Here is a 243,793-nt window from a genome sequence, read left to right on the forward strand (position 1 = left end):
TGCCTAATATAAAATTATTTGGATGGGAATAGTATATGGCATGTCACGACCTTATATATATCAGAAAAATGGGTTATATCGTCTGGTTTTTAGTCCATTTTTGTGATGTTCTCAGGTTTGCCTGACAAATGCTACTTATGCTTCACAAAATGCAAATTTTCCTCAGAATATGGCTGGTGTCCGATCATTTCTTTTCCCAATTCTAACTTTGCATATGTGAATGTATTGCTTTCCATCCCTATATTTGAAAATGAAATGAAATCTTTGAGTTTTACGTCCCACGATTATGCCGGTTAGGCTAAAGGAGACGGTGATTATGAGAAATGAATGAAAATGGTGGGAGGAAAGAAAGTGGGAGGAAACGGAAGAACCCCCGAGAAAACCCACGAGCACAGTGTTTGTGCATCACAAAGTCCACACGGCGCGATCTAGGATCGAACCAGGGACCCTAAACACCGGAGGTGAACGCTCTGCCACTGAGCCATTGTGCCCTCTTCATCCCTATATTTGAATATCTCTCTTTCACTATGTCGTTCGTCACGAACTCACATGACTTGGGATTAAAACTCCGACTCTTGAATACAGATGTAAGTAAGGATGCGCACGAGACCAGTCGAGACAGGATTTTCCTGAGACAAAATTCGAGTCGAGACACGGCTCTTCCAATAGAAAAATATATATTTTTCGAGTCGAGCGAGACATCACTTTTACAACACATTTTCGAATCGAGACAGCCATAAATCTTGTCTCGTGCGCATCCCTAGATGTAAGCGCTCTTCTAATAGGCCAATAAGACTCACTATAGGTTCGTTGTTAGTAGGCTGTTGATATTTAGGCACTTCAAACGGCAAACATGGGCACAAAAATCAGTTGTTTTCGTTGTGGAAATTTCGATGTCTAAGATACTCTTCCCTTTGGGGCGAACAATTGAGAAAAAGTGGACGATATTCTGGCAAGAGTTGAACAAGACCGCCACGTAAACAATCATCACATCGCAAATGACTAACATTCATCACCAGTGTTAAATCATTCGAGATGAGTTGATTTCGAGTTTAACATCCCTTTCAGTAATAAGGCTACACGAGACGGAACTTACTGATTAACGTGGAATCCAAACATGAACTTCCGCCAGAAATCGAACCCAGGTCTCCCATGCCAATGGCGCGTAAGCTAACCGCTTAGCCACGGACGAGCTCTAAATCATTCCAACAAAGGGGGCAAAAAATATTACCCCTAGGTTGTCAGCAACCGGCCTTACTAGGTTGAATTTCTGGTTGCAGCATGTTTTAGGGATTTTTTCATATCGCATTACACGAATTACACACCTTCCTTAGGAATTGCTTATTCAATTAATGAAAACCACATCGAAATATGAGCAACGGCTCTCAAGGTAATTGCGAACATCCTTACATACATACATACAGGTCAAACTGACAAACAACGGACATGAACCTCTCATCCAGACATCCGAATCCAACCTAGTCCATTCGATAAACGTAACAAAGATGCACAAAAAATTAGGTGCCATGGACAAATTGATGGGAGGGATTTCTGGAGGGAATTTTCCCGATATTTTCCCAATGGTCTCTCTTCAAGTACGTTATGGGCCCCTATACACAGCACCTCTGGAAAGCTTGTTTCATACTGAAAAGAATGAACTTTAAACCATGACTTTCCAATGAACAGTGTTGATGCAATAGCTACTTCACCGCGAGTCTACGATTTTCTTTATACTAGTAGAGTTAATGAACCCCAGCGACTTACTCCGATGTCCAAGGCACCTAATATTTTGTGCATGAACATATCTTTTTATGTTTACCGAAGGGACTAGGTTTGATTCGGATGTCCGGATGGCAGGTTCATGTTTGTTGCTTGTGAGAATCTCCTTTTTATGAAGTCGGTTAAAATATAGCCCAAAATTATGATTAATTATTAGTATATATTACTAGCAGAATACCCGTTCTTTGCACGGGAGAATACATTTCATTTTGGACATAAAGGAGTGAATTTCGATTTAAACGGCATCGGAAATATCACTGTTCATCTCAACGACCCGAAAACTATGGATTCGGCACTAATGTCCGTCATTTTCGATCATGTATAAATACAGGGTGTTTCAAAACAACACCAACAACGTTTAATAGGTGATTCCTGACATCAAGATAAGACGAAAAGTATAGATCAACCTGGGTGCACAAATGCTTCCTTATGGAGTTTTAGGCTGCCGACAACATGAATAAATGAACTTTAAAGGTCCATAGCTCTAGAACTATGGGACCTACCGTAGTCGGGTCAAGACTTCACTTAGGAAATAATATGTGCACTATCCAAAAATCCATGTTTCAGAATCCTAAGGTACTCACGCAACAATTTTTATAGAGAGAGTTTGGCTACAGGCATATAATTTGAAGTTCTCACCAACTACCTGTATAAAAATTGTTGCGGAAGTACCGCAGGATTCTGAAACTTGGATATTTGGATAGAGCACATACTAGTTCCTAAGTGAAGTCTTAATCCGACTACGATAGGTCCCATAGTTTTAGAGCAGTGGAACTTTAAAATTCATTTTTTCATGTTTTCGGCAGCTTCTAACTCCGAAAGAAAGCGTTTGTGCACCCAGGATGGTTTATACTTTCCGTCTTATCTTGATGTCAGGAATCACCTCCCAAATGTTGTCGGCGTTGTTTCGAAATACCCTATATATATAGGGCTGGATTTAGATTGGTGCTTCGGAGTACGTGCAGCCCCCCTTTCGTTCTGCTGTATCTAAAGTGAGAAACTGCCACTGGAAATAGCAATACTTTCCTAAAATTTCATGTCATGTTTCCGTTTCAGGTTTAAAAGAAAGCGGTTTTGCTAAACACAATAGTTTAAGTCAGTTCTTCATACACATCACAGATGCCTAAAGGTATTTTTAAAAATTTAAATATGATTCAAATGTACTGATAGTTATTGGTGCACCCCCCTCAGAAAATCCTGGATCCGGTCCTGTATATATATACTGTATATCCCTTCCCCGCTGCAGACTGTGGAGTTGAATTTCGATTTAAACGGCATCGGAAGTGTCACTGTTCATCTCAGCCATCCCGAAAATTATGGATTCGACACTAATGTAGGTCATTTTTATACATTTCCCCCCTCCTTCTCCTAAGTTGCAGTGTCAAAGTGAAATGATAAAAACAATTCCAGGCCGGAACATCATCTATGTTGAAAATTTGATTGAGATTGGTTCAAAAGTTGTCACAAACATAAGTCTCTTTCATTTATATATATTCTAACTTTTTTTTTTAACCATAATTCTGTCAAAAGATGAAGCATAACAATCAATAGATCGTATGGAGCTAAACCAGAAGAGATGCTTCGAGGATAAATTCTGATGCGTCAGTTTCAAGAAAACAGAAAAATGAATGGTTATGGCGCTAAGAAGTATACCTCTTTCATTACCAATAATAATTTATAGTTTTTATTCTCCTGGAATAGATTGTTAATTTATTTATTTAGGTGCTTTATAAATATTTAGATACTTTCGGCCATACATAGGCCGAAGCAGATGTTGCATTATTAGACCAATGTTAATTTAAATACCGTGTTGATAATAGTAAACAATAAGATATTTTTGTAAAATTACAATAAATCTCTGGCAAATTTTCTGTCACCCTTAAATGACACTGACACATGCGGAATTGGTTAATATTAAAACGAGCGATGCAGGTTTATATGCAGAAAAGAAAAAAAAATCACATTGTTTACTCAAAGATTGTACATATTCTACCAGTGACGCAAACACTACATGTAAAATTCTAGATTCGCTGCCGTCCTGTCTCCACTGACAACTTTCTTAAACAGCAAACATTGTTTTCTTTTCCTTAAAATAAGAAGAAAAAAATGAGAATTACTTTAAACTGTCCACCCACTTGAAAAATCCTGCTTCTTTTCGCGTTTTAAAATACATATATTCCAGTCTTTTTCATTTGTTACAAAATACACGAAGAATTGTACGACAAAGGAGAAGTAAAAGCGGAAAATATATTTCGCACGTGTCGCAAGGTTTTGTACCACGAATGAAGAAAAATATACGTCTGTTATAAAATGGAGTAACAAGGGGAGCAAATAAACCATCCCAGAAAAGGGGGGAGAAAGAATGAAAGAGAAGCTAGGAGGACAAGAATAGGCGTAAAAGAAGTAGAAAAAGAAGAACAACTAAAGGCCTACACATTCGTTCCACCACCTAAGCTGCAAATTTCATTCTTTCTTTTGAATTATTAAGAATACGAGAGGTTTGTCGCCATGTGGAAGTTGTGTTCTGCAGCAGCGACCTCTCTTAACGGGAGAAAATGTGGCAAGCACCGCGAGAGAACACTTTATAGCTTCTTTTTCTGCCTTTACCTTCTGAATCATGAATTAAAGTACCACCCATTGCTCTGACGTAAGGTGATTCTATCAACCTTGCCTTTCCTTCTCGGATTAAAAGTACAATTCTGCTTTTTTATATATATGATATATCTAGTATTATCCCTTGTAATTAAGTATTTAAAAAATAGATAACGCTTGATACAAAATATTAAAAAAAATATATTATTCATAGACGGAAACAGGTTGTTCCCAGTTGAAAAAAATCCTCATATGTACTTGAAGCGTTTGGAAAAAGTACATTCAGATAAACCAAAGCTGATGTATTATTAGGCCAATATCAATGTAAATATTAACAATACTAAGCTGCAAGATATTTTAGTAAACTTTACAATAAATCCCTGACAAATTTACTGTCACCGTTAAATTACAGTGACACATAAGACAGAATAAGGTTAAAATTACAGCAAGTGATGGATAAAGTTAATGCTAGTACAAACTGTGTTCAAAAAGTATCGAACCTTCGGTTGGCAAAAAAAGCATTTATTGATTTGGAAATCCGATACACTAATTTCCTTCAAAGTAGTCTCTTTAGTAATGCACACATTTCTCCCAGCGCTCCCGGCAATGTTGGAAAAACTTCTGGAACGCAGTTTTTGGACTGGTGAAGCACCCGTGCTGTCCCATTCCGTATATTGTCTTCTGTTGACCCAAATTTGGTTCCTTTTAGTGACATTTTTAGCTTGAGAAATAAGCAAAAGTCACACGGAGCTATGTCAGGTGAGTAGGGAGCCTGAAGACACACAGAAATGATAGATATATTTGGCGATGAAAGCCTGACTCAAATTTCGCTGGACATTCTTCTCATACACAAGCAGATCCGATTGAATAGGTTCCCCTTGTATATTGCCAAACTTTTGGCAAAATTTTAATGCAATATCGCTGCCCTTTTTGAGGGGGGGGGGTCATTTTCCAAAAAACTGAAATCCGACGACCGTTCACTACACGTTTTCATTCGGCCGAGTGAAAAGATTGACGCATTCTGCGGGCGAGAAAAAAAATTCACGACTGCGCGCATGAGTGTTCCCTCTACATCTACACAGAAAAGTCTCCCGCGCTTCATTGGTTTACGCGAGAAAAATAAGGTTCGATTACCATACTTTTTTGAACACACGTCGTAATTTGTGTGTTACTGTAAGAAGTTTGTATATCACTGTCAGGAGGCTGGGAATCACTGTTTACCAGAAATAATATAGAACTCAATCATCGCTTTATGGTAAGCGTAGAACCGGGTTCGGTTGCCGGTGGGAGCTCGTGTGGTACGGATTACACGATAAAAACTGTAGGTCCACATCTTATATAGCCTACGTGCTGAACGCGACGCTGAACTTCAAACTAACCAACCGAAATCAAGCAACAATAGACACAATGCACTCATTGATAATATATATTTTTCATGTAAAGTGCATTAAAAAAAAGAAATAATCTATTCGAATAGAATAAAAATTATCAACAGTATAATATTAGCAACAAATGACAAACTTGTTAACGAAATAAAAATTAATCTTTCTACCTTTTCGGAAAACTAAACATAAGAATTGACCCTCAAGTATCTGATTTTGTTTAGCTCGATGTCATCTATTGAGTGACATACGAGGAAGGATCGGAAACTAAAGTTACAAGATCGATATTTCTGGAGTTTTATCTGTTATAGACAAATGAGGAGTGTATGGTAATTGTAATACATGGAGTTGGCAACTTTGCAGAGTTTCAGCCATCCACCACCTACAGAGTTGGTTGTAGGTAAACACAAATGGCAACTCGATTGGAAAACTGGTTTCGCGAAGAAATCTGCTCAGTTATTCGATTTCTCTGGGCGAAGCATGTAGTCGCAGCTGAAATTCACCAGCGGCTTGTAGAGATTTAGAGAGAAAAGGGCCAGAACATCTCACCGAGGGCGTCATCTTCCTTCACGACAACGCGCTTCCGCATACAGACCAGAAGACCATCATGCTGTTGAAGCAGTTTCGCTGGGACATCGATAATCCTCCTTACAACCGGATCTCGCTCCAAGCGACCTTACTTGTTCCCGCACTTGAAGAAGCACCTTAGTGACCGTCGCTTCGCTTCAGACGAGGAGGTGAAACACTTCGTGACAATATGGCTGAACACACAAGAACAGAATTTTTATCAGGAAAAAATCTTCAAACTCATCCCACAATGCGTCAAGTGCCTAAACCGGTAAGGAGACCATGTCGAAAAATAACCTAATATATGTAGTACCTATTGGCTGTATTGGTTGTATGAAGTAATATATTCATGTTTCACTGCAGGCTCTATAACCTTACTTTCCGATCGCCCCTCATATGTCTTATTGTTGGAAATTATTAAACCTAGGTAGCCCTAGTTAAAACAAAAGTTAAAATTTAAAAGTAATACGAAATTTGGACTGCATCTCTTCAACCATACTCTGTAGTGCCATCTTGCTTCCATCATAATTTAAAGTTTGAATAAGGTATACTTCAATGTCAGTTCCATTTTAATAGGTGGGCTCCCTCGTGCCTAAGAGGTTAGGGTACGGCATCTTTGGCGTGGGAGACCCGGGTATGATTCCGGCAGGAGCTTATGTGCTTCGGATTCCACGCTAGGTTATAGGTCCATGCCTCACATAGCCTCCCTACGCTGAAGGGACGCTAAACTCGAAATAAAATCGAAATAATTTTAATAGGTAGTGTGGTAATCGCACACAATCAAATTTTAGGTTTATAAACCAAAAAAGTATTTTCTCGAAAACTACGCATGATGATTTCCACTCAACAATATATTTTGTTCGGTTCAATTTAGTCGTCTATATCAGTGCTATTCAACCTTTTTTTCTCGCGTACCCCCTAGACAGTTCGCCATCCAGTTGTGTACCCCTGAAGCTGTTTCAAAAAAATTAAATCGAAATGAACTTATTAAACTTAATACACATATTCTGTTGATTAAAAAAAGGGGGACAAATATAGATCCAATAATAGGAAAATCAGTGTGCCAATCAGAAGACTGTTTACAGGGGGGATAAACTGCACATTCGAAAAAAAATAACATGGGAAATTTCAAAACATATGGGACACATCCAGTTCTACAGGGAGGGATTTTCCCGTAATCCTCCCTGATAATTCGTACACTGAGGATAATGTTAAAAATTCAAAAACTAAAAGTAACTTTATAACTAACTTGTTTGAGATGACTGAACTTGTTTCCGGGATGCCAACTCCTGAATTCTTCGTTGAATCTTCGAGCGTGCGAGAATCAGAGCTGATTCTGGATTCGAAAAATTTCGGTGCTTCACTTTTATTGATGTTAATGCAGAGAATCCCTGTTCACACAGATATGTTCATGAAAATGGAAGAAGTTGTGAAATAGCACTGTCACTAATTTCATTGTATTCTTTTCGAGGGTAAGTAGGCTACAAAAGTCACAAATTGACAAGTTACCGAATTTCATTTGCAGTGAACTGATAACAGACGTTTCTAGCAGAACCCCCAGAAGTAGCATTACGTACTCCAGAAATATCTTCGCGTATCCTCAGGGGTACGCGTATCCACGGTTGAATAGCATGGATCTATATCGTAACGTTCATAATTGGCCATGCTGTTGACATCCCCTACCTTAATCAATCAATTTTCCAGCTCCGTGAGATCTATTGATTGGTATGCAGTGGTGTATTTAAGGGGTGGTCTTCCGGGCTTAAGCCCCGAAATTTTATTTACTATTTTAAAGTAAATGAAATATCTTGCAGAATTTTCACATTTCCAGGAATAAAGTTAGCAAAGCTCCTCCAAAACTAAATCGTAAATACGACACTGTTGGTATGTATTTCATCTTTTGGAGCTATTTTCACACTAATGACACTTAAACACTAATGATATTATATAACCGTTTTCCACCGTTATTTTAACCCTCGCACTACCTAGGTTTTTTTTTTTTTTTTTTTTTTTTGTAATGCGGACTACCATGGAGGGTCATTTTATTAAGATTAGACGTATCTCACAAAAGAAACACATTAGAAACTCTTAAAGTCTACAGTACACGGAATAAGACTAACAGCTATTTCTTTATTATACTACCATCTAGGAATAACACTTCTAAATATCAGTTGTATCTCCTACCAACCGGCGAGGGGTACTTTGTGCCTACCAACATAAACTAGCAACTTTATGAGACACACCACTACGTTCCATTTGCACCACTGCACCGTAGTTAAACATGTTGAACAATAACATACTTTTTTTTTTTTTTTTACAATTTTAAAGAAACGATTAGACGAGTAATTGCAAAAAAAAAACCAGTGTGGTGGGCACAAAGTACCCCCTCCCTGTTAGTAATGCGAGGGTTAACAATCGGTTGATATTATTTAAATAACTACTCATATCTTGCGTTTATTCTTCGTTCTTATTTGACAATAATAGTTTTGCCAGTAATTTGTTATAGGGGAGACGAAAGGTAAGTGAAAGTGAGCAATAACGGAAGAGGTCATGAATTTTAACAAGTAACAGTGTTACGTGTACACCATGTGAAGTTTGGTTTGAATTTCATAACATTTCTAAGTTGATATTGCAACCCCATATCTAGATTTCTACCAGTTTGATTTTAGCAAAGAGATTCGAGTCGAGATTAAATATATATTGCAGAAAACACCTTCTCGCTAACTATTACCATTTTTACTTTAGAGCGATTAACGTTAAAACCGGAAGTGATTAGTAATCTTTGTCACTTCCGATTGATTTGATTTTTAGTCTAGCGTCCCATTCAGCAGCGAGGCTATATGAAGCGTGAGCAGTGCCGTATTTACGATTTTGTTTCAAGGGGACTTTGCTAACTTTCGGGGGTCTTTGCCTGAAAATGTGAAAATTCTGCAAGATATTTCATATACTTTACTATAGTAAGTAAGATTTCGGAGGGCTTAAGCCCGGAAATTCCCCCTAAATACGCCACTGAGCGTGGGACTATAGCTTCAGATGGGTTCCGAATAGTGATGTGAGGCGGAAAATTTTCCGCTATATTTTTCCGGAAAATTTTCCGTTCTGAAAAATATCAGTAATCAAGTAACAATTCCTCAGCAATCATGAAATTGATTGAATTCATGTATAGAAATGTTAAAAACTGAAAGATCGTTTAAAGAATCTGAAAATTTTCATGGCTCAGACAATTTTCAGTACTATGTAGGAACAAGTTAAACAATTGTTCATGAATCGAAATATTTCCTGCCTTATATGGAAAAATTGAAGAATTTTTTATGAGTCGGAAAGTTTTCATCATTTCGAAGCAAGAAGTAAAACAACTGTTTTCTGAATCGGAAAGTTTTATTGCTCTGTAGAAACAAGTGAGAGGAATTTTCATAGATCGGAAAATTTTCATCACGATGTAGAAACAAGTGGAAAACACTTTTCATAGGCCTGACAAATTTGGATATTATGTATAGTGATGTTAGGTGGAAAATTTTCCACTATATTTAACTGCACATAGAGCTACAAAATTGAATTTCAGTAGAGGAAAGTTAGTCAGCAACAAATTATAATTTTCCAATTAGCTTTCGGGAACCGGAAAATTTTGTATTTCAAGTTGGGAAATAAACTTTTACCACAGTTTTTCTCTCTCTCTCTATAGAAGAAATTTTTCACCTCACATCAACGATGTAGGAATAAGTGGACTATTCTTTTACGAATCGGAAAATTTTCCGTTTCAAAATTTTCCGGAAAATTTTAATCACTGTACAGGACAGACAATTTTTCGATTCATGGAAAATTGTTCCACTTGTTCCTACATAGTACTGAAAATTATCTAAACCATGAAAATTTTCAGATTCTTTAAACGATCTTTCACTTTCTAACATTTCTATATATGAATTCAATCAATTTTATGAATACTGACAAATTGTTACTTGATCATTGATATTTGTTAAAAACGGAAAAATTTCCGGAAAAATATAGAAGAAAATTCTCCACCTCACATCACGGCTAAACAACGATGTAGGAATAAGTGGAGTATGTTTTTATGAATCGAAAAATTTTCCGGAAAATTTTCATCACTGTACAGGACAGACAACTTTTCGATTAATGAAAAATTGTTCCACTAGTTCCTACATCGTACTGAAAATTGTCTAAGCCATGAAAATTTTCAGATTCTTTCAACGATCTTTCACTTTTTAACATTTCTATATATGAATTCAATCAATTTTATGAATACTGACGAATTGTTACTTAATCACTGATATTTGTTAAGAACGGAAAATTTTCCGGAAAAACATAGAAGAAAATTTTCCACCTCACATCTCAACTAGGAATAAGTGGAGTATGTTTTTATGAATCGGAAAATTTTCCGGAAAATTTTCATTGTACAAGACAGACAATTTTTCTATTCATGAAAAATTGTTCCACTAGTTCCTACATCGTACTGAAAATTGTCTGAGCCATGAAAATTTTCAGATCCTTTAAACGATCTTTCACTCTTTAACGTTTCTATATATGAATTCAATCAATTTTACGAATACTGACGAATTGTTACTTGATCACTGATATTTGTTAAGAACGGAAAATTTTCCGGAAAAATATAGAAGAAAAATTTCCACCTCACATCTTAACTAGACAACGATGTAGGAATAAGTGGAGTATGTTTTTCTGTATCGGAAAATTTTCCGGAAAATTTTCATTGTACAGGACAGACAATTTTTCGATTCATGGAAAATTGTTCCACTAATTCCTACATCGTACTGAAAATTGCCTGAGCCATGGAAATTTTCAGATTCTTTAAACGATCTTTCACTTTTTAACGTTTCTATATATGAATTCAATCAATTTTATGAATACTGACGAATTGTTACTTGATCACTGATATTTGTTAAGAACGGAAAATTTTCCGGAAAAATATGGAAGAAAATTTTCCACCTCACATCTCGACTAAACAACGATGTAGGAATAAGTGGAGTATGTTTTTATGAATCGGAAAATTTTCCGGGAAAATTTTCCAGAAAATTTTCCGGAAAATTTTCATCACTGGTTCCGAACCACATGAGCTCTCGCCGGAAATCGATTTCGGGTCTCCCATGCCAAAGTCGATAAGGGGCTCTCTCTGTCACGATTTGAATAGAGGATTAATAGACAAGATAGTACAAGAGATGACGTGGATCACTGAACATTTGACCCATCACCCACTGACCCATCACCCACCGTGATCCCTCTGAACCACCACCCACCAAAACACATCGTCATCAACTCTGATCCATGATCCGCGTCCTCCTCTCAGCTGAATAAAAGCTTACACTTGTAATAAATCAAAGGCTGTGAAATTATCAGTAGTCGAAGTTTGAATTTCTACGGTCAATCAATCAAGCACCACTTTCTTATAACGCCGGTGAATCTGACCTTTACGATAAAAAATTTAAAAACGTATTTGTCATGGGACATATTACGATGAATTTTAATTTAATTATTATATATAATTACTGTATTTCCTTGTTGAATTAGAGATGCTTTTCAGTGGAAAATAGGATGAGATTTAAAAGTTTCCGATCAACGTAAAGTAGGCGAACGTAAAGGGAAAAATGCAAAATTCGACTGTGTCTCGAAAGCCTATTGCAATTGTTATAATTACAAGTATCAATATTCAAAAGCGCCTGAATTTCTCCAGTATTTAATAGGAACAAATGCAAAAGAAGACAAATGGAGGCCTTGAAAGTAAAACGTAGACAAATTCACAAGTGTTCAAAAGATGCTGTTCACAACGCATTGTGCAGCGGGTCGATGGATCAGACTGGATCGTGGTGGGTCAGAATAGGTCACGGTGGGTCGCAGTGGGTCACGTCCTACTGATTCACGAGCCACAAATCTTGATTCATCTTACCCACTGACGCACTCCATCTTTGGATAGTACAGTAGAGCGTCGATTATCCGAACGTCGGTCAACCGAACGACCGCTTAACCGAACTGTGTACTCGCTCGCACCTGTTACTCTCCCACCCTACCGTCCATCATCCCCCTCACTCCCAAACAAAGTTTCCCACAGTAGTCGCCGCACTGAGCCACCGCTGGCGGAACATTGCTGCTAATGGGGCCTTCATAAGACGTTGCTGACCGGCCAAGCCGCCAATCGATGTGTTTCAACAATCAGCACACTTCTGTCGGTTTGGCACTGGCTGTAGAAGTAGCGGCAGTATCAAAGCTGTTCACAGCAACAGCTGCGCCAGCTTAGAGTTGAGGCGTGCCGCTCCGCGCATGGCAAATAAACATGTACAGTTCGATTATCCGAACAAACCAGTTTTCCGAACACCCATGTCCCCCAATTACTTCGGATAATCGACGCTCTACTGTACCTACTCTTAGGGTGCTAAATTGATTTTACAAGATGCCTTTCGCTATTTCTCATCATTTTTGTTCTATGTAGATCAATATTGAACCGTAAGTTGTAGTTAATCACCATCACTTGTGGTTTCAGTAGAGTGTTAAGGATGGGAACGAAATGTATTCTAAGATGCTTAATCGATCACAAAAAACGGACTTTCGTTATCTGATACTGTTTTTTGCTCTACAGAAATCAATGTTAAAACCGGAAATAGTTTATTTCTACCACTTCCGGTTTGGATTTCACCTGCATCAATGAATTCCACTTCTAGCTTTTGACCCTCTGTATCAGTGATCGTCAAACCGTCGATCGCGAGTTCCTAATAGTTCGTAGGGACGTTTTCGGTAGTTCACGTTAACGCTCCGATTGATTAACTTTAATCAGTGTTGCCAATTTGGGGTAAAAGTCACTAAAACTAGGCAATTTGACTTCCAGAATAGAGACAAAATATAATATTTCCTATTATCAACTTTTTTAGTAAATTTTAAATGACAAGTTGGCATATTATTAACAAATCTAGCGACTTTTGTATTGTGAACAAATCAAGTACTACTAGGTGGAAGCACTTTTTAGTTCTTGACTTCTATCCTTGTCATTAAAGTAAATAAGTCTGATAAAAAAAAAAATCTGTTATTACATTTGTTATTTATTATTAACAACACTTCAATTTCTTTATGTACGAGGGCGCGGTGCCTTAGTGGTACAGCGTTCACCTCCGGTACTTGGGGTCCTTGGTTCGATCCCAGCTCGCGCCGTGTGGACTTTGTGGTGGACAAACACCGTGCTCGTGGGTTTTCTCGGAGTTCTCCCGTTTCCTCCCACTTTCTTCATTCCACCATTTCACTCATCATCACCGTCTCCTTTAGGCTAACCGGCATAACCGTGGGGCGTAAAACTTAACGATTTTATTTTTTCTTTCTTATGTACAATTCAATTTCAGTTTCTTTTTGTTACATACAGTTTAATTAGAATTGATTTCATTTTTATTAGAAATGTAAGTTTATAGTCAATAAACAAATGTAAGATGTTTATTTAGACCAAAAGATCCAATACATTTCAAACAAAAAATTTTCTTGTGCGCCTTATATCTGGAGAACTACATATAGTGTAGCCAAATTCAAATTATCACTTAACTCAGTATGATGTGCTTATTCCGCAGAAAATACGAAATCTTGTTTTAGAGGCCCTTCAAATTTTTGTGGCTCCTGACTCAAAAACTAATTTTAAACCAATACCGCTATCTTTTGATACATTTTTTTTTATCATTTCTAAAATTCTTGGCCAAAATTGCAATCCTTTGATCCATTTTTTTGATCATTCCTTAAATTCTTGTTAAAAAAAAAGTTGATAATTCTTTTGGTTGATAGTTCACAGTAGTATTTTGAAATGGTATTATAGCTCAGAAGCTTCGTATGTTTGGCGACCACTGCTCTATATCCTGCTATAAATTGACGGTGATCCATCAAGCAATTCTTGAAAGGTTGTGTCTCCCGGAAGGATGGACCGACACACACTCACAAACACACACACCAATGGACTGGGTAACTGCTTTATAGTAAACTAAACTCCTTTAGACAGGGAGAAAGCAGGGAATGCCGTTACCCCACTCCAAAAGTTATCTATGGCGTTCTCCTAACTTCCTAAAAGAATTATAATCCGTCCTCCTACCTTTTCAGGTCCACTTTTACCCCTGCCTTTACAAAATGAAGAAAACCGGAGTTCCCTGAAGAAATCCACAACTCAGTTTTCTTGAAGAAAATATTAATTTGTCTCAACGAAATATGACACATTTTCAATTTTAAGTTTCTTAAAGCAAATTCTATTTTTACAGTAAGCATTCGTTAATTTATTATTTTGTGTCCCACAAATCACAACCAAGTGTCAATGAATCATGTGAAACTTCGTAAACAATTCATTATTATAATATCTATATAGTAGGCATTTCTTCATATTTGAAATGTCGTTTGTTTCTAGCAAACGAGAAATAGATGGCAGCACTGTTCTTTTTTCTTTTCTTTTTTTTCAAAAAAAAAAAAAAGGAGAAACTACAGAAAATGTAGTGTTCCTTAGGGGCTTACTCAACCCATGACAGTTAAGCCGTTTCATTCGTAACACCGAATAAATTTGTTAGATATGGCAAAAGAGAAAAAATGTGGGAAGAGAAGAGGAAAAAAATTCGCAGATGGTTTCACAGGGACTCAACTACAATCAGCTGAACGGAAAAAATAATAAAATAGAGCGAAACAAAAAAAAAAAAAAAAAAAAAGGATGGAGTGGGGACAGGGAATTGAGATGTTGAATACATACTCCACACGTTATACGCAGTTATGCCTGCTCCATGTTTGATATTCTGCTAACACTGCTATTTTTCCTCCAATAAATTAGATTTCTACGCAAACTCTGTTGGAAACAGAAAAAACAAAAAGAAATATACAGGGTGAACCTGAAAGATGTGCAGGAACTCCGGGAGGTGATTCGTGACATCAAAAAAAGTCAAAAAGTCCTCTTGCATGTCGTCAAATTCCGCGTCGTGTGCCAGTGACAGTGATGCCAACTTGGAAACGGCAATCAAATCTTGACAATTGGAACGGAACAGAAAGATGTGCACAAACTCTCACTGTGCAATTGCCTAATGTTCCATTTTGCTGATGTTCATAGTCACTTTTAACTAGTTTTGATGTCACGAATCACTTCCCGCTGTTTGTGCATATCTTTCTGTTCCGTTCCAACTGTCAAAATTCGATTGTCGATTGCAAGTTGGCACCTCTCTCACTCGTACACGACGCGACGCGGTATACGACAACATACAAGAGGACTTTTGTCTTCCTTTGATGTCACGAATCACCTTTCAGAGTTGTGCACATCTTTCAGATTCACCCTGTATAGTGACGTCATGTAAATAACGTTTCTTTTCCGTAATGTCTATTTGTTCGGGACACACAAAAATCTCATGAGCTATTGGATAGATGACCATCAATTTTGACCAGGAAGTGCAGAATCGAAAGTTAAAAATCAAGTACGGCAATGCGCATGATTTATCAATTGATATCGGTCTTCTTCTGTCTCTCCTCAACAATAGGTTGGTGGGCAATATGGAAATTTTAAAACTTTCCTCTCCCTTGGGAGAGCTGTTTTATACTTTGATAGGGTCTCTTCTTCGTATAACTGCATCTAGATATTCTATCCTTGGTCTTCCTCTTCCTGGTTCTGCTTCTATCTTTCCCTCTATCAGCACGGCGATCCAATCGGAGTGCCGAATAAGATGACCAAGCATGCTGTTTCTTCTTTTCCCTATATTATCTTTATGATCTATCGTCCTTCATTGGCTTGCTTTAGCACCCCTTCATTCCTTTTTCTTTCCGTCCACGATATGCGCAACATTATGCGTCAACAGCACATTTCAAATACTTCCAGTTTGGATATTTCAGTTTTTCTCAACGTTCACGTCTCCGCACTGTAAAGCGCGACGCCCCACACCAGAGTCTTAATAAATCGTTTTCGAACGTCCAACGACACATTTCATGATGTTAGCAGTCTTATTTTCCTATTGAATACTTGTTTGAATCCATATTGGTAGAAATCAGCAAATTCCGGATTTAACGTTGATCACTATAGAGTAAAAACGGTAATCCATAACGACGAATTGTTTCCTACAATCGACTTCATCTCCGACTCTCTACTAAAACCGGAAGTGTTAGAAATCCAATACGACTTCCGGGTTCAATATTGATCTACATAGAGCAAAATCGATAAGAGATGGCGAGAAGGAAACTTTTTGTAATTGAATTGGCGTTCTAAGAATAGGTATCAACTTCTGTTTTAAGGTTGGTTTAAAGGGATAAGTTTTGCCGATAGATGTCACTACAATCTTCGTCTCTCTCTCATGTATTTTTTTACTTTTCACGAAAATTCAAGATTTCTCTTACAAATTTCAAACTACAGACTTCAAACTTTTAGGGAAGGAACTTCATAACCTATCAAAGGCAACAATTCGTGCCGATTTTTTTATTTATAATTTTCTTCATTGTTGAAACAGTATATTGTTAAAGATTTGGATATCCAATTTCAACAATTAAGCCATTTCAACAATGAAGAAGATTCTAAATAAAAAAAAAATCGGCACAGATTGTTGCCTTCGATAGGTTATGAACTCTAAAAATTTGAAGTCTGTAGTTTGAAATTTGTAAGAGAAATCGTGAATTTTCATGAAAGGTAAAAAAATAGATGAGAGAGATACGAGCACTGTAGTGACATCTATCGGCAAAACTTGTTCCTTTAAACCAACCTTAAACCCTGTATTCAAGTCGCAACGGTAATGAGAAGCGGTTTTCTGCAATCAATTGTCAATCAATCAATCAATTAAAAATATATTCCTTCTCCACTTTAATCTCTCTACCACTCTCGGTTTCAATATTAATTGAGAAAAAATATCACGCCATACAAAGTCAACTTCGATCAGCAACTTGTTCTCTCGATACGTTTCCCATTGTCTGAGAAAGTATATTTACACAAGTAATGATGATGTAGACTTACATGAACGAAGCAAGAATGAAGACTATTTCGAGTATATTGACCAGTTTTCTTAGAATTATTATGTGCCTACTAGAATTTACTCAGAGACGGTGGCGGCGGGCGAGGAATGTCACATTGATGAAAATTAAAATTTTATTGCTAAAAGCTAAAGGAAGAAAATCTGGCTAAAATTTGTACTATATAGAAGAATTAGTACGTTAGGTAAGTGTAATTCCCTTCGCTGTAACAATAAAGTTGTAATTTTTACCGATGTGGCTTCCCGCAGGAGCCGCCACTGCCAATGATGAATTTTTAATATTATTCATTGATTTCTTCAATATTTTGTAAAAATGAAGTGAGAAAAGGGGATAAGGGACTGATGAGCGATGAACGGTGTAGCCGACTGGTTAATGCTATCCTCCTCGATATCAGGAGGTCTCTGAATTGAATCCGAACTGAACATTTTTCTGAAGATTTTATCTCAGTCCCAACCAGCAACGGAATGCTGAAATCATATTTTTAACACATGGACCTTGTCCGACATCATTATAAATTACTTTATTTTTATTTTTTGTAATTAATTGCTTCCAGGATAGTAAAATAACTTCACAGCTATGTCTGAAATAAAGAGCTTTTTATGTTTTGCTTCCTTAATACCGAAATTATGAAGGACGAAACCTCCTATTAACGTGGGATCCGAACTACAAATGGGACTTGAGTCTGACCACCATGCAAGATTAACCGTAAGAGTATGGGCTGTTTCTCCTCCCCTCCCCACTGTTTCGCCTTCCAGGCAGGTGGATCTTTGAAAGAAAGGATGGCTGGCTGCTTTGGAGTTTAGAGGCCATTCAACACCGAGGCTATATGAGAACTGGACCTACAGCCTAACGTCGGATCCGAATAACATGAGAATCGAACTCAGGTCTCTCACGCCAAAGGCACGTACACTAACCACATAGTGACAAAGGAGTTCAATGAATACTCCGTCCCATTTCCGTGAGTAAGTAGACTCCCTCGGATGTACATGTCAGCACTATCTTTTCAGTTATCTTTGATTGAATGATTTGTATTTCTGTTCTTTGTCAACAGGAAATCTATAGACGAAAGCATGGGTGTTTGTATATGGAGACAAGAGAGTGCAATTGCCCCCATTCCTTCCTCATTAGCAGAAAATAAATAAAAGAGAAACAGCTAAGAATTTACTCCTATCTCTAAACCTATCCAGTGCTAACGTCTGGTTGAAACAGCAGGCTGTCATTGAATTTCTAACTGCGGAAGGTTGTGCGCCTTTAGGAACATTTACCGCGGCGACGAGTCGTGGATATACCATTGACCCGGAAACGAAGCGTCAATCGATGGAGAACTGCCAAACGTCCTCTCCTCCACCAAAAATTAAAAGTTGTTTCATCTGCTGGCAAAGTGTTGTAGACATTTTGCCTCATCCTGCATATAGTCCAGATCTTGTGCCCTGCGACTTTTGGCTCTTCCCCAAACTTAAGGACCACCTTAAAGGCCAACGCTACAGTTGTAACACGGAGATGGAAGCAGCAGTTCGGCAATGGTGTCGCCAGCAACCACCACAATTCTTCGCCGACGGCATGAAAAACCTTGTTTCGTGTTGGCTCAAGTGTGTTATTCGTAATGGGGACTATGTTGGAAAAATTATGTCACCATTTGTGGCTGACATTGCAAGCTTTCCACTGATACCTCTATCGGCGCTATCTGTCAAAACACAAATAAAGGTATCATCTTGGAGGCATTACTTTCTGAATCACCCTCGTATTTGGATAATATTTTACTTAAACAGAAATTAAAATGTAAGAGTTAATATGATAATTTTAGGGTAATTATATCTCATTACTCACATTATGTTTTGTTGTTTTGCTAGGGTCATAGTAAAGAGCTTAATGAGAGTATATTTCAGGATCAGTTTCACCTTAATTAAGTGGCACGGTTCTCGTACAACATTAAGGTTGGTTTAAAGGGACAAGTTTTGCCAATAGATGGCTCTGCAGTCTTCGTATCTCTTCCATGTATTTTTTTATCTTTCACGTAAATTCACGATTTCTCTTACAAATTTCAACTTACAGACTTCAAATTTTTAGAGAAGAAACTTCATAATCTATCGAAGGCAATAATCCGTGCCGATTTTTTATTTAGAATTTTCCTCATTGTTGAAATGGCTTGATTGTTCAAATGGATATCCAAATCTTTAACAATGAAACTCTTTCAACAATGAAGAAAATTCTAAATAAAAAATCAGCACGGATTCCCTTTAATAGGTTATGAAGTTCCTTCTCTAAAAATTTGAAGTCTCAAGGTTGAAATTTATAATAAAAATTGTAAATTTTCGTGAAAGGTAAAAAAATACATGGGAGAGATAGAAAGACTGTAGTGACATCTATCGGCAAAACTTGTCCCTTTACATTAACCGTAATTTTTAGGTCTTTTCTCGGTTTTCTTTAAAAGTATGTATGAGCACAAATCGTTTTGTTCAGCTCAGTCTTTTTTCGTTAAACACTAATAATAATGTTTTTTTAATGTGTATTTCAATGGTTATTCTATGGTAGTGTTGCCCGAAAGAAGAGACGACACGAGACAGAGCTTTTCCAATAGAAACAGATATAGTATGTGTTTCGAGATCTTCTCAGTAACTTTTAGAGATGAGACAGTACCATTGGCGCAAATCCCGGGGGATGAGGGGGACATGTCCCCTCCAATCTTGGAACTGGGGGGACTGTTCCCCCCAATAATCCGATGTGAAATTGTGCTTTTTGGAGAGAAATGTGATGATTTGTTTACGATTGCCACAAAGGAAAGTGAGATGAAATTGATATATCCCAGAATAAGCCTCAAATGTGTCGGCCTCCCAATGTTGAAGATAACTCTGCTCCCTTGATCCTCCACATCATTCTTTTTCAACTTCATAAATAATTTGAACATCGCTACAAAAAAGAAAAATTAAAATTAAAAAAAGATGAGAACGGTCTTACCCCCCCCCCCCCCTCCAATGTTGATGACAGATTTGCGTCGCTGGACAGTACCGCACATAATTTCCACACCTTTTCGAGACAAGACAGTCCAAAAAATAGTTCGGTAACTTTTCGAGATGAGCCAGTCCGAAACCTAATTTTGATACCCTTTCAAGACGATACAATCCAAAGGAAGACAGAGTTTTATTGTACTTATTCCATGTAGACAGTTATTGTTTGTGATGTGATAATTTCATATTCAAGTATTTATGTATTAAGTTAAAAAGACTGTAAAATAGCTAATTTTTCTGTGCCGCCTTGTAGTGGACCTATTGTTATGCAGTCGTATTATTTAAATAATTTAACTAGGAATGGGCACGAGCCGAGCTAAAACTAGACTCGACTCGAGTTTCGAGTCGAGTCAAAGGTAATTGTCTCAAGTCGAGTTACGAGCCGAGTCACTGTTTTGAGGTCGAGTTTCGAGTCGACCCGAGTTTGATAAATGGTTCGCTTGTTTAACTCGTTTTGAAATCATACCCTGATTAGACTGGAAAGCGAAAGCCGTGAGAAATGTAAGCAATAGTGTGGAATAATTTTAGTGTTGCTCACGACAGGGGTGCATCTCGTCTCGTAATGTTAGTACATCTTGTGAGGTACTTTTAGTGTGTCTCGTCTTCATAACAAGACGACAATAGATTTTTACAATGAGACAGCCTCAAATGCCGTGAGCACCAATGCAAGTATATACCGTAGTTCTTACCATCAAGGCTGAAGCCTGCACGGTCGAATATTTGAGCCCAAGAAGAAGCCCAACCTGGGTAGTAATGTCAACCGGCTCGACTCGGTTCAACTGAGCGAAGAGCTCGAGCCGGCTCGGTTGGGATGAGCCACTGGCTCGACTCATGTGAGCCAGCTAAGTTGAAACGAGTCCATCAGCTCGGTTCGACTCAGCTCAACTGAGCTGATGGCTCGAACTAGCTCGTTTAGGGTGAGCAATCAGCTCGGTTTGGTTCGCCTCGGGTGAACCATTGGTTCGAGCCAGCTTGGTTGGGTGAGCTGTTGGTTCGGCTCGATAATGAAGGACTTGTGAGCCGAGCCGCTTGAGCCATTGACAACCCTAAACCCGGGCGGAGCAGTTTTGAACATGTTTGGCCGGCGCCCTATAACTTTTAACAATTTTTGGCTCAAGCCCGAATACTTGCGTCTCCGGAACTCAAACCCAGAACCTCGTGACCCATGTCTTTGCCCTCTGAAGACTTCCCTATAACCAAGGTCGACAGTTAACTAGTTTCTAATATTCAGATACAAACCGCCTATCTTTCATGGTTATACACGGTGTTACAATAATAATAATAATAATAATAATAATAATAATAATAATAATAATAATAATAATAATAATAATAATAATAATAATAATAATAATAATAATATAGTATCATTGATAATTACATTGACTATGTAGGATACTTGAAGAGAGTACTTGGAACCACACGCACGGTAGAGGTCTGCACAGGCCGGAATTTTTAGCCCGAGTCCGGCCCGGCCCGGCCCGTAAATTTACAATGTAAGGCCCGACCTGAGTCCGAAATATGTTTTAGCATTTAGGCACGAGCCCGGCCCGAGCTCGTGTGATAGTCAAATGAGCCCGGGAACAGCCTGAATGACACCACTGATTGTATGTATTTGATTCGAAGTGAGGGCGATTATAGTGGTACCCTACTTCATAACGTGATCTTTTCTCGTACTTTATATACAAAAGTAACAGAAGAATTGCCGCTCCTACTTGGAATCAATCATATGGATGAATGTATATGAACGAGATCCAGGCACGTGGCCAAGGGGGAGGTCTGGGGTGTCCGGACCTCCCCCCCCCCCTTCGAGTCTAGAAATAAAAAAAAATATGGAAGGATGAAACAAAATGAAATGAGAAGAAGGATCAGCGTTAAAAATAAAAAGCTAAAGCAAGCTTTTGGTTACTCTTTCTTTTGAGGAGATTTGTATTACTTGCAAATACATGGTGGCGAGGTGAGGGAGATAACCTGGAAGAGTCAGGGAATTTGAAATTTCTAGAAAAGTTACGGAATTCTCAGAATATCTGCTACTAGTCAGGGAGATTTCAAGCTCCGAAAGCATAGTGCAAGCGTGGACATTTTTTTATTATAATTTTTCGTCATCTCATTCTTGCAGTATCAAACATGTTATTTCAAAAACAATTTTCTACTGCTCCTTTAACCTGTCATTTGGAACAAACAATAGTTGACGTAATAAAAACAAAAATTTATGAGGAAAAAATATGTTAACAGTTGATTCAACAGAGAGAGGAACGCAGATATTGTAAAATATTTTACAAGACATTATTGAGTATGTACTTATTATTATAGTTGAGGTCATAATGAAAGGAAAATTGTTATATTTGAATAGAGGAAGGATATAAATATTGTAAAATCTTTTTCAATACTCTTTTTTTACTCGAGATTTCTTCATATTTTGTTATTAAAATAATTACCAACATATCCTCATTTTATTGTCCTAACTAACCAATATTTGTTAATAGTAAAGTAGTTTAGATTGATCGAGCTTTTGGGCCTTCAGAATTTCATCCCACCCCCCACCCCCATTACGTAATCCTGGCTAAACGAACCAATACATGTTACAGTAAAATATGATCTGGCCCCTGGTGTGATGACCATAGTATTTCATATCACGGACCCCCCCCCCTTCAATAAATCCTGGCTACATGCCTGCGAGACCCCACTATATTACATTAGATGCCCTCTAATCGGAAATTGAACCCAAGTTCTCGATCACCAACAACTTTAACAGTAAGGAAAGATATTCAGTTACCGTACTGCTAAATCTGCAAATTTGTAAAGAATGTATGAAGGGAAGAAATGCTGTAAAACACAAGAATAGGTTGGACACATGTAGCATTAGTTATTGGTAACGGTGTGATTTATAGCTTAGGAAGGGAAAACCCCATTATAACCTTGTACTGTGTGGTTACATTACTTGCATTACTTACCTTGAAATCTGAAGTACGTTCTACCTTGAAGAATTCTTTGAACTTCTCCCGCTTCACTGCCCGACTCCGATTCTTCAACGGACTGTGCATCTGATCGAACCTGCCACCTAGCGGGGAAACAAAATACTGTTTCCTCAAGAGAAGAATTCGCGGAAGAAGACGAGGCATGCGTTTTGCTACTATTGTTGTTGTGTTTACCTGTGTATCGGCGATCCGGAGGCAGACGATCAGCATCCTTGGACATTTCAATAGGCTCAGGAGGTAGTGGGCGATCCGGGGGCAACTGCCCCTCTCCATTCGACACTCGTCTCCACGCTGAGCCTGGATGATGTTGTAGTGGCGTGTTTAGAGGAGACATTGGTCCATCGGAGAACACCGAATCGGAACTTTCCAGGCGACGTACTTGTTGATGGTAACGTCGATTTGATGCTGTTGGATCTGGTCCATTTCTTGCTGTAGATGGCGACGCAGACTGTATGACATTAGCGCCGTTTGGATATTGTTTTGTTGGCAAGGAACTGGAAAAACTCACTTTCTTAGGAGCGGGTGGAACAGCGTATATCGAATCAACAGATGACGCAACCGAACTAAGACTTCCGCGTTTGAATATTGGGGCATAAGGAGGGTCCTGCGGCACCGGTGAACTAGTAGCAATTGCCTGCCCTTGAATTGCAGCCATATTCTGTTTTCTATTATTGTATTCTTTGATTTTGTGTGGACTCATACTTGCTGATCGTCGGAATCTTTGTTTTTCTTCCACTGGTGGTTTGTTATTACCACGATCGGTTTCTTCATATATTGTTGGCGGTGAACGCACAGAGCCTATGGTGGACCTTAAAGGTGAACCTCTTACGAAACTCATGTTTGGCGAAATCGGTTGGGGTCTCACAACTGTCTCACTCCGTACTGGTGAAAGGCTTCTTGGTCTCTGATTGGATGAAACCAATGAAGAAGAAACCCCGTGAGGGTGTCCTGAATGAATATAAGGACTTCCTCCGACAGATGAAGAAGAAAGTGGTTTGTTTTGGATTAATATATTACCTTGTGGGGATACTGGTAAACTTCTTGGTCTTTGAGCTGCCGTCAAAGGAACCAGAAGATTGTTGCCCCTGTTAGATGGTAAGTATTCACCACCTGGAGGATACTCTGAAACGTAGTTCCGTCTTTCTGGCTGTCTTGATTGTTGGTGCACTCGTAATTCGACGTCGCTATCAATATCACTTTCTCTGGTGCCGTAAATAGGTTGTCTATTATAGGAAGCCGGCAAAGTACTCACGCGGGTATACCCAGCTCCTCTGTCAGCTGAATGTGAACGTGTGTGCCGTGATCCGTCAGGGCTGGAATACAGCCTACTATTTGCAGTTTGCCTGTCAAGGCTTCCCCCTCTTTGCGGATACACACGATAGCCTCTAGGGAGGGGACTGGACACTCCTCTTGGAGACGTTAAAGGAGTAGACGATGCAGAGCTTACCAAACTACTGCCAGGTGTTCTATAATGTCCTGAATCTGATTCGCTAAGTCTGTCCTTTCTCAATTGGCTCAATCGCTCTTCTAACACCAACGAAGTATCTGGTATCGTCGTCTTCCACTGTTTCACAGGAGGACTTGAAATGGGACGAGGTGTCGCTGGCGGCTTTGATTTCAAAACAGATTTCAGTTCTGTTGACTGTTGAATTGGGGAGCTTGGTGGAGGAGAAGATAGCCTTTCCAACGTCTTAGAAACGTATGATGTCTTCTTCTTAGGAACAGGGGGTGGTACTTCTTTTAAATATTCCTGACGATTCCCAACAAATGAAGTTGTAATCGAAGTATTAACTGAACTTCTCACTGGAGAGCTTACCACGGGAGATGATCGCAAGTCAACTATTTGAGGATTTCTGACAGAATAATTTCGCGTATTTTTTTCTGAATTTACGCGCTCTGGAACTTTATATTTGTCACCAATTCTTGAATCTTCTTGCTTAGTAAGCTCTTGAATTAATTTAGCATAGCCATCTTCCTTTGATTTATGGGATTCCAATGGTAAATTCCTTTGGCTATTGGTTGAAGTAGCTTCAATTCTGTTATTTGTTGGCACTTGTTTCACTGGATTCTGATTATCTTTCCATCTAGGATAATTGGATTCAGAATTAGTGTACAAATGTGTCGGTAACGACGAACGTTCTAACTTTTGTTGTTCTAGTGGTTTATCCCTGTCTTTCCTTTTAGAATCAAATCCCTCAGGAGGGTTAGAGAAAGAATTAGTTGCTGGTGATCGTTCTAACTTTGGTTCTGCAAACGGTTTCTGGTTGTCCCGTTTTTTCGAATAAAGTTCTTCCAAGTTAGCATACAAAGGTGTCGCTGACGTACGTTCTAACTTTTGCTGTCTAACTGGTTTCTGATTATTTCTTTCTCTGGAATAGTTGCTTGTCGTCAACTTAACGCTGCTGTTATCATTGTTCCGGTTGATACTGGAATCTCCGCGTCTGATTCGTTCCTTAGACAGAACTGGGGAAGCGCTTCTTGTTCGGTGGGGTGATTTTCTTTCTTTTTGTTCTTCAGTACTTGCTATTGGAGTAACACTAACGGTACTGCTGGTATAAACTTCTAACGACGGTTTTGAACTTGAAGTTGATGTATCTTTGGGAGTTTTGTCAACGCCTTGTTTCTTGCTTTTTGACTTCTGTGATTCTTTTTGTTGATCAAAAGATGAAGTAATAGTAACTGTGTCTGTTGTTATTACTTCAAAAGTCGAGGAATTTGGAATCGAATCCGAAGCATTTGAAGTAGAATTCTCAGGTATGAATACTTTCTCAGGCGTACTAAGCTTTTCCGTGCTGTTACAGGTAACAGTGCTACGTATAACTACACGATTAGGCACTTCTCTTATTTGAGATGCTGTTGGTGGTAAATTGGTACCAGCACCTTTCTTAGCTTCTTCTTGTTTAATTGACTGTGTCAAATTGAAAGGACGATTTTCGGTTATATATGCCTTTGGCTGAGTAGTCTCTTTCTTAGGTGGTTCGTTTTGCGTTAGACTTGTAAACGGTTTACTGACTCGGTCCTTCTCCTCAGTCTGTAAAGACAAAGGTAATGAAGAGAAGGCAGGTATTTCTAGTGAGCGTCTTCTATAATCTTCCAATGGTTTCGGTTTCGGTAATGGTTGTAGTCTGGCCAAATCTTCAGACTTTCTGTGATCAAACTTTCCTAAAAGCGATGGTGAAGTTGCAGCAATGTACTTAGTCTTAAACGATTCAACAGTGGCACTACTAAGTTTAGTGGACAGATTACTCTGAAGTTTCTCGATTAAACTTTGGCTTTTTGCAAGAGATTTAGAGGCTTCAGAAACACTCAGAGTGCCATCCGATGGCCTCTGGTCAGTGTTTGGTTTCGTTACGTCTTCTTGGTTAGTCCTTGTAGTTGATTTTTCAGTTTCTGAAGTTTGGCGTTTACTTTCAGCAACTCCTTCTTTCTTCTCGGTGTTATTGTTGATGCAACCTTCTAAATCGGATTTCTTTACGGCGCTTGAATTTTGCAAAGAAAGTTCTTTAGAATCTTCTTGAACTCCTTGTTCCAAAGACTCGTCCTGACTCAATCTTCTATGAATAGCTTTTACTAACGGAGGACTTTGCAAAGGGTTTTTAGGATCTCTATACACCCGAGGTGCACGCTGGATATTCTGAATGTCGTTGGTTTCCGGTGTTATCTCTGGTTTCTTTTCATCAAGAACATGGGTTGTGTCCTGATTTTCGGTAGCTTCTACGCAACTATTGGAAACTGGATCGCTTGTCTTTGATATTATTTCTACTGTAATTACGTCTTGCTGTTTGTCTTTCTTAGTAGCGGCAGTATTGCGGGGAGGAATTTTTGGTCTTCCAGCTACTTCGGGCAAAGACCGATTTTCATCGACACCACTTTTACTTTCTTGTTTGGACGATAACACTATCTTAACGGATTCTCTGTGAGTGATTTGCTCTTCGGAGTCCGCGGGAAGACTTGTACAGTTTTCGTTGTCTCGATGTACGCGATGATTAACACTAATCTGTGACTGTTGCGAGGGGATGGGAACATCAGAGGCTAAACTATGTCTTCTTGGATCAGGCACTGGTGGCGGCGATTTTTGACTACGCTCCTCGAAAGTGAGTTTAATATCCCTCACAGAATGTCTGCGAGTGACTGCCAAGTCTCTGTCACAGTCACTACTGGACTGTTGCCGAGGGACCTTCTTCATGAGGATTCCAACAGTTTTCTGGTCCAGCCTGAAATGACACAAAACGACAAATAGGAATTAATCATTGCATTTTCTACACCAAATGAAACAAGTATTACACAAAAATTTCACACTTCCATAAGTTTAAATGCTATTTGACATTCATGAAAGTCCGTATTTCATGCTTCAATATACATATATAAACAAGGCACATTTTTAAATACTGTTCGGTTAATTTTGTCACAATCAACTCAAACTGAATGTTCTCTGACGTCACATTTTGCTGCTCCTGTTTTAGTATATCATACGAAAAGGAGAAGGATCAGGTACGAAGCCTGGCCTTGAGAAAGGACAGTGGTGGCAGAGAAATAAGAACATTAATAGCATTGTCGACTATTTTACAAGTATACTACATGTGGATCCATGATTACACATACTGCCAACACTTTATTTAGTCCATTTTCCTTCTTGATATCTCTTCCCTTCTGTACTCTAGTGTTTCTCTCTGCCATTTCTCTGCTCGTAAAAACATGATCCTACGTCAAACAACAATCAGTAGAATATGACTAGTATAACAAGTTACTTTATCGCTTGTAAAAATACAACACGATAAGTAAATAAATAAATGTATGATACAACACTGTTACTGATATTCCAGGTCAATGCGCGACATTTTCTCAAAGAACAGAAGATGTGGTAAAAAAAAAATCACAAGTAAAATTGAGAGAGTGCGCATAATAAAGAAATTATCAATTTGCAACATTCCTCAAGCTGTTACTAGTTTCATGGACAACTCCACCTCGTGACTGACACTGTCAATGGCCCGTGTTTTCATTAATTCTGTTTTTCTCACCGACATCAAACTATTCCATCTTCGATATAACAAAACACAGACTACTGACCATGTCTGTCACAAGGTACCTTTTATGATTATTGGGAACAGCTTAGGTATAATGCTTCAAATTAATAATGTATTAATATTTCCCTCAGTTATTAACGTAATTATGAGTTCTCTTGTAATTTTAACTGTGTCTATAGATTTTCTGTTTATTGACACACCTTCTGTCCTTTGCGAAACTGAAGCGAAAACATCTGAAATATCATAAATAATTTTGTACATACACAAACGATGGAGAAGATAAGTACATACCGTTTATATTCTCATATATTTCATAACCTGAAAATAATGAACAGAAAAGAAACTCTTATCGATCGATTTCATGGTATTTCATATGCTGTAAAATCCTTGTTGTCTTTTTTATTATTATTATTTATGTTTTTTGAACAAAGCTAAAATGGCAAGAATTTTTACTTACACGTAAGGTTTCCCAGGTGATACACGCCGATTTTAATCAAACTTCAGAGATTTGTAGAACAGCAAAAAATAAGCGACACGTATTTTTTTATAGCGGCCCATATGCATATTTAGGCGGTATAATAGGGCTGTCAAATTGAAACAACAAAGCATACTTTAGGTAATAGCACGAAAACAAGAAGAGATAGCCAAACATTGTAAAGGAGCAAGTTGTCATGACACGATAAGCATTTCAATAACACATAGCGCTTCCACGGGGATAACACACAACATCCGCAAATGGACCAATCAGGGATGAAAAGCAATCACAGAGCTTTACCTATTACGCGGAATCCAAATAACGTAGGTAAGAATAAAGAATGATAAAAAATAAGTGATACGGGTTTTTTCGTTTTTGCAAGATGAGACAAATAACGTAAATAGATGCATCGTTATCTCAATGTCGAAAGATTGGAGAACTGTGAATATGAAGATGTGAACGCCTGTATGAGAGGCAACCCGTCAATCAGTGTTGTAGAACTGATTGCAGGTGACAGGTAGAATCCTGCTCGAGAGATAAATACCAAACATGGTCTTGTTGTTCAATGGTTTATATGTTATATCTATTAGTAGTTAGTGATTGCAAACAGTTCAATGCTCATGATCAGTAATTTAAAAGCCAGTCAGCAGTAAACGAAATCACGCCCTCCCTGTAAGAATCGGCCGTATAGGATAGTAATACAAACATTGATATTGTTTTGCAACAAGCCCCGTTGTAGGGATAAATTGGCCCTTTGTGGGATACTAAACAACATGTTGAACACAATTGAACAGGTTGACAAAAATAGACAATTCATAGTCACATGCATATGAGCATGCATTTAAACCAGAACACATGAATATGTTACACAAGCACTATTTTCGGTAATATGCTGTATGTTGAACCATAGCCGGCTGCTATTTAACAGAATGTAGCGTAATGTCGAATATTGTATGGAACGAATATAAGCAATTGTAGTAAATATTCGTCATACAAATGATTCTTATTGAAATCGGACATGAGCCTAATATAACTTTCTTGACATAAGCAGTATTAAAACGATATTAAATGATTCGGGGCTACATGTATTTGTTTCGAAATATACAAATATAAATATTATAAAGTATGGCACGTCAAATGAAAATGAAAAGTCCTACAACTAACTAAGAAAACAGTTCGATATACATTTACGAAAACAGTACATAAATACCGTTCTTGGCCATTCAAATGCGTTTGAAGTTGCCACATGTCAATATTGGAAACCATTCCTCTGTTGTATTAATAGATAGAACTAAACGTAGCATTCCGAACACAAACATCTAGAAAACAGGTCTAGTGTCATTGACAAAGAACTGGGCATAACTAAAACCGAAGAACATAACCAGTGATGCAATTCATGTTGTTTAGTATCCCGCAAAGGGCCAATTTATCCCTACAATGGGGCTTGTTGCAAAACAATATCAATGTTTGTATTACTATCCTATACGGCCGATTCTTACAGGAAGGGCGTGATTTCGTTTACTGCTGGCTGGCTTTTAAATTACTGATCATGAGCATTGAACAACAAGACCAGGTTTGGTATTTATCTTTCGAGCAGGATTCTACCTGTCACCTGCAACCAGTTCTACAACACTGATTGACGGGTTGCCTCTCATACAGGCGTTCACATCTTCATATTCACAGTTCTCCAATCTTTCGACATTGAGATAACGATGCATCTATTTACGTTATTTGTCTCATCTTGCAAAAACGAAAAAACCCGTATCACTTATTTTTTATCATTCTTTATTCTTACCTACGTTATTTGGATTCCGCGTAATAGGTAAAGCTCTGTGATTGCTTTTCATCCCTGATTGGTCCATTTGCGGATGTTGTGTGTTATCCCCGTGAAAGCGCTATGTGTTATTGAAATGCTTATCGTGTCATGACAACTTGCTCCTTTACAATGTTTGGCTATCTCTTCTTGTTTTCGTGCTATTACCTAAAGTATGCTTTGTTGTTTCAATTTGACAGCCCTATTATACCGCCTAAATATGCATATGGGCCGCTATAAAAAAATACGTGTCGCTTATTTTTTGCTGTTCTACAAATCTGTGAAGTTTGATTAAAATCGGCGTGTATCACCTGGGAAACCTTACTTGTTAGAAAGACTCAGGAAGTAAATTTCAGAAAGAAGTTGGATGGCTATGTACCAACCCATCTTTCATATAGTCGACCTGAGAGAAAACCATAGAAAAAGTCTCAATTATAGACCAACGTAATCCATCAACGAAACAAGAAACATACTTTCCACCTATGATCATTCGGTTAACGGTACTTAAAACAAAATATAGAGTAGAGTATAGCAGAGTTGAGTAGAGATGAGTTTAACGTCCCGTTCAGCAGCAAAGTTATATGAGACGTGGACCTACTGATTAACGTTGAATCCGAAGCACAGAAGCTCTGACCGAGAATCGAACCCGAGTCTCCCACGCCAAAAGGTGCGTACGCTAACCGCTTAGCCCCAAAGGAACTCAACAAAATAAATAAGTTAAAAGCAGAAAGAAGAAAACAAAGGAAGAGCACAAGAAAAACAAATGGAATTGGTCATCTCCACTCATCTGTAGGCATCCACAATGAGCGGGGAAATGTGGTGAAGTTCCCATCTAAAGCCGCACGTTTTAAAGATATAATAATAATAAAAAAATAATAAATAGCGGTGTCACGTGTATACCTCGTGGAGAAGTCTGTTTTGTTCAATATTGAAACCGGAAGAAGTAGTAGTAGATTTCTACCACTTCCGGTTTCAGTAAAGATATCAAATGAAATGAAATCTTTCAGTTTAATTTCACACGATTATACCATTAAGCTATGGAAAACGGATGATTAAAGCAAGTGAATGATGATGGAAGAATCGATGCAATGAGACTCCAGAAAACCCATGTACACGATATTAAGTTTTACGTCCCACCGCTATGTCGGCTAAGATAAAGGAGTGGTGATGATGAGAAATGAATGAAATGATGGAATGATGAAACTGGTTTGAAACGGGAGAACTCCGAGAAAACTCACGCAAACAGTGTTTGTCTACCACAAAGCTCATTTGACGCGCACTGGGATCGAAGCAAGGACCCCATGCACCAGAGGTGAACGCTCTACCACTAAGCCACCGCGGCCCCACGGACACGATATTATCCACCACACTTACTTGGCCGGGAATCGAACCAGCAATCCCACACACCAGACATAAGCGCTCTACCACTGAGCCACCATGCCCTTCTTGCAGATGACAGTTTCCCGCTATGTATTACTGTAGAACAGCATTTCCCAACCTTTTTTCAACTTGCGACACACTACGGGTGTAACTTGAATTCTCGCGGCACACGCATAGATGATATTATTATTATTATTATTATTATTATTATTATTATTATTATTATTATTATTATTATTTGCAAATATAAAATACCATGGTAATTGTTTTCTGCGATTACTGATCTCCCTTTCGCAGAGATGAAAGCTCGATCACTGGTTTTCCCCTATGCTAATTCATTATCCTTATTTTTTTATTCTAATTTAAAAATAGAAAACAATTTACAATGAAATATAGTACTCAGATTTTAAAAAATACGCTTTCATTTTCGAAAACTGTATTCAACCTTTCACTAAGAACGAAGATCACTAAATAACGAACGAACAAACAAATGTCTTGTACTTTTAACTTTGCTGTTTTAACCAAAACGGCGCATATTATTGCAATCACACAACTTGCGATGCGTCGAAGTCAAAACATACCTATTGAACAAAGTGTTGTTCTGTCATTCACGTGCGAATGAGTGTTCTACGAACGTTCACTTGACGCGTACCGTACAAATGCTTCCATTTCTCAGTGTTAGTATCACTCTCAATTGAAGCGTAACATAGCAGCTAACCGTGGAAATGTGTACGAGCCGAAATACTGTCTCCTACACAGTAATAGATGTAGAATAATATATTACAATTACAGTAATTTTTTCAATGGTAGAAATTCATAGTAATGTGAAATACAAAAAAAAAAAAAAAAAAAAAAATGCAGTGAAATACAAAAATATACATTTTTTCACGTCCATTTAGACAGCCCCCCCACCTTGTCAAAATTAGACGAAAATGGTGTCAATCGTTTCTGCATCGTTTGTGCAGAAATGTGCAACACAAATTTTCGTTTGTGCAACAATGAACAATGAGCTAGACCGAAAACAAAGTGGGGGGGCTGTCTAAACGGTAGCCCCCCCACCTTGTCAAAATTGGTCGAAAATGGTGTCAATCGTTTGTGCATCGTTTGTGCAGAAATGTGCAACACAAATTTTCGTTTGTGCAACAATGAACAATGAGCTAGAGCGAAAACAAAGTGGGGGGGCTGTCTAAATGGTAGCCCCCCACCTTGTCAGAATAAGTCGAAAATGGTGTCAATCGTTTGTGCATCGTTTGTGCAGAAATGTGCAACACAAATTTTCGTTTGTGCAACAATGAACAATGAGCTAGAGCGAAAACAAAGTGGCGCCTGTCTAAACAGTAGCCCCCCCACCTTGTCAAAATTGGTCGAAAATGGTGTCACACGTTTGTGCATCGTTTGTGCAGAAATGTGCAACACAAATTTTCGTTTGTGCAACAATGAACAATAAGCTAGAGCGAAAAACAAGCGAGGGCCTCTCTAAACGGTAGCCCCCACCCCTTGTCAAAATTAGTCGAAAATGGTATCAATCGTTTGTGCATCGTTTGTGCAGAAATGTGCAACAAAAAATTTCATTTGTGCCTAAACGGTAGCCCCCCACCTTGTCAAAATTGGTCGAAAATGGTGTCACACGTTTGTGCATCGTTTGTGCAGAAATGTGCAACACAAATTTTCGTTTGTGCAACAACGAACAATGAGCTAGAGCGAAAACAAAGAGGGGGCTGTCTAAACGGTAGCCCCCCCACCTTGTCAGAATTAGTCGAAAATGGTGTCAATCCTTTGTGCAGAAATGTGCAACACAAATTTTCGTTTGTGCAACAATGAACAATGAGCTAAAGCGAAAACAAAGTGGGGGGGCTGTCAAAACGGTAGCCCCCCCACCTTGTCAAAATTGGTCGAAAATGGTGTCAATCGTTTGTGCATCGTTTGTGCAGAAATGTGCAACAAAAGTTTCGTTTGTGCAACAATGAACAATGGGCTAGAGCGAAAACAAAATGGGGGCTATCTAAACGGCAGCTCCTCCACATTCTCAAAATTGGTCGAAAATTGTGTCAATCGTTTGTGAAGAAATGTGCAACACAAATTTTCCTTTGTGCAACAATGAACAATGAGCTAGAGCGAAAACAAAGTGGGGGTCTGTCTAAACGGTAGCCCCCCACCTTATCAAAATATGTCGAAAATGGTGTCAATCGTTTGTGCATCGTTTGTGCAGAAATGTGCAACACAAATTTTCGTTTGTGCAACAATGAACAATGAGCTAGAGGAAAAACAAAGTGGGGCTGTCTAAACTGTAGCCCCCCCACCTTGTCAGAATTAGTCGAAAATGGTGTCAATCGTTTGTGCATCGTTTGTGCAAAAATGTGGAACACAAATTTTCGTTTGGCAACAATGAACAATGAGCTAGAGCGAAAAAAAAGTGGGGCTGTCTAAACGGTAGCCCCCCCAACCTTGCCAAAATTGGTCGAAAATGGTGTCACACGTTTGTGCATCGTTTGTGCAGAAATATGCAACACAAATTTTCGTTTGTGCAACAATGAAAAATGAGCTAGAGCGAAAACAAAGTGGGGCTGTCTAAACGGTAGCCCCCCCATCTTGTCAGAATTAGTCGAAAATGGTGTCAATCCTTTTTGCAGAAATGTACAACACAAATTTTCGTTTGTGCAACAATGAACAATGAGCTAGAGCGAAAAACAAGTGAGGGGCTCTCTAAACGGTAGCCCCCCCAACCTTGCCAAAATTGGTCGAAAATGGTGTCACACGTTTTTGCATCGTTTGTGCAGAAATCTGCAACACAAATTTTCGTTTGTGCAACAACGAACAATGAGCTAGAGCGAAAACAAAGTGGGGTGCTGTCTAAACGGTAGCCCCACCACCTTGTCAAAATTTGTCGAAAATGGTGTCAATCGTTTGTGCATCGTTTGTGCAGAAATGTGCAACACAAATTTCGTTTGTGCAACAATGAACAATGAGCTAGAGCGAAAACAAAGTGGGGTGCTGTCTAAACGGTAGCCCCCCACCTTCTCAAAATTGGTCGAAAATGGTGTCAATCGTTTGTGCATCGTTTGTGCAGAAATGTGCAACACAAATTTCGTTTGTGCAACAATGAACAATGAGCTAGAGCGAAAACAAAGTGGGGGGCTGTCTAAACGGTAGCCCCCCCAACCTTGCCAAAATTGGTCGAAAATGGTGTCACACGTTTGTGCATCGTTTGTGCAGAAATATGCAACACAAATTTTCGTTTGTGCAACAATGAACAATGAGCTAGAGCGAAAACAAAGTGGGGCTGTCTAAACGGTAGCCCCCCACCTTGTCAGAATTAGTCGAAAATGGTGTCTATCCTTTGTGCAGAAATGTACAACACAAATTTTCGTTTGTGCAACAATGAACAATGAGCTAGAGCGAAAAACAAGTGAGGGGCTCTCTAAACGGTAGCCCCCCAACCTTGCCAAAATTGGTCGAAAATAGTGTCACACGTTTTTGCATCGTTTGTGCAGAAATGTGCAACACAAATTTTCGTTTGTGCAACAACGAACAATAAGCTAGAGCGAAAACAAAGTGGGGGCTAACTAAACGGTAGCCCCCCACCTTGTCAGAATTAGTCGAAAATGGTGTCAATCCTTGGTGCAGAAATGTGCAACACAAATTTTCGTTTGTGCAACAATGAACAATGAGCTAAAGCGAAAACAAAGTGGGGGCTGTCAAAACGGTAGCCCCCCACCTTGTCAAAATTGTTCGCAAATGGTGTCAATCGTTTTCTGCATCGTTTGTGCAGAAATGTGCAACAAAGGTTCGTTTGTGCAACAATGAACAATGGACTAGAGCGAAAACAAAAGGGGGGGCTGTCTAAACGGTAGCTCCTCCACATTCTCAAAATTGGTCGAAAATGGTGTCAATCCTTTGTGAAGAAATGTGCAACACAAACTTTCGTTGTGCAACAATGAGCAATGAGCTAGAGCGAAAACAAAGTGGGGTGCTGTCTAAACGGTAGCCCCCCCACCTTGTCAAAATTTGTCGAAAATGGTGTCAATCGTTTGTGCATCGTTTGTGCAGAAATGTGCAATACAAATTTCGTTTGTGCAACAATGAACAATGAACTAGAGCGAAAACAAAGTGGGGGGCTGTCTAAACGGTAGCCCCCCACCTTGTCAGAATAAGTCGAAAATGGTGTCAATCGTTTGTGCATCGTTTGTGCAGAAATTTGCAACACAAATTTTCGTTTGTGCAACAATGAACAATGAGCTACAGCGAAAACAAAGTGGCGCCTGTCTAAACAGTAGCCCCCCACCTTGTCAAAATTGGTCGAAAATGGTGTCAAACGTTTGTGCATCGTTTGTGCAGAAATGTGCAACACAAATTTTCGTTTGTGCAACAATGAACAATGAGCTAGAGCGAAAAACAAGTGAAAGGCTCTCTAAACGGTAGTCCCCACCCCTTGTCAAAATTAGTCGAAAATGGTGTCAATCGTTTGTGCATCATTTGTGCAGAAATGAGCAACAAAAATTTTCGTTTGTGCAACAATGAACAATGAGCTAGAGCGAAAACAAAGTGGGGGCTGTCTAAACAGTAGCCCCCCACCTTCTCAAAATTGGTCGAAAATGGTGTCACACGTTTGTGCATCGTTTGTGCAGAAATGTGCAACACAAATTTTCGTTTGTGCAACAATGAAGAATGAGCTAGAGCGAAAACAAAGTGGGGGCTGTCTAAACGGTAGCCCCCCACCTTGTCAAAATTGGTCGAAAATGGTGTCACACGTTTGTGCAGAAATGTGCAACACAAATTTTTGTTTGTGCAACAATAAACAATGAGCTAGAGCGAAAACAAAGTGGCGGCTGTCTAAACAGTAGCCCCCACACCTTGTCAAAATTGGTCGAAAATGGTGTCAATCGTTTGTGCATCGTTTGTGCAGAAATGTGCAACACAAATTTTCTTTTGTGCAACAATGAACAATGAGCTAGAGGGAAAACAAAGTGCGGCTGTCTAAACGGTAGCCCCCACCTTGTCAGAATTAGTCGAAAATGGTGTCAATCCTTTGTGCAGAAATGTGAAACACAAATTTTCGTTTGTGCAACAATGAACAATGAGCTAGAGCGAAAACAAAGTGGGGGGTCTGTCTAAACGGTAGCCCCCACCTTGTCAGAATAAGTCGAAAATGGTGTCAATCGTTTGTGCATCGTTTGTGCAGAAATGTGCAACACAAATTCTCGTTTGTGCAACAATGAACAATGAGCTAGAGCGAAAAACAAGTGAGGGGCTCTCTAAACGGTAGCCCCCACCCACTGTCAAAATTAGTCGAAAATGGTGTCAATCGTTTGTGCATTGTTTGTGCAGAAATGTGCAACACAAATTCTCGTTTGTGCAACAATGAACAACGAGCTAGAGCGAAAACAAAGTGGGGGGCTGTCTAAACGGTAGCCCTCCACCTTGTCAGAATTAGTCGAAAATGGTGTCAATGCTTTGTGCAGAAATGTGCAACACAAATTTTCGTTTGTGCAACAATGAACAACGAGCTAGAGCGAAAACAAAGTGGAGGCTGTCTAAACGGTAGCCCCCCACCTTGTCAAAATTGGTCGAAAATGGTGTCAATCGTTTGTGCATCGTTTGTGCAGAAATGTGCAACACAAATTTTCGTTTGTGCAACAATGAACAATGAGCTAGAGCGAAAACAAAGTGGGGGGGCTGTCTAAATCGGTCGAAAATTGTGTCTATCGTTTGTGCATCGTTTGTGCAGAAATGTGCAACACAAATTTTCGTTTGTGCAACAATGAACAATGAGCTAGAGCGAAAACAAAGTGGGGGGCTGTCTAAATGGTAGCCCCTCCACCTTGTCAGAATAAGTCGAAAATGGTGTCAATCGTTTGTGCATCGTTTGTGCAGAAATGTGCAACACAAATTTTCGTTTGTGCAACAATGAACAATGAGCTAGAGCGAAAACAAAGTGGCGCCTGTCTAAACAGTAGCCCCCCCCCCACCTTGTCAAAATTGGTCGAAAATGGTGTCAATCGTTTGTGAAGAAATCTGCAACACAAATTTTCGTTTGTACAACACTAAACAATGAGCTAGAGCGAAAAATATGTGGGGGCGGTCTAAACAGTAGCCCCCCACCTTGTCAAAATATGTCGAAAATGGTGTCAAACGTTTGTGCATCGTTTGTGCAGAAATGTGCAACACAAATTTTCGTTTACTCAACAATGAACATTGATCTACAGCGAAAATAAAGCGGGGGATGTCTAAACGGTAGGTCAACACCTTGGAAAATTGGTCGAAAATGGTGTCAAACGTTTGTGCATAGTTTGCCGAAATATGTACAGCACAAATTTTCGTTTGTGCAAGAAAGGAACCGTGAGCTAAAACCAAAACAAAGTGGATAGCAATCTAAATGTTAGCGTCCCCACTTTCACTACATTGGTCGAAAATGTTATCAAAAGTTTGTGCATCGTTTGTGCAGAAATGTGCAATACAAATTTTCGTTTGTTCAACAATGAACAAATAGCTAGGGCGATAACAAAGTGATGCCTATCTAAACCGTAGCCCCACCTTGTGAAAATTGGTCGAAAATGGTGCCAGTCGCTTGTGCATCGTTTGTGCAGAAAGGTGTAACACAAATGTTCATTTCTGCAACAATGAACACTCAGCTATAGCAAAAACCCAGTGAGGGGCCTGTCTAAACGGTAGACCCCCACCTTCTCAAGATTCGTCGAAAATCCTGTCAATCGTTTGTAAAGAAGATATTACGATAGTGTAAAGAGAGAATTTCCTCTGTGCAAATAATTTTCTTTGAATATATTAACTTTCTTGGAACATTTTTTTAGATTACTAAAACACTTTCTGATACGATAACATATTCTTGATAGTTGACGAACGACAGGGTTAGATTTTAACCCACAATCACACACTACGATAAATATTATTTATTCTTAATTCTAATTTCTATGTTTACTAAGTTCAATTCTAGACTTCAGTTGTATCACATTTTACCAATGTTGATGGGAAGTCAAGAAATAATTTCAGAATATTAGAACATCGTAAAATAAAATTAATTTCCAAACAAAGCTCAATTAAAATAAATAATTAACTAAACAATGAAACAAAAAATTATAATCAAGAATTATTCTTATTATTGTACAATTTAACAATAATTATTAACGCAACAATGCTCAAATAACTGAAATCATCGTAACTGGTTAGGGCAAATTGGAAAGCCAGATAACACAGCAACAAGTTTATTTTTGTAATCGTTCAATGTTGCAAAAAAATTGTGTTGCAAATTTTTGCATAAACGATGAACAAACGATTAAAATAATTTCCGAAAAATTTTGAAAAGGCGCAACCTACCGTTTAGACAGTCCCATTTTCTCTTTGTTCATTCTTGCACAAACGAAAATTTCTAATGTATATTGCTGCACAAACGATCGACATCATTTTGGATTGATTTTGACAAGGTGGGGGGAACCGCATAGACAGCTCCCACTTTATTTTTCCGCAAGCTCATTATACATAGTCGCAAAAACGAAAATTTGTCTTCCACATTTAGGAACAGAAAATTCACAAACAATTCAAACGATTTTCGACCAATTTTGACAAGGTGGAATCTAACATTTAGACAGCTCCCCACTTTATTTTGGTTCTAGCTCATTGTTCATTGTTGCACAAACGAAAATTTGTGTTGCACATTTCTGCACAAACGATGCACAAACAATTGACACCATTTTCGACCATTTTTGACAAGGTGGGTGGGTTACCGTTTAGACAGCCCCTTACTTTGTTTTCACTCTAGCTCATTGTTCATTGTTGCACAAACGAAAATTTGTGTTGCACATTTCTGCAGAAACGATGCACAAACGTTTGACACCATTTTCGACATATTTTGACAAGGTGGGGGGACTACCGTTTAGACCGCCCCCAATTATTTTTCGCTCTAGATCTTTGTTTAGTGTTGTACAAACGAAGATTTGTGTTGCACATTTCTGCACAAACGATAGACACCATTTTCGACGAATTTTGAGAAGGTGGAGGAGCTACCGTTTAGACTGCCCCGCATTTTGTTTTCGTCTAGCTCATTATTCACTGTTGCACAAACGAAACTTTTGTTGCACATTTCTGCACAAACGATGCACAAACGATTGACACCATTTTCAACTTATTCTGACAAGGGAGGTCTACCGTTTAGACATCCCCTCATTGTTTTCGCTCTAGCTCATTGTTCATTGTTGCACAAACAAAAATTTGTGTTGCACATTTCTGCACAAACGATGCACAAACGTTTGACACCATTTTCGACCAATTTTGACAAGGTGGGGGATACCGTTTAGACAGCCCCCACTTTGTTTTCGTTCTACCTCATTGTTCATTGTTGCACAAATGAAAATTTGTGTTGCACATTTCTGCACAAACCATTGACACCATTTTCGACTAATTCTGACAAGGTGGGGAGCTACCGTTTAGACATACCCCACTTTGTTTTCGCTCTAGCTCATTGTTCATTGTTGCACAAACGAAAATTTGTGTTGCACATTTCTGCACAAACGATGCACAATCGATTGACATCATTTTCGACCATTTTTGACAAGGTGGGGGGGTTTACCGTTTAGACAGCTAGTTACTTTGTTTTCACTCAGCTCTACCTCATTGTTCATTGTTAGACAAACGAAAATTTGTGTTGCACATTTCTGCACAAACGATTGACACCACTTTCGACATACTTTGACAAGATGGGGGGACTACCGTTTAGACCGCCACCAATTATTTTTCGGTCTAGATCTTTGTTTAGTGTTGTACAAACGAAAATTTGTGTTGCACATTTCTTCACAAACGATTGACACCATTTTCGACCAATTTTGAGAATGTGGAGGAGCTACCGTTTAGACAGCCCCCCATTTCGTTTTCGCTCTAGCCCATTGTTCATTGTTGCACAAACGAAACTTTTGTTGCACATTTCTGCACAAACGATGCACAAACGATTGGCACCATTTTCGACCAATTTTGACAAGGTGGGGGCTACCGTTTTGACAGCCCCCCACTTTGTTTTCTCTTTAGCTCATTGTTCATTGTTGCACAAACGAAAATTTGTGTTGCACATTTCTGCACCAAGGATTGACACCACTTTCGACATATTTTGACAAGGTGGGGGGACTACCGTTTAGACCGCCCCCAATTATTTTTCGCTCTAGATCTTTGTTTAGTGTTGTACAAACGAAAATTTGTGTTGCACATTTCTTCACAAACGATAGACACCATTTTCGACGAATTTTGAGAAGGTGGAGGAGCTACCGTTTAGACAGCCCCGCATTTTGTTTTCGCTCTAGCACATTGTTCATTGTTGCACAAACGAAACTTTTGTTGCACATTTCTGCACAAACGATGCACAAACGATTGACACCATTTTCTACGATTGACACCACTTTCTACGATTGTCACAAACGATTGACACCACTTTCGACATATTTTGACAAGGTGGGGGGACTACCGTTTAGACCGCCCCCAATTATTTTTCGCTCTAGATCTTTGTTTAGTGTTGTACAAACGAAAATTTGTGTTGCACATTTCTTCACAAACGATAGACACCATTTTCGACGAATTTTGAGAAGGTGGAGGAGCTACCGTTTAGACAGCCCCGCATTTTGTTTTCGCTCTAGCTCATTATTCATTGTTGCACAAACGAAACTTTTGTTGCACATTTCTGCACAAACGATGCACAAACGATTGACACCATTTTCGACCAATTTTGACAAGGTGGGGGGCTACCGTTTATACAGGCCCCCCACTTTGTTTTCGCTCTAGCTCATTGTTCATGGTTGCACAAATGAAAATTTGTGTTCCACATGTCTGCACAAATGATGCACAAACAATTGATACCTTTTTGACCAATTTTGACAAGGTAGGGGGCTACCGTTTAGACAGCCCCCACTTTGTTTTCTCTCTAGCTGATTGTTCATTGTTGCACAAACGTAAATTTGTGTTCCACATTTCTGCACAAAAGATGCACAAACATTTGACACCATTTTCGATCAATTTTTAAAAGGTTGGGGGCTACCTATTAGAAAGCCCTCATTTTGTTTTCGCGCTAGCTCATTGTTCATTGTTGCACAAACGAAAATTTGTGTTGCACATTTCTGCACAAAGGATAGACACCACTTTCGACATATTTTGACAAGGTGGGGGGACTCCCGTTAGTCCGCCCCCACTTATTTTTCGCTCTAGCTCGTTGTTTAGTGTTGTACAAACGAAAATTTGTGTTGCACATTTCTTCACAAACGATTGACACCATTTTCGACCAATTTTGAGAAGGTGGAGGAGCTACCGTTTAGACAGCCCCCATTTTGTTTTCGCTCTAGCTCATTGTTCATTGTTGCACAAACGAAAATTTGTGTTGCACATTTCTGCACAAACAATTGACACCATTTTCGACCAACTTTTAGAAGGTTGGGGCTACAGTTTTGACAGCCCCACTTTGTTTTCGCTCTAGCTCATTGTTTATTGTTGCACAAACGAAAATTTGTGTTGCACATTTCTGCACGAACGTGTGACACCATTTCCGACCAATTTTGAGAAGGTGGGGGGCTACTGTTTAGACAGCCCCCACTTTGTTTTCGCTCTAGCTCATTGTTCATTGTTGCACAAACGAAAATTTTTGTTGCTCATTTCTGCACAAATGATGCACAAACGATTGACACCATTTTCGACTAATTTTGACAAGGGGTGGGGGCTACCGTTTAGAGAGCCTTTCACTTGTTTTTCGCTCTAGCTCATTGTTCATTGTTGCACAAACGAAAATTTGTGTTGCACATTTCTGCATAAACGATGCACAAACGTTTGACACCATTTTCGACCAATTTTGACAAAGTGCGGGGGCTACTGTTTAGACAGGCGCTACTTTATTTTCGCTCTAGCTCATTGTTCATTGTTGCACAAACGAAAATTTGTGTTGCCCATTTCTGCACAAACGATGCACAAACGATTGACACCATTTTCGACTTATTCTGACAAGGTGGGGGCTACCGTTTAGACAGCCCCCCACTTGTTTTTCGCTCTAGCTCATTGTTCATTGTTGCACAAACGAAATTTGTGTTGCACATTTCTGCACAAACGATGCACAAACGATTGACACTATTTTCGACAAATTTTGACAAGGTGGGGGGGCTACCGTTTAGACAGCACCCCACTTTGTTTTCGCTCTAGCTCATTGTTCATTGTTGCACAAACGAAAATTTGTGTTGCACATTTCTTCACAAACGATTGACACCATTTTCGACCAATTTTGAGAATGTGGAGGAGCTACCGTTTAGACAGCTTCCCCTTTTGTTTTCTATATTGCCCATTGTTCATTGTTGCACAAACGAACCTTTGTTGCACTTTCTGCACAAACGATGCAGAAAACGATTGACACCATTTTCGAACAATTTTGACAAGGTGGGGGCTACCGTTTTGACAGCCAACACTTTGTTTTCGCTTTAGCTCATTGTTCATTGTTGCACAAACGAAAATTTGTGTTGCACATTTCTGCACCAAGATTTGACACCATTTTCGACTAATTCTGACAAGGTGGGGGGCTACCGTTTAGACAGCCCCCACTTTGTTTTCGCTCTAGCTCATTATTCATTGTTGCACAAACGAAATTTTGTTGCACATTTCTGCACAAACGATGCACAAACGATTGACACCATTTTCGACCAATTTTGACAAGGTGGGTGGGTTACCGTTTAGACAGCCCCTTACTTTGTTTTCACTCTAGCTCATTGTTCATTGTTGCACAAACGAAAATTTGTGTTGCACATTTCTGCAGAAACGATGCACAAACGTTTGACACCATTTTCGACATATTTTGACAAGGTGGGGGGACTACCGTTTAGACCGCCCCCAATTATTTTTCGCTCTAGATCTTTGTTTAGTGTTGTACAAACGAAGATTTGTGTTGCACATTTCTGCACAAACGATAGACACCATTTTCGACGAATTTTGAGAAGGTGGAGGAGCTACCGTTTAGACTGCCCCGCATTTTGTTTTCGTCTAGCTCATTATTCACTGTTGCACAAACGAAACTTTTGTTGCACATTTCTGCACAAACGATGCACAAACGATTGACACCATTTTCGACTTATTCTGACAAGGGAGGTCTACCGTTTAGACATCCCCTCATTGTTTTCGCTCTAGCTCATTGTTCATTGTTGCACAAACAAAAATTTGTGTTGCACATTTCTGCACAAACGATGCACAAACGTTTGACACCATTTTCGACCAATTTTGACAAGGTGGGGGATACCGTTTAGACAGCCCCCACTTTGTTTTCGTTCTACCTCATTGTTCATTGTTGCACAAATGAAAATTTGTGTTGCACATTTCTGCACAAACCATTGACACCATTTTCGACTAATTCTGACAAGGTGGGGAGCTACCGTTTAGACATACCCCACTTTGTTTTCGCTCTAGCTCATTGTTCATTGTTGCACAAACGAAAATTTGTGTTGCACATTTCTGCACAAACGATGCACAATCGATTGACATCATTTTCGACCATTTTTGACAAGGTGGGGGGGTTTACCGTTTAGACAGCTAGTTACTTTGTTTTCACTCAGCTCTACCTCATTGTTCATTGTTAGACAAACGAAAATTTGTGTTGCACATTTCTGCACAAACGATTGACACCACTTTCGACATACTTTGACAAGATGGGGGGACTACCGTTTAGACCGCCACCAATTATTTTTCGGTCTAGATCTTTGTTTAGTGTTGTACAAACGAAAATTTGTGTTGCACATTTCTTCACAAACGATTGACACCATTTTCGACCAATTTTGAGAATGTGGAGGAGCTACCGTTTAGACAGCCCCCCATTTCGTTTTCGCTCTAGCCCATTGTTCATTGTTGCACAAACGAAACTTTTGTTGCACATTTCTGCACAAACGATGCACAAACGATTGGCACCATTTTCGACCAATTTTGACAAGGTGGGGGCTACCGTTTTGACAGCCCCCCACTTTGTTTTCTCTTTAGCTCATTGTTCATTGTTGCACAAACGAAAATTTGTGTTGCACATTTCTGCACCAAGGATTGACACCACTTTCGACATATTTTGACAAGGTGGGGGGACTACCGTTTAGACCGCCCCCAATTATTTTTCGCTCTAGATCTTTGTTTAGTGTTGTACAAACGAAAATTTGTGTTGCACATTTCTTCACAAACGATAGACACCATTTTCGACGAATTTTGAGAAGGTGGAGGAGCTACCGTTTAGACAGCCCCGCATTTTGTTTTCGCTCTAGCACATTGTTCATTGTTGCACAAACGAAACTTTTGTTGCACATTTCTGCACAAACGATGCACAAACGATTGACACCATTTTCTACGATTGACACCACTTTCTACGATTGTCACAAACGATTGACACCACTTTCGACATATTTTGACAAGGTGGGGGGACTACCGTTTAGACCGCCCCCAATTATTTTTCGCTCTAGATCTTTGTTTAGTGTTGTACAAACGAAAATTTGTGTTGCACATTTCTTCACAAACGATAGACACCATTTTCGACGAATTTTGAGAAGGTGGAGGAGCTACCGTTTAGACAGCCCCGCATTTTGTTTTCGCTCTAGCTCATTATTCATTGTTGCACAAACGAAACTTTTGTTGCACATTTCTGCACAAACGATGCACAAACGATTGACACCATTTTCGACCAATTTTGACAAGGTGGGGGGCTACCGTTTATACAGGCCCCCCACTTTGTTTTCGCTCTAGCTCATTGTTCATGGTTGCACAAATGAAAATTTGTGTTCCACATGTCTGCACAAATGATGCACAAACAATTGATACCTTTTTGACCAATTTTGACAAGGTAGGGGGCTACCGTTTAGACAGCCCCCACTTTGTTTTCTCTCTAGCTGATTGTTCATTGTTGCACAAACGTAAATTTGTGTTCCACATTTCTGCACAAAAGATGCACAAACATTTGACACCATTTTCGATCAATTTTTAAAAGGTTGGGGGCTACCTATTAGAAAGCCCTCACTTTGTTTTCGCGCTAGCTCATTGTTCATTGTTGCACAAACGAAAATTTGTGTTGCACATTTCTGCACAAAGGATAGACACCACTTTCGACATATTTTGACAAGGTGGGGGGACTCCCGTTAGTCCGCCCCCACTTATTTTTCGCTCTAGCTCGTTGTTTAGTGTTGTACAAACGAAAATTTGTGTTGCACATTTCTTCACAAACGATTGACACCATTTTCGACCAATTTTGAGAAGGTGGAGGAGCTACCGTTTAGACAGCCCCCATTTTGTTTTCGCTCTAGCTCATTGTTCATTGTTGCACAAACGAAAATTTGTGTTGCACATTTCTGCACAAACAATTGACACCATTTTCGACCAACTTTTAGAAGGTTGGGGCTACAGTTTTGACAGCCCCACTTTGTTTTCGCTCTAGCTCATTGTTTATTGTTGCACAAACGAAAATTTGTGTTGCACATTTCTGCACGAACGTGTGACACCATTTCCGACCAATTTTGAGAAGGTGGGGGGCTACTGTTTAGACAGCCCCCACTTTGTTTTCGCTCTAGCTCATTGTTCATTGTTGCACAAACGAAAATTTTTGTTGCTCATTTCTGCACAAATGATGCACAAACGATTGACACCATTTTCGACTAATTTTGACAAGGGGTGGGGGCTACCGTTTAGAGAGCCTTTCACTTGTTTTTCGCTCTAGCTCATTGTTCATTGTTGCACAAACGAAAATTTGTGTTGCACATTTCTGCATAAACGATGCACAAACGTTTGACACCATTTTCGACCAATTTTGACAAAGTGCGGGGGCTACTGTTTAGACAGGCGCTACTTTATTTTCGCTCTAGCTCATTGTTCATTGTTGCACAAACGAAAATTTGTGTTGCCCATTTCTGCACAAACGATGCACAAACGATTGACACCATTTTCGACTTATTCTGACAAGGTGGGGGCTACCGTTTAGACAGCCCCCCACTTGTTTTTCGCTCTAGCTCATTGTTCATTGTTGCACAAACGAAATTTGTGTTGCACATTTCTGCACAAACGATGCACAAACGATTGACACTATTTTCGACAAATTTTGACAAGGTGGGGGGGCTACCGTTTAGACAGCACCCCACTTTGTTTTCGCTCTAGCTCATTGTTCATTGTTGCACAAACGAAAATTTGTGTTGCACATTTCTTCACAAACGATTGACACCATTTTCGACCAATTTTGAGAATGTGGAGGAGCTACCGTTTAGACAGCTTCCCCTTTTGTTTTCTATATTGCCCATTGTTCATTGTTGCACAAACGAACCTTTGTTGCACTTTCTGCACAAACGATGCAGAAAACGATTGACACCATTTTCGAACAATTTTGACAAGGTGGGGGCTACCGTTTTGACAGCCAACACTTTGTTTTCGCTTTAGCTCATTGTTCATTGTTGCACAAACGAAAATTTGTGTTGCACATTTCTGCACCAAGATTTGACACCATTTTCGACTAATTCTGACAAGGTGGGGGGCTACCGTTTAGACAGCCCCCACTTTGTTTTCGCTCTAGCTCATTATTCATTGTTGCACAAACGAAATTTTGTTGCACATTTCTGCACAAACGATGCACAAACGATTGACACCATTTTCGACCAATTTTGACAAGGTGGGGGGCTACCGTTTATACAGGCCCCCCACTTTGTTTTCGCTCTAGCTCATTGTTCATGGTTGCACAAATGAAAATTTGTGTTCCACATGTCTGCACAAACGATGCACAAACAATTGATACCTTTTTGACCAATTTTGACAAGGTAGGGGGCTACCGTTTAGACAGCCCCCACTTTGTTTTCTCTCTAGCTCATTGTTCATTGTTGCACAAACGAAAATTTGTGTTGCACATTTCTGCACAAAGGATAGACACCACTTTCGACATATTTTGACAAGGTGGGGGGACTCCCGTTAGTCCGCCCCCACTTATTTTTCGCTCTAGCTCGTTGTTTAGTGTTGTACAAACGAAAATTTGTGTTGCACATTTCTTCACAAACGATTGACACCATTTTCGACCAATTTTGAGAAGGTGGAGGAGCTACCGTTTAGACAGCCCCCATTTTGTTTTCGCTCTAGCTCATTGTTCATTGTTGCACAAACGAAAATTTGTGTTGCACATTTCTGCACAAACAATTGACACCATTTTCGACCAACTTTTAGAAGGTTGGGGCTACAGTTTTGACTGCCCCCACTTTGTTTTCGCTCTAGCTCATTGTTTATTGTTGCACAAACGAAAATTTGTGTAGCACATTTCTGCATAAACGATGCACAAACGTTTGACACCATTTTCGACCAATTTTGACAAGGTGCGGGGGCTACTGTTTAGACAGGCGCTACTTTGTTTTCGCTCTAGCTCATTGTTCATTGTTGCACAAACGAAAATTTGTGTTGCCCATTTCTGCACAAACGATGCACAAACGATTGACACCATTTTCGACTTATTCTGACAAGGTGGGGGCTACCGTTTAGACAGCCCCCCACTTGTTTTTCGCTCTAGCTCATTGTTCATTGTTGCACAAACGAAATTTGTGTTGCACATTTCTGCACAAACGATGCACAAACGATTGACACTATTTTCGACAAATTTTGACAAGGTGGGGGGGCTACTGTTTAGACAGGCGCTACTTTGTTTTCGCTCTAGCTCATTGTTCATTGTTGCACAAACGAAAATTTGTGTTGCCCATTTCTGCACAAACGATGCACAAACGATTGACACCATTTTCGACTTATTCTGACAAGGTGGGGGCTACCGTTTAGACAGCCCCCCACTTGTTTTTCGCTCTAGCTCATTGTTCATTGTTGCACAAACGAAATTTGTGTTGCACATTTCTGCACAAACGATGCACAAACGATTGACACTATTTTCGACAAATTTTGACAAGGTGGGGGGGCTACCGTTTAGACAGCACCCCACTTTGTTTTCGCTCTAGCTCATTGTTCATTGTTGCACAAACGAAAATTTGTGTTGCACATTTCTTCACAAACGATTGACACCATTTTCGACCAATTTTGAGAATGTGGAGGAGCTACCGTTTAGACAGCTTCCCCTTTTGTTTTCTATATTGCCCATTGTTCATTGTTGCACAAACGAACCTTTGTTGCACATTTCTGCACAAACGATGCAGAAAACGATTGACGCCATTTTCGAACAATTTTGACAAGGTGGGGGGGGCTACCGTTTAGAGAGCCCCTCACTTGTTTTTCGCTCTAGCTCATTGTTCATTGTTGCACAAACGAAAATTTGTGTTGTACATTTCTGCACAAAGGATTGACACCATTTTCAACTAATTCTGACAAGGTGGGGGCTACCGTTTAGACAGCCCCACTTTGTTTTCGCTCTAGCTCATTGTTCATAGTTGCACAAACGAAAATTTGTGTTGCACATTTCTGCACAAACGATGCACAAACGTGTGACACCATTTTCGACCAATTTTGGCAAGGTTGGGGGGGCTACCGTTTAGACAGCCCCACTTTGTTTTCGCTCTAGCTCATTGTTCATTCTTGCCAAACGAAAATTTGTGTTCCACATTTTTGCACAAACGATGCACAAACGATTGACACCATTTTCGACTAATTCTGACAAGGTGGGGGCTACCGTTTAGACAGCCCCCACTTTGTTTTCGCTCTAGCCCATTGTTCATTGTTGCACAAACGAAAATTTGTGTTGCACATTTCTGCACAAACGATGCACAAACGATTGACACCATTTTCGACATATTTTGACAAGGTGGGGGGCTACCGTTTAGACAGACCCCCACTTTGTTTTCGCTCTAGCTCATTGTTCATTGTTGCACAAAGGAAAATTTGTGTTGCACATTTCTTCACAAACGATTGACACCATTTTCGACCAATTTTGAGAATGTGGAGGAGCTGCCGTTTAGATAGCCCCCCATTTTGTTTTCGCTCTAGCCCATTGTTCATTGTTGCACAAACGAAACTTTTGTTGCACATTTCTGCACAAACGATGCACAAACGATTGACACCATTTTCGACCAATTTTGACAAGGTGGGGGGCTACCGTTTTGACAGCCCCCCACTTTGTTTTCGCTTTAGCTCATTGTTCATTGTTGCACAAACGAAAATTTGTGTTGCACATTTCTGCACAAAGGATTGACACCATTTTCGACTAATTCTGACAAGGTGGGGGGCTACCGTTTAGACAGCCCCACTTTGTTTTCGCTCTAGCTCATTGTTCGTTGTTGCACAAACGAAAATTTGTGTTGCACATTTCTGCACAAACGATGCACAAACGTGTGACACCATTTTCGACCAATTTTGACAAGGTGGGGGGCTACCGTTTAGACAGCTCCCACTTTGTTTTCGCTCTAGCTCATTGTTCATTGTTGCACAAATGAAAATTTTTGTTGCACATTTCTGCACAAACGATGCACAAACGATTGACACCATTTTCGACTAATTTTGACAAGGGGTGGGGGCTACCGTTTTGACAGCCCCCCACTTTGTTTTCGCTCTAGCTTATTGTTCATTGTTGCGCAAACGAAAATTTGTGTTGGAAATTTCTGCACAAACGATGCACAAACGATGCACAAACGTGTGACACCATTTTCGACCAATTTTGACAAGGTGGGGGGGCTACCGTTTAGACAGCCCCCCCACTTTGTTTTCGCTCTAGCTCATTGTTTATTGTTGCACAAACGAAAATTTGTGTTGCACATTTCTGCACAAACGATGCACAAACGATTGACACCATTTTCGTCTAATTTTGACAAGGTGGGGGGGCTATCTAAATGGACGTCATTTTTTCCTATGTCTTGCAACTTGGTTGCTATAAAATTAATAACTTTGTTTCGATTTCCTTGCGGCACACCAGCAGTCCATTCACGGCACACCGGTTGGGGAACGCTGCTGTAGAAGATGGTAACTATTCTTAAAACTGTAAGCCGATTCAAAAGCAATCTCTTCGCGCTCTTTCTTACCGTTTTGGCTCTATGTAGATCAATACTGAAACAAGAAGTTGAAGTATATTTCTAGCATTTCCGATTTTAGAACAGAGTTAGGGCGAAGATGACATTTATTTTGGGATTGCTCAATCGATAGCAAGAAACAGCTTCTCGCTATCTATTACCGTTTTTGCTTTATAGTTGATCAACGTTAAAACCGGAAATGGTTGATTTGTACCACTCTGGTTTGAAAATCACTTCCATAAGCGAACGCGAATAGTAATTTTTGATTCCCTACATTCTGGTCAAAATTGATTATGATCCATCAAGTAGTTTTGGATATTATTTTGTGTCCCGGACGGACAGACAGGCTAAATATATAAAGGAGTTTTGGTAAACCAAAGGGACAGATAGGGTAATATATAAAGGAGTTTTGGTAAATCAAACGGCCCGACATGGTAAATGTATAAAGGAGTTTCGGTAAACCAAACGGACAGACAGACTAAATATATAAAGGAGTTCTGGTAAACCAAGCGGACAGACAGGGTAAATATATAAAGGAGTTCTAGTAAACCAAACGGACAGACAGGGTAAATATATAAAGGAGTTCTGGTAAACCAAACGGACAGACAGGGTAAATATATAAAGGAGTTCTGGTAAACCAAACGGACAGACAGGGTAAATATATAAAGGAGTTTTGGCAAACTCAACGAACAGACATTGTAAATATATAAAGGAATTTTGGTAAACCAAACGGACAGACAGAGTAAATATATTAAGAAGTTTTGGTAAACCGAACTGTTTAAAAAATTAAGAGTGCGGGTTAAACACACGAATGATAAGAAATACTTCCATCTTGAAACATAGCAAACACTTACTGATTTACGTGTACTTGAAGCATGAGTCATCAGTGTTGTTAGGTTACTGTGTTGCCTTTCAGTTACGTGGAAAAAGTTAGAACAGTTGTTGGTCCTTTTAAGCAAAACCTGTTTGTACTGTACTTAAAAAAAAAAATGTGTTCTATGTGTTGAAGTAATGTTTTTATTTACAATTGTCTTCATGCATAAATTAGGGTAGTTGCGGGTTATACATTGGACAATATTGAAATAAAAATTAAATGAAATATTTCAGTTTAACGTCCCATAATTATTCTCTTTAGGCTAAGGAAGAGGGATGATTAAGGCAACTGAATGATAGTGGAACAATTGGTGGAATGAGAATGTAGGAGGAAACGGGAATATCCCGAGAAAAACCGGCGGACTTGATGTTGTCCACCCAAACTTAGTTAACGGGAAATCGAACGAGGGACCCTAGGCATCAGAGGTAAGGTCTCTACCATTGAGCTACCATGCCTTCCTTGGGACAATATTGTATATTTAAGAGTCTTCATCCCGGCGAAATTAAAATACCGCTAATTTTACAGTAATTATTTGATATCTTCAAATAGATAAAATCTAATTGAAATGTGGAACAAGAGCGCCCTAGACAATATTATTTTGCGTGAGGCACCGTTATCACAAGTCACCTAGTGGCTTTATGTTTTCAGCTCTTTAGAAACGCGAAAATAAATGCCGATTTTCAAAATGGCTCGAAATCGAAAGCAGATAAGTGAGTCGTGATAACTGTTTCTTATGTAAAATAATATTGTCTAGGGCGCTCTTGTTCCACATTTCGATTATCTTTTATCTATTTGAAGATATCTCATAATTACTGTAAAATTGGCGGTATTTTAATTTCGCCGGGATGAAGACTCTTAAGATAGTCTGGAAGAAAAAAATTGTTAATATTATAATCATTTATCCTCTTCTTAAACTTTCTCCGTCCTATTATTTTTGTAAATGGCACTAATTGCCCTCTGAGGCACCAGCTTCAGAAATATACATTTACCTAATTAATTTAATCATTGGAAAGATTGTTCATAAAAAATGAAGAACCAAAATAATAAGCCATCTCCATCACCTGTTTAATAATGGGTCATCCACGAGAAAATGGATATTACCGTATTTTGATCTCAAGGTTAGCTGGCTGGATATAGCTGGCAGTGGAAAAGCAAAGGAAGATTCGTGCTGACCTCTCTAGTGTTACGTAAGCTAAGAGGATTTGGTTTGGGAATTATTTAGCTGTTCTACTGGGAATGCAACTCGCCTGGCTTTAGCGAACAGAACGGATGTGTGCGTCGCTCCATTACACTCGTGTCAGTGGCTGGGAAATAATTAACAAAGGAATGTTAATGCAAAAGAACTGATAATATTATAATGCATCTTAGCAAGGTGATAATACAGTAGCATGGTTTCCACGGTTGTTTTAGAGCAAATATCTAATAATAGGATCAGAGGCGCACTCACGGAGGGTCCTTCAAAAAAATCCCTCAACATACATTTGTACACTTTCCCAATAAACCTATACTTGTTTAAGAGTCTTCATCCCGACGAAATTAAAATACCGCTAATTTTACAGTAATTATGTGATATCTTCAAATAGATAAAAGATAATTAAAATATGGAACAAGAGCTAACTAACTAACTCTATGGCCTATGGAACCCGGAGGTTCAGTGCCGCATTCACAAAAGCTCTCCACTGACTTCTATCCTTAGCTAATTGGATCCAGCTTCTACTTTGTATTCCTATCTCTGCGAGATCCATCTTAATATTATCCTCCCATCTGCGCCTAGGTCTTCCTAATGGTCGTTTTCCTATGGGTCTACCAGTCAAGACTTTGACAGCGTTTCTACTTTCTTCCATTCTAGCTACATGACCTGCCCACCTAAGCCTCCTAGACTTGACGACCCTAACAATGTTGGGTAAACCGTATAAACTATGTAGTTCCTCGTTATGAAGCTTCCGCCATTCCCCATTCCGCCGTTCCTCTTGGGTCCGAATATTCTTCTCAGGATCTTGTTCTCAAATACTTTCAGTCTATGTTCTTCCCTCAGAGTAAGCGACCATGTTTCGCAACCATACAGAACAACAGGCATGATTATCGTTTTATATATTTTAAGCTTCAAATTCCTCGACAGAATTCGCGACAACAAGAGATTTTGAACCGAATAGTAACACGAATTCCCTGCTTTTAGTCGACATTTAATTTCTTCGTGAATATAATTTTCGTCTGTTAATATTGATCCTAAATATTTGAAATTATCCACTTTATCAAAAGTATTATTTAATATTTTAACGCCTCCACAATTTGCCGTATTACGGTCCCGACGCACTTCCATGTATTTAGTTTTCTCTGCATTTACTTCTAAACCCATGTCCCTGCAAGCGTTTAATAATATCTCTGCATTTATTTCTACTGTTCTCCTATCATCCCCTATTAAATTTACATCATCAGCATATGCCATAACCTGGTGAATGCCGTTCAACTCTAGGCCCTGGTTGCTATCTTTGATTTTCCTTATGGCGTATTCCAGCACAAAGTTAAATAATAATGGCGACAACGCATCTCCTTGTTTCAGGCCATTTTCGACGTGGAAGCTCGTGGACAAAAATTTTCCTACCCGGACTTTACTTTGGGATTCACTTAAACATATCTTAATTAATCTAATTAGCTTTCTCGGTATTCCAAGCTCTGTAAGAACGTTGTATAATGTTTCTCTCCTAACCGAGTCGTAAGCCTTTCTAAAATCAATAAATAGTTGATGTACCGGGGTATTGTATTCCCACTTCTTTTCGAGTATTTGGCGAATGGTAAATATTTGGTCGATAGTTGATCGATTTCGTCTAAATCCGCACTGATAATCTCCAATAATTTAATCTGCGTATGGGGTCAATCTTGCTAACAGAATATTTGAAAGGATTTTATACGATGTTGACAGAAGAGAAATGCCTCGATAATTATTACAGTCAGTTTTGTCGCCTTTCTTGTGAATTGGAACAATGATTGACTCTTTCCACTCTTGTGGCAATTCTTCCTTGTTCCAGATAAGGAGAATGAGTTTGTGTATCTTGTTCCACAATTTTTCGCCTCCAGCTAAAATTAACTCAGCCGGAATTTCATCTACAACCGGAGATTTGTGTTTCTTTAATTTCTTTATAGCGGCTTCCACTTCTATTCGATTGGGTTCTGGAATATACGTTTCTGCGGTGTGTATCTCCTTTTCTCCACGCACATTAGTTTTTGGCTGCGTGTTCAGCAAATCGTCAAAGAAATCTTTCCATCTATTTAAGAGGCTATCCGTATGTATCAGTGAGAACTGTTCCGTCAGATTTCTTTAATATATAAGCACGAGGTTGATAGCCTTTCTTAAATTCGCTGATCCCCTTATACATGTCCCGAATATTTTTATTTTTACTATTATCTTCAAGTTCCTTAATTTTAGCTTTCAAAAAATCCCGTTTCTTTGTTCTAAAAGTTTTGGAACTTTCCCGCCTGATATCTGCGAAATTTTGTGTAGTTATTTCATTCGGATTTTGTAGCCACCGTAATTTTGCCTGTTTTCTCTTCTCTACTAGTTTAATGCATTCTTGGTCGTACCATGGTTTGTTCCTACGTATTTCCGCGTGTCCCAATTTTTCTACTGCTGAACTTTTAATGCTATCTCTAATTTCAATCCAAGTATCCTCAACACTAGTGCACTCCGAGTCTTCTAAAACCGAGAATCTATTCGAAACTTCAATCTGGTATTCCTCTCTTACCTGGCTCTCTTCTAATTTCTTTAAATTAAATCTCTCCGTTTTCGGACCTTGAGTGTTACCTTTATTCAACAAGAGCGCCCTAGACAATATTATTTTGCGTAAGGTACCGTTATCACAAGTCACCTAGTGGCTTTCCGTTTTCAGCTGTTTAGAAACGCGAAAATAAATGCCGATTTTCAAAATGGCTCGAAATCGAAAGCAGATAAGCGAGTCGTGATAACGGTATCTCATATAAAATAATATTGTCTAGGGCGCTCTTGTTCCACATTTCGATATTCTTTTATCTATTTCAAGATATCACATAATTACTGTAAAATTAGCGATATTTTAATTTTGCCAGGATCAAGACTCTTAACAGGAAAATGATTGATGTAGGATTTAGATTTCTCGGATTTTCGGCATCTATGGCCATCACGTCACGTTTGAGGGATGACGTCCCTCGGCGAGCACATTATCCGAAGAAAGGAAAGGACGAAGGGATTTGAAAAGGGAGGAAGCGGTCTGAAACCTATATGTTAGGTACCACTCCGGCATTTGCCTGGTATCAATGAGGCAAATCTCATTCAGGATGGCTGGCCTGAAAAAGCTTTTTACACTTTTTCGGTCGAGTGTCCCTACCTGAAATCGAACCCGGGGCCACTATGAATGTAGCATGAACATTGGATATTACACATCGTCTGTGCTATTTCGCTTATAAAAACAATTTAGTTGTATCGTTTTTTTTTAGACGTATTTTACAATTATTTATCGTCTCTTTGGGTGCAGAATAATACCCATTCCATACTACATAGACGTAGTGACTTGTAGTCAGTGTTGTCAGATTCAGAATTACAGACTTCACGCCCAAAGCCCTGAAATTTCCCGATCGCTTGCAAAATTTCCCGCCAAGAAAGAATATCAATCATTAATTAAATAACTAATCAATTAATCATTATATTAATGATATCAAATTAAAATCAAATAACTATGAACAATCAATCAGAAGTACATCTTTTTCTGCGGGAGGAGAACTCTATTATAGGGCTATCCTTCAATTTTCTATCTGTAGTTTATTTGGTATAGAGAGAAATATACATTGTGTGTGTGTGTGTGTGTGTGTGTGTGTGTGTGTGTGTGTGTGTGTGTGTGTGTGTGTGTGTGTGTGTGTGTGTGCTATCTCCAAACATTATATCTTTCCCTCCTTCCCCTCTCTTCGTCCTAACATTCTGTGAATGATTGCCCGTAACAAATATAGTGAGTAAAGAGCCATAAACCCTTCTTCCCTTCTTTCTTCTCGCAGAAAATGGATTTTGGCCCGATTAACAATCAATTTCATTTGGTTCGGTTTATTCCTCTCTTGCTGTTTTCTAACCTTCAAAGACGGTTCTAATCTATGTATTATTCCGTGTACTCCAGAGATAACGACAAGAAGTGAGAAAGAGAAGACATGAACAGGAAGATGATTTGACAGAATTTCCCATTTTCAACCAGAATTTTCGGCATTCCAATGCTAAGAATTTCCCGTTTTACGGGAAATTTCCCGCCATCTGACAACACTGCGGTAGTATTGGATCTTCCCCAAAGTTTGAACCTCTCCCAACAAAAATATTTGAGTGCGCGCCTGACAAGGACAGTCATACTTTAGGAATATCCTTAAAGTATCAAATGGGGGGGGGGGTCTTAAAAACGTAAGATACCAATACGTACTATTTATTTCTAATTACGACACGTTCTCTTTTACCCGGACAATCCTCTTTTTCGGGTTCTAGAATATTCAGGACTGGTTTTCAGGGAAATAGGAAAATGTCCTTTGTTGGAAGAAACAGTCAGCAACAACATCTTCAAGATTCGTTACAGGCCACGGTGGCTCTGCAGCAGACCGCTCATCTCTCCTGTGAGAGGTCCCAGGTTTTATCGCAGGTCTTTAAAGTTTGTAGTGGATAGCATCATGTCCGTGGGTTATCTCGAGGTTCTTTCGTTTTCGCTCTACGTATAGAATTGCAAACTAACCGACATTTTTGCCAGATTCACTATATATATGTGTTTTGTGGATTACGAGCGGGTGCTGGTAAATTTATTTTTCAGAGTTGGCAACTCTACGCGCGTACTAATATTACAATCTTCTAAGGACCACTAGTGAGATCCTAGTAAGAAAGACACTGGAGCAGAGTTGATTTTGAGTTTAGTGTCCCTTTCAGCAGCGAAGCTATATGAGACGGGACCTACTGATTAGCGTGGAATCCAAATCCCATGAGCTCCCGCCGGGAATCGAACCCAGGTCTCCCATGCCAAAGGCGCATAAGCTAATTGCTTAGCCACAAAGGAGCTCAGAAAGACAAACTACTGAAACGTACAATATTTTTAATTGTAAAGTTATTATAGCGTTGAGATAGTTCGACACCATTTCGAAGCATTGAGTTGTTTTCAACAAAGAACACAAACAAAATATTGGAATTCCACTCAGTCCATTACTGAGGATAGTACCACAAAGTTTCTTCGGCTGCATCATTTGAAATAAATTTTTAGGCTTATTTAGAAGTTGGAACAAGCTCGGTTTTTTATCATTTTATTTCTAGTCAAATCAGCATCCTAATGAGGGAAGAGTTCACTTATACCTTTCAGCAACTTCCCATAAACACATTCCTCCCGTGCGAAGAAGAGGCATTTCAGATAGTTTAATGCACTACAAAATTTAGCTGCTTTCTGATTGAAAACAAACGTGTTATAATTGAATATTTCATAAACATTAGTTGCCTGCACCAATCGTAGGAATATGGGAAGTTAACGTAGAAACGTAGTCCGGGTTCGATTCCCAATGGGGAAGCATTGAACGCTTTATGGGGTACAGGTTCCACTCTGAACTGTAGGCCCATGTCTCATATGGCCTCGAGGCTGAAAAAGCAGGCTAAATTTCAATAAATAAATAAATAAAACATTTTCGAGATTCTTCTTAGGCGGTATTGATTTCTTTAATTTTTTAAGATGTTATTGACTGTTTTTACGTAATAACGTTAGTGGAGGTGGGGCCATCTATTGAGCTAAAGGCAAACTATTTGAAGGTTCAAAACTACCTTAAAGATATTCTTACGTTTTTATATCATGATTTGAACTAAGAAAATGTCTGAATGATTAAATGAAGACAATATATACCAAAGGACGTTTCACATTAATCAAGTGATAAATATAAATGTTGTAACTTATTCGTATTAACTGTTTCAAAACACTTGCATACTAGTGTAATTCAAAAGATGTCAATAAATCGGTTCATAACGTACACATTCGAAAGTTCCGCCCTTAATCTATTGCCGATAAATTCTCGTGATAGCTATATGTTAAATCTAATGAAAATTAACGCTTATATGATGCTCAATGAGAAGGTTAAAAAATAATAGGAAAAAAAATATAATATTTATTTATCTGTGGTCGCAAAATCCATTTAAATGGTATTTTGTCTGTCCAAACAGATGCTGGTAATCTATTGGATTTTCCGACAACGCATCAGTGAGGGAAGGATGCATCATTGTGCTTCGCTGTCATTCGATAAATATAGCTGATCGTCTATCAAAAGACATAAATTCTCTGCGTGTAGCATTGTAACACTACAATTAGGTTAATTTGGAAGGCATTAGTTTTTTATACGTGACAGGATAGAAGGACCAAAAAAAAAAAAAAAGTATAACATTATATCACAGTTTTCTCTATATACTTCCTTTGTACGTTTTCTTTTGTTCTTTTCATCCCATTTATTATATATGCTCTTCATCAGTGATCATTTGTCAACGTCAACTTCATGCGTTAGTTACGTCCTCCGTAATTGTAGTTTTGTTTGGTTTCGTAACATGTCATACGGTGTTCAGTACGGTATGGTGGCTCAATTCTTGTTTTAAATACCGTCAAAGCAAAGGTACTATGTACACAGAGCGCCATCTGAGGATAGCAGGGAGGGAACTGCCTCTCTGAAAAATGAAATGAAATCAGATCTTTTAAGTTTTATGTCCCACGATTATTCCGGCTAGGCTAAAGAAGATCTTGATGATAAGTAATGAAGGAAATGGTGGAATGAAGAAAATGGGAACCCCTGACAAAAAAAAAAAAAAAAAATGCACAAGGTGTTTGTCCACCACAAAGCTCACTTGGCGAGAGCTGAAATGGAACCAAGAACCCCATGCACCAGAGATGAATGCTTTACGACAAGTGAGCCAACGTGACCCCAATTCCCCTTTGAGTTTGAGAAACACATAATTTTTAATACATTGTGTACTAACAAAAAAAACAAACAAACAAACAAACAAACGAGGAACTTATATTTCGGTGGACAATCTTACCCCTCCTCCAGCAGTAAAATCTGAAATGACACTACTGTAACGTGTGTCACAACTATAGAAGTCTGTGTTACTGTTATGAGAATCAGACAGATGAGCGCAAGAATCTTTGTCTTGCAGTTTGTGCAAGAGTTGCAAGCAAGACCAAGACCAGGAATCTCAATGCAACACCCCAAGGGGTGCAAGACCAAGAGTCTTGCACAAGTACGTGTGCTATTTGACTTAATTTTATAGAATGTAAAAAGGAAGGGGAAAAATCATTATATCTTTCACTTGAATTTCTTGGCTTCAGTAAAAATGCCGCTGGAGTGAATGTGTTCCCGGTAGTTATGCAATCCGTGTGAGTCGATCTACTCCTGTAGCACATAGCTAGCTACAGTATGTAGTTTTCTGAATCGGTTCGCGTTTTCTGTAGTTATTGCTCGTTTTCAAGCCACACATGTGTCATCTTGCGCTATGTGAGCTTTCTTGGTGGACAAACACTGTGTGTGTGGGTTATCTCTGGGTGTTCCATCTTATTTTCTTCATTCCACCATTTCATTCATTTCTCATCATCACCGTTTCCCTTAGCCACGGTGCATAACCTTGGGACGTTAAACTAGATATTTCATTTCATTTCAAAACATATTAGTGGTATTCTTCTTCCAAAACTAAAGAGACATGTAGTATTGAACATCGGTAATTCCATACACTATATATATAGCAAGTATTAGTATGACCTTGGTTCCGAGACTCAAGCGTCCGTTGGAAATTTTTAATGTGTGCTCATAAAATTAATATCTAAATAACATTTTCATGACATTAACAAAAACTTAATGCATGTGACTACAAGTTTGATTCCACGGATAGTTGCTTATACGTTGAATAATTGCTTATAAATGTAACTTCTAGCTTTCTTCAGTATACGGCACATCGAGGATTGAACGATATAACATTATACAACAAGAAATAATCCATATTAACAAATGAGAGTGATTTTGTATAGTTATTTCAAATAACTAGGAGTTTGATGCCGTTATTTTGTATTTCTAATATAGGTCAAAAATATTTATATAAATTGGGTTTACACAAAAGACATAGACAGCTGAGTTATTTTCAGTTTTCACTCAAATTATTCTAAAATACTAAAACTTTTGTTTATAATCATTATTATTTTATTTTTTTTTTGTCCTTTTTTTTACCAATATTGCTACACATATCATCTTCATCACCATAGCTATTCTGCCATTATTGGCAGGTCACTTGCTGCAAATGAGAAGCTTCGATATATGGGGATCCTCAGCTAATCTCTTCATTTTGACGTAGCAATTTTGTTTTAATACTTTCCTTCAAATAAGTCTCCTTGGCCCCCTCTCTCTTTCCTTCTACAATACCCTCTAGCACTCCTCTCATAATACAGTTTCTCCTCACTCCTCTCATAATACAGTTCCTCCTCAGCCAATGTCCCAACCAGTTCCTCTTCCTCCTCTTATTTACATATAAAATTATTCTTTTCTTCCCTACTGCTACTATTTCTAACATTTTCTCAATCGTTTTCCGTTCAACCTAGCTAATTCTCTCCCCCCTCCTTTTTTTTCATGCCTACGTTTCATAAGCCTCCAATATTTTCGTTTTTGTGTAATGTCCATGTTTCTGCCCTATAGAGTACATATTGGAATCAGTAAAACAAAATCTGAATATTTAATTGCAAGTTTGTTCAACACAAAGATTAGCTAGTCGTGGTTGAAAAGAAAAAAAAATCATGCCTTTAGAGTGTAAAAATAATTTTGCAATTCGTGGTATTTCAGTAACCTGTGCCATCTTCATTTTCTTTCATGCGTGGTAGGTTTCCCAGTTTGGGAACCAGTGGAGTATTGGATCTGTTAAAAAAAAAAAAAAAAAGATTGTGAAACGTTGTGATTTATCTTATAAGTAGTGAAGTGTGGGCACCTATTAAAAAAATAAAAGTCATCCTATGTTGTACCCTATCATCATACTTACACGAAAGTAAAGTTATTACATTTAGAAACACATTGTATTTCCGTTACTACTACCGGTGTAGAATTTATTATCCCTTATATCCAGAGTAAAATTTGCCTATGAAAAGCATAAGATTTCTTAAAAGCAAGACTTGCAAGACTCTTGCAAGCAAGAGTCAAGACCAAGACTGGGTGTGCAAGACCAAGACAAAGACAACCCTGGTTAAAAACCTTATGTTACGAAGAGAAGAAAGCAGGATTCTCCCGTTACCCATTCAAAACGGAGTTTTTCCTAACCATCCTCTGCACGACACTCGTTTTTATACTGCACTGTCATACATTTGAGTCTCATTTATTATGATTACGTATTATCTTTCATAATCGGAACAACAGAACAGGCACGTGATTTTATTTATTTTCACTTTAAATTATTTTATTTCGGAATTCGATATAAATTAACAATTTTTATTGAAAAAAATCAAATGATTTAAATCTTAAATCAGATTGATTTAAATCAATCCACCCTGGGTGTAAGCGCAGGGGTAGGGACATTTTGAGGGGCTGCTTATCTTTATATACCGAAAATGATGATTTTATATTACTTCAGCTAGAGTATATCAGGGGTAAAAGTGCGGGGGAACGCGGGGAGACACCGTCCCCCTACCTCCAAAAAATGTACGGCGTCCCCCCAGTTCCTGAAAAAATATAATGGGCAAAGATAGGCGGGGGGACGGCGTGCTGTCATGCCGCTACCTACCGTCCTCCTACCTTTTCAGACCCACTTTTACCCCAGATTATAATACAAAATATTTAGGGAGCAGTCCGGGGCGAGTGCTGTCCCTTGCCCCCCTTCTAGGGACGTCAATGGGAACGACATACATTTGAACGACAGAAAAAATTCATTTTCCTCGACTGTCTAAAAAAAGTATGCAATTGAGGAATTATTCAGCTGGATGCAATTTATCGATCCATATACCTACGTCATTTCCGCCCACAATATTATAATTAAACAAAAAATAAAACTAAGAAGTTAATGATAACTTCGGGCTATCTCATTAATAGACTGTATAAGGTAATTTTGCTAATGTAATCATGAAAAGTTCAGTACCTGTTACATTTTAATAGTTTGCGTAGTTAACATACAGAGCATCAATTTTAAGGCTTACAGGAAGAGCAAAATATTTTCTCACAACAAAACTAATCAGAGGCATGGTGGGTCAGTGGTAGAGCTCTTACCTCTGGTGTATGGGGACCCTGGTTCGATCCCCGGCCAAGGAAATTTATGGTTGACAACATCGGTGTTCTCTTGGTACTCCCGTTTCCTCCCACTTTCTCATTCTGCTATTTTTTCTATTATCATTCACGTGCCTTAATCATCCATCTCCCTTAGCCTAAAGGGAATAATAGTGGGACGTTGAACTAAAAGATTTAGTTTCATTTTCAAATAATTGACGCTATTACCGCCAGCGCTGCGTTATACAGCAGAATCTCATGTGCCAGTGATCCACTTTAGGGCAGGGGGCTGTTTTTGGTAAAGTTCCTCTATTCTAAAAAAAAAATAAATAAATAAACTTTCAGTTTTACGTCCCATGATTATGCCGTGAAGGCTAAAGAGGCACGGTGCTTATGAGAAATGAATGACATGGTTGAATGAAGAAAGTGGGATGAAACGGAAGCAATTCGAGAAAACTCACGCACACGGTGTTTCTCTGGCACAAAATCCACTTGGCGCGAGCTGGGATCGAATCAGGAACCCCACGCACCAGATGTGAACGCTCTGCTACTGAGCCACCGCGGCCCTTCCTCTATTCTAGAATTAACAAGCGCACTATTCTATATTCTATTCTGTACCCAAAGATAGCACATTAGTTCAAGAGATATCAGTCAAGAGTTACTTACTAGGGATGGCCACAAAGTCGGAGATCCGGTTTTCAGAACCGGTTCTGGAACCGGTTCCGGACCTGGATCCGAAAACCCGGTTCCAGAACCGGATCTTAGGAACCGGTTCCAGACCTGGATCCGAAAACCCGGTTCCAGAACCGGATCTTAGGAACCGGTTCCAGACCTGGATCCGAAAACCCGGTTCCAGAACCGGATCTTAAGAACCGGTTCCAGATCTGGATTTGAAAACCCGGTTCCAGAACCGGATCTTATGTTAGGAACCGGTTCCAGATCTGGATCTGAAAAGCCGGTTCCAGAACCGGATCTTAGGAACTGGTTCCAGACCTGGATCCAAAAGCCCCCAAAGACCCGTAAAGGAGGCAGAAAGTTCACCTTCAAAAATAATGCAAAGAGGACCATGCGCTTGTGCCTTCCCCGCCCAAACCCGCTTGTGCCCCCAGAAAAAAATTTTGGTCCACCCGTGGGTGTTTAGCCAAATGAGTTGGCCAGTTTGCCTGTTTAACCAAAGAGTTTGCCAGTTACCCAGTTTATTTAGCCAAATGAGACAAGCTGCCGCCGCCTGGGCACCTGCCTGTCGCTTCCACCATTTCATCTAGCATACTGTTCACAGCTTGCCAGCAGCTCGCGTTTAGCGTAGGGATGGTAACAAAGTTTCAGTTCCAGCGGTACCGGTTCCGCGAGGAACCGGTTCTGTTTTCAGAACCGGTTCCAGACCTGGATCCGAAGAACCGGTTCCAGACCTGGATCCGAAGAACCGGTTCTAGACTCTAGACCTGGATCCGAAGAACCGGTTCCAGACCTGGATCCGAAAAACCGGTTCCGGAACCGGATCTTCTAGAACCGGATCCGTTCAGTCCCGAAAACCGGTTCCACCAGGAACCGGTTCTGGCCATCCCTATTACTTACACTAGCATCAGAGAAAATATATTTGCTTTTATGGTTCGATATTTAACAAAGTTTTAATAATCTCTTTCTTTTTTTCTATCAATTCACAATATAAAGTATTTAGTTTTTGTTCTTTTGTCTTTAACATTTGAAAATTATTAGATTTCCAAAATGAAAGTATACTCGCGTTCTTATTCCTACAAATGTAATTTCCTCTATTGCAGATAACTCTTTATTCTGGTGCTTTCCAAAAAGCTTGCTTTATTCTGATGATTGTATCTTCATGATTCTTTTTAGATAGCCAGCTGAGGTTTTGATCAGAGTGGAAGCTCCTGTCCACATGGAGGCCCGGGGCTATAGCCCCCCCCCAAAGACCCCCCTTAATCCGGCCCTGCATAACTCACAAACCAAATAAGCCTACATGCCATATTTTTCACACGTTTACAAAGTATGTCACGGTGTATCAACACGTGAAGTTTGATCCAAATCGTATGAATTACGGTTGAAAGTGAACGTTGAAACACTAAATTTGATGAATCATAATTTGGAAATCAAAGTTTGATCACGATAGAATGAGTTTCATCGAGTTGCGTAGAAAACTTGCTTTTGGGGGGGGGGTCACTTTAGTTCAAGTCTGGTTTGTATGGCGTAATATTTTCTAAATTAAAATTCAAACCGGAAGTAGAAGTAGATTTGTACCACTTCCGGTCTCACTAGAAGATTAAGTTAAATTCATTTTACGTCCCATGATTATGCCCTTTAGACTAAGGCAGACAGACCATTAAGGCAAGTGACTGATGATGGAAAAATCGGCGGAATGAGAGTGTATGAGGAAACAGGACAACTTAGGCTACATGGCCCGGGGAGCGAACCAGAAACCAAACACACCAAATGTAAGCGCTCTATCACTGAGCCACCGTGACCCCTAATACTCATGTAAATCAAATTTAGATAGATAGATAGATAGATAGATAGATAGATAGATAGATAGATAGATAGATAGATAGATAGATAGATAGATAGATAGATAGATAGATAGATATAGATATAGATATAGATATATAGATATATATATAACAGTGTTCCCCATTATTTTCTTTTTCGTCATGCATAAATATTTTTTAAACTAATTTTCTTGAAAACATTTCTTTATTATATAGTGCGATTTGTCTTACACATTTTGTTTGTTAATTTTTTAAAAAGAAAGCATTTTTTAAAATTATTTTTAGATATGAATTTAGCATCCGAAGAATATGTCCAATCTCAGCCCTTTTCCCGCTATTGAAACCGGAAATGGTTGAAATCTATATTTTCCGGTTTCAAGGATTTAGGATTTTAGTTTTCTGGGCTTTCGGCATTTATGGCCATTTATCCCGTCACGTTTGAGAGATGACTTCTTTCGATGAGCACACTATCCGAGGAAAGGGAAGGAAGGAAGCGGTCTGGGACCTACAAGTTAGGTACCACACCGGTATTTGCCTGGTGTGAATGCTTTATTAAGGGTGGCTGGCCTGAAAAAGCGTTTTACACTTTTTCGACCGAGTGCCCCCACCGGGAATCGAACACGGGACAGCTCGCTCCGAAGATTTCTGGTTTCAATATTGAATCATCATAGCTACTTTGGTAATCTACCATAGTTTTGTGGGTAGTGCTCGGTCACGAGACGAGACGAAGCACAAATTTAATAGTCAGATACGATACGAGACAAGACCTTTTCCAATATAAAAAAAATATATATAATTTTCGAGATGAGATAGCCCAAATCTAGTCTCGTTGGCAACATTATGTGTAGCTTCTTCTAATATTACGCCGATACCTCAGTCAGTGTCAGCATTAACTTGAGAGTAATATTTAACCCCTTTTTAAGCGCTCGTAGCTAACGTCAAAAATGGTGTAACGCTACCACACACACACTCTTTTAGTACAGTGTACGGGAAATCCATTGAAATAGTTCTTGTTGACTTGAGTCGACAGTTTGAGTAATTCCACTGCCGAAAACGCGACAGAAAACATGTTGTCTTTAAAGAATACTAATTATGTTGAAGACAACACAACAGCGCCAACAAAACGAATTCCAAAGCTCCTTTCTCGTTGGTTACCTTTCTCTCTTCTACCAAAGAAGATTGAAACAAGTCCTTTTTCAGCAGGAACGAGAGGATACAAATAGCTTCATTTATTAACAAGAGCAAGCAAGGAAAGACGCCGCATATGTTCTTATTAGATATAGTCTGTTAATTATGATCTTTAATTATGATTTGCTCTTACAGACAGACCGTGGTTATTTATTTAGCTGGAAGAAAGAAAACGTGGAAATATGTCAAGGTGTGTAGGGCAATGGATGGGTCAAGCATTACGAACTTTTAGCCTAATTCACTTCCGGTGAGTTCCAAAGAAATACTATATAAATTTATTCCGTATTAGTTTATGCTTTCATGCCTAAATTCAGTGTTAAAAAAAAAACAAAAAAAAAACAGATGATGTCAGTAATAAGTACCTAATCTCTCTAGAGGAGTTCCATAATCCATACCATTACGTAATGTTGTTTGGGTCATTAAGTTAGGAGAGACAGGTTGGCAGGTCATGTAGCAATGAAAGGAAGTAATCTTTTTTTTAAGTTTAACTGTAAATCTAATTGGAAAACGACCAACAGGAAGACCTAGGCGCAGATGGGAATAAAGTATTAAGAAAGATCTCGCAGAAATAGGAATAGAAAGCATAAATTGAATATCAAGTTGGCTAAGAACGGGAGTCAACGGAGAGGTTTTGTGAATGTGGCATTGGTCTTTCGGTTTCCGTAGGCCATAAGGCAGCGTTTCCCAACCGATGTGCCGTAAATGGGCCGCTGGTGTGCCGCGGGGAAATCGAAACAAAATTATTAATTCTATAGCAATCAAATTGCAAGACATAAGGGAAAATGTATATTTGTATTTCACATTACTATGAATCTACAATTTTAAGTTTCATACCGTGTTACTCTTGTGTACAATTTTAATCTTGAAAAAAGTATTTGTTATCATTATTATGACCATTGTTGTTCCTTTATTGTTGCAGACTATTTCGTAACCTGAAATTTTAAAATATCATTCAATCCCTTCGACAAAGCAAACATGAATAATGTTTTAAAAGTAAAAGAAATTTGTTTGTCCGTTCGTTATTTAGTGGTCTATCTGTCTCAGTGAAAGATTGGATACAGTTTTCGAAAAAGAAAGCGTAGTTTTGCAAACCTGACTCCAATATTTCATTGAATTGTTTTCTATTTTTACATTAGAATGAAAAGTAAGCATAATGATTAACCACGGGAGAAAACCAGTGATCAAGCTTTCTTCTCTGTGAGAAAGATCATTAATCACAGAAAAAAAAATACCACGGTATTTTATATTTATAAATAATAATATCTATGAGTGTGCCGCGAGAATTCAAGTTACATCCGTAGTGTACCGCAAGTTGAAAAAGGTTGGGAAACGCTGCCATAAAGAATTAGTTAAGAACATAATGAAGAGTATTTATCAACATTTGAAGATTATGCAAGTCATTACACAATATACTTCAACAATAAATATGGTTTAAATGTTATTACATCACTTCCTTTGTGAATCTCTCATGGCACGAAAGTATTCTGATAACTTCTGTATGAAATGAAAAAGTAAATCGCGGCACAGATTTTGTACATAAATTTACAAAAACGAGGCGAGAAAATCTTTCCGAGAACCGAGACGAAAAAATTAAAATCTTATTTCTCGGTTCGACTTGTCTCGTCCCGTGGGCAACTAAAAACGAGAATGCTAATATTTTAAGAACAAGATCAAATTTGGAAAACTGTTGTCCAAACTGGAATGAAATTAAGTCTTGCTAACTCTACAGAAAGTTGAGAAGTGCAAGCGTTAGATATCGTTACGCCTTCCCATAGATCACAATATTATGCACCATTTTCTCTCTCTCTCTCTCTCTTTCTACAATCCCCTTACGATTGCAGATTTATCATAGACTCTTCCGCCCTTCATTATCACAGTAGCAGGATCAGAGAAAGAGTTAAAATTTCAGCCATTGCTTTTGGACCAATATAACAACGAGACAGTACTGACTTGCCTGCTTCATCACCACTATATGTAAGCACGCCACTATGCAACAATAAACTAAAAAACTATCAGATTGTATATTTTAGTAAGTTCTTTGACATTTAAGAAACAAATATGCCACATTTATTTAATTTATTATGCAGAGTGTCTGAACTAAAACGATCAAATTTCAAATGTTCACAATAAACATAAACAAGCAATAACAGTTTGTTAGGTGGTAGCTTAGCTCTGAAAATTTTAAATAGGTAATGAATAGTAAGGATTCGTTTATTTATTTATTTATTTATTTATTATCGTTCCAGATGACGAAAAGTCAAAATGACGACAAAATGCTGAAAAAGTCTAAAAAAACGTAGAGAGGAATTGAGCATCTCTTAGACATCCTCCGTACCACCCATGGAACAGACACGTAGAAATTACTGATTATACAGTTAAAACTTCATATCTATCTGCTGCATTCATTGTATTCTTTTTAACGTATTAATTAAGTGCGATATCATGGTCAGTTAAAATTGGTGTGTTGAGGCACCTGGTTTAAGTTTGTTACCTTTTCTTTTCGTCAGACGGTCATGTCGTCTTCCAAGGAGTGATTCTCTTACTTCAGATATTTTTGAGTTGAATTTTATGAGAAATTAACATAGACAAGAAACAGGCAATTTATAATATTCCCATCTTATGCTGGAGTGATTCTCTTAAGAAAGTTTTGAGTTGAATTTAATGATAAATTAACATTAATAGACAAGAAATAAGGAATTGTTATATTCCCAACTTACGCAAAGAATGTTTTTTAGAAAATATTTGCATTTCTAAACGATATGTTCATACAAGTACATATACTCGTTGGAAATATTATACATCATTAATATTAATAATACAATGAAGAATAATTTGTTAAAGGAAAGATAAACATTTACTACAACAAATTCATTTCTCAGCTAAAGTCAAGCATTATTTCATTAATTCTTGTAGAATTAATCTGACAACATGTCTTACTGCCATCTATTTTCCTAATCGTGGGAAAGTCTTGCCCCCACAGTGGAATGACAAGTATACCTAAATCAAGAAGAAAAAAAATTGTTAGAAATCCATATTGCCATTATTTTGTCAGAGAATATGATGTATTTGTTCCCACTGCTATACGAGCTTGGTTTATGGAAGCAAGGAGGAAGAAAGAAAAATTAAAAAAAAAAAAACCTCTCCAATAAACATAACAATCCAAGTATCATTGTCAAGTGCAACCAGGGCCGGAGCTAGGCAATTTGCCGCCCTGTGCAATGGTATTATTTTCCGCCCCTCTTTTTCCAGAAAGAACAAATCTTAAAAGCGATGATTTTAAGAGTCCCTATCACTGCGAAATTAAAATACCGCTAATTTTACAGTAATTATGTGATATCTTCAAATAGATAAAAGATAATCGAAAAGTGGATCAAGACCTCCCTAGATGATGTTATTTTGCATGAGGTACCGTTATCACGAGTCACCTAGTAGCTTTCCGTTTGCAGTTATTTAGAAACGCGAAAATAAATGCCGATTTTCTAAATGTCTGGAAATCGAAAGCAGATAAATGAGTCATGATAACTGTATCTCACGCAGAATAATATTGTCTAGGGAGGTCTTGTATGCTATCCCATCATGAGCAACGGAGGGGAGGGAAAAAGGCACTCGCATTCAGAAAGGTCTAAACGCTACAAATATAATCTCGTTGTGTCTGTCTTTCCTTTAAATAATAATCTATTATGTAAGTGAAAGATAAAGCAAACACACCTGGAGAGGAAAAAGGGTAATCCTTTTTATAAAATTCTATATCGAACCTCAATCTCAATATGTCAGTTTGCAATTCCACTGCAACTATATCTTTTATCTTTATTTCTTGATTTTCGTTCTACATCTGTTAAAAAATTAAAAACAAAAACTTGTTTCCACCGTCAATGATAAGAAACTTGTTTGTGATAAAGATCAGACTAGTTTTCATACCAAAAGTACGATAACCAACAAAATGGAACAGGTGTTCACTACTGTTCGAGAATTGAATTCTTGAACTTGACAACAATCAAGCAATTCATGCTAGGATTTATTTGACCATTTGCTTTAGCACTATCAATGTGACCTTAAACTAATGTGACCTAAACATGCTTTATGAATATAGTGTTCAAATAGAAGGTATGAATATAGTGTTCAAATAGAAGGTATGAATATAGTGTTCCAATAGAAGGTATGAATATAATGTTCAAATAGAAGGTATGAATATAGTGTTCCAATAGAAGGTATGAATATAGTATATAGTGTTCAAATAGAAGGTATGAATATAGTGTTCAAATAGAAGGCGTGAATATAGTGTTCCAATAGAAGGTATGAATATAGTGTTCAAATAGAAGGTATGAATATAGTGTTCAAATAGAAGGTATGAATATAGTGTTCCAATAGAAGGTATGAATATAGTGTTCAAATAGAAGGTATGAATATAGTGTTCAAATAGAAGGTATGAATATAGTGTTCAAATAGAAGGTCATCTTAGTAAATTTAACTACCATCACCATGAAGTTTGTTTCCAACAAGATTTTAAGTAATACTGTATATTTATGATAGATTTTGCTGCCCGGTGCAAATGCACATGTTGTACATATGGTAGGGCCGGCCCTGAGTACAACAAATTATCAATTTTGTTTTTGGTTTTCAAATAAAGTGTGAGAATAAGTTTCGAGTATTTTACAATGGTCATTCAGGAAGTTTTATGTCTCGTAATATGGCGCGTTGTGAGATATCTCCAGTTTAAAAGATGAGCACTTGAAAATTTTGCCTTACTATTCTCGTTCTCTGCGGGGAGAGGAGGTTTGATCGCTCACCTCTGGCGCAAGGAGTTCTAGGTTCGATCTCATAACGTATGGGTTGAAGTAAACGTCATCATATGCGTGAGTTTTCTTAGGAATCTTGTTTCCTTTCACATTCTCATTCCACCAATTCTTCCATAATCATTAACAGGGTTGGCTGGTTTAAACCAAGGTGGTTTAAACCATGGTTTAAACCAAGGTTTAAACCAGCTGGTTTTTTCAAAAAAACCAACTGGTTTAAACCAAAAAACAAAAAATGTTCGTAAAAGTGTAAGTGTTTGTAAAATCTTGATGAACACACATTTGTGGGTTATCACGTTTCACTCCCGTATATTATTCGTATTATATTCAGAACTAAATTCCCCATTCATTACTCAAAAAGATTATACTATAAAAGCAACTTTTTTTTACAAGTTTATAAATGTTTATTTTGTGATTTTTTTTGTAGTTGTTATTATTGTTATGTAATTGCAATCGAAGAAAAATTCTAAATATTGTTTCGTTTCAATGTTTACTATTGATAAAATACATCGAAAATGCCGTACTTTTTGTGTGTGGGGGGGTTATACAGACCCCACGAGAGGCATTTAGTGAAATAAGTATCTGTGGTATCTATTTATGTATAAATGAGTCTGAGCCAAAGTGGGCCCAAATAATTCGTATCTTTATTCCCTTTTCTTATTGATATGCAGATTAAGTCGGTGTATTTCTTTAATTTGGACCAATAAAAGTCGTTGTTAACTAACTTGAACTAGATTAGTTCTTCTGTACTCCGTCGTACTTTGAAATTGTTCATATGTAATTAATTCTGTGTAATGGTTTCACTTGTGCAACTGTTTATCTTTTTGTCCTTCTGAAATGACTCTTGACAGTTATATTAAGAAGCATGTAAAGATCAGTACAACGTATTTTTTTTTATCAGGATTCCTTCGTGAGTGAGTCGGCAGACGTATCGCATTTGTGGCCAATTAGTCCTGGTTCCGAGTTCAAATGGAGGACAATTTCTCTCGGATGTAACTCGAGAAGCGGTTTTTATTCCGCTTTACGCTTATGTGACCCCTTCCAGCATAACCCGGTTGTTGCATAATAACATCAAGGCGAAACAAACTTATTTCTGTCCATATATGATATGAATATATAGAGCAAATCATTTAAACCATAAAAACCTGGTTTAAACCAAAAAAACCTGGTTTAAACCAAAAAAACCGGTTTTTTTGGTTTTTTTAATAAAAACCATGGTTTTTGCCAACCCTGATCATTAATCATTCGCCTGCTCCAGTCTACAAGTCATAAACTAGAAATTTCGCTGCGGGCAGCCACACCCACAAGTTATTGACTCATTGTGCGAGATTGTGATTGTGTAGTGTCAAATAATGAAGAAATAATAACAAAATTGAGACGAGAGAAACAAACAGAATTGCCAAATAAAAATAGTCAAAATATGAGACAGGTTGACAAGTTTCAATAAATATTACGGGAAGGATTTTGATAAACATGATTTAATGGTAAAAAATATGAGCCGGCATCGAATAAAAAGAGTTATCATTTTAGACAGAAAGAAATACAAAAGAATGAACTAATACAACGAGTTATTATTAGAAAAATTAGATAAATCTTACTTTTAAAACATAGGATTTAAGTTACTTCCCCATTCTTAGGGTCATCAAATCTAGGAGAATCAGTTAGGCAGGTCATGTAGCCAGGATGGAACAAAGTAGGAACGCTTTCAAAGTCTTAACGACCACTAGGAAGATCGAGGTGCAGATGGGACAATATTAAGATGGATTTCGCAGAAATAGGAATCTGAGTCCAGTTGGCTAAGGACAGAAGTCAATGGAGAGCTTTTATGAACTTGGTATTGAACCTCCCGGTTCCATAGGCCATAGAGTTATTTATTTATTAGTTAGTTAGTTAGTTTGGATTTAGGTTTTTAAAGTCTCATAAAAAAAATCGTACTTCACGGCTGACTTAACTATACTTATAATCTTTTCCAAGTTTGGATTTTTCTTTAGACTATCGAAGAAACTCGTTGTGGGACAAAATCATAAAATAAAGGACTGTCCCTTAAAATCCTTAAGCCTTAAGGGACATTTGGGAATCCTGGAAACAAATAGTGGGGATAGTTGGAAAGACGTAAAGAAAATGCTTAGGGTATTCTTTGAAAAGAAACTGTATTCTAAAGAACGAAGTAGCTGTGGTGGAAGAAAAAAGAGGGAAAGGGAGAATATAGTTCAAAACCCTTCGATTCTTGAGGAAAGACACAACGATAAATATTTAAATGTTATCTGTACAAGCTAAGGGAAGAAATTTTATCTAATATACTGATTCCTGTAAATAGTTTTCTAGAGCTGAATGAAGCTTTCCTCCTTTAGCTTGTATGCTAAGGGACAGCGTTTATGAGGTTAGAGGACCGCGATGTTGCCACGTCTTGCCTCAACCTATCTGGTTAAAACAGAGAAAGAGATGCATCTGTCACCTACTTGCGTCTGCTTATCACACTCCTTTACCATATACAACGTCGAGTCAAAACATTCGTTTCATTCGCTTAGCCCAGACATCATTCGTTGTGTCTCACATTTTACCGATAAAATTTTGCCATGTTTACCGATGTGACTCCCTTCACGAGACGCCACTAGTTAAAACGAAGAGTTTAGAGGAAAACTATATGGAATATAAGCTTTTAATTTTATGGGAAATGACATGACGTATTACGTACGATAACAATGGACCTTCCTACCTTCAGAATAAATTGAGATTCCATTGTTGGAGCACTTCAAGTCACACTGCATTGTAGTTTTAAATAAAATTTAATAGACGTGACTAGGTGGTTCGTCAAAACACACAGTAAAAGCAGAAGTCCTTAATATCCTTGTTGCATAGAGACACTTTGTAGCACAAAAAAACTTCGGACACACGGAAGAAGCAAGGAAAAAAGAGCACTTCCTGTTTCTCACAAACAACTGTTATACTACATACACACAGCAGTAGTAGTAGTTTCTTCACTTCAGCTGATCTCTCAAGTGGTTTCCAACCAAATACACAGCCCTATAGGCCTACTGTGCATTTACACATCTGCGTTTCCATCCCAGCCGTGTCGTTAAAAAGATGTACCAGGGTGAAGTAGGGTGTGCGCGGAGAGGGGAAAGGGTGAAAATCCTGACGAGTTTAGTCTTCAAGTCAAATCTCTTTTCTCTTCGTTTCCTAATCACCCCCATCCTCCTCTTCCTCCCTCCCCCTCGAAGAAACATGGGAGTTTGTACGCGTGTGTTAAAAAAAAAAAAAGATCAGGAACTTGAAAGAAGGCGAGCTGTTAAGGCTTAACTGCTCATTCGAAGAATGCATTTAACTTCAACCCTTTTGCTTCTTAGATTGACCTTTGGTGATGTCCGTGCCAGAACAGAGTTTGAGTGTATGAACAGTTAAACCAACATATTTTTCACTGTCACAACTTAAGATCTTTTTTTTCATTTTCTTTCATTAAGACAACTTCTGAAACAAATTAAAACTAGCAGAGCGCCATCAAAAATTAAATTAACTCCATGTTTTTTAACTATCGAACCTTATTTTTATTTTATTTATTTTTAAATTTATGCTCCTGGAGAACGATGGTTCAACGTTATGGGGCGCTCATATATGGATTGTGGGATTTTATTTTATTTTATTTTTTTCAAGATAAATTTAGTTATAAAGTAAGCTCTGATCAATCATTGGAAATTCAATCTAAAAATTCAGTAATAAGTGACAAGTAAGTGTTTGCGGGTTTGAGGCTAGCCAAGTACAGCAGAAAACAATGCCGGGCAACAGTTAGACAATCAGCAATAGTCAGTTGCATTTTTTTGCTAGATTCTGATTCAGCTGTGTCCGAAGATGAAGGTGAAATTGAGACCAACCAAATTTCATGTTTTTGGCTACTTAATTGCCCCTTTTCCAGTAACCACCCGAAAATTTAATTCCGCACCGAAACTGTTAAAAGTTTTACCGAAACATATGACATGTGTGTCTTAATTTATTTACATACATTTGGCAAAAAAAAAAAAAGTAAATGATATCGAGAAGCAGTTTCTTTTTCTTTTTTCTTTTCTTTTCCTTTTCAATCGATTCAGCGTGCTAAACAAGATTCCATCTTCTCCGTTAATCTTCTATTCAAGCCGGAAGTGGTTCAAATTTCCCATTTCCGATTTCAACGCTTATCCCTATAGAAAGAAACTGGTAACAGCGAGTTTTTTTTACAAACTATTCAGCGTCTCAAGAGTAGATATCATTTTCCCTCTTAATCCTCTATTCAAACCAGAAGTGGTTCAAATTAACGATTCCCAGGTAACATTAAGGGATAACGAGTAGGCATATTCGCTTTTTTGATATGGATTGAACGTCCGAGGAACAGGTTCTATATTTAATCTTATCATTTTTTTGCAGCAGTAGGTTATACAAACGTACTACTTCAACTTTGAGTATTGAATTCGCATAGTTTGAAAGTCTACTGCAGTTTCATATTGTGAAACGAAACTTACTTGTCTTTTTGTACTTAGTATACGTTAAGCCAGGGCGCAAAATTTCAAAGTTAGGCGAACTCGCCAATCCAAAAATGATGGTCGCTAGTATCTTTCACGTACAAATCATAAGAGGTTCCCCCCTTCCCCCCCCACACACACAGCCTTCCGTTTAACAAAGAAAGAGATTACATCAGGGCATAAAATTTCAAAATTAGACAACTGGATTCAGGATAATCAATTTTGAATTGGGCAATTCATATACATGATAAAAAATTTCTTACTTTAAGACTTCACGTTTGTGTATCGCTCTCTCTATGTACTGAAGTACCAGTTGTCGATTGCAGTTTTCGGATCAAAGTCGGGTAGCAAATCATCCAGTGTGTTAGTCTTCAGTGAATTCCTGTAGGCAGTCAGAACTCTGTTGCGACTGCTGAAGCCTCTCTCACATGAAGCAGTACTCATAGGTAAAACTGCACATGTGACAATTGGAACCAAATCTGAAAATCTCGTAATCAAGTTTCACTGTAAATCTTCTCAGGGACTGACCCAACATCAATGAGGGTGAGAAAGGACGGGCGAATTACAACGTTGTGAAGACGCCGAAAAAGTTGAATCATAGGAGTCGAGTATTATTTTGAAATAATTTTATGTGTTAAAAGTTTGATCAAAGGAGTGGAGTATTATTTTGAAATAAGTTTATGTGTTAATAATACTATCATACTCTGTCGAATATTTTATTTAAAAAAAGGAAACATTTGCTATAAATATAATAAATTTGTTAGTAATCAAATTGCATCAATATTTCATTTGTATCATTAAAAAAATTAATGTGATGCATTATTGCCATCTATTTTCTTAAATGTGAGATACCATTGGCTCATAGAAGGATCAAATTACTTCACAGAGAAAACGAAGAACTTAATTTGTACATATACAAGTGAAATAGCTAATTAAGATACATATAGCTGATACTTCGTCACGGAATATGTATGATGCACTTGTTTCCACTGCTGTGTGTCTCGTTTCAGGGGTAAAGAAAGGGAAAAAATATACCTATTAAACCAGCATAACGCATGAAATTTTATACACCGTTGTGCAAATGCAGAACGTAAGAAACTCAAAGAAAGCGAGGGTTTACGTTTATAGTGCTGTATTAGCGCTACTATTACGTCCACTTACAGAGCATATGGCAGGGAGCTTGTATTTCTTAACATGAAAAACACATTCATACATGTTTCGCACCTGTCTTATTGTATTGACAAGTGTTGCAGTCACATGACAACCGCTATCTACTTCTATACTCAGTGGCGTATTTAGGATTTTGTTTCGGGGAGGCTATGCACAACACGTGAATAAGCACACATTTTTTAAAATTATTATTTTGGGTGCCGACAAATTTTAATGAAGTTCCGCAAATAACAAATTTATTTCGAGGGGGGAGCTAGAGCCCGATAGCCACTCCTAAATACGACACTGTCTATACTAATAAGTACATCAGCATTTGACTCAGTACCGTACTGTGGGGGGGAGCAGGGCGACAGCCCCGGGCGCCGAAGTAAGGGGGCGCAAAATTCGGGAGAAAAAGGACACAGAGAGGAAAAATTACTTGGAGTATATGCATGGGGCGTCGTCGTATACTCTCGCCTCGGGCGCGGATTTTCCGCGACACGACACTGATTTGACAACTTCCTTGTCTTCCCTTCTGTACAAGTGACGGAGAAGAAAGAGGAGAATGAATAGCCTAGCTAACAAAAAAAAAAAAAAAAAAAACTTCACAGAAACAAACATGAACAAGATAATAGTGTATACCAGCGTTTCCCAACCGGTGTGCCGCGAATGGACCGCTGGTGTGCTGCGAGGAAATCGAAACAAAATTATTAATTCTATAGCAGCCAAATTGCAAGATATAGGAAAAAAATGTATATTTTTGTATTTCACATTACTATGAACTTCTACCATTGAAAAAATTACTGTAATTGTAATATATTATTCTACATCTATTACTGTATAGCAGACAGTATTTCGGCTCGTACACATTTCCACGGTTAGCTGCTATGTTACGCTTTAATTGAGAGTCATACTAACACCGAGAAATGGAAGCACTTGTACGGTACGCGCCAAGTGAACGTTCGTAGAACATTCATTCGTAGGGATGCGCACGAGACAAGATTTGTGACTGTCTCGTCTCGAAAATGTGCTGTAAAAGTGATGTCTCGACTCGAAAAATGTATATTTTTCTATTGAAAGAGCCGTGTCTCGACTCGAATTTTGTCAGGAAAATCCTGTCTCGGCTCGTCTCGTGCGCATCCCTATTCATTCGCACGTGAATGACAGAACAACACTTTGTTCAACATGTGTGTTTTGACTTCGACGCATCGCAAGCTGTGATTGCAATAATATCACCGGTTTTGGTTAAAACAGCAAAGTTAAAAGTACAAGACATTTGTTCTTGCGTTCGTTATTGTGATCTTCGTTCTTAGTGAAAGGTTGGATACAGTTTTCGAAAAAGAAAGCGAATTTTTGAAAATCTGAGTCCTATATTTCATTGCAATTGTTTTCTATTTTAAAATTAGAATAAAAAATAAGCATAATGATTTAGCATATGGGAAAACCAGTGGTCGAGCTTTCATCTCTAGAGATCAGTAATCACAGAAAAAAAATACCATGGTATTTTATATTTGCACATAATAATAATAATATCTATGAGTGTGCCGCGAGAATTCAAGTTACACCCGTAGTGTGCCGCAAGTTGAAAAAGGTTGGGAAACGCTGGTCTATACTAATGTTGTTAAACATTCTAAAAATGCATTATTTGAATTATGGATTTATCGTATATTCATTATTCGAACAATTAATAATTATTCACATAACTATTACTCATATAACAAATAATAATTCGAGCAATTGATCGAATATAGAAATCGAATGTTCGGATATTCGAATAACAACAAAAATTATTCGCTCTGGGGCTCGTTTCCCATTCAGTTCTATAGCATCCACCCCGTGAGCTATACACTCCAAAGGTCTTCCTTTTACATCCGTAAACTATCTCCGTCTACTTTCTTGAAGTTTTTCTACTACTGGCCTCACTTATACTGTTCTCCGGATCATTTATTATTAATTTTGTACTTCCACGTCACTCAACACATCCATAGCAGCATCTTTATCTTTGCAACACGCAATTTCTGTTCCTCTCTCTTCTTTGTTGTCCAATATTCCGTTCCGTATAATACATGGCAGCTCTCGCTACCGTTTTGTAAACTTTTTCGTTTAAGGCGTATTCGCACCCTACGGTCACAGATTTCAATATGCATAGCCGCAGCGATGGGGACCGGACAAATTTCATTAACTTCATAACAACCCACACTACTGGGGTTATTGTTGATCTTCCACAAGCTACACGCCCAATCTCAAACACTAAGCCTGACATAGTCATTGTCTCCACAAATCTTATCTCACATTGCACTGTAGAAATCCTTGATCTTCTTGGTAGTGATCATGCACCAATCAAGCTTGTTTACAAACCATACTCAGCTACAACCCATTCCTCTTTACCAGTACGAGTGAGCTTGCGTTACGATAAAGCTAAATGGGATCAATATCGTTCACATATTTCAGACCTCACCAGTGATATCACAGAACCGACCACATGTGACGATTTATACCAGACTGTAGATCGCATTACATCCGCAATCCAGGAAGCCAGCAACTTGTATATTCCAACAACGAAATCTGTTCCATATCAGCCTAAACTTCCGCCACACTATCTCTCCATGATCAAACGTTCACGTCAGCTCTATCGAGAATATCTCCACACTCGCAACCCAGAAGCACTCCGACATCACAAACAACTTCAGCGTACAGTGCACAATTACATCAAAGCATATAAACTCCGGTGCTGGGTAAAGACATGCAACACCCTGTCTGAAACATCGCATCCTACTAAATACTGGTCCCGCTTCAATGCGCTTTGTGGTAAATTCTCTAATACACCCTACCCCATTTTATTGGGTGATACACCTGTTAGTACCGATAGCGATAAAGCAAATGCCTTTGCAGATCACCTACAAGTTATCTTCACACCGCCATTTGAGAAAACACCTCACCCTGCAGACAGACTCAATACTTCATCACCAGAACTACAACACAATCCTACTCATGTTTTACCTCCTAATACTGCTGTTTCCGCCCCAATCACCACTCATGAAATCTCTCAAGTTCTCAATAATAAACGAAATACTGCACCTGGCTTAGATAACGTGACGTATCGCCATATCAAGGAATGCCCTATTTCACTATTACTACTTCTTGCGAATATCTATACATTCATATTGCGAACTGGCTTCTTTCCTTTAGCTTGGAAAACATCTAAGACGCTAATGTTTCCCAAACCAAATAAACCTCCTCAGGATGTTGCATCTTATAGGCCTATACAACTTACATCCACCTTCAGTAAGATCTTGGAACGTATCCTAGTTAAACGATTACATATTTTCATCTCAGATCACGGCCTACTTCCAGTCACACAAGCAGGTTTTCGTCCAGCTTTCTCTATAAATGATCAACTACTTCGACTCACAACACTCATTACTCAACACTATAATTCAGCTAATCCTTCCTGTTTAGTTTTATTTGACTTGGAGAAAGCATTCGATAAAGTCTGGCACCATGGGCTCATATACAAACTTCTGCAATTTCAGCTCCCTATCTCCTACATTCGCCTCATTTACCATTTCATTACAAATCGTATCACCTATATCTCAGTACGAGGCAGTTTGTCACATCCGATCTTTCTGTTCTCTGGAGTACCACAAGGGTCAGCCTTGTCTCCTTTACTATACCTTCTGTATGTAGCAGATATGCCCCGCCTGCCAGATCAGGTCCATCTCTTCCAATATGCGGATGACACGGCCCTTCTCGCACTTGGAGCAACTATCCAGCAGCTCAACATTAAGTTACAGACTGCTATTAATCGCTTTCACACTTGGTGCACTCTTTGGCGGCTTACTATCAACGCAGCTAAAACCCAAGCCATCATATTCCTACCACCCAGAAGAACTTCCAAAGTCCGCAGAAATCCACGCAATCTCTCTCTGTACGTTGATGGGGTGCCAATTCAAATCAGTAATACTGTCACATATCTGGGAATTACCTATGATCACCACCTTACTTGGTCTCAACACCTGAAAGTCATTACTACCAAAGCCTATAATCGACTCAATCTATTGAAACGATTGACTGGTACCACTTGGGGCCTTAAAGCACACACCATCCTAAATACCTACAAGGTATTCTTACGACCTGTCCTTACTTATGGATTTACTGCTTGGATAGCTGCACCCACCAAGTTCTACAGTAAACTTTTAATTCTAGAACGCCATGCTTTCCGTACAGCGTTCCGCATTAAGTTGCCTAGTCCTACACAGGATCTATACCGCCAAATCACTTTTCCGACTTTACAATATTACCTAGAAAAGCTGCGGCTAACATTTATCACCAAACGCTTCGAAACACGACATCCTTTATTACATGACACAATGCGTTATTTAGCACTTCACCCAACACCTCACCGTTATTATCATCCTCCACTTTCGCTCCTCTTCACATTATATCATTATACTCTACCACCGTTAGACCCTGCTTCACTTATAATCACAGATTACGTCATTCATGAACATCTTCCTCTCATTCACCCATCATTTCCAGCACAGTGATTACCATTATTTACTAACAAGGGCCTCATTCGTCTTCATCATTGCCTAGAGTAGCCCCTAGGCTGAAGATAACCTCATCTGTCTAATTAACATCATCCACGTGTTGTCCTGTGTATGCACCTCACCACATCTTTCACTCCCATTGCTATACTTGTACATCATTCTCTTTTGTTATCGTTTATTTGTTTAAAATATACTGTATGTTTATTTTCCTTGTGTATATACCTGCACCAAATGTTAAGGATTAATGTTCCTTAAGTCTCCACGTCCGAAATTAGTTACTTATGTAAATGTTGTTGCTAATAAAGTATAAAATCACTTAGCCCATCTAACATACTCATTCCGTAGTTAACCATCATGTCTCGTTCCTAAAAGAGGGCGTAACCCTCTGAAAGGCAGCTAGCCCGTCAGGCTAGCCTGTAAAAAAAAAATAAAAAAATAAAAAAAAAAATAATACGGTCACACAATACTCCTGCCGCTTCTCTTCATTTTGTCCAATCACTGTTAATTCTGCTGTTTACATCTTCTAATCCGTATTTTCCTGCGATATTAAGTAGGGATGGCCACAAAGTTCCGGTTCCGGTGGAACCGGTTCTCGGAGATCCGGTTTTCAGAACCGGTTCCGGACCTGGATCCGAAAACCCGGTTCCAGAACCGGAGCTTAGAAACCAGTTCCACACCTGGATCCGAAAACTCGGTTCCAGAACCGAATCTTAGGAACCGGTTCCAGACCTGGATCCAAAAGCCCCCAAAGACCCGTAAAGGAGGCAACAAAGTTCACCTTCAAAACACTGCAAAGAGGACATGCGCTTGTGCCCTCCTCGCCCAGACCTGCTTGTGCCCCCAGAAAAAAAATGGTCCAGCAGTAGGTGTTTAGCCAAATAAGTTGGTCAGTTTGTTTGTTTAGCCAGTGAGTTTGCCAGTTACCCAGTTTATTTAGCCAAATGAGACAAGCGGCCGCCACCTGGGCGCCTGCCTGTCGCTTCCACCATTTCATCTAGTACTCTGTTCACAGCCTGCCAGCAGCTTGGGTTTAGCGTAGGGATGGTCACAAAGTTTCGGTTCCAGCGGAACCGGTTCTTCGCGATCTGGTTTTCAGAACCGGTTCCGGAACCAGTTCCAGACCTGGATCCGAAAACCCGGTTCCAGAACCGGATCTTGGGAACCGGTTCCAGACCTGGATCCGAAAAAAACGGTTCCGGAACCGAATCCGTTCAGACCCGAAAACCGGTTCCACCAAGAACTGATTCTGGTCATCCCTAATATTAAGTACTTTAACTTCCTCGTCATTACCACCTTTTCTTCGTCCAGTCGTATATTTGTATTGTCGATTACATTTTTTTCTGAGAGGACAATGTAAATATTCTGTCCTAGTTTTACTAATTTTAAGCCCTTTGTTCTCCAATTCTCCTCTCGAGGTATCTAATTTATCTTGCAGTGCTGCCTTGGTCTCAGTCACCAGCACGAGTCATCCTAAATAGCATATTCCAAGGTGCTAACTCTTAGATATTCTTTGTAAGTTCGTCCGTCACAATTACAAAAAGGTATGGATTAAGACTAGGTCACTGATGAAGTCTCACTTTAACTGTGAGTTATTCTGTTATTCCGCACGCACTCTTCACTTCTGCCCCACCTCCGCTCCATTATACATATCTTGAATTAGACAGATGTACGTGTTCAGAAGACACTTCTTTAGTGCCCACCAAATAAGATCATATGCTTTCTCTAGGTCGATGAAAACCATATTAGAAATGTGTGAGAATATGACGATTACAGAGAAATACCGTAAAACTTATGACCTATGAGCCATGCAAAGAAGTTCTGGGAGAGAGTGATAGAAGTAAGATTGGGGGGAAAGACCGAAATAACAGAGAACCAATTTGGTTCCATGTCAGGACGATCGACAGAGGATGCAAATCTTGACACTGAGGATGCTAATGGTAAAGTACAAAGAATACCAAAAGGACCTTCTGCTACTGATACCGGTAGATATGTTTATATGTCACGCCCGTCACTAAAAGGGTATAGGCCATGGCCTGCTACTGATAAGTATGTTTCCCAGCTCGCGCCAAATGGACTTTATGGTGGACAAACGTCGTGTGCGTGGGTTTTCTCGGTTTACTCCCACTTTATTCACTCCACCATTACATTCATTTCTTATCATCACCGTCTCCTATATGTAACCGTCAGAACTATGGGACGTAAAAGTATAAAAAATTTCATTTATGATAGGTATGTTTGTATGTCACACCCGTCTCTAAAGGGATATAGGCCATGCCCCGTTGCTGATAGGTATGTTTATATGTCACGTTCGTCTCTAAAGAGGTGTAGGCCATGGCCCGCTACTGATAAATATGTTTATATGTCCCACCCGTCTCTAAAGGAGTATAGGCCATGATCGGCTACTGATAGCTGCATGCTTCAATAACTTTGTGGACAACTTAAAAGAATATTTACCCTGGCTATTTAGGAAGTTTTCCACATTACAATAAATGTTTGCAAGATAAAAGCTTGGCGAAAAAGAAACTTTCGCCAAGCTAATCATGAAGTTAGCTAATATTTGCCAAGCTAATCACGAAAAGCGTTTGCCAAATGAACTTGATCGAAGTCATTCATTATTTAGGTCTTATCAAAATAGAAACTTAATTTACCTACTTCCTAACACTTAAATGTAGTAGATTCCTCCCATTTCATAAAATCGTTATTAACTAAATGAGTCTTCACGAAGTTTTAGCGAATACAACAATAAATCAAGCTCATTTTCTCAACTTACACATAGGAAGTTTTGCATCCTTATCTAATGTTTCGTTTCGTGGAATGTATACATGTGCTGTTGCCCATATAAATGAGACTTTCTTTTTCTTTATTGAAGTCTGTACTATATGTATACGTATGTCTAATGTGTTTTTAAGAAACAGCGGGACAAGAATATATTTGTAACAGTTCATCTACCGAATTTACAGATCCGGGAAGAGTATGTGCCATCCAAGATTTTGAACAACAATTTGGTTATAAATACGAACGTGACTGAGCTGACAAATGGGAAGAATATACTGATGTAGTACGTGAGCAGCACAGGCGAGACATAGGAAGTTTGTGTAGGCTTCTTCCCCACCTTTTTTTTTTTCTTTTTTTTTTTTAAAAAAAAGGAATAATTAATTTAAACAGCTTTCATGTATTATTAAGAAAATTTATTAATTGTAAGTATTCTCGTCTACCGCCAGGTACGAGCCCATTATAATGATTCTTTTAACATACCATACTCTTAATTTTATTCCACCTCTTGTGTTCCTACTCCATATTTTGTATGTATATATATATATATATATATATATATATATATATATATATATATATATATAGAGAGAGAGAGAGAGAGAGAGAGAGAGAGAGAGAGAGAGAGAGAGAGAATATCTCACCGTGGCACATGGATAGAAAACAATTGGGATACACTCACTGAACTCATGTTAACCGAAAAAGGGGGAGGGGTAATTATCTCCGAAGGAAATCGCACAAGTTAATGACACGCACCGAAGCAAGCACAATATTAAACAGTTATGAAGAGCAAGCGGAAGTGCACAAACTCGCTCACACATCTATTTACTACACATCACATACAGTGTTTTTTTCTTCTTTTAAGGGGGAGAAAATAATGTTAATTGAGCATAGTTGCCAACCTAGTAATTTATTACTTTAGATCCCACAAAACATAATTCAATAACTTCTTTCCAAATAGATATATAAAATATGAATAAAAAATGAAATCTTTAAGTTTAACGTCCCACGGTTATGCCGGTTAGGCTAAAGGAGACGGTGATGATGAGAGAGATGAGTGAAATGGTGGAATGAAGAAAGTGGGAGGAAACGGGAGAACCTCGAAAAAACCCACGAGCACGATGTTTGTCCACCACCACAAAGTCCACACGGCGCGAGCTGGGATCGAACCAGGGACCCCAAGCACCGGAGGTGAACGCTCTACCACTGAGCCACCGCGCCCCCCACTAATTAATTTAATTTCAATCAAAGAAAGTACGTCATCCATAAGTTCATGGTTTAAGGTTTAGTTCAACATTGTATACACGACTTAAATAATCGCTATATAGACTTACATTTTGCTGGAAACTAGTCTTAATATCTTCTTCACAAAACATGAAAGTAATTATAAGTCTGTTCTGTGTATGGGAAATACGTATATTCGTATGACATATTCACATACACATAGCACTCAATAATAACAGGAAACTTCCAATGTTCCTGCACTTTTATAACATGTCTAATAATAAGAGGAAATGTATATTAGTTTTTGCAACCTATAGAACAAGCTTTATGGAGAAATATCTCCCTTAAACATCCAATATAATTATGTTTTCTCAGCGTAGCTGGCGTAACTAGAATATTTTGTTAGAGGGACGGGACACTGCCTCTTACTTCTGAGAATTGAAATAACTTTTCAACGGCCACACGGTATTCCAGAGTGCCACCAGTGTCCTAAGGGGATACGGTCCCGAGCTCGGAACCAGTTACAATTTCAACATCCACATTCCCAAACACGGTGTCAAGCTTACGTGCCCCGACTAACATTTTCACACCATTAATGTGACCCTGGCCCAATCACATTGATTATAATTGTTTCACTCCAAAGTTAACAGATTTGTTAATTTACGTCGTTCAAGTTAACTCCTTCATTCCTGCCGTCATCTATAGTATATCTCACAAGTACGTGATTGCATTGCTGCAGATTGATATGCAGCGACGGCTTCAGCTTTACTTTTCGGGGTAGCAAGCGGAGGAACAGAGGTATTTCTATCGGGGACAGCTCTGGTGGGCTCTTGTCCCCTTTGCCCCCTACTGGCGTCCTCACTGCTGGTATAGCTGAATTTGATGCCACACTCAATCGATTTAGATCAGTGATTTTTAAACTGTGGTCTACGAGCCTTTGGCGGTCTTGAGCCAAGCTCCAAGTCAAAACAATTTTAGTGGGCGCGGTGGCTCAGTGGTAGAGCGTTCATCTCTGGTGCATGTGATCCCTGTTTCGAACCCAGTTCGCGCCAAGTGAACTTTGTGGTGCACAAACACCGCGTGCGTGGGTTTCCTCGGTATCCTCCCGTTTCCTCCCACTTTCTACATTCCACTATTTCATTCATTTCTCATCATCACCGTCTCCTTTAGCCTAGCCGGTATAACCGTTGGACATAAAACTCAAAGATTTTATTTAATTTTTCAAAACTAAATTTTAATTAATTTCATTATTAAAAGTACGTGTATAATAATCATGTTGTGGAATATAATTATGTTATAGCTTTTTCTTGCCATTCATTAACCTCGTTTTGGCAATGTAAGCACTAAACTTGAGATTGTATCCATTTGTATAGTGAAAACTAAATAGATATGTGTAAAAATAGTTTCTTACGTTCTATTAAAGAAATGGTTAACTTAAAAGTCAGCAAAACGCACATCATATCAAAGGAGTGCTCGAAATCATGGAGATGAAAAACCGTGGATCAGATCATTCAGACCCTTTATGAACTATAGGGCGGATTTTCATTCAAGGTCCGGTGCGCTCGTTCCTTGTGATTTCTATGTGTAGCCAACAGAAAGTCGTGTAACACGCAGAACCGTACTTAAATAATTTTCTATTCAGTCACATCGCAAGCAAAGAACGCAACAGACGATTGCATGAAAATCCACCTAAGTTATCTCTTGGCCATAGAAGCAGTTGGCAACAATGAAATGTTAAAGTAAAATATGTACAAGACAAAATTAAAAATACAAGATACCACAAGATTCGGTTACGTACAAATTGTTCTGCATAACTTAAAAAAAAAAATCATCCTCTAATTAAATTATTAATCTTTCCGAAATACCTTGCATTTTTTTTTCTGTTCGTATGAGTTAGTAACTCTGACAAGGACATAGAGATTAAAAATCTAAGGACGGCATCTAACACAATAGTAGCTACCTGGTATCATTGTTTCTTTTTAAGTCAAGGAGGGGGAAAAAAACTGAATGTGACAGTTTCTGTAACACTTTTATCCCACGCCTATTAGCCTTGCAGAAGATTTTCGTCACAGATGACGGATGCTAACTGCGATGCAAACGTTAATATCAAATTACAGATACAGAAAAAGAATAACGGTAGATAAGATTTATATTGTTGTCTAACAGTGATTCGTATCAGGGACATATTTGCAAAACTCTGTTATTTTCATTTGGCACACAATACATTCTAATGGTGGGAAACGAAAGAATTCCGGGACAGTGACTGATGTTCTAGAATCGTGAACTCAGTTGTAACAATATTTAATTCTTTGGTCGAAACTATAAGTCCGCCAGAAAAATGTATACACTGTTTAAGAAAAAAAAAAGAAACTATATATCACATTTCTTAATTACATTTAATTATTGTTCAAACATGTGTTACAAACTTTCAAGTCTAAAATGTTGGCCATTGGCGGCCAAGCACCTAACACAGCGTTTCCCAACCGCTGTGCCGCGGCACACTGGTGTGCCGCGAATGGGCCGCTGGTGTGCCGCGAGGAAATCGAAACAAATTATTAATTCTATAGGAACCAAATTCCAAGGTATATGAGAAATGTATTTTTGTATTTCACTTTACTATGAACCTCTACTCTACTATAAATCTACAATTTTAAGTTTCATACTGTGTTACTTTTCTGTACATTTGTAATGTTGAAAAACGTATTTATCATTGTCATGACCATTATTGCTTCTTTATTGTTGCAGACTATTTCGTAACTTGAAATTTTAACATATAATTCAATAAATTCAACAAAGCAAACATGCATACCAATTACCCACATTTGTGTTTTATTAAAAGTATAGAAGATTTGTTTATTTGTTCGTTATTTACTGATCTTCTTTTTTTGTGAAAGGTTAGATACAGTTTTCGAAAGATAAAGTGGATTTTTAAAAACCCGAGTCCTATATTTCATTGCAATTGTTTTCTATTTTAAAATTAGAATGAAAAATAAGCATAATGATTTACCACGGGGCAAAATCAGTGATCGAGCTCTTTTTCTCTGTAAGAAGGAGATCAGTAATCACATAAAAATACCACGGTATTTTATATTTACAAATAATAATAGTAATAAGTATATATATATATATATATATATATATATATATATATATATATATATATATATATATATATGGGTGTGCCGCGAGAATTCAAGTTACACCTGTAGTGTGCCGCAACTTGAAAAAGGTTGGGAAACGCTGACCTAACAGAACGACAAGTAGTCGGTGCAGCTACAGCGGTCAATGTGTCAATGGAGACCAATGCACATGCCTCTGTAATCTTCTGGCGAAGGTTCTCAAGGCTGCGTGGCTTCGATACACTTCATCTTTCTCAGTTCCCCACAAGAAAAGTCCATGGGGGGAACTGACGAACGGGGAGGGAACTCAGGGCCCTCTCCGTCCAATTCAATGTCCCTGCAGATTGTCATCCAGGAAAGCTTGCATTTCTAGCTGGCAGTGGGGTAGTGCTCCGTCCTGTTGGTAGACCTCATCGTCTCCATAAACCGCAAGTATATACACCTGGCAGAACTAATATACGTAACATTTGCAGGTACGCTTCTCCAGTGACAGTACCATACTACAACATACTTAAATTTCAGAACAATTACCAATGATATAGGATGACAAAGAGTATATACATTTTTTTCTGGCGGACTCTGTAGTATACCTAGGTATGTCTGTTTATATAGAAAATCGCTTTCATACATGTGCACCTTTATGACACTGACAATGTACTTCACAAATCTCTATTGTTGGTTAGTAGTATTATAGCGTTGTGCATGGCAGATCGCAGTGGAGGATAGAAGGGCAGTTGCCAGGCCCGTATCCTGGGGGGCCGTCCCCCCCCCCTAAATTTTTGCTGGCCCCCTCTAAAAATTTTACGATAGGCTTGCAAATGAACTATAATATGGTGATGAACTATAATATTGTTGGATCAGCCCCCCCCCCTAAATTTTTGGGCTGGCTACCGGCCTGGCAGGTGCCTCCACTGGATTTTCGAAGGGTGTTCAGTTCCTGGAAATACACATCAAAACGTACTAATTTGCTTTCACGTACTATAATACTTAATACTACTTAATACTATAGATAGTGTAGTATTTGCTGGAATTAATAAGAATATGTGGCGATATAATTATTTTACATAAAATATTATGTAAATGCGCGCATCAAAGTGTGTATGTGTGTGTTCACGGCTATGTTTGTGTGTCGGTCTTTTGTTCTTTCTGGAATCGATCTTTACCCCCTTGCAAGAAACCTGCAGGCGTTCCTGCCAACAGGTACTTTTAGCATATACTTAAATAACGCTCAAAATCTGGCTAAAAATGGCAAACCTCTTCTAAAATTATAGCTAGCAAATTTAACATCAAATCAAGCAAGCTATTTCAGTTTTACTGTACACCAAAACGTAGTGTGACATTTTTACTGTTATTTTCATTCAATCTTTACAGTATGCTCTGAGTGCTACACACCCCTTGAATTGGCCTCTTTGCCCCAATCCTTGCGGATATGCAAAGAGTTGAGTGCTGGAGTTCCCTAAGCATCAAAACGAGACATTTCTCAGGTCCACGAGCCGCAATCCCATTCTTTACCCAAGGAAACATTAACCTGTCAGGAGGCAATGCTCATTTAGTGCAGAGAGGGAGGTGATTTCTTGTTAAATTGTTAAGCCGGACTTCAGGTCCAATTTTCTCGAAAGTATGAACGTGGAACACTGGCTACTCTGGCTCTTAAGTCTTCAAACATCAGTGTCACTATTGATCTAGCATAAATGTTAAAGATATAGGGGAGACCGGGGCTGGTTGACGAACTGCATAAAACTCCTTCATTAATTAACATAATGAGCTGTTGCTGTTGTCATAAAAGAACGACCTATGGATGCAGCTGCCACCTTTATATGGAATTTGTAACTTGCGGATTATGGCGTCTATTAGATAAAGAGTGTTTTTGCCAGTCTGAAATATTTTTTTCAAAGTGCGTCAATTAACCCGGTGTGTAATTTTATTTCATTTTACTTTTATTGTTACATTGTTTGTTTTATTGTTATGTTGTTTACAGTTCTACCAATCTTTTACTTCAATGTTATAGAATAGCATGCACGTATGTCAAAATTTAGAAATCGAGATAAGACTGTATGCCGGACTCTGAATTTTCTGAATAGGCCTACTTCTCAGGATCAAGAATATTTTGTATGTGTTCTTTTGTTACAAAAATAGAGGCCTAGCTATTGCTTTTTCTTTCTTTGTGGAAAGTAGGAAATAAACTGCATTTCTCGATAATTCAGCTAAAACATATCTTAGTTTCTCTTAGCTACTTTGTGAACAGCGGGAAATAAACTACGTTTCTTGATAGTTCAGTTATTTTAATTACATTTTGAAATAATATGAAGAATTAACCTACACCAAATCATATTAAAACTGATGTGGTTTGATAATCTTGTAGCTTTCAATGTCATGAAAACCAAGCTAGAATGAAAGAAAGAAGTTTTCATATTTCATAATGTTGATTCTTTTAAATGTTGTAAATAAAAGTCATTTCAAACTTCAAATAGTCTACTTCAATTTCTAATAAATCCAATTTTTGTTTGTGTTTTGTTATATTTACAAAGTATGCCAACTAGCCCTACAATATCAGCCAACCAACCCCTTACTAGGGGTCGGTTGGCATACTCTGTTTTAAAAGAAAGAAAAATTTATTTCTCGAAAACTGTAAGCAAAAAAAAAAAAAAAAAAAAACGATTGAATTTATTAGAGAAAACATTGGTCAGTCCGTACACATCCATTACATTGCAATATAGTGCAGCATATGCTCATAAAATAATAATAATAATAATAATAATAATAAAGAATGAAAAGTTCGCCAACCAGCCCCGGTCTCCCCTACCTCTCTACCTGCCAGTAACTAGTAAAATGTTATATACTTATTCTAGAACAGTTGAGAGTAGGAAGATAGTTCGTAGAACATTCTGACTAATAAAATAGTAATCTGCACTTAATGTTTTTTCCTTTCTTTCTTTCTTTCTTTTCTTATGCAAAATATTATTTAGCCTGAGCCGACTGAAAATCCTCTCTTGGAAATTAATTATGCGTTGATATTAGCTATGGGAAGGTAGAGTTTCTCGTATGTGAGACCGTATCAGTAAGCAAGAATGATAAAATACGTACGTAAGATAGATTGTGGTATGTTAATGGAAATGCTATTACGAACAGAAGGTTTGGCAAACCAGTATAGAATACTATTGTAGAGATATTGGATTTCCCTCATATTATTAATACTAACAAGTAAACCTTACGTTTGGGTGAATCGAGTTGCTGACTGAGACACACATGAAAAAGTAGTACTAAATGTGATTAGTATTTCAGTGAAGTTTTAGGTGCGAAGCTCCAGGGGTTTAGGAGATACAGCTACCAGAACATCACATGGAAGTACAGAATAGTCTTCATACAGTTGGAGGTAAAAGCTCTGTAAGACCTCTTGTAACGACAAAAGGTGCATAACAAATATATGGGTACATATTAGGACTAGGGAGAAGTCATATAGTAAGAGTATATCTGACGGCGGCCATCTTGAAATCCGCCATTTTGAATTAAGGTTAAGTTTTTAAAATAGGAATAGGGTCATGTGATACATGATTTAAGACTCAAATTTAATCAGAAGAACAATGGTGACGTTAATTTTGATTTACGTGCAATTGGTAAAAAGTTACAGGGAAATTAAATATTGTTGCAGCATATGTATTAGTTCTTTACCCCACCTTGTAAATTTTGTTTAAATGATAATAATTAAATAAAAAGCAGATGGATAAATATTAGGTCTATGGTAAGAGTGCCTTGATGGCGGCCATGTTCAAATCCGCCATTTTGAATCAGACAAAAGTTTTAAGCAAAACGCATAACAGTGAGACCTTATTAATAGCAAATTTTACCATAACCATTTTTAACAATTTTTGCTTTATCATTAACCAGCACAAAGTTAAATGGATCGCTTCTCACGACTACTGCTTTGACGGAATTGTTAACGACAAATGTGTCAAGTGTAACTCAATTGCCTGTGTCAGGTGTGCTCACTGTGAGCAGAGCATTTGTGCAAGTCGTGCACTCTTTTCTGAACTACAAATTGATTGTACTAATTGAGGACTTTTCTGGAAAACACCAAAGACCCAAGTTCAATTATGACTCAGTTCCACTTTGGTCATTTTTATTTAAATTAGCAACTTGTTTATGCTATAACAAATGCTGGTTAATGATAAAGCAAAAATGGTTATACCGTTGGATTTATGGTAAAATTTGCTATTAATAAGGTGTCACTGTTATGCGTTTTGTTTAAAACTTTTGTCTGATTCAAAATGGCGGATTTGAACATGGCCGCCATCAAGGCACTCTTACCATAGACCTAATATTTATCCATCTGCTTTTTATTTAATTATTATCATTAAAACAAAATTTACAAGGTGGGGTAAAGGACTAATACATATGCAGCAACAATATTTAATTTCCCTGTAACTTTTTACCAATTGCGCGTAAATCAAAATTAACGTCACCATTGTTCTTCTGATTAAATTTGAGTCTTAAATCATGTATCACATGACCCTGTTCCTATTTTAAAAACTTAACCTTAATTCAAAATGGCGGATTCCAAGATGGCCGCCGTCAGATATACCCTTTCTATATGACTTCCCCCTAGTCCTAATATGTACCCATATATTTGTTATTTATCTTTTGTCGTTACAAGAGGTCTTACAGAGCTTTTACCTCCAACTGTATGAAGACTATTCTGTACTTCCATGTGATGTTCTGGTAGCTGTATCTCCCAAACCCCTGGAGCTTCGCACCTAAAACTTCACTGAAATACTGACCACATTTAGTACTACTTTCTCATATGTGTCTCAGTCAGCAACTCGATTCACCCAAACGTAAGGTTTACTTGTAAGTATATAAACAAATCAAGATTTAAAAACGATTCTGTTTTTATTCATAATTTTACACAAGTTTTGACTGGAAAATGTACTAAACTACCGCTAATCATAAATGGATAGAAACTGAAAGCTCTGAATGCAGAATTGACCAAAATTATTAATTACATTTTTACTAACCAAACACCGCATGAAAATGGCTAAATTTAGCTATAAAATGACTAAATTGCCCAAATTGTGTGATACAAACACAACTTACTGACATATAGTTAAGATTATTTGCTTCTAACACCATTTGTTTTTCCATTTTCAGGGTTTTTGCTTCCTTCTTATCGGAACTGTTTATCTTGTAAGTAAGGATGTTGAGCACTCGATCATCTCCACTATTTTTGCTTTTTAGCTCATTGATTTATACGAAGAATTATTATTCTCTTTTCTTTGAAACGAAATGGATTAAACGGTTTGATTTTACTGATTCCGTCTTATATGTACTATTTTTTCTAGGTACCCAGTGTGTGAAGGGAGGTGTCAGTGGCAATGATTGCTATTAGATACTCCAAGATGTCTACTGGCCAGTCCATGTGCCACTGACGCACGTGGTCCTGGGTTCAATTCCTGGTGGAAGAGCGCAAAATGAATATTTCACAATCATTCACTTTCATTAATCATTCGTCCCCTTTAACCTAAAGGACATAAACATGGAACGTTAAACAAAAAAAGAAAGAAAGAAAAGAAAAGAAAAGAAAAATTCTAACGAAATTAAGAAATACTTACTTTCTTGCTTGAATTTCAAATAATTTTCTGTTTACATATTTGTATGGTTGTATATTACATTTCCCACTACTTTTGCTATATTTTCTAAAATCAACCTACTTTTAATGCACAAAACTGAAAATTTACGACCAGGCCGAGAATTAAACCCAGGATTACATGCCAAAGGCACCTGAAGATTCATTCAAAACTGAAATGTTCATCTATTTAATTGAATTTTGACATCCGTTTTTAGCAGTGAAGAAACTATCTAAATCACAAGCAATGTTGCTTTCAGAAAAAAAATGTTATGGGCGTTACACAACTACGGTACTATTCTACTCACACGTATTATTTTGATCTCCTCCGGCGGGACACACTAAAATCTATAAGGGGGTAATGCTTCCCCCCCCCCCCAAAAAAAACATGTCTAGAAGAAACACTGATCACAAGTATCCCAACCAGCCCGGGCATCCGGTTACAGTTGACATTGAATCTACATTATTATTGAATCTAGTGCATCTCTATAATGATGAGGGTAAGAAAGTTTTGGCCTATCCGCGTTACTTAAGCATACTATAGTTGAGTCGTCCAGTTCCAAAACGGCTCTTGTCCATTTTAAGGATTGCCGGAACCGGTTCCTGGTGGAACCGGTTTTCGGGTCTGAAGGGACCCGGTTCTAGAAGATCCGGTTCCGGAACCGGTTTTCGGATCCAGGTCTGGAACCGGTTCTTCGGATCCAGGTCTGGAACCGGTTCTTCGGATCCAGGTCTGGAACCGGTTCTTCGGATCCAGGTCTGGAACCGAAACTTTCTGACCATCCCTAGGCTAAACCCGAGCTGCTGGCAGGTTGTGAACAGTGTGCTAGATGAATTGGTGAAAGCGACAGGCAGGCGCCCAGGCGGCGGCCGCTTGTCTCATCTGGCTAAATAAACTGGGTAACTGGTAAACTCATTGGCTAAACAGGCAAACTGGCCAACTCATTTGGTTAAACACCCACTGGTGGACCAATTTTTTTTCTGGGGGACACAAGCGGGTCTGGGTGGGGAGGGCACAAGCACGTGGTCCTTTTTGCAGTGTTTTGAAGGTGAACTTTGTGCCTCCTTTACGAGTCTTTGGGGGCTTTCAAATCCAGGTATGGAACCTGTTCCTAAGATCCGCTTCTGGAACCGGGTTTTCAGATCCAGATCTGGAACCGGTTCCTAAGATCCGGTTCTGGAACCGGGTTTTCGGATCCAGGTCCGGAACCGGTTCTGAAAACCGGATCTCCGAGAACCAGTTCCTCGTGGAACCGGAACTTTGTGGCCATCCCTAGTCCATTTATATCAAATCCCAGAAAACTTAGAAAAAATGTAGGATCGATGAGTTTTGTAGAACTGGAAATATTTGAGAATGTTCAAGTTTTTCACATCAGTACACTGAAATATTATCAGTTCTACAAAATATACAGAACCTACATTGTTTCTATGCTTTCTGGGATTTGCCGTAAATGGACAAGAGCCGTTCTGAAAATGGACGACTCAGTTTGGAAGTATAAAAGCGAATTGACGGCTAACATACTTAGGAATATGATGTATACAGGAACTCAGTAATTATGGCTTAATTACGCAGATATTCTTGAGTACATGAGTTAATATTCTTCAGATATAAAAGTACGCTGATTTATGATATCAAAAAGATCCTTGACGAAGGAAGATATCTAGGTAATCCAGCTTGTTATAATAATTTATCAAAATATATCATAGTAATTCTTCCTTTGTTGGTGTTTGATATGAGAGTACAATAGGTCTCAACAGACAAACATCCGCAAGAGCAAATCAATCATATACCTCCTTCTTCTCACTAAAGACATAAAACTCGTCAAAGGAGACCTCATGAAAGAACGTAATTGTTCTGCCGGAAGAATGACGCATATCTTTTTGTACAAAGCCATTATGTTTATCAAACACAACCTAGTGAAACGGAAACTCATTTCTCCATTCATTAGCTGTTTTTTTTTTTTTTTTTTTTTTTTTTTTTTTTTTTTTTTTTTTGTTACAAAAGGGTGTCCTACATCTATAACCACTTTCCCCTTCACTAATTACTTGGCTTTTCAATTACCAGAAGAAGAAGATAAAACTGAAATAGCCTTTGGTATGACTTTCTCACCATTTATAGTCAGTAATTCGATTACAATGTTGCTTGCTTGGACACTCTCGTATATCTTCTCGAAGAAGAGTTGCTGGAAGCGTCTTCATTCCTTTATATAGACAGAATAGAGAGAGGGTCTTTAAATATCTCATGATTGCGACTTCTTTTATAACTCTTATAAACTTGACGTGTTCTAACGGTTTTCTGATATCTGGAGATCTCTTTTCGGCTTTTCCTATGCCTTCTTTCGTTGGGGCAATGACTTTAACAGACAATTGATGGTGAACCTGATGTGAGAGTATACCCAATACTAGCTCAGTTTGTTTTGCTTTGTTGAAGTTTAGCGTCAGTTTTCAGCAGCGGGGCTATATGAAACGTGGCCTATAAAATCAAATGTTTCTTTTTTTTTTTTTTTTAGTTTAACGTTCCATGATTATGGCCTTCACACTAAGCGATTCGATGTAAAGTGAGGGGGGAGTTAATGATGATGGAAACTGGATAGGAATTTCCAATGCTGTATAGTGTCTATATTATCTCTCGAAATTCGTCTGTGGGCTGCGGTAGCTCAGTGGTAGAGCGTTCACCTCTGGTGCATGGGGTCCATTGGTGCGATCCCAACTCGCGCCAAGTGAGCTTTGTGGCGGACAAACACCAATCTCTTCGGCGTTTTCCCGTTTCCTCCCACTTTCTTCATTCCCCCATTTCATTCTTTTCTCATCATCACCGTCTCCTTTAGCCCACCCGGCAAAAACGTGGGACGTATAACTGAAAGATATCATTTCAAATTCGCTGTAGTGTTGATAGTTTTATTTTGTACAATTGAAAAACACTATTGTTGAACAACAGATTAATATAGTTAGTTACCACCACTGGAAAGTTCCGGATTCTTCTCTACAGCCTTGAAATTTGGAGCCACAGTTTATGATCTCGCAACACTCAAGTACAGCATGAAAAGTCATAAAAACAGCAATTAGTTAATATTGATGACTTTACATAAAACCTCATGTAGCTGGATAGTAATATATATATATATATATATGTATATATATATATATATATATATATATATATATATATATATATATATATATATATATATATATATATATATATATAGAGAGAGAGAGAGAGAGAGAGAGAGAGAGAAATAGGAATGGCGAAAGAAGAAACTATTAGGAGGAAGGAAATAGTATTATGTGGGATCTTCAATAAAGAGTTGAGAAAAAGACTCATAAAATGCTTCGTGTTGGGTAATGTGATGTGTGGGTCAGAAACGTGGACATTACGCAATAATTATGAAAAACGACAGGAAGATTTCGAAATGTGGGTTTTGAGAAGAATGAAGAAAATAGCTGGGTCAAGCGGAAAATGAATGAGAGATTGTTAGATAGAGATTGTTAGGGGGAGAAAAGAACAATTTTAGATATTATTAAGAAGAGGAAGAGAAACTGGTTGGGACACATTGACTAAGAAGGAACTGTGTCATGAGGGACGTTTTAGAAGGTATGGTAGCAGGAAAGAGAGGGAGGAGGCAAAGGAGACTACAATTAATGAACGATATCAAAACAGAGAAATCGTACGTGAGGACGAAGAGGTTAGCAGAAGACCGTGGAGCATGGAAGCTTCTCAGTTGCAGCAAGGGACCTGATAACAATGACAGAATACTTATGATGATGATGATGATGATGATGATATATAGACCAACTAAAAGATAGCCTTTCGGAGGGACGGTTGCCCTCTCTGCCTTCCACGTGGATTCGCCAGTGTATGTGGAATCGGGTCCCAGTTACGCACAAAATTTTCGGTGTCTGGCCAACGACACCGATTTCTCCATTGCCCGTTCAGGTGTTGTATGTTTTGTTGCTACATATCCCAAGCAAATGTGCAAGTAAAGATATCCAGATCCTAGGGGCCAAGGCAAACTTTGGGCGGAGGCCTCGGACCTCAGAATCGACACCTTTGTGCCTGGCATAGCATCATATAGCAACTGAAAGAAAGAACAGAGGACTCCGATGAGGAAAGACACGAAATTATGACAGCGTGACCCAATATGCTGATCATATACTAGATATAAGGCCATTTTGCTCAATTGAAATATATTTCGCCACCCATTACCCCTCATTCACTGGAACACCAGGGAGTGAGTAAGTTTTAACAGTAAAAAATGAAATGAAATTAAATATTTCAGTTTATCGTCCCACGATTACGTCCTTTAGGCTAAGGGAGACGATGATTAAGGCAAGTGAATGATAATGGAAGAATTGGTGGAATAGAAATGCGGAAGGAAACGGGAGTACCCCGAGAAAACCCAAGGCACAATGTTGCCCACCACAAACTTACTTGGTCGAAGATCGAAACAGGAACCCCACAAACTAGAGATAAGTGCTCTACAACTGAGCCACCGTGCTCACTGTGTCCCCCGATTTTAATATTAGTTTAAAAGATTAATATAGCCTTACTTACCAAAATATTTTCTTTGATATTTAGATATTTAAAAAAAAAGAACCAAAAAAAAAGAGCGCTAGAAACTTAAAAATGAAAATGAAATACTTCAGTTTAACGTCCTACGATTATATGGTTTAGGCTAAGAGAGACAGATGATTAATGCAAGTGAACAGTGATAGAGGAATTAGTGGAATAAGAATGTGAGAGAAAACAGAAGTACCATGAGAAAACTCAGGGGCATCATGTTGTCCACCTCGTACTTAGGCGGGGATCGAACCAGGGACCCCACGCACCAGAGGTGAACGCTCTACCACTGAGCTGCCGCGGCCCCAGGGAAGTTGCTGTATCCACTATATACAAGAAATGGATTCTACTATTACAGAAATAGATGGATATCGTGAGATCTCCGGAATAGGTATATTAAAAATCCCACACAAGCTTATTACAAACCATAAATTATCGTCGCTTATATGGCATAGGGATGTAAGTCCCAAATTTTTTTAAAAATAAGATGTTTCAACTGGGGACTCTTCAAAGCTTACTCTATGATATGACGATCTGAGGAAGTGGCGTAATTCTCTCTCTTACACATTTTTTTCCAATAAGAAATGTTCAAACTGGCGTAAACGACATTCCTGTATTGTTTGATATTTATTTAAATGTCTGTCCTGCAAAATTACACTTTTGTCGCTTACGTCTGTACGTCATGTAAAAAGAGACCTTATAAGGGGGTCGCAGGCACAAGGATGTGATAAAATTATGTTTGGAACCACTGACTTACGACATCTACACGACATTCTATAAAATGGTTTGAAGCGTGTAGCTCGCTGTCCAAACACCTATTCCTCTGAACCAGTAGCGTAGCCAGGATGTGTGTTTGGAAGGGGGGGGGGGGGCAAGTGCTGTTATAGGTACATATAGAAAAATTACAAACAAAAAAATATATAAACATAAAAATATATAAAAAATTACAAACATCAAAGTACCAAAGTATATTGTCGGACTTCTTTGGGGGGGGGCGGCCCTTCCGGACCCTCCCTTCGCTACGCCACTGCTCTGAACTATTTACACTTGCATTCATATTTGGAAATGTTTACAGTAACTGAAATGGTAAGAAAGTTGTCGACTTTCCTTTAATAATAATAATAAACTAGTAACTCACAGAAGTAAAAATTCAAGCCACATTTACTAACTCAGCGTATCTTCTTTGTCCTCGAAATCTTGCTGTAACGTAAGTACTGTCAGCAATAAAAAGATATAAGAAACAAGAAAAGAAAGGGAAAAATGTATTAAAAGTAATGGCAAGTAGCAATAAAAAGGCGAGAAACATGGAAGGCGCGTCAATTCATTACAACATACACATGATAGGTGACAACTGATAACATGGAGGTAGAGTTGCAAAAAATTGAAAAATGCTTAGGGCAGAAGAGGTTGTGACGTAATCTTACAAGGTCAGTACTGAAAAAAAAAATGGAACACCATGGAAGTATTATATAAAAAAAAAAAAAAAAAAAAAGCTGTGTAATCGTTAATTGACTTCAAGAACATTGGAACTGGATACAATTAATTCTATATTATCTACGGTATTTGATCTGCAAAACACATTTCAAAACACTTGTTTCCAGATATACGTACCTACTTCCTAACACTAGTCTGAAGGTTATGTAGATCTACTTGAATTTTTCATATTGCCTTACGAGACTTCTCAATATTGATTTTGCTGACAAATCCCATAAAATTAATTTGGTATATGTTATCTCAAAATCAAAATTGATTACTGAACAAACATATCTCTCAACTTTAATCTGGCAACACATTTTCTCAAAACTTGATTTGAAAACAAAAGTGGTATAAATGTGTATCTTTGTGGCCGACTGAGTGCTACAAAGTCACGTCCACGTAGTCGTGAGTTTGACTACCGATTAGGAGAGGGTCCTTGCCTCGGATTTAGAAAAAAAAAAAAAAGAGTAGTAGTTGGAGTCCCATACTTAAAAACAGGTCATGCTTCATGTAGTTTTAGTGGTGAACAAGGAACGTGAAACCCCAATTCGTTCTCGTGTATAGCCCTATATAGTGAATCAAAAGTAGGTGAACAGTAAATTAAAACATTTATTTTGAGATTATATGGGTACTATGAACTATCTTTTAAAAAAAAAGGGGGGGAGACCAAATTTATATGAATATAGTTGTAACATTTAATATAACCCAACCAGGGCCGGATTTAGGGGGATGGACTCCCACCCCTCCGTTCTGAATATACACTATCTAAAGTGAGAAACTGGCAGTGAAAATAGCAATACTTTCCTAAAATTTAATGTCATGTTTCCGTTTCGGGCTTAAGAGAAAGCGGTTTTGCTAAACACAATAGTTTAAGTCAGTTCCTCATACACATCACATATGCCCGAAGGCATTTAAAAAAAATTAAATTTGATGCAGATGTACTGATAGTTATTGGTGCACACCCCCTCAGAAAATCCTGGATCCGGTCCTGAACACAAGATCATTGTTATAGCGCAACCCTAACACAAAACCTGACACTTACTTTTGGTTCACCCAGTCGACATTATGCAAACATAGTAACACGTATTTTACATATTGCGTATCATGAACTGAAATGAAACCTAACGTCTCAAACTTTCCAGTAAGCCAAAGAAGACGAATGATTGCTGAAACTGAATGATTATTACGGATAGAACGTGGGAGGAAAACGCGAGAACTCCGAAAAAGTCCAACGACAGGAATCGTCTACCTACATGGCATGGAATCGAATCACGGACTCCCTCGTACCAGAGACTAACACTACTTTACCATGCTCTCTGTTACAATATTTATTTGTGTAGGGGGGCGCGGTGGCTCAGTGGTAGAGCGTTCACCTCTGGTGCTTGGGGTCCCGGGTTCGATCCCAGCCCCCGCCAAGTGAACTTTGTGGTGGACAAACACCGTGCTCGTGGGTTTTCTCGGGGTACTCCCGTTTCCTCCCACTTTCTTCATTCCACCATTTCACTCATCTCTCATTATCACCGTCTCCTTTAGCCTAACCGGCATAACCGTGGGACGTAAAACTTACAGATTTCATTTCATTTATTTGTGTACTTATTTTGCAACAACTTTGAACTGCAGACTAACTTCTTAAAACTTATTTTCAGACATAAGTATTATCTGTAACAATATTTAAAAAAAAAGCATATTTTCCACGGGATAGTATCTTTCGCCCTGGTAGCAATGAACGATAAGTGAAAAAATCAGTTCACTCAATTATTTAATTGATCTTATTAAAATTTCTAAAACTGCGAATCTTGATAGAAATAAATTATAGAAGTATTTAACTAGTAGTGTAATTAAAAAAAAAACGCCGTTTGGTTGTCAATGTCATATACTCGCAGATACCGAACTTTTATTACACACATTAGAAAAGTACAACATTACAATACTTTTCATCATATTCCATTCGAATTGAAGCACTTGTCATAATGTTTTACAAGGTTTCAAATTCCTTCTGAAAAAAAAAATCTCCCGCCTGGGAATGAAGCCACCTGTTGACAGCATCGTGAAGCGCATTGTCATTATCGAAGCGGTGTGACTTAAGTCACTGTTTCAAGTGCTTGTAGAGGTGGCAGTTACTCGGAGCAAATCTGGGCTATAGGGAGGATGATCAAAAAAACGCAGAGGAACTGCTTTTTGAGTTCATCTTTAAACATGCGACACCATTCACGTACGACACCTTCGCCCACTATGTTTGGTCTGTAAACATCACAGTTCGAGATGAATTGCAGCTGCTAAATGTTTTTTCGCACTCAGAAATCGTATTACCGCACGCATTTCGCATTTGGCAGGTTTTTCTATTGGAAAGTCATTTTCAATTGTTATGTTATAGCGGACGAGTGAACTGCAACACAAGATTCTCTTTCCACTGCTCACTGTCTACTGAACTGAGCTACTGCGCACAGCCCCACAGGACTAACGTAGATCTTCCCGGCCATATATCGCACATACGCAAACGATTTTTTTTTTAATTGCTCGTGACTCTATGGTGTATGGAACTCGGGGATTCAATCCCACGTTCATAAAACCTCTTTATTGATTTCTGTTCTTAGCCAGCTGGATCCAATTTCTATTCTATATGCCTATTTCTGCGAGATCCATCTTAATATTGTTCCCCATCAGCATCTAGGTCTTTCTATGATAATAGTCATTTTCCGATTGGATTTCCAATTAGATCTTTGAAAGTATTCCTACTTTCTTTCATTCTGGTTAAATAACCTGAGCATCTGAGCCACCGGGACTTGATGTCTCTACCAATGTTCGGTAAACGCTATAAATTATGCAGTTCCTCGGTAAGAACTTTTCGCCATTCCCCATTCCTGCTCCCTTTGTGTCCGCATATTCGCCTCAAGACATTATTCTTAAATACTTTCTGTCTGCCTTCTTCCCTCAGAATAAGCGACCACGTTTAGCAACCATACAGCACAACAGATATGATTATCGTTTTATATATTTTAAGCTTCAAACTCCCCGACAGACTTCGCGACAACAAAAGATTTTGAACTGAATAATAACATAAATTCCCTCCTTTCAGTCGACATTTAATATCTTCGTGAATATGGTTTTGACCTGTTGGTCTGCTAACATTCACCATAGATCAGGGGCGGATCCAGGGGGGATTGAGGCGATCGCCCCCCCTCCCGCCAGAAGAGGAAACTTTCTTATTTTACATATAAATAAAACCTATCCCAGAGTTTAGAGCTCTTAAAAGTAGCTCTAAGTATCAGTATTACAACCTTCCCCCCAGAAGTCCGTCCTGGATCCGCTTCTGCCATAGATATTTGAATGTATCTACTTTGTCGATGATGTACAAGAATGTAGTAGCTACAGCGGTATAAAACTTGTGAGCCATACAATGAAGCTCTGGGAGAGAGCGATATAAGCAAGATTGAGACGAGACCGAAATAACAGATAACTAATTTGGTTTCATGTCAGGGCGATCGACAACGGATGCAATATTTGCACTTAGGACGCTAATGGAAAAAGTACAGAGAATACCAGAAGAACATTCATATGGTTTTCATCGACCTAGAGAAAGCGTATAATGTTATTTGGTGGACAACGAAGAAGAAGAAAGTTCCGAACACTTACAACTATATAATTTAAGATAAGTATAATGGGTTTAGGAAGGAGTGAAGAGCGCGTGCGTAATAACAGAAGAGTTACATCGTGCTGGTGAGTGAGACCAATTCAGCACTGCAAGAGAAATTAGATGCCTGTAGAGCATAGATGTTCATTTTACTTCGACCTCACTCACCCTCGCCCTCGCAGTAGCAGTTGGCCCTCGCCCTCGCAGTAGCAGTTGGCCCTCGCCCTCGTTCACCCTCGTCCTCGCCGTCGAAGCTTGTCCTCGCCCTCGCGGTCAATACTTGTCCTCGCCCTCGCGCACCCTCACCCTCGCCATCGAAGCTTGTCCTCGTCCTCGCGTACCCTCGCCCTCGCTGCCGAAACTTGTCCTCGCCCTCGCGCACCCTCGCCCTCGCCGTCGAAGCTTTTCCTCGCCCTCTCGCACCCTCACCCTCGCCATCGAAGCTTGTCCTCGCCCTCGCGCACCCTCATCCTCGCTGTCGAAGCTTCTCCTCGCCCTCGCACACCCTCGCCCTTTTCGTCGAAGCTTTTCCTCGCCCTCGCGCACCCTCACCCTCGCCATTGAAGCTTGTCCTCACCCTCGCCCCCGCGATAGGTGTTGTCCATTATCCTCGCTCGCCCTCGCCTTCGTGCTCAAAATTTTTCCTCGCCCTCGCGCACCCTAGCCCTCATATCATTGAGGGTGAGGGTAATTGAGGGTGAGAAGGCCTCGAGAGGGCCTCCTTCGTGAGGATCAGAGCATCAATTATTCAACCTATTTGTTGAATTATTTCCTTATCGTCAGTGGCAGATACAGGGGGGCGATCGGGGCGATCGCTCCCCCCCCAGAAGAGGAAACTTCTTTATTTTATATATAAAAATAAAACACATCCCAGAGTTTGGAGCTCTTAAAAGTAGCTCTAAGTAGCAGTATTACAACCCACCACCCCCACCAGAAGTCCGTCCTGGATCCGCCCTTGCTTAACATACGTCCTAAAGAAAGGAAACTAAACATATCATCGTATAACTTACTGTGGAATACCTAAAATGGAACAACTGTTACAATGGAGATCTCGGTCGATAGTGACGTTTACATCATTTATCAACAGTCTGAAGAGTTTTTCTTCCAGACATGTTTTTTTTGGGGGGTACTGCCCCCCGAATCTCTGAGAGCCTCCCCCGAAGGAGACCAAAATAATACGTCTATAATATAATAATGAATAGAATAGTACCTGCAGTGCCGCCCCGGGATACTAAGTGTGCCCCCCCCCCAGAACATTGTTTCTGAAAGAAACACTGCTTATGAAGGACTTCTTTTTCTGCGAAATCTTATCTCAATTAGTTCCAAAGCGGCTGACTAACATATCCAGCCCTTGTAAGAAGAAATGAATATGAAAGTACACTCGGATAGGTTAATTTTTGAGCCATTTTTCGTGGCAATTAAAACGCAACTCCTGTAGCTTTCTTAACTGCACGGGAAGACAACTAATACGTACTCAGGGAACGGCAAATATTTTATGGCACCATTTTCATTCTATGAACCTTAATACATACAAAAACTTTATGTTTCCAAATGAAACTATATAGCGACATTAATGGGTCATTTCAAACGAGTGGGGGGTTAACTGTCTCCCTTTGCCCCCCTAATCGCCGCCCATGCTATGATGTGTGTCACATTTGTGCGAAATTAATAATAATATGATTAAACTGTTTACCCACAACAAAATCCTGCTCGTTTTGCTGAAGTGGCTTTTCCTAAGTTTTATATGTTTCATATATCCTACAGTTTTTTTCAGGCCTTTTTTTTAATTTGTCCAAATTTATATTTCTCCTTTTACCACATAATCGTTCAATACTTGCACTATAATATTTACAATCAGTATATCATCCTGTAACGTATTTTATTCCTAATAAAAATCATTGAACAACACAATATACAAACCCTATCTCACTCGCTTGCACGCGAACCTTTGGTGCATGGGGTCCTGGGGACAATTCCAAGTGAGAGAACATTGAACGACAGTGGATCGAATTCCGCGTTAAACCTATAGGTCCACTTCTCATAGCCTCGCCGACGAAAGAGGACGCTAAACGGCAATCAGTCAACAGTTGCAAATTTCGGCTGCATAATCAACTTATGTCTTGTGGAACTTATTAAATTTATTTTGTTAAAGCAGCTCTTTTAACAAAATTTCAGTATTAACGTGTCAGATATTTCCATTTAAGGACAAGAAAAAACATATTATTTATTTTGTAACTAAATGATAGCTCTACCCACGTAGATTATAAAAGCAGAAACAATGAAAATCGATACAATAGTGACTGACATTATTTTAACAAATATCGATTCAGATAATAGTTTGGGCTGTCACAAAACTATGAAAAGTTAAAAATTCCAATTAATTGTAACAACTTCATCAGTGGTGGACATTGGTGGAGGATGTATGCTATTAATTAGTCCATTTCATGGGCATCCAAACTCACGAGCTCAACGCTCGCTAGTTCGGCATTCGCGCTCGACCGTTCTCGGGTTCGATAATTAAGCGCTACCCCGAGCGCCAATGAAATAAGTCAGTGCGAGTCCAACTGAGGGAAGTGAGCCCAAGCACGATTCCCAAAGGAATAAATGAGCGAGAGCCCAGTTGAAAAAAATGAGCCCGAGTCCGAGAGAGTCCAGAGCAAAATGGCCATCTATGAACCAAAGTCATTCCATCAAGTCATTTTTCCATCTGATCTACTGCATTCTGATGGTTCTCTCATTGATTGTGTTTGTTCAGATATCAGCGCTCTTGTCATTTACTGCTGAATGACGTGAGTGACTGTCTGTCTGTCTACCAACACTCTTTAAACATGACAGTGTAGTAGACACTTCTTATCTAAAACGTCTCCAGCACAGGGAGGGCAACAATGAGGCACACTTACTTCTTAAGGTAGCGCTATTTCTACCCGGAAACTTTCATGGGAAAAATCAAATATTATTCTTATTTGCATTATTATTTTTAATAATTATGTACGTACACACGAGAAATTGTCTACTGCAATTAATTGAAAGGAAAAATACGATTAATGTATAACCTTGCTATGACACTAACTTTTCATCTAGGGGACATGGCAGATGATATTTTTAATTTTGCCTCTCTCCAAAAGAGGTCAAACATTTAACTCCAAAACAGTTGCTTTTAAGGAAGCTTATCCTCCTCAATCGCATGCCCTCGTTCTCCTGAAGGAAGTTGTCTCTAGCCATCGTGCACCCTTGCTCTCGCAGTAACACTTGGCCCTCACCCTCGTTCACCCGCGCCCTCTTCGTCGAAGCTTTTCCTCGCCCTCGCGCACCCTCACCCTCGCCATCGAAGCTTGTCCTCGCCCTCGCGCACCATCGCCCTCGCTGCCGAAACTTGTCCTCGCCCTCGCGCACCCTCGCCCTCTTCGTCGAAGCTTTTCCTCGCCCTCGCGCACCCTCACCCTCGCCATCGAAGCTTGTCCTCGCCCTCGCTGCCGAAACTTGTCCTCGCCCTCGCGCACCCTCACCCTCTTCGTCGAAGCTTGTCCTCGCCCTCGCGCACCCTCGCCCTCGCGCACCCTCGCCCTCGCGGCCAAAACTTGTCCTCGCCCTCGCGTCACTGTGGGCGAGGGAACTTGAGGGTGAGGATGCCCTCGAGAGGGCCACCCTCGCGAGGGTGAACATCTCTGCTGTAGAGGAGCATTGGCCAGCAAAGGGCTTAGAATTAGTAAAATTAAGATAGCGTATTTACATTGTCCTCTCAGGAAAATGTAATCAAGTACACAGGAATGCGACTGGACGAGGTGGTAATGACGAGGAAATTCAAGTACTCGGGATCAATACTGCAAGAAAATGCAGGAATAGAAGATGGAAACAGGAGAATTATCAGCGGTTGATCAAAATGGAGAGAAGTAGCAGGAGTATTATGGGACCGTAGGGTACCAATACGCTTTAAAGGAAAAGTTTACAAAACATTAGTGAGACCTGCTATTTTATACGGAGCAGAATGTTGGACAACGAAGAAGAGAGAGGGAAAAAGTTGGACGTTGCGGAGATGAAGATGCTGTGACGGATGTGTGGAGTAACGCGGAAGGACAAAATTAAGAATGAAGTGATCCGGGGAACAGTAAAGGTGAGACCAGTAGAAGAAAAACTCCAAGAAAGTAGACTGAGATGGTTTAGTCATGTAAGAAGAAGTCAACGAGTGGATGCTATAGAAGTGAATGAGAGACGAATCCGAGGCCGGCGAAAGAAGAAGTGGGGAGATTATATTAGGACCGATATGGTGCAGTGTGGTGTCACAGTGGATATGACACAAGAAACAGGTGGAGGACAGCGATCCGAGAAGTAGACCCAGCTAACTGTTAAAAAAAAAAAAAAAAAAAAAAAAAAAAAATAGAAAAGTTTGAGTCTCAAGTCAAAAGTCTCAAGAAAAGAAGAGAAAAGTGCTTACTGTTGCATTACTGTATATGGTACTAGCAAAGCACTGAAGGCAACTTAGAAAATGTAAGGAAATTGTTGCCCAACAGATTGGGGATGTTGTTTTCACCACTAGCTTTTATGAAAAGCTGGAAATATGAATAATAAATTTTATATTTTTTTTAATGAAAATGCAAGAATATTAAATTTGGGATGTAACTTTAATAGAGCTAATATTGTAATTATAAATTAAATACATAAAATACATATTTTAAAAGATGCAACAGAATTTTGGGTAGGTAAACTAGAATTTTAGGTTTGTAAAATGTAATGGTTTGTAATGTAGTTTTTTTTTTTTTTTTTTTTTTTTTTAAATATGTTAGCTGATTACAACACCTTTAAGTATTGAAGTAGCTCCATGACCTGTTGTTTAACGATGTTTTTTGTTAAAATTTTACTTATATTTTTCGACAAACTTGGTGTTTGTGGTTTTATTTAAAAGTTGGTTTTACAAAACCCAACCCCCCTTTTTTATTATTATTTATAAAAGGTAACAAACTTTAAATGTTAGGGAACGCTCATAATTACGTTGTTTTATCGTAAATTGAAAGTTTTAGAAGGTATAGGACATACATTTTTAATGATTAATATTACAAGCGTTACCCTTAATTCACCTCACGGGAGGTGATATTGTTTAACGTGAATTTATCAATTACATTTCAAAGAGTGTCAAAACCAGCTTCATTAAATATAAAACCGAAAGCTATAATATAAATATTGGATAACGTGATTATTTTACGTGTTTTCGTGATGAAGTTAACTAAAATTTAGTTTTACTTGCGAATCCGACTAGACACTCATAGACCCCCACAGGAAACAGTCTCGCAGACTACAGTTTAAGAATTGCTAAGGTAGGTCCTTACTCTCATGAGGTAGTGTTTCTCTCATCTTTCGTTACGAGACGAGAGTTAGTTACCTGCTCTTGAAGAGGCGTCGTGGAAGTGATGACTCGTCTTTTGAACAGTTCTAATTATGGCTAACCATACTGTATATATATTACATATATTTTTAAGAGATTTTTTGTGTAGCTTTTTGAAGCTTCACTGGATGTTTAAGCTGGAAGTATGAATCACAAAATATAAACAAAGGAAAATATTGCCAATTTCAACAGAGAATAATATTTAATAACTATAATAGTAATAATAATTTTCTTTTACAATTACGAAACTGTTTAACTTACACAGGCAGAAGGAAATAAAAATTCGTCCTTAATTATAGTACTATCCTAAGTCTCACGTAATATCCGAGTTCTGACGCAAGACCATCTTGAAATAGACCTTATACTTCCAGAAGAGCCAAGGCTTAATAAGAGAGAGCAATTTTCATAATAATTGAAGAACATTGTATAATCTTTAATTGCTAAAGAAGATGGACGCAATTGAATCCATTCTTACTATCTCATATCTTTATGTTCTATAAGGATACATATTAAGACCGAAACTGGTAAATTTCTTCAACTTTAGGTTTCTAGACAGAAGAAAGAGATAAGGGACCTTTCTCTTGGAATCTATTCCTTGAGCATTCAGTTCATATTTAAAAAAAAAGAAAAGAAAAACTTTCTACCTCTTCTCGTTTATGTTCTGATATCTGTCGCCATCCAGGAGGACGGACGATTGGTTGTCTTGGAGTTTACTACCTTTTTCCAGCACTGAGGCTATATAATTAGTGATGGGCACAAAAACAGGTTTTTTGGTTTCCGGTTTTAGGAAAACCGAAACCAGTTTTTGAATTTAAAAACGTTTTTTCGCCGAAACCGGTTATCGGTTTTCTCCAAAACTGGCTCGGTTTTTCACCGAATCCGGTTTCAATTTTCTTCAGAAACCGGTTCCGGCGTTCTCGTACAAAAACCGGTTCGGTATTTTACCGAGTACGGTCTCGGTTTTCTTCAGTTTTTCCAAAACTTTTTCTATGTCTGATCAGAATAGTGTTCCGTTGTTCACTTATTACTCAACTATAACGGAGAAATCCGAAATTAGTTTCGGTGAAAACTAAAACCGGTTTCATTTTTTTGCAGAAAACCGAAATTTCAGTTGCGGGATTTCGGTTTTTCTAGAAGCCGGTTTTGCCCATCCCTAAAAAGAACGGGAGCTTAACGTGGAATCTAAACAACATGAGCACTCACTGGGAATCAAATCCAGATCTCCAGCGCCGAACGACTACATATTTAACATACAACAACGAGAGAAATCGAACGGACGGAAGGACAGATAAGACTTGCTACTCTTACCTACGGACGCATACTAAGTTTTGAAAAAATGAAATGAAATATTTGTTTTACGACCGACTGTTATGCCGGCTACGCTAAAGGAGATGGTGATGATGAAAAATGAATGAAATGGTGGAATGAAGAAAGTGGGAGGAAACGCGAGAACCCCGAGAAAATCCACGCACGTGGTGCTTGTCCACCACAAAGTTCACTTGGCACGATCTGAGATCGAACCAAATACACCATGCGCCAGAGGTAAACGCTCTACCACTGAGCCACCGCGGCCCTCACACGAAGCTTTGAAAGTTGAAGATAGTGGCGACTTTTGAGGGAATTCACATCAAGTTAAGAGAAGATGTTTTGGCTACAAGCTAAGAGAAGATTCTTTAGCTAAAGTGGGCCTAGTAACTCTTGTATAAAGCCTTCTGAAGATGTATAAGGACTTCTTCTTTTAGCCTGTAGCGATAAAATTTGGATTATTACCGAATGTGAGTTCCCTCAAGAGCCGCCACTGTTTCAAACAGAACACGAATTTTCCTCTTTATTGGTTCAATTTACCTTTTGACAAAGTTTCAATAACCAGATCTTGAGTTGAAATAAATTACTGCGAATATCATTGCTTCATTAAAAAAAAAAAAAAAATGAAGAAATAGGAAGTACGTGCTGGCATCTATTGTAAATTATTGCATCGTTATAAACTTTCGGAGGCTGGAAACACGTTCACCAGTATGAAAATTATAACTGCTTAAATTCTAGGGAATTAATTGAGACATCCGTTTATTACACATGTGCAGGTACGAGTAAGTTAATCATACCAGCACACAAACAATGCTAGCGTTGGTTTGTTCCACACGTCCTGACCATGAACAGGGAGAAGTAGAGAACACAGATTATCGAAAATTCGATGAACTAGGGATTCTCATTAAAATGAAGCAAATCACTAAGTGTGAACACACTAATTTTCTTTGTAATTTCCGGATCGGCGAGCTACCCGGAGTTGGAGGCTATTCAAAAGTAGGTGTGACTCATTCAGTGTAACAAACTAAGGCTCCACGAAAAATAACTCTAAAATGTCGATTATTTAAAAGTTTTCATTTTATTTAACATCAAATTTACTAGGATATAAAAAAAGCTTAAAATCAGTACTAGACGAGTGCATATAAGATAGTTGTGCAGTGGTGAATCTTGAGGGCAATCACGTTGGTAAAATATTCAATTATAACGCGCTATAAGCTACGGGAAGAAGGCTTAATACAGCTTCAGAAACCCATATACAAGAATTAGTACGGTAGGTAAGCTTTCTTCCTTTGGAGCGTTAAAAATTAAATGTTTAACGATAAGACTTCCTTCAAAAGCCGCCACTGTAATGATAAGTCGTTAAGCAAAGTGCGTCGCAGAAATTTTAAGGGAATCGAATTATTTTAAACACGTTAGGATCTTGGAATTTATATAAATTAATATACAAGAAAGACACGTTTTAATCGAAAGCTACAAGGATAAGGGAGATATTGGCAGCGGGGGTAAAAGTGTGAGGGAACGGGGAGGACGTCGTCCCCCAGTTCCATAAAATATCGATAGCGTTACCCCACTTCTTAAAAAAATTACAATGGGCTAAGATAGGCAAGGGGGACGGTGTGACGTCATGCGTCCCCCTACCTTTTCAGATTCACTTTTACCCCTGATTGGCAGTCAATCTTTAAGTAAGTTTAGAAGTGATACTTTGCGTGGTGGTGATGAGGAGATGCCCATAGAATAGTTTAGAGGAATATGTCATAGACTCTTCCTGTATTCTGCGGAGGGGGGGAGTTCTGTATTCTAGGCCTTTACTAGAAAATAAGAGTGTTGTGTGGTTAGCGTAGTCGCCTTTGGCGCGGGAGACCCGGGTTCGATTCTCGGTGAGAACCCATGTGCTTTCAGACCCCACGTTAAGCTGTAGATTCACGTTTCATATACTGCAGTCTCGGTACTAAACAGGATGCTAAACTCCAAATCTACCACTATCACCAGGAGTAAAAGTGAGGAGAAAGAAGGGTGATGCCGTTCCACAACTTCCAATAAATACCTATGGCGTCCTTCCACTTCCTAACAAATTACAATAGGCAAAGATAGGCACGGGGGATGACATAACCTCATGCATCTCCCTACTTCCTCAGATACACTTTAACCCGGACTCTAATACCTACCTCTGTATTGAATTAAAGGCCTGTTCCACGATAAATAAAAATTATGTATCCTCATTGCACATGCGCATATATAGTAAATTCTATGTAAATGGTACAGCGTCTTAAAAAAAAAAAAAAAAAAAAAAAAAGTCCCCCAAATGCCTGCCACAGATAACGGCCTGCCGACACCAGGAAACGTTGGGACAGCCTTATCCTCAAAGAAATAGCATTTCTTCTGGGCATACTGTCTGGGGTGCTTCGCCTCCTCCCGAATTGAGTTCCCTTCCTCGTCATCCAAGCCAAGATAAATTAAACTGCGACTATCGGTAAAAAAAAAAAAAAAAAAAAGTGTCCTAGCGTAGCCCCTTACATTTTGATTTCTCTCAACGGGAAACATTCTGGAAGAAAACCTGGAAGCAACCACGAAATTTAGACATGAATTCAAAATTTTAGATATAAAGTAAAGTAAATAAATAAGGAGGACATATTAATATTTCTTAAATGCAGATGACATGTATTGTCAAGTAGATACTTTACGACCAAATTTCTTCCAGACATGTTTTTGGGATCCACTGCCCCCCCCCCCCCCCCGTTGGAACTCTGAGAGTGCCCTCCCGGAGGAGAACAAAATAATACGTCTATAATAAATATAATATTACTGAGTGAAAATATCTGACCTCCCGGAACGTTTTTTTTTTCTGAAAGAAACATTGCATTACGAAATTCTTCAACAAACTAGAAATAGGAGGGGAAAAAGCAATTTTAACTCACCTCAGTATTATCTGATGAGACATTAGTTGACGTTTTGTTCAACGAAAGGAAGATAATCTTCAAAGCATTTTTCTCAACAAAACACCGACAAATAGCTAATCCACTTATTTCTTTCTTTCACTTCTAATTTATGTTAGAGAGCACCACTAACATGACACTACGAAAAACTATTAACATTCCACACACAACATGTATATACACACACACACACATAAAAAAAAGTATTGAAACTCATATAAACACATCCGAAACACAATGACTTTCGTTAACTGTACGATCCATGATAAACACTGTTTTAGAAGATGATCACACTAAATAGCGAACACTGCAAATGAACGATGCACGAAAGCAACATGCCAAGATAAGAATAAAATGCATTCGTAACATAAACAAGAATTGTTATGTACACACAGGCACAAAAAAGAAAAAAAAACATAAAAACGAAAATAATGCAAGTTCAAGCGCACTTTCACTATCATCAAGTCTTTTTTCCTTCCTGCATACTGGATGAATCATAAAACAAACTCACGCACACTATATTGAATGTATACTGTGTAACAGCTAACGAAAAGAATTTACATAGTAAGCAGCGAGAAGCATTTGCAAATGCAAGGAAAACCCCGGTGTTTTTTGTATTGAAGCGTGTAGTGTGATGTGTTTCACGCACATGAGTTTTTAATCTAATCCATCCAGTCAGCGAAAATGCAATGCGAAAAGATATGTATTCCTCTCCTCTTCCCCTCCCTCTCCTTTTCTTTTCTTCTGTCTTATTTTTCATGAACGGGATTATGGGAACCGAAACATGAGCACTCGATTTTCATTTGTGCTCTGTGGCTCTTGAGACTCCGAGAAGTAAGAAGAAAACACTTCTCCTCCTCCAATAGTGAACGTGACTTCGGCTGTCGGCAAACTAACTAACGAACGAATGACGGAACGAAATAAAAAAACGAACAGTGTATGTGTGTGTGTATGTAAAAATCCACAGTGGTATATAAAACTTTCCCCTCCATGTTTCGTTACGTCACGCTTTGTGTATGTCTGTGTTCTATACAGACACAGAGAGGAAAGAATACCTCCGTGTGTCCTTGTTCAATTGTACACATTATGGAGAATGACTCGTCGCGGTCTCAATCACGTAACAGGTTGGTCAGATTGTTCGTTTAGGTTCAACTTTGACGTAGTTACCATTGTGGGCGGAGGCAAAATAGATGGCTCTTGTGTTTCTTTCAATAATTGTTTTCATGTGTTCGTGAAAAGCTCTTCCAAGATGAACTAGGGAAGGTTTTTATTACTACCACACTGTTTACAATATCACCTGTAGGCTATTCGTGCAGCGATAGTGTGCGCCTGATTAAAGTTGACGGCCTGATTAAAGTTGTAAAATTCTGTTACAATATTTTCATTAAAATTTTGATGTATCACGAATGCATACGGTACAATGTCAGAAAATTGTGTTCGAAAAGGTGAAATCAAATTTAAGGGGCCTCAACCGGGACACTATTTCCTAAAAGACGCGTCCTAGACAAAAGTGAAGTGTAATCATAATTTAATCTATCATAGGTCCGGGGGGAGCGCCCAGCATACTCCGAAGAGAAGAAACATTTATGTCAAGCTTATACCCTGTGAAAATTTTAGGACTACTTTGCTGGTCATAATGTTTCCCCCTGCTCCAACATTGATGCTATTTGACTTCAGATCCAAGGCATATGCGGTTTGTAAAATATACAGCCCCGTCCAGACTTTGTCACAACGTCGAAACAATTCGCTTGATACTAATTCTATTTCCACAACATACACAATCGATTCGGAATAACGATTAACGAAATACTTAATCAGAGTTTAACATCCATTTTCATCATTTAGATTACACGAGGCGAGAACTCTGAACAAAACCATAACTCTTTCTGTCCTCAACTATATATATATATATATATATATATATATATATATATATATATATATATATATATATATATATATATATATATATATACTGTATGTAATTAGACTACTTGAGGTCCTCAGAGTAAAGATATCCGTCAAATTAACCGATATACATATCGTAGGGACATAGGGATAGAGTCACCAGATTTGACCAAGACTTGGAAAGTATAGTTAGGTTGTAAACCGGAAGTAGAAAATGGAATCAATTAATCTCTTCCGTTATGTCTAGAAGATTAAAGTAATGGGGTTGCCAATTGACCGATGTTTTGCCGGCAGCGCACGAAACAATATAGAGATTCTGTATGAAGCTGATGCGGGCTCCTTATTGACCACATATGCGACCGATATTTTTATTGTTTTATTTACTAGCAAAATAATAATAACACGAATAAAATACTGATAGTCAGCCATCCAAGGGAAATTATCGTAATAACTTTCATTCCTTGGTCAATCCGGTCAATCCAAAGCTAACAATATATATATATATATATATATATATATATATATATATATATATATATATGTGTGTGTGTGTGTGTGTGTGTGTCGCCGCACACACCATACTTGCACATTTGAAGAAAATGGTGCACTGCTAACACTGTCCCTTCTACCAATCCAAAGCTAACAAAATTCTAGAATTTTTACGTAGTGTGTATACTATACTGCAGCGTTTCCCAACCTTTTTCAAATTGCGGCACACTATGGGTGTAACTTGAATTCTCACGGCACACTCATAGATTTTATTATATTTAAATATAAAGTACCATGGTATCTTTTTCTCTGATTACTGATCTCCTCACAGAGAAGAAAGCTCGATCACTGGTTTTCCACCATGGTAAATCATTATGCTTATTTTTCATTCTAATTTTAGAAAACAATTGCAATGAAATATTGGACTTAGCTTTTTAAAAATACGCTTTCTTTTTCGAAAACTGCATCCAAAGTTTCAGTAAGAAGGAAGATCACTAAATAACGAACGAACAAACAAATCTTTTTTATTTTTATTTTTAAAACACAAATGTAGGTAACTCGTATGCATGTTTGTTTTGTCGAACGGATTGAATATTTTAAAATTTGAAGTTACGAAATAGTCTGCAACAAAGAAGCAATAATGTTCATAACGTCATAACAATGATAACAAATACCTTTTTCAATATTAAAAATGTACAGAAAAGTAACGCGGGATGAAACTTAAAATTGTAGATTCATATTAAAGGTTCATAGTAATGTGAAATACAAATATACATTTTTCCTTGTCCTGCAATTTAATTGCTATAAAATTAATAACTTTGTATCGATTTATTCGCGGCACACCAGCTGCCCATTCACGGCACACCTGTGTGCCGCGGCACACCGGTTGGGAAACGCTGCTATACTGCATCTTTGGGGAAAAAATGGTCCAATAAAATTGATGCCACTCTTCGTCTACTGAAATGAAGGGCTTCTGTAATAATGTTTAAGAACAACAGAACAAGAGGAAGGGAATTATTTGCTTGTACTTCACTAATAGAAGTTATTTTGCGAAAAGAGCAGCAGTAGACCGGAAGCGTTGAATATATGCTTAAAAAATAATTATTTCTTCATAGCAGCCATTCAGTATCATATTCTGCTTTATTATAATATATAGGAAATCTATTATTTTCAATATTACTGCTATTTCTGCAAACAAAGGTTGAAAGCAATCTCAAACATTAAGACCTAGTGGCAACATAATGACAGTACAAGAACATTATTTTATTATGGTTTTAGACAATTTGTTGAAATATCTCTTGTGACGTCAGCTCGCACGTAGCTCAATGCAAAGAGAAGGAAGCAACATATATTGCTGTACCAAATTATCTTATCTAGAATGTAACGTATTAAATTATATGGTCTAGAACAGTGTTGCTCAAACTTTCCAAGTCACGGACCCACCTCGAATGTTATGAAACCTCAGGAACTCAAAAAAAAGAAGAAGAAGAAGAAGAAGAAGAAAATTGGCATGTTGCCACTGAAACTACAAATTCAAATATTTTTATGGTACGGAAATCAAAGTAAATGCTAAACTTTTCTGTTGGTTTCTTTCTGGAAGCTTCAAAGTTTATATTTCATTGCGATCAACTGATATCATAATTCTGAAAGTGCATCAAGATAGTCTTTGCTTGGATTACAGTTTAGTATCTCTTTCTCTAGCATCGAGGCTATATAACACGTGGACTGAACCACATGAGCTCCTATTGGGAATAGAACCCGTGTCTCCTGCGCCACAGACCCATACACTAACCATATAGCATATGAGGGAGCTCAAGCCACTTCAATACTTGGCTTTCCTTTGTAACCAGAAATACCACCTATTTCATATTTTTTTTTGTAGCAAAGATTGGCATGTGCTCTTTAATACTCATCCGATATTTCAGAATATTCATTTCTTACTTACACCCATAAAAACTGTTAAACTATTGTAACAGTTTAATATGATCCATGAATTTCGCCACCCAATCAACAACACCTTACGATGCGCCAATGGGTGCGATACATAGGTAGAGAACCACTGGTCAAGAATGTATTGCTGTATCAAATTATCCTATATACTACAATATATTGTTGTTCTAAATTATTTACAAGAATGTATGGCTGTACCAAATTATCTTATATAGAATGTATTTCAGTCCCAATTATCCTATCTACTAGCAGAGGCGTACGAAAGAGGGGTTTCATGTTTTAAACACTTAAGCAAGAAATATGGGAATTACACATAACTGGATATGGAATTGAGTCCTTTAAGAGGCTCATCACGGCGAAATTAAAATACCGCTAATTTTATAGTAATAATGTGATATCTTCAAATAGATAAAAGAAAATCGAAAAATGGAACAAGAGCTCGCTAGACAATATTATTTTACATTGAGATACCGTTATCACGACTCACTTATCTACTTTCTATTTCCGGCCATTTAGAAAATCGGCATTTATTTTTGCGTTTCTAAATGACTACAAACGGAAAGCTACTAGGTGGCTCGTGATAACGGCACCTCATGCAAAATAATATTATCTAGGGCGCTCCTGTTCCACATTTCCATTATATTTTATCTATTTGAAGATATCACATAATTACTGTAAAATTAGCGATATTTTAACTTCGCAGTGATTAGACCTCTTAACTAGTGACGGATCAAGAAGGTAAAAACTGGGAGGCCAGACAGAACCCAGCCCAGCCTTTTGGTAGTGGTGTGAGAGAAGGCTCACATGTTTTGGAATTTCCTATATATCATGAGTTTACTATAAACTTTCAAAAATATATAAATAATACTCGTAGCTTAAATTATTTTTGTCACTCAAAAAACTGGGGCTTAGACCCCAGAGACGTACACAGGGGGTGGGTCCTTGGGGTCGGACCCCCTGAAATTTCGACTTTTGTGTATATTTAGACTAATTTTAGGGGCAATTTTAGGAATTTTAATATAAAAATTACCCTCATATTGAGTTTGAACCCCCTCCGAAAGAAATTCCTGCGTAAGCTACTGCTAGGCCCCACGGCCCTGGCCTAGATCCGCTACTGCTCTTAATCTCTCATACCTCGATTAACTTTTGAGTACGCGACAGTATTTAGTAAATAATCGTTGTTGCACCAAATTATATTTTTATCTAGAATGTATTGCTGTATCATGCATTTATGTAGTCTCGCAGTTTCACTTTAATAGAAATAGAAATGAAAAAGAAATAAAATTTTTGAGTTTTACGTCCCACGATTATGCCGGCTAGGCTAAAGGAGACGGTGAAGATGAGAAATGAATGAAATGGTGGCATGAAGAAAATGGGAGGAAACGGGATGTTAGGAGATCTGGTGTGAAAAGAGAAAACAATAATAAAACAATGTAGTAGTCAGAACGGCAAGAATTCTTCGGTGAATCGCTGTAACAGAAACTGACAAATAAACAGAAAAACAAAATGTCTACAAATTACTTTAATTATCATAGCTCCTAGTAGTTAAATAGTGTCTTGTTTAAGTAATTTGCATGTGTTATAGGCTTATATTTCTTGCAACTGAAATGCTTCTCCTTTCCTTGCGATGTTCTTTTAAACAACTTCTAAATAGTGTTTAATAATACATGTGAAAAAAAAAAAGAGAGAGAGAGATGCTGTTCTGTCGGAAACGCCAATAATATGCTAACGCAAAGCAATTATACTGGACAAGCAAACATCTCCAGTAACTGACGGTTCTTTCCAAAGCTTTCTCTTTTAAAAGACAGAACGAGAGAAGAAAGGGAGGCAAAACTGTTTGTAGGACCCTTGTTCTCTTTTAACCAGTAGAGTTTTGTTTTCAAAAAGAAAAAAAAAAAAAATCTCAAGGCTAGAAAATGTAGCAAAATGTTTCTCCAAATCATTTCTTTTTTAATTGCACGAAACAGCACAAATTAAGCATTTGTTTTATTTTACAGTCACTTGCGAAGTTAAAAATAAAACAACTCTATGCCATGTTAAGGTAAGGACGCCAATTGCCAATAGATAGTAGCACCTTTCCCTTATCTTTCTCATTGTTGCTAACTCTTTCTCACTTTTGCATATTTATAATAACGCAAATTCTTACCAGAAAAAAATCGAAAAAACTTGGCCCACAGACACAAAAAGAATTAAATCAATAACCAATGGAATATCTCCACGTTTTCATGCACGTTGCTGTGGTGTAAAATACATTATGTATCCAGCAATAAATAAAAATAGATTATTTTTTTTCCGCCCGCTGATTCGAGCATACCCTTTCCTGCTGCTGGTGTACGAGAAATTGCTGTATAGTACACGGGTCTTACTTATTTAAGACGTGTTCAAAGCTTGTTTTTCCTAATCATGGCTGGAGTTACTTGCAGCACATATCCGAACGGAGTGCTCTCTACCTACATACATAACCTCATCCTGAGGCTATCGTGCATTCACTGCACTGATCCCTTTGGATTGGATGATGCATCGTTTGCCGAGGATAGGGTTAATTAAAGCTCCAATCAGCACCCCCCCCCCCCCTTCGGAAGATACAAGGGCAGATACTCATTGTAACTGGCACAGTCGACCTTTGTCTGAAAACAATGCTGAATCCGTAGACAAAACCCTCGGGTTCCCGTTCACCTGGCTACATTCAGAAACTGCTTGAACGGATGGAACTAATGTAATGCACCACCGATCCGCCGGAACCTATACCATCTACTTCTGGATCGATTTATATCGCAGCACCGACCCGGCCAAAGATATATTCCTTTCTACTAACTAATTATGACTCAAATACAGAAATAGCCATTACATTTTTTAAATCAGATCATGAAATATCTTCCGCGGGCTAGTATCAAGCAAATTGTGTTCACCAAGAATGGCATTATCAAGTCAGACGATGTGAACTTCAGCATATCACTCCGTAACAAAGCTAGCTAGAGCTTCGCTCACGAATCTCTGCCGCGATTCTAATTCTTCGTTGGCGTCAATCGCGGCAGAGATTCGTGATCTAAGCTTTATTACCAAGAAGAACTTAAAGCCGAAGGTATGGACGTTGTGAAATGTCTTCGAATAAAAAATAACAATGGCGCAACGTTTTAACCATGTCTCAAATATCTATCGATACATCGTTGCAAGACAGTGTTTACATCTTTAAAAAGTGACATCGTGTTGAACTCTCTCGTACTAGTTCACCTCTGGCCTCTCCCACTTAGATGTGAAAAATGTCACATGCTTCTTCCAATTGTGAAAATGTTTCCAAATGTGGGTACTGTGCAGGACAACACGAAACTATGGATTGCCCAAATGCACAGAAGCCACCACATTGTTCTACAAGTTACATGAACCCTACTTAAAGTTACAAATGTAAATCTAAGCCAGCAGGGGATCTGCATCACTCAGAAAAGACAGTTCCGCTCCATACGACTGACGCTTCAATCCGCTTTTCCCAATCTTTGCTTCTTCTGTTACCGTTGAAAATTTCCTACGATGTATCACATTTATCTTACAAAATATATTTTCATTTCAATGACAACTGATTCTTCATCATGTTATTGCCGTGGCTTCAGTTATATTTCAAGTTAATTTATGCGCTACTGTTCTGGTCCGTATGTTCATTTTCATATTGCACCGTGTGACTGCTCAGTATTGGTCATACCATTCTTTTTATGAATATTCGATCGTTATCTCAACACCGAATATTATTTGAGCAGTGACTCTTAGAAGAGCATATCAATATACTCACATTGAACGAGAACGCTTAAGAGTCTTCATCCCGGCGAAATTAAAATACCGCTAATTTTACAGTAATTATGTGATATCTTCAAACAGATAAAAGATAATCGAAATGTGGAACAAGAGCGCCCTAGACAATATTATTTTACATGAGAAACCGTTATCCCGACTCACTTATCTGCTTTCGATTTCGAGCCATTTTGAAAATCGGTATTTATTTTCGCGTTTCTAAACAGCTGAAAACGGAAAGCCGCTAGGTGACTTGTGATAACGGTACCTCACGCAAAATAATATTGTCTAGGGCGCTCTTGTTCCATATTTCAATTGTCTTTTATCTATTTGAAGATGTCACATAATTACTGTAAAATTAGCGGTATTTTAATTTCGCCGGGATGAAGACTCTTAAACCTACAACTTCTATACGCTTTCCCACGTATTAGTTTCTACGGCATGATTAAACAGACACAACGCTCGAGCACAAGGTGATGCTGCAAATGGAGTCACCATAAACTAACTTTGAAATCTCATTCTGTTTAACCACCTGTTCCACTGCCTGAACATTTAGTGACAACAGAATACTTACCAAAGATTGCTGTAACTGTGGCTACAATCTATATCCGTCCAGGGAATAAAATTTCGCTAGAGTTCTTTCAATACTTGCTTTCTCAGTACACCACTTATTAATACTGACGATTTTTTTGGAAATCTTATTTTAAAAATTATTTTAAAGCTCCTATAGGCTTCGTTATTGTGGGAGAGCCTCATAGAAAGTTGGTCTGGGGGCCCAGGAAATCAATGGTCAGACATAGTGAAAAGTTTGTTACTCTTGGTAGGCAGACGCCCTCTTGTTCTGTAACCGATTATTTTGTTACTTTTTTTTTATCATCACATTCTACCGTAAAAATATTTGTTTTATCAGCGGTTTCCCTATATACTTACCGCACTCCATATGTAATGGGCGTGATATTACAAGTATTTTTAGCTTTTAGTAAAGGCATAAAAATCAGTGTGTGGTGCTCAAACGATGGATGTAAAAGACCATTTCATAGCTTTCGCAGATATGTTTCTCTCTCTCTGTTCTTGAAGAAAACCAAAAGGAAGCAAAAAAGGAAAAGAAACAATAGTGTTATCTTGAGGGTAGGAAAGTCTGGAACCAATATTAGCACACAGAAATGTCATCGTAAATCATAAAGAGTTTCAGAAGACCACAAAACGATTTCCAAGGCTGGTCATCGAAATATTACAACCTATATCTTAAGGTTTTGTCGTAAAATTATATTATACGCCGCTGTACGATGGAGAATATTTTAACGACTTTCTCACAACACTACGTCCAAGAAGAGGACGGTATACTAAACTTGTCAAAACAAAATGTATTGTATTTCTCGACTTTTTTTCTTTCTTGAAAGAATACGCATTGTTACCAGGTTCTTTCCTTCGTATAATCGATATTCGAATTATTCTTCAATGGCATTGAGAAGAAGATCAAAGAATTCACATAAGTAAGTTTCTTTGGTTGGATGGGTTGAAATTTAGCGCCCCTTTCAGCAACGAGGCTACGTGAGACGCACTTATAGTTTAAAGCGTAATCCAAACTACCTTAATGTATTCAAATTTCAAGGTTCTCCCATTTGGAATCAAATCCGAGACCATATGCATCAAAGATGCGCGCGCTGGTTACTACACCAGTAGGGAGGCAATAACTGAGGTCTCATTTTACACTGTGGAAACATAGTCGATTTTTCATTCCCCCATTTGATAGTCTGGTCCTTTTGGGTCCGAATATTCGTCTTAGAATCTTGTTCTCAAATACTTTTTAGCCTGGGTTCTTACCTCAGAGTGAGCGAACGTGTTTTGCAACCATTTAACACAACAGGCATGATCAGTGGCGTAGGGAAGGAGGGGCCCGGAGGGGTCAGCTGCCCCCAAAGAGGCTCGACAATGTACTTTGGTACTTTGATGTTTGTAACTTTTTATATATTTTTATGTTTATATATTTTTTTGTTTGTAATTTTTCTATATGTACCTATAACAGCACTTGCCCCCCCCTCCAAACACACATCCTGGCTACGCTACTGGGCATGATTATCGTTTTATATATTTTAGCTTCAAATTTCTTGACAGAATTCGTGACGACAAAAGATTTCGAACTGAATATACGAATTCACTGCTTGTAGTCGACATTTAATTTCTTCGTGAATATGGTTTTGGTCTGTTAATATTGATCCTAGATATTTGAAAGTATCAACTTTATTGAGAGTAATATCACTGCATCTGTAATTTGCAGTATTACGATCCCGACGAACTTCCATGTACTTAATTTTCTATAGATTAACATCTAAACCTATGTCCTTGCAAGCATTTAATCTGTATTTCTTTCTATTCTTCTCCTATCATCCCCTATTAAACTTACATCATCAGCATACGTCATAATCTGGTGAATACTATTCAGCTCGAGGCCCTGGTTGCTGCTATGATTTCCCTTATAGTGTACTGAGACCAAAGTTGAATAATAATAGCGACAACGCATTTCCTTGTTTCAGGCTATTTTCGACGTGAAAGCACGTGGACAAGAAATTTTCTTCTCGGACTTTACTTTGAAAGTCATTAAACATATCTTAATTAATCTAACTAACTTTTATTCGGTATTCCAAATTGTGTAAGACTTTACATTTTACATATGACTTCCTGTCTATAAGTATGATCCAAATTAAGAGGGTAAAAAAAAAAAAAAAAAAAAAAAAAGCTATTATAAGTATATTTCGGCTAGCGGATGTTTTCTAACACAGCACAAACTGCTTGACAAAGTGACTATTATTTTCCGGTCAATGATATTCTTGTCCACTGAACCACGTATCCTATTCATATAATGTATGCAGAAAGACTTCATTGATATGCTTACAACATAGCCTGCAAGGTAGGTTTTCTTCATCTTGTTCATTCATTGAGATACATAAAAGAATTTTTACAAAGTCTAATATGAATGTTGTACCCATTGCTCTTGTGAATCTGTATTATATTCTGCGCTTGTACACGTAGTTCAAGGTTCGACTCCCAATGCGGGCATAGCATTTGAAATAAATAATATTGAGTGACAGATGAAAAAGTGCCATCTGACAATATGAGAACTACTTTCATTAAAATGTGTTCCCTACTGCTCTTAAAATTAATCAAATAAATTCCTCTCTCCCGCTTTATTATTTGAACAGTGAGGCTATTTAGTCCGATTACACCAAGGATCTTATAAAATAGAGGATCTGCCCCATATATATCTTCATCCTATTAAATAATGAAGCCAAAAAACAACCGAGTATCGGCACGTCTGATTGGCTACTCTCGTTTCCGACATCGTCTGATTCGTTACATTCGTTTCCGCCATGTTTGTTGGCTCAAAATATTGCGATCCTATTGGACGAAGTGGGCAGAGTAGGGGTGGCGAAACTGTGACGTATGGCTTTAAGATTTTATTGTAAGGGCAGATCCTCTATTTATAAGATAATTGGATTACACAGTTTCCCCTTCCACCTTTCCGAACTTCACCAAATAGTCTCTAACGTTTATGCATCGTTTGTGCACGCAGAAATAGTTTCTGCACAAAGCACTTTTAGGATATTCCAGAACTGATTTGAGGGAGGCTGTCCAAACGGTAGCCTCACCGCCCCCGTCGATTGTCGCCAAAACGGTCTCAATCGTTACTTCATCGATTATTTGTGTATTCACACTCTTCGTTTATGGAGAAACGGAAGTATTATATATAGGAGCATCTAGGTAAGGTATCAGTATCCCCTCCGCCACAGGTTGGCGCCATTATGGTATGAATCATTTAGTGCATGTTTGTGTACACAAAATTCTCATTTGTGTATAAAAGGAAGTGTAAGATTTTGGCGTATCTCTTTTGGGCGCCACTCCCCCAAATCCACTGATTAACGCCAAAATGGTTTCTAGTACGTTTCAGCTCTGGGGTCTAGCCTAGAAGGACTGGGACGACTGATACCAAACTTGTAGAGCTCTGCGCCCTACAATTAAAAACCAAAAAATAAAATGAACAAGTGTTGCCAGTGTACAATTGATCATGGATCCACAAGTAGAGTATCTGTAAATGTTCCTTCGATGATTTTGTTTTCCTGTCACCACTGATATTTTATACGCCAAGTTTCCTGTGCACTCCTTGTTCTCTCCATGTAGTTTATTGAGAATGTGAGATAAAAGGTGACGTCACAGAACATCCAGTTGGAGATTACTACTATATATAATCTCCTAAGAGACCATTTTCAGCACCGAGGCTATATGAGACGTGAACGTGAACTGAACCATCTGAGCCAACATTTTTTCCAATTTAAGCGTACTGCCTCAGATTAGGAGTCAATTCTTGTCTATACCAGCGTTTCTCAACCGCTGCGTCGCGACACGTGGTTGTGTCGAGAGATTTTTAATATCTTCTAAGATCTTCCGGAAACAAATTTTAGAAGAAAATAATATCGCCAATCGATTTGATTTCGCACTTGTTTTTCACATTTTATATCTCATAATCGTTCCATATTTTAAAAAAAATGTATCGTATGTGTTTTTATTGTTTGCTTTTTTGCACCTATGAAAAACAAATCACATGCAGGGTTGTCGCGAAAGTTTAAAACGTACTTTGGTGTGCCCCAAAGGAAAAAAAAAAGATTGTGAAGCGATGGTCTATACACAAGTCCAAGTATTATTAGATCACGTGGAGACAGGCTTTTAATACCCTACATTTTTCTCCATAAATGAATTAGCCCGAACTCTACCACGTTTCTTCGATTAAAAGACATGTAAGTATTAAGATACACAATAGAATTTCGCTCTATGTAAGTATTAACTCTACAGCAGACGGGTTGTACCTGACAAGCACACAACAAGAGAAATTAATTCAATCTTCGCGTTTTTTTTTTTTTGTTTGTTTTTTTTTTTTTTCAATGGGTGTCAGACAAAAACAACTGTGTCACTCAGTGTACGTTTCATTGCGATCCCCAGGAATTGTATAGTTTTTGATTTTTGTATTTGTTTTTTGTCAGGCATAACCCGTCTGCTCATGTTGTATTTAAAGTTCTAGATGAAAATTGCGTTGAAACATTCGTTCAGGGGCGGATCCAGGAATTCTTTTGGGTAGGGGTTCAATACTACGAGCCACTACGTCTATGTAGTATTGAACGGGTATTATTCTGCACCCGAAAAGACAATAATTGTAAAATAACTCTCCCTATATTTTCAGGAAAAAAAATAAAGAACTAGATTGCTTTTATAAGAGAAAGAGTACAAATGAAATGTAAAATCAAATTTTCATGCTACATCAATTATTTCCCTGTTAAACAAAGATAGTATTATTGAGAAAGTTTACAAATGTATGTTGAATTTGGAAGTTTTTGAGAGATCCGGACCCGGTTGCCCTTGCTATGTTTAATTGGATTTTTGTATAAAATGGCATGAAAATTGACTCTCGAGGAGGCGAGAAATATGAAGGAAGACAACGATCTGTCGAAATTGGATTTTTTTTAGACGATGCTTAGCAGCTTAGGGTGCTGATTCCACTTTTCAAGTTATTAATTCTCAAATAGTGTGAAACGATGTTGCATCGTTTGGCCTAATCCTCGTTTCGCCTAACCAATTATCTGACACTTTTATGACAGATAAAAGATAAGATTTATGTCCGCCATTTTAGGCGAAATAAGGATACTCGTATGGCCTAATCCTCGTTTTGCCTAAAATGGCGTACTATAAAAAATTGTAGAGATAAAAGTGGAGGGAAATTTTTTGAAAAATATATATATATATATATATTCCCTACTATGTGAAGAACTGAGAAATACAAATACAATATACACTTATTGTAGAAGGGTTGGAGCACGCATTTACAAATTCGTTCCAATATATTTTGCAAATGAAACTACGTAATAACTCATTTTTCTTAGGTGATCGCCATTGCCCAGCTCTTCCCTACTGTACAAGGAATACTTTAAGAATAATAGACTTGGGTGAAAATGGCACGTTTCTCACTGTTTCCAAGTAATACATATAATCAGTGACGATTACTTTTTTTTTTTTTAGAGAGAGAGAGAGGAAGAGAGCGCGCAGAGGGGCAGAGACTTTTTTTTGGAAGCAGTTATTTTTCGTACACCGTTATATTACTTGACCTACATAACAACACAACATGTCTCGGGGATGCCGCCCTATTGGTCCCTCTGGCGTCGTCATTGCACATAACACACCTCAGTACTATAAGTTTTTCTTCTTTCTTTTTACGTAAATCTACATTAAAATGACCAGACACTAACGAATCTAGCCCGGGGCCGGGAGGGCCTAGGCTCCCAGTTTTTTGAGTCTGGGTTCTAGTTGTTCTCCCCCCTCCCCCAAGTTTTACCTTCTAGATCTGCCTCTGTGACCAGACCTAGATTTAAAAAAGAAGAAAACGGAATATTTGGCAAACTGACGCCATTTGATGATCCCCCTCCCCCAGTTTTTACCTTCTAGATCTGCCTCTGTGACCAGACCTAGATTTTAAAAAAAAGAAAACGGAATACTTGGCAAACTGACGCCATTTGATGATCCCCCTCCCCAGTTTTTACCTTCTAGATCTGCCTTTGTGACCAGACCTAGATTTAAAAAAAGAAAACGGAATACTTCGTAAACTGACGCCATTTGATGATCCCCCTCCCCCAGTTTTTACCTTCTAGATCTGCCTCTGTGACCAGACCTAGATTAAAAAAAAAAAAAGAAAACGGAATACTTGGCAAACTGACGCCATTTGATGATCCCCCTCCCCCAGTTTTTACCTTCTAAATCTGCCTCTGTGACCAGACCTAGATTTTTAAAAAAAGAAAACGGAATACTTGGCAAACTGACGCCATTTGATGATCCCCCTCCCCCAGTTTTTACCTTCTAGATCTGCCTCTGTGACCAGACCTAGATTTAAAAAAAAAAGAAAACGGAATACTTGGCAAACTGACGCCATTTGATGATCCCCTCCCCCAGTTTTTACCTTCTAAATCTGCCTCTGTGACCAGACCTAGATTTAAAAAAAAAAAAAAAACGGAATACTTGGCAAACTGACGCCATTTGATGATCCATTTATCTATACTTACTATTATGTTGATATTCTTTGCAATGAGGAAGATGTCTGTAGCTTTTCAAAATAATACAATACCAGGGGCGGACTGGCCCACCCTGCTACGCTGCAAATGCAGGGTGGGCCCCCTCCACCAATTTTAAAAAGATGTGCTCAATTAAACCTGCCAGCATCAAAAATATGCCAGGGTAACTCCCGCAAACTTGTGTTTTGCATAAAAAAAGACGTAAAGTTAAACTTTCATGAACAGACCTTATTCTTCTTCACGTTTATCGACTTGAAAAGTTTCCGTCTATGAGACAATCAGGCCCTAAAACATTGCGGGGTTTGCGATACAGCAGCTGTTAAAAACGAGCACGTTAACTACTATTTTTTTTTTTTAATATAAGAAACACAGTAGATTTCAGGCTGTTATTGAATTAGGATACCATTGCCTTCTCTGGTCCTTTTACAAGCCGGCGAGTGGCGATGTTTTAAAGAAACAATAGTTTTTCAGTACGGTAAAGCGAAAAGAAATTAATCGCCACTATCAACGATTGTTTTATACAAACCTCAAACAATTACTATGAAGTTGCTGCCCTCGGCTCGTGTTTTATTTGTATATTACATCGAAGAGCAAATCCGATAGCAGCAATTCAATTATTGGAACACCAGTTACGTGTCGTTTGTCGTGGAAGACAGATGTGGTTGTATCAGAATGAATGACAGGAGTGATTGTAAGATTACTGTAAAGAAAAAATATAAAAGTGGTGCTAAAAAGCGAGAACACAAACGAAGATGTGATTTACAAAAAGCTGCATCTGACCCAAAACAACGTAGGCTATTTGAATCTGTGAAGCCCCAAGAAACAAATGAACGTGATGTGACTCATTCGAGTACTGCAGGACAGTTGCCAGGTATTTTTTTTTTTTTTTTGCTTTTTTTTCTGTCTAAGGTGTTTATAAATTATAATTTATATACCACGTCTTTGGATGATTTCAGTCAATTGTAGCTTATCTTTTATGGCTATTTTTACTTGCAATTGCTCAACTTTAACAGGCGAACTGAATTGTTTGCTGCCGCGCAGTGCTTTCAAACGGATCAGATCAGGCTTTCATGGGTCAGGGGTCGAGTCAAGCCTGTTTGAGACACGGGTCGGCTCGGGTCACCTACGCTAGGGTCAGGGCTGCTCTAGCCACGGGTCGGCTCGGGTCAACTTTCTTATGCGCCGTTTCGGTTAAATCCTTCTCGGGTCGAGAGGGTCGGGTCGAGTTGAACGTCGACCCGACCCGACTCATGACCCAAATAATGACTCGGGTCAGGTTTTCTAAAACATGACACTCATTTGTTTAAATAAATGGTTTAAATTCATTACGTAAAAAAACAATAGCACTATATAAATAACTGAAAGCACCAATTCCGGTATTGTGTGTTTACAATAAAAAATGATAATGCCAATTACATACTGTATGAGTTACTATTAAAATGTTCCTACTTCAGATTTTTTGTAATTAATGTTTTGCTTTTGTATGAATATATGGGATACTATTTATGGGTTGGAAGATAGACTTTTATATGTAATACATATGAAGAATGCCAAGTACATTTTTTTTACATTTTTATACAGTGGGCCCTCATTTCAGTTTAGCAGGGTGGGCCCTATGGTTGCCAGTCCGCCCCTGTACAATACAATATCGAATAATATAATACAATATCGAAACATAAAATTTAGTACGGAGCCATCTGTCCAAAATAAAAAAAAAAACTAAACTATTTTACAAAATATCGAAATCTTTCCAAACAAAAACTGGGCTATGGGGGTTTACGAACATATATTGGGTCATATAAAAAGTTTCCGCGGTTTTTTGGTACAAAGTTGAACCAAAAAAAAAAAATATTTATTGAAGATTATTTTTAATCAAGTACACTCATGTCCAAAATTATTGTCGCAAGTCTATAAATATGTTGTTATAGGAATATAATTTGATAACGAATTCGCCTGGTATTTCTTATAAAGTTAGTATGTGTATAATCGGCAAAGGCGTGTATGTGGCAAATTTCTTGTTAAAAGAGATGTATGGGCAACCAGGGCAAGAGTGAACACTTTTTGTAAATCAAGGAATTGCGATGCAATGGCGACAGCGAAAAACGCAATATGTCTTTGATGTGAAAGCCTGTTATCTCTAATAACATATACAGTTTAATTGCGACAAAGCAAGCAGAGGATACAGAGGAATACCATAGTTTTGACGAAGGAAAAATTTTCTACTCTTGCCCCATGTGATGGGATAAAAGTATACAACGGTTGGAGTAATATTTTCTAGTGTACAGTCGAATGAAAACATAGATGCCTAGACATAAACACCAAGAAACACGTTGAATCATAGATGTGTACTGTTTATAAGGATCTAAAGGAAGTTATAAAATACCAAACAGTTTGGTATCAAATAGAACTGCCAACAAAAGTTACAGTACTGTATCACACATGTTATAATTACAAAATAAATACGAAAATGGGAGTAATCAGTTCGCCAACCGTAACGAAGCACAAAAATGTTACTTGCGGTGCTACACACGTACTCAGACTTCCTTTGTTTAAAATTGGAACATCGTTCGTGAGGCCACTCGTTGCATATGATACAGGAAATCTACATTTCACCGTTTGGGGTATCTGAAAAACAATTCCCCACAGAATTGGCAGGGCGTATCCATGTCGTCCGGTACAGGTATATTCGACTGATGAGTGATGCTTTGTGGTTGGGTGGTTGACTTAGATGCGAATTGCTTATTTGTTGTTCTTACCTTCTTTTGTGTTCCCGTGCAACATTGCCTGTCGACATTCCCGTGCGACATGGAATATGCTCAATAACTCAGCCTGTGAAATTTTAAACAATAATGGAAACATTTTGTTAGTAGTCTATGACCGCCAACTTCTCTCTTACCTCTGCAAATGTCCTTTACTGAATATTAAATGTTGAGGGCGCGGTGGCTCAGTGGTAGAGCGTTCACCTCCAGTGTTTGGGGTCCCTGGTTCGATCCCAGCTCGCGCCGTGTGGACCTTGTGGTGGACAACACCGTGTTCGTGGGTTTTCTCGGGGTTCTCCCGTTTCCTGCCACTTTCTTCATTCCACCATTTCACTCATCTCTCATCATCACCGTCTCCTTTAGTCTAACCGGTATAACCGTAGGACGTAAAATTTAAAGATTTAATTTCATTTTTTTCATTTTCAATGTTACATGTTGGCTCCTATATTTTCTTTACCCAACTATACCACAAGTGACAAGAGTTGCCCCGCCTCACGCATCTTCCAATCATTGCCCGCCACAGGCCCGTAGCCAGCCCAAAAATGTAGGGGGCCCCGGCTGAAGTTCGGGGGGGCCCGATCCAATTATATGATAGGTCATCACCATATTATAGTTCTTTTGCAAGCCTACTGTAAAACTTTTAGGGGACAGCAAAAATTTAGGGGGGGCCGCCCCCCCCCTAGACTCCCCCTGGATACGGGCCTGGCCCACCATCTCCCATCTAAGCAATTTTTTCTTGCGTACTACGTACTGATAAGAAATACAAACCGATACAGCTTTTCCACAAAACATTTCCAGTCCTTCACCTTCAACTGAAACTACATTACAGACTGTGACACGTACCTACGAATCTTTTACTTCTTTCCTTCTACAACAAACTTTCTCTCTGCTGCTCTTCACACTGTACGCACACGGCTCCCCTCCTTTTCCGTTCTGACATGTGTCATGCGGAACTAGTTTTCAACATTTCTTATTTACCGACGTTGCCACTTCGTAAATAGTGTTTTCTCCCTTGCCCCGGCGTTCACTCTTGCCCTGGTTACCCATAAATAAGAACAATAAAACGAAAATAAAACTTTCTTGTCCATTTAGCAACATTTTGTTTTACTCATTCTAATTTTCGTATTTATAATTCTTTTCCTATGAAATTTATCACAAATATACATTTCTCGATTATATACATAGTATCAGTATTAAAAGTACCCTGCAAAATCATTATCAAATTATTCTTACAAGAAGACGGTTATAGATATGCGACAATCATTTTGGACATGAGTGTACGCATTGACCATTATTATCTCTGACCTTTTGTCATTTTGTGGGTAGCTTCTTAATTCCATTGCTGTAGAACTTCTGTCGTTTATCGTCGAAAAATTTCACCAAGTGATTTTCAGTGGCGCTTCGGTCGGCCAATATTTTTACCATCAAAAGAGTTTTGCAGAGACGGAAACAAATGGTTGACGGTACATTATTTATTCTATCCGAAGCAACTCATTACAGGCAACGAAAAATAGATGCAATGCGAGATTTTGTAAATCCTTCTTTGATAATCACTCTTTAAGATTTTGTAAAAACAAGATTTTACAAAATCCTTCTTTGCAATTTACAGCATTATTGCACTACATTAAGTAGTTCCTTTGTGTTTCCTAATTTTATTACGTTTGCGGCTTTCATCAACTGGTGGTCATATATGAACACATCACTACTAATGTTTTCGTCCAGTATATAATAGAGAATCCACCACGTAAACGCGTCCAGCATGTCGAGTGCCATCTGTTGTGGTTTATGTGTTGTCATTTTTAACTGTCTTCATATACTCACATTTACTAATACGGCTTCTACGTGTTATTGTGTAACATGATGTGACATATGTTCATTATCTAGTTAATGGTTTACTTAAATACGACTCTATTGAGTCTAGTCATGTAGAATTAAAATATACGATTACAATCTAGTTCGTGTGGTAGTTTCTTAGGATTTCCTGCTCATTTTATTAGTCACACATGTTTCACTTGTTTAAAGCGTAAACAAAATTATGGTTGTAGCTACAACAGAGTACCCTCTTTGTAGCCCTCTTTTTAATGTTTAGTATGACATGGTAGACGTCAAGCTGTACATTAGAACGATAAAATAAAACATTTCATCAGCAAATTTTTATGAACAATTTTAAATCACCCTTCACTTTACAACAAATGGATAAATTTTGAAATGTATTATTATTATTATTATTATTATTATTATTATTATTATTATTATTATTATTATTATTATTATTATTATTATTATTATTATATGAACCCCATACTCGATTATTATCGGTAATCTAACCTGAGTCTACCGTGCTTAATTCAATAACGTGCTAACCATACAGTTTACAAGGAAGCTTAAAATATACTTGAGAATATACGTTAAAATATATATATCCTTTCTTTACGATGCTTTTACTGGCTTACTTTTCTATTCGTTTGTTTGTTTGTTCGTCAGAATTTAAACTTCACGTACATCCAATACTAGAGGCCCTGAAATGTTGAACAGATACATAATCCTGATGATAAATGATAATACAACATTTTCATAATATTTTTGCACTAGTGTATTGTGTTACAGTAAGATTAATTACATTATTATATATTTGGATACCGCATATCCGTAGACAACGTCAGTTAATTAAGCGCTACTTCAATAAATGGCAGACTGGCCCATATGAGTGCTTATTCAAAAGTTTTATGTGGCGTCTGTAACTAAAAATTTAGGATGCCTTACATATGTGTTCTTTTACTCATTCGAGCTCAATTTTCGGTGTGTATTACGGCCGGATAATTTGCAGGATATTGAATAAAGGCTAAAAAGTAAATAATAGCCGTAGAAAAAAAAACTTTTAAAACGATGTTTCTCTTTTTAAAAAAGCTCTAAAAAGGAGATTTTGTTGTTGTTGTTGTCGTTGTTGGGCTAACGCTTTTCTTAAGGTTCCTTAGCAACCCTTTTAGGATTTCCACTTTTTGAGGTAAATTTTATACTTTCACTCAAACAGCTACGGCTTCCTTACTATTTATCGTAGGATCATGGTTCATACCCCGTTTTTTTCACGATAGAGCATACTTCCCAACGGTACCACTCGATTGACGCTATTACACACCAGAAACGGGAAAATCGGGAAAAACTAGTCGCTGCCTTAACTTAGATTTTGGAGGAAATGTTAATTCTGGTAATACTGTACTTTCTATGGATGACAACACTGGAAATCTTCAGGTACATATTTTCTATTGTAGACAGCGGCGCAAATATGTCTTCAATATTGGGAGGGGGGGTAGGACCGTCTCTCTCTCTCTCTCTCTCTCTCTCTCTCTCTCTCTCTCTATATATATATATATATATATATATATATATATATATATATATATATATATATATATATATATATATATTTACACTATTTATAAAGGTGAAAAACAATGTTATGAAAGATCAAGGGAGCAGAGTTGTCTTGGGAGGCGGGCAGATTTGATGCTTATTCTGGGGGACATCAATTTCATCTACTTTCGTTTGTGCCAATCGGACACAAATCGTCGCATTTCTCCCCAAAAAACTCATTTCAAATCGGATTATTGGGAAGGGACAGTTCCAAGATTTGAGGGGACATGTCCCCCTCATCCAAGGGCGCCGTTCTGGGGGGCCGCGCCCCCCAAAGCTCATGTGGCCCCCTTATTGTATTTATGAATATACAATATTTGGCATAATTTGAGTGCAATTTGTCTTAAAATCCTCATATATATATATCTTCTGCATCTGAATGCCCCCCCCCAAATTTACAGAGAAATCGGCACCCTTGCCCTCATCCCCCCGGAATTTGCACCAGTGGTTGTAGAATAACATAATCTATGATTGTGGTAAGTTGCATTTCATTATCTCCTTTCACTTATGAGAAACAAGCAAAGGAAAATGGTAAATTAGTATGTCAGGCTCTTAACGCGTTGCTTAACGCGATGTTCTTACCATATGACCGCAAATAGAGAGAACTACGGTAATCAGTAATTGAAACGTCATTTAAATATGAAGTTTTCGGTCGTAATTCCAGTGACGACGCCAGAGGGGGCAGTCAAGGGCCGAGCGTCCTCCTGGTGGCTACGTCTGACTCTGTCTATTCCTCCTAGACATTTGTATTGTAATGTGATCAAGTAATGCAAAACTTTTCTGTATACAAGAAAAAGATGCCCTCCTCAAGTTTTCTATTCTGTTCCGTTTGCTACCCCCAAGAAATTAAAGCTGGTGTCGTCACTGCTTAGTTCTGCTTCTTTATTTTACTCCACTTCAAATTTAAAAAAAAAAAAAATCTAAAGTTAATGCAATTCATAAAAGCAAAGCATTGTATTTGAAACTTATTGAGCTGCGTTGATTTAGAGTTTAACGTCCCTTTCAGAAGCGAGGATATATGAGACAGGACCTACTGATTAACGTGCAATTCGAACCACATGAGCTTTCGCCGGGAATCGAACCAGAGTCTCTGACGCCAAAGGCGTGTACGCTAACCGCTTAGCCATAAAGGAGGAGCTCCTTGAAACTTATTATCAGGCCTATTATTATTATTATTATTATTATTATTATTATTATTATTATTATTATTATTATTATTATTATTATTATTATTATTATTATTATTATTATTATTTTACGGTTATTCCTGACGAACTTCTTCACATCATCTATACAAGTACGTACGGAATATCTTACATTCTAGGGTAATTTTCCTACTCTTTGCCCTTCTGCAGTTTTATTGCCAAAACCAGTTTTTCACGTTGCATGCAAGAGTTTCTCTATTTAAAACAGATTGACATAAACGAAAAAAAGAAATAATAAAATAAATAAATAAAAAAAAAAAAGAAATACTTCTATTTGCTCAATTCAAGACCGAAAAATGTTTGAGTAAACTTTTCTGTTTCTTGGCTTGGTTGGTATGTGTACATAATTACTTAAGAGCAATTCATTCCAAGTGCACTGTGAATTTCTCTTTTTTAGCATCAAGTGCACTTCTAGCAAAGAGACCTTCGTTGGAAGAGTTTGGTGAGGGGAGACACAGAATGTTCACTTCATGTCGTATTGTGCAGGCAACGTTACGAAAGTAGCTTTTCGCCATAATCACCGAAGCGTCATTTATTTTGGAGACCGTATATACGTATAAAATATATCGTATGCAATGCTTACGTAACTGTATTTCTGATCAGATAATATAATATCTGATAATGTTCTCAAAGCAACAATGCGTGGCGAGGTTTTTTTTTTTTTTTTTTTTCGCCGGTGACAGATGCTCTGGAGGCCATGTTTGGAAGGGAGGGACGGAAAAGACTTGTAGAAACAACATTTCTAAAACAGACAGAAAGGGGGGCGGGTGTTTTCAGAAAAAGGGGGGAAATAGAAAGTTTAAAGCTTATGACCATGATCAATGAACAATAAACTTTTTATTGTGTGTACTTCGTGTGAATAAATCAAATCGCAATAATAATAATAAAAATAATAAAAAGATGTCTTATCACGTGCAAATGTCGATAACTGCCCTTCCATTCACCAACACTCTCACGTATAAGTACTCATTTTTCTGTATTGTTTACCGTTAACGGGCAGTGCCGTGCCGTGGGGTGGGGCGACGAGCGGGGCGACAAACCCGGTTGCAGAAGCAAGGGGGCGCGTGGCATAATTAGGGGGGGGGGCTTCCGGGCTTAAGCCTCCCCGAAATCTTACTATGGTAAAGTATATGAAATATCTTGCAGAATTTTCACATTTTCAGGCAAAGCCCCCCCCCTGCCGAAAGTTAGCAAAGCCCCTCCCGAAACAAAATCGTAAATACGCCACTGGGCGCAACATTCGGGAAGAAAAAGAGAGAGGAAAAATTACTTGGAATATTTTAGATCAACAACAGTATATTTCAATCTAATATTTAATTTGACCAGGGTCAGATTTTTATATTAGAAAAATGAATGTGCATATATATAAAATGGAAGGAAAAAGTAATAACAAGAATTTTAGGAATGATCCAAAAAATAGATCAAAAGATTGCGATCTTGCCCAAGAATTTTAGGAATATAAAAAAAAAATGTATCAGAAGATTGCGGTCTTGGCCAATAATTAGTTTTTGAATCAGGGGCAACAAAATTTTTGAACGACCCCTAATCGAGTTTTCGTATTTTCTATAGAAAAAACATCATACTGTGTTAAGTGATAGTTTGGGTTTGACTACACTATATGTAGTTCTCCAGATATAAGGCTTACAAGAAAATTTTTCCCTGAAATATATTTGAATCTTTTGATCCAGGGGCGCGGTGGCTCAGTGGTAGAGCGTTCACCTCCGGTGTTTGGGGTCCCTCGTTCGATCCCAGCTCGCGTCATATGGACTTTGTGGTGGACAAACACCGTGCTCGTGGGTTTTCTCGGGGTTCTTCCGTTTCCTCCCACATTCTTCATTCCACCATTTAACTCATTTCTCATCCAGGGCCGACCTTAGGTGGTGCGGGGCCCGATATATATCGCTCTCTAGTGATGGGTAAATTCCCGGGAACATATTTTTTGGGAATGTTCCCGGGAAGATTCCCAAAAATGGGAATTTTCCGGGAATTTATGTACAATTACAAAGAAAATTGCATTTTGTTACTATATTATGATTTCAAAGTTAAATTCGTTCTTATATCACAGTATATAATTACTATTGTTCCCAGAGGAGTCTTAAAAATGTATATTCTGATCTGAACGGTATTATGTTATTTTATTAATATTTATTATATTTAGAGAGTACGCATAAAAGTATATCTATTTACAATATGTTCTATGTAAGTAAATATGTGTGAAAAAATAGTATAGTAAGTTCATATACTTTTAAACCGAAGAGGATTATCTAAAGTTGACACTACTACTGATATTAAAAACATATTAAATTTTCAAATGTTATAAACAAATTAGGTTGGGTAACTGCCAGAAGACACATGTCCCACGATTTTATCAACATTTGCGCATAAATATTTATGTTCACAATATTTACAAGATACTGACTTATCTTTATAATTTTGTAAGTAACATTGCCACACAGGACCTTTCTTCCTACCTATTTCTCGAAATGTTATGCTTTAATTCACATATAAGAGAAATCCGAGTACCTCTTCAGAAATTCGAGTTAGAGAGAGGAAATAGACCGACGTGTGTTACTAACGGTGGTTTGGGGTTTATTAATACTCGTAGTACTTCATCTCCATTTCTACATAATTTCTACATTACTTTACAAAATGGTTCCTTTTGATCATTTGTAAATTAGTACTTTGCTACTTTTTAGTGCAAATGGAAATGGAACTCAAAAAATCATAGGGTCTATTATTAGTTATATACAGTATCGTCAACGAATATTATTTTTTTAAAACTTCCAAATTATTTAAAACCAACAAATAAATCATAACCAATAAAAATAAAGTAATTAGTCGTACAGTTCTTATAATTTGGAAGATAAAGCAAAGAAATGGAAATAAATTCCTCCCCATGAATTTGTATGCCAGGGAAAAACCCCGGGAATATTCCCACTGCCCATCACTATCGCTCTCCCTGCTGGTCTTGTGGTTAGCGCGTGCACGTGTAGTGAGCATATGTCATAATTATAAATACCATAGTTTCTTTGTGAACTTGGCATTGCACGAAAACGAAAATGCAGTCATTTTTTCCGTATCAATCTTTGATTTTCTGCTACGATAATGGTGATGATCAACTGCTGACAGCAGTAATTCGATATATATATATATATATATAAAGTGTTTATAAACATAAATTCTAAGTTTTAATGAAAGAAATACATGTATGTGATACTGAACATTGCAAACACATCATTTACAAATTTATGTGTAGGGATGCGCACGAGACGAGTCGAGACAGGATTTTCCTGACAAAATTCAAGTCGAGACACGGCTCTTCCAATAGAGCAATATACAGTTTTCGAGTCGAGACATCTCTTTTACAGCACATTTTCGAGACGAGACAGCCACAAATCTTGTTTCGTGCGCATCCCTATTTATGTATATATCGTTATTACGTATATATACACAGGGTGTAACTGGAAAAGCCAACAAACTTTGCATGTGTGTTCAGGACCTCAATGGAAGAAAAAAATCTGCAACTGCAACTTTGATTGAAAACACTTAATTACGGAGATAGGGATAATAAAAGGGTAATAGGAATGACCAATTCCAGTAATTACTTTTAATTTGGTCTCTCCCCGTAATTAAGCGTTTCCGACCAAAGTCACAAAAACATTTTTCTTGTATTGAGATCCTAAATACGTATGATAAGTTTGTCAGTTTACCTCCGGAATATCTTGTATGTTTACTTATAAGCTTGATTTTAAAAAAATATATATATATATATATATATATATTAACGGCAAGACAGTTTTGAAACATTTTCCCGTTTCTATGTTGTGGAGTCCTCTTTCAGAAGGAACTAACAGTAATCTCTCATCATGGACGGGTATCAATTCCTTTTATAACGTTTTTCCATCTACAACATGTTCTGGTGAAACCGCTCTCCCTACTTATTGCTTATAGTAGCTAATTTTTCAGAGAAATAATTCAAATGGAAATGAAGACAGTGAATGAATTTTAAAATACATATTCCCCCTTATGCCTCGCAATTTTTCAAAAAGGTTCTGCATCAGTATTTCATAGTTTTCTTCTCTTACAAGAAAATCTACCGATGTCGAAATCCAGTTTCTTGACCAAACTTGGCAGAGAAGTGTGGAATATCAAGAAACGAAGGTAAGCAAACTTTAAAGTGCTTCCGTCCATAAAGACGGCAACAGTGGTCAAAAACCTGATTGATCAGAATAAGCCATTACAATGTGTTTCAAATTCGAAAAATGCATTTTATTTGTAAAACAGGTAAAGGGATGAAAAACACAAACATATTAACCGACATCGGGGGAGGGAGGGAGTAGACATCTATTTGAGGGAATGTTTATCATGGCCACCATCTTGAAATCGGCCATCTTGTATCTCGCTCAACTTTTTGTTTAAAAAAATAGGAAGGAGTCATGTAACATATCAAATTGAGCTAGAATTTTATGAGAAATACAACGGTCAAGTCTATGTTTCCATAAGTTTATATTTGTAAGACATAATGAAATGCACATTGATATGAATTCGTTGGTTCAAAGATTTCTTAACAGCTGTATCCTTTTTAAAAGAATTCAAGAAAGGAAAACCTAATGTACGCTAGTGAGAACATCGTAGGTAGCTACTTATGAAAGGTATAATCATCTTGAAATCGTTATCGACTACAGACAAAATGAAGTGGTGGTAATACGACTACAAACCTTAAGGAATTGATGGAAGATGGATGACATATTTTCCATTGGATTATTCGAGTTAGAAGACATACCTTGATAAACAGCCACCTATTCAGTACCTACTAGTATACATTCACTTTCCCTGACTTGATTAAAAAAAAAAAAAATCCACAGGATTTTTCGCAGGAGAGGGAAAAGTTTGTCCTCTGGTTTTATATTTTTAATGTAGCTATCTGAAGAGAAACGTTATGCAAAGAAGTCTCACCGAAGCTGATTTATTCTATACCATCTCCCTATTCACGGTAGTATCACACGATGTAATCAGTAAGAACGCCATGAACTTTTGCTTAGTGGGGTGTTCAAAATAAAAGAGGGTGTGCACCCAGAATAGTGATATAGATTTTTACACAAGCTCAAAGAAAATAAAAATTTTTATGCCCAGGGATGTGCGTAAGGAAATTTAAGAAAGTGTTACGGTTTTGGGGTGGGACATAATATATATTTTTACAGCAGAAGTTGTAATTATAAAAAAATAATAAATAAAGGAAATGCTGCAGCAGATGTGATAAATGTTTACAAACAACTAAAACATTAACTGCTTCTGTACAGTTCTCATGGTTCCTAATCATCATCTTTCAACCTTTTATTATATTTATTGTTGCACTGTCTACCACCAGTGTATTTTGTGCATGAAACTTTGGCTTTTGAACTAGAGCATCACGCAACACATCCGGAGCAACCACATTTAACGAATTCTATACAGACCAATGTCCACTCTCCATCAACAATGGTTCATCCCCATCCTTCTGGGTTTGAAACATTGTTCTTGCCTGAGCATGCACAACCCCACACTTCACCTGCCTGGTATGCTGAACGAAGGCAATATTGCCTTACTGCCTCTTTTGTTGGGAGAAGACTTTGTAGACTGCGACATTTTAGAGTAAAAAGAAACTTTCTAAGATGATTGACTGAGAAATCTGCGTCTTTGTAGTAGAGTAAAACAGTGAACCCCTCCAAAATTTGAAAAGTTTCGTCAGAAATAGACTACCGTTGTAAAGGGATTGCTTGGAAGGCTGGTTCTCACACTTTCCAGGCAGTCTGTTTCCCTTTCACAGCAAACGAAAACGTTATATCTGTTCCAGTAAATACATGAAAGCGTCTCAATGCAAGAGCTTAATATTCACCCATACTTTCAAAGATACCAGTAATGCACATGAATCTCTGACATTTGCGAAAGCCAAAGAGAATCCACATGTTCTGAAGTCCAGCAGTTCTACGAATGTGAAGAAAAGATATCGCCAAAACAATCAATATCTACTGTGCAAATCATAACTTTTGGCTCCATGCTCAACCTGTCTTTAGAGTGGAGGAGAATCCTTCCGTCAGTTTCCTACTGTTGGCTGCATTGTACTCCAGCAAATGAAGTTTCATCCAGCAGAGATGAAAAAATAAAGTCAACAATCTCAGTATTGATATGAACCCAATGAACATTTTAAAATCCACGTTTTCCAAGTAACTTGAAGAGCTCTGTCTTATTCTAATCACAGCGGAGGAAATCATTCCAAGTTCTTGGTAGCATATTTCCTTCTGCTACTTGGTGACGAAAACCAATGCCTCTCTTATCTCTCACACGTTTCTTCAGGTAAGTTTTTGAGTATGTGACCCACGAAATGTGTATTCTGTTTGACGGGATCTCTGAGAACCATTAAAAATTCTATCTTCGAATTCTGTATCACAGTATTCTTCAAATGTTCGTGATGTTTTTGGTGAAAGAGCATGTACCAGTGCTGCCCGATCGTAAATGAGTATATCGCAGAATCCTTCGAATCGTGGTAGATCAACAGCTTCTTCCAAGATTTTAAGTAGCTGAGATTTCTGACATGATCGCAGAACACCATTTGATGAAAGTGAAGAAAAGGTCTACATCATCTACTTCAAAAAGTTGCAGTCTACAAGGTCCTCCCCTAACAAAAGAAGCACTAAGGCAACATTACCTTCGTTCAGCATACCAGGCAGGTGAAGTTTGGGGTCATGCATGCTCAGGGAAGAACAATATTCCAAACCCAGAAGGTTAAGGATGGACCACTGTTGATGGGGAGTAAACATAGAATTCGTTAAATGTGGTTGCTCCGGATGTGTTGCACGGTGCTCTAGTTTAAAAGCCAAAGTTTCATGACGCTGCTTTGCACAAAATACACTGGTGGTAGACAGTGCAACAATAAATACAATAAAAAGTTGAAAGAAGATGATCAGGAACCATGAGAATTATACATATATAATTTAAATGTTTTAAGTAACTATTGCATTGATAGTATAAATTGACATTTAGAGAAAATTACATAATGATGTTTCTACTTATTCATTACTCGCAAATTTTATCATATAAACAGTCAACAGGAGAGCCGTAAGAAAACTTTTCCACATGATATTTATTCAGACAGAATTGAACCTACGATTCTTTACATCGCGCACTAAATATTAGTTCGTTTTCGCTGACGTACTAGAACATTCGAAAAAAAGATAAATTATTTCGCTAATTAGAACTTTTCAAGACTTGAAATCTAACGCCTGCAAGAAACCTGTTTACTTTAATATATATATATATATATATATATATATATATATATATATATATATATATGTTTCAATACTAAAATGTTCACACCGTGTTCCAGATGTTAAAATCAATATTATTAGACATGTTTACGTTCTCAGACAGAGAAAATAAGGAAATGAAATATAAGTAATGTAATACTTCGGGTGTGGCCCAACACAAGACAACATATTGGTTATTGGTATTACTAATCATATCAATTTCTTTTTACTTTTTCTTTTAAACCAGTGTGGGATTTGTAATCTACTTCTCCATCAAAAATTTTACATTAAGTTTCCTTCTCCGACTGAAAGTATTTACTTAAAAAGAGTTAATTGAAATTTAAACACACATTTTACAGGTTCAGCAAGGAACTAACATTTTATTTTATTTTATTTTTAAGTATTTATTTATTTGCGTAACAATTTAGATGTTACGTGTAGCATTTTCTGCAGCTTTAAAAGTAGTTAAAAGTAGTATTCAGAGGCGAACTTAGCCCGGGGCCGGAGGGACGTAGGCCCCCGGGTTTTTGAGTAACAAAAATAATTTAAGGTATTATTTATATATTTTTCAAAATTTGTAGTAAATTCATGATATACCTATCATAGTCTGAGATCTGGTTGCTCCCCGTTTTTTTTTTCTTCTAGATCCGCCCCTGGTAGTATGTAGGTAACTGGTAGAAATATCCGTGTCATTGTTATGGGAACTTATCCACTCTAAGGTGATAGAAAATTCTAGATCCTTTCTTTTTCTCGTACACAGTGATTACTAAAGGAATGACATGCAAGGTTGCTATTAATATAAAATGTATCACATGCGAACAGTAAGAGAAGTATTTAAAAACTGGAACATGTTTGCACTGCCATTGGGAAATCGGAATTTTCTAGCGCTGCTACCTGTTGCTCAGTAGATTACTCTCAAAAATAAGAAGGAATAATTCTAGTATTTCTTATCCCCATTGAAAGCTGAACTTGAACTGAAATTGCACTGGAACTGTCACCTATCATCTCATGGACTCTAAAAACTATGAATTCGACACTAATATCGGTCGTTTTCGGTCATTTTATATGTTTTCTCCCCCTTCCAACCCCCTTACATGTGACAGGGGGTCTTACCCCAAGAGCACTGTTTTCCAGATTGTAAATACTATGTGTAAGTAATAAGTTTGGTTAAGATTGCTCCATGTATTTCACACATACACATGCGTATAGGGTGCCACACGTATGCGCAGGGGCGGATCCAGGACCGACTTCTGCGGGGGCGGTGGAATGTCATACTGCTACTTTTAAGGGCTCCAATCTTTAGGATGAGTTTTATTTATACATATAAAATAAGAAAGTTTCCTCTTCTGGGGGGGGGGGCGATTGCCCCGAACGCCCCCTCTGGATCCGCCCCTGCGTATGCGTAGCCGTAACTTTTGATATGTGTACGGACAAAGATATGAGTTAAAGCTTACCTAACCTCTCACGTGTTCATTTTATTGGGTTTTAAGAGCATTAAAAAATAAGATAAGATGTTTCAATGAACTGGAAAATTACAGATAACAATTTTAGAATGCATGATAATTGAAGAAAAAACAAAATCAAACCATTTTATTAGGGCCTAAATAAGCACACCTCACAGCCTACGCCTATGATAGGCTGTATTATACTATTTTTAAATGTAGTTGCCATATTTGTTCAGGCACTTATCTAAGCGCACATAGAAAGTTTCCATACAATTTCGAACTTTGTATCCGGCACCACTCACGCACTGTGAATTGTTCGTCGGCCACTCCGAAGATTTCCCTTAAATATAGGAACACAGTTACTGCAATCTAATTAACCTATAATAATAATAATAATAATAATAATAATAATAATAATAATAATAATAATAATAATAATAATAATAATAATAATAATAATAATAATAATAATAATAAATAGGGAATATTAATTCTGACTCCACCTCGTATATTGGTGTCTGTTGTAACCAAAAACATACTTAGATGTTCGCTAGAGACGTTCAGTACATCATATGACATGAAACAGTGAATCCTTGTTTGGTGTATGTATTCCATTGTATGACTGTTATACTGTATATGACGCCTTCTTACACAGTTATTCTTAGAACTGATAAGGTGTAATCTATTTTTTCTTTCAGAAAAGAAGAAAAGTGTTACACCCAATATTATTCCTGTCAATAAGTTCCTATCTGTAATCTTTGGTGCGTGACTGATAATATAGAAGCTTTTCCGCTTTCCTCGTTTCATTCTTCACAGATGAAATAAATTAAACTCTTGCTTCACTTCGTTACATACTGAACATATACAATGTTATTAATTATGTTTATAAATGTAAACATAATTACCATCATTATCATTATCATCATAGGTATTGTAACAAAGTAGGCAGAACACTAGCTGGAAATAGTGTATGTAGTTTCCACGCTAACTTCGTTTTGATCTGGGAAAGGAATCTCATAATTTACAAGTACTATCTATACAGGGTGTTCAGAACAAACACCAAAAAATCTTTGGGAAATGACGAAAAAACAAAATAATAATAATCTAAATATACGAAGAAACATGGGTACATTAATTCGTCATTTTGGAGCTATATAGTCCATTGAAAAGTGGACGGAACGACAAAATTATGGGTCATAGCTTATGAACGAAATATTCGATCACGATCGAATAATAATAATAATAATAATAATAATAATAATAATAATAATAATAATAATAATAATAATAATAATAATAATAATAATAATAAAAAGAACAAACTATTTATTTCCAGCCTGGATTCCATTAATGTACCACTGGATATGGAGTAGGGGCGACGAAAGAGTTAAACTTGTACATCCCTACTACCTTCCTTCTTACCTTTCCAGTAGTCGACAACTGTTCTCGCTGTTCATTGCATTTGCGCATTACTTTGATGTTATCTGGTACCGAGGGCGCCGATTTCTCAGTAAATTGGAGAGGGGGAGGCATTCAGATGCAGAAAGCATATATGAGGATTTTAAAACAAATAGCATTCAAATTATGCCAAATATTGTAAATTTACAAATACAGTAAGGGGGCCCATGATGGAAGAAAAAACATTTTATTCATAGTAATAGTAACATTTTATTCATAGTCATTTAAGAAACATTCATGGAATTTATCATTTCTTAAAAAGAGTCCTTTAGATGCAGTCCTCCTGATCCTCTTAAGATTCGGTAACGTTCTCTGGCCACCTAGATCGCCAGATTTCTCCGTTTGTGATTTTTGTGACTTTTTCCGTGTATACTTTACTCTTGAGATAGCCCCACAATAAAAATCACAAACGAATAAATCTGGCGATCTAGGGAGCCAGGGAACGTTACCGAATCTTAAAAGGATCAGGAGAACGGCATCTAAAGGACGTTATTTTTAAGAAATAATAAATTCCATGCATGTTTCTTAAATTTCAAATTTTAAGGTTTCTATTACTATGAATAAAATGGTTCTCTTCCATCACTCTCGGTTTCATTGGATTGTTAAAAAAATACCCGTTTTTTTGTATCACCCTGTACATTCCCAGAATCCACAATCTTACTGCCATCTACTGTTGTCAAAAATAAAGTTGCATATAGGCTACTAAACGGGAAGAAGCTATTTCGTAAATTCAAAATAACTTAGAATACCTTTAAAAGATGTAAAATTAAGGCCTGTCAAAGTAGGCGCTTTTAATCATCAAGTAAAAGAAAGCATCAACCTCTTTTAGGATTTTTTTTGTTGAAAGCAATCTAAACATGACGTGCTCTTAGACTGCACCAAATTAGTCAGTAATGAAGACCTGTCAGACTCGTTGAAAGTTACATCAATCTCAACACATGGGGAAACGAGTTCAATCTTTCTTTAAAAGAAAAGTAAAGTCTGCTATGTAGTGATTCAGTTTCTAGAATTTACACATTGAATTAAAGTGTTTCGAACCTCATTCCGGAGAGAATAACAAGAATTTTTTGGACTTCCATGTCTAATTGTGTGTCGCCTATTAGTGGAGACAAAACAAGGTCTTTACACTGTTTCCGTCCATCCTGGAGACAAAACCATATTCGTCACTATGTTCGTCCATCCGTGAGACTAAACCATGTCTATCAGTGTATCCATCCATTCTGGAGACTAACCCATGTCTTTCAGTGTTCCCCCATACTGGAGACAAAAACATGTCTGTCAGTGTGTACGTTATCCTAAAGATAAAACCATGTCCGTCAGTATGCCCGTCCACTCTGGAGATAAAAACATGTCTGTTAGTGTGTCCGTCCATCCTGGAGACAAAACCAGGTCTGTCAGTCTGTCCTTCCATCCTGGGGACAAAAACCATGTCTGCCAGTGTGTCTGTGCATCTGGCGACAAAATCATTTCTGTCAGTGTGTCCGTCCATCCCAGTGGCGGATCCAGGGGGCGATCGCCCCCCTTCCCCTAGAAGAGGAAACTTTCCTATTTTAGTATACATAAATAAAACCCATCCCAGAGTTTGGAGATCTTAAAAGTAGCTATAAGTAGCAGTATTACAACCCACCGCCCCCCCAGAAGTCCGTCCTGGATCCGCCCCTGGTCTATCGTGAAGACAAAACCATGCCCGTAAGTGTGTCAGTCCATCCTAGAGATAAAACCATGTCTGTCAGTGTGTCCGTTCATCCTCGAGACAAATCCATGTCTCTCAGTGTGTCTGCCCATCCAGAAGAGAAAAGAATCTCAAGAACTACTTTATGTGTCACTATCAACTTTTACCAGGGTGTAGACCAGCGTTTCCCAATCTTTTTTCAACTTGCGGCACACTACAGGTATAACTTGAATTCTTGCAGCACACTCAAATAGATATTATTATTATTATTATTATTATTATTATTATTACTTGTAAATATAAAATACAGTGGTATTTTTTCTCTGTGATTACTGATCTCACAGAGAAGAAAGCTCGATCATTGGTTTTCCCCCGTGATAAATCATAATGCATATTTTCCATTCTAATTTAAAACTTGACAACAATTGCAATGAAATATTGGACTCAGGTTTCTAAAAATACAATTCCTTTCTCAAAAACTGTGTCCAACCTTTCTCAAAGAAGTAAGATCACTAAATATGAACGAACAAACAAATCTCTTACTTTTAAAACACAAATGTAGGTAATTTGTATGCATGTTTGCTTTGTCGAAAGGATTGAATGATATTTTAAAATTTCAAGTTACGAAATTGTTTGCAACAATAATGAAGCAATAATGGTCATAACAACGATAAATACTTTTTTCAACGTTAAAAATTACAGAAAAGTAAGTCAGTATGAAACTTAAAATTGTAGATTCATAGTAGAGGTTCATAGTAATGTGAAATACAAATGTACATTTTTCCCTATGTCTTGCAATTTGATTGCTATAGAATTAATAATTTTGTTTCAATTTCCTCGCGGCACACCAACAGTCCACTCACGGCACACCGGTTGGGAAACGCTGGTGTAGACGGTCAAAAATTAGGAATTGAGTTTGTTGATGTCATTCAGCTGATCTTGATCCCAAGACATAGGTCTATATATATATTTCCGTATACAGTTATTACAGATTCACTACTCCTTGATAGTACGCAACCGAACTGAACTATATCAAGTTGCTTGAATACCATTCAGTTACTTTCAATATATCATAACGAAACTTCTTCAGATGGTGTACGCATGACACTGCTACTTTTTTCATTTAGAATATAAACAGAGATTTTTGTGGAACAAGACAGTGAGGTACGTTGTGAAAGTCACAGCTGTCCCTTAATAAGTGGATACCTGGAAAGCCTACATTAAATTTGACAAAACCAGTGATACACAAAGAACCCACAGAAGCTGCTTGTGAAAGAGTCGTGATTTTTCTCTTCACTACCGGATAAGATCGCTTTTATGACAACCGTTCTAAAAGCAAAGTCGTCGGCTTAAATCCATCTTAATTTTAATTTTATTTCTTCTTTTCAATGGCTGCGTTCAAACATGTCTATAAAGAAAGAATCAAAATGATTCTTTACTTGTACGAGGCACCTATATGTATCTATCTATCTAATTATGTTGATATTATATATCAACGCCCAGGCCAAATCTCTTAAGGTAGAAACTTGTAATTTGGATAATGCATAGAATTTGTGACGTGATGTACCTACGGAAGATTTCTGAAAATGCGACGTGGAAGGGGTGAAACAGCAGTGGCAATTCTTATAGTAAAATATCCATATCTCCGAATCTCTGAAGGACAGATATGAAATTTGGTATATAAACTTCTAATTTAAAATAGACACCTATTTCGCTGTTTCTCTCTCTCTCTCTCTCTCTCTCTCTCTCTCTATATATATATATATATATATATATATATATATATATATATATATATATATGTGTGTGTGTGTGTGTGTGTGTTTCAGAGCTCATTCGTGGCTGAGCGGTTGGCGCCTTTGGCGTTGAGGACCCGGTTTCGATTCCCGGCGAGAGCTCATATAGTTCGAATTCCACGTTAATCAGTAGGCCCCGTCTCACATAGCCTCGCACACTGCAAAAAAAGAAGAAAAAAACTATTTTTAAACACAGTAGGACACTGAACATATTACCGACACTCTTTGCTTTGAACACCTTCAGATGACACATATTCACCCCTTGTAGATACTGTGTTGTCCAAGTATGTCCCAGATATATGTACAAAATGTGCAAAATATACGTCATCACTTTGTTTTGGAACTGTTTGTCGAGAATGTCATACTAGATACTAGAATGAACACTTTTGGACACGCAAAACACACTTTATAAACACGCACTTTATAGATTTCCTCCACAACATCTGTACTAAAGTGTTTAAATTCTGTTTTACAGTGAGGTCCAGTGTAAAAATAAACCACCGTTTATACACTTTTAGTACAGATGAAGAGAAAATTCATAAAATAGTGTTTATAAAGTGTACTTCACGTATTCGAAAGCGTTAATTCTCGAAAAACAGTATCTAGTATAACATATTTAAAACACTTCTTCTCGGCAAACAGTTCGAAAACAAAGTGATAACAAACACATTTTTCAAATACATCTGGGACATACTTGGACAACACTGCATCTATTAATACAAGGATCTTGAAGTGTTCAAAGAGTGTCAGTAATGTGTAAAGTGACTTAATGCATCTAAAAGCAGTTTCTCCATTTTCTGCAGTGTGGCTCCTAAGATGCTTATATTTTTACCAACTTTGGACATACCCCTTTGGACCTTTATGTATTAGAAACATGAAATTTGGTATTTAGATTTTTCATTTAAAATAATTAAAGATGTGTTTCAGAGTTTTTAGATGTTTTCCTAAAAGCGAGAACGTATGCAAGAGATCGGTCCTGGGGGTCTGGATCCCCCCGAAACCCTGACTTTTCTGTAAATTTAACCTAATATTTTAGGTGATTTTTTGCAAATTTTAACATACTTACCCCTCATATTGAATTTGTACCCTTTGAAATAAATTTCTGCGTACGTTCCTGTCTACAAGGGACGAAAAAATCACCGTCCAGTAAGAGATCGAGGAACAGTTTCCTTATATGGATTCAGCGTCCGAAGATTGGTGTCTATTTTTGTCCTTGTCCCTCCATTCCAACCGGAAGTGGTTCCAATCTATTATTTATGGCTTCAATGTTGATCACCACAGAGGAAAAATAGTTAAGGAAGACAAGAAACAAGCTCAACGTTAAAAATGGTTAAGGAAGACAAAAAACGAGTTCAACTTTAAAAATGGTTAAGGAAAACAAAAAACGAGTTCAACGTTAAAAATGGTTAAGGAAGACAAAACTAGTTCAACGTCAAAAATGGTTAAGAAAGACAAAAAACTAGTTCAACGTTAAAAATGGTTAAGGGAGACAAGAAACGAGTCTGACGTTATCTCCATAGAACAAAAACTATACTAGGTAGACAGCGAGAAACAAGACGAGACATCACTTTCACATTTCTTCGAGACGAGACAGCCTCTAATTTTTCTTATCTCGTACCAACCGTACATACAGCAATGCCGAATCAAACTTTTTGACCAAGAAACTTTTCGAAATACTTACGTACGTTGTCAACCCTGGTCAGTAAAGAAGACAGAAGGTGGGGACAGCACCAAATAGAAGGCACGATGACTTAGTGGTAAACCGTTCAACTCTAGTGTGTGGCGTTGATGGTTCGATCCCAGCTCGCGCCAAGTTGGTTTGGTGGTGGACAAACACTGTGTTTGTGGGGTTTATCCGAATTCTCCCACTTTATTCATTCTACCATTGTATTCATTTCTCATCATCACCGCCTCCTTTAGCCTAGCCGGCATAATCGCGGAACGTAAAACTGAATCATTTCATTTCATTTCCTAGGACCGAACTGGAACCATTCAAACGGTAAATGAGCACTCCATTACAGATCCATCGTAGCTTCCCTTTGCTAATACTATTAAATAATTTCTATCATAATGTCGAACGAATCAGATGAGTAAATAACCTATATAAAATGTTATGCTTTATTTAAACAGTTCCTCTCCCAACATTTAACATCAAAAGCTATGATATATATTAATGAGTTAATATTTAATTTCTGAGTACATATAGTAGTTTCAATACTCAATTCATTATTATTATCGTTAAAACTATATGTACCGTTAATATATTGACGTTATATATATGTATATACGTGTGTGTGTGTGTGTGTGCTTACATACGAAATTACAATAAATATCCCTCTTTTCTGATAGCCAATAGTGTTCCTTAATATGGTAAATATAAAATAAAATGTTCATTTATTACTGAAAATTCACAATATCAATGAATTAATAATGTTTGATAATTTTGTTTACAGCGAAACTAGCTTTAAGCTCTGAGCTTTCCAACGTAACACACACACATTACACAATACACATACATTGTATATATGCGTGTGTATTTAAATATTTATTACAGACAGATAAAATCGTTTAGCAAAACATTTACAGTTTCACTTTTAGGCGTCACCTAACCTAAAATGTTAATAAAACTAAAAACGACCGTGAATCCAAATAAATCATATCTTTCAACAAAAATACGATGAATTATTGATAATTTGGCCATAATTTCACTGTGAAATTACAATCAATGTACAACTGTAAATAATAACGATTGGTATCAAAATATAAACGATTAGAAAGCATTACCCGTTTAATAATAATAATAATAATAATAATAATAATAATAATAATAATAATAATAATAATAATAATAATAATAATAATAATAATAATAATAATAAGTATGAAGAATTATCAGTAGAATACTACAACAGTTCATATTAATACCAACCGTACTCCCTTGTTACGTTTATGTGTAATATAAGAATGATATAATAACAGCAAGTTCATCAATGATTTGTTGCAATTTCACGGAAAAGCTGAGAATGCATATGAGATTGAAACCTACATAAGGGTGCCTAAAGGTGCGCCCATTATCTGAGGAACATAATTTTTCATTTAGAATGGCATCAAACTGGAAAATTATAAATTTAGGGTCAGAATACCAAATTTGAAGGGAGAATGGAAATTTTTGGGGTAGGAAATGCTAAATTTGGGGGAATAATAGTTAATTTTGGGGGTTTTCCTCCACGCCCTTGGATGGATGGATGAGCACATATATATATGGTGTCTCAAAAGTGCCCTGACATAGGGTAACTCTGTTATTATCAGAGTTATAACAAAATGTAAGAGGGAAAACTATCTCCAAATATTATGATTTGAATCCAAAGTGAAGGATTTTTTTAAATCGGACGAGCCGTTTGGGCTGTACGCTCCTTATGTGCCCATTGTTAATTGAAGATGCAACGTTGCCATTTACGTGGACCCACAACATTAAGTGAATGGGGGCGTGATTGAAATGAGGGCTGGCAATCGACACGTTAGTGTAAAAGATAGTAACTTCATTCACTTATGTTGTAGCTCCAGGTAAACGGCAACGTTGCATTTTCAGTTAACATTGGGCGCGTAAAGAGTGTACAGCCCAAACGGCTCGTCAGACTTAAAAAATTAATTCACTTTAGATTGAAAACATAATATTTGGAGACGGTTTCTCCTCTTACATTTTGTTGTAACTTGTAACTCGGATAATAACAGAGTTACCCTATGTCAGGGGACATTTGAGACACCCTATCTTAATAAGCATTTTATCCATATCGAAATCATTCGAACACCTTTACGGAAGTTCCGTATACATCATGCGATTGGAAGGGGAATTCGCACCACAGAATTATACAGTATGCCTATAGAACAGCGTTTCCCAACCGGTGTGCCGCGGCACACTGGTGTGCCACGAACAGGCCGCTGGTGTGCCGCAAGGAAATCGAAACAAAATTGTTAATTCTATAGGAATCAAATTGCAAGACATAGGGGAAAATGTATATTTGTATTTCACATTACTATGAACCTATACTATGAATCTACAAAACTTTCATACTGTGTTACTTTTCTGTACATTTTTAATGTTGAGAAAAGTATTTGTTATCATTGTCATGACCATTATTGTTTCATTGTTGTTGCAGTTTATTTCGTAACTTGAAATTTTAAAATATCATTCAATCCTTTTGACAAAGCAAACATGCGTAAAAATTACCTACATTTGTGTTTTAAAAGTACAAGAGATTTGTTTATTCGTTTGTTATTTAGTAATCTTCCTTTTTAGTGAAAGGTTGGATACAGCTTTCGAAAGAGAAAGTGGACTTTTAAAAAACCCGAGTCCTATATTTCACTGCATTTGTTTACTATTTTGAAATTAGAATGAACAATAAGCATAATGATTTACCACAAAGGAAAACCAGTCATCGAGCTTTCTTCTCTGTGAAAAGACAAGTAGGCCTAATCAAGAAAAAAATATCACGGAATTTCATATATACAAATAATAATAATAATAATAATAATAATAATAATAATAATAATAATAATATCTATATATATTAATGTGCCGCGAGAATTCAAGTTACACCTGTAGTGTGCCGCAAGTTGAAAAAGGTTGGGAAACGCTGCTATAGAACCTGTCATCACAGTGTTAGTGGTTGGAACGCTAGTAGTTTGATAACACACGAATGTATTTGTGGGTGGATCACAGTCTCTCTGTAATGCCAAAACGACCCTAACTAACATCTATTAAGAAATTTCATAATAGCTATTACAGTATATACTACAGTAGAGCCCGATTATTCGGGGTGTGAGCGGGGAGGAAAGAAAACAATGCGGCGGTGTTATATAACTAGGTGAAGGAACGAAGGAACGCGAAAATAAGAACACCGCCAAAGTGATTTTTCTTTATATACCATGTGTTACACCCCAGCTAGCATGGTAAATGCAGGCCAGTGAAATTAATCATTGTACTATTCAGCTACGAAACCTTTTATTGGCTAAGAACAATTACTCGGGAAAGCTTTAACGGTCGCCTCAGGATCCTGTGTATCAAGTATAAACACATCTACTGTAATTTTAGGCGCTTTTGTCCGTCGTCCCGTTTAAAGGGTTGTACCCTTTCTTTGGGTAAATGCCGTAATTTTGATTGATTGAGTGTTAGAGATGTAAGTAGTCTAAGAGGTTTCCATATTTATTATATTATTATTAATTGAAATGATTACAGAAAAAAATCACAATCAGTAATATGTTAATTGCTTGAAAATCTTACCACCATAGGAATACATTTAAGCACATCTATTGCCTCTCAAGGATATCATAACATAAGTATCTACGTAACTGACATTGGGATTTGTATTTGTTTTTATTCTTTGATACGAACAAAGCTTTACGAAGTACATTTGATATTTGTATGAAATAACGAATAATTTATTATATTGACTGTAATCTTTCAAGAAAATATATAGTTTTTTAAGCGTATGAATCTTCTGACATTTATATGAGTAGAGGATCTGCCATCTGTTATTCTTATGTTCCTGTTTGTCGTCTACTATATTTCGTTCCTCGTAATCATTTATAAGTAATTTATACCGCACACTTTTTTATCACTCATGAGTCATGTCTGTTTAATAAGAAAGAACATACTTTGTAAAAAAAAAAAAAAAAAAGTTCATGAATATACAAGACACATGTCAAAGAGCAAAGAACCAATAATGTTCAGTATACGCAGAAGAACGGTCTACTATCCTGTACTTGCAACAAAGATAGAATCGTCCTAGTAGAGTTGCGTACATTCCAGTAGCAGTAAAGTGAAATGGCGGACGTAATACAAAATCCCGCCAAAATCCCCGCGAGATTTGTCATATGATTTCTGAACGCCAAAGGACGGAATTCAGTTGACATTAATCGAGAATTGTGTGCCATTTACAAATCGACAGTAATAAGTGAAGGGAATGTCAGGCATTGGTGTAGAGAGTTTCAGGAAAGGCGTTCAAATGTTCATGACGATGAGTGTAGTGTTTTGGGATAGGCACGAGTCAAGTTACAACTGGATTCGAATTCGATTCATGTTTCGAATCGAGTCAAAGGTAATTTTCTCGAGTCGAGTTCCAAGACAAGTCACTGGTCTAGAGGTCGAGTTTCGAATCAAGTCGACTCGTTCGTTCAGCTCGTTTTAACTAGTTTTGAAATCATGACTGGAAAATTCTCATGCCTAAATAGACTGGAAAGCGAAAGCCATGAGAAATGTAAGCTATGTAAGAGTAAAGCTATGTAAGCTATGCAGAGCATATCGTCTCGTCCCGATAACGAGACGACAATAGACTTTTATAACGAGACAGCCTCAAATATCGTGGACACCAAAATAAGTATATATTGCAATTCTCACCATCAAGGCTGAGACTGCATGGTCGAATTTTTTGGAAAGACCAACCCAAGCAGAAGCCCAATCCAGGTAGTGACGCCAATCGGCTCAGATCGGTTCAACTGAGCGAACAGCTTGAGGCGGTTCCGTTGGGACGAGTCATCGATCCGGTTCCATTGAGCCGATGGCTGGAGCCACCTCGGTTGAGATGAGCCACCGACTCGGCTCAGGTAAGCCATCGGGTCGTGTCGGCTCAGGTGAGCTATCGGCTCGAGCCGCTCGGTTGGGTGACCTGTTGGCTCGGCTCACTTCTTGGTTCCGTGCTCGAGTCGTTCACAACCCTAAACCCGCAGTTTTGAACATGTTTGTCCGGCGCCCTATAACTTTTAACAATTTGTAGCTCGAGCCCGAGTACTTGCTCCTCCGCAACTCAAACCCAGCACCTCATGAACGTTGTCCTTGGTTCCTGAAGACTTCACGACGACTGAGATCGGCAAACTAGTTTTTAGTATTCAGAAACAAACCACCTATCTTTCATGGTTATACACGGTGTTGTTATAATAATAATAATAATACTAATAATAATAATAATAATAATAATAATAATAATAATAATAATAATAATAATAATAATAATAATAATAATAATATATAGTAGTAGTCATTGATAATTCTATTGTATATGTAGGATACTTGAGAGTACTTGAAACTACACACAGGATTTAGCTCGATTTTGCTCGTTTTGGCTCGACTCGACCCGAATTCGAGCCGAGTTGGAGGAAACTTTTCAAGCCGAGTTCCCGAGTCGAGCTAAAAAATGTTTATTTCGAGTTGAGTCGAGTTTCAAAGAAAACACGCTCAAACTTGCTCGTGCTCATCCCTAGCAGTGTTCGGGCGGACGATCTGGTGGAACGCGTTAACGAGAAAGTGCGATCCAACCGCTGGTTTACAATGACTGAATTTCCCAGAGTTTCCAGAAGTGCCTGCAAAAATAGTGCATCGAATTGTGACTGATAAGCTGGACTATCACAAACTGTGTACGAGGCAGGTGCCAAAAATGCTGACAGATGCTCACAAAGAGCAAAGAATTATAGCTGCACGTGATTTTTGGTTCGTTGGGGAGAGGATGGGGATGACCTCTTTTCTCACACAATGAAAGGGTGATGAAACCTGGATATCGTAACGTCACTTGGGAGTCAAAGCAGGAGTCAATGCAATGGCGACACTCTGGTTCTCCTAAAACGAAGAAATTCAAACAAATCACAATATTGCCATCAGTTCACAAAATCATGGCAAGCGTTTTTGGATCTAAAAGGATGTGATTCTTGGAACCAGGGCGAACAATATTGCCAAATACTGAATAATCTGCGACGTGCCATCCAAAATCGACGGAGAGGAATGCTATGCTCTGGGATTTTCTTTCCGATCCCGCCCATTGACAGCTACTTGCACTGCTAAGACAGTTGAAAGATATCGATGGAAACTATTCAGTCATCCCCTTTACAGCTCTGACCTTGCCCCTAGTGATTCCTTTCTTTTTTTTCACCTGAAAAAGTGGTGTGGATGGAAGCGTTTCAACGACAGTGAAGTTCTCAAAACATCAATTCTGAACTGGTTGCACTCTCAGGCGGTAGAGTTTTTATACAGAGGGTATAGGGAAGTAGGGATGCGCACGAGACGAGTCGAGACGGAATTTTACTGACGAAATTCGAGTCGAGACACAGCTCTTCCAATAGAGAAATATACATTTTTCGAGTCGAGACATCGCTTGTACAGCACATTTTCGAGACGAGACAGTCTCAAGTCTTGTCTCGTGTGCATCCCTATAAGGAAGCACATACCATGCTGTGAGAAATGTCTGCAAATTCATGGTGACTACGTATAAAATAGTCAAGGTATGTACTTGTATATCAATCACAATAAATTTCTTTTCGTTATCATTTTCTTGTTTTTTCTTTTAATATAGGCTTTTCTGTTGTTGTTAATATGCGCCTTGTAAAACAACACCAATTGTATGTTACTAAAATGCCAGTATTTGGTAAATCCAGTACCACACAGCCAGTGTATTGATTTTTTGTTTACTGCATACCAGTGTATACTTTTGGAAAGTGAAATGAAACCTAGTATATATATATATATATATATATATATATATATATATATATATATATATATATATATTGAATCCTATAACGCGAACTTAAGGTAGCATCGTCCGATAACAATTCCTAGGTACAAATTCTAATCCTATCTTATTTAAATAAACTTAAGTTGATGTTGCATAGTCATAAATCATCTCAAGAAACAGAGAATATCACTTGATGGAAAGGTGCAATGTAGACAAAATCGAATTTTATCAAGCCTTAAGTAAACTTTACATGTTCACAAGTTTATCTTATCAAACAAGCGTCGTTTTTTACTTGAGATAGATCTTCTTTCGACAAACAGAAAAACAAGCTTGTAATACCATAATTTTTAACTATTTTGTATAGAACTTAACAATTGTTGATACTATTCCCTTAACTTTCCCAGGGGTGCCCACAAGGGGGGCTATGACGCAAACTGCGTCATTGAAATATTTGGGGTGTTAAAAATCTATATTAATATGTTTGAGGGGGTGTAAAAATTAATCGAAAAGTTTTTTTTTTCATGGAAGAACACCTACGGATAGACAGTTGAGGGGGGTGCGTCATGGACATGAGGGGGGGTGGGCACCACTGACTTTCCTACTGTACTTTTACAGAAATGTGTTAAGTGAAGTCAGCAAGGGCCACATGATTTTTTTTCTAGCCCCGGGCATCCAACTGGGATAATACAGCCCTGCTGAGCAGGTATCTTCCGCCCAGTGTTCGTAGGTTTCTTTAAGAAAATTTCCCTCGACTGACACAATTTTTTCCCTTTTCTTATCAAATTTTCCCTAGTTTGTGGAGTGTCCAGTTCCTATGGCAGAAGTTGTGTGGTAAGATTAATGTAGTTATATTAAAGAAAGTGTCAACCATATTTGTTTTATTCATTTGTTTCATGCTTCTATTTTTTACTTATTTCTTTAATTTTTTAACAAACAATACACAAAAATATACGTAACAAACAACGTGTGTAAATTATGCTACTTTGAACAAACACACACACACACAAACTATTGCTATTATATTGATTCATTTCTAAAGAACAAAGAAAATTTTAAGCCTCTATGTTGGTCAATAAGTCAGCGCGAGAATTTCCCTTGGATTTTCACGTTATGGCAAAAACTCTCGTTTTCACTTTTGGCTAAATTTACCTACGTAATTTCCCTAGACTAGGGAAATTTCCCTCAAATTACGAACACTGCTTGTGCCTCAATCCTTCCACTTGCTAGCATTCACGACCTATATTATTCCATTCCATGTCGCATCAGAGCTCTTCTGAGGGCGAAACGTAGTTTAATGTCATATTAATCTGGTTGCATTTTTTCACATTTTCCCACTAAATTGATACGTACCTGTATATCCATTATTCTTCTTTTAAATTTTACGTGCCCCCTAAGAAGTAATCGAGTATCCTGGATGTACCCCAAATGAAATAAGTTGCAGCAAACGATGGAACTTCAACCCATAAGACACTGTGGGTAACATCAGTAATTTCAATTACGCTCCTGAGCCAATACATTAGTACATTATTTAGAAGGATTGACTATGTTTATATACTACATACTGCAGTTCGACTTTATGAGCATCGTAAAGAAGGACTGATTTAGAAACAGTTTTGTGACAGATAGCGTTGTTAAATCTTTTCAGATAAAGGATGGTTGGTGTAATTATGCGAAAAACAGCCACCAACTGTGCTAGGTGGTTACTACAGGGTGGTCCGGAAGTGGGCGTACCTCCCTTTAGCTTCAACAATAAAGTATTAGTTATAGTAGAACGTCTTTATACAGTTACCTTGAAGTCTTTAAGAGTCATAAACATCGGTATGATCACAATCCATGTCGTAACACAGCTGAATTCTGCGCCAAGTTCTCGCAGATGTTTTGCGGAGATACTTCGGAATCACGAGGGTGAAGGCGTGTTCCATAGCTGCTCGTGATTTCTGCGTTGTGTGATATCGAGTGTTTCTTCCTTGTTGCTTTATGAAATCCCAGAGAGAATTGTCCGGTGTCGTCAGATCGGGACTTCTTGGAGGCCACGCAAAGGGAGCTGATGAAGATGCACACCTCTTCCAATCCAGTGGCCAGGAAACGTCTGCACGAAACTTCACTGCAAATAACTGTTACCCAGCAGAAAACAGCAAAAAACAAATGAACATGGATAGCAATGTTGCCAGACAATGCCAAACAATGCGCACGAGACAAGATTTGCGACTGTCTCGTCTCGAAAATGTGCTGTAGAAGTGATGTCTCGACTCGAAAAATGTATATTTTTCTATTGAAAGAGCCGTGCCTCGACTCAAATTTTGTCAGGAAAATCCTGTCTGAACTCGACTGGTGCGCATCCCTACTAAACAAATGTGGGTAAAACCTAAAACAGTCAGAAAACATCAATTACGGTTACGCCCACTTCCGGACCACCGTGTACAGGCGTGCACACAAAAATTTTTGCTGAGTAGGGTCCAAGCTTTGGTAAAAGACGTTCCAATACTACAAGCCACTACGTATATGTAGTATTCAACGGGTATTATACTATTCTGCACCCGAGCTATTGTAAAATACTTATACCTATATTTTCAGGGGGAAAAAAATGATAGAACTAGATTGTTTTTATAAGAGAAAGATAAAGATAAAGTGTAAGATCAAATTTTCATGTTACATCAGATATTTTTCCTGTTAAACAAAGATAGTTTTATTGAGAAAGTACTATACATGCTGAGTTTGGAAATTTTGGGGGGACGGTCCGAAACCGGTGGGCCCTTTTTCCGTGAGTAAGCCCCTGGGTAACTACAAACTAGTATTGGGCCTAATCCATATTAAGGCAGGATGACTAACAACAACTTGCGCGGGAGAGAGTCCATAGGGAGTAGGGTTCCCAACTGTAACAGTTTGGGCGGGATTAATCAGAAATGTCCCTGGATTTTATGCCTTCTCCCTGGATATATATATATATATATATATATATATATATATAGATAGATAGATAGATAGATAGATAGATAGATAGATAGATAGATAGATAGATAGATAGATAGATAGATAGATATTTGTTTACCAGTACGTTAAAATTCGGAATTCAATTTTCTCTATATTGAATAATGAGAATACGGTTTAATACTATTCCAATCGCAAGTCTCAGAGAAAATATCGATTAAAAAATTCAACTGAAGTGACGATGATTGATCTTACCAGGAGCAGTGGTTGTAAGAAAAACAATTAGTGCTCCTTAGAGGTCTGCGCGGATATAAAATATCGCATCCGAATTCGCAGATGAGATAAATACATAAACTTTGTTTTCCTATGACTATTACAATTTCAAAAATATCAATTCCTACTGTAATCATTCTAAATATCTCCTTTATAGTTTCGTGAATGCTATGGTATCAATGAAATTCAAAGTAAATATTAAATACTATCTTTCTCTTCCTATTCTAAGTCAATTACGCCAATTAAAATTCATGCAAACAGAAATACGAAATTAATGGAAAATATATCTATTTATTTCAGATTACCTCAAATAGCCTACAGATTTCTATCAAGAAAATTGTCAAACTGTACAACGATATATTCTTCTTATTATAATGGTATTGTCAATCTGTACCTATTTTTGTCAATACATGATCAGAGGCGCAATAATCAAACATATATATATATATATAGTTAAAAGAGAAAAAAATATTATTGACATGTTGTCATGGTAAATATTATTATCGACAGGATACACGAAATGGATACCTGTTGATCTATAATGTATGTATAAATGGAAGAATAAATCGATATTAGTTGGTACGTATAATGTTATAACTTATTGAGATAGATTTGGTATATCTGCGAATTAGGGCTAGAACGAAAACAAAGTTAAATTAAGTATTTTTCGTTTTAACTGATAACGCCATATCTGTCAATTAGTTTTAGAGCAAATCTTTTTCTTTTTTTTTTTTTCTCCTAACTCATGTTATAATACATAAGTGTCTTTACTCAGAACGCAAATGCAAAATGGAGATAAAAACACTCCAGAAGGGAGACAATAAGCCACGTATGACAAACTAATATAATAGGTATATCGTGCGTTTACAATTTTTCATAGGTTCCTGCAGAAGTTTCTAACTTAACTCTCTCCCGATAGATATTAAGGCTAGGTTGGACGCTGACATTGTGGACCTCAACTATTGTTTTACACATAACATAACAGAGAAACTGCAACTGAAATATATCTAATGTTGCAAAAATTTTCCAATAAAGAATAAAAGGCTACGCTTACTATAGACTTTTCAAAAATATATAATTAACAGATTCAATTATTTTTGTCGCTCAAAAATCTGGAGGGTCTTGGTCCCCACCCGCCCCGCACTAGATCCACTACTAACGAGGAAGGTCCATAAACCGTGAGAGTTGAATTTTGATGAAAATTTGTGACAAGATTCAGTTCGAGTTAGTAAGTAACGTAGTAATAGTCACTCGATGCGCAAATGCTTCGTTGAGCTGCTACACCGACGCCATCTTGAAATCCTGTAGGCAATGTCCAAAAATACCCTTTTAGCGAAAAAATGAAAAAAGCTTTTGATATATCTGACTTCAGTATTGTAAACCAAGGTAAATCATCTATATGTGAGAGTACTTCCAGTGCATGACCGCCATCTTGAAAGGCGCCATATTGAATCATCGTCAAATATGATAAATGTCAAGGGGATCATGTGGGGTATCAAATAGAACTGGAATTTATTCCTGAATTCATTTCCGTAACCAAAGTTTAGATATCTGTTTTCACTTCAGAGTTAAGAGCCCTCTTACCCACAGGAAAATATAGAAACTGTGCTAGTTAGACTTGTGTCATGAAACATGGTCGTGCGAGCACTTGCATGATTTTAACTAATGCAGTACAATAGCAACTATACCCATCAGATCTTGAGACTAGTAAGAGAAATCGTTAATTAAATTGAAATTTCTGTGCGAAGTGAAAAATGGAATATCAACATGCTACAAGTTATACCTATTTCAAAGTGCGATGGAATAGACTGTTGGTCGATGAAACACATGCCTAATAGTACTGACAAGCAGAGAATACCAAAGGGATTGTTCGGATATATATTAGAAAAATTATATAAACTGGTACATAGTTGAACGACCAAAATGGTTCGGACTCCACTATAATCAGTAGTTCCTTGTTTCCTTTAGCGTAGCAGGCGTGTGGGACGTTGAATTGTATCAAACCAAAAATCTCTTTTAGGCAATTTTACGTGGTCCATTATAGTGTGTTAAGTTTTATTCTCCAATCTAGAAACCTTACGCAAAGACCATCATTGTTGCAGAATATTGCGTTCCTTTCCAATACTCATATTTGACGACCTATAATTTACCGTGCATATTACGAAGTTAAAATACTTTAATGTATTTATTGCCAGTTTGTCTAAATACAATCAATTTATTGCTGCCACATTGAACAATGAAGGAGATTTAAATTATCAGTTCACAGCCAATTCTTAGAAGATACACCTGGAAACTTTGAATTCACTTTTCTTCTGTCTGTTCTGCTATTAGTGATAAGAGAATGCATGCACAACTGCTAAGAATATGTGGCATTAAAGATTATTACAAGATTCAATTCCAAGTTGCAATCCATAAAACAAGCCTCTTTCTTCTTTTTCCCTTCAATATAAAATAATTAAATATCTGCATCTTTCCACCTTTAACGATAAAACACGCTTATAATAAGGGCAAGACTAGTTTTCATATCAAAACTGTGATAAATAATTGATTGTAGCAGGTGTTCGCTTGTTCGGTGTATAAGTTATCTGACAGAATGTTCATAAAGAAAATGCATTGTGTTGTGTATCATCAATTTTGTGCGCCAGTCCTGAAGGACATGCTTGTATACGCATGGCAGAAATGTGGGTACGTAACAGGAGCAATAGTTGGTTCATTTACAAATGTTCTGAAGACTAGTAGAAAATAGTGTCTGTGGTCATGAAGATTGTGACAAAAGTACATTTGTTAAGTGTTTGCACTGATCCATGATGCTGTGTGCTAATCACTACGTTTCGGATCTCCATCACAATTGAAGAGCAAAAGGTAAGTAGGTTAATATTTGCTTATGTGCAATAGTTTATATTATTTTTCTAATATTTTTTCTATTAATTTTCTAATAACTTCAAGACAGATTCTTTAAAACCATATGTGCCGTTCCACCTAACTTATATTACAGCATTTAAATGCTATGCATAATCGCAACACACACAGACTCATATATATAGCGATTTTGAAATAGGTATAATTTGTTACAGTGCTGCTATTCCATTTTTCACTACAGGCATTTCAATTTAATTAACGATATCTCTCACTAGTCTTAAGATCTGATTCGTATAGTGGCTATTGTAGATCAAATAACTACTATTTCATTAGTTAAAATCATGCAAGTGTTTGCACGACCGCAAATCACAAATTTTACTTGCTCAGTTTTTGTATGTTGCTGTGAGTGAGAGAGCTCTTAACTCTGAAGTAAAAACAGATATCTAAACTTTGGTTACGGAAATGAATTCAGGAATAAATTCCAGTTCTATTTGATACCCCACATGATCCCCTTGACATTTATCATATTTGACGACGATTCAATATGGCGCCTTTCAAGATGGCGGTCATGCACTGGAAGTACTCTCACATATAGATGATTTACCTTGGTTTACAATACTGAAGTCAGATATATCAAAAGCTTTTTTCATTTTTTCGCTAAAAGGGTATTTTTGGACATTGTCTACAGGATTTCAAGATGGCGTCGGTGTAGCAGCTCAACGAAGCATTTGCGCATCGAGTGACTATTACTACGTTATTTAGCAACTCGAACTGAATCTTGTCACTAAGTTTCATCAAAATTCAACTCTCACGGTTTATGGACCTTCCTCGTAAGAGTAACCACGCTTAATCATAAGATGTAAATAAATAAATAAATAAATAAATAAATAAAAAGTGTAGAAGAACGTCCACTAAAATTCTTCTTTATTATGAATATCCGCGCTTTAGTCCGTTAACCGCACAGGAACTAAAATTATATCCGCAAAAAAAAAAAAAAGCTATAACGATACGGATATCCGCATTCCCGCAATTCTCTAGTATCCTTATCTTTTCCGTGTATGTTCTTGGAGTTTCTTTTCTACTTTGTACTGAAAATCCTTTTAAAATAAGACATTTATAAAAAAAAATCGCCTTATGAAGCTAGTTAGCTTCAAAATTTTGTTAGCTTTTTTTTTAATCTTAGTTTTAAAAGTATGACCCTGAACACTTTTTTTTTCTTTCTTTCTCGAATGGAAAATGCCATTGTATATGTGTGTATATGATAGTGATATTTTTGTGAAATTTAATTTTTCATAAAAGTAGGCCTGTATGTCTCATGCAGTTATGCGATAGAAATGGAAATCACAACCTTGAAATTACAAAAAATATTAATAAGGAAAGAAACTGATTATGTAATGTTTAGCAATCTAGCTTCATAATTTTAAGTTGTAATGTAAAGTTTGTTTTGTTTTTAGTTTTTTTTTATCTTCCTATTAACCAGAGGCGGATCCAGAAGATAAAAACTGGGGGCAGCCAGAACCAAGACTATAACAGGTATATCATGAGTTTACTACAAACTTCAAAAGTAAATAAATAATAGCTTAAATTATTATTATTAGAAAACTGTGAGGCCTAGATCCCCACCCCCGGTTGCGGGCTAGATCCGTCACTGCTATTAATAGGTGTGTTCCTAGTGGTGGGTAAATTCCCGGGAAGATATTTTTCAGGAATATTCCCTGGGAAGATTCCCGGGAAGATTCCCAAAATGGGAATTTATGTACAATCAGAAAGAAAATTGCATTCTATTACTATATTATGATTTCAAAGTTGAATTAATTTTTATATCACAGCATATTATTACTGTTCTCCATAGAGGATTCTTTAAAATGTATATTCTGAACGGTACTATGTTACTTTATTAACACTTTATTATATTTATGTACACTGAGAAAAAAAATTGTAGGTGGCGTACTTAAAAAGATAGGTTGCATGCGTAATTCCTGTAGTTTTTGGACTTAACGTACAGCAGACGTATAACTGAAAACGCATGTTTTACAATACTTTCTGTATAAGTGTTCCATCTATACGCACTTTACGTATGAAACAATGTAGGCGGTCAGGATCTCACATACAAATGGACGTATATAACATATAGCCGACCAAGGTAACATAAGTATATGTAAGTGATATACGGAAAACTGTTAGATGTTAGACATCCTGCAAGGACATGATGTAACATCTAAGGGCAGTGCCTATGTAGCATACGGATAACGTATGCTCCGTACTGGTTTCTAGAGTAAGCAAGAGGATACCGTATATTTGAAGAATATACCGCTGTCCGGGAAACGGATTTTTCTCAGTGTACGCATAAATGTATATTTATTTACAATATGTTCTATCAATTAAATATGTGTGAAAAAATTATATAGTAAGACCTAACACTTTTAAACCACTAAACAGTTTAAATTTATATGTAAGTGGATTTGCTCAACTTGACTCTATTACTGATATTATAAACACATTAAATTTATAAATGTTATAAACCAATTAGATTGGGTAAATGCTAGAAGATACATGCACCAATTTATCAACATTTGCGCATACAGATTTATGTTCACAAAATTTGCAAGATACTTACTTATCTTTATATTTTAGCACGTAACATTGCCATACACGACCTTTTATTCTACCTATTTCTCAAAATTCCATACGTTAATTCACATGTAAAAGAAGTCCGAGAACCTCTTCAGAAATTCGAGTTAGATAGAGGAGACAGACCGACGTCTATTACTAAAGGTGGTTCAGGGTTTATTAATAGTACTTCATCTCTATTTCTACATAATTCTAAATTACTTTACAAAATGGTTCCTTTTTATCATTTGTAAATTAGTACTTTGCTAATTCTGGCTGTTCTTTAGCATTGGTGGCCAGCTTTTGCACCTACTTTTTTGCGATATTTTATTCCGATATTTTATTTTTGCGGTTGTTTTATCGTTTCATACGTTAAATTACGTTACCAACATTAAATTCAGACAGCATTGCACAGCGAGCGTTTGCGAATGAAGGCGGGTTAGAGCCCCGCAGGTTTTCTATCACGTTGTTTTCTCTCTTCGTTACCAAAAAATCACTTTCTTTTCTCACATAAATCACTTCCACTTACCTTTCCGTTTTGTATAAATTCCCTACTGCCCTTAAAAAAAAAATAAAAAAATGTGTTCGATACTTTCTTGACTGCTTGAACATCACTATCAACTCATTTCTTCCGTAAATCATCCTACTTTTTGCTAGTTTTGGCCCCCAATACTAAACAATTACCTTACTTTTTAGTGCAAATGGCAATGGAACTTAAAAACTCATATTATTAGTTATATAAAGCACCGTCAAATAATTTTAAATTTTTTAACCTCCAAATTCTTTAGAACCTAGAAGTAAATCATAATATATTAAAATAAAGTTATTAGTCATATGGTTCTTATAATTTGGAAGATAAAGTAGAGAAATGGAAATAAATTCCTTCCTGGGAATTTATAGGCCAGGGAAAAACCCGGGAATATTCCCATTTTTAAATTCCTTCCCACCGGGAATGTTCCCACTGCCCATCACTATGTGTTCCTCACTTGTTAAATCACCCCCAGATAAATTGGTATCCACTGGCCTATCATCAAGTATTTGTCCCGGAATGGGTCAACTCATAGTTGAGAACCATAGTAGGAAGCAGGCATGTTAGCGAAGGTGGGTATACGCATAAAGAAACATTTCTTTATTTAAACGTTTGCTAATAGAACTATTTGTTCTGATGGTTGAAAAGTAGTACTATTGTTTCTGTCTACGTACGGATACCAACTGGAACGGACAATGAATAGTTGAATCATTTAAAACTGTAAAATGTTGTCATCTATCTTTTTTTTTAAAAAAAAAATATTTAATCAGGTTTTCATGTTTTGTACTTAAGTTTTTCAGAAAGTCATGGTCCATGGCAAAAAGCTCTGAGCGCCATCTCTGACGCGCAGGTCATGCGTTGAGGACTACTGCCATATATTATCTAAAAGCATAATAAAATACAGAATATCAACACACTAATGCCGTCAGTGGAAAACACACTGTAAAAAATAAAACACCTTTCAAACACTTTTAGTACAGATGTTGAGGGGAAAATTCATGAAATAGTGTTTATAAAATGTGCTTCGCGTGTCCAAAAAGCGGTTATTCTATTTATTTATTTATTTATTTATTTAAAAAAAAAAAGACATACACTTGAAACACTTCCTGGCAAACAGTTCGAAAACAAAGTGATGACACATTTTGCACAAACAACTGGGACATACTTGGACAACACAGTGTCTAAAAGAGGTGAATATATGCAATATGGAGTGTTCAAAGAATGTCGGTAATGTGTAAAGTGTCCGAACTGTCTAAAAGTAGTTTCTTTATTTTTTTGCAATGCAAGGAAGGAAGGAGCATATAGGCTAAACTGGATTTCGAAGCTGGTTTGGCGGACCAAACATTACTTGAAAATTTCTGATACCTATACAAGGATAGTTAAAGAAAAGGCGCACTCAACTAGGCTTTCTTGCAGCAAATTTTGTCCAGGGAGGCAAAATTAAAATATGAGGGAGTATTAGGATACAATTTACTAAAGGACATGTGCTACACAAGTGTGATATATAATCGTCATTTAATTTATCTTGGCTCCGGGCTGGGGGGCGGGAAGTCACCTGAAGTACGCCAGGACCTAACACTGGGCGTAGCAATGTTACCCTTTTACTTTTGGGCGGGAATGAAATATTGTTTCATGCAACAAGTATTGTTAAAAGATAGCAAATCAATTCTGCATAACCATTTCATGTTTACATTCATTTACAAAAGGAAATGGGGAAAAAATGTTCTCAAATACTTACTCAATAATCCTTATGAGAAAATAAAATTAACAGGACGCGGAAAACAGAAGAAAATGAAATGGTAATCCTTTGCTTGTTTTCACAAATCGTCACTAGGTGACTCTTGAGTGGTCACGCAAAACACCGGTGCCGCAGCAGAGTTTGCACGCGATTTGTAGCGACTTGACAACAAATTAAAATAACACTGTAAACAAACACTCGTATACGAACACACACACACAAAATTAATAATGAAATGTAATACACAACACTTGAGGTTGCACTTCAAAACTACCCGTCAAACACGCGAGAGGAAGTCGTAGTTACTGCATGTTGTAGTAATGATGGACAGAAGGTTATAACAGCATGTCTGTAACGATGCACTCTAATATCAGAACTGAATGCACGAGGCTTTTCCTTGCCGTAGTGTGTTGATGGGTTGTCTATGCACAATATCTATCATGTGTTATCTGTGTTTTTTTCTTTTTCTTTTTTTTTTATTTCTTGATGGCGTAATCGTTAAATCTGTTCGTTACCTAGAGACCGCACGAAATGAAGTTGACAGTGCTTCTCTCCCCCTCCCCCTTTAATACAAGTCACTTGTCTTATCTGCATTAAAGGAGAAAAAGACATAACACACTAAACATTCAACACATCAGCTTGGCTTGCTTACTCGCAGTGTATATATGCAAGCTCTTTTCTTTCCAGAGATAGAAAAACAAGCGTTCGCACAGTCACACAGAATGAGTCTTGTAGTGTATGTGACTTTGTTGTGTGTGACTTCTGCTTTCTTCGCACTTCCTTAACATTGACAAAGATCCTTCCAGACGTTGAGTTTATCTTTTATCTTCTTGCAGTTTACGAATAAAGGCGTGTTAACAAGAAAAATGGCGCGACTTCTAGTTGAGAAAATGTTGACGAAAGTTGTAGCTAGAAATCTAAGTTTCTCACTGGGATATTTCTTCTTGCCGGATAGTTTCTTTTTTTTCATCTCCTAAAGAATTTCCTCTCTCCTGGGTACACTTTCTTATTACTACAAAAATAGCATATCGAAGCAGACAGAAGAAGAAATGGCCAGTATTTTTTTTTTTTTTTTAAGTCGACTGTTCAAGTACATCATCTCTTTCAATTCCTCTTCGCAACGAACGGGAATTCCTGAGATACCTATAGATATGTCTTGCTTTCTTCCCGACTGACACATTCTCAACTTGATCATCTGTTTTTGGGAAGCCGTCTGGATCTCTTCTACCCTACCTACTCTTGGAAATATATTACCTACGTCTGCTTTTTTTTTTTTTTTTTTTTTAATGTTTCCTTTTCATTTTAGTTTCACACTGATATCATGTTTCTTTACCACACGTCGTACATGTCTACGCTTCTCGCTCACTACTTTGTCAAAGTATAATGGAGTGCATGAGAGTACGTATACTAGTATTGATAGTGGTGTATTTACGATTTTGTTTCGGGGGGCTTTGCTAACTTTCGGGGGGGGCTTTGCCTGAAAATGTGGAAATTCTACAAGATATTTCATATACTTTACTATAGTAAGTAAGATTTCGGGGGACTTAAGCCCAGAAGCTCCCCCCTAAATACGCCACTGAGTATTGACCAAAAAATAGTTATAATCTGTAATCCTTTCTATGAAATATCTCGCTTTTGCCACTAAATGTGACTAGGTATCTTACAACGGTACATTAATTCAAGTAATATTCACGTGGTGTAGGTTCCTCTATGGGGCATGAGTTTGGGGCTATCTAGTCTCAAATAGGTGCTGTGAAATTGACGTCTCGTCTCGGAAAGTGTGTTTCTATTGGAAGAGCTCTATCTCGTCTTGTATCTTGTGATTAGGGTTGTCTACGAGAGAATCGAGCCTCTTTCGTCTCAGAAAGGTATTGTGAAAGTGATATCTCGTCTCGGAAAGTAGGCTATGTTTCTATTGGAAGAGCTCTGTCTCGTCTTGTATCTTGACACGAAAATTCTGTCTCGTTGGCAAAGTGTTTACTCGCAGCCAGATTCTAAGCCACTTACTTTAACGTAGCTAAATGGAGCTACTAAACCAGATCAGGGATAGAATGGTCAAGAGAGCGAGAGACTAAACCTCCTGCCTAGACAATATGGAGCAGTGAAAAGCAATTAACGTTTTTTTTTTTTTTTAACACGATTAAACAGATTTGATCGGATTCTACTCGCTTTGATCAAACTATAAAACTGACCGATTTGAAGAACAGATTGATCTCCCTCGTGGCTAAACAGCATACGCGCCTTTGGTATGGAAGACCCGGTTCCGATACCCGGCGGGAGCTCATGTGGTTCGGATTCCACGTCAAGCTGCACGTCCCTGTCTCATATAGCCTTGCTGTTGAAAGGGATGCTAAACTTAAAATGAAACGAAATGAAAATGGACAAGATTAAATCGACACGTCTATATTTGAAATTAATAATAACCAGCAAAATGTTATTTGTACACATTATGAATTACCTATCCGAGCGGAGGGGCAGCATTTTTTTTTTTTTTTTTTTTTTAGTGTACCGAAAATAATAGTTCTATATTACTCAGCCTATGCTATAACATGTCTGAGGGTCAATAAGGGTGGAGGCGGTGCCACTAGGGGGCGCCCGCTTTCCTTCTAATTCCCTCTAGCGTCGTCACTGTTGCCTACAAATGGATTCTTTTGTATGGTTTCAATTTATATATATATATATATATATATATATATATATATATATATATATATATATATATATATATATAATACATAAGCTAAGGCCTTGATTATCTTATCAACTGCAAATATTATGGGAATTAGTCACTTCATAAGATAACAAGAGCACCAAGTTAATATAGATAAACTCAAAAAGCGTACTTATACATGTATTGCAATCAAGAATGCGGCGTCTAACAATAATTCTTCAATCTTGTCAGCCCAGCCAATGTTTTATTCTGTGTCTGTAAGGCAGAGAGAGAGAGACGGCGGAGCAACGAAGTGTTGTACACTGTTTGCTAGGCACTAAGTGCTATAAATTACTTAGTATCACGTACTACTTGAACTATCATATTCAGATAGTTTGATGGAAAGGTGGAGAGTTGATAATGGTTCGTTTGCTTTGTATGTTTGTTAGTTTATTGAGAGTTAGAGTTCCATTCGTATATACGAGATACGAACCAAACGTTTTTAAGATGGTCCACATCTGATCCACTGTAATGTTCAAATTTTAATGTTCTCCTATCGGGGAAACGAATAAGGGACTACGTGCACTTAAAGCGCGTGCGATGTTCGCTTGCATCCAAACAGTAGACACCCAATCAATTTTGCATTTGTCAAAAGACCTCAACCATGGGTGTTCGAAGGGGAGCAGGATGGGGCTCGGAGCCCCCGTGGCTCACGAAAATGTATACGTAATATATCAAACCATATACATTAACTCAGAAATACCAGACCTAATCTAGCAACCATGGAGGAAGCCACCACTAGAAAATTTTCTTCAGGGGCCACTGACTTATTAAAAACATATACAGACTTAAAATATATGCAGTTTCGCTACCTCTTACCGCTTAAAATACATGGCTCCACTGAAAACCTGAAAATTTATTAACCGTTAATAAAAAAAAAAATTAAAAAAACGAATGTAAACAACACCGAATCTAACCCTGCTCATCTGTGAGATCACCATATCAGGTTCACGATATAATAGAGGTCTGCACGGGCTCAGGCCAAGCCCGCAGGCTTAAACCCGACTCGGCACGCGGGGCGGACTCGGGCCTACAAAGCATATGTCATTTCGGCAGTTGGTCTGGCTTGGGTCGTAAATTTTTAAACATAAAATAATATTTCTCGGGCCATTTCAGGCCTAACTTTGTAAATATACTGTAAAACGATATTTATTGGACCGTTCTTTCTGGATAATTTTTAAAGCGCAACTGCATAATTAAACTTCTAATTGCTGTAAATAAAAATACAATTTTTAGTTAATTATTAAGTTTCTGTAATTCGGGCTCATTTGATTATTACACGAACTCGGGTCGAGCTCGGGCCTAAATTCAAAAACATATTTCGGACTCGGGTGGGGGCTCATATTATAAATTTGCGGCCCGGGCTCGGGCTAAAATTTCGGCCCGTGAAGGCCTCCTCGATATAAACCCAAAATTTACGATGTTTCGGAAGGTGGTACATTGCTTCAACTTCAAAACGCAATGTTCATTTTGATAACAAAGTTATAACATAGAAAGCTTACGAAGAGAAAGGTAATAAGTAAGTCTCACCAAATATAAGCATAATCTAATTTGGCCAGAATAACTATGGAAACTTCAAAGAGAAAACAAAACAAAGCAAAATTACTAATGTCATATCGTCAGATGAATGGAGAAAGATAATGGCGGGCAAGATCTTGGAACACGAGAAACCAAATAAAGCAAAATATAAACGGAAAGAAGAAAGAGCAAAGAAGAAAATGATGCTTACTGCACATTCGATTCCATCCGGAAGATCACAAAATGAAAGTTTGTCACGATTCCAATCATTCTGTAAAAGAATGCTACGTTGCGTACGAGGAAGATCCTTTTTAGTGACACAGATGAAAAAGAAAGCAAGAATTTGGGTGCAATGCATGTCCAAGGTGGTTTCATTTCAAATGTTCTTCACTTCATAGCATTTCTAACGACAAGACAACCAAATAGAACTTTTTAGTGAGAAATAAATTATTTTTGTTCACGTTTTCTAACTTAACAAGAGTGCTGAAATAATGATGAGAAACTGATCGTGACATCTGGCTATGATATACGTTCATTACAGTTCTATTTTATATATTCTTAACTTCATGGAATGTTTATAAAAAGACATTCAATACTTTTTTTAGCGAAAAATAATATAATATTTGTTAAAGAACTGTCATTTAATCTGTTATCTTCGTAATGGCATGTAGGTAAATTACCAAATCTACGTGATCTTGTTCTTATTATGTATAATTTTAGATTTTGATGACTGACTTGAGGCTCGTAAATGTCTGGGTTTTAGCATGTGGCTGCATAGAGGATTTTTAATTATTTTTTTTTTTTAATTTTAGCAGATTTGGAAGATTTATAAATATTGTAAAATCCTAAAAAAAAAATAATATTTGAAAAACATTCCTTTCATTGTAAACTAGATTAAAAAATGTATACAAATCTTATTTTAAAAAATAGTCTTATTCTGTTCAAAATTAAAATTCAAATTCACTTAAAATTTAAAATTTGAGTAAGGAGGCTGAATACCAACACATTCATCCTTTGAGGTACAGATAGGAGTGCACAAATTCGTCATTTGGATGCTGCAGCACATCGAAAAGCGGCCGGAACTGCAAAATCAATGGTAATTCAGCGGATATGCTTATTTTGATCACAGAGGATGATGAACAGAGACGGTAACAGGGATAGCTTCGAAGCACAGAGATTCCCAGTGGGAATACTCGGTCGAAAAAGTATAAAAGTTATTTCAGACAAGCTATCCTGAGTGAGATTTCTCTCACTCACAACAGGCAAATGACGAGATGGTACCTTATATAATCGTCTCAGACCGCTTCCTTCCCCACTTCTTTGTCCCTCACTAATTCCTCAAGCAGTATCATCGCCGAGGGACTTCATCCGTCATATATGACGGGTCAACATGCCCATAGATGCCAAAAGCCCAGAAATCTAAACTAATCCAGATTTCTAAAACTAATCCTAATCGAACTATAGAGAGACTTGAGGTCTTGTGAAAACTAAAACCGATTGGAACTGAAAACTGACACATAGTTCCTATACATTGGTACATTAATGCAATCTAGGATCGAAATAATTAATAGAGGTTTTATGCCCGACCTTGATCTCAGTCGGGGGGCCGCGGTGACTTAATGGTAGAGCGTTCACCTCTGGCAGATGGGGTCCTTGGTTCTATTCCAGCTCGCACCAAGTGAACTTTGTAGTGGACAAACACCGTGTGCGTAAGTTTCTTCGTGGCTCTTCCCTTTCCTCCCACTTTCTTCATTCCACCCTTTCATTCACCTCTCATCATCACCGTCTTCTTTACCCTACCCGGCATAACCATGGAACGTAAAACTTAATGATTTCATTTCATTTCATTTTGATCTCAGTGGCACAAATCTTTGGGAGGAAAGACGCATTTAGGTTTGTGTTTCGTTGTCAGATTTCATTTATTAGAAAATCAATAAGATTTTTCATACAAATAGAGTCCAAGCAAACTTTGGTGGATCCGGTCCAATTTGCTCCCTCCCCCATCCCCCGAAACGGCGTTTAAGCTTGATCCTATGTTTCGTTGTCGAGTTACGATTGGGGATGAAACACTGGTCTTGATAGAAAGCCGAACCTGTTTTAAAATCGAAACTGGTTTTTGATTTTCAAAAACCGAAATCGTTTTTGATAGAAAATCGAAATCGACTTTGATAGAAATGAACCGATTTTCAATAAACCGGTTTTTTGAAAGTTCTCAAACACAAGTTTTGGTTATTCTCTAAAAAACGAAAAACCTGTTTTTTGTGCCCACCACTAGTTATGGTCCAATTTGTCATTCCGACCAATTTTCAGCATGCGCTGATATATATATATATATATATATATATATATATATATATATATATATATATATATATATATATATATATATATATATATATAGGGTATCTCAAAAGTCTCCTGACAGGCTAAGTCTGTTATTATCACAGTTACAATAAAATATAACAGGGAACACCTTCTCAAAATAGGATATTTTCAATCTAAAGTGAAGGATTTTTTTTTTTTTAATCGGACGAGCCGTTTGGGCTGGCTGTACACTCTTTATGCGGACAATGTAAAATAAAAAGGCAACGTTGCCATTTACCTAGATCCATAACATAAGTGAATGAAGTTACTGTTTGAAATGGGGGCTGGCGATAGACGTTAGCGTAAAAAAACAGTAATTTTATTTACTTATGTTGTGGGTTCAAGTAAATGGCAACGTTGCATTTTCATTTAACATTGGCAGCATAAAGAGTGTACAGCCCGAACGGCTTGTTCGATTTAAAAACTTCTTTCACTTTAAGTTGAAAATATCATATTTGGAGATGTTTTTTCCTCTTACAGTTTTTGTAGTTATTAACAGTTTGTAACTCATATATATATATATATATATATATATATATATATATATATATATATATATATATATATATATATATATAATGTGTATGTGTGTGTGTGTGTTTCGTGTAAGAATTCATTTCCCGATGTTTTTATTTTGTTGTTTATGAACACCCTGTATATACGGGTATAACTTCCAATTCTTGGATTGAGTTTTAGTTTAACGCTCTTTTCAGCAGCGAGGCCATATGAGACGTGGATTTACATAGCTTAACAAGGAATCCGAACTAAATGAACTCCCGCCGGGAATCGAACCCTGTCTCAAATGCCAAAGGCGCGTACGCTATTCATATAGCCACAAAGGAACTCAACTTCCAATTCTATTTCTTGCTGTATCATATCAGATTACCATAAAAAAGGAAGGAAAACGTAATATGTATAATATTGTTTACGAAGCTAAGATGAAAGCGTGGTTTCACCTACAATATAGGATAGCAGAACAACACAAATCACTTCCTGGAACTGTCTTGTCACGTTTTAAATTTAAACTTTTATGACTGGCAGAATCTTTTACTTTTCTTTTCCCTTATGAGCCATAAAATTGAATATGAGCATTTGAATATAAATAAAAATTATAAACAAATGCTTTATAACACATCTTTTCTTTAACTGTTTTCTATTTTAGCCTTATGTGTCCTTGACACGCTTTTTATGTTTTTTTCGACGCCCTGCACAAAATGTATACATACATATATAATAACAATAATTTTCTCCTTGGAATAGCAGATATAGTACATTTCGGATTGTCATCTTCACTAATAATTTTGGTGTCCTTCAGGAGAAAATGTGTTTGTGTTACGCATAACACGCACAGCCAACTTTAGCAACAATTCGTGATTTAAATTTCCTTATTTTTAAAAAAGAAAATATGTCGAAAGAAACGAAGAATATAATAAACACGTTGATTGGGTCAGTAGTGTATGAATAGCCAGAAAATTTTAGATCCGGGTTAACGGGTTCCAAAATACCGGGCCCGGTGAGATTCGAGTACCCGGTTTTAGATCCACCTGATCCAGCACTGAGAATCAAGCACCCAGTAACAGATCCGAGAATCAAATATCCGGTATCAGAATAAAGAATCGAGTATCCAGTTCCAGAACCGAAAAACGGGCACCCAATTATGGTTACTATTAGTAGGCTATGTTAGTTCACCAATTTTGACTAAAATCACCCGAAATCTGAAAAAGAATATTACCGCCACTGCTTCTATGTACAGTCACGAACATTAATAAATGGAGGTTGGAGCCATAAGAAATAATGGCTTCATCCTTCATTTATTAATGTTCGTGACTGTACCAGAGGGCCGCAGTGGCTGTGGTAAGCGCTCATCTCTGGCGCGTGGGGTTCCTAGTTTGGCCCCATCTCCCACCAAGTAAACTTTGTGGTGGACAAAAACCGTGTGCGTGGGTTTCCTCGGGATTCTCCCCTTTCCTCCTACTTTTACTCCACTATTATCATCCATCTCATTATCATCGCCTCCCTTAGCCCCGGTGCACAATTGAGAAATGTTAACCTTTGAAAGAAAAAAAATACATACCAGGAGCGTACCAGCTGTAGAAGCACCAGTTCTCTTCATCAATTTATTAATTTATTTATACACATTCTTAGGCATTACCGTCATCTACAGCCTAAGCCCTTCATGTATAAGGGATGACAATCCTCGGCGAGCACGCTATCCAGGAAAGGGGGAGGGAAAAGAACTGAAAGGGGAAAGAATCTCCTTGGGACCTGTATATTAGGTATAGTTCGTTTCTTCAATCGAAGTGCAGTACGTGAATAAAGAATGCCGCTTACTACATGTGGTGGCTCGTGCCATAAATAAGTCATCGTCTGACGGATGTTGCGGAAAACACCCCCGATAACAAAATCACCAACCAGAATCGTCATTTCAAACAAATGATAGTCGTTTATCAACTTCACGTGGAGTCTTAGTTGCCACAGTTCCAAATGCAACTCTTTAAGTTAGTGTTCGATTCCCTGTTTCCACGACCAGCTTGCTTGTTCTTACATTGTATGACATCTGTTTCATATTAGCCATAATATTGGGAAGAAAGAACGGACACAGAGTGTTAAGACGTTGTAACCCCGCAAATGTAGTCAAAGAAGGATGGAGGGAGGAAGAGATGCTGTTGTAAAAATCAGCATGGGAAACTTGAAAGGAATTTGCCGAACGCCTATACCATCCCAGCATTTGTCTTGTGTGAATGAGGAAAACCTAAGAAAAACTCAAGATGGCCTAAAAAGCTCTTACCCCTTTTTCTATCAAATGTCCCCACCGGGAATCGAACCCGAGATCGCTTACACGAAAGATTTAGTTTAGCGACTACACTACGTGGGGCCATTTCGTTTCATCAAATAATTCAATGATCAATTCATTTTAATGGCCCCACGTAGCGAAATCGCTAACGATGTCGCCTTCAGTAGAGCGGTCCCGGCTTCGATTCCCGATGGAAACACTCGGTCGAAAAAGTGTAAAAACACTTTTTTAGGCCAGCCATCCTCAATGAGGTTTTCCTCATTCACACCAGGCAAATGCCGGGGTGGTACCTAACTTATAGGTCCCAGGCTGCTTCCTTCCTTCCCTTTCTCCAGATAGTGTACTCACCGAGAGACGTCATCCCTCATACGTGACGGGCTAAATGGCCATAGATGCCGAAAGCTTAGAAAATCTAAATCCTAATTCATTTTTAAGAGTCTTCATCCCGGCGAAATTAAAATACCGCTAATTTTACAGTAATTATGTGATATCTTCAAATAAATAAAAGATAATTGAAATATGGAACAAGAGCGCCCTAGACAATATTATTTTGCGTGAGGTACCGTTATCACAAGTCAACTAGCGGCTTTCCGTTTTCAGCTGTTTAGAAACGCGAAAATAAATGCCGGTTTTCAAAATGGCTGGAAATCGAAAGCAGATAAATGAGTCGTGATAACGGTTTCTCATGTAAAATAATATTGTCTAGGGCGCTCTTGTTCCACATTTCGATTATCTTTTATCTATTTGAAGATATCACATAATTACTGTAAAATTAGCGGTATTTTAATTTCGCCGGGATGAAGACTCTTAACAACTTTCACTAAACAGAAACCATGCTACGCCACTGATGCACTGACATGTGTGTCTCTATGTTTGTCTGAAAACAAGCTCTTGATTCTTGTTCCATTCTTTTTTTTTTTTTTTTTTTTGTCTCCATTCCTAAGAAGTCGATGTCACAAGTGAATTCCCCCAAACAAACATTTCCTCATAAAAAAAAAGTATTGAAACAATAAAAGGGGAGGATTTGTAAAAGAATCTTTGAAAAAAAATAAATAGAACTGTAACAAAAATAAAAATGAGAATAGGGTGGGTGTGAGAGAAGACGGTTTTCCAATGTTTAGGCCCTCTGTTGCCCCTTCTTCCTTCCAACCATTCGAAGAACAAAGGCTTAAAAAGAAGAAGAAAAAGATTTGTTGCTATCGATTATCTTTGACAACATTTTAGCTCCTATTCCGCCCCATCCTCTTCAGTTTCTGCTTCCACCACTGTTTTCTTTTAACAATTGAAAGACCCCAAGATGTCGGGAAAAGAGAGTCGAAAAAGATTGTTTTTTTTTTATTATTCTCTTTTTGCAAAAGTCAACTTCTCAAAACAAAAAAAGAAAATCTGTTTCTTTTCATTGCTTCCTAAATAATGGAATTCTCATGTCATTCTTGAGAATTTAGCACCAGTGATGGCCAGCTTTTTTTCTAGGTTCTTTTTTTTTTTACTTCAAAATAAATCTAGCCTCAAATTTTAATTATACAGTGAACTTGGCTTCAACGGATCCTTTATTAAACCGGAACTTGCCTTAAACGAAAATATTTCACAGTCTCGGAAAGACGTTAAATTTTCTTTATTAAACCGGAACTTCCCTTAAACGGAAATATTTCAGTCTCGGAAAGACATGTTAAATTTTCTTTATTAAACCGGAACTTGCCTTAAACGGAAATATTTCACAGTCTCGGAAAGACATGTTAAATTTTCTTTATTAAACCGGAACTTGCCTTAAACGGAAATATTTCACAGTCTCGGAAAGACGTTAAATTTTCTTTATTAAACCAGAACTTGCCTTAAACGGAAATATTTCACAGTCTCGGAAAGACATGTTAAATTTTCCTTATTAAACCGGAAATTGCCTTAAACGAAAATATTTCACAGTCTCGGAAAGACGTTAAATTTTCTTTATTAAACCGGAACTTCCCTTAAACGGAAATATTTCAGTCTCGGAAAGACATGTTAAATTTTCTTTATTAAACCGGAACTTGCCTTAAACGGAAATATTTCACAGTCTCGGAAAGACATGTTAAATTTTCTTTATTAAACCGGAACTTGCCTTAAACGAAAATATTTCACAGTCTCGGAAAGACATGTTAAATTTTCTTTATTAAACCGGAACTTGCCTTAAACGGAAATATTTCAGTCTCGGAAAGTCATGTTAAATTTTCTTTATTAAACCGGAACTTGCCTTAAACGGAAATATTTCACAGTCTCGGAAAGACATGTTAAATTTTCTTTATTAAACCGGAACTTGCCTTAAACGAAAATATTTCACAGTCTCGGAAAGACATGTTAAATTTTCTTTATTAAACCGGAATTGCCTTAAACGGAAATATTTCACAGTCTCGGAAAGACATGTTAAATTTTCTTTATTAAACCGGAACTTGCCTTAAACGGAAATATTTCACAGTCTCGGAAAGACATGTTAAATTTTCTTTATTAAACCGAAACTATGTTACGCAGACAACGGAAATCGAAATAGGCTCTTAACGGAAAATTTCAAGTTCCGGAAAGCAGCGAGACATCCTATAAGAGGTTAGATTTGGACAGAATGGTCCTGTGGTTAGAGCGTTAGACTCATGCCCGAGTTGTCTCGGGTTCGATTCCCGGTCGGGAGCTTTCTAGACTTAGTGGTCGTCACGTCTTCCCCATTTTCGGCGTCCACCCAGGGTCGTGAGGCAAACTGGGGAGTCACGTGACGACCACTAGGTCTAGAAAGCTCCCGATACGCCGGTTAGTGACGGCGACGCAGCGCGCTGACTACGTGCTCGTGTTTAGACTGCATATGGTTCAACCGGTCGCTGACAGATGGCGTTGGAGCGGCTCAGGCCCTCAAATGGGCTGTTAAGCCAAATGGTTTATAAGAGGTTAGGTATATAAACAATACACTCTGTTGCCGGTAAAACAGACAGTGATGTCCAAACCGAAACAAACACAACAGATATGGATGCCTTAATTGAGAATTATACGGAAAGTAAAAAAGGAGATGGAGGAAAAAGAGGTAAATGACATTGAAAATAATGAAATCTTTCAGTTTAACGTCCCGCGATTATGTCCTTTATGTTAACAGAGACGAATGATTACGGTGAGTGAATGATGATGCAAGAATTGGCGGAATAAAAATGTGGGAGGAAACAGGAGTGCACCGAGAAAACCCACCAATAGGATGTTGTTCTCCACAAATTTACTTGGACAGGACAAAATGGCATTTAATTGGAAGGAGAGTGTAGGCTTAAAATTCATCAAGATGCTGCAATAATTTGACATGCGTCGAAACAACACTGGTATAAATTTATGTAGACAGGTGGCCTACTTATAGAGTAGTAAGTAACGAATGTCTTATGGGAAAATGCAGGTTCAATACGAACTAGGCCAAGATAAGCAGGTGGCCAACTTAGAGAGGTGGCCAAGTTGACAGGTTTCACTGTACTGTGGTTTCTCAGGCTAAATTCTTTGTAGAAAGTCGAGCAGCCATGCAGTATTGTGGATAGAGAACTCTCCTTGACTACTAGAAAAAATAAAGTTAACGTGTGTACATTATTTTTTTTATCTTCTTTGTAAGTTTTGCATTTATAAATTTGTAGTAGAAATAGCTACTGTAAATTGACTAAGGTAAGTACAGCATCTTATTTTATCTTAGTATTTTCATTACATGCATGATTTTTTTTATTTTTATTTATTTTATTTTATTTTGCACAGGCCTAGCTTCGTTCGTATCTTTAATGGATTTTTTTAAAGTCCTGTTCGATTTCGCTAAAGACAGGTTTTACTGTATTCAATTATTTATTTATTTAATTCTTCCAATTAAAGCTAATTGACCAATTTAAAGTGGAATTTGCTAACATTCAGCAACAACATGAACAGCATTGGGAAGGAAAGTATACAGGGTCATATTTAAATATACAATATCTTTATGATACCGCTGGATTAGAATCCGAAATCTACCGACTGCAAAGCAAGAGCGCTAATCCTAGTATGTTCGCGCGTTATTATTATTATTATTATACCTATAAATAATTCATTGACAGTTAATATATTAGCTTTGTAATTGTTGGGGGCACATGTGTTTTGGATCTTACAAAACTTATAGTTCGAGAAGTGAGATTTTTAATACTGGAGAATTTTCTTCGCAACGCATGAGAGCCGGAGCAAGCAATTCCAAACAGAGGTAAACGAGAAAAGAGTTACAGCATCGAAGGCGCAGGAGCGTGTGTTATGTGCTGATACTCTAATTTAAAATATCTTGTAGAAACGCATAGAAGGCAGTCAATCATTCTCAACTGGTTGCTCTGTGACGTCACCGTTTCCTCCTCCTCTTGTCAGTAAACTACACGGAGAGAAAACGGAAGAGGAACCTGGCGTTGAGAACAATTTGCACTGTTGCCAGGCAAACATGAACGTCTATAGAGTAGTTCATTAATTTGAAAACAAACTACTCGTGGATTTTTAGCTTTCAATTCACTTCGCTTATGCTTACACTTAAGCTTTATTTTAGGGAAATCTATTTTATTCAGGCAGTGATACAATAGCAGAGGAGCATTTTAAATTAATTTCAGTTCTTTTGGAAATGGCATGGTGGGGTCATTCCCTTCTTCAGAAGTTAAACTGAAAGGACAGTATTTGACACATCTTAAAGTCTTAGGAAATAGGTACTATTTCTGAGAGCCCTAATAGTTTCATTGAAATGGGCCCACATCACAGTTTTGCTTCATTCAGGAAATTTTGTGTGTTGTTAATGAGCAGTAGTGTACCTATTCCATGCTACATTCATACATTCATGTTAGTATTGTATCGGGATACGGACAAAATCTCGCGGCCGAAACATCGCCGCCCAAAATCTCGCCGGCCGAAACATCGCCGCCCAAAATCTCGCGTGGCCAAAACCTCGCCGCCCAAAACCTCGCGGGACAAAATCTCGCCGAGCCAAAACCTCGCGTGGCAAAAACCTCGCCGCCCAAAACCTCGCGGGACAAAATCTCGCCGGGCCAAAACCTCGCGTTGCCAAAACCTCGCCAGATATTTTGGGGCGCGAGCTTTTGGCCGGCGAGATTTTGGGCGCCGATGTTTCGGCCGCGAGATTTTGTCCGTACCCCGAAACTTTGTGTAGAGACAATGCGCAAAAATAAACGAATGCGGTTTTTTAAAATCTTCTGCGGAAGAAACAGGTTTAGGGGCAAAAGCCCCCACTCAAAAATTTTGAAATTTGACGCCCGAAAGGCAAGAAGAAGTACACCGAAGTGAATGAAATTGTGCACAGATATTGTAGACGTACAATGAGGTTACACGGGTTTCGTATTTTCCTGGAAAGAAAGCGGTTGGGTGGGACACGGACCTTCTAAACTGTTGGTAACGAAATATCAAAAGTGCAAATAAGTATAGCCTCATACGTCAGAAGTTCCTAAAGAATATGGAGAATTGCAACGAAACTTCGTATAGAGACAATTTGCAAAACAATAAACGAAACGTGTTTCAATTTGTGCGGAAGAACAGTGTTGTGGCCTAGGCTCCTTCCGAAAAAAAAAGTAAATATTACCGTAATAGTGCAGGAAGGAGTGGACCGAAGCAAATGAAATTGTGTGTAGATATTGTATATGTAAAATAGGGCCTTTCGTGTTTCTCAAGTGTCCCTATCCGATTGGCTTCAAATTTGCCACATAGGAAATAAATTGACATGTGTTTCTGTTGATGTGGAAAAACATTGTAAGGGTTAAAGGTGCTTCCTGAAATACTATAAAATGCGCTATACTGTTTGTGCTCACTATTGATCTGCCAAATTAGAAGAAATCGGATGGAGACACTTGTGAAACACGAAAGGTCTTATTTTACGTGTCCAATATCTACACAACATTTCATTTGCTTCGGTCCACTCATTCCGCCACCCAACGCTTCGGTCCACCCAACAGTTTTTTTTTTTCTTTTCAAGAAAATAAGAAACACGTATTCCCTCATCTTACTTCTACAATATTTGTGCATAATTTCGTTCACTTTGGTCCACTTCTTCTTGCCTTTCGGACAATTTTCAAAATTTTGAGTGGAGGCTTTTGCCGCCTAAAACCGTTTTTCCGCAGAAAATTAAAAAAAAACTGTATTAGTTTATTTTTTGCTTATTGTCTCTACACAAAGTTTTGTTCCACTTCTTCACGTTCTTTAAGCACTTCTGACATACTGTTATTAGCACTTTTGATATTTCATTATCAAAGGTTTGGAGGGGTCCGTGCCCCACCTAATCCATTTTTTTTTTAAAGGAAAATACGAAACCCGTATTCCCTCATTTTATGTCTACAATATCTGTGCACAATTTCGTTCAGTTCGGTCCATTTCTTCTTCTTCTTGTCTTTCGGGCGTCAGCATTCAAAATTTTGGATGGGGGCTTTTGCCCCCTAAAACTGTTTTTCCGCAGAAAATAATAAAAAAAATATACGTATTCGTTTATTTTATGTTTAGTATCTACCTGCGAAATTTTATCAAAATCGGTGTGTTACACTTGGGAAGTGTTGCTTATGAGATATGTATGAAAATAAAATCGAAAAACGGAGACCATACTGTTGCAAAAACTCAATTACATAACAGGGTTTACGAACAGAGTACAAAACCTTACATTGTTACAACACCACTAGTAATAAATAAATAAATAGAAACATAACTAATTAATAATAAGTAGTTCAGCGATAGTTAATTACCTAATTAGTTCATGCCTCACTCACTAGATAGCTCACATGATAGAATTTAATACTTCTTACTTTAGATCTAAGTATCGTTTCTAAATTTTTACTTATATCGGAAATTCATTACGTAAGTACGAATTTACATTTGTCAAATTTATGTAGTTTAAGGATGTGTTGGCATGTTCAAAAGTTCATTGCAAAATGTTCAGTCGTTTTTCCGTGATGATGAAACAGACAACATAGATTTTTTTCTTTTTATAGTTTTTTTTTCTTTTTAATATGTATGTATCACCAGTGGTTCTTTCAGAAAAATTGTTCCGGGGGCCACACGTAGTATTTCGGGGGCACTGCTGGTACTATTTTTTTAATATTATTATATTATAGACGTATTATTTAGGTCTCCTCCGGAGGGCACTCTCAGAGCTCCGGGGGGGGGGGAGGCAGTGCCCCCCAAAAAACATATCTGAAAGAAACACTGTGTGTCACTAAAAGCGAAGAAAATTGAAAAAGCATAGAATTCACTTACCTGCATTTTTCACGGCTGAAAATGGACATATTGAGAGCATTTATCCTGCACTCAAGTTCCACTTTAACACGCAAATTTTGAAACCTCACTACAATGTATTGCTTGCATCATAACTACTGTTTTCTAAAATGCACTAGAACGTATTCCTGATTGGCAGAACTATTAAATTAAGCAAATATGATGCGAACATACGACGTAACACATCAAATATCTAATGTATTAACACATCCCAATTTTAAAACACTATTGCTACACATACGAAGGATATAGTTATGAAAACTTTTTAGAGCTGTGGGGTGGGTGAGGAAAAGAACACAAAAATGAGGAAAGATTCGCACGAGAAACTTCACGTTTTCTATGAAGAAAATGAAGCACGTTCTATCATTACATCGCCAGGAGGGAAAAGAAAGAAAGAAAAATAACTAATCACAACAGCAGTGTTGCCATATAATATTTCAGTTGTATTTTCAGAAAGTTTTACACCATCTTGTAAATAGATCTTTTTTTTTTTTTTTTACTGCAGTAGCTCATTAAATGTATGGCACTGTTGCCAACTCATATTCAAATAGGTGATACATCATTAATGCATCTGCCCCTAATTTTACTATTCTTGTAAACAGGAGGGGGAGGAAAAATCTGTCATAACTATATTATTTAAAATAAATATTTCTTGCTGGAAACACACTTCGTGATGGTAGTTAAATTTACTAAGCTGACCTTCTATTTGAATACTGCATTCATAAATTATCTTTAGATCGCATAGTCAAACAAATCTTAACATAAATTGCTCGATTGTTGTCAAATACAAGGAACTCAATTCTCGAACAGTAGCGAACACCTGTTCTATTTAGTTAGTTATCAGTTTTGATATAAAAACTAGTCTTGTCTTTGTCACAAACAAGCTCCTTATCATTGAAGGTGGAAACAAGTTTAAAAACTTTCTTTAACAGACGCAGAAGGAAAATCAAGCAATAAAGATAAAAGAGCTAGTCGCACTGGAATTGCAAACTGATATATTGAGATTGAAGCTGGATATTGAATTGTATAAAAAGGGATTACCATCTTTCCTCTTTATAATAGATTATTATTTAAAGAAATAAAAACAGACCTACGTATTTCTAGGTTTAGGTCTTTCTGAGTGCGAGTGATTTTCCTCCCTCCTCCTTCGTTGTTCACGATGGCTATACATAAAATCGTGACTTTTAAGATTTGTCCTTTCTGAAGAAAGTAGTGTGAATGATCTCATTGCATGGGGCGGTATATTGCCTAGGGCCGGCCCTGCTTCTAAACCTCGAATATCAACGTTTAAAGATACACAAATGATTATGTTGTATCACACCCTTCGTGAAGCTCTTCTGACGCGAAAGGATTCTGATAACTTGTAGATTATATTAAGACGAAAATCAAACCATAAATTTTGTACATAAATGTACAAAACGAAACCACAAAAAGGTTTCCGAGAATCGAGACGAAACTTTCACAAAATATTCGAGACGAGACAAGAAAGTCTCGTTTGTCGTCTTGTGAGCAACACTGGTGCTTGCGCCTTTGATCCACAGTGTTCTGGGTTCGATTCCCGGTTGGAGAGTATTGAGCACATTTACAGTGGTTCAGATTCTACGTTAGAACTGTAGGCTCATGCCTCATAAAGCCTCGGTGCTGAAAAGAGACGCTAAACTTGAATAAACAAATAAGCAATATGTCCTGTCTCATGTAGCCTTGGCGCTGGGATACAACATGGAACTTCAATCACTAAACCAGCCATTGCTTCTAAGTATCTACATAGAACTTTACAACCTTTCAAAAGAAAAGGAAGTATATTTCCTTTTAGGTAAGATGTCAACAACTCTGTATGATTTACGTAGAAGGTTCAGCTGTGACTGAGGCAATTTTTACTTGATCGTGTGCAAAATATATTATCCTCAAATTACGCTAATGTCCCATATAAGATTCTTATGTTACTGGGGACTATGTACACTCATGTCCAAAGTTATTGTCGCATGTCTATAAATATGTTGTTGTACGAATATAATTTGATAACGAATTCGCCCGGTATTTCTTACAATGTTAGTATGTGTATAATCGGCAAACACATGTATGTGGCAAATTTCATGTCAAAAGAGCAGTAAATAAGAACAATAAAACGAAAATAAAACTTTCTTGTCTATTTAGCAACATTTTGTTTTACTCACTCTAATTTTCGTATTTATAATTCTTTTCCTATGAAATTTACTACAAATATACATTTCCCGATTATACACATAGTATCAGTATTAAAAGTAGCCTCCAAAATCATTATCAAGACATATTTTTACAAGAAGACAGTTATAGATATGCGACAATCATTTTCGACATGAGTGTACGTTATTCCACACGAGAACTCTTGAACAAAAGTAAAATTTTTGAATTGTCTTTTTGGAATACATAGATAACTGAAGCGATCGTTTTCGTGAATTTTTACATCACCCCCTTACACTCAGCGTGTTTCACTTTCATCTCAAAGCCCCGAAAAATTTAGTTTGGACACTAAAATCGATTTTTAAAATTATTTTTATATGTTACCTCTTCTCACCTACTTGGAGTATTTTATCCTCAAAATATTTGTTTCCACATTGTAAATCATTCGTGTATCAAGTTAGAGGAAATGTTTCAGGTGTTTCACAATTATGCTGAAACACACACATATACATACAATTATTAGTAATACATACATAAAATATGTTTTTTTCTGCGATTTATTTACTACCTCTTAACGTATATTCAGTAGCATCCTTTTAGATCTAGCACTTCTTAATCTCCTTGTAAGTACTAAATTTCTGTTTGATCGGCCGACAACTTTTTTGCTGCAACAAAGTGCAATTCTTACATTCGTAATTCTCGGGGAAGATTCTGGTTGTAGTCAAACGTCGCTGTGTATGAATCAGATGCTAAAAGTGTAAAATTCAAAATGGTGGATCCAAGATGGCGGACAAAATGTAAAATATTACTATGGAACTGAAAGCAGGTAGGTAGAGGTTTTCGTGGTCGCTGAATACGAATGCAATATTGAACGTACAAAATGCAATATGACATATCGAATGTGACGGACGCAAAATGCAAAAAAAAAAAAAAAAAAAAGATATGTACAGAACGGGCATATTTTATTTTTACACATGTAGTAGAAAAATACCTATAGTGCATAAGGGGGCAAGTAGATGGTGTTTTACAATAAACAGGGAACATGTTTTGCTATACAATCATGCCAACATTGAGGCACATAATGCAGAGCAGGTTTTGTAGTGCACATGAAAGTTTTATGATATGAACAGATTGCAATCATAGGTAATAGTTATTTTAGTACTAACTCCCTCTCCCGCCGCCGGAGAGAGACGCAGGGACCGGCATGTGTTATGTATCGTTGAAAAGCTGCATCGAATACTCTTCACATGTGTAATATCTCGCTTGAATGGCCTCTGTAGGGTATGTTGCAATTATTTTCATATACCATCTGAATGACAGTGAAAAGTAAGCGTTTAAAATATCGTTATGCTTCCATAACTGTCTTTCCAGTTTCACATTATGTCGTGTACACTTGTGAGCAATATGTATGATAAAGTCCACTCTCCCTAGTAGCGATGGTACTGACACCAAGAGTAATTTCGATCTTGTGTGCTTTTCCAAATCGAGAAGAGATCGAGACGGAGCCCAGGCTCGTCTCGATACTCATACATCCATTCTGTACTTTTGCACCTTTTTCCACTATATCAGATGTGTCATATTGCATTTCGCACTTTTAACATTGAATTCGTATCCTGCGACCACGAAAACCTCTACCTACCTGCTTTCAGTTCCAGCAGTGTTTTACGTTTTGTCCGCCATATTGAATTTTACACTTTTAGCATCCGATTCATACACTGCGACGTCGAATATCTCCATATACCTGATTTCAGATTCATAGCATGTTTCTTTGTAATTTGTGTCCGCCATGTTGGATCCGCCATTTTGATTTGTAAACATTTGATGTCAGATTCGAATTCAGCTACCTTTCAAACCTATATCTACCACGTCTCAAAACAATTGCGTCATAGCTTCTTATTTTATCCACGTTTTCTTGTGTTTCGGAGCGAGCCTTGGTCTGATCTTTAAATGGCCGCCACGCCCCCTACAGGCCCCATTCAAGCGATATATTTCACATGTGAAGTATACTCGGTGTGAATTTTCCAACGATATATAACACATGCAGATCCCCACGTACCACTTCGTGTACTTCCCTAGTAATACTTGTACTAATAACTACTTATGGTTACTTTCTCAAAGGGATTATAACCACTCCCCTTTAGGTCCAAATTTACAACGAATAAAATTGCAATTTTGGAACTTGGTCGCTCTTTACAATGAACAAAAAGACACATGGAGGTGTGCTCAGTTCCCCGTTTCCTTGAAGAAATCCTGGATCCGCATTTGTTTAATTAAGCCAGTGGTTCTCAACCGATGCGTCGGGACACACTAGTGCGTAACGCAGTCCCCTAACGTAAAGTGTGTCGCAAAATCTTAGAATTTAAAAATCAATCAATAAGAATTTAATAATAATTAGTTAAAAATTGACACACTGTACTAATCAATACCTCCGGTGGTAGCAATAATGCTCAGTGTTATATAGAGTCATTATAAAAACTAATAGGTTTTACTATAATAATAATAATAATAATAATAATAATAATAATAATAATAATATCAAACAAGTGTGTCACAATGTCCTGAACGTTCAGTAAAGTGTGTCGTCAGTCCAAAAAGGTTGAGAACCACTGGTTCGTAGCGAAAACTAGTAGTCTATTTTATCTTCTCCATTCCTATACTTCCAAATATGATACAGATCGCTTGAGTCCAACATCTTTTTGTCTTCTGTTTTCGTTCAAAATTATTTTCATTAATTGGCCTCCCCGCTGGTCTAATGGCTAGGGTACGCACCTTTAGTGCAAAAGGTCCAGGATTCGCTTCACGGTAGGAGAGCCTTGAAATTTGAGTGTATTACAGTGATTCGGATTCCATCTTAAACTGCAGCTCCACGTTTCATGTAGCCTTGATGCTGAACGGGGCACTAAACTTCAATCATCCAAAAATTATATTTTAATTTGTGTATACTTCAAACAGTAGTATTATTTGATCCTCGTTCGATCCCCGGCCAAATAAGTTTGTGGTGGACAACACCGTGTCCATGGGTTTTCTCGGGGTACTCCAGTTTCCTCCCACTTTCTCATTCCACCAATTTTTCCACCATTATTCATTTGCCTTAATGATCCGCCTCCATTTGCTTAAAGAACATAAACATGGAACATTAAACTGAAAGATTTCATTTCGCTTTTGGTGCAAGCGGTCCCGGGTTTGTGTACAGGTCAAGCCCTAAACGGCGTGACAAACATCTTGGCATTTGAAGGCGGCGCTCCAAGTTCCGTTTAAATGCTGTTAGCAAATGAGAGGTCTGCAGTATTGCCACGTTTATTTTGTACACATCCACGTCTATCCCGTGTCACCTGATCGCGCTATATTTCCTCTACTTAGTCATAGCCACACTTGGCGACGTCGCGTCAGAGCTTGTGTTTTATTCGTTTAGCTGAAATGCCAAGTTGTTTGTCACAGGCTTTAGTTGCTTTAGACATAAAAGAATACACTGAATATGCAGAATAAAACAAAGCTTTTTAAAAAAGGTGTGACTTCGGTAGACTATTGCTTAGGGAGGAGTTGCCAGGGCTAGTGAAAAATGATCCCCAAGTATAGGTTCTTATTTTGTTCTGACTTGCACTGAATGACAAACTGGTCATCACTGATAAAAAAAAATAATACATTAGTGTTATATTATTTATAGTTATTAAACAACTTACGTATTTATCGGCAAGGGCGCCCATATTGTGGTTTTCAAGGGAGGGCAAGTATACGCGACATTTCAAATATAGGTTCAAATTTTGCTGTAACTGATGTAAAAATTCAATTGGATTTTCGATATTCCGAAGTACGATTTCCTCTAGGGGGGCAAGCGCCCCCACCTTGCCCCTCTGATGGGCGTCCTTGTTTATCGGTGAATTTCTAGCGGTGTCGTACGCAGAATTTCTTAACATAATAAATGTTTATTTTTCCACAATATGTTGCTCAAGAGGAAGAGGAGTAAACCCCGAAACCCTCCTTGAGTACGCTAGTGGTCTCAAGAACCGAGGATTCTCAGAACTGAATACATAACAGTATTTGATTTGGTTCTGTATGTACGTTCTGACAGTACTCGTATAATATGCGTGTATTCCACCATATAATATAAAGATGTTTTCCCTCCATCGTTCGCCAAACAGCTTGAAAGTCTCTCGACATTTTCCTACGGATGCTCACACACTTGACGACGCCTCAAGAAAATAAACACATTCCAGTGATAAGAAGAGTCGCGTTTCAATTTCCCCATGTAAGCACTCAGAGATATTATTCTTAATATTTATATGCATGGGAATATTCTCCTTTAGTTTAAAAATTGGATGTTTATTTAACAAGGCTGAAGGAATTTGCACAGTTCTATTATAATCAATTTTCGCGAAATACAACTTTCGCTTCTACTGTGTTTTTCCGCGGAATATTCAATCAATTTTACAGGAAAAATTACCGCACAAAAAATTCTCTTTTATAGTACATTTTATAAAAACATTATATTATTACTATTATTTACTTTTTTAGTCTTTAATAATTAATCTTTAGTTTCTCGTCTTGTCTCGAACACAAGACGGGAATTACCTTTTCAAATTCGAGACGAGGGGAGAAAAATACAAGTCTCGTCTCTTTTTCCGAGACGACAATCGAAATGAAACGAAAAATTTCTCGAGTCTCGTGGGCAACATTAGTTCATCGAAGTATTAATTCTCTCGGGTATCGTGGGCAACATTAGTTCATCCAAGTATTAATTCTCTCGAGTCTCATAGGCAACATTAGTTCATCCAAGTAAAAGCTCTCTCGAGTCTCGTAGGCAACATTAGTTCATCCAAGTAATAGTTCTCTCGAGTCTCATAGGCAACATTAGTTCATCCAAGTAATAGCTCTCTCGAGTCTCATAGGCAACATTAGTTCATCCAAGTAATAGTTCTCTCGAGTCTCGTAGGCAACATTAGTTCATCCAAGTAATAGTTCTCTCGAGTCTCGTAGCCAACATTAGTTCATCCAAGTAATATTTCTCTCGAGTCTCGTAGGGAACATTAGTTCATCCCAGTATTAGTTCTCAAACACTGTTTTAGTGTCATATGATTCATAAACACTAGAGTGATTGTTCGAACATAATGAAGAACATTTATCAACATTTTTTTTTAAAAAAAAAAGCAACTCCCTACACAAAATATTCTAATAATAAACGTGGTTTAAATGTTCGTGGACTTCTCGTGACACGGAATGTTTCTAATAACTTATAGGTGAAATTAAGAAAAAAAACAGGGCATAGATTTTGGTATAAATTTAACAATACGAGTCGAGAAAACCTTATTTCTCGTCTCGCCTCGTCTCATGGGTAACGCTAGTGTTTCACATAAAATATTCTATACAAGGTCCCGCAGTTATGCCCTTTAGGCTACGAGACGGATAATTAGTGAAAGTATACGATTATGAATATGACAATAGGTGGAACGAAAATGTGGAAGGAATCGTGGTGGACAAACACCGTGTGCGTGGGTTTTCTCGGGGTTCTCCCGTTTCCTCCCACTTTCTTCATTCCACTAATTTCATCAATTCTCATCATCACCGTCTCCTTTAGCCTAAGCGGCATAAACGTCGGACGTAAAACTTAAAGATTTCATTTTTTTAAAACTCACCTGGCTTTGGAATGAATTAGAATACCCTATCTCCAGAGGTAAGGGGTGTATCGCCGAGCCACTTTCCCTCCTTTTTAGTCTTCTTCAATACCCTGCAACCAATTCTAGTCTATCGGGGAGCTTCATGGGTGGTTTGTCTTAGTACCTGGTTTCAAGATGCTCTGTGATTTCTCAATGTGTTCCATTTCTTCTAGAACTTCTGTATTGCATTGTGTTTTTCCCATTAACTTTGTTCATTCAAGTTCCTCCATTTGTAAGACCATTCAGTAATCGTACTCTACTAAGAATCATTTATAATAAGAAAAGCATTGGTTTATTTACCCACTCATGAAACAGCACTTGGAGAATTAAATAGCTTATCGAAACGGCGCAAATTTCGAGGCAGGCCTTAAAAGATACAGTTTTACAGAGATATGTCATCCACTCTACAGCTCAAACCTGGTCTCGAACGACTATTATTTATTTTTTCAATTTAAAAAAGGAGTTACGAGGCCGGAAATTTGAAGATGAGAAGGCGCCTGCAAAAAGCAATTTTAAAAGATAACAAGTAGCATATTTTGGGCAGTATTAAAGGAGGCCCGTAGCCAGCCCAAAAATGAAGGGGGAGCCCGTAGAAGTTAGGGGGGTCGATCTAACCATATTATAGGTAGTTCATTTGTAAACCTACAGTGAAAATTTTACGGGCGTAGTAAAAATTTAGGGAGCCGGCTCCTTAGACCCCCGTGGATACGGGCCTGTACTAAAATACTAAATGCCCAATATAAGAAATGCATTTCACTTAGGCCGCGAACTTATAAGCCGCCCCTCGTACACATGCTTCTTAGATTGCAGTGAAAATTGTGAACAGTAAGATGGTCTTACAGAATTATTAGATTAAATATCCGTAGTTCGTTATTACACCAAAATTTATTTATTTGTTTATTTTATTTTATTTATTTATTTATTTATTTTTTATTTTATTTATTTATTTATTTTTTTTTACCTCAGAATAACATTTTACGACGGTTTGCAACATCCTTCACATTAAACCAGAAAAACATTTTTAAAGCTTGATTAATCATTCCCTTTTGTTGGCTGTTAATTTTCACAAGATTTCATCATTTTTCGACAAGAGAGCTCACGGTAAACCATCTATTCCTTTCTTAAATTATTGGTGTTTCATTGGTAATTATACTATAGGTTATATATTACTCGTTTTGGTGCCTTTAGCGATTAAACGGTTTGTTATAATAACATACACCATGAACAAAGTATTAATAACAAAGTAGTTTGGGAGTGGAGGTAATTGTTAGCCATTATTCCATGTTTGAAAGAAAGAAGGCTTCTGTACAAGTCATGTCATCGTGAAAAAACACTCCTACATTATAATAAAAAAGATAGTGGCTCCACGATTCGCGTATAACCTAGGCGTTTTCGTTTTTTTAAATTAAAAAAAAATCATGTCATGGCTAAGTATAAAGTTTGAATGTGCACATACATGACGTAAAAACATATTATTTTTACGTACAGTATATAAGCATATTGTGGGTGACGCCTTCTTCAAACATATATGTACAGACATAAGCAAAGATGATGTTTTCTCGTCTCTAAGTTCAGAAAAACTTAACATATTTGAATTCAGATTTCTTTTATTTAGAGAGAACTAAGGATGCGCACGAGACAAGATTTGTGGCTGTCTCGTCTTGAAAATGTGCTCTAAAAGTGATGTCTCGACTCGAAAAATGTATATTTTTCTATTGGAAGAGTCGTGTCTCGACTCGAATTTTGTCAGGAAAATCCTGTCTCGACTCGTCTCGTGTGCATCCCTAGAGAACGTTCCTATATTAGAAATTATATTCAAATTGGCTTAGTGGCAAAGTGCTTACCTCTTGTGCGGTTTTGGTTCAATTCTAAGCCAATTCTGATCTTGCATAACTTTGTACATATCGCATTTGTGATTGTCTCTGGGTTCTATTGTTTCGACTTACAGCATTTCATTCAAGATTGTCTCTGGGTTTTATTGTTTCTACTCACAGCATTTCATTCAAGATTGTCTCTGGGTTTTATTGTTTCCACTCACAGCCTTTCATTCAACAAACTTTTAACCCCATTTCAGTTGCATTTAAGGCTATCGTAGACTCAACTCGTGCTTGGTCGAAGGAAGGACATATTATTATTATTATTATTATTATTATTATTATTATTATTATTATTATTATTATTATTATTATTATTATTATTATTATTATTATTATTATTACTTTCTTTGGGGAGACGGGTCAAGAAAGTATGACTGAAAAAAAAACATTAATATTAACGAGGAGACGGGCTGAAATGTATAAATAAAACTACAATTTTACAGTTAAGGTGAATTTAAATGTTCGCCAATTATCAATAGATGGCAGCACTTGCCTTTTATCTTTCCAGTGCATTTTTTTTAAGGAGTGAAAATGTTCAGAAGAATGCAAATAAATTCAGGAGATAACCGTTTACACTTTGTCAGAAGATTAGTAGGATCAATAAACAGAGAAATAGTTCGTACTATTTTTTAATGGTTAAGAAAGTTTCATTATTGGGAGTTAATGTTTCTGATGAACAAAATTAAATATTCTCAAAATGAATAAAATAAAATAAAATAATTAGAAACTGCAAGGACTATTATCTGGTTATTTATTCAATTTTGGAGAAATTTTGAACACTGACCTCTTGAATTTGGTTTTGAATATTGAATATTGTCGATCTCTACAAAATACATTGAAAATATAGGAGAAATGTGCTGTCATTCAAGGGTAAATAGCATTCCTTTAAACTCAACTTAAAGTGATAGCCTGAAACAGCAGAATCCTTTATTATGATGGTTACGAAGCGAAGTTGATAACACTGCATCCAAGTGATGCTCAAAGTATTCTTTATGTCTGTCTATATGCAAAGGCTTCCAAAATGACAATGAGTTTCTGAGCTTCCCCTCCTCCTCCCCCCTTTCCTTACTTCTATCTTTGACCGTATGAAGAATGCAATGTAGCTACGCTAACAAAATTCTGCTGACCAGTACAGTTTCTTTTACATCTCTCTCTCTCTCTATCTATGTATCTCTGCATTTCATGCGTCATTTTCAACAGCGGTTCTTGGAATATACCACCAAGCAACTGTCATTCTGTATTTTTTTCCCTCACTCAGTGAAGTCATAAAGGAAAGCAGAGAGAGAGAGACACTTCTTCCATCTAGTGTTAGAAACTCGAATGTATAACGCAGAGGAAATGTCAGTGCAGTTCGCGAACAGAACACATCTGTTTCTCAATTTGTTTCATTTTCACCTTTTTTTTTCTTCCTTTTTTTCTAATACAGATATGAAGAAGTTATTTTACTTTCCTTGGAAGATATTGAGAAAAGTTCGCAGTTTTCCCTGGTTCACAATCTATAGATACGATTGCCAACAGGCCGGTATTTCACAGGCCTGACCAGAAATATTGCTATTATTTTGATTACGTCCGGTGACCGGTACAAACTATTTACCAGCCTCTTTATGATCGGTATTTTGGAATCTGTAATCCAGAATAAAACACCGAACATCGAAATGCTTCTACAGTGCCTTTACAAATACAAACATGTATTTCCGTTGTATTATACACAGGGGTAAAAGTGGATCTGTAAAGGTAGGGGGACGCATGACATCAAGCCATCCCCCGTGCCTTTGTCCATTGTATTTTTTTTAGAAACTGGGAGGATGCCACCAAAGATATTTTCTGGAAGTGGAGGAACGGTGTTCCGCACGTTCCCCCTCACTTTTACCCCTGATTATACATTAAGCGATATATATAATCTATGACAATTTTTTCATTTATTTATTATAAGAAATTTGATAACAGTTACATTTTATTGTGAAATATTGTTTTCAATAACAGAGACAGGAAGTGTATATAATTTATCATAATTGTGCGGCATACATATAGTGATAAATTTAAATTGTCCATCGTTTGTTAGCAAGTAACTCTCAGGCATTTCGTAAGTACAATGTTTGTTGCAGTATCCATTTTCACGTCCCTCCCTGCTGCATATGACAACTTTCCTTAAACGTCCAACTTCTTTCCTTAGGGCTTCTTAAAGCAATTTCCTGTAGCTGAAGTGTAAGTTTAAAGAAAGAAAAAAAATAATAATTTTGCTAATCCAAAATTGTCAAGTAAGGATTAATATGCTTTTGTTCATCTGTTCCGATAATTTTAAAGAAGTGGTTACAATAAGATAATCAATACCGACTTCAGTTTCTCATTTTTAGCACAATGTATCTACTAAGCTTACTAGTGATGTACTAAAGATATGCAGAATATAGGTGCTAATGGACTTTTGTCCACGATAGTACATTTTCTTTCCACGAATGGATCTGAACAGAGATACTTTACACTTAGGCCTCTATTATAGGGAATTTTGACAGGGTGCCGGTAATTTTATTTGGCAACGATCTATAGATCGTACCAAGCCATTAAAATACGTCATTACCATTACCACAGGCTATTTTGCAAAGCTTTATATGGTACAGAGATTTTTTTTTTTTCAAAATTGATACAAAATTAAAGATGTAGCTTCTTTTACTTCTACGTGAAAATACGATGCATTGCCCTATTCTTACTTGCTAACAGATTGAAATATTGAAACATATTATTTCTCTCGCATTTCCGTCAAAATTTTTATTTTGTGCATTTGCAGATTTGCAGATTTTTTCGAGAAAATCTTCCTGAATGGAGGATATTTTGGGATGTATGGGGGGAATGATCAAATTTTACTCAGAACCGTATTTACAAAGACCTATTAGACTTGAGATCTCTGCCCCATCCCCAATAAAACTAAAGCCAAACATTTCCATTCAATATGTAATACATGCTGATGTAATTAAACCGTGTTTATTTAGTTTGGATTTAGCCCTTGTCTCAGAAACAAAATCCTAAATATACCACTGCTATTACTATTTTAAAATAATAAAGCTTACAGGAGAGTATTTTTCTAGACTTTTGCTTGTCTATAAAATACTACAAGATACAGAATTGTTACTTTTTTTGCTGTTTGGTTTATCTTTTTGTTTTAAAAAAACTAAGAATATGTGTCTGTTCAAGTGATTGTAAATTTGTAAAACAGTAAATAATAAATCTGATTACAATGTCAATACATCTAAGCCAAACCTATATTTACCATTGAACTAAACTTAATATCTAAAACCATATCGGATCAAAATACAATTGTGTAATTTTTCTTTTGGAAAATATGTATACTTTTATCTTAGGTTTCAAAAATTTTCTAAAGGGGAGCTAAATTTTGAAGTCTGTGGGAGATAATACTGCCTGTACACCACTCTAATGAAACAACTACCGCTCATTTGCGTTATTTACCCTCTTTTAGCACCCCTCAATCAGTGCAATATTATAAATGCCTATTTCCCACGGTCTATGAAACCTTAATTCCCCACTAACATGCCACCTATTAAGTGTTCTTATCTTTAATACCCTGCCTTATTTAAAACATATTTCTCTTGTGTAAATGATATAATAATCTTACACACATTTTTAGTTTATTAACAGCCTTAAGTCAATTATGTTTTTCCTGACCCTTAAAATTTCAAATTTTGGGATAATCATCATGAGATCCATGTTTTTCAAATAAGGTAAAGGGTATATCTACAGTACCCCGCACTAAGACAATTTAAAGGAGATTCGAAGGGTAGATAGAAGTAATGCTAGGCACTTTCGAAACTTCAATAAGTACAGTGAAAGTATTGCTCATGAGATAATAAGTATGTCGTCTCGTCTCAAAAAACGACGAGAATTAAATTTTTAAATTCCAGAGAGCCAAGACGAGAAACATAATGCTCGTCTCGTTTTAGAGACGATTAATTTCTCAAGTCTTGTGGACAACACTATACTTCCACCGCTGTTACTCCTGGCCAGTGTTTTTTTTTTTTTCAGACATGTTTTTGGGGGACACACTCTGCCCCCCACCCCCACCCAAAGCTCTGAAATGCCCTTCCCCGAGTAGACCAAAATAATATGTCTATAATATAATAATAAATAGAATAGTAACAGCAGTGCCCCCGAAATACTAAATGTACCCCCCGGAACATTATTTCTGAAAGAAACACTGCTCCCGGCCTGACCCAACCTAATCGTTTACCCTCGCTGACCTGGAAGCACGTGGAGTTAATGTCATGTTGCACTCTAGCCCAATCATCAGAACCATGGGCGTCTCTGGCGGGGGGACGGGGGGGACGCGTCCCCCCCAATATTTTGAAGTGACATAATCTAACATTCCGCTAAGATACTAGCAGTTAGATAATTTCCTTTGATGTCCCCCCCCAAATTTTACATGCCAGAGACGCCAATGATCAGAACTTCCCAAACTGTACGCTTTTGATTATATGGTGTGACGTGGCAACAGCCGAGTGCTTTCAAGGACATGAAGTCATCATCAGCCAATGATAATGCTCTCTTCTACTTTAAATGGTAGCGCTACCTGATTGGAGGACTGTTCATACAGCGGCGCAACTATAGTTCACTTAACTCTGAGATCTGAAACACTGTTCAAACATTACATGACTCATAGTATTAGGGAAAAAACTTTAAATTGGTGATTATGAACAAAATGAAGAGCATTTATCAACATTTGAAGATACACAAGTCATTATACAATACACTCCAACAATAAATATGGTTCAAACGTTGTTATACCATTCCCTTCGTGCACCTCTCATGACGTAGAAAGTAGGGATGGCCACAAAGTTCCGGTTCCGGGAGGAACCGGTTCTTGGAGATCTAGGTTTTCATAACCGGTTTCGAAATCGGTTCCAGACCTGGATCCAAAAGCCCCAGAAATACCCGTAGGGGAGGCATAAAGTTCACCTTCAAAACACTGCAAAGAAGACCACACGCTTGTGCTCTCCCCGCAAAGACCCGCTTGTGCCCTCCAGAAAAAAAAAAAATTGATTTACCAGTGGATGTTTAGCCAAATGAGTCTCGGGGGCCGCGGTGGCTCAGTGGTAGAGCGCTCACCTCTGGTGCTTGGGGTCCGGGTTTGATCCCAGCCCCCGCCAAGTGAACTTTGTGGTGGACAAACACCGCGTGCGTGGGTTTTCTCGGGGTTTTCCCGTTTCCTCCCACTTTCTTCATTCCAGCATTTTATACATTACTCATCATCACCGTCTCCTATAGCCTAACCGGCATAGCCGTTGAACGTAAAACTCAAAGATTTCATTTCCAAATGAATCTCCTAGTTTGCCTGTTTAGCCAATGAATTTGCCAGTTACCCAGTTTGTTTAGCCCAATGAGACAAGCGGCCGCCGCCTGGGCGCCTGCCTGTCGCTTCCACCATTTCATCTAGCACACTGTTCACAGCCTGCCAGCAACTCGGATTTAGCGTAGGGATGGCAACAAAGCGGAAGCGGATCTTCTGGAACTGATCCGTTCAGAGCCGAAAACCGGTTCCGGCCATCCCTAGTAGAAAGATTCTGATAACTTGTAAATGAAAATAAGAAAAAAATCATAAATTTGTACATAAATCTACAAAACTAGATGAGAAATGCTTGCCTAAAATCGAGACGAGAAAGAATCTTCGAGAAATCAAGACGAGAGGACACTTTTACAAGATTTATGATACGAGACAATTTTATTTCTCGTCTCGTTTAATCTAATAACGAACATTAACAGTAGATGATGTATATACATAGGAGTACCACGCTCGTGCCGTGTTTACTTCAGCTTTAATCAGAACTCTTTTCACAGAGGCTGGATGAACAACTGCAGAGCCGTAACTTGTGGGGGCAAGGGGGCAACTGCCCTTCCGGGGAAGCTCTCCGTCGTTCGAGGGGGGCCGACTTTAAGACAAAATTTTCTTACTCCATATACAATACGAACATGAAATTATAAATGAAGCATCAAACAGGTTCACTACATTACATAAAAGGTAAATAAAACAAAAATGAGTCGTGGGTTCATTTCAGTAAAAAAAAAAAAAATGTCTACTATTTGGGGCCTTAGAAATAATATTTATTCGTATGGCTTTGAGATTAGTCAATATTATCTCCTTAATTATTTTGTTATGTATAGAACGGTCCTAGGGGCGTAACTAACGGCCCCGCACACCTTGCCATGCGCGAATGTCTACAGGCTCCGGAGGGGGGGGGGTATAAAGAGTAAGGAAAAGATGGAAAGAGGGGGCCAAATACGCGTATTAATTCTTCCCCCCCCCCCCCCGCTCCCAGAAAAAATCTAAGTTACGGCGCTGAACAACTGATCTACATTGGAATGCAGATAGAACGAGAGAGGTTGCCGACATAATGAGATTCAAACCACAGACCAAAGATAGGGTGAGTGTGGGTCAAGATTTGTGAATGGGTCAACGATCAACAGGACGTGACCCACTGCGACCCACTCTGACCCACTCTAAAATCGATTACGACCTACCGACTCATTTTGTTCAGTGCATTGTAGTCAGTATCTTCTGAACATTGGTGAATTTGTCTACGTTTTAGTTCCAAGGCCTTCATTTTCCTTCCTTTTTCATTTGTTTCTATTTACTTACCTGAGATGAGTGTATCTAAGTGAAGAAAGAACTTCAGGCACGTTTGGATATTGATATTTGTAACTGTAATAGTAGCAATAGGACTTACTACTTGGCTTTTGAGACATAGTCGAATTTTACACTTTTTTCTCCCTTTACGTTGATCTACTTTACCTTGATTTGAGACTTTCAAATTCCATCCTATTTTCCACTGAAAAATATTTTTAATTTGACCAGGAAATAATTATGTGTGTTAATTCAATTCAAGTTCATTGTAATGTGGGCCCTGACACAACTTCATCATTTTATATCGTAAAGGGCAGATCTACTGGTATTGTAACAGAGCTGTGCTTGAGCAATTGACCGTAGAAATTCAAACTCCGATTATTGATAATTTCACAGCCTTGTTTTATTACAAGTGTAAACTCTTTATTCAGTTGAGAGGACAGGGTGGATTGTGGGTCACAGTTGATGATGGATTTTGATGGGTGATGAATCAGTGTGTTAGGGGTCAAGTTTCCATTGATCCACGCCATCTATCACAGACTATAGATGTTATATTTGAGGCGTATAGTTTCTAAATCCGCCATCTCCTTCATAAACGGTTTCGAGAAAAACAGGAAAAAACTGATAACTCAGAGATTATGTGAGATAAAATTTTCTTTTTATAAATACTTTACTGCTTTCTGGACATTCATTAAAACTACCAAATGACAAAAATCTCTCTCATCCCATTTCTCGGTTATTGCACAAAGCAGTTTGGAGATGGCGGATTTTGAAAACAACTTTTGGAGATGGAGGACTTTGAAACAAACGTACTTAAGTTTTTTGGGGTTTATTTGCTTCCAAATCATTACTATTATAATTTCTGATAACTATTTCAGAACAGAACAGTAGATGGAGATAAACTGAATCTAAACAACGATATTAACTTGTTGGGTGACATTATAATGTGCACAAACAAGGAAAAAATGAAACTCTAATCATAGTACGTTAGCTACATTTACGGGTCAAGTTCTGAGGTTCTCATTCCGTTTAGAAATATCGTCTCCTAACATCACATAAGCTAACTTAACCTCACCTCACTAACCTAATCTAACCCATTGGGACCTAACCTAACCTAACATAGCCTGACATAACAGGATGGGAACTTCGGAATAAATGCCACCTTTACCAACAAGAAAAGGATTGAAAGTGATCTTTACACTGTTTTCAGATATAGTTCTCATCAGAATCATGTTCGAAACACTGGCATTCAGCCTAATCCTCATCTACACTTTCTTCTGTTGAAGCAGTCAGTCTCTTTTCAGCATCAACATAAATGGCTAAGTTTGAATTAGCACGCCAACTCTCCCCGAAGTGTTTCGTTAGGAGTTGAACAACATCTTGCAACTTTTTTCATTAACGTCGGTCTTCAATTCATAGCATAGCATAGAATAGAATCGAGATAATGGGGTTTACAAACACACTGCTGAATGTAGATGGCGGCTTTTGAAGAATACCCTGAACTTTAAAGCAGTAATTGAGGGTGGAGGTGGCGACATTTCAAACAACTCTTTTCACCATCATGTAGGGCATGGAAAGGAAAACCAGTAAATCTACTTACCTAAATTTTTTTGAAAATTGGAGATGGCGGATTTAGAAACTATACGCCTCATTTGATTTCATTCAGAACATGAAAAACCAATTTCTGTGGAGGTTTGGGATAGATCTTTCTTCCACCAAACTCTTTAAAATAAATCAAGGAAACAAGAAAAAGAAACGCCGGTTTGAAAAGCGGAAAAAATCTTCCGAAAAATTTTCATAATCACTTTAGAAGGCAGGTTCATCCTATCCAGTATTTAGTGGCATCCAAAATTTGATAGCTTCTGTTTTTAAAATAAGTTTTGTGGTGGCTTTGGCCTCACAAAATGCACTAAAGAAGCTCACTTGCTCCCTCATATTCACCTGATTTATGTTCCATTAGTTGAGTTCGCAGAATGTCTTTAAGAACAGAACAAAAAGAAAAAAATACAAGAGTCTTTGCTTTACGACTATGCTACTCGAGAATCAAATTTCATTTTACGAGGAGAAAGAAGATTACGCAGCGAAATAACACAAGAAAATGTTTACTACTTCACGTTAAAATATTTTTTTAAGTCTTTTTCCCGCCATACGTTCTGTCTCTCTTGTTTTTCCTTGTTTCCAACGAAGAAAGAAAAAAGAAATGACAATCTGTGTGTGTGTGTGAGAGAGAGAGAGAGAGAGAGAGAAAGAGAGAGAAAACACCTAAAACTTGAAGTATGTACTATACATGTTCCTGCCACATCCAACAACCTTGGCTCTCAAGAGAATCTATTTTTGTCGTGTTTTGCATGGCAGGGCCCAAAAGGATTGCTTCTTCCCAACAAGGCGAAAAACTTACTACGAAATGTCTTGAGACGTAAGAAAAAACTAGAATAAGAAAACAAATGAAGATCTAGAAAACTTTTTAATGTTTTTCTTTTCGTTTTTGTATAAGGGTAAAAGTAAACTTGTTTTATTGTTTTTTGATTTTTTGTCTTTCTTCAAGACTTTTTTTTAACATTTTTCATTTTATATTTTATATCGTTTTCTCGTTTCTCTTAGCGAAAGAAGCTTATATTAGATACAATCATTCAGCACGAAGTGTCTTATCTGAGAAATCGGTTGATTGATGTTAACTTTTACGTTCTTGACATAAACCAGTGAAGGCTATACAGGGAAACTACAGTTTAAAACATCGAGACCACTATAGTGCTTTCGAGTTTCTTTCACCGGGAATCGAGTCCGGGACCTAGTGCAACAACCGCTAGACCAGGGAAGAGGGTTCTTGTTCAAGCGTTTTGCCCTAAGGACGAATCTAGCTGACATAGCTAAACGTGAATCACAAAGCTAAAAAATCAGGGGTAGGAAGGAGTTCCGTAAATTGTAGGGACAAAGGGGCAACTTCCCCCTAATTTGAGCTCCGTGCTGTCCGAAAAGAGGTTCACTTCAAGATAAATATTTCTCTTTATGATATGATACGAACGTAAATGCATGGAAGAGGTTCACCATACGTTTTAAAAATCCTTTACTTGATCCATCTAGAACCACTCCAGTAAAATGTCTACTATTAGGGCCTCCTCAAGTTATACACAAGTGTGTTTCTTAAGAGCCTGACATACTTTAAAAAAAAAACACAAAATTTACAATTTTCCTTTTGCTTGTTTTTCATAAGTGAAAGGAGATAATGAAATGCAACTTACTACAATCATAGATAATGTTATTCTACAACAGAAAATAAGAACCTCAAGAATTTTCAATGTTGCCATAGAAATGATAGTATTGCCAAAATAACATTTCCCCCAAAATCTACGTTAAGGCAGCGACTAGAGGAACGAACTCAACTGCATTTGATTACGTATCATGTTGTTTTGGTATCCTGTGAACTACATTTTAAATAACATTATTATTTAATTTTAATAACTCTATATTAAAACTTTGGTTTATTGCAAACTGAATACAACTATTATTTAAAAGTAATTCACAGGATACCAAAAACAATACCGTGGGACGTAAAAATGGAAGATTTAAGTTCATTGCATTTTTCTTACCATAAAAAAAAAAAAAAAAATCCTTACTTATGTATCTTACACACCCCTCTAATTTCGATTCATTTCCTCAGAATTGTAGGTGTGTAACTTAGAGAATGTATTAAGATGGGTCTAGAAATTACCGTCTAGTATCGAACGACGTAGACGCTTCCTTTCTATATTCAAACCAGGACTATTCCTTCCTGCTTCGCCTATGTCATCATGTATTGGTAAGAAACATTCCTTCATCCGTAACGCCTTAAATGAAGAAATGGTGATGACCTTTAAGGTTAAAGACCAAGTGGCAACGTCGATAGAAATCTTCTAGTGCAGCTCCAAACTCTAAATGTCCAACGGAAGGAGGAGGAGGGGAAAGAACAGAAATATGCGTCTGATCAAAGAGGAAGAAGCACAGCATATGAAACATTTCATTTTACACATGTGAATACTCAATGTATGCGTTGTATTTGTTTGTAAGATATGATTCCATGCTTCTTCCTCCTTTCTGCTTAATTCCCAAGGGCAAAAACGTTTCATTTAAAAACTAAAAATATTATTCTTTTTAACTAGCAAATTCTTCCGTTTGTTATCGCGGACAATACATACGTTGTTGTCAAAGTATTACTATTATTATTGTCTTAAAGCTAATTTTGCCCCTTTTAATTATGAACAACGGATATACTTACTGAAAATAGGGACATGTTAAGTGACAAAAGCACTAGACAAAAATTTCTAAAAATAGCAAATTGTCCATGAAAACAGAACATAGCTAGTTCAAAATATTTCATTAAAAGATTCCGTTGTAAATTAAGACGAAGAAAGACACGTTATAACAACTGTCGCAGGTCCATTTTCTTTATGCTAAAAGCGAACTATGGAGAAATTGTGAAAATGTAAGACCATAGGATTATTTCAGAGGCATCGTTTGGAGGGCAGGAGGCAATTGCCCCTTCCCTTAAGTTTGAGGAACATCTAATTTTTAATAAGTTATACTAATATTCTAAGAAAAAAACGTGAAACTCTTTATGGCGCTGGACAATCTGCCCCCTCCTTCTACCTGCACAACCTAAAATGGCGTTACTGGTTTGTTTTTGTGTCTATTGGTATTTTACCAATCTACATATGAGTAAAATTATTGAATCACTCATCAATCCCGTGCTGTGAGGGGGAGCGGTGCGACGGTCCCGGGCGGCGAAGAAAGGGGCGCAAAATTCGGGGGAAAGAAAAGAAAAAAATTACTTAGATTATTGCTACTTAGTAGTATGTACTTAAATACTTTTCCTGCTTTAGAAAGTGGTTCTATAATGTTACTCATGTCAGGCACGTAGCCAGGATTTCGTGAAGGGGGGAGGGGGGTCCGTGACATGAACTACTGTGGTCATCACACCAGAAGCACGATCATTCTAAACTATTTTACTGGAACATATATTGGTTCGTTTAGCCAGGATTTCGTAACCGGAGGGGGGGGTGACATGAAATTCTGAAGGACCAGGAGCTCGATCAAACTAAACTACTTTACTATCAACATATATTGGATTTTTAAGACAATAGAATAAAGATGTGTTGGTAAGTACAGTAAGACGTCGATAATCCGAACGTCAAAAATCCGAAACGTCAAAAACCCGAACGCAGTCCCTAGAGTTTTTTACATTTTGTCTTAGCGCTAGTGATAAACAAACAATATGGTTGTCTGTCGGCGTTGTTTACAAAAGCTTATTCATATGTAGGTAATTGGTTGTCATACATATTTTGATTTTTATTTTCCCTTAGGCCTATACAAGTTAAGTTTTAAGTGTGAGTTACAAGAACAGTGTAATTTAGTGTACGAGCAGGTTCTTCAGAAACAAGTAGCTTTACATACGGTATTGTAATTAGTGTATGTAGTGTATAATCACTGTATCCATAAAAGAGCATACCGTACAGTATATTTAAGCCTAAATTGCATTTTCTTAGTCATTTCCGAAAATCCGAATAATTTGAAAATCCGAACTACCTATGGTCCCAATTAGTTCGGATTTTCGACTTCTTGCTGTAGTTTAATAATAAACTATGAAGAAATCTCAATAATAATAATAATAAAAAAACGTATTGAAAAAGATTATACAATATTTACATCCTCCCTCTGTTTATTCAAATATAACAATTTGCCTTTCATTATGACCTCGACTATTATAAAAAGTACATACTCAATAATGTCTTGTAAAATATTTTGCAATATCTGCGCTCCTTTTTCTGTTGAATCAAATGTTAACAGAACTTTCTTTCCACATAAATTTTTGTTTTTATTATTCTGTCAACTAGTGTCTGTTCCAAATGGCAGGTTAAAGGAGCAGTGGAAAATTGTTTTTGAAATAACATGTTTGATACTGTAAATTACGATTTAAAAAAAAAATGTCCACGCTGTTACACAACGGCACAATGCTTTCAGAAACTTGAAATCTCCCTGACTAGTGGCAGAAATTCTCAGAATTCAATAAAAAAAAATGTCCACGCTGTTACACAACGCCACAATGCTTTCAGAAGCTTGAAATCTCCCTGACTAGTGGCAGAAATTCTCAGAATTCAATAACTTTTCTAGAAATTTTAAATTCCCTGACTCTTCCAAGATATCTCGCTCACCTCGCCACTATGTATTGCAAGTAATACAAATCTCCTCATAAGAAAGACTAACCAAAACCTTCCTGAAGTTTATTTTTAACGTTAATCCTTCTTTTTCTCATTCAATTATGTATCATCCTTCCTTATTTTTTTTTATTTCTGGTCTCGAAGGGGGGGGAGTCCGGACCCCCAGACCCCCCTTGGCTACGTGCCTGCTCATGTTAGGAAAATCAAGGGAAAGCAGGGTTTATTTTTGAAAATTTTCTTACGCTTTGCAGCAACCAGGTCTGTTTATTTTACTGTCTATTTTTAAAATTTTAAGTGTCTATTTGCTTGCCTATTTCCAAGTTTTTAGTGCCTAAACATCCGGTCTCTAATAATAACAAATAATAAATTCTGTAAACCTGAATAATCCGAAGGTGTAAGGACGTTTCCTTATCTTCATATTCTCAATGTACTCCTACTTGTGCACGCTTCTAAATCTTACAAGGTGTTGGCTGATTGTTCTTCTTAGCACCATAACTAAACTATTGTCACTTATCTTCATGTCTAAGTGGCTACTGCTCTCGCCTTTGACGAGGGAGATCTAGGTTCGATACAAATTGGAAGTACTTATTTCTTGTTCGAATGCTGCCAAACTATGCGATTATTGTTTGGAGATTTGGTACCTTATTGTAAAAGCGCTCATGTCCACCGCAAAGGATGGTGAATTTGATTGCAAGGCATAATTTCTTCACATTGCTAAATTGTTTCATATAGCCTTACTTACGGCAACTTCATTATTATCTAGGCAATAAGTGCAGATGTCTGACGACCATGTATGGACTAGTCATGCAGTATAACTATTTCCTTTTCATTTACTTGAATGGAAGAGGAAAAAAATATGTGGTTTAACTAAGAGATGCTAAAAATTACTTTTGTTTGGGTGGGGGTGGAGTTTTCTGGGGGGGAATAAAAAGCCAGCTTTTTTTTTGGGGGGGGGAAGACCAGGTAATTTTCGCTTTAATGACTCTTTGTAACTTTCTTATTCAAGTACAATCTTCGCTGGTATTAGAAAACCTACTGCGTCCGTTAATTTTTCTTTTTTTTTTCTACGATCGAGTTCTATCTTATTTGAGTCTTGAATTTTTCGTTATTTTTTCTTCAGAATACAGGAATTAAATATTATTTCGTGTTATAATGGGAAAAAAACAAAGATAGACTATACTGTATTCTTCATTAAAATCGAAATCTTAAAAAAAAAAAAAAAAAAAAAAAAAAAAAAAAAAAGTGGGATTTTTTTCCTTACTTCAGTTTTTAAAAGTTTCCCTCGAATACTCCACTGCCTCAAATATTTAAATGACCTACTTCATACTATGATAGCTCCCCTCTGAAGCAACCCTGATCCCAAAATTTAAAATCAGTGACGGATTTTGAGGGAAGTCACACGCTTAAAAAAATTAAATTCTATCGCTACGAGCTCATAGGAAAGAAATATTACCTAATATACTAATTCTTGCATACAGCTTCCCCCAGAGCTGTACGAAACATTCTTCCCCTTAACTTGCATTGATAAAATTTAAATTTTTAACCACGTGACTTCCCTCAACAGCCGCCAATATTTAAGTTACAAATCTAATATAGAAATGAATTAACATGTTACTTACCATTGAGCTTACTTCAATTTCAAGAGCCATACTTAAAATTATTTATTTAAAAAAAAACTATGGTGAAAACGAACATTAACACGCACAAACACATATACACAACATATACATACGTACGTACACAGTTGCATCAGTAAGTATTACGTATCACTAAATATATAACGTAGCCTTGTACATTTGCACTTGACATACAGAGATGCTTTACACTAATCAACAAACACGGATATAATACGAAAACACTTAATGACACCAAACAGACACTTCACACACGTCACCAGCACTGAGGAACACTGCCGCTCCGGACGGAATGGTTGCCAGAAAAATAATCCACGCCTCACAAGTTGCTCTGATGATCTCAATAACCGCATAATCCCTCTATCATTGGCACATTATCCATGGACTGTGGTTTCCCTGGTAACTTCCTTCGCAGTCAACTGTTTTTTTTTTCTCTTTCCTTTTCCTCCCCCCTCTCCATCTTTTAAACGTATTCTTCAGCATGTCAATTTAAAAACATGACCTTGGTATTACTGTGCTTATAGAAAAAAAAAAAAAACTAAAGCTCTGTATTGAAGCGTTGGTAATCAAAAATCAACCCGGTTGTTTGCTATTTGCTCAAAAGCAAGTTAGAACAAGATTACCCGTTTAGCCGGCACCGAAATACTGGATCGAATCAGCATCTTAGGCGGTACAAAAAACAACGCGTGGAATTGAATTTAAATCTCGCTGCTAAAGAAAGGTAACAACAGTAACCGTATAAACTAACTGTGGGAGTACAGTTTGGGAACAATAATAGCTTGCTCACTGCTTTTTTTTTTTTTTTTTTAAGTTTAGTATCTGTTTTGAGTACCCAGGCCATATGAGACGCAGACCTACTGTTTAAGATGTGCAGAATCTCAACATCGTAACGAATTCAATGTTCTCCCACCGGAAATCGAACCCGGGAATATGTGCATCAAATGCCCGCATGCTAACCACTAGACCAGCCAAGATCTTAAGTTCGATTCCGAATTCTTCCGAATTAAGTAATTCTTCCGAATTCCTCCTAAGTAGTAGTAATAGTAATAGTAATAATAATATTAATAGTAATAGTAGTAGTAGTAGTAGTAGTAGTAGTAGTAATAGTAGTATAGTATACAGAGTTCCCACCAAAAAAAAAGGTGAAGATCGATTTCCCTGAGTTTCCCTGACAAATTCTTGTTTTCCCTGAGCCTGACATAAGTTCTTGAATATAAATGGGGAAATATGGGGCAAGTTTTATCACACTATTTAAACGGCATCCTTCATCCCATACATGTCCACCACACTCCTTTAATTACTATTTAATATTTGTTATGTTCAATATGAGTAATTGTTATTCACACAAAATTTATCATGTAAGTATATACATGTATGATACAGTACCATATACATTGATATTGCAAATTATACTTGTTTTATTTTAAAACAAACAAAAAAAAATAAACAATAACATGCAGTCTCCCTGAGACCTATTACTATCAGTCCTAAAATAAAATTAAATGAAATCTTTAAGATTTAGGTTCCACCGTTCTGCTGTCTAGGCTAAAGGAGACGGTGATGATAAGAAATGAATGAAATGGTGAAATAAGGAAAGGAGAAGGAAACGGGAGAACCCCGACAAAACCCACGCACACAGTGTTTGTCCATCACAAAGTTCACTTGACACGAGCTGGGATCGAACCAAGGACCCCACGAACCAAAGGTGAATGCTCTACCACTGAGCCACCGTGGGTTTACCTTGCCCAGGGACCTTCGGGTTAAACACCTAGCTTCGGGCAGAATACTACATCACAGTCTTTATTGAGAGAATTAGGCCATTTAAACTTACGTTGTAACTTTTGAAACTTACGTTGTAACTTTTGTAACTTGTCATATCTAATCTGCTACTCAACAAGACTTGGTATGTTTGCAAAATCACGGCTTGTTTCCTTGTTTGAAATATAAGTTTGTGCAGGAGGCGGCGGAAACATTATTTAGAGCACGGGGGAGCACAATATATAAACACGGGCCTGACCCTGAGTATAATATCGCAGCAGAACATGCACCTTACAAACATGTGGCAAAACTTCCTTTTTCTTTCATCAGATGGTATCCCAAAGCGGAACTTCTTTGGCTAACTATACGAACTTAAAAAGGCATTTTGTTTCCAATTCGTTTGCTGAGAAGCTATGCTTTGCTTATTTAGCAAATACTTTAAAGTGCTATTGGCTAAAATAACTGAACCGTGTAATATAGTAAGGTAAACCAGATTCTGCTTGTTATTACAGTTATCAAAAGTTACAGTAATATCTGCTTATTATTACACTAGTACTACATAGTACATGTACTATTTATCAGCTACATTTCAATTCTGGTTTATTCACAACTTTGTAGCCTTCATTATGCACCCAGCGATATGTCGTTAAATAACACAATTAGATCATCAAAGAACAAGTTAACCGTAGAAGGGAAGATTTCAGCGGCTGAATGCCGAGAAATGGCACGGAAGCAGTGTGATTTTTTTTTTTTTTTTTTTTTTTTTTTTTTTTTTTTTTTTTTTTTTTTTTTTTTTAGTTCGCTCGCCGAAAGGGAAAGACGATGTAAATCGCGTAATTTAACAGACCTCCGACAGCGTCCGTCACTGGCCCGGTTTACGCGCATCCTCTTAGTTGGCGGGAAATTTCCTGTAAACTGGGAAATTCTGAACATTGACCGCAGTGCGGGAATAGGATGAAGATAGTAAATTATGACTTTCTCAACTTTTCTAGTACGTTTTCCATTCTTTCTTTCACTCACTTTATTTCTCAATCTCATGCACATACATACAATAACCCATCTGATGATTGATGGACTTCGTTCTAAGAGAAATAAGTTGGAGTTCCATAACCGAAGAAAGAAAGTACTGTATATCAAAACCAGAAAATAATAAAGGGAACAAGAAGGAACTGATGCCATGAACTCATGCTCCAAAATGACAACAGGTAAATAGCACATCTATTTGTTCTGCTATCTCTTTTTCTTTGGAGAATTATAGTTTCTAAAAAAAAAAAAAAAAAAAAAAAAAAAAAAAGTGGGGAAATAATTATGTGTCGTATATTGTTTCGTTTTGGTAAGCACACAGATGTTATTGCCACATTTCAATGGCCGAAAGAAATATATATTTTGTTTGGCAGGAAAACTTGCATCTAATCGGGAAATTACATGGCATCGGACGGAAAATTTACTGTTAAGAAACTGACAACAGTGGTTGACAAACCCTTGGTGGATCTGCCAACCGTATGACACTGCTCTCAGATTTTCTTTGGAAGGGTATCTCCAAATATTGCATATATATACGTCTCTCTAAGTTGAGAAATCAAAGAGAAGAAAATCAGCAAATATAAACTAAAACTAAGCTAATAATTTCTTCATGCAAAAGTATCAGAAAACTGTTATAGTGTGATGTGGCATTATTTAAAAAGTGACGTAATACTTGTAGAACAAGAAAAAAAAAGTCACGTTACTTTGAAGTAAGAAAGAGTTCTTGCTGGCGACATCTTTCCACTTAATATAACTGTTATATTCTCGTCTGTTCTCTGAGCTTCACACTACTATCATGGCTGGGACTGGCTCGGGGAAAGACAATAGTAAGTGCCGCTTCAGGTGAAATTGAGTTATTATGTGGAATGGGTTGGGATCGAACTACAGAACAGTATGTAGATAGTTTTATTTCAGAAATGTACGTCCAGATGGCAGGGAAAGCTTGTTTGGTATGTGTCATTATATTCAATTGCATCCGAATGTTCAACTTTCTTTCCCAGTTTACTCGAAATATTTTTTAAAAATGTCGCTTATCATTGTCTTCCACCGAGCCACTCAATTATCGCTTTATTACACACATATGCTGTTGCATATATCATAATATTCTTCCCATCTAAAGGCACTCTTGACTTCTGATCATCACATTTTGCAGGCACATCCTTCAATAAATACAAGGGTTAGTCAATGGGTATGTGCACTTTTGCTCTAATGGAAAAGTTAATAGCGCGGATACTATTTTCCTAACTTCCTTCTTAGTCTACCGAAACCCCTTTTTTTATGTTTCCCAAGCAGGGCGCTTTATATCTTACGTAAACTTTTCATGTGATGAAAGACATTTCTCTACTTTCTTAGACATCTCGACATATTATTAACCGCATCATATTCGCTGAACTGTGAAATTTCATTTTGTGCATCCGTATCCAATCATTCGTGAGGTGAGGTGATTTTTGAGTTTAACGTACCGTTTAGCAGCGAGGTTATATGAGACATGAACCTATTGAGTAACGTGGAATCCGAACCACATCCAATCACTTGTTTGGCATCTATTTTTTTTTGGTAATGTTGATCACGAGGCGAGAAGTGCTTCCATTTTCAAATCCGAAACGAAACGAGAAATTTCTCGATTTCATCCAAATCTTCGATCTTAGACAACTGAGTTAGTGTTACATGATTCATAGTATAAAGTAGGGATGGCCACAAAGATCCGGTTCTCGGAGATCCGATTTTCAGAACCGGTTCTGGAACCGGTTCCGGACCTGGATCCGAAAATCCGGTTCCACAACCGGATCTTAGGAACCGGTTCCAGACCTGGATCCGAAAAACCGGTTCCGGAACCGGATCTTCTAGAACCGGATCCGTTCAGACCCGAAAACCGGTTCCAGCAGGAACCGGTTCTGGCCATTCCTAGTATAAAGACCATAAATTGATAAAGTAATTGTACGAACGTCATGAAGAACATTTACCAACGTTTAAAGATATGCATGTCATTATACAATATACATAAATAATAAATATGGTTTAAATGTTGTTTCACACCTTTCGTGAACCCCAAAAGATACGGAAGGATTTCGTTAGCTTCTAGATGAAATTAACCAAAAGAAATGTGGGTATAAATTTCGCACATAAAGTTTCAAAAAGGAGACGAGACCAGAATTTTCCCTGAGAATTGAGACGAGACGAGACTTTTACAAATGTACAAGACGAGATGAGGAGACTATTTCTCATCTCGTCTTGTCTGCCGTAGGCAACACGTAACTTTTTTTTTATCTCTCAGCCACAGTTCTCTGTAATTAAACGATCAACTTCTACACCCACATAATACTGTAGAAAGCAGCACAGAAATAGGTTTCTTGTTATAATTTACGAAACCAGCAGCTGGTGAGGTCTCTCAAAAAGAAAAGAAAAATCTAGTATTTTCTCCTCCTTATTACCCTTTAGGCTTTTTTTTTTTTTTTTTTTTTTTTTAGGTAGGCGGCAATTTGTATCACGCAAACAAGGCCAAGACGAAAGAAGAAAAAAAAATCAAGAAATAATGCCTTGATAGAGCGGGAAGAATTTAATGTACACATATATTTCTAGGGAGAACAATGATTTCTGTAAAAGAAATACATACAAGAGGCATAGTTTGACATTATCTTCGTATTGCTATCATGTGACTACGCAAGTCATAATTTATGAAATGGCGCTATTGTAAGCTACGTTACGTTCTTTTACTCTGCATAACTAGTAAGTTAGTCCCTTTTTTCCCCTTCTTTTTAATTATTCGCAACGATCTCGTTTTCACAATGCCTTACAATCCTTAATCTTTATCGCACACTTGATCGCAATACAATAAATTTAAACTGGCTTAGTTTTCAGGGACAATTACAAAAGGATGCATTGCACAGTCAGAGAGTAACGCTGTCCGCACATTGACTAGAGGCAAGACAGCCAAAGCAGGGCAGAGGGAGGGAGGATAAGATAGGGAGAATGCATGGATCGTGTGTCTCAATTAGAACGTCGGAGAAAGATTTCTCTAGCACGTGATTGAATGAGTTGAGTTGAGTTTTGAGTTTAACGTCCCGTTCAGCAGTGAGGCTATATGATACGTGGACCTACTGATTAGCGTGGAATCCGAACCATATGAGCTCCCGCCGGGAATGGAACCCGGGGTCTCCCACGCCATAAGCGCGTACGCTTACCGCTTAGCCATGAAGGAGCTCACGTGGTCGAATGAATATGCTTTACGAGGCTTCGTTGCATTACTTGCAGTACTGTACCTTGCTTAGATCAGCTGTTCTGTCCTATTGTCAAAGTGTGGCTGGCTTTACCGTCAAAGATATCTATCCAGTTTTCTAACTTACTTTTCTACATCTTCAAAACATTCCAATCAAATCATTATTATTATTATTATTATTATTATTATTATTATTATTATTATTATTATTATTATTATTATTATTATTATTTCAAAGTTCGCTGTTTCCTTTCAGCATCTTAGCTATACGTATAAGATGTGGATCTTACTGATTTAACGTGTACGTTTTACCAAATGAGTTCCTTCCGAGAATCGAACCGGAATCTCCCGCGACAAAGATAATAATACATATATGTCAAGCAAGTACTGCAACTTTCAGAACTTGAAAAACAAATAATCCTATTCGTTTGTACGGGATTAATTGTTCAGCAAAAGTAGTCCTGTCTGCAACTAATTACAAAATTATAGCTATTTTGAAATGGTGACTCGTGACGTAAAACTTTAAAAATAAAAAATAAAAAAAAAATCCACGTTGACTCCAACTTTGCTGGTCAATAAATCGGAAACCAAAGGTCTGCATAGGGAAACATTTCATACACATACTAAAAGTCAACATCTACATCCATGCCAAGTTTGGTCAGCGTCTGATGAATTTATTAGGTCGTATAAGTACAAATCGCAACTTGATGGTGTACAGCTTAAGTTACAGTACATTCCGTTTAGAGAGGGACGGTCCCGGATTGAATGCCGTTGTCCTGATATCCTGCCGGTTTTCAGCTGTAACAATTTTCACTCCTTTTTGTGTCCCATTCTTCAATGCAGTATTCAAAAATATCATTTACTGTTATTACGTACCTATTTTTATGTTAAAAACTTAATTTATTATATAGTACATTTGAACACTGATAGAGTGCATATTACTCCATGGCATACAGTTCATAAATAATTTTTAGATCTAATATGTTTACTATTTTCCTCATCATCATTACTGATACATCCAATAGAAATGAAATAAAAATGGCTCTTGTTCTGGTTGGTGCTTTCTACCAGTCGAAGTGAGAAAGGCCTGGTGCAAGGAACTCCCAACAGAGTATCTGGGTTTGGAAGATATATTTTCCACCAAAGGATCTTAATTTGAAACAACAGAAAGAATATTGAAATTATTCGCAATACACATCTGTTGTAATTATTCACCCTGGTGCCAATAATTCCATAAGAATCATACTCTTTTGGTCCCAAAACATGATTGCTCAGTTTCAGAAGAACCGAAGTACCGCAATTGTATTGACTGCTGCTTCAAGTGGCGTAGGATATCCAGATTTCATCACCCGTTACTATATGAATAAAGAGATCATCCTTCACCCAGTAGACCAAAAAATCACGTGCAGCTGTCATTCTTGGGTCTTGGGTGAAGGGGGTAGGGGGGAATCGAAAATTTAATTACTGAATCTCACTGCACTTCCCAAAACAAATATTACGTAAAAATCAAAGGGTGTCTCGACGGGATATTGTGATGTCGTGGGGTTTGGGAATTACAACTAATACTCTCGGATAAACCTTTGCAAAAAAAAAAAAAGTAACTAAGTTATAGCGTTTTATATATTACTGTGACGTCATCATTGCATAGAAACGATGCTTTGATTGGACTCTTAAGACTTGGGAATGAGGAGATGAAAATTGGAAAATCTAATCAATGAATCTCATTGATTGTCTCAAAAATAAATTTTATGTGAAAAATCCAGCGGTGTCATACTGAGGTACTGGAATGTCGTGGGGAGGGTGAATCTACTAGGGATGGCCAGAACCCGTTCCTGCTGGAACCGGTTTTCGGCTCTGAGCGGATCCGGATCCGGGTTTTCGGATCTAGGCCTGGAACCGGTTCTGAAAACCGGATCTCCAAGAAACGGTTTCTCGCGGAACTGGCTCCGCCGGAACCGAAACTTTGTTGCCATCCCTATGCTAAACCCGAGCTTCTGGCAGGCGGCGGCCGCTTGTCTCATTTGGCTAAACAAACTGAGTAACTGGTAAACTCATTGGCTAAACAGGCAAACTGGCAAACTCATTTGGCTAAACACCTACTGCTGGATCAATTTTTTTTCCTGGGGGGCACAAGCGAGTCTGGACGGGGAGGACACAAGCGCGTGGTCCTCTTTGCAGTGTTTTGAAGGTGAACTTTGTGCCTCCTTTCCGACTCTTTGGGAGCTTTCGGATCCAAGTCTGGAACCGGCTCCTAAGATCCGAATCTGGAACTGGGTTTTCGGGACCAGGTCTGGAACCGCTTCCTAAGTCCCGGTTCTGAAAACCAGATCTCCAAGAACCGCCGGAACCGGAAATTTGTGACCATCCCTAGAATCTACATTTAATACTCTCTGAGAAACCAATTTTACCTCACCCACTTTCTTCATTCCACCATTTCACTCATCTCTCATCATCACCGTCTCCTTTAGCCTAACAGGCATAACCGTGGGACGTAAAACTTACAGATTTCATTTCCTTTCATTTTCAATTTTACCTCATGTAATAAAAGGAGTAAAGTTGGTTAATTTCCTGATAATCGGACGCTAATATTGCAAATAGTTACTCAAATACAGTGTTTAGTTCATATAAACGTTTAAAAAAGTTTGCTTGTTTCTCATCTTTCGTAAATTTAGTCAAGAATTAGTCTTGAGTTGATTTTGAATTTAAAGCTAAACCCCGTAAATACTGACATGAAATGATATCTTTTAAGTTTTACGTCCCACGATTATGCCAGCTAGGTTAAATGAGACGGTGATGATGAGAAATGAAGGAAATGGTGGAAACAAGAAAGTGGGAGGAAATGGGAGAACCCCGACAAAACCCATGCACATGGTGTTTGTCTACCACAAAGCTCACTTGGCGCGAGCTGGAATAGAACCAAGGACCCCAAGCACCAGAGATGAACGTCCTACCGCTGAGCCACTGGCAACCGAGTGAGTGTTCATACTAATTTGGAATTTGCTCTCACAACTTCGTGCCTAAGCCTGTAGTGATATCCATATGAATACTCGCGGCATTTATGATTAATGCAGTATGTTCCTTTTACCATTTCTTTGTATCTTTTTTTCAACATGTTACTCTGGCTCATGTTTTTCTGCAGTGAGCAAGCACTATTTCTTGTCAACAAGTGACGCCATAATTCGTGTAATTTACATCCTCTGTATGACTGCAATTTCAAGAAATAGCACGTACTACTTGGTCAATATTTCGTACAGTAATGCAAGTAAGTGCAGTGCATTGCTTTATTCAGCCCTCGCACACGCCAAATCTCAACAGATTTCATGTTATATTACAAATGCAACTTCTGTCTTGATTCTTTTTTTTCTTTCTTTCTTTCTTGTTTGATGTCGTACGCATGTTTCCTGCTATTGAACGCAAACTATGCAAAACGAGCTTTAAAAACTAAAATTACACATTGTACTGTAAGAACACGTGATGCAAAATTCCTTTTTAGTGATGGAGAGTCATTTCATTTCCGCTTTCAAACTTTCACAACTATAAAAGTACTATCTGGCTATAATCCGAATTACAACTCAAGGTAAAGGATTACGACTCTTTTTTTTTTTCCTTCTGCTCACTTTCAGTAACGGGATCAAAAGAATCCATCCTTTCTTCTGGTGGACTTGTGATTTCATTGTGATATTTGATTAGGATGTAGATGGCAGTGGTGCCCACCCCCCTCATGTCCATGACGCACCCCCCCCCCTCAATTGTCTATCCGTAGTTGTTCTTCCGTGTTTTCGATTAATTTTTACACATCCTCAAACATATTTATATAGATTTTTACCACCCCTAAATATTTCAATGACGCAGTTTGCGTCATAGCCCCCATTTGTGGGCACCCCTGTAGATGGATAACAATATCTAAATATACTTTTACTGTCATCCAAATGTATAATCATGAAAGAAAATATTCTTCAGTTGGCAAAATTTATTTTCCTAAAAACTCAACAATAAATTAACCCATTAGAGTACCGATTTTGGTAAATTATAAAATTATAACTATTCTAAGGCTAACAACAAAAATATGGATATTAATTCATTTGTTCCTGTGTTATTCGCAAAAGAAAATTTTTCAACTGTCAAATACTTTCTTTTTCGTGTGTACATGTAATCACGGGGTAAAAGTGAGGGGGAACGCGAAGTGACGCCGTCCCCCCACCTCGAAAAAATATGTATGGTGTCCCTCAGTTCCTAAAAAAATTGCAATGGGCAAAGATAGGCAGGTCGAACGATGTGGTGTCATGCCGCTACCTACCGTCCCCCCACCTTTCAAGATCCACTTTTACCCCTGCATGTAAATAGTACAATTATTAACACGTTGGTAATCATTTTTTTTAAATTAGATTTAATTTATTAATCTAGTACAAAGAGGGAAATAATTAACTAGCTACATCAATTAGGTAATTAAACTAACTAAACAAACTAAGTTAACTAACGAAACTATTTAGTTCACTAAACTATCTAAATTGACTTAAAGTAATTAAGCTCACTGATTAATTAGGTTAATTACACTAACTCAATACATTTGATTTCCTCCAAATTTTTAAAAAAAATATTTCTGGTTTTCCTTTGCCACTGATACCAAGCTATTAGATTGTTGAGAATTATTAGATGTGCATTTTGCTGCAGCGCTCTTGTACCTTGAGGCCGCGGTGGCTCAGTGATAGAGCGTTCACCTCTTGTGCATGGGGTCTCTGGCTCGATCTCAGCTCGCGCCAAGTGAACTTTGTAGTGAACAAACACCGTGTGCGTGGGTTTCATCGGGGTTTTCCGTTTCCTCCCACTTCATTAGTTCCACCATTTCATTCATTTCTCATTATCACAGTATATTTTAATTAGCCCTCCCCGTTGGTCTAGTGTCTAGCACGTGTGCCTTTTGGTGTACAGGGTCCAGGGTTCGATTCCCGGTTGGAGAGCCTTTGGAATTTAACTGTCCTCGATGTTTCTGTGTTCGTGTCCCTGTCATTCTAGGTTAATAGAAAAACCAGTTAAGTGAGTAAAATAAGTAAAAACCTGGTAATAAGTAGTTAAGCAAGTTAATGAGACACGTTCGGTGAATCAATTAACTTTAAAAAAGTGATAGAGCGTTCACTTCTGGTGCATGGGTCCTTGGTTCGATCCCTGCTCGCACCAAGTGAGCTTTGTGGTGGAAAAATATCGTGTGCGTGGGTTTTCTCGGGATTGTTCCGTTTCCTCCCACTTTCTTCTTTCCACCATTTCATTCATATATCATCACTACGGTCTCCTTTAGCCTAGACGGTATAACCGTAGGACGTAAAACTCAAAAATTTCATTTCATTTTCATTTTCGCTCTTGTATCCTATCTTTTAGAAACTATTTCATTCAAAATATAACTAATTAACTAATGGATGGACTCTAGAAGGTTAGGTTTGCACAGATTAGATTGGTTAAATATCAAATAGTAAGATGGTTCCTGTAGACACATAATCTAATCTACAGAGACTTTATTTACTTTTATACTTAAATAAAGCACACTGTTGAATAATTGATGTCTGCGTATATACGTATTCTTACTGTTGAATAACTGATGTCTGCGTATATACGTATTCTTACAAGTGTATCAAAAGTGCAACTATATTATTATACTGACATACAGTATTTTAGACAGCATTAAAATTGTTATTTCTTCCCCTTTCATCTTATTTTAATCCTATTAAGGGAGGGAAATTTCAAAAAATAGATGAAAGAGATATCTATGTTACAACATATTAACTGGTGTACATTCCTGTATTTTAGAAACAGTCATTTCCAATTAGGCAATGAAGTCATACGAGCGCGCTATTACAGTTTGACAAAAGCAGAGAGAAACAGAAAGAGAAAAGGACGGGAAGATATGATATATAGGTAGGTGAAAGAAACAAGCCAATGTTGCCAGTGTACACGTCGCCATGGATCCACGAGCAGTATGGCTGGAGAACCATCGAATCCGCTATCGATGTCCTTGTTTGCCTGTCATCACTGTATTTTCTCAAGTTCAGGTTGCCTGTCGATTCCTTCCCCTCTCAGTCTGGTCTATCCAGAAGGGGAGTAGGAAACTGTGACGTCAGAGAGCATCCAATTGGAAATGGCTGATATAGAAGGATAAAACAATAGTGCGAAGCATTTTGAAATTAATACTTTTCTCCTCTTCTGTTTTGATTTCTTCTAGTTATTTCTCATTTTCAAAGAGATGATTTTTACATATAGCTGCTAAGTGCATCTATTTGACTATATGAATTTGTGTTCATTTTGTATTTAATACGACTGTCAAAGACAATTGTGTATAAACAAGAATTTTACCAGAGCTACTTCGTGGCTAAACGGTTAGCGTACGTGTCTTTGGCGTGGAAAACCCGGATTCATTCCCGGCAGTAACTTACGTGGTTCGGATTTCATGTTAATCAGTAGGTCCCGTCTCATATACCCTCGCTGCTGAAAGGATGTTAAACTCAAAATCAACTCATCAAGAATTTTACCACCAAGTTTTAAAAGCACTTTGTCAATATAATCATGTCGCTGTATAAAATGTCCTCCAATCACGTAACGCTGCGGCAGCGTCAGATAGCGCGCTGTTGCCACGTCAAGCCAATAAGCTACAGCCATACAGCTGGAGCAGTTTAGAGATGTGCGCTAAATTGCAACACAGCATTAACTTCACGTGTTTCCAGGTCATCGAGAATAAACGAGTTCGTTTGGCCAGGCTGGAAGTAACAGCGGCGGAAGTATAGTTGCCAATGTAAGCATATGGAAGCTTGTAGTATCACTTCAGGTATGTGAGTGAATGTAGGTGTATGTATGTGGTACTATATTTCTCGGTAACTACTTGCAGGATCTGAATCAAGTTTTTGTGGGCAAGTAGCCCATCGAATAAGAAATAATATATTTGGTGGCCGAGCTCGGACAGGGATACAGGGTGGCCCAAAAGTAGATAATCACCCCTCCATTGTTCAAATATAACATTCTAGCTTATGGGTTTATTTGCTACGGCTGTTCCGAGCTTAAGATATAAGTAAAAAGACTTTAAGAAAAATAATAAAGAAACGAAGTCTATCTGATGGATAACAATAAGAAATTATAGAAAAAGCAATGAGTTTATCAGTACCGGGCTGTATACATACTTTTGGGCCACCCTGTACATTCGGCTTGCCTGTAGGTGGTGTGGTATTCTAAACAATGAAGAATAGAATTTTCAGCATTAGGAATAGGGCGAAGCCTAAGACTGGATTTAGGGGTGTGCACCGGTGTACGTACACTCCCCTTCGTTGTAAATATACACTATCTAAAATGAGAAGCTAGGAGTGAAAATAGCAAGTTTACAAAAATTTCTGCCGTCATGTTTTCGTTTGCGGCCTGAAAGAAAGCGGGGTTTAGCAAAAGCAGATTTTCTGAAGGTTGAAGGAAAAGGATTCACCAAGCAAACCAATATAACATTTCTCAAGTAGGGAAGAAACCAGAAGCCAAAAGGAAGGATTTTTTTTTCTGCATGCCACTTGCGACCTTCTTTAAAATACTATACACCAGGAGTGTTAAATTGTCATATGTCACTTTGAAGAGGTTGCATTCGGAAAGTCGTGGGTTCGATTCTCGAGACCAGACCTGAGCGTTTCAGGGCAATTCCTTATTGACACCACACATTTTTAAAAAAAAATCCTATTTAATTCAAATATACTGGCAGTAATTGGTGCACCCCCTGTCAGAATATTCTGGATCCTGGCTATTACGCGTTTCGCTGGTATGCGAAATTCAGCTATTTGCATGTCGTGTTTGTTTACGGAAACAACTGCTGCACTAAAAAAATCTATGAATAAGCCATTAAGATCCATCGCTTCGCTCCAAGTTTGCAATTATTGCATTACCTAGTATTTTTTGGTAACTACTGGCCAGATCTGAACGAAATATGGTGGACAATTAGCCCATCAACTAAGAAATAAAACTTGCTACTATATTTGCTGGCCGAGTTTGGTCAGGTATAGGATCAGTTTAGTTTGCATGTAATATTTTATTTCTCAGTAACTAGTGGGGTAAGTAAATAGTCCATCGTCTTAGGGATATTTGGTGGTAGAGCTCGGGTCGCCAACAAAGGCTGTGTTCCACAGTTTTGCACGTTGGGAGGTTCTGAGTTCGATTCATTTTTGTAAGCTCTAAAAATGTATGATACAAAATATTAAGATTATATTTTGTATTTATAGCATTTTGTAAGTACTTTTAAAAAAATACATTGAAAAGCTTTTAAGACGCCTTTCATTTTTATAGTATTTTGCCAGCTTAACTTGCGCTCTCTACATATCGCATCATTCACATATGAGCATGAATCTCTTTCGCAACATCTGTACATGTTCATTTACAGACACAAGTGAAAGACGTCTTGATAAAAATCGGCAAGAGATACCATAAAGGGGAGATTTTTTCGATTACTTTTTCAACATCTTGCACCGTTTGCAAGATTTGAGCCTACTTCCAGTTGGAGTATTTAATTCATGTATGATCAGTGTTTTCTTTCTTCTTGCATGCAGTATGTAATAAGCAAATACATTACAAACACAATTAATTATAATGTCAGTTATACATGTGTATGATGTTCATTGGGCAAGACACTCCGAAAATAAAAAAGATTTTGTTAAAAGAAATTTTCAAGATCCATCTTAGACTGGAGAAATGGTTATGAAAAATCCTTCCTTTTTTATTATTATTTGGCAATGAAACAAACACCTGAGAGGTATGCAACCCCTACATTCAATTATGTGGTGTTGGAATGTATAATGCGTAGGATATGATGCTTTAGTTTTTTTTTTTTCCTTATCTCAATACTTCCAGTGTACCCGTAAAAATGTAATAAAGAAATAAATTGCCATTTTTTTTAAATATTCAATTAGAACTGGACAATCTATGCAAAATTTGCAATCGATCAGTGAAAACGTGAACTTTGTAGAGCCTGTAGTTTCCGAGATCTCATTGTCGAAAGAATTGGCCACAAAGATATAAACACCCACAAACGTATAGTTTAAAAGAACTCCGAAGATGGCAGCACAATTCATTTGCATTGATTTTGGAAAACTCTTATTAAAATACAAAGGCTTTGAACAATAATTTAAAAAAAATAAACTTTATATGAAAAAGGTCTACTTAAATAATTTATTTAAAGTACTCATAGTTTAAAATATTTGTTTCTGTTAAACGTGTAATCACAAATAACCGTAAATCAAAGGTTATATAGGTTGGGGCTCAGGCGCTTTTGTTGGTATTGTAGCATTTTAATAGATAGATACATTGTAAAACTTTATTTTGTAGCATTTTGTGTTTTATTTTCATAACTTATAAATTATTATGTTCTAAAAAGTTACGTAGAAAACATTTTTCATGTTATTTTTTATTTTGTAGCATTTTGTAAATTGTAATTTTTTTTCTTTTAACAAAATCTTTGTTACTTTTTTATGTTTAGTGAGTTGTAAAAGTTTACATTGTAAGATTTTACTATAACCTTTTATAAGTTCTAAAAAGTTATATTGTAAAATTGTAATGTTATTTTTTGTATTTTTTATAGCATTTAGTAAATTGTAAAAACTTCTAAGATAAGTTTTTTTTACATTATCTTTTATTTTCATAAAAATTTGTAAATTGTAATATGTGGACAATTAAATGAAATCTTTCAGTTTAAAGTCCCATGATTTCGGCTAAGGGAAACTATGATTAAAGCAAAGGAATGATAATGGAAGAATTGGTGGAATGAAAAGTGGGAGGAAAAAGGAGTATCCCAAGAAAACCCACGGACATTATGTTGTCACTACAAACTTACTTGGACGGCGATTGAACCGGGACCCCACGTATCAGAAGTAACTTTGAGCCACCGTGCCCCCTATGTGATATGTTACGTTGTAAAAATTTAACTTTATCTTTTATTTTATATTTCTAAAAAAAAAAAAAAAAATTACGTTGAAAATTTTTAATGCTATCTCTTTATTTCTCTAGCATTTTGCAAGATGTGGAGAGGCATATTGCAAAACTTTTATCTTTTACTTTTCTACAGCATTACGTTAATTCTAAAAAAATTATGTTGTAAAATGTTTAGTACTATATTTTATTTTTAGCAATTAAAAGAAAAAAAGACCGCTGTAAAATGCAATCAAAACAGGAAAAAAAAATGAGTAGATTAGAAACTGAACTTTTGTTTTCAGAAACACAAATTACTGAATGTACTGCGAGTTCAGAGATTTTTTTTAGCACAGAAGGATCATTCGATCATTTACTGCATTTTCATCTTCAGAGCAAGACAAGGTAGCCACTTAAATTTACGTCTCCCCCCATAAATAGTAAACCAATTTCAATTCAGGAAGGTCTCCCATGACAGCTGCTCTAGATTTTACCCTGGGGAGCTATCCTTCTGCCCACTTCCATCAATAGTCGTCGTAATGAACGCTTCGCATGTTACTGAATCAAACTGGATCTCGTCTCTCACAATGTAATTTCGACTTTTTTTTTTATTTGACTATATATATATATATATATAACGCTCGTATATATGAGTGTATGTGTATCGATAGGAGGTTGTGTTGTAATACTACTGCTACTATTAGTACTACCAAAGAACCAGTCTACAACAAACCCTTCGTTGGAAGTGACCCTTTTCTGACACCTATGACCATGCATTCCAGCTCTCAAATGAGCGAAATCAAAGTCACGCCATGGTCATTTTTATATTACTATTACTACATCCAACCAACAGTATTTCCAACTGTTAATCTAATTTCTATATAGACGTCTTTTTTTAAAAAATGTAACTTGCTGTTATCATTATATAATTATAATTTATGATACTTAATAGATGTCATTATTTGCTTTCCATTATAACAATGACTACCGTTATCATAATGAGAAGGTTGTACTGTGATATCTAAGCATACAAAAGAGCAATGGATACATTATTCACATTTGTAGAACATTTTGAAGACGAAGGAAAGTTGTTATGGAGAAGATAAAGATTAAGAATATCAGGGCCGCTGGATAGAAAATTTAAGAGTAAAATCTAGTACTTAACAAAGAAGAGTAGCAAAAATAAGAATGGGAACAACTCACAATCGGCATGAGTTCCATACCAATCCTGAAAGTTTTAATGGTGAATAAGGAAGTTTCGTACAATCAGAATGGGAACAAGTCACAGTCGCATGAGTTCCATACCAATCCTGAAAGTTTTAATGGTGAATAAGGAAGTTTCGTACAATCAGAATGGGAACAAGTCACAGTCGCATGAGTTCCATACCAATCCTGAAAGTTTTAATGGTGAATAAGGAAGTTTCGTACAACCAGAATGGGAACAACTCACAATCGCATGAGTTCCATATCAATTCTGAAAGTTTTAATGGTAAATAAGGAAGTTTCGTACAATCAGAATGAGAACAATTCACAATTGGCATACGACCAATGCCAATTCTAAAAGTTCTGATGGGGAATGAGTGAGTTTGATGCAATCGTAATGGGAATAACTCAATTGGCATGAGGTCCATTTCAGTCTTATGAGATTTAATGGCAAATGAGAGCGCTTGATGTAATGAGAATATCTTACAATTGACATAAATCCCATTTCAATCTTAATAGTTTCAATAGCGAATGACACAAGTTTGATACAATCAGAATGGGGACAACTCATAAATTGTATGAACCTTATTCCAATCCAAAAACTTTTAATGGTGTTGAGGAAGTTTCATACGATCAGAATAGGAACAATTAACTCACAATTGTAATGAGACCACTTCCAATTCTAAAAGTTCTGATAGCGAATGAGTTTGTTGCAATCGTAATTAGAATAACTTAATTGGCATGAGCCCCATTCCAATCCTATTAGACTTAATGGTATATAAAGTAGATTCATATAATGAGAATACCTTACAATTGACATGAATCCCATTTCAATCCTAAAAGTTTCAATAGCGAATGACAGTCTGATACAATCAGAATGGGGACAACTCATAATCTGTATGAACCTTATTCCAAGCCAAAAACTTTTAATGGCGAATGAGGACATTTGTTACAATTAGAATGGATTTACCTCACACAGTGATGTTATTCTAATTTTTTAACAACCGGTTCAACTGGTTAACAACAGAGATCTACACAACGTCTTAATACAAGGTGTGCTGATGAAATTAGGTAGCACTGCAAATATCTTGGAAATGAATTATCCAAGATAAATGGCTGTAAAAAAGTATTGGAAAGACCTTAATCCAGCAATGGATGAACAATTGTTGATAATAGTATGTATGCGTTTCAAATATAAATAACCCTCACCACTACACTTATGTGATCCCAGTTCTCATTCTTGATATCTAAGAATTTGAGATTAAAAAACGCTTATACCTTGTTCTGAGAGATCATATGTTTAATCCTATAGCTGTAAGAATTTCAAAAAACAGAAAGTTAACTAAAATTTACTGTTCCTGGGTATAACTGGGTAAAATTTACTGTTATGTCTGGGTAGGCCTATAACAAACGGTTCTGCGAACTCACAATATTTTAACAACTGGTTCTTTCGAACCGGGTGAATAAGACCACTCAAGGTTACTAGACCACTGACCTTGCAACTGACAGTAGCCCCACTGTCACTAATTATAATACTTTCATGTTTTAAAAAAAATAGAACTTCTTAAAGGAGTAATATTAGATATAAGGGTAGTGGTTAAATTAAAAAAAAAAGTTTTATTTAACACAAAAAATAGGCAATTGCCTCTCATCATTCGTTTTTTTTTTTTTTTTTATTTTTAATTTAGGAAAAAACTGCGAAAGGTGTTGGTAACATTGGAGACTGTTGAATGAAACGAAAGCCCGGCACTGCACAACCTAATTTCCCGCACATTCCTTCCCCATCCCTTTTACCAAGTATCACTAGTTTAAGAAAAAAAACGGAAATTCCAATCACCTACCACGCTGCCTGCCTTGATTCATTTTTTTTTTCTTCCCTCTTTTTTTTTTCAAGAATGAAGGAACCGGAAAGAATACTGCCGCAAGGACGCTGGCGAACAGAAAGAACGAAAGAAAAAGAAACGTTTGAATTCTGGGGAATGGTATGGGGCGACGCTGAGCGATGCAGGAGTCCAATCCCACCCAAGGGTTCGTTTCGTTCAAGCTGTATTTGGAACACAACACTACATACATAGTGACTCCAAAAAGTATTCAACTAAGTGTAACACTGATGTTAAAGTATATAGGAGAACAGTTGCAAGTGAAACACATCACTTACAAATACAGTAACTCAAAAATGTGTTCAGCTAGGTGTAGTACTAACGTTAAAGTATATAGAGCAACAGATAAAAATAAAATAAAACTTTTACATGTATATAAACTTAAACAAGAAACAAGGTGCGTAAATCACGCTCAAAAATGTATTAAAGTGCAAATTTTGTTCATAAAATGTCAGGAGTGGATAATCTTAGTACCTGGTTGAACCGCCTTTTCTTTTAGTGCTCCATTTAATCATTGTGAAATTGATTTAACCAAGGTTTCTGTTGTTTGTTGGCTAATGATCATTCTTCCAACAAAAACCTGCTTTGCGTCATTTTTATTGGAGGTATCGTATTTGCGAGTTCGTTCTTCAAGAATATGACACATTTTCTTGATGGGAATAATGTCAGGTGCTTGAGGGAGGTGTTGGCATCTAGCGTGGTGTACCATAGTTCTACAATAACCATACTTAGATGTTCAGACTCTGTATGTTTTGGGTCATTGTCCTGACTGAAGATATAGTCATTGGTGAGTCACATTAATTTAGTAATATTGGGCAGATGAGCCTTTAAAATGTTAATGTAGTACGTGTGATAAATGGTACCGTAGCATCAATAAAACACAAATCCCCAACACCATTAGCACTCATACACCCCTACACTATTGTTGATCCCTCACACTATTTTCCTGTCACTGTTAGATGTTTTACATCTAGTTCACAGTTCTTTTGTCTCCACATACAATGCGGCTATCAGACTTAAATAGATGAAATGTGATTTCATTGGTGAATACAATCTTCTGCCAAAATTCAGTTATGAGTGTTCTTTGTATGTTCTTTTGCATAAGCCAGCTGTTTTACACATATATGGTTTCACGAAGTACATTTCTTACTGTCTGTGGATTCACATAGTTGCCTCTTTCTCTTGCCACTTCATCTCTAATTTTTGGAGCACCACGATTTCTTTTTTTCCTTTACTGTTTGTAGCATTCGCGTTTTTTTTTTTTTTTTTTTTTTTTTTTTTAACCGAGATCATGACTGCCAGTGGCCACTTCTTCCTTTGCTTTTCATATCTGTTTTTTGTATCTGTACCGTAAGACGGTACGGGGTTCCTTTGCACCAGAATTACTGAATTTTAAGGGAAATCTCTTGTAACTTACAAACGTAATGATTTAGAACACTGTATTTTAAACATATAATAGTTTATAAATAAGGAAAACATTTGTGCAAGTACATTAATAAACATTTAGTATGACCATAGTTATTAAAATATAAACTTTGATACAAAGTTACCCCTTAGATGAGGATACTTTGCACGGCATACAAAAAAGCATGTTCAACATACGAACATAATGTTTCTGTGCAATATTTTCCCTTCAGTATTTATACATTTCAATTCCTACACAAAACTAAATGCAATCTACAAATATTGATATTAGAATGATGGTACTGATACCAGTACTTAGTTTGAATTATCGATATTTGTAAAGAAAATTATGTATTTTCTGGTACCGGCACAGGAACCACATTCTGATGGTTTAGCATATGCCCCACAAAAATGTCAACTCAGAAACAGAAAAAAAAAAAAAAAAATCCCCGTGAACTGATTTGCCTTGGTTGCTTTTTATGTCCGAGAATACCATCCCAAATGTAATCAGTGGAACATTTACGGGATTTGGGACTTTCAGGCTGAAACCCACCAAAATTGTATGATTTCTTTTTATCTAATGTTAGTCATTCCTATGCGTATAAGCTTCAACCCCCCCCCTCCTCAAATAAAAAACTAGTGTTTAAAAAAATGAAAAAAAAAATATAAGCTTTTCTGAATGAAGCCCCTCTCAAACTAATTTTCTGGATCCACCACTGTTCGTAATTTATTTTCCAACAAGAAATTCATTCCGGCATCTACCTAAGTGGGAAATTTACCTAAAATTAGAAGGCACAAGGTACCAGCAGTAGTAATTTCCTATCTAAGAGGTCCAACTCCGATTCGAGGCTGAAACCGCCTTCTCCCAGTTTTATCTTTTTTATGACTTCAAAACGTTTCACACTTCAATTTCAACTATTGTTTCAAAATATGAACTTTGTGGTGGACAAACACCGTGTGCGTGGATTTTCTCGGGGTTCTCCCGTTTCCTCCCACTTTCTTCATTCCACCATTTCATTCATTACTCATCATCACCGTCTCTTTTAGTCTAGCCGACATAAGCGTGCGACGTAAAACTAAAAAAAAATTCGTTATACACAGTAGTATTCTACGGAACTGACTTAACTTCGACGGAAATTCTTGTAGGTGATATCTTTAAAATTTTGTCGCCTTTTGCAGTGACTGCTTTCCATATCTCTACAACAACAAACCCTCCCAGTAATCATAGCTGAAGTTAACCGCCAATATTATAGCCAAAATACGGTATACAAAGTACGAGTTCTATCTTACGGTGGCAGTTGAAAGTTTCTCTTTACAGTTCATGGTTTTACCGACAGAGGACTGTGCAACTCTTTTCATATTTTGTGCAAAGTAACCCCTGATGTGCAAAGTAATCCCGTCTTACGGTGATGGTCTTGAGTACAGTGAAGAAAAAAATATAATTAAATTGCCAAATATCAATGTAAAATCATTCACCCTTCGTTTTGTAAGTTGATATACATTTCCTTACATTAAATTACAAAATTTGTTCGGTTCTTTTACAAATTTTCAGTAAAGTTATAAGAAATTATGATATTTTTATTGATAAAAATGTAATTTTACAGCTTTTCATATTAGCAATTTTAGGTGTAAATTGATTTACATAGAGGCTTGGCAAACAGATTGCCACCATTTTTTTGTAAATTTACCTTTGAAATTTTTTACAGTGATGTCGATCGGCCTGTTTAGTATTTCGCTTATTTCTTTACAGTTTGCCCTGTTAGTTACAGCACATCGCTATTTTTCTTTCCTTTTCAGTTGTTTCATTACTTTCTCGTCCCATTTTCCTACCTGATGCACCTTCAAATTGATACCTAGTCACACACCAACAGACACCGGTCTACATTGTTCCAGCACACTTGCATTCCGAACAAACTAAGAAATTTCTCTACTGTGGCTGTGGGTATATTTTGATGAGTTCCAATGCCTAAGTTTTCTGACGTCACACTTGAGATGGTTTCAAAGGTTATGCCCTGCTTTAAAAATACAGGAACTAATAGCTTCTTTTCAGTTTCTCCTCTATGAACAGGTTTGCGTAGACTCACCATTTGCCTTTTGTTTGAATTTATTTCGTTTGTCTCTGCTCTGTTATCACATATTTATGCTGCGACTATCAGCAGTTGAATACTTTCTTGAGTCTCTGCATTTATATGCTTACGAAATCAGAAACAGAAATTGAAGTTATTGTGTAATTAAAGAAAGGAAAAACAGCATTTGCCGCCGAAAGCCGAAGAAAAATTAAATGAAATGAAATCTTTCCGTTTAACGTCCCGCGTTTATGGCCTTTAGGCTAAGAGAAACGATGTCTAAAGCACGTGAATGATGATGGAAGAATTGGTGGAATGAGAAAGTGGAAGGAAATGAAGTACCCCGAGAAAACCCACAGACATGATGTTGTCCACTACAAACTTAATTGGTCGGGGATCGAACCAGGGACCCCATGCAGCAGAAGTAAGCAATCTACCACTGAGCCACCATGCCTCTAAACCTTTTCTTTAAAAACGTCATTACATAGATATAACAGTAGTATTAAATGGGTCACTTCATAGACCTTCTTTGCAACTCTCCAGCTTCGTAACCAAGGACTGTTCAATGCAAAGAAATGCTAATCCTTTCATTTTTTTTAACTTATTTTTATATAATATCTTACTCAAAAGGGGGTTAAAATCCAGACACCGCACTACTTTAAACAATTATTCCAGAGGCGGCTCGTGAGGGAAGTCATACCAGTAAACATCCAAGGTTACGCTTCAAACTAAGGGAAGAAAATTTATCTAACGTACAAAGTAAGCACTAAATATTATATACAACACCTAGTAGGTCAGTAACTGTCTTAGAATGAAGCGATAAAACTTTTTGTGCCTATGTGACTTCCCTCGCGAACCGCCTCTGAACAATTCCTATTATTAATCGCGTTGTATTGTAAAACTGAACACACAGCTCTCATAGTCTTTATTTACTCATAGTAAATTTGTTTATTAATACTGTATTATTTTATATTAATTTCAAATATATCCATGGCTTCTGTTAAGAATGTAGCTTCTTTGGATTAGGATTAGGAATTAGATTTCTGCGTTTTCGGCATATATAGCCATATTAGCCCTTCAATTGTGAGGGATAATGTTCAGAGTTTACCCAAGTGGGCCCAACCCGAAAGAAATCACTTTAAAACCCATCTGGGTTTTTGAACTTTTTTTTTTTTTTTTTTTTTTTTTTTTTTTTTTTTTTTTTTTTTTTTTTTAGTATATTCTTGATACAACTAAGTTGATCACATTGAAAGCGATTTTTATCAGATTTTGGTCTTTCCTTGGGCGAATTAGATGCTTTCGTGTTAAGGTATAGAACACCTTTCAACATAAGACCTTTATAAAGTTCTGAATGAATAAGAAACTTTACCTTAGCTTGAGATAATTATAGAGCAAATTAATGTATGAATTATGCTTATAGTCTGTTTGAGGTGAAATATGCAATTTTATATTTTTAAAAATACTTTCTGTGAATAGTGTGCTCGCCAACTTGGCGACGCCGAGGGACGTTATCCCTCATATGTTTGACGGGTTTAATGCCATAGGTGCCAATACTGCCAATAAATGTGTAGTATATTAGTAAAAATATTAGTATTATTTTTTATTACCTTTGATGGTAACACAAGTATTCTTCAGTAAAATTTGCTTTTTCCAACAACAGTATAGTTCAGTTATTTGTTGCTACTCTTCAAATAAGCATTCTGTAGAATCAACACTAGCAATAGCGTAAAAAAATTGTCAAATTTAAAAGCTTAATGTTCGGAGTTCCAAAGACTACGTAACGCTTTCTATTTCAAGAGCTCAATTCAAAATTCCGTACTAGATAAAGTTTCGATGTACAGGGTGGTTCGAAAGTGGGTGTACCCCTCTTTAGTTTCAACAGTATAGTGTTAGTTATGGTAGAATGTCTGTACACAGTTACCTTGAAGTCTTAAGAGTCATAAACATCGATATGATCTCCATCCATGTAATAACACAGCTGAATTCTGCGCCAAGTTCTCGCAGATGTTTTGGGGAGATACTCCGGAGTCACGAGGGTGAAGCCGTGTTCCACAGCTGCTCGTAATTCTTGTGTTGTGTGATATAGAGTGTTTCTTACTTGTTGCTTTATGAAACCCCAGAGAGCATTGTGTGGTGTCGTCAGGTCGGGACTTCTTGAAGGCCAGGCAAAGGGGGCTGGTGAAGATGCATAACCTCTTCCAATCCAGCGGCCATGAAATGTCTGATTCAGGTAAGTGCACATGTGAATCGCGAAGTGCGCTGGTGCTCCATCCTGCTGTATCACAACAGTGTCTTTGATACCATTCTCTTCCAGTTGAGGCACCAACCACTCATTAAGCATCTCTAGGTAAGAATGGCCATTAACATCCTAAAACCGTCAGAAAACACCAATTCGGGGTACGCCCACTTCCGGACCACGCTGTACAGTAAAGAAAGCTGCATTTTCGAGGAAAAAAACCGTCGTGAAAGTAGTACTTGGGAAATTCCCACAATTGAACGCACAAAACATCGGAAGTGAATACTTCAACAATAAAACCATTTATTTTACGCTGGAAAATATTTAATTTCATTTAAGACATTTTGAAACACTTACTTTATAAAATATGAATTATATCTTTAATTGGTTTAAATTAATTTCCTGGCAAGAACCGTCTTGTAACAAGTGCTCAAGAAATTCCCGTAATTGAACGCACAAAGTATCGGAACTGAACTTCAACAAAATATTTGGCGAATGTCACTGAGGCTTCTGGGATGATTCGATCCATACTTGTTCATTTGTCCTTTAGATCATTAGACGAATATTTCACCTTCATCAGCTCTGACCGTCTCCCCCCTTACTTGGAGTCTATCCGCTCCTGGTGTACCACACATACTACAGGGTACCACTTTCGGTCTTTTAAGATTAAATTTTCAGGGTACAAGCACGAGACACTCTAAATTTCCTGTATAGATTTTGGCGGCATACCAACGTAAAATTTCAAAATGATGCACTTTTTTTTTCAAAATAGCTGTTATCCACGCTACAAAGCGCAATTTTCGGTCTTTGAAGTTAAAATTTTCAGAGTAAAAACACGAGATACTCTAAATTATCTGTACATATTTTGGCAGAAATCCAACGTAAAATTTCAAAATGGTGGTCATTTTTCAAAATAACTGTTATCCACGCTAAAAAGTACAGTTTTCGGACTTTTAAGTTGAAATTTTGAGAGTAGAAGCACGAGATATTCCAAATTTGCTGTATAGATTTTCTCGGTGATCTAATGTAAAATTTCAAAATGGCGGCCCTTTTTTTCAAAACAGCAGTGAATAGAAAATTGTTGCAAGTTGTGACAATGATAATCTTGAAATATAAATCATATTTTAACATTTTTACCCGAAAGACATTGAAATATTTCGAAAACAACCAATTCAACCCGGTAATACCCGTAAAAAACCCATATAAGCCGAGGTAGGTTGGGCTTTTTTAAAGTTTTTTTTTTTAACCCTGATAATGTCCCTCAGTGGTCATCATGCACGGTGGAATTGGAGAGGAAGAGTTGAGTTGATTTTGAATTTAATGTCTCTTTTCAGCAGCGAGGCTATATGAAACAGGAATCGAGTAGGAAGAAAGCGGCCTAGGACGTTATGTTAGTTACCATCCCAGCATTCACCAGGTGTAAATGAGGAAAACCTCACTCAAGATGATTGGTCTCAAAATACTTTTACACTTTTTCAACCAAGTGTCCCCACCGGGAATCGAACCCGGGACCGCTCGCACCAAAAGCCATATATGGTTTCTTTGGTAAACAGTACAAGAATTCAGAATCTCTTTGTAATAGAGTGATTGCTATCTCCATGAGATGGTTTGTATGATAATGGCATCAGCATGTTGTTCTGTGGTAGGGACAAGGGCGGATCCAAGGAGGCTATAGGGGCTATAGCCCTCCTTGACCCTCAAGTATACACTGGATAAAATGGACTTCAATCCTGTTTTACACTGGATAAAGCGGCAAACTATGGTTTAGCCCCTCCCTTAATCATATCCTGGATCCACCACTGGGTAGGAAGAATGGGTAGCCCTATTCATAAGAAAACAAAAATTGTTTATGGTCGTTTATTTGTTTGACTTTGCGTTTACATGAATATAAATGAAAAAAGAAGAAGAAAAATAAGATTGAACTCAAACACTACATTATAGAATAGCACAGTAATAAATTCGCAATTATGTGCATCCAGTTTAGCAAATAAGATTAACGAAATGGATGGTTAATTTTAGTTGTTTCAAATATTTTAACGTGATTATTGTAACGTTCAGAAATTCGAATATATATATATATATATATATATATATATATATATATATATATACACGTTATTCGAATTTTCCAGTAAATATTGGAATCTTTATTTGAATAATCGACATGAAAAAAAAAATAATTGTTCAAGTAATTATCCGGAAAACAACATTTCCTTAATTGATTATTTCAATAACAAACATTTATTTGATTAATTTTTCGAATAACACTAATTGGTTGATTAGTTATTTGAATAATGTTATTTGATTAATTATTTGAATAAGAAGCAATAATCTGATTAATTATTCGAACTATTATTTGATTAGCCTAATTGTTCGAATAACAAATAAAATTATTAGGATAACGAACAACTGTTTGATTAGCCTAATTATTAGAATAACAAACGTTTAATTATTTGAATAACGATCAATTATTTAATTAATTACTCAACGATTAATTAGTTGATTATTTATTCGAAAAACAATTATTTGACAAATTAGTCTAATAACTACTAATTGGTTGATAAATTACTCGAATAACGAATATTGGTTTGGTACACCACGGTTGCTCAGTGATAGACCGTCCATTTCTTGTGTGGAGGGTGTCTGGTCAATTATGACGTCAGCTTTAATTTTGGGGAGAAGTGCAGGGGCAGAGAATTTTCTTGTGGGGACAGCTATATTTTGTGTGTCCAAAAGGATAGTTTTATATTACTTGGCCTACATTACAACGTGTTTGGAGGTCAGCCGTAGCCACCGGGAGCCAGTCACTCTTCTTGTCCCTGTATGGCATCGTCACTGTCCATGGTTCGATGTCGATTCCAAGTGTTTTTATCTGGATGATCTAAAAAGAACTGCGACTTTAGACGCACTTCCCAAGGACGAACAGATTTTTTTTAAATTATTATTACGCGTGATTGTAGATGCTTTTTCCTATATTTAGTGTCGTCTTCAGAGCGCGTCTCAAGACGCGTTTCCCATTAAAAGAATTAATTCAAGCAGCTTCTCGGTTGTCTCATGATGCTGAATCACTTCCGAAAATTTTGTATTCTCATCGACAATCGAATACAAGACCACACACACACCAAAGACGTATGCTAGTGCTTAGGCTACACGGCAACTGAACAAAAATGTAGTAAAAACAACTAAACAATTATATAATATTGTATGAAAAATATTAGCTTCTCAAATTCTCCGTGTGGCAAAGCACATATCCAGGGGATCCGCCCCCTCGTTTATATACAATTGAAACACGGTGCATGTGTAACAAATTTGAAATATCTTTAAAACGACGTCTTAAATTTAATTTAACTCTTCCGAGAACGAAATCTGAAAGTATTTAAGCGAACAAGTAACAAATACGTTTTAGGAACAGACGAATATTGTTATACATTGTTTATTTAAGATTTTATTACATGACACTGCAACTTACAGCTAATTAATTCCTGAGATGGCAACGCGTGCATCGGCTAACGCTCCAATGCCTCAGAAACACGCTTTCAATTGTTTCCCACAAAACAACCTTCAAGAACTGACGGCAGACGAAGAAAACGCCACCTTCAGCATGATCAGCAACAACCCTGCCACAAGATCCCGAACACGTACCATGGTACCGCCAAGAAAATTTACCTAAAATCAAGGATTCAATGAAATGTTAATATTTTACTGTAATTGACAAATCATGCTCATATACTTACCATTCTAAATTTCTTGTAAAAAAGGTTTGTCTCCTTGTAAGGTCTTTTAAAAACAAAAAATGTTGGAAGTCACACACACACCACACAACACAGGTAAACGACAGAAACACAAAAACACAGACGAATTTTACCGGCTAGTTTCAGTTTTATTAATGCATAGCTTTGACATACACTTCTTTTAAAAAACGCACATTAATAAATCTAAAACCGCTATTTAAAAAAATGTTTATCGATTGCGCATGCCTGTACTTTTTTTATTCGCTGTTCGGATTCGTCCCGCAAAAGTTACAAACATACAAAACACGAGACGGCACGGATCACACGCTTCTTTCTTTCTCCTTGTTCCGGAATTTCAACTAGCTAACGCCAGATGGCAGCAACATCGTATGTTTTGTGCGACAGGTGCATTGTGAATAACTATACTACTAGCAGACGCGAAAAAGGTAGGAAGAGGGGGAGAAAAATCACGGTGCATATACTCCCACTGTAATAACAATAAATTCTTTCCTCTAATCTGTTTTAAAGATCGAAAGAATGATTTTTTTTCTTTTTTTTGTTTCACGTCGAAAATTCCAACGCACGCACGAGGTAGTGTGTTTCTCGTTTTAATATTTATGCGGAAATACTTCTAAATAATGGAACCGTGGTTTTTAGAGACGTAATTTATGCTAATCCAATGTGTACTGCTTCCGTGCGGGGGTGTAAAATTATTGCTGATGTATTTGCGGGGTAAGGGAAGCAAACGGTTATACTTGGACCACAAGAAAAAGACAATTTCTTCGATTTTGTTTCACTGTATTAATATTACGTACAGTATATTCTAATGGCAGAGCTAGGTTCGATTCTAGACGAGGATAAGTTTACTTGAGATTGAATTGCGGAGTTGAGTTGATTATGAGTTTAACGCCCTTTCAGCAACGAGGCTATATGAGACAGGATCTACTAATTAATGTGTAATGTGAACCACATGAACCCCTGCCGGGAATCGAACCCGGGTCTCCCGCACCAAAGGCGTGTACGCTAACCGCTTAGCCATGAAGGAGCTTTACCTGAGATTCAAGTCCTATTGGTTCATGCAGGGGCGGACTGGCCCACCCTGCTACCCTGCAAATGCAGGGTGGGCCCCCCAAACAGGTGGGCCCCATCCACCAATTTTAAGAAAATGTGCTCAATTAAACCTACCAGCATCAAAAATATGGCAGGGTAACTCCCGCAAATTTGTGTTTTGCATAAAAAAGACGTAAAGTTAGACTTTTATGAACAGACCTTATTCTTCTTCACGTTTATCGACTTGAAAAGGTTCCGTCTATGAGACAATCAGGCCCTAAAATTTTGCGGGCTTTGTGATACAGCAGCTGTTAAAAACGAGCACGTTAACTACCGGTACTACTTTTTAAAATATAAGAAACACAGTAGATTTCAGGCTGTTATTGGATTTGGATACCATTGCCTACTCCGGTCCTTTTACAAGCCGGCGAGTAGCGATGTTTCAAAGAAACAATAGTTTCGTAGATATTGTTATTGTGGAAAGTGGAGATGGAGCCGGAACGCTTTTGAACTGCATTGTCCTCAGACCAAGCTTCGAAGAAAGAAATCGGAGCAGACTTCATTTTTTTTCAGTGCGGTAAAGCGAAAAGAAATTAGTCGCCACTATCAACGATTGTCTTATACAAACCTCAAACAATTACTATGAAGTTGCTGCCCTCGGCTCGTGTTTTATTTCTATATTACATCGAAGAGCAAATCCGATAGCAGCAATTCAATTATTGGAACACCAGTTACGTGTCGTTTGTCGTGGAAGACAGATGTGGTTGTGTCAGTATGGGTGGTAGGAGTGATTGTAAGATTACTGTAAAGAAAAAATATAAAATTGGTGCTAAAATGCGAGAACACAAACGACGATGTGATTTACAAAAAGTTGCATCTGACCCAAAGTGACGTAGGCTATTTAAATCTCTGAAGCCCCAAGAAACAAATTAACGCGATGTGACTCATTCGAGTACTGCAGGACAGTTGCCAGGTATATTTTTGTTTTTCTGTCTAAGGTGTTTATAAATTATAATGTATACATCGCGTCTTTGGGTAATTTCAGTCAATTGTAGCTTATCTTTTATGGCTATTTTTACTTGAAATTACAAAACTTTAACAGGCGAACACGAAATTAACTGAACTGTTTGCTGCCGTGTAGTGCTTTCAAACCGGTCAGATCATGCTTTCATGGGTCAGGGGTCGAGTCAAGCCTGCTTGAGACACTGTCACCTACGCTAAGGTCAGGGCTGCTCTAGCCACGGGTCGGCTCGGGTCAACTTTCTTATGCGCTGTTTCGGCATAATGAAGATATTAATATTAGGATACATTTCTGGCATTCATATTAATATTATATTATATTAGGTTACAGTATGCAATTCAGCAGAAAATTTCAACCAATTTGATATTAGAACTGATTTATGAGGAAAGAAACTTACATTATTTCTGTCAGTGCTTTAATTATTTAGTGTTTCAAAGTTGACTTAAGATTAGTTTTTACTTATTGCACATGTGTATATTTTGGGTTTTCTAAAACCTGACACTCATTTATTTAAATAAATGGTTTAAATTCATTACATAAAAAACAATAGCACTATATAAATAACTGAAAGCACCAATTCCGGTATTGTGTGTGTTTACAATAAAAAATGATAATGCCAATTACACACTGTATGAGTTTCTATTAAGATGTTCCTACTTCAGATTTTTTTGTAATTAATGTTTTGCTTTTGTATGATATGGGATACTATTTATGGGTTCGAAGATGGACTTTTATATGTAATACATATGAAGAATGCCAAGTAGGCCTACATTTTTTACATTTTTATACAGTGGGCCCTCATTTCAGTTTAGCAGGGTGGGCCCTATGGTTGCCAGTCCGCCCCTGGGTTCATGTCTCAAATAGGTAGGGTGACCAAATCGCCAACTAGAAAAAACGGGACACCTTTTATTTCTGGATAGGTTTCTCCTCTAAATATATTTTTTAGGCTCTCCGTTCTTCCTCTCTTTTTGTATCTCACACAAAAAAGGTCAAATTTACACTTTTTCGTTTTAAAACCTATTGAAAAGGTTGTGGAGGTAATTAGATAACAAGTAATTATCAGCAGCTAACAAAAAATGAAATATTTGAGAACATTACTAAAAACATATGAAACATTTATAAATTTATTAAAATGAAAAACATGAGGTATATTCATGAGAATAATGTAATGCAAAACATGAGTTTGTTTCATTAGGTAGATTCATGAGAATACTTAGCTGTTGTCATAGCCATCTTTTAAACTTCCTTCTTCTCTAATACAAAGTTATAAAAGTTACAAGACTCCATTTCTAAATTGTATAGTACTTGAACAACTGCAGAAAAGGTCTCCATCTCCCATTCTGTTTCTTTCGTCTATCCACTGAATGTTCATGAGTGAAAATATTCTTTCAGTATTACCATTATGGGCAGGGATCCCCAAATACATATTGACATATCTTTAAAAATTCAGAGTGCTGTTCAGACCTAACTAACTAACTCTATGGCCTATGGAACCTGTAGGTTCAATGCCGCGTTCACAAAAGCTCTCCACTGACTTCTATCCTTAGCGCTGTTCAGACCTAGGTTTTGAAAAAAACAAACAAACTTCTCGTAGAACTGGAGTGTTATTTTTTTTTTTTTTTTATCTTCTTCGCTCCACTCTATATTTTATTACTAACAAAATCCTTCAACGAAGCCATTTGATGGAAAAACAAAGAATCATTTATTTCAATACCTTTCTCCTTGAAGTAAGCAACACTATCTTCAACCTGTTTCCAATTGAGGATGTCCTTCAACAGCATCCATTTGAATGTTGAAAAAGTAGAGAACAATACACTCCATTTCCTTAGATATTCAATGCAGGTTTCATAAAACTTTTAACTTCATTGTTGAAGTTGATTTTGTCTTGTTACGTAATTTCATTCATTTTAAGAACGGATTTTATATTAAATGATAAAAACTATTCCTCTTTTCTTTTAGACATAGCTTTAAGCATGTCTTCCAATACATCATTGACCTCTATAACACTTCTTGCACTTCCTTCAATTTTCTTAATTCCGTGGTGGAAAGTACTAAGCTGGCTATCTATGGATAAACCATAGATATGCTTCACTTAAAGGATTACCGTTTAAAAACGTAAGCAAAATCTTTGGAGCTTTCTCCTCGCTTAGAAAGAATCCTTCAAAGCATCAAACAGTTTTAAAATTCGTCTTACTGTAGGCTTCAAACACAACCAATGAGTTTTGTGTCAAAATAGTTTCAAATTCAATATCAACTATTTCACAAAATTCTTTTAGCCTCTCTGTTCGTACTGCGTATACAGAAAAATAAGAGAAGAGCTTGACAACAATACTTTCTGTCACAACTTAATCGTACGCAGTTATGTAAGACATGTGCTGGACAACCCACACCTTCAATATTTCTATGTAAATTCGCTTTCAGTTTTGTAAACACATTACATTTTTACTGTCTATTCAAACCACCAAAATTTGTGTTTGTATTGCCACCACAAAACGCAATGCAACTGTTTTTATTTAACTTAAACTCATCAATACAGCTCAAACAGAAATCTACAGTAGATATCTCGTCTGACGTTTCACAGGGCAAGGAAGCAACTCTGACTTTACCCCGTCGTTTATGTAAAAAAAAAAAAAAAAAAAAAAAAAAAAAAAAAAAAAAACCTGAATTACAAAAGAAAAGAGTTTGGTAGCTTACTCGCATCTATTGAAATGACATAAAAGGGAGATTTATTTATCTCTTCAATGTTAGTTTTTAAATTAAATGGAGCTAAAACACCAATTGTCAGGGCCGATTACTTTGTACTGGCAGAACTGAACTTCGATGCGATTAATCATTTGACTGCAAATTGTGATGATGTTTTATTGTATGGTAGGCCTTAGGTAGCTCAGCAGCTCTGACATTTCTTTCTTCATCTGATTCTTGTTTTATAAAATAGTTATTAACATACTTCCTGCAACTTGGTGCACTCAGTCTGTTCCTATGTTTCACTGATTTGATGTGTTGTGTATCCGTGCGATCACTGTGTCCAATACTAAAAATACTGCTGCAAACTATGCACTCAGTTTCATTGTCAAAGCGTCCGTTTTTAGTATAGTTCCACTCCTTAGAATGCTCCTAATTCAACTTGCATACA

At 37.4% G+C, this 243,793-nt stretch overlaps 1 protein-coding gene across 4 annotated transcripts; it reads right to left on the bottom strand.

The window, feature by feature from the left end:
* Window positions 1-22,989: 22,989 nt before the first annotated feature.
* On the bottom strand, window positions 22,990-238,965 carry LOC145668877 (uncharacterized). Of its 4 annotated transcripts, none has more exons than XM_081737133.1 (2): window positions 238,593-238,965; window positions 22,990-27,479 (listed from the first exon to the last, which is right to left on the bottom strand). In XM_081737133.1, the coding sequence occupies exon 2, from the start codon at window positions 27,449-27,451 to the stop codon at window positions 23,234-23,236; it is 4,218 nt and encodes a 1,405-aa protein (XP_081593259.1). In that variant the 5' UTR covers window positions 27,452-27,479; window positions 238,593-238,965; the 3' UTR covers window positions 22,990-23,233. The 4 variants fall into 4 exon arrangements, with proteins under 4 accessions (XP_081593259.1, XP_081593260.1, XP_081593258.1 ...); XM_081737134.1 differs by lacking the exon at window positions 238,593-238,965 and adding an exon at window positions 169,391-171,975; XM_081737132.1 differs by lacking the exon at window positions 238,593-238,965 and adding an exon at window positions 113,670-114,630.
* Between the last annotated feature and the right edge of the window lie 4,828 nt (window positions 238,966-243,793).

This window comes from Thermobia domestica, chromosome 13, assembly GCF_964235325.1.
Source record: "Thermobia domestica chromosome 13, izTheDome1.hap1.1, whole genome shotgun sequence".
Taxonomy (NCBI): domain Eukaryota; kingdom Metazoa; phylum Arthropoda; class Insecta; order Zygentoma; family Lepismatidae; genus Thermobia; species Thermobia domestica.

What these genes read in the sequence shown, in the direction of transcription:
- LOC145668877 (XM_081737132.1), bottom strand. Translation starts at nt 113,692, where the DNA reads ATGTCTCATCAGATAATACTGAG. An exon ending in TCTCATCAGATAATACTGAG is followed by an intron (nt 27,480 to 113,669) that starts GTGAGTTAAAAT and finishes GTGTCATTTCAG; the next exon opens with GCTGGACCAGAAAACTGTTG.